At 39.3% G+C, this 288,358-nt stretch overlaps 1 protein-coding gene across 2 annotated transcripts; it reads left to right on the top strand.

Moving 5' to 3' along the window:
- The first annotated feature begins 55,123 nt into the window (after positions 1–55,123).
- Positions 55,124–169,610, top strand: CCDC91 (coiled-coil domain containing 91). 2 transcript variants are annotated; one of them, XM_036401436.1, is made up of 13 exons: positions 55,124–55,221; positions 77,987–78,029; positions 78,135–78,213; positions 83,180–83,337; positions 86,061–86,228; positions 88,265–88,369; positions 107,051–107,128; positions 116,614–116,721; positions 129,787–129,879; positions 130,056–130,124; positions 131,775–131,951; positions 143,785–143,898; positions 168,400–169,610. In XM_036401436.1, the coding sequence occupies exons 2-13, from the start codon at positions 78,000–78,002 to the stop codon at positions 168,517–168,519; spliced, it is 1,299 nt and encodes a 432-aa protein (XP_036257329.1). In that variant the 5' UTR covers positions 55,124–55,221; positions 77,987–77,999; the 3' UTR covers positions 168,520–169,610. The 2 variants fall into 2 exon arrangements, with proteins under 2 accessions (XP_036257329.1, XP_036257330.1); XM_036401437.2 differs by having other exon boundaries at positions 55,139–55,270.
- Positions 169,611–288,358: the final 118,748 nt, after the last annotated feature.

Genomic DNA, 288,358 nt, shown 5'->3' with positions numbered 1-288,358 from the left:
AAGAAGGGACAAGTGTTTTTGAAACCACATGTAATTTTGATAAAGGAAGCATGGAACTCTGGCATGAGCAGGGCAGATAACCTGCTTCCCAACATTGTGGCAAGGGAGGATCAAGTTTGGAGAAGCTTAGGGAAATTTGCAGGGGGGCAGGAGAAGGTGAAAAAGGGCTCTGGAGGTGAGGCAGAAGCAAGTCACAGGGCCATGACACCAAGGTGGAGTCAGTCCTACCAGACAGAGGATTTGCTGCAAAACCCTGTCTTGAGCAGAGCCTGTAGCAGAAGAGAGCAGACACAGCCACTACATCTGGGCCAGAAAATACAAATGTTAAGTTGATAAATCAGATGTTTCACAGAGGAGACAGAAGAATGATGAATGATAAATGGTTAACTGAAAGGATCTCCTAATGCTCAGTTTAACAAAAAGGATGACATGGAAAGACTTGTTAGCAGATTATATGCACCTAATTGGAAAGGAGAAATATGCTAATAGAGAGAACATGCTGCAGAAGACAGGATCTTATTGTGATTAAGCTGAATGTGAATGAATGAATCCTGGAAATGGAGTGTGAATTTTGGAAACAGTGTATCAAAGATTTCCATGGATTTCCATGGAGTTGTGTAAATCATCAGATAGCAATCAAAAATCCTTACAAAGAGAGGTGTAGATTGCTGTCTCATTCCTCATTTCACATGGCTATTTAAAACATCAATATTACAGCATTTCTTTTTTATCAGCTACTGAAGATTGATGCAAAGAAGTGGAAAATGCTTGCTAAACTTGCCTAAAGATTTACATTCTTACTAACTCCACAGAAGCAGTGCCCCTAACAGGAAGAGAACGCCTTTTCCAGATACGTCTCCTTCAGCACACCCTGTGTAAGAAATGCAGGTTTCTACTCCAGAAAAATGGGTAATTTATAGAAGAGGCTGATTGCTTTACAGTATGAAACTGAAAGCTGCATTTCACTGAAACAAGTGGGCTGTTCTGGGAGTGGGACTGAGTGATAAATCCTAAAGAGCTGGGGTAACATGGGTCTGCTCTAACAGCTGTAAGGCTTTATGGGGTTTACAGGTAGCAGTGGCCAGTGAGTAAAACAGAGACCCTTTTTGCTGCCAGCATTTTCATTGATCTGGTTGTTAACTGGAAATTTTTGATTTGTCAGAGCTATTTCAGAAGGCTGAAAAAAGTGAGGGAATATGTCCCTAAACAAGTCATGAAAGGCTTTTCCATCAGAGTAACGTTTATTAATCTTAAGAATGGTTCAAATAGAATCAAGATATATTCTTTTGTTCCATATCAGCGAGAGATGACATGAAACACATTGAAAAATTGTCTTGCTTCTGAGAAGAAGATATGATCACATATTGGTATTCTTTAACAAATATTTTCTTTGTCTAGAGAGACGTTTTACCGTGAATGGCAAAGCCACCTTTTTTTTTTTTTTTTCCCCATTGTTGCATTCTAGGTTGCCTTTCCAAGTTGCATTCACCTGACCACCTGCAGAGATCTGATTGCAGGGCTGGGATCTTGGTTCAGCTACTTGTGTTTACATTTTTTACCAAAATGAAGGTTCACTCCAAATGAAGGTTTCAAGTATACAACCAGTTAATAGGGATATCACCCTGTAATCACACAGGACCATTTACAAGACTCCTCCAGTTAAAGAATAAAGCTTTCTTAGGGAAGAAAGAAATACTTACCTATAAAACTTCTGAGGAGTTACTGTCTGGGACATAATCACAAACAAATATTAATTTCTCCCTTGAGAATCTAAGTTGGTTACACTGACACATGAAATTGAGTACTGAGAGTGTTAGTTTGTTGTCCTATATGGAGATGATTATATATTATGTACTGCACACTGTATAGGATTATTTCATTATTTTTTTTGTTCCAACTGTCCTTAAAGAAGAAAGCACCACAGCCTTTTCAGGTAGTTAATCTGTGCCAGGACACCTGTTGATATTTCAATCTATATAATTATTGTTCATCAGCAAAATGCACAATTACTGGGCCAAGTTGTGGCTGATACAGATGGCAGCCATAACACACCCAGTTTAATAGAAAGGAAATTGAAAGGAATTGAAAGGAATAGAAAGATTGAAAGGAATGCCATAGCAATTAAATTAAAGAAAAACACAAATAAATACTGCACAATCTTCTCCCTTTGATCCGTCATCTGAACAGATTGCCTCCCTATGTCCCAAATAAACAAAAATCCATGCCATATGCAATAAACATGCTGAAGAAAACCTACCTCTACTGGAGGAAACTGAGAGCATGATAATCCACTAAATAAACAAAGTCTCAATTATGGCTATTAACTTCAAAGGAGGAAGCCATTTCTAGACAATTTAAAACAATCATAACACCTTCCCTTGCGCTGGTTTGGAAGGGAAGCAAGGAAAGCAAGGAAAGCAAGGAAAGCAAGGAAAGCAAAGAAAGCAAGCGGCACCTTTGCAAAAGAGGTTTAATGTATAATTAGAAAGAGGAGCTCTAAAAATGTAGCTTTTAAAGACATTTTATTATGTAACAGAAAAATTTCGCTTGTAATTATTTCTATTATAATAGAAATAATATTTCTATTATTTTGCAAGGAGAAATCAAGCACAGAGTCTCTTCATCCATTGAGGGTCACAGAAAGAATGATAAGACCTTAACAGGTATTGATACATTCCCTGGGGATCAGTGGCTTCATCGTGTATTGTCACTAATGCTAAACAAGAATATTTCAGCGTCTACAATCTTTACAAAATACAGGAGTGAAATTCTGAATTACAGGTTTATCTCCCTCTCTATTCCGTTCATCTACATGCTACTTGTCAATCTCCCTGTCTTTTCTTTATCTTTCATTTTCCCTCTGAGCTGTTCTCGAGATCCACTGGAATTTGAATGGGGGGGGAGAAAAATGGTTCTCCTTCACAGGAGCTGAGTGCATTCAAGCAAACTGAATGAGCCCTCCTTACCCCAAAGATATGGAACAAAGGGATTGAAAATTGCCATGTGGTCAGGATTTCTAGCCAGGAGCTTTTGAAATGCTAGGCAAACAAATGCAGTATCTAATGTCAGAGCTGATGTTGCATCACAAGTCATTGGGAAGACATTTAGTGCTCTTCTCCCCACTGTGTTTGTTGTCAGAAGAGTGGTATTTACTGTTGCACCTTCATGCCTGCAAGCACACATAAACTCATCTCTTTTTTATCATCCTAATATTTCTATCACTCACTGTATGATTGAAAATTTCCTGGAAGGACAAATCCCAGCTTAGGGAGGTGCCTTTTGTGGGTTCCAACAATGTAAGCTTACATTTGGTTGATTCATAATTGTGGAACAGACATTTCTCAGCCCACAATTTGAATAGTATAGGAGGTTTGGGTTGTTTTTTTTTTTTTTTTTTTTTTTTTTAGGGGAGGCATTGGAAACAGGTCCAAACCCTACATTCAGTAGCACAAAGCATTGTGGTGTTTCACAGCCATGATTTAGCAGAGTCCAGACTCTGTGGCTGCATGAAAAGCAGTCCCTCCATTTCCTTCTGTGTGTGTGTGTGCTGTGGAGTGCTGACAGGGATCCAGCAGTGGGGATGACACTCAAATCCCACCTCTGTGTGAGGGAGGAGTGATGAGAGACGTGGGCTGTGCTGGCACTTGGGCTCAGGAAACCTGCAGAGAGGTTGGTGGTGCCACCTGCTTGTCCCACCTCAGCGAGCTGAGAGGCAAGAATCCCAATTTTACAGAGGGATATTCTGAGGAAAAACCCCACCTTTTTGCTGTGGGTTACCCAGAGAGAAGAGAACAGCTGTTGGAAGGTGCCAAGAAGTGTGGAATGGTAGAAATAGTCCCAGGAGAGGGAGGTGAGTAGGGAAAGAGCAGATGAGGTTTGCAGAAGCACATAATAAATTGTGAAGCCATGTTATAAATATTATGTAGTGCATGGTTCTTCACTTTATCTCACTGGGAGGATAACACCACAAATACATTTATGCACATGCTGTATATAATATTTACAAAGACACATAAAACACTTCTGCAAACAGGACCCTATTTAGAGATACATGTCCTGCTGTGTTTTGAAGTACTCCTGGCTTTTTCTTTTTTCTTATTAATTTGGTATTATATTTATTAGTATAGCAGTGGAATGAATAAATGTTCCTCAGCACTGGAATAGCTTCATCCTTGGCTGCTTACAACTTTTGCACACTTGTGTAAACCAACTGGTATCAAGTTCAAAAGGAATAGTATCAGTGACTGAGAAAAATCAAAACAGATGCTCATTACATTTGTCTAAGATAAAATTAACTGAACCTGTCATATTTTGTGGGCAATCTGCAGAACAAAGAAAATACACTTAATTCACTACAGCCTTTAGTTTATAGGTCAGATATGGCCTCTCAGGGCTATTGTGTTTGTATTTAAAAAGCTCAGAGTTAAGTTTGAAAACAATAAAGCTGGAAATGTTTATTTTTGTGGCCTGGGATAATCATCCTCCCTGAGTTTCAGTTATCTAATTCAAGGTTTACTCTTGGATGGAATAACCAGACTCAGCACAAATAATTCATATGGGGAAAGGGAACTCATGAAGGGTATTAATGAATTTAACTCTTACCTCCTGTTACTGGAGGAATCTCTATCTTAAATAGATCTGTCCCAGAAGGAAGACATGCCCATGTGTCTCAAGAAAAGACATCTCTCTTCATTGTTGTACAGTTTGACTTGATAGGAGAAATTGTTCTTTCTGCCCTGAAAGATAAAGGTGTGCTGACAGGTCTGTGACAGAGGTCTTAGATCTCCATGCCTCAAATTTTCCAAGCAATAGAACAAACCAAATATTTATCTCTTATCAGGTATCTCACCATTGCCTGCCATCCCCATACCAAATCTGGGGTGGTACCACCGTGGCTGAAGTCCTTGAGATGACAAAGGCTGAACACATCCAGGGGTGTGTGAGCAGGAGTGTTGCCAGTGGGTGATTCCTCCCCTCTGCCCAGCCCGTGTGAGGTGACTTCTGCCCTACTGGGTCCATTTTTGGGCTTCCCATGCCAGAAAAATGTTGGCATATTGCAGTCAGTCCATGGAGCTATGAAAGGGGCAGTGAGAGCTGGAGTTGCTCTCCTTGAAGATGAAAAGGCTCAGTTGAGGATGGGAGGGCTTTTCCTTTTTGCCTTCAAGTACCTAGAGAAGGATTACAGAGAACACAAAACCCTCCCCAAACTTGTGCAGTGAAATGCAACAGATTTCAGGAGGTCCTGCTTAGACATAAGAAAAATGTATTCACTTGAGAGAGGCACAACACTGGAAAAGGTACCCACAGAGCCTGTTGGATGTCCTTAAATCTTTAAAACTCAGCCACTGAATTTATTTCCAAAACAAATGGTAGGAGGTTACTCTAGAGACTTCCAGAGGTTGCTTCCAACCTCAGCTGTCCTGTGAGTCTATGGAAGTGGCCCTGGGTTACTGCCACACAGCTCTTTGGGAATTCCCCATCTCCCTCTTTTATATCTTCACTTCTTCCAAATTTAGAATATTCCTCTCTCCAATGAAAACAACCTCACATTTGGAGAATTCAAGTACCCGTCAACAGATTAGAAACCAGGTATTTCATGCACCATTCAGATCCTAGAAACAGCAGCTACATCTTTGACCTTGTTCATAAATTTCTGACTATTCACAGACTGTTACTACACCATTGTTTTACCCAGTTCTACATACATAGTTTTTTTTTAACAGCTCAAAAATAATCTTTCAATACTTTTTTTAATCTTTCAAAAATGCACCAGACTGTGCCTTGTTTTGAGCAATGGAAGAAGGTGGCTGTAAAAGATATACTCAGTGTAAGACCTTGCAAGGACTTCATATCCTTGGGGAAAAACCAGAGAGGGTCAGAAGAGAGGTGGTTCTGACCTTTAAGTACTTGTATTTTGAAAGAAATATCAGGGATTTTTTTATTAGATTATTCGGCATGGGCTGGATTCTTAATATGAAATCATTCTTTAAGTACAATCTATACAAGGTATGGGATACTGTGCCATTTTTATGGCACTCAGTTTTAAAGCAGAATGGTTGGGGTTTATTAGACACACAGGCCTTCAGGGCTCTTTTCTGGTAATTAGACACATAAGTTAAATCCATAAAAGTGCTTTCTTGGAACCACTGTGGCTAAAAGGGTGACACAATTTACTTTTGTGCTTGCCATGAGTCCTTGAAGCAATATATACTATTTTATTTCAGGATGTGTAAACCGCACATTATTGTCAACAGTAGAAACAATTATAACTAGACTTGCTTATTCATGCTAACTCATAATATCATTATAGAATGGTTTGAGGTTTAAGCTGAAAACACCAAAAAGGTACTTTTTATTTTTATACAAAAATCCATTAAAAATATTGCCACAAAAATCTCTGCAGAAAACCAATAGGAAGATTTAATAGGGAGGGGAAAATTTCTGTGTGCAATCAGAAATAAGAGGTTTGTTCTATACTGTGATTTGAGAGGGAATGGAAGAATATGAGTTAGTTATGAGACAGGAAAGGGCACTTTCTGCTTAAAAAGCTGTTGTTAGTCCTACCAGTCAAAGCCATCCCCACAGCTGCTAGAGACACACCTCAGCCCTGACTTTACCCTGTTGGAAACAACATAAGCAATAACTTTTCAAGAGCCTACTTCTGCCTCACTTCCTCGTGAGGCCATGTGACTGAGTGATCACATTTTATAACGAAACAGGGAAAGATGTTGCCCTTTGGAAGCAGCATCTTTATAAGCTTCAAGTGCTCCTTGTAAACTCACGTTCCTGTCACATCCATGTGCAGGCAGATCTTGACTTCTAACCAATTCCAGATCACTTAAACAAGTGCTTGGCCATTACTGACTTATTGTAAACAACTTTTCTTTATCAGGACACACAAATAGAGACAGGAACCAGACTCAAATCAATTTTCTAGAAGTTCATGAAACCATTGCAGAGATGCTGAGCACTGCACTCTTAAAGAAGAGAGCTGAAGCATTTCAGATTTAGATCATCCAACTAAAATGTCCATCCAACTTAATAACCATTTAATAGCAGTGTGATTGCAAATACAAAGAGGAAAGGTATCTAAAACAGCATTTTAGGTTTTCCATATTAGAAAATGATGGAATATCATGTCTATCAAAAGACCAGAGTGTTTTCAGCTCTGTTTTGATGCTCTTCTTTCTCATGCCAAACACTTCCCAGCTGTTTGGAAGCCTGTAAGAATTTATTCAATTTCTAGTAGAAGGCTCTCTCTACCATTAATAAAATGATCCATGCTGAAACGGGCTAGTTTTTCCTCAGGCAGCTTCAGAGAAAATAATGATTTAATGAATGAGGGGAATAAATTACTCTTTTACTCTTTAGATAAGGTTTGTCCAGGCAAATTTCAGCTGCACTGTCTAAATAAAGTTGATGGAGTGTATGTCTAAATAAAGTTGATGGAGTGATGAGTGTATGCTCACATGTCCCTGTGTCACACAGTGAACAGAGATGTTCACTCTTGGGACTTCTCAGATTTTCTTCTCTCACTGGGAAACAGATTCATTTTTCTCTAGCAAAACCCACGGGAATATCAGTGCTCAAATTGCCAATCTCTGCTCTCTAAAGTGGATAGCATTGCTGAAAGAGTCTCCCTAAGGGAATCTGAGTCTCACTGTTTCCCTACTCAGGGGATATCTGTTAGTCAATAAAAATACAGCTTGAGCCTGCTGGCACTGCTGTGCCAGAGTGCTTTAATGAAAAGTCTTCTCTACAAATACAGTGCCTTTCCAAGGCTGCTGGCAAACACCAAACACCTGATCTGAAATATTGAAACACACACATGAAAGGGTCACCTGAAAGGAAAACAGCAGAAACCACTCATTAAAGGAAGAAGAACCTTTTAATGCACAATATCTAGGGCCAGAGGCAAGACAGAAATAAAAAATCATGGTGTCATAGAGTCATAGAATTGTTTAGGTTGGAAAAGACCTCTAAGTCCAGCTATTACCATCACACTGCCAAGTCCACCACTAAAGCACGTTCCCAAGTGCCATATCTAGACATCTTTTGAATCCTTTCAGGGTTGGTGACCCAACTGCTTCCCTGGGAAGCCTGTTTCAAAGCACGACACCTCTTTCTGCAGAGAAATTTTTCCTTACATCCAATCTAAACCTTTCCTGGTGCAAACTTAGGCCAATTCCTCTTGTTCTGTCACTTGTCACTTGGGAATAGAGATTGACACCCACTCTGTCACAGACATCTTTTACGAAAAATCGTTTCCTTAGGATTTTTTCTCCTGAGAAGCTGAGAGACCTCAGGAACAAAATGTAAACAATATTTATCTACTGCTGTGGAATGCAACAGGTGCATCTGGGATTGGTCTCATGTGATTGTTTCTAATTAATGGCCAATCACAGTCCAGCTGTCTCAGACTCTCTGTGTGAGACACAAGCCTTTGTTATCATTCTTTCTTTTTCTATTCTTAGCTAGCCCTCTGATGAAATCCTTTCTTCTATTCTTTTAGTATAGTTTTAATATAATATATATATATATCATAAAATAATAAATCAAGCCTTCTGAAACATGGAGTCAGATCCTCGTCTCTTCCCTCATCCTAAGACCCCTGTGAACACCATCACACCACTTTGTTACACCCTCCTGTCAGGGAGCTGTAGAAGCAATAAGGTCACTCCTGAGCCTCCTTTTCTCCAGGCTGAGCCCCCACAGCTCCCTCAGCCACTCCTCAAGGGACTTGTGCTCCACACCCTTCACCAGGTCCATTGCTGCTCTTTGGAAGTGGAACAAATGAGGCAGGAATCAAAAAGCACCTGAGTCTGGTGTCAAAAGCCAAAGTCTGAAAGTATAGGAGGAGCCAAAATCAAAGAGTGAAGGCTTGAAGCACCAGCTAGCTGGGGAACAATGTGGTCTGCTTCAAAGTTTACCTGTGGTTACGTTGTGGTTCCCAAAGCTCAGGCTGAAAAGAGCAGCTCTTTGATCCTTGCTAACGAACCCCAGATAGTGGGAAGTGAGGCCAAACTCAGAGACCTCAAAGCAAGCCACAGCAGAACAAGCTCCTGGTTTGTTTGAGGGCATGTCTGAAGGCAGCAGCTGAGGTGAACTGCAGCCTTTGGGAGGCTGTCAGTGGCACACTTGCACTGTGCTTGGTGCAGTAGTTTGTTCAAGTATTTTGCTATTATTCTGTTTCTCCAGTAAGAACCAGATTTTGGAGAGAATGTAAATATGGTCCAGCAAGTCATGGAAAGGATTTTGTTCCTTTCCATGGAGTTTGGATCAGGTTCACGAGGTCCTTAGGAGCTCATTGAGTGTGGTGATGAATAATTTTCTTTCTTCTCCTACAGGTACTCTGCCTTGGCAGACTGACTGCTGCTGTTTTTCAACAACCTTGAGAAACAGAATGACAGGAAGTATTAGACAGGGTAATTTTCCTGTGATGAATTAGGGCGGGGCATTCATTTGTTCCTTTGAGAGATCTTTGATCTGGTTTTATATCTTTGCTGTCCTTGGTGGGAAACAAACTGGGGCTGTGTCAGGTAGTCATGAGTGGTGTGATGCCCATGCCTGTAGTTCTCACCTCCTCCCAGAAGGCTTAGGGATCACCTGGTTTCCTCTGACTCCTGACAAATCCTATAACAAGCCATAAGGGGGGAAAAGCAGGGGAGAAGTAGTGTAGGTCAGCACTTGAGGCCATGTTATAAACTGTGTGGTAATTTGGACTGCTGCATTTACAGCTAAGTTCTACCAGATGACACATAGAGAATGAATCATAACATGCCTGAATCTGCACACCCTTCTCACTGCAGCAAGCTTAGGGCAAGAAGGGACAAAGGGATTAACTACTCTGTTGTCTCATTCCCCAGGATGCCAAATCAAAGACCTGCCTTCTGCTTTTTGCATCTGCTTTTTGCCTTGCCACAGCTCACAGCAGTCCAGAAGCCCATTATCAAGAGTTTCATGTATATTTGCTTATATATTGCATATATTTATACACATACATTGTGCCCAACAATAGATACACACTAATTTCCACATGGTTTCAACATGGTTTGCTTATGTCAGACATGTGACCAGTGTTAGGAGGATCATCACCCCTATGAGAGAGTGAGCTGAAGTTGCTACAAGCAGATGAAAGCTGCTTCTTCACCTCCCAAAAGCTCATGGCCCAAAATGATGGAGGGAAAGGCAAAGCTCAGGAGACTTTTCCATAGATTTCTCTGAAATGACATTATTGCCCTTTCTCTGACTTCTGCTGTTCTTGAGGAACTGGCAGTGCCTATTAGGAAACAGGGCATGCATGCTGCACTCTAAAATCTCTCATAAACACCTGTCTATCATGGCTCCTTGGGAAGAAGATGTACTTCTGCCATTGCTCCTGGCATCTTGGAACAACAGCACACACTTTGTGGTTCTCTGACCTTACCAGCTGGGTCTGGCTGCACGCAGAGCTCAGTGAAAACAGAACATGGCTCAGTCCAGAACATCTCCCATCAGATTTTTTTTTTTTTTCTCTTTGTAAAAGGTTTCCCACAAAGGTCTTCCATGAGTAAATGCTTCCAGCATTCCTGCAGTCTCATTCAGCTTTTTTCTGTAGGTCTTGTTGAGACAGGAGGGTGGAAATAAACACACCTCTGGTGAATGAATGGGTGGCTTGGAAATATGTAGTAGGCTGTGAGAGATTTCTTTTTCCTTTTTTGCTGTTTTTAGTCCTGGCTAGACTTCTGTGGCATTTGTAGCAATTGCCTTCTGCATGAGGAGATGGCATCAGCATTCAAGAGTGATTTTTTTCTTTCATAGCCTACAGAGCTTTAAATATTTTGAAAACAAAAACTTTGTCTTTGAACCAAGCCTAAGGGAGAGCCTGGGAACAATGAAGTTTGTTCTCTTCAGCTGAAAAAAAAGTGCACTGGGATGAAAAGCTGAAGTCTTGACCTTGGCAAAAGTACCTGATGGGCATGTTGAAGGAGCTCCTTCCTCATCCTGCTTTTCCCACCAGCTGCCCTCAGATGGAGATTGTCATGGGCAATTTCTCTCGTGGAGAAGGAAAGGGTAGTTAAGGGAATTCAGTGAGCTCAGTTTATACCCTCATATACTCCCAGTAAAGCCTGCCTGAGGCTGTTTTGAAAGGACTTAGTCTAGCCCAGTGACAGCTGTTTCTTTCATCATGTTTTTTATGTTACTTCTATTTATGTTATTTCTATTTCACATTGCTCTCTGTTAGCTCTAAGCACTCTTCTTTTGAGGGGCAACTTTCAGAAAGGGGCACAAGAATTTTTATTCTTTAAAAAATGCTGCATTGAAAAGGACCTAGAGAGAAGTATATTACCCTGTGAGAAAAGTTTTGGTTTGGCTTTACTGCCTGGAAATGTGTTAGCAGAAATGGAGGTAAACACCTTATTGGAATTAGTCATTCACTGCTTCTCTACTTCCCCTCTTACAAGAAGCAGGGAGCTCAGGGCAAGTCCCTGGCAGCAATTGCAAAGCTGGGTGGGGATTCCCTTCCACAGCAGAAAGAGTGATTATTCTCTATCACTGCTTGGTCCTTTTTTTAGCTGTCCTTGGACATGTATTTTACAACTCATTTTCTCTCCAATGGCATGAAGTAACCCTGCTGCTCTTTCCCTCTTGTCTGCTCCTCTGAAAGCCACCGAGTCCCACATGCAGAGGATCATCCCCTAATAAGGATGGAGCAATTCTAAAATAATAATAAAAAGGCCAATTTTTACTAAATTCAAGCTTGATGCTGAAATTTCAAGCCAGTGCTTGCCCAGATTAGGTTCACAGATGAGACTTTCCAGCCGTTCAATACTATTTAATTCTGCACCAACACAAATGCTACTTGATTTCTGTACTGAGAGAAAACCAGGGAGGCTGAGGAGAAAAGTAAAGGGCCAGGAAATCTTCTGAGGAGAGAATTCAGCAGGAGCAGAGATAGTTAACAAGAAGATAAGAATCTAGGGCAAGGTTTTGCTAAGGTTTGATATATTGGTTTTATTTGTAAAGGCGGCCTAATTTTGTGTCAGAATGACCCAGAATTACAGAAACTTTTCCATCTATGTACTTAGGGGCCATATTTCATGGAACTTTTATGCATTAGAATACTTGTATCTCATTTTACTACCTCCTCCTGCATAAAATAAACTTAATGCAAATAAATGGTTGAGATTTCTGTATTGCTCTGCGTTTTCACAGGTCTGACAATGCCCTAATCATTAAAAGAAGGTGATGATCCTTCACCACAATTTTTTTGCACCATCATTCAGAACGAATCCCAGCAAACTTCACAGATATGAGCTAATTAAAACCAGCAGCAAACACGCCTCTTCAGTTTTGATTCAAAAACTGAATCGGACTCTGATTTCCGGATATAAACAAGCGGCTGATTCCACAACTGTGCAGCATAAATATGGCAGGCTCCAGCCACCAAACGTTTTCAATTTTTATTTAGGGCAAGCTAATAAATCAGGCTCTGCCCTCAGAGCATAACTGCAAACATCAAATGAAAGGCAGTTGCAAGGGCATTGTGGGAAAATGTGAAAAACTGGATAGGTAAACATAAATACTTTAAGAGTATCAGTATAAAATATTGCTGCAAACTGATGAAAGGTTTTCAGCTCCAGGGTGTTTTATTCCAAGACTTCTCCAGACTCCTTTTTGCTTTGCAGCAAAGCAGCTGTGCTTATGCAACCTAGCATTGTGTCAGGAAACAAACTGAAGCTGCTTGCTTCAAGGGTACCAGTTGTGGGAGTGTCCTTAAACCGGCTCACAGAGGTCTGGTATCTCAGTGCTCCTGGTTGTGTCTGTCCTGAGTGGTCCAAGCTGCCACCAGAGTCAATATAAGGATTGCAGTGAGGTCCTTCATGGATGGCATCTCCTGTGGTCTCCACATACACTAGGTCAGAAATAGATTTTTAATCCATTATTTAGGAATTCATTTCCAGTCTCAGCTGAGGCAAGCATCTTCAGCTCAAACTCCCTGATGGTCATTTTTGTACCTCAGGCATAGAATTCACCTTTATTTTGCCATTGTTCCCTGACAATGCAAAAAGCCCTGCTCTCTAACTTACTTCATTCTTCCTTTACAGTTCTCCAAAGGGAAAAAGAATTTTTTGCCAAACATTGCTGTCAGTCTGACATAACTGTGGGCTTGATCACATGAAAATTGAAAGTGTTTCTCTTTTCAATTGATTAAATGATTGAGTACAGACTTCTTTAATAGAGCAGTCAGCATAACTCACCCATAAACTCAGCATGGAGCCCTGTGTTCACCATGTTCTAAATTGCTGACAAACAGTTTATGGTTTGTCACATTTGGCAATGCCTGTACAGGAAAAGGGCCAGTCTTCAGTTGAAATAAAAATAAGTGCTTTGACCAGAACTTGGAAACAACTAGTAGGAAGAGAGGTTGTGCAAATATATATAAAAATGTTCAGCTTTTTGTTTCCCATTTTACCAGCTTCAGCTTTATACATCATCAAAGCTGTCACTTTCAGTCACATTCCCATCTGTAAATAATGCAATGTAAACAACTTTAATATCTTGTATTTTGTAATTAGATATAATTTCTAACATATTCAGTAAATGCTGGGTGTTAGTGAAATAGAATGGCAGCTAAAGGAGCAAGGAAGGTGAACTTGAAACACATCTTGATGATATTATTTTACTCTCATAAATCTTGTAGGAGGTGACACAGACCCTCAGGGTTTTGTTTTTTTTTTTCCTGCTGTCTTCCTTGTGGCAATGTTTGAAAGTGAAAAATTGGGTTTTTTGCTATTTTTTAAAGTGTATTGTTTTGACTTTTAACAAACATCTAGTATTAGGAAAAAAAAAAGTCACACCTGATAATTTTAACAGATTTTTGGAGAGGTAAGTGGTTCCATTTCTGTAACACTATAACTCTGTCACAGCAGGGCACATGGAACCATCGCCTCAAAGCAGATCATGGAATCACAATCAAGTGGCAGCAAGCAGCAAAAACAAAGTGCAGAAAAAAAACCTAGTAGTAATATGGGTCAGATAGATATATTTTGGTATAAACTGCATGGTTTTCCTTTATAATGTAAGAACCATCTGAGAATCCACAGGTGGAATTGGCCTCCTCAATGGCAGCTGATTTGTTGGTTAAAATTACGATGCTTTAGCAAAGCCATATGAGGATTAAATATTAGAACAGCAGAAGTGCCACAGATCAGAATTCAGCAGCTTCTTTATATACTTGACATACCTTAAAAAGCCCAGATATTTTTGACCTAACTCCATCTGCTCTCTAAAAAGCCCTCAAAGTCTGCATGGCGTGCAAGTGCCCCAAGAATAATGTTCCTACAAAGACTTGTCTCCACTGAAGTAGAACAGAAAATTCAGGGCAGGATTGCTGATTTTATCTCTTTCCATTTATTCGAAGCAATCACAGCAGAGGTTATTGTAAGCACCAACATTCAGCTTCTGTGGCCAGAGGACCTGGATGAAGGAGCGTTCTCCCCCTAGAACATGGTTGGCACTACTTGTGCGGGGCCACCAGGTGACACAAGGAGCTCACAGGCTGGATGAAGTACTGCACCCACATATTTACAGCTGGCTCGAGGATAAAAAACGACAGATGAGGAAGCCAGGAGCCAAGGCAGGACAAGGAAAGGTCTTCATCAATTTCTGCTCTCCTGTTTTCTGCCTTTAAATCTGAAGAATGCCTTTTGCAGGCATGACTGCCCTCTCAGCATTTAGATCATAGCAGAAAGCTATGGCTTTCCAGGGTTAAGGGGTCTAAAAAAATCCATTCTTTTCTATCTTCTGTTTTACCTTTTCTGTAGCAGTAGACATAGACTAGAAAGTTTTCTGTATTGGGAATATACAACTGAACATGTAGAAGGCTGCAATATTTCAAGAAGATGAATGGTACAGGCAAAATTTGCAAAAATGCTTTATCTTTCAGAAGATCCTATGACCTTGAAACGTGCCATAATGTCAAGTCAAAAGTGGTAATTAACCTAATTTTACTGGTTTTTTCATAGTGAACCAGACCTTCTTTATACCATTTAGTGCAACTTGTCCATCCAGTCACAAAGAAATCACTTTCTGTACCCTAATCCCTGATTTGAGAATTGTAAAACCCCTTTGCTTTTTAAAACCTTTGTTCCATCTACCCCTCACATATGCTAATAAAACACTTCCCAACACAGAAATACATTCTTTGCTTCTGACACAAAGTATGAGAAGGAAAATCTCCATAACTGACAATTTTCCTTACCTCATTTATTTTTAAAGCATTTTATAGATGCTAATAAAGTGTTATGGGTGTCATCCAAATTTCAGTGACATAAGTGAAAAAACTCCCACCACTTCAGTGACTTCAGTGAGATCTGGATGCTGCATGAGTAACATTCATTGCATAAATCTGGACAGATATCATTCAGACAGGATTCTTGGATTTAAAACTTTACTTTTTTTCCAATAATCTTTTTTTGTAGTTTTTTTCCATTTTACACAGAATTTTGACATGTTTAGTTTCTCATCCAAATCAGAATGAAGTCAAAAAGCCTTGATAATTTTATGATACTGGTAATTTTTTCAGTCTGATGTAAAGAACTACCACACATCAAGAAACCAAGGTCATCCAAGATACAGACACTGGACATATTGAAATTATGACTCACTAAATAAATTACTACACTAAAATGCAGAAAATACAAAAACATCAAGACTTGACCTATTAATGTTAATTTAAATTTCTTAATTTTGTTAATCTCTTATTGAAGAGTCAATAGAAATTCAAAAAAGATCAAACCCACAAATTATGAAAAGATTAGACTTATTTTGAAGTTAACCAGTTTTATTTAAATGGAATAGCTGCTTGCTAAAGAGTTTTCAATTTGTTTTCATGGCACAAGGTATTCTAACAAACATTGTGCCTCATTTGCAGATTCCTCTCACTTGTTAAACATTCCCAGGTGTACTCCTGGATAACAGAGAGTGACAAGAAAAAGTATTTGGTTTAGAATGTGCCTGTATCAGGCCAGCCTCTGGATAGTGAATTTAAAGATTTCAGAAGGTGTTTGCAACATTTGAGGAGAGCCTCCATGAATAAAACACCACAGGCATATTCTGTTTAATCAGCTTTTCAGCCATAAATCTTTGGGCAATCTAAGGAAGTTAGTAGATAATATTATAGAGAAATGGAAATTATACTTGTAAACGGAGATATGAATTAATTTATTTCTCTAAATTTATGATTCAGCATTCTCTAGTCACTATCTAGAATATCTACAGCAATCTTACAGAAGAAAATTACATACAACAGCACTGCCATACAATTGGGAATAATTGCAAGTAGAAGTAAAAATGCATTTCTAATATCCTTTCATGGAAGTTGATAGAGACTTTTAGTTTTTTAGTGGCAACCACCCGGTAATCAGTTAATTTGATAGAAATACAGACTTCAAGGGGGTCCAGGTAAAAGAAGCCTAATGTGGTTGTAGGCACATCATGCTGTGAGCTGAAATCTTGAAGGAGTCATGGATCACAGTCACACGAATGCATGTAGGGCAGATGGGAATGGCTGGAAATGGATGGGAATGGATGGGAATTACCAGCTCTTACAAGCTGACACCAAAATTTACATCTAAATGCCTTCTAGTCTAGTGGACCTCCAACAGCTTCAGTGCCATGGACATATCCAGCACCCAGAAGGTCTGGAATTTCCTGATTCCTGCGGGTACTTTCTCAGCACCACAAATTCTTTGGAAAGACCGGTCATAGAAAGGCTTCAGCACTGGCAGCTGAAGTAGAGCTTCAGAAGGATCTAATTTCATTCCATCTACTGGATTTCATATACAGTTTAATTTGGTTTTTTTTTTAATAATTGTGAGGCAAAACTCTCTTCAAATTTGGCATTGCTGCTTCCATGTGTGATGTATGTAGATGGCAGAACAGCACATGAAGGTGAAGAGCATTTCTAGATCTCCTTCACTTGCTTTGCAAGTGAGCATTCCCAAGTAGTGAGTACTCAGCTCTTGGCAGGTGACTGTTTAGTTGTGCCTCACTTGGAAAAAGTCCTTCCCTTTCATCCAACACTAGAATCACAAGGACACAAATCACAAAGGGGAAGTTTTATTCAGACTTTGTAATTTTCTGCTTTATGTGTTATTTTAGAAAGTCGTCTCTTAGTCAAAATCTTGATCAGGTTTTACATACTGAGCTCTTTGTTCCAGGTTACCTGATGCTTTGTGGGCACTACAGCATGAGGTACCTCTCTTTATTAGGATTCAGTAGTCCTTCAGAGCAATACTGAAGGTAAAGAACATGAGATGAAGAAGGGAGGGGCAAAACAAGAATGTGTATCACTGTGGTGGGCTGACCTTGTCTGCCAGCCAGGTGCCATCCAGAGGCTTTCTCCCTACCCATCCCCAGGGTGGAAAAGCTTATGGGTTGAGGTAAATACAGAGAGCACTTCCCAGCTACTGACAATAGGCAAAACAGACTCAACAGAGAAAAATTAATTTATTGCAGAAAAAAGACAAAAAATTAAACACCAACACCCCCCTTATTTTCTCTTTTCAGTCACAACTTCTGTCCTTCAGTCCCAGTTTCTCTATCTCCTTCCCCTTACCCCTGGGATAGTGAAAGGGGGCATGGCATCCTTCCTGAACTGCAGCATGGAAATCTGCTCCAACAGGGTCCTTTCCATCAGCTCGGTGATTATCTGCTCCTCTGTGGTCTTTTTCCCAGTCTTCAGCAGAATCTCTTGTCTGCTGCCTAAAGCACCTCCTCTTTCTCCTCCTCCTCCTCCTCTTCCTCCTCCTTCATCTCCAGCATTGATTGCTCACTAATATATAGGAAAGTGAGAAAATCCAATTGAAAATCCTATAAAATTAAAAAATGCTGATGAGAGGGACAGCATAAATTCACTCTCTGCTCACCTGATTTTCCTAATATATTTCCAAATAAAAACCAGTGCCACATGAGACCATGCTGGATTTTTCTGACTCTCTTCAAGCAGAAACACACAGAACTCCTTTCTAGAGACTGACCTTAACCTTTTGTAGCCATTTCAAGCACCCAGGTAAGGACAGCTACTCTCATCTTGCTTTCCTGAGTGGAGTTAAGGCAGTGTGCAACAGCTGTGACAAGATGATGTTGTGCATCCTTTTACCTGATTTCAGGCATTTCTTCTCCCCTTTCACACCTCCTCCTGCTTCATCTCCTCTAAGCTCTGGCTTCTCCAGGAGGCTTTCCTCATCTCTTCACTTTATTGCCTTGTCCAGCTATTTCCTTGTGTTGTCCTTGCTGTGTGTGCTGGCTCTTTCTCAGGCATTACTCTTCTCTTGCTCCTATTTGACTGTTTTCTGGCAAGACTTTTGCCTTTTCTAACTCTTATCACTGTGCCTTCCAGCCCTCACTACCTGCTGGACTTGGCAGAGGCAGTGGCAGCAGCACGAGATGGAAAACAGGCATCAGGCATTCTTACCCCTATATGGCATCCCTGGTGTGATGGTCACTATGTTTATCCCACCCTTGCTGTGGACTGGTCAGCATATGTGTTTTCCCTGGCCACTTGGTGTAAAAATAAACCAAAAACAAACCTCAGGCCCTGTAAATTAGATTAATACAATAGGAGTGTTTCTGACCTTGTTTGTGTCAGCTGTACCCAGCTGACGTAAGTATGGTCCCTCCTGGTTTACCTGGCTGTTTGTGCAGTCTGGGCAATTTGCTGTCAAAATCAACTGTCATGGAAGAATAAGGTGAATTTTGGCTTACCTGCCAGCTCCAGTATTACACCAGCATAATGCCTGTGAAATCAGTGGCATTGCTCTAACATAAAACTGCAATAAGCTGCAGGGAATTAAATCCTGTTTTCTTGCCTCTGGGAATTCTCAGAGGCTGCCTGATATGGCATGAGTCAAAAATATTTTGTTATTCACTGCTTTTTCTAATTATCAGATTTGTCTCCAGTCCATTTTGTGGTGTTGGCCAGGCACTTGATCTGAGTCAAATTTTCCATACAATCCACACTGCTTTATGTTTCAGTGCTTTTTTTTTTTTTCTTTTGCCCTAAAACCAGAACAGAAGAGCTGGCTAAACATGTACAAACCTGCCTTAAGAAAAGACTTTTTTTTCCTTTTCCCTCACCCCTTTTTTTCTGTTTAATGTTAGTACGAAAAATGAAACACAGAAGGAGTAGCACAACTGTTAGAATTTTGATCAGCAGATTCTCAATCTGTTCACTTGTCAGTGGACCACTTTATCCACATAAGTCATCCCCATTAAAGAAACCAATCTCTTGGAGATAGCATTAATTTTTGAAAGTAGATGTTTTACAATAAGGAGATGACACTGTTTTGAGAACACTTCTTCCAGCATTCCTTTGCAGTTGGGGTTTGCCCATCGAGAGCTATTCAGGGTTGAAAAGCACCTCTAGGTGCATAAAACCATATGAGAAACACAAAACAATGGAATGAACAGCCACAAATCCTCTCGTTCCTCATGACTGAGGGGTCTCATCTCTTGGCCCACGATCCTGCTGTTGTTTTTCCCATTAGGAACATGCTGCTGGCATTGTTTTTCCCACCCATTGCTCCAGGTGGATGGAGGCTGTTCACTGCTGAGGTTTAGGTGAGATTTCACATGCATCTTTCTTGCTGTCAGTTTTATCCACTACAATCTGACTCTGTGACACACAATTTGGTGGAAGAAAGAGATTATTTTGTCTGGGTAACATGATAGTTTTATTCCATTTTCTGAGCATGGGGTAGACCTTAGAGGCATCATTGCAAATATTGATTCAAACAAACCTATTTCCTGCTGAGGAGCGCAGCCACAGTGGCTCCCAGGCCTGCTATGTTGACTTGCCTAGTGAAAATATGTATTAAAAACCCACTTTGGTTTACAAGTCATGGCTGAAGGAGCTCCACAGATGAAACTGTAGTTTTTGGACAAAAAGAAAATAGTTTCTTGTTTATATATTACACTAAAAAAATTTCAGCGTTGTTGGCTTTGATAGAAAAATCTCACTGGCATTGACTTTGGACATCAGAGATTATCAGAAGCCTGGCTTGAAAACCTCCTGTTCTAAACTAGCTTTTCCTGAAATTTCCAGCTCACCAGGAATGAAGGAAAAAAAAAAAAAAAAAGAAAGAAAAGAAAAAAAAAAGCTAATAGCTTCTGTTGCACTTCAGTTCCTCTTGTTTTTCTGAATATCTTTATGTGCGTGCTGCCTTTGTCTAGTCCAGGGTCAAAGACATCCAAACAAAACAAATGATTCTGAAGTTGAAAAAACATTAAGCTTCTGGTCCAGGTGGAACATCTTTATGGTCCATGTGGAACATCTTTTTTTTTCTTCCCACAACACCAAATAGATATGAGCATTACCTCCAGCCTTGAATCTCTGTTTTAGCTTTACACTTTTGAACTAATATCTTTTTCTTGCTCTGACTGATGTCAGCTGAAGAAAGTTCCAAGTAAAACGCCCTTTACAGTGCTATTTTAGGGCTGAGGCCATTCTTTCTCTCTTTTCTTCATCTTTCCATTTTCCTGATGCAATCCTCAGTCTGGCCTTGGGCTCACCTCACAGACATTAAGAATCAAAACCAAAAACAAGTAAAAGCAGAGGGACCCCTCAAACCTCAAAATTTTGCTTTCAGAAGCTAGTGATTAGCTTCCTCTGAAACAGCTTTTCTGATTCCCAAGTTTGGAAAATTGGGATCATCAAAAGGCCTGGTGGCAGATATGTATCTTTTCCTCTTTTTTTCATTGAGCCTATAACTCAATCTGGCAATGAAGAGCTCTAGAAAAGAAACAGCGCAGAGAGAGGAAGCAGCTCTGTAAGGCTTGGCAAGTTCTTTCAAAGAATAACTGTTTTTTCAAATTTGATCACTACAGACACAAGCAAACACAAACTGGTATGTTGCCTTATCTAAGATTTCTCTGATGAGCAGGAGGGGTGCTTTAAGGGTGCTATCCTGCCATACTGACTCAGTTCTTTTTGCAGCAATTAATCCTCCCTGTTTGGTTTTACCCTGCTTTACACTTGGCCTTACCACAGTGCCAAGAGGTCAGCTTGCTTGTCCAAGGTCACCAAATGACTCAGTAGATTAAGTGAAAACTGAACTCAGAGGACCACCCTGCCTTTTAGCTTTTGTTTTTGGGACTCAATCTACACAGCTTCTCTGCTATTTTGTACATTCCATTAATCCCACTGGCTACCAGCCACAAAGATACAGCAGGAAGATTGAATACATGTAAATGTGCACAATGATATACAGCTTCAAGCTGATGGAAAATACATTGGACAAGCATGGTTACGTTCCCCTGCATTAAAAATACCCTTTAGGCCCATGGCTCAAAAACAAAAGAACATGAGAATACTATTTGTGGCTTTCCCTGCATTTATTAAGATGAATAAGATGAATCTTTCATCTTATTTCACTCTTGCACTAACCACACATACTCAAAATCCCATGTTTTTGCATCCAAGTTCTCAACTTACTCCTATCTGAAAATGAAATTAGTAGCTTGACTGTTATGACTAGTCTTCTGTTGATGTTGTCTGGATGCAGAATAGATAAATTCCAAGTTTCAGGATAAGATATTTGTTTACAGTTTTCCCATTTGTGAAAACCGAGAGCTGGAGATTCGATGAAGTTCTCAGTCCATCAGTAGAGTAAGTGAGGCAAACTTTCACCTGAGAACTTGCTCCCTAGCCAATAGTGAAAATCTTACAAAAGTAAGAAAATGCCTCATTTTAAGGTCCATTGTACTCTGAAGACATTGGATATGGAAATGGAAGAGTTAATGAGCAGCTACTTGTTATTTCATTAAGGAGCAAAATAGGACCTGACCCTTTGTGAAACTGTGCAAGTGCATGAAGCCCCGTGCTGCTGCTGCAAGGATGTCCCAGAGCACTGAAAGGTGGATAACCAGCCAGAAAAGGAGCTTTTTATAATTTCCTCATTTAGGACAGCATCCTTTGACTTCTTATCTTAAGCACTAAGTGCCCCCCCTGACCCATCAGTTTGCATAAACTTATAAGAATTATTTGGATTAAAGAAATCTGTCAGCTGTCTGAGGTTCTCTGTGTGTCCCTTCCCACATGCCTCTGTAAAACCAAGTCTGACATCACTGGTAAGAAGCCTCTTCCCTTCATAACTTTGGTGAGAATCTCCCAAGATTGGGCTTTCTGCTGTCATTAGCAGCATTTTAAGCCTTTTTGCTTTGGGTTCTGTGGGAGTTCCTAGAAAAGGCACAAATCACTTCAGATGTTTTCTGAGACAGTTTGGTGCTTTGTTTCCTTCTGCAAAAATACTCCCATCAGCCAGTGGTGGTAATCAGCTTTTGAAGACGTTTTAGTGAGTTTTTCTTTCTTCAGGTGTCCTTGCTGCATGACAAGAGGGCAAAGAAAACAGTACAAAAAGCATTTAAAATATTTTGAAGGGAGAGAAGGTGGTTACCCTTTCCTGGTGAGCCAGAAAAGGGAGCCTCTACCTGTTGCACAACAAGCCTATGTCTGTCTAATTGAACAGATAAGTTGCTACAGGACAGTGGTCAGGACTGTGATCAGAGTTCCCCATTTCCATAATACTCTCAAAATGTCTGTAAATTGTTTCCTTTGATTTATGTCAGCTATGCTTTTTTGGAAACCCCACTGCTTCCCAACACTGCCATTTTCTCTTCACTGAAAGCCTCTTCATGTACTCTCCAGCCTCATCTGTAAGTCAGATGTGCCTGGAGGGCCACAGGAATATCTCCTGGGAGGGAAAGACTTGCATAAAGCTCTGCTGTGAAGTTGTGTGATTTTCCTCACTGATGGATCAGAACACATGTGCAGAAGTACTGTAGGAACGTGGTGTGCAGTGAAAGTCATCCTGTCAAAAGTGCACAGGGGCCTGGAGGGTTTTCCAGGCAACATTTCACCCTCCAGAGCTCTTGTAAGAGTCAGGGAGTACAGCCCTGTTCTATGTGATGTCAGTCATCTAAAGGGGCAAACACTAGTGTAGTTCCTTCCATGGAGCCTAGGGGTCCACAAGGTGGGGGCAGAACCTCAATCTTCATTACTAGGAATCCTAATTCTCTCCTCCACCCATTCCCTCTGCCCATTTCTACCCCTTTTTAAATTTTATCTTCTAGGTGGATTGGAAGACACTTGCACGATTGTCTGCTTGGTAGAAGCATTTATTTTTAAATGGAGGCAGTTGCAGGATCAAAAGGTGAGTTACACTGATTTTATTGAGCAAATAACACTTGCTTAGAGATGGTTCTCCCACGAGAGCTAAGTAAGAGCTTGTTAGAAATACCATGACTAAAAAATAGCCATGGTGGGAGAACTGGGCTCACCTGCATGTGGGGGTTTCAAGGTTTACTGTGAAAGACTCCCACAGTATTTATCCATTCATGGCTTTACTGGACTTCTTTAGGTTTTATTTCTTGGTAGCTCTGGAAAAATGCTTTAGTAGCCAAAAAATCTGTACTTAATTAGACACACAAAACCAGCAGACAGGAAGTCTATTTCCTCACAGAGATACTGTGGTTTATACATTCTGCCCTAATATGAACAAGTCTACTATTATTTTCTGATGTCCCCCTTGTTTAAGGTGCTTTGAGTAACATGAAAGCTCTATTTTTGCACACCAATCATGAAAGATACTTGTCAAGATCCAGGCATGCCAGACATGGCAGTATTGGACGGTTCCTGATTCCATTTGGGAAAAAAAAAAGGTTCCTCTCAGATTTTATTTTCTAGAAATTAATAGAATTTAGGATTATTTAAAAGTAACTCTGGATATGTGTGCAGGCTTGGGGCAAAATCTTTTAATGACTCAGTACCAGTGCTCCCACCCTGAATTTCTTCAGTGTTGTAAGTGGTGGCTTTATTTCCTTGTTACTTGGGGTCAGTCCAAACATCCAGTGATTGGAAGCTGTTCAAGACAAGGGCTCTGTGTTCATGAAATGTGTCTCGCAGAAAGGGCCATCGGAAAACTGCTGTAACATAATGAGCAATGAAAAATGTTAATATCTGCAGCCAAAAAAGGAGGTGAGTTCTTACCAGGGATGTTGATTATCCTCAATTAAATTTAGAAGTTATGTGGGAAAAGTAAAGTTTGCATACAAAAAAAGTGGTTTAGTTTACCTTAGAACTCTAAGCAAGTGTCAGAAAATCTATGATTTTCACTATTATTTTTGATACTGTTCAAAAAGAATTCAGATCTTAAGTGATGAGAAGCCATACAATATTCACCCCCTTGAAACAACAGAAGAAGTTGTTGTGGGTTAGAAACTAGCGCTATTTATTAAATATTAAATGCAAAGTAAGGTCATGCATGACTAACATGGCAGGACAGCTATAAATAACCTGCTCTCACTGTGTTATTTGTCTTTGCTGGTTTTTTGGGGGGAGAGTGGGGTTGTTCTGGTTGTTGTATTGTTTGTTGGGTTTTTTCTCCCCCATTTGTTTTTTTTTTTTTCCTTAGGGTAATTATTAGCATATAGTTTAATATGTCTTTGAATATTCAAAACTTTATTTTTGAAGTCGTTTCTTGTGAACCCACAGATTTCCCACTCCGCTGTGAAAGTTTCTTAAACTCAACATTTGCTCTACCTTTCCTCCTCACTCTATAGATTCCACCTTTGTTTCCATATCACTCCAGTCTTCATTGTTGTGATTTTATCTTCCTCCCACAGAACGAGCAGTATATTCCATGATCATCATGAAGGCATAAAAAGGACTTTAAAAAAACCCTTGAAGGTGGTGCCAATGTTGACCATGCTGGAACAGGAGCCAATGAAAATCTCATCAGAGCCAGGAGATGTGGAAACAAAGGGAAGTCTCTTAGCAAGATTTTACCCCACTCCATCACTCTTATGAACATAGTTGAACTAGAACTGGAGTTAAAAATAAAAACATAGGAGGTAATCAGTTAGATCAGAACAAAGAGTGAAGCAGATACAGTCCTGTGTCTTCTTTCCTCTTACATCTGCTTGTCATGGCCTTCTGTGGTGAGATCCGCACCAGATACAGGGTGGGGAGGATGTGCTTGTGGAAGAGTTCAGGTCTCTCAATGGCTCTGTTCAAACCCTTTTGGGGTAGGCACCAAAAGCCCTCAGAGGCGCTTCCCCTTCTTCCTAATCATTTATCCAGGTAGGAAAAAATTCATTAAGCCCATTTATTCAGCAACATTCCCACCCATGTGTAATGGTAACTGATGGCTTCAGAAGAGAGCCAAGCCCTCCCTCATTGATGCTGAGACCTCTCTGCAAGGCAGCAGACAGGCTGCTAACATTTGGGCTGTGTAGTCCCCTTTCTTCATATGTTTTTTAGATCCAGCATGTCTGAGGAGACCTTTCAGTGCTACAAAAGTATTCAAATTTTCTTGACATCTCCAATATTCACCATGTCTCTTTTTACAGAAAAAAAAACCCTAATGCTTACTGATGGCATATGAAAATATAATCACTTCCCTGCCTGACCACTCACAATCCCCCGGTGCTCTTTTATAACTGAGGGAAAGATGGAAGAAAGCTGGAACTTTTAACCATGTTGTTTCGGACAAAGAAGGAAAAAATATAGCTATCAAAACACCAGTAGGCTCTGCAGTCCTTAACTTCATCGAGGCAGCACAGAAGAGGGATGTTTTTCTCCAAAAAGAAGCATGCTCTGGAGTAGTCCCTCCAGATTATTTTGTGATTTAGTGCGGCGCAAGCTGCTCTGGGAGACCTACCTCTGTGGCATGTCTAAATTCTAGTGTGTTCTTTGCTACAGGCAAGACAAGTGATGTGAAAAAACCAGCCCCAGTGGTAACATTATTGGAAAGCAGATTCCTGTTGAAACAAGCTGGAGATTAGTGAGATAGATTTCGAGTGACGAGACTCATCCCTGGCTTTTGTCTTCCTGCAGCGTGAAATAGAAGACAGATAGCTTGATAGAGCAAAGTCTGGCAAAGGTAAATGGCAATGATGGAGCAAAGGAGTCATAACATTCTCCTGACAAAGCCTGGATGTCTGAGCAGTGAAACACAGAGGGAAGGTGATCAAGGGACTGCCAGGCTCCCCACAGGCTGCCTGCAGTAGCTGCACTGCCCTCCCAAAGGCAACGCAACAAAACCAGGTCAGATCTTCCTTTTTTCCACACAAACTTCTCTAAAATGCAAAATTACCCTCTCTCACAGGGGGCTTTATGAACATCACCTGCTTCCCTGTGTTTTGCAAAGCAGATTACTCATTGTGACTGCTTCTTAAGGCCGAAGCTTTTGGTGGCAATTTCCACATTTCAGAGTATTCATGGGAAATCTAAGCCCATCTCTTAAGGAAAATGTAATTTCCTGTCTTTATAATTGAAAAATAATAATTCCAGCCTCTCTCTGATTGTGCTTCAAAAAATAATACCACAATTTTTGTAATATCTTTTTAAAATAAGCATTATACTGCTTCTTTCCAATTAGACAGAATTGCAGGAATGTAGACAGCAGAATTGTTTTTCCTAAGGGTACCTTCAGGTACAGAAGTAAAGGCCTAAAAGATGCACAGCACCACTTCACTGTTTTACAAAGTCAAGCTGTGCAACTTTTACATCTAGAAGGGAAACAGATCTAAAATCTATAAATGTATTTTCTGGAGAAAACAAAATGTGCATCTAATACTGGAGAAACTGCCAAAACAGCATAGGCAGTGATATTGGTCCAATAAGTCAGAATCCTTTTCCAATGGTAAAAAAAAATCTATACACTTGGAACATCTTGACTTGATCTTCAAATGGCATATTAAGTGACCTTTCCTTTCTCTTTTTGGTAAACATTGGTAATGTGAGCAGGAGAATATTTTCCTACCCAAGTCATTTACATGAACATAAGGGACATCCTCTGCCACAGATCAGAGACAGGGTTAATATCGGTTAAAAAGGATTTTTGTTCCCAGGCCTACAGTAGCCATTTTCATTCTAAAACTGGAAATAATGTGGCAATTAATATATTAATTAATATATATTAATTAATATATTAATTAATATATTAATTAATATTTTAATATATTCAAATAGCAAAAGAGACAAATACAGAGAATTTTCCTTTTAGGCTGGGTCTTCTTCACCAAATGAGGGTATAAATGAACACAATTTTTTTCCCATTAAGCAGAAGCACAGAGTAGCAGAAGCAGAAGCTGTTATCTTTTCATTCAGAACCTCTGAGTTCAAATTTGAATCCTGCTTGTAAGAGCTACACCAAATGATGTTGCTTCTGTGAATATTGATCACATCACACCTTAAGAAGGCTGCAAAGGGATCCATAGCTCCCAGCATCCTCCAAATTGCCTTGAATGTTATTTGATTTTGGGAAAATAAAATTTCTGCCCTGCAAATATTTATATTTTTACATAAACCTCTGAGTTGCTGCATCTGGGATTGGGTAACATAAAAGAATCAATTCATGTGCTCAAAGCTGAGCATCTGCAGAAACATTTACAGCCCCAAAGTCTGAGGTGTCAGTGTTTTCTTTTAAGTGGTTTAGTTACTCCAAATTTCTAGAGGGAGTACCAAAGGGACCAAGGTCTAATTTACACTGAATCAAAGCTCTGGGATGCCTTGAAAAAATGAGAAACCTCCTGGTGCCCTTTCATTAACACTGAGAAGGACCTAATTTTGCAATAGTTCCCCTGAGTTGTCAGTATCAGGGTTATAGAACACAGCCTAGGGATGCCATAGGTCCTTCTCTTCAGAACATCAGAAGAGAAGAAAAAGGACTGAAGAGGAAGAAAAAGCACTTCATGCCCCTTGACCTGTACATTAACCTCTGCCAGGGTGCCACTTCTGAAGAATTCCCTTTACAATATCAAAACTGTTCAGTATTGAAAGGTTTGGTAGCTTATGCTCAGGAAAGCCCTTAAGCAAGTACACATTGCCCAGATTTCTTGGGCATGCAGTTTTGAAATTTTAGTGGGGGGAGGGAAAAATCAGCATGATTTCCTCCCTGAGCTGTTTCAGTGTGTATCAGGATTCCTGCTTCTAATACTGGATGAAAGCAGGAAGCACGGATGCTTGCAAAAGCAGGGATCAGCCAGGGAATTGTGGAAATGAATTGCTCAGAGCTCCTAGGTGAACTGAGGCTGTGCTCAAACCCTGTGACAATTGGTTGATATTTAAATCCCAAGTGTAACATACATATGGTTCTTGGGATTTTTTCCACTGGAGTAACAACAGCAGTGCATCCAAGGGGCATTGTAAACTTCAATGCCATTATTAAGAGAAAGCTCTTGACTTCAATAAAAATCAAGTAATTTTGTGTAAGGTATTCCTAAGAAATACATTGATTTCACAGCAGGTTTATAATTTGGCCTTAGCTTGCAGTCACCAGGCTTCTCTGCAAATGTGCATCTTGTACTTCCCAAACACCTTCAATAAGGTAACTAGCAACCCAGCCTGTGAAGGGGAGAGAAATAGAAAACTCTGCTCATAAAATAAAATTAAAACATCATTTGAAACAGATTTAAGTATATGCAAGTTGCAACAGATTCCCTTAGGCACATAAAACCTGTGTGCTTACAACAAGAGATAACTCAAACTGATGTTCAGTTTGCCAGTTTATTGCAATAGTGATATTTTGACTTGTATTAAAGAGTCTTGACTGATGACCTCTCTAATTCGTTCGGTGCAAATGTTTTCTTTCAACATCAGACACTAATTTAGTTTTTTTTTTTAACCAGCTACTTATTTGAGAGCAAAATATATCATGGCCTGTGCAGACAATCCAGATTTTTAATTGTGTTAAGGGTTTTTGGAATCTGCTAGACAGTGCCTGAGAGCATTTGGTGATTTGATCCATCGATTAACCTGGAAACATGCTTGTTTCACAGGCTTGGTTCTAAAGAGTTTTTGGCTCTTCTTTCAAATAGAATTTGCCAAAAAGCAATTACTAGCAAGAGGCAGAAAAACTTGCCTTATGGATTTTGAATTCACTTTCTCCTTTAATGTACCAGGAATCTGAGCATGCTGCCTCCTGCTTCTTATCAGCTAAGTATTTGCAGTGACACCAGAAAAAGCAACTGTGAATTCTGCAATTCTAGCTCACTAGAAGTCGTCATATGGGGAGCATCTCTAAAAGCAAATGGTGCCAAGCCAGCATTTAAAGCTATTCATCAACTGTGGATTTAATAACTACCTTATTTATATCCCACATGCTAGGAAAAATATTGTAATTGGGATGGATTATATAAAACATGAGGAATGGAATAATTGAAGGAATAATTTAAAAACCCGTCAGTCTGCTTTGCTTCTAAGATATTTGTTTGAGACTGGTTGATTCAGTGGTAACAATGGAAGACCATTAGTGTCCAATTCCTCTTGCTTTTCTAGGTGACATCAGTGTTCAGGAGTGAGATTTTTAATGGAGGAGAGTGCTGGAAGATATTTCCTTCTGTCTCACCTGTAGGTGACAAGGTGCCTGCCCAGCTTGTTCCAGGTTTTAGTCCCTGAGTGCCCACCCCAGAGGCTGGTTTGCAGCAGGGCAGCTCAGAACACGTGCACCCCGCTCCTTAGAACTCTCTGAGAGTATCTGTGCAGCAAAGCAGGACAGGAGGGGGATGCCCTGACTTCCTCTCACCCTGCCTGGGCTTTGCAGGTTAAGGAAACGCTGTGTCCCTGACTGCCAGCGAGCCCTCGTCTGTCAGCACTAATCAGCCCCAAAACAAAGGGGAATTCAGTGTGTTAAGACTTGCACAGGTATCTGATGCAATCTGAAAGGGAGGCAGACCTGCTGCATTACCTAACATGTCTAAATGAATGTCCCATAAGCCATATTTTTGTGCTGGGGAGCTGCTGATTGCACCAGCTATTCATGAGGTTCTTACACCTCCACACCTCCAGGTCATAATCTAGCAAGTGAAGGCCTTTCTAATCCTAAATATTTAATATACATGCTTCTTATTTAAGATAAGAATCAAGATAAGGATATCAAGGACCCTGAGAGGTGTTCCAGCAAAGGGGCACTTGTCCTGAAGTTCAAAGGTTGAACTTCAACCATGTGGGGAGGAACCTTGCACCATCAGGATCCTTTGTCTTGCAAAGGTTCTCATGCAGGTTTTCAGTACAAACAATAAGCATACCTTCATTTTGAGTAAGACCTTTGGAGGGACAAGATTTTTTTATAACCTAAAATAAAACTAATTAAAATATATTACACATTTTAATGGTTTTCTTGGTATTATTTTTATTATTCTCTTGAAGAGGAGAATGGATATAGCAGATTAAAATAAATAAATAGATAGCCCACCTCCACAAAAAAAACCAACCAAACAAACAAACAAAAAAAAAACCAAAAAAAAAAACCAAACCAAACCAACAAAAAAAAACAAAAACAAAACAAAAAAAAACCCCAACCAACATAAATCTCACATGTGGAGATAGATACATAGATATGTATCATGAATGGCTGTATATGGCTACATGGCTATGCAATGAAACACTTGAAACATTCACTGACCCCTTATTAATATACTTGTCAAAACTCTACATTTTTCCCTATCTGGAATCAACTCTTCACTTTTTTGTTGTAGGCAGAGTATTAAAAAAATCCCAACAAATTAGATATTTGATCCTGGAGACAAAAAAGCAGAGAAAGTAGTGTGTGTGCACATTACAATTATATTATCAAGGCTTTCTGTAATGTTATTATAGGCTGTTCCAAGTTACCATGTATGAAAACAAACCACACTGATTCCAAGCCCCAAAATGAGAGAAGTTAGAGAAATATAATGAGTGCAGCTGTGGCAACAATACTATTGTTAAAGTACAGGGAGATTTTATAAACAGTGAGTAAGAAGTCAAGAAGGAAATAGTTGTAGACAAAATCATTGCTAGAAAACATGAAAGCAACTTTTTCTTTCCCATCCCATCCCATCCCCTCTCCACCCTGTGAAAAGATTATCCATGGAAGGGGAAAAAAGGGTGAGGTTGAGGGTGGTGTCCCACAGAAGGCCATAACACACAAAAAAGTATGTGTACTTTTTTCTCTTGGAAGAAGATGAGGGGAAAAAAAAAGAGCCTGGAATTTCTTTTGGAACACATACTGTACTTTCAGGTGCCATCTGTGGACTATGAAAAAAACCTCTACGTTAAAACAAGAATAAAAGAGGTAAAGGACAATCCATCACAGCCCTTGCCTGCAGCACGACAGGGATGTTCCCAAGCAAGTTTGGAGCAGCTCTGCTGCGAGCACCAGTGGCACTTCAGCTTCTCTGCCAGCAATGTGTAACAGAGGGCAGCAAATATTTCAACAAACACTAATTCATCTTGCCCCTTATTGACAAAACTGCAGATGCCTTTGCAAAGAAAAACAAATGCCACTGAGCCAACAGCTGAGCCTTGCAGTGGTTTCCATCCACTTTGCTTTGGCACTGTGTGAAGAACCTCAGTGGCATTGCTCCTGCTTTACATCACTGCACCAGAACCACTCACTGCCTGATCCTTTGATAAATCACATTTCAAAAGAAATTGTTGATGGTGCAACTCCCCTCAGCATGAGAGGCCAGGCTTCAACCCCCACATTTTTAACTGCTTCTAGGAGGCTTCAGTGGTGTGCTGGAAGAAACCAAAGAGATGAAACTCGAGTAGTGTATCATCTATATATACATTAAAAAAAAGATAAATTTCTCTCTGTAGGAAAATTGACTTAATAGGAACTGAAAATATATGAAAAGTGAGAGCAGTGTTCCTTGATATCACCAAAACTAAAGGTATACAGAAGGACAGTCTAGACAATTTTCACCTTCCAGTTTTTAACAATGTTTGGATCATATACTCAGTTTAAAGCAGTTCTAGATTGAGGCTGGGGAGCATGGCAGAGCTGCCTTTCTTCTCTGCCAAGATAAAAGATTTTCACCATTTCTTTTGAAGTTTAGAGTCTATTAAGCAGCAATATAACATTCACATTTTGGAAAAATAGCATTCTTGTGAACTGGCAGGAAGCATAACATGACTTCCTGGTAATTATTTCCATGATATTAAGTTATTCCCTTTTGAGGTTTGCTTCAAATATATGTATTTGGTGGAGCTAGAGAAGTTTATTGAGCAAATGTGCATACGGATGAGTGACAATGAAATTTTAAAAGAGCTGAGACTGTTTCTTCAGACCACTTTGACACAATGCAGACATACCAGGCCAGATCTTTGAGGGGAGATGTGCAATGACAATTCAACACTGCAAATTGAAAGGCTCAGTGGAACTCAGTCCCATAGACAGTAAGAATTCTCCCTAAAGATTACTGTATCTCTTAGAAATAAAGATGATACCATCACTCCTATCTCACGTCTTATCTTTTATAGAACCAGGTTACTTTCCCTTAGCCCCACCATCAGTTTAACAACTCCCCAAAAATAATTTCAGCCCTTTTTGACTGCACTTTCTCTGTAGTACCTTCATCATGTTCTCTGTCTTCTCCCTGCCAAAAACACTTCCTGTCCCCTAGACAGAGGGAGCTGGCAGTGAGGAGTTGGGTCAGCTGTGAGAGGTTTCCATGGAAGCAATTAAGGCTTCCTGGCAGTGGGAAGGCAGACACTGTGGGATGTGATGGGACTCACTTCACACAGAGTTTTGACCTCATCCAGTCTCTGAAAGTGCTCCCTGACCTCCAGCCCAGCATCTCCACTGCTGCTACTGCCCAGAACACAGAGTTCCCAGACAGACCAGGTGTGCAGTGAGTTCTGTGCCTCCCTCTGGTACCGGAAATTGTTTGGGATTCAGCAGAATCCCAGAGCAACAATTAATGCTACTAATTTTTCTGACAGGAATCTAAATGGCTTGGAGCCAGTCACAGCATCAATAGAGTTGCTGCCAACTACTAAAAACAAGCAAGTCAACCATAATTTACTAGCATTCCTGACTCTTTTTCTGAATTAGATTAGTGCATTTTGAGTTTTCAGAGAACATTTGAAAGAATTCAGCTGGACGAGGAACAAGAATTGTTTCACTGACATAATTTATTGGGATTTTTAAAGCACTTTTGACAATATACCTCACAAGAGGCTAGTAAGGAAACTGAGAGGTTGTGAGGTGGGAGTTGTAGTTGTGTGTTGATCACAAGCTAGCTGGAAGAGAACAGAATGGAATAAAAAGCTCAATTTTCAGGCAGTGGTTAGCAGCAGAGCACTGACAGAACTTCAGTGTATTCATGGCTGTCCTGGAAAAGGCCTTAATCAGCATGGTGGCATGATTTGCCATGGGACTGTTTTTATAACAAGGAACAATTATTTAACTGAGCAGTTATTTAAGTTAGTCAAGACAAACCTAGGCAATTAGGCAGCACAATGGCAGAGGAAGTTCATGATGGAAAATTCAAAATAAGGTGTGTTGGAAGGATATTACTAACACACATTGTTGAATTTTGAATTAACAGTAACCACCCAAAAAAATGACCCATGTGTCACCTTGGAGAGCTTAATAAAAACATCTGCTTAATGTGGAAAGGCAATCAAAAGCATATGAAAAGTTACCACAACTAGAGAGAGGGGTGGGGTCCCAGTGAACCTGCTCTGGCCAAGCCTGCCCAGGATGTGCAGTAAGTGGGGACATGTTCTCACTCTGCTGCGCAATTTCAGGATGAGCTGGCTGCTCCCCCGCAGGAGAGGAAAACCTTGAGCACCTTTGACATTGCCTCCCCTTCTCTGCCCCCAGCTCTCTCCAAAAGGCCTTCCTGTGGCTGTAGAGCAGCTGTTCCCAGGCTTTTTGCTGTTGGAAAGAAGCTGAGTTCGTAAAGCAAGCCCACCGAAATGCAGTCATTTAATAAGATACAGGATTTCGAAACAGATGAATAACACCCCATTCACCTCAAAATAATAACAGAAAAATCAAGTAAGCAGAGTTTTCAATGTAGTTTTGTTGAAAATTGGTCTGAATGCAAGGGCTAATGTTCCCAAATACAGAGACCAACATTTCTTTTTTTAAAATTCCATAACTCAGTAGTCTGCAGGCTCAAAAGCTGTGAATACTTACTATGCTGTGACGAAGAAAGATGTCCACCCCAGGGCAGCAGGGCTCATGAACTTCTGAAAGCCTAAATTAAACACATCAAGCACCCACAATACCCAATTAATCACCAGATTTTGTCTGTGGGAGGTTTTTGCACCTCCTTATAAGCATAATCCCATAATGGCAATATATTCCCCTGCCTCAGAATTACACACTATTATTCTACATGTAAAATCTCATTCTCTTTGCAGAGAAGGTGGGGACAAGAAGGACTGATAGAACCAGTCCTGCTCAAACTTACAGCATGAGGCAGAGATCAAACTTTGATTATATCTAGTTGAGAGTGCATTTTTACTCCACTTCACAGCACGCTAAGTGTCCTGTACATGTCTGACAACAGATAAGCCAAAATAATGCTGACTGGAGGTGTAAAACAAGAAAGCAGCTGATCAAAATGCATAGAGGGGAGGAAAAAAACCCCAAGCAACCCAAACCCCAGAATTATCTATTTACAGACACTGTTCGAAACAGGGATGTACTGGAAAAAGAACCAGTGGCCACATTGATTTGCCAGGATTGTTTTGTGCTAGCCGTAGAGGCCAGGCTTAGGTAACCTGGAGGCACATTTCAAAATATTTTGTCCCTTTAGTAAGGAAAGGCAGGGAGAGGGAAGGAGGATGCTTGAATACATGGTGAGGAGAAGAAGAGGGGCTAAGCTGTGGAAGACTGGAGGAGGGAATAGTCCTGAACTGGCCTTTGACAGGAAGAAAGGTCATCTCATGGGAGATATTGGTGAGGTCTGGGCACAGCAGAGGAAGGGATTGATAAGCAGTCATTCCCGTCAACCTGGAACTGGAACTGCCTGAAATTCCAGCTAAAGGAAAGCTGGACATAGACATTCCCAGTGTGCTAGATGCACGCACGCGTGAGTGAGAGGAGAAAGAACTGGACAACTGTCCAGTGAATATCTGCTGGCCCTCTCAGTAGCTGTACAAAGAAAGTCAATCTGGATCAAAGAAAAAAACAAACAAAAAAACCCAGGGGAAGCAAAGACGACTGGTCCTGAATGGAATCAGGATTTATCAGGCATCATGTTCTTACTTTGGTAGAAAAAAAAAAAGTATTATTTCTGTTTATGCTGGTTCACCTAGACAATGGTTAGTCATCCTGCAATCAATCACTCTTGTCAGTTCATGTAGGGCAAAGCAGTGCAGTGGATTTGGGTTCCAATCCTGCTGACATTTCACATGCTGCCAGAATACAGTACTTTTTTCCAATTCATTTCTTAAAAATTTAGGAAGAAATAAAACATTACATGACAATTATGCACTAGGGTCATAATGTCAACTGTTAACATTTATGAAAAGCCCAAACTAGAATTATTTATGCAACCTTCATTTGGCCACCATATGCAGGGTTGCAATATCATATTTAATTACATACTTGAAAAGTTATTTATACACAAGATACCAGATTTTTTTTCAGTAAAATGAAGGAAACTTTAGCTACAGCAGAAGTCCAAGGCAAAGGGAGTCATAAGGCAGAGAAAACAGTTAAAGAGAATGTCCTAATGACTATCAGATAGTAGCCTGGAGGATTCTCTTCTAGACTCCGGTACTTCCCATAGAATATCAGACAGCTGACTTAAATTTGTCTTTCCCAGATGATCTGCAAGTGTGTTCTCCATTTTTTAGGTGTCTGCTTGGTTTACAGAAATGCCTGCTGCTCAAGACCACATTGGGTATGTGTGGAACTTGTGCTTTGAGCACATGAAGTGGTGGATAGTTCTGAAAAGATTGATTTCTAGGCATGCAAGATCCAACCCACAATAAGTGAAAACTTCTGACCTTGAGACCTTTGTGCTTCTCTACATATATATATATGTGTAGAGATATATAATAATACTGTGTTCCATGAGACTGTCTTGTGAAAATTATACCAGAAATATTTGTGAAGCATTCATAAAATGTAGGCATGAATATTAAACAAACCAGGCCAGGGAGAAAGGAACAATTCTGGGTTTACATCAGGGATTCAAAGGCTTACAATAAACAGGGCACTAAATCACATGCTGAAGAAAACCCTGTATTAAAGATGCCTGTTCATTAACTGAAGTCTCTCCACCCTCTGTCCTCAATGAGAGAGAGATTCCCTGGAGAAAATAAAAACCAATATGGTCTTCAATCTCACAATCTCAATGGATAAACAAAAGGCAACACAAAATTCTGACAGTCTAAGTACCTTATGATTTCATCATACTATAATAACTTTTAAGGCTTTTAACTCGATTTTACCTATGTGTGACGATATGCAAAAACTGTTCTTTTGTAACAAAGATGGACACAATGTTGAGTGACTTGATTAACTACCCATCTAGTATTTGCACCCTATTTTACATTAAAATCACATCAAAGAAAATTCTCAAAGACCTCTCTATGTCATAGCCCCATGATCCTTCTCAGTCCCTTTATTTGTGCAGGTTTGGGATGGAAATTGCATTGGCTCCATCAGTCTGAGACGGAATTATGACTTCATGGCTACAGTAACACTGCAAGGCTTCTCTTCCACATTTCACTAGCTTTCATATTACACAACAGTGGTGAACATTTCTTTGGAATTGCTTTTTCTCCCCTGATTTGTTCTTCCCAGAACACCTCATGCAAAATTCATTTCCTTTGCCTGAAGGCTCTCTGAGGAGGGACTGCCCTGGAGATCTGCATTGTCATCTTTCCTGTCCAGTGTGTATTTGAGACTGTTGGGTGAGAGGGAGGTACCTAGGATCCAGGTATTGCTTCTAGGGTGTTATCACAATTTTATCGCTCCTCCAACCATCAGGGCAGTAGTGCCTTGCCAAAAGTCTGGGCAAAATGCAGAAGGGTGAAATCTGCTGATGCATCCAGTGCAACAGGGATTAAATTGATGGCATGGTTGGGCATTGCAGCTGAATTTGTAAAACCCCTATATCTTTCATTGTTTCACTATTTCTTTCACTATTTTTGTAAACCTGTGATTTTGATGGATAGCAGCTGCTCTCTGATCATAGAGCAGAAGATACCAAAATGCTGCATTGCTTATGCTTGAAAAATTACCTTTAACTGTGGAATTTCCTGTTAGGATCCTTGCTTTCATACTTCACAACTGGACTACCTCAAAGTAAACTACACTGAGTGCAACCCAAAATCCTGCAAAACACAGCACCCGAGGAAGATCTGTGGCTGTTAGCAGATCAATACGTGCCCCTGATGCTCCCTGCTGTGGAATGATTCCTAGCTGGAATATAAGAGCTTGATTTTGGCTGTAAGGTGTTGGTTGTGAGTCCTGAGGACCTGGGTTCTCACGGCCTGAGTAGACACACTGTGTGTTTTTGACCTAAGTCACCAAAGGCGGGAAATATCATCTCAGTGGAAATATCCTTGGAAAATCTCTCTGGACTTGAAGGACAGTAGGTTATCCATGGAGTATCCTCTGCTGTCACTCCTCAGCTTGGGAAGGACCCACTCTGCTCTCCTCCTGGCCCCCACTGCATGCCAGAAGTACTCAGCTGGCTGCCACAGGAGTGGGATTTTGGGGGAGATTTGGGATCACATTCCTATGATATATGGCAGGGACCGCCAGAGGATATACAGCCTTCCTCTTGTGCTTTCCTGTAAGTCTCATTAAACACAAATGTTGAAGATACCTGGGACACAGAAGGTGCCTGGCATGTGCCACTACATGAGCGTCCTCGGGCAATGGAAGATGCAGAACCAGTTTCAGATTTCAAGCCCATGAATTAAAAAAAGAAAAAAAAGGTGAAGGAAATCCTTCTGTAGGCAGAGAACACCATCACAGAGATGGTTTTTATTTCTGTCATTCCTTTCTTTGGACCAATAAAACCCTGCAAACTTATGAGAATCTGCACTTGTTATTTCATCACTTATGAGCAATGTAGCAATTCCAAACTCATGTTTATAAAATTGTTACATCCTTTCAACATCTGTTTCCAATATATGTGAGAGCTGGGCTTATCTTTGTTGTCTGCTTCAGTCTGGCAGTTTTATTTGGGATTTAAATCCCCTTTGAATGCACTGTTCTGTTGATCTGGAATTTTGGACCAATCCAAAAAAGCTCAAGTGGAAATGATAGATCCTTATGTTACATAAATGTCTTTCTGAACTTTTTAAAGTTCATTACACTGATGGACTAGAATATTTAATTATTGTCCTTCCTATCATTTTTCTTCTACTGTTTTCCTCTAATATGATTATAGAGTCCGAATCCATAATATGATGGCTGAGTAAGTTGTCTTGGATATATTTCACACAACCCTATGAACCATCTAGTTTAATCCTAAGTCTGTCACTTCCTATGGAATTATTTCAAAATACACAATAATATGTGGTAAAAATTAATGCAGGGTAGATGATTTGAGGTAAATGGAACAGGTCTGGTCATGTGAAATTTTATACTACTGGAAGTTAAAAGATAAAAAGCAATTTTTTACTGACCGTTTTCATCATACTGATAGTTATTATTTCCAAAAAACATTCAAAAATTGCATTAATTTTGGAACTAGTTTTCCCTACCCCAAGTAAAATTTTTATATAACAAATTCATAAGGGTAGACTCTTCCATTCCTGTCCCCATCCTTTCTGTTTTTCCTTACTGGCCACACTGTTACTGCATTTGCCAGATTGGCTGTGCTTATCACCTTTATGGGACAAATAAGGAGAAAGGAAATAGAGTTTGCTTCAACATGACTTGTGCCTGCCAGCACAAATATAGGCCTGAGATTGGAAAGACAATTTATTTCATTTTTTTAAATCAAAGACTGCCAACATATGAATTGATGGAAGTTTCATGAGAAGCTCCAAAAAAAGGGGATGATCAGAGACAAAAGGAATAAGAGTGAATTTGATTTAAATTACTGTAATACACTGACACAACTACTTTTGTAACAACCTGGGATGAGTTCTGACAGCTTTTCCTGGTTTTTATTCACTCATTATTCAGGCAAAACTCCCACTAACTTCTCTCCCACGGTCTGACTAATATTTATGTACATTATCTCCATGTCACCTTGTTATGGATCACACAGATCTTACTCATTTAGCTTCAGGAGACAAGTATTTCACACTCTGAGACAGGCACAGTTGTAACAGCCTAAACATGAAAAAGGATTAGAAACATCATAACACTCAATCCTGCTTCTCTATGCAGCTTTGTGCTCCCTTATGTAAAAACCTTTCTTTTCAGATGCAGAACTGCTTCCATGATACCATTCTGACAAATAAGTATGTAGCCATATGATGGCAGCAATATGCTTAAATATGTGGATTCCAACATTCAATATGTTTTACTTGTCCAAAAAAAGGAAGATACAACTCAAACCAGTGCTGTGGAGAGCAAGACACAGCAGTCAAACATCACATTCAGACTGAAGCTGTCTCAGTTTTTGACTACAAAATAAAGATTGGCTGCCATTTTTGCTGCTGAGTACAAGTCTAACAAATCCAGTCATTTGTTCCAAGGCCATTTTAACCTCTTGAAATGCAGAAGAAGCATTTGACAAAACAATTTGCCTTAGCACTGTACATGTAATGGATGACATGGAATTACCTATGCACTCATAGTAACTAAAGGAAGATTAAAATATGCAACAGTATCAAAATGAGGTCTAGAGGGAAGATGCTGGAAACTTAAACTTTCACTGGTTGATCTAAATTTCTCCAAAATATATCTTTTAGCAGATGATGAAATTGAATAAACACTAAATACGAGCCAAAATGGAAAAGAGATTTCATAAAAGTGCCATGCTTGATAAATTATTCAAATGATATCCCAAAGAATTCTTAAATTCTCAAAAAGTCAGTGTAAAAACAGTGGTATGTAAAATCTGCATGGACATACAATCATGCCTATAAGGCTTGGATAAATAATTACAGCATTGTCAAAGAACAACTTTCTTTGTCATTTCCTGGGTTTTCTCATCTTGTATCATTGGCTTCCTCAGGAGATCATCCTATCTATGCTGTACAAGAGAGCTCTTTTAAGACTAGAAATCCAAAAAAATAAAGGAGGCAAGATCTGGAAGGGTAAGGGGACACTGAAATATATTCCCTTAACCCTCTGGTAGTAATTTACACTACTATTTTTCCCAAGGACAGCTCCATTGAAAATTTATTGAACACATATTTCTAGCCAGCGAATTTGAACTCCTCTGATTCCAGGGGGAGAAATGCTTCATGGAAAGGAAGTGGCATGCCTACAGCCTGGACAGTAAGAGACTCTTTAGATAAATACAGATAGATTCAAACAAAACTTGAGGTCCCTCTAGACTTTGGTTCAGAATAAAGGTTAGAGCAAATCAGAAACTGAGGGATCAGTTCCTCTCTAGTACCTGCTGTGTAATTCAAAATAGACCTAAAGGGGCATAGCAGTGTTTGAACAACTTGAAGGAAATTGGGTAAAACACAATTTACACCTCTTCCTTTATTTTAATTGCTTTCTCAGCCTTTTTTCCCTAATCCTTTACTAGTTTGTGCTGTCATTAAACAAGGAAGATTTTTCAGAAACAAACCAGAACAAAATAAAACATATTTTCCCTGATCTGATTTCTTGTTAGTGGAAAGAAGCATGTTTTAATTCAACATATTAAGATTAAACATACTACAATAGATTTTAATATTTTAAGAATGTTAAAGCACAATCTTTCATCAAGGGATCCAAATAATTTCTGGAAATAGTGTTGTGGTAGGAGATGATATATGGAGAAGATTAGGGTGTTTTAAAAAACAATAAATATCCATTTGGTTTGTGCATGTCTGTGATTAAGAACACAAAAGACTATTCTTTCTCTTTAACAAATGGTTTCTTACAGATCATTTTGAGGGTCCACCTGTACTGTCTACTTTCATGGCCATGAAAAGAAATGTAATTCATAATGAAATGGAGAACAGGAAAACTTTGTACCTTAATAGAAATAATTAAAATCCAAAAAAGTCCTGAAAACCACACAGCGTCTTGTTCTTGACAAACATGCTTTTATGCATTTATCAGCCACTGAGCTCTGGAATCTAATGAATGCTAAAGATATCATGTCTTTAACTGACAGATTCCACCAAATGAAAAATACTAAAGTAACGTGATTTATTTTTTAAAAAGTAGCAAATTTAGAGAATATGAATTATTTTTCAGCAAACCTTTCAAAATTTAAGTATTTGTACAGATTTTAGAAATTAATGTTTACTATCAACAGGAGTTCACACGCAAACAGAAAATCAGTTAAATCCAGTAAAAAGTTCTTGTTCCATTAACCACTCCCACATTAATATTCTTTTATATAAGAAAGGGAGGTGTCTCCTGTTTTTCATCTCCCATTCTTGCTCTATTTACTGGTTTGATCCTTCAAGCTGCAGCTTCAAAGCTCAGATCATTCTGAATGAGCTACACCTGTATAGAAAAAGTGTCTTGAAAGAAATGTGGCCTTATAGATTCGTTCCCCAGTTATCCCTAAACCTCCCCTATCACCATCCTCACCATGTTTTCAAGTTAAAAAAATAAAACAAAACAAAACAAAAACAAAACCAAAACTAACTGTAATCTGCATTTAGGGAATTTCTTGTAATTTTCACAATCCTGTTTTATTCATGACTCAGGGCTACTGGCATGAGAAGTGTCTGATCAACAAGTGCTTTATCAGAGAACACCTTGAACCAAAGCTGAAGAAGGCAGGACTGGAGAACCTGCAGGGAACCCAGGTGTCTGTAGTCTAGCCTGACTGCCAGTCATCCTTGGTCTATAAACAATACTCTCAGCTTCTCCAAATCTTCACCTTTGGCCATTAGAAATCACAGAAATGACCCATGGACGTTGCTGGTCTTTGGATCACATCTCAGATGTAAGGGAAATCTGTTTAAACAGGTGGCTTGTTTAAACCATGAGAACTGAAAAATACCTGTATAACAAGGTATAGCAATTTCACAGACACATTACCAAGTGTACACTTCCACACTTAACTAGACTTAATGGGTGCTTCCACTATATTCAAATTTTCCCTGTGTGTTTTGACCTTTTCTCCTCAGCATATTGCTTCTAATTTTCGGCCATTTGCCATATGAGACGAAATCCACACACAGTTCATAGAAGACTCAAACAGAGTTTCTGCTGCTTCTGTTTTCATTTTATTTAGGTTTATTTTTCTAAACCACATGTTACCTTATACCTTGCCAATGTAACTGGTTTGGAAATAACATATTAATTCAAACAACGTTTGTTTGGAGGAACTCTCTGATAGCTTTCAGCTGGCTAAACACACTTAGATAGCATCCTGTTGGTTTCTGAGACAGAAGTGAAAGGCTGATCTGCTTACCAAGCGACAGCTTTGATGCAATATCCTTACAATATATGAGTACTTACACTTCTATATTCCTGGTGGTAGCTTTTTCTCAGGAGTCCTTCAAGTGCCAAAGTTCATGCAGTTCATGTTTATATTCAATTAAAACCCCAACTAAAATATTTGCAGACAAATGCTGCATTCTCAAGCTCTACGGAAGCCATTCAGACACATCTTCTACACAGATAACAGTGTGGGCTAAGTAGATAATTCCATGACAAATCACCTCTACTGCTGTTTATTTTGGTAGAAAGTAGTTGCTAAATTTGTTTTCACGCATCCAAAATGAAATGTAACTTGATAACGTTTCCACTGAAAATACAAATGGGTTCAGAAAAGGAAACTGCAATTCAGATTTGTTTTAAAACATTTCACAAACTGACTGATTATTTTGTTTTCCAGAGGAAACAAAAATCTAAATGCACCATGTGCAAAACTGAATGAAATTCAATGTGTTTCTAGAATGAACTAGAAATACTAGTACTTAAATATAATGATTCATAACCATGTTTTGATAGTGCTCTTCTCTTTTACTGCTCTCTGAAAGCCTTGCAGGAGCAATCAAGGAAAGCAATTATAAACAAATGAAGTTAAATGCAGTATGAATAACAGTATACCTCTTTTTAGCATGAGAATATTTCCCTTCCACCTTAAAAAAAATGAAGGTATTTCACTAGTGTTGTGGCAACCTATTTTATTATCTACTGTTATTAAGCTCAAAACCCCTGAAGTTTACTTAGAGAATGGTCCAACAATATAAAGTATCTTTATTATGGCACACCCATAGCCACACATTAAATGTTTCCTTTTCTAGCTGTCTGTGAGAATGGCATTGACTTAAAAGTAATTTGTAAGGGAAAGATACAGTAAATAAATGTCGTGAACTTTAGGTAGATATAATCATTATTATTACAGCACCATGCTATTTACTGCTAAACCACTAATGGTTCAGGTTGATCTGGGCAGCATAATCATGTGACCAGTAATTAATCATAATTAATAATACCCAAGTTCCATGATGGTAAGACAAAGCAAGTATAGAAAAACAGTGTCTGCCACTTGCCTGTCTCACAAATGCCCTGCTCTATTTATTGTCTTTATATAGAAGAAAAGCTTATTTTGTGGGATTTTGTGGGCAGGATATTTGATTTTCTGTGAAGGAAAAGGCCTCTTTCAACTACTCAGCTTTAAAAAACAAAAATAAAAACAAAAAATGAGAAAAAAAAGTAAAAATTCAATATAAGTAAAAATACAGGACATGAATAATTTCAAGATTCTCCAGTTTCAGTCGAGTAAGTTATTACTCATTTCTGGAACCCATAAGCACTTTCCCACTAAAACCCCTGCCTTTGAATGCTATTTGGAGAGGTCCTTGGTATGATTATTGACAGTACCTCTCCTTCCTTTCAAATCCCTGATAAGAAGCCATGACTGCCACTGCCAGTCTGTCACAACCAGACGCTGTCTACACATCATTCATGGGGGTTTTCTTCTCTCATTTCATATTTGCTGCACAAAAGAATCATAACTGGCAGTGTTGATGTAAGTCTTAACATTTGTTTCAAAAGAATGTACTTAATGAATGTGCTTTTTAAAAAAAAAAAAAAAAGTAAATTTTGACTTGAGTCAAACCTCAGGATATATGCTGGAGTAAAGCCAAAACCAACCCACCCTAAACAAAATGGAATCCCTGAGAATGAATCCCTACCCAAAACGAAGAACAGGTTCGGTCCTGTGTTCCTGAAGCTGGATAGATTCTATCAGTACCACATAATTACTCTCATAGCTTCTTACAATGCCTGCTAGAAAAGAGCAGTAGACCTGAAATGTGTCAGTGGACTCCAGAATGACAGCTGCCTCCTGAATAAAGGATGTTTTCTGTCAGCAGGCCCTGTACCAGGGCATAAAATCTCCTGGTTCCTCGGGATAGACCTGCACTGCCATGTGCACAATCTCAAGCTTAAAATGTCCTTTCTGCAACAGCTTTATTGTCTGTGTGTAAATGCATGTTCAGACTCAGCTTCAGCATATACCACCATGCTCACTGGCTGGAAACTCTGTGCTGGAGAAGGAACACGATCAGAGGATTGGGATGTGATTTATGATTCAGCTCTATTGTTACAGAACGCAATGGGCATGGCTGAATTCATTTGTCCTGGCTCCAGTCCTCAAAAAACCATACCAGCTTGCCATGTCCTTCCACCATGACTCAATAGCAACAAAATCTCAGAATTCTATTAAAAATCTGTTAGGCATGAAACACACTTGTGCCTCCTGAGGGAGTCTTTATGGGATTACGTAGCTCTTACATGAAGCAGTTTAGTGAATTACAATATAGAAGAGAATTATGTGAGCCTAGGAGAAAAATAAATTTTTTGAAAATATTTAAAGGAAGAAAAAGTTTTCCTCTAACCGCAAAACAAAGAAGGCCACAGAGGGAATATAATTCTGATCTGGATGCAACAGGAGAATACAATACAAGACTAAAAAATGAAGAATTTAATATTTGTTCATACAGATCCTCAATATCAACTAGCCCTGCAGGGACACACATGCCTGTTCCATGGAGAGCAGGGTGTATATAACCCACACGATTTCATTTTTGAGTCCCTGTAATTCAATGGCAGGACCACAAGTGGAACAGGTAAGTTAGGCCATATCCCCACGATGCACTCAAAGTGTGAGAGCACAGGGCACCAGACCCTAACAAGGTGGATTTGGAAATCCCACTGCCACAGCTGTGGATCCTACACACGCCTCAGCTGCAGACCATCACTGCAGGTCCTGTAGAGCAAGCCCTGTTATTGCACAGGTGTAATGCAGATGTTTGCAGGGCTGAGCACAGGTGTGAGGTCTGTCATGAAAGGTGCAGCACATATGGAAAACCTGGGGAATATAAAATTCTGTTGTGGACATTTTCTAAGTGGTTGATCCTAGGTTGAGTAAACAAGCTGTGGGGACAGTCTGTGCACAACTTGGAGGGCTGCACCTTTCAGATCTTTCATATCTCTGTGAAATACAAAAATATGGACATACTAGAAGGGCAAAGTACAAGAGAATAGCTATCATACTATAGAAAACAGGTATTTAAACAATTATCTGGTGAAAATTCTTATCCTACATACATTTCCTAATTTCCTTGGGATGACTGAAAATGAATTCTCTACAAACCTAGTTAGAATAGTGTGATAAATTGGAAACCATCACAAAGTAAACCTGAGTGAACAGAAAATGCACATTACCTGGGATATCACACCTTGCTTCAAAAATAGGTGTAAAGCTCTGTAGAAGAACTTTATTAACAATGAACTTTTAAAAGTACAGGCACTTTTATGAGAGTGAGCTGGGTTTATCTGCAGTGCCTGTGGAATGTGAAGGGTTAGGTGGAGGCAAGCCCTACAGCCTGTGGGGTCAATCTCACATGAGACACACATGTAAGTGTCATTTATGCACTGCAGAGCTCGCCAACACTTGCTGACTTCAGAAAGTATGTGCACAAAACCGTGGGCAAGACTGAACAGCCACTTTTCAAACTGAAGTTTGTTCACAGAAATGCAAACACTTTTTGCAATCTGATTCTAATTAACAATAGAGTCATTCATTCATTCTCTAACAAACGAGCAGAAATCCCCTTCCTTTAGCAATACACAGACATATGATAGTAACTGAGTATTTGAGGTGATTATGTGTTACAAGATCTGATTCTCTTGTATTTAACACTCAAGTCTTGTTTCCATCTCAGCTATAGGCCACAAAACCACTGTGCTGGATTATTTGCTTTGGGGCATTGGAAGAAGAAATCTTCTATACACAGCTGCAAAGAAAGCAGCGTTTTGACACAATGAAGGGGCTCATGGTTGCCCTAATACTTAGCTCATAATCCCCAGAACAGAAAAGTACCTGCTGAGTGTCAGCAGGAGCAGCTAGCACAGTCCTTTTTCATGGTCTGAGATCTCTCCCACATGAAACTTCCCAGTGATTCCATTGATCCCAACTAATAAAACCAGATCTGTGAGGAAGCATCCCGCAAGCTGCTGGCCATACCCAGTTGCTAGTAAGCACTTGATGCACCTATCAATCTATTGGCACTGAAAAAAACCCAACAAACCAAACCAAACCAACCAAACCAAACCAAACCAAACCAAACCCAAACCGAAGAAAAAACCCTGCTGACCATTAAGCAAGTATTTTAATTACAAAAGAGAAAGTAAAATATTTGCTACACTAGAAACTGAGATTCCTGCCACAAGAGCCTACTGCTGGCTTATGTTCAATTTGTTGTCCACCAGAGCTTCCAAGACTTTTCTAGCACAACTGCTTCTCCAAGACGCTTGTTTAAATCATGAAATCTTCAAGTTTGGAAACACATTTTTGCTTTCTTCACTCATGCAAACAATATACTGGTGTGATATTCCATTCTAATATGCTAATAAATAATGTTATTTCTAAAATATGTAGTGTACTAAAATGTGGATCAACGGATTAAGGTCAAAATTCTCCCGAGTAATTTTGCAAGCATTCATCCTAATTTTTTTAACATGTGGACACATTTCTTAATACATATTTTCAAAAAGACAGATGTTTCAATTACTTTAAAAGCTTAAAAATCTTTTGTACAACTGAAAAATGCAAATTTTGCTTATATGCATAAGTTGTCTTACAAACATCTTGTAAGTAAACAGAGATTGTAACATTTCAGGGCATGTCAGATGTTCAATACTTTCTCAAAAATTCTTGATTGCCCAAAGTAATTCTATGCAATTAATATGGCCCATGGCAGAGGGTTTGGAAATGAATGAGTTTTAAGGTCCCTTCCAACCCAAACCATTCAATGATTCTATGATCTTAATGGGTACAAAACTACAAAACATTGGGACCCAACTTTCTGGTGCCATGAATTTATCTGTAGCGTTCCCAACAGGAATATTCTTTTGCTCACTGTGAAATGGAAATTTTGGTTCATGAAAACCACCAACAGTAGTAGCCATCACAATTTGCCCACTGAAATATATCACCAGAAAGCCAACAATCCATTTTTTTAAATTGCTTGTACTTGAATTGCCGAGCATTTCAAGTACCACTGGCAGATCATGAGTAGAGGTTAATTTCTAATGTTATAATGGTATTTTTGAGGATTAGATGCAAGAATCTTAGTTTATAGCATAGTAAATAGTTTACTTCTTCTTTTGTAATTAAAATACTTGCTAAATGGTTAACAGGGTTTTATGTTGTATGGGTTTTTTTTGAAGTGGCAAAATCTTGATTGCTGCATCAACAGAAGATTTTCCCTCTAAAAACAGTAAGAGTTGCTAGCATTTAGAACCTGCTCAGTAATTTCTGGGTTTGCCCAAAAAACCTTTTTAAAAAAATAATCATTAGGGGTGTCTTTTTCACTTATTTTCCCTGTGTGACAATGTAATTTATGAATACCAAAAATCTCCAATGCTACTTGTAATTTTTTGCTTGACAGGAGGTTTCTCTGATACACTTGCCCATTAGCAAACATTTATCGATTTTCAATGAAAATATCTCATCAAACTATCTTTTTATGGTCTTAATTAAACTCTCGCCTAGCAGCTTAACTACTTGGAAGTGTTTCAAGTAGAAAAACAAACTCTAGTATATGAATGAATAATCAGGATCAGAATACTGATCATCTGTTTGCTTGACAGTTATTATTAGGATGTTATCCCCCCAAAAAGGACCATGTGGTTAATCATTCTCCCTAAAATTTACCATGAAGAGATGGCAAAACATGTCTTCATTCAGGAAAGAGAAGTGGAACAGGAACACGTATTCCTTTTAGCTCTGTAATTTCAAGCTCAGTCTTTGACTATATGTAGACATGGATATGACATTCCTGGCAGTGCAATGGCCCAGCACTGCTGGATTACTGCTGGAGAAAGGAATGGTCAGTCCCCTCTGACTGCCAGTGGAAGGAATGCCATTCCCTGGCTAAGAGCTGTCCAACAGGGATGGCTGCAGCCACCGCTGCTGACAAAGTCCAGCTCCCACAAAAAGGTGCACACTTTTTACAACGAGAACTAATTGAGGGGTTTTTTAATTCCAGAACCTTTCTGGCTGTTTGCCTGAGTCTGTCTCAAACATAACAAATTCATAGGTGGTTATAAATAACCCCAGGATTGCATTCAGACGCTCAGTCTGAAGATTTTTAGGTCTTACCACAAGCTATTTTTAACAGTGGATATTAAGACACCCATAAGGAATTACATGCTAATATGCTGAACAATCTGAGGCAGTACCTGGTTCCAGCAAGTTTGGTCAGAGAGGATTCCAGGACTGAATAATGTGGCACTGCATCTGGTTCAGCTACTGCACTGGAGTCATGCTTTGCACAGTAGGACAGACAATTCCAAGCAGCTGTTCCAAAACAATAGTATTTGTCCTTCTTTGGGGCTTCAGCTTGTCCCCTGAGTAACTGGAATAGTTGCTCATGCAAGTTCTCTGTAATATTTTACAGCCACCCTTTTAGCTGATGGATCATTTACGTGACATTTCTGAGATTCTAGAAATTCTGAGATTCAGCTCTGGGTTTCCACAGCTTAGAGGAAACTGCTAGTTCCTGCTTAAGGGAAGTTTAGGATGGACTGCATGATTTCCTAGATTACCTAATGTCTGTTTCAAGTCATTACTATGAACTGCAAACTTATTATTATAAATTTTCTCAGTAATTTCAGCAAAATAATAATAAACAACCAAAATTCCTATGATAAAGATCTATCTTTCAAATAGGTACTCTGCTCAGGTACTCTGAGCAGAGGAACTAAATGTAAGGAAGTGGCATGATTTACCTTTCTCATTTCTTGAGTTAGTCTCCACAAAACTGCATCGATAGGACAAATCCAATAGTGCTGCAAAGCCTGTAATTTTCTTTTCAAGTATTTATTAAAAATTAAAATAAATGCAGAAGAATAACAACACAGCAAAAACTTAAAGAGGAGCAAAATCTTTTGGTCCATTAAATTTCTCTGCTACTGGACATTAACCCAAAACATATGCTTAACTTCATGAATTTTGGCAACATTGTGGAGAAGATACTGATGATGTTATAAATACAGTTGTGTTTGAATCCAATCCATAGAAATCTTGAATACTGAAGCTCGAAGAAAGCCAAGTGTGAAAAGAGAATTGTTTTCAAGTGGCAATACTTTTGTCCTCCAAAACAATTTCTTCTGGGAGTTCTTAGCCTAGGTGTTGAGAGAATTTATGGACCTTGTTTGTTCACTCTTTCAAATACCCACAAAACACGTGTACATTAGCTGCCAGCTGAAGAATCCAGCCCTACTTCTTACTGGTGAGGGCTGGCTGATTTTAAGTGCTCCAAGTATGTTCTTAATGGCTTTTAAAAGAACTACTTGGACATTTCCCTCACAGCTAAACCATTCTCCCAGCACTTGTGCAGTTTTCTGTGATTTTTAGGTGACCTCTTTGTGCCATATTGTTTACACTGGAGTTTCTGGGAACTCAAATATTTATATATTTTGACATTAAATAAGGGAAGCTAAAATACTGTAAGAAATTACTACCTGAAGTAAAAGCACTGTTCATAATTGCTCTTGCAGATGTAAGCAAAAGCTGATTTAAAAAGAATTGTGCTTGTGACCCAAAAATCTGTCTTAAACCTTTTAACGTGATTTCAAAAAGATGTCTCCAGTGTAGCATTGCTGCTGATACAAATGCGCTTAACATATAAATCAATTAAACCAGGAAAAAAGGTAGTTGAAAAATAGATCACTGATTACAAACTCAAAAGTACTTCCACAGGATTTAACAAACAGCAGGATCCAGTATTTAAAACAAGAACACCCAATCCAGAAAAAGACCAAAAAGACAGTGTTTATTTAGATGCACAAAAGCTGTGATAATTAGAGAAGGTTAGTTAGGCAGATACTAGTAATGGACTGCAAGGACAAGACTGCATGACTCGAGATGGCAGGTACAGTACAACATGTTACCAGAATGATTCTTGGTGAAGCTGCAGAAACCTTGGCATTTCTGCCAATAAACAGATTCTATAAATGGTGAAGAAAAACCCCAAACCAAAAACCAACACTTTAGAATGTGGCCTCTGGGTTCTGCTACTGTCATCAAAGAGAAGAAATATATTTTAATAGGTAGAGGAGAAACGTTACTCTATAGTGGTTTTTGTTTTACAGCAAGAGTTTTTTAACTGTCTACTTTTAGTAAATTTTCTTGAAAGGAAATGACAATGACTTCTATACTATGTTTTTTCCTAGAAAACCCTAAAAGGCAAACAAGTATGGTGTGCCTTGACTGTGGGTTTTTTAGCGGGTAGAAAAGGGTGGCAGAATTTTGCTAAGCTGGATTGTGGTCTAGCAACAAATACACTTTTTGCTTTACTGCCAATTGTGAGGTCTTTAGTATGTGAGTACCTCAGTAGGATAAAAATCAGAGATTTAAGCTGAAACAGACTAAATTATCCTACACATGATGGCTACTTTGACAGCATTTTCTTCTCCTGCCCTTTCAAGCTGACTGGGCATTGCTCCTAATAGTGGTCACAAGAATGAGAGAGCATGTTGGTTCTTGTTGTGGAAATGGCAGTTTTGCAACAAAATGAACTTGGTCCATTCTTCCTGCTGATCACCAAACAGTGCATCATAAAGACTTTAGATTCCCAAAGTTTGGCTGTATTTGAAAGAAAAAAAAAATAGTGGTTAACTTTCATATAAAGCATCTCACTGTCCCACGCCCCATTGTCTCCATCTGCTTCAGGGTAAGAAAAGTAAATACTTCATTTTGTTGGGCTCTATCACCAGCTTCCCTCAGTATGGAAGTCAGCCCTGTAGGTTAATGATGGCATTTAATAGTGGTAAATCAATCCATATCTACTTTAAAAATCATGCTTGTTTAGCAGTTTTGCTTATTTCTCTACTAGGATTTAAAAAAAGCCTCCAGTCCAACAGCATTACAAATATTGTTTGCTTTGGAAGACCCACAAATATGACTGGCTTCATACCACACAAAAATGCTCAAATGAAGGGGGGTATCATCCACCTATTTATAACTACCCAGTGCTACCATGTAAGGCTGAATGAATTAAAAATAAAAAAAAGTTCCAGAACTGACAGGAATCTCTATAAACTTTGCTCTCTAGGAGACAAAACAATAACATTCAGCCCAAATTAAGATGTTTTTTGGTCTTGGATTGGTTCAAACTATTTAGGGTGCAATTATGCTGGACCTTCTGTTTTTAAGTATTATGAAAGGTCTTTTTCATATTTCATAAAGCTTTAGAGAGAAACACAGTTTAAAGCTGAGTACAGCTAAAAAATATAAACAATCAACCTTTTGCTATTTACTACATGCAACCTTAAGCCAAAATACAAGCCTCCCGTACAGCTTCTTCTTCCTGATTCCTTCTAAAAGCTGTGATCAGTGGATAATTTGCAATGTCTTTCCTCCTCTTACTTTTTTCTCTACTTGCTGAATTTGCACTTAATAAATTGTCCACTTCAAGGAATGAGTCTGAGGCTGAGACAAATGGATTTTCTTGTTTCCGTTTTGCTTCTTTGCCCTTCACTTTCCCAAAATACAGTGGCTGTTGAGAATCAATACTACTTTGGAAAAAATGCCAACAATTTATACAGACAGTCTGACCAAACCGAGGTATTCAATGAAATGCAGCGCAGGACAGTAATAAAATTTTGGCTCTATTTCCTCAGGGCTTGATACAACAAGAAATACTCCTAAAATATAAGGGGCATTATCCAGGGAGATTTTCAAAGTGAGCTCATGGGTGCCTTGAGACAGGCCAGATGAAGTAAAAATTGAAGTAGATTCCCCAAGAGCAGCTGATTTCAAGGACTACAATGTGGCAAATCAGTAGGGAAGATAGGAAGATGATTATCAAAACAAAACCACATCACACCCCAAGGAAACCAAAAATACAGATATTTTGAAAAATATAGCCTTAAAACCCCAAATATACAAGTAAACAAAAAATCCCAACCAGAGATAGAGGCCTGTGCTACAAAGATCTAAATTGTGTGGAAGAGATGTTGAAATGGATTTTTGGACAAGCTAAATATAATCATACACAAAAACCCCTTAATATTTGAATCCTTTTTTGGAACAATTCTAGTATACTAGGCACACTTTCCTCTTGTGCTCCTGGTATATAAATTAAGGATAGAAGAGACGAAATTAATGCAGCTGCTTCAGTGGAAAATCAAAACAAAAGTGCTTTCATTTTTCTCATCTACGAAATTCTGACATGGAAAAAAAAAGTAAGAGAAATCTGGTATTGGTCATAAAAAGATAAAATAAAATTAGGACTAATAATAATAATAATAATAATAATAAATTGTAACAAGGAATAGATTTACTTCTATTAAATTTCAAAATTGAGAAAATAAGCTAATTAGAGGAGTCTACATTTTGAGGGGACATTTTTCTTTCAATAAGAACAAAAGTGTAAGGTTACATGTATTAAATAATAATTTTCACAACCCAAAAGGGACAGCTGTGCTTTAAAGACAGAGTGAAATGGTAATTATCTAATTTGGCTTGGTAAGAGCTACTTTTTCTTGGCTTTTTGCCCAGAATACATTTATCCCTTCTTTAAAAAACAGTATAGCAAATTCTAAAACAGAAAAGGAACATGCTAGAGATGCAATACAAGAACACATTGATGATAAATGTAACATACTTGTGGATTACTGCCTTCAGTAATCCAAATTTACATTGATCTGTACAAAGAGAATAATATGGTAAAATTTTATAGTAAAAATAAGTGAAATCTTCAATTTATTGACAAAACAGGAGCAGGCACTCCAAGCCTCAGAGCAGGTTTGAATACCACCCTGGAAAGAACCTTCTGAAGTCCTGAGAATCTAAATGTTCACTTTTAGAATTACAGAAACCAACCAAATAACTACTGACTAAAACTTTATAAAACCTAATTGAATGTACCAACATTTATATAGAATATTGAGAAGGTGTTTTTAGGGAGATTTTTTTCCCCCCTTTACATCCAAGAAGAAATTCTACCATCTGACTGATATAATGGTCCTCAGCTGGGATAACACTGCAGTAGAAGATTAACTAATGCAGAAAACAAGCCCTTAATTGCTGCTTTTGTTTGCTGAGTATGAATGATTTCAGAAACTTCTATCAAACTGTCAAATTTTATAGTGCTCAGCACACAGGCACAAGCTTTTTTCCCATGGTGTGTCTTAGAAGACTGATAAAGTTGTATGCTATTTAGCCCTCCAAAAAATCACGTCCTATAGCTACCTTCAGGAACACTGCAGTCAGGTATAATGGGACACAAAACCTACACCATAACATCTCTTCATTTTAGTAATATTTTGGTGAGGCCCTGGCACAGGTTGCCCAGAAAAGCTGTGGCTGCCCCATCCCTGGAAATACCCAAGGCCAGGCTGGAGAGGGCTTGGAGCAGTTTGGGATAGTGGGAAGGTGTCCCTGCCCATGGCAGGGGTGGAACTGGATGAGCTTTAAGGTCCCTTGGAAGCCAAACCAGTCTGTAATTCTGTGATCTTATGTTTCTTCATGTAGTATGGAACAGGGAACTGCTGCAAGGTACTGCTCCAGTGGCATAACGTTACATCTTTTTCATTCCATGATCTTTAATGTACTGTTCATTAAGTATCTTTCTACTTGATACTGACACAGTTCTGTTCACAAAAGAGGTTTGTAGTGAAATTAATTAGTTGTTTTCCCAGTTCATCACAATGTGTCATTCACAGCTCAGCTGCTTGCCCTTCCTTTGGCCTCTTTATTCCATGTCCTTTCATAGAATGGTACAAAGGGTTATTTCCTCCTGCCCGGCCCAGGGCTGGTGTGATCCCCACTGTCCTGCCAGTTCCTGATTCATTTCCATGCTTCTCAGCACAAGAAAGACAAGGAGAAGGGCCACAAAGGTGATAAGTGATGAGCAGGTCTCTGCTGAGGAGAGACTGCGGGAGCTGGGGCTGTTCATTCTGGAGAAGAGAGTTCTGAGAGGGGACCTCATTAATGCAGATAAGTATCTCAAAGGAGTGCCGAGAGCAGGGACCAAACTCTTTCCAGTGGTACCCACTGAAAGGATGAGGAGCAGAGGCCATAAAGTAAAACACGAGAAGTTTCTTTTTAACACGAGGAAGGGCTCCTTCCCATTGAGGATGGCAGAGCACTGGGACAGCTGCCCAGGGAGGGTGTGGATACTCCCGCTCTGGAGACATTCCAAACCCACCTCTGTGCCACCTGCTCTGCGTGACCCTGTTCTGGCACAGAGGCTGGACTGCATGATCTGCAGATGTCCCTTCCAACCCTCGGGATGCTGCGATTCTGGGATGACACTGAAGAGACACCGCTGGTGCTCTGCCACTCACCGAGCCTACAGTCGGGCTGGGTGAGCGAACAAGGACCGGGAACCAAAGGGCAAGGGGCAGAGGCTCCATCGAGGGCCGGGGTGATGCCGGGGTTGATTCCAGCCATGATTCCAGCCAGCTGTGATTCCAGCCGTGACTGTAGCAGCTGCCCGGCAGGATCAGTGAGCGGCGGGGGCGGACCCGAGCCTGGCTGGGATGAGCAGCAGCGCCCGGCGCTGCGGGGGCTGTTCCCGACTTCAGGAGCTCCCTAAACACAAACAGAGCAGTCTAGAGAGTTTACAGAATGAATACTGTTTATTCTCTAAAGGGCGCACAGTGGGGCTTACCACAAACCACGGCTCAGGTGGTAATAACTCGCAATCCTTTGTAAAGCACAACTCACATGGACCCGCCTATCTAATCCACGCTCTCCGCCTACCTAATGCATATTTATCCAGTGATGCAATCTTACGCAATGCTACAAACACAAGGTTGTTTCCTTCATTAAGCAACTCGTATTGTAGAAGTTATCTGACGCCATCAGTTGCGTTTACACCAGGTGAGACAGCCCAGCCTGGGGACAGACAATTCAACTCGGAGGCATCAAGGTGACCTCGGCCGCGGGGAGCGGGGGGGCGGCCGGATCCACATCCGGGTGAGGCCGCGCCGGCGGGGAGCGGGGACGGGCTGGGGCAGGCCGGCAGCAGCGGGGCTGGTCCCGGCTGGCTCACAGCCCTACCAGCCCTGGGTCGGAGCCGGGTCCGAGCCCTGCCAGCCCCGAGTCACAGCCAGGAGCTGCGCTGGCCGAGCGGGCGGCAGAGCCCGGCCGGAGCGTGGCTGCAGGGATGGGCCCTTCGAGGTCCGGCTCCACCTGCCGCCATTCTCCTGCCTCCAGCTGCTGGCAGCTTCATCTGTTTCCTCCTGCCTCCACCTGCTTCCACCTGCCTTCACTTGCCCTCACCGGTCTCCTCCTGCCAGCACCTGCCTTCTCCTGCCCTTTCCTACCCTTTCCTGCCTTTTCTTACTTGCACCTGCCTTCTCTTTCCTTCATCTGCCCCCTCACCTGCTTGCCCTGTCGAGCCCTCTCTGTGCCGCAGCACTGACACCGTGTGTGGCGCTGGTGATGCCCTTAATGATGGGGCACGTGAAAAACGCCAATCACTTGTTTTTAAAATTGTAAAACTTATATAGTAATAAAATGGTTATAAAAATAGTAATACAATTAGAGTAATAATAATTTGGACAATTTGAATTAGGACAATATGAGACAATAAAGACAAAGAGTTATGGACATGCCAGGTACCTTTTTCTGGGCAGCACGAGCCCGAAAAAGGACCCCCGTTAACAAAGGATTAACCTTTGAAAACAATAGCCTGTTGCATATTCATACGCTTCATACATGATGCATAAATTCATTCAAACACAGGATTCTGTCTGGTCATCCTCAGCTTCTTCCTCTGACTCCTAACAGCGCCTTCGAGGCAGGAAGATGTTAGTTTCTTCTGATAAGAGAGCAATAAATTCTTTTTCTCTGAAAGATTTAGGTGTCCTGGGGCTGCTGTCTCGGTGCGAGTCCTTTCTTTAAAAAGTATCCTCCATAGCATAGTTTCTATTTTAACATTTTTTTTATAACCTAAAACTATATTTAACACGCTACTTAAGATAATTAATACAGCATTACTTTCGAACACAACACATATAATATTCATTTTAAGTTTGCAAAATTATAAAATACATGCATTTTTCACAGGGCATAAGGATCGCTACAAAAGGGGATTTGTGAATTACTTCAGATGAGCAGCAGAGGCCTGCCTTCCTTCCCTGTGCTTTGCTTCTCTGCCCCAGAAAATGTCAATGGGAGAACCCTTGGAGTAGTTCTCTAGCCCAGAGGTTTGGAAATCCTGGCTATGAGTTCTTTGTTCGTGTGCTTCCAAGGCCAAACTGTTCATGGCCAAGTTTTCAAACATTGTCCAGAATCTTTCAGTTGTGAAATAGCCTGTGTGATTTTTCAGAGGTGCGTGGGCGCCTAGTATCTGTTACTGTAAACGGAGTTAGGTGTTGAAGTATTCCTGAAAATCTCTCAGAATCTTCAGGCATCTAAACCACTTTCTGTAAATCTGATCTTTAAATATTTTGGGAGTTTTGAGGCTTCTGATCTGTGTAACAGGGTTGGTTGTGTCCTCTTGATACCTCAGCGCCCGAGCCCACCCTTCTGCTCTAGGGTATTGTCACGATGAGCTCTGCTGCAGCTTTGGTTCTTGTCAGTAGACTCTACTTTATTTCATAAGCAGTTTTTCTTTTCTCTCCTAGCAATTCTTTTGCCAGTCAATTGCACACTGTGAACTCATCTTCTGCCACCTTGCTGCAGCCTTTTAGTGGAATTTGGGTAGTGTTTGTCACAGTGCTTGAACACCTGTTTCAGTAGACCTGCTTAATAGTTTTTGTTCTCAGCACTTCCTGGCTGCTTGCCTTCCTGTTCTTCAGATTTTGCTCTTCCGCATATATTTTTTGAATATATGACCATGATCTGAGCGCCTCCACATCCATGGCTTGACTGTCTAAAGTAAATGTTGATGCAAGTGTTGTAATTACTTCCTTGTTTTTCCTTCAGGGGCTATCAGTTTCTCACTCCCTAATACTGGAAGCAAACTGCTGACCATCCTCAAACACAGACTGCAGGGCAGACAGTGTCTGTTGAGTGCAGTAGTGGCCCTCACACTGGTAGGATCTGAAAGAAGAAAATCACAGTAGCATTCAAACAGGTGATGCTTGGAAGCTCAAAGAAGGGTAGATAATCCCAGAGCCTTTTTTCAGAGCTTCTTAAAGAGATTCTTCAGTGTATTTTGAAGACAGTTAAAATCAGGAGATAAGTTTATGTGCTCTGTGCCTCAGTGTGTCTGTGTGAATTGTTCCACCACTTTCTGCTGTTAGTGTGGGACACTGAAGCTGAGATGGTTTTTTACTGTAGCTCAGCTGAGGGGGTGGGTTGGTCATGTGCACACCAGATTGAGACAATTGGCATTAAAACAGGGTCTGTTGCCTTTGGATTTGTTTTCATCCAAATCTCTGTCTGACCATTGTTATAATTAAGTTTAAGGCTTCCTACCAGTTTGATTCTACCCAGAGTGGTCGAAAACTGAGCATACCAGATGAAACATTTGCTTCTGTCGTGTTCACACAGAGACCTCCATGAGGATTTGGAGACAGTGATCAGACCGTGCCTCACTAGAGCTCCCAGTGCAGTTTTAGTCCTTCTGCAATTGGTTAGGAGCTCCTTGACTGTTTTCTGCATGTCTTTGAAAACAACCATGGGCTGTTGGGCCAGCTCCTTCACATTTCTTTCCAAGTGGCACAGCTGCTGCCAGAGCTTGGTGAAGAGTATCTGCTGTCTAGGTACTGTTAGCTGCTTCTGTGGTGTCAGGCTGATGGCAACCACACAGATTTAGAGATGCCAAGATGCAGTCATGCTATGAAGCATACTTCTGCTCCAGAGGAACAATTGGATTGCAATCTTAAGGGCAATAACTCCCCAAATCCCCTTTACAGAACTGCTGAGGCAGACACCTGAGCGTGGTGTCTCTCTGAGGCCCTGTTAAAAACCCAGCTTCCAGGAAAGCCAAATGGGAAAAGGTTTGTGGTATGATGGAAACCCACTTTCTGTGAGTCCTTAAATGTAAAGTTCACAGTGCCTTCCTGCCCGTGTTCAGGTACTGGAGGTGTGGTTTGTGTGTGCAGGGCCCCACATCCTCATGTGTGGTGGAAACTGCTGCTGTCCATCTGTGCAGTGCTTCGTGCCCAAGTGCCCTTACAGGGAAGTTCTTTCTGCTCAAGGAATACTTATTTGGTTATAATAATGAATGAGAAAAATTCTTGTTAAACCAGTCTTGATACTCAGAACTTTTACAGTTGGGTTTTTTTGTTTGTTTGTTTGCTTTTTGTGTAGGGCTTTCCCCTCAGTACACTCCCAAGTCTCAGGCTACAGACTCTAAATTTTAAGTCATGTGGACTAAATCTGCTTTTAACTGCAGTGTAAGTGGCAGATCATCTGAAAAGTGTTTCAAGGTGACTTTCAGGCACCGTATTTTAACATCTCTTATGTTTCATTACTTCATTACTTTGATATTTGTAAATGTAAGAATACATCAGAAGTTCAAAATGCAGGACTTGTTTTTCTTTTTTCTACCTCGTATTTCTAAAGACTTAAGACTTATGTGGAAATAACCCCTGCTGGTGTTAGTAAAAATAAATACCTTAAATTTGAAGGTTGGATTTATCTTTTCTGATAAGGCCTCTTGCAACCCTAATCTTCCCTCATTGCTTTGCATCCTTTAAACAAAGGTATCTGCTCTCTAGACCTGTATCTTCAGAAGTAGTACTATTTTTACATATAAAAATAAAGTGCTTTGTAATTTTCTTATTGTAGAATTATATTATCTAAACTTTCTTGGTATACAGTAGGATTTATATTACTTCATCCTGGAAATAAAGGGGATTGACCAATGTGAAGAATTTTGCTTTTCTGACATAGCAGGCTTTTTTTCCTTTTCATTGTTCAGTTGGCAGATTTATTTTAGGTGTGACTGAAATGAATTCTGGGGGTTCTGTCCACTCTTTCAATTAAACCATTAAAAATGTAAATTCCATTCTAGGGAGTGGTTGGAGAAACAGAATTATGCACCCATAAATTTCTTTCTAAGTAATCACAGAGGACTTTCTGAATTAAGAAAAAGTGAATTAAGATTTTTTACTTACACATAGAAGTGGCAATGGATGTTCCTCAAGTGGTTTTCAGGGATGTACTTTTTATTGAGTTTTTCTGCAGTTTCCCATCAGATTTATTTGACATCTGTGTCTGCCTTAAGTTTGTTGGCACTCATGAGGCTGAAATTTCCTGTGACCACCTTGTTACAGACACTGCCTAGTAAATGTTCCCATCCTTTGAATCACAGCTAGAGGAATGGGCATAATATATATAAAGTTATTTTGGATCCTCAGAAAGAGAAATATTTATCATACTTATATAATGCCCGTAAGAAAAAAGCAGGTGTTTGTATTTGTCATTGGAATGATAAAAATTCATTCATTTGAATGTCTTTCAGAGAAGAATTTGGAAATGGATTTAGCTTAAAAATATGTCTTGTGTTATATTTGCAGAAGTTCTAGGTTTTAGTTTTAAGAAAATCAAGCATGTCTAAACTACAGTGCTAATTTAGTACAAGGAAAAAAAAAGAGACGTAAAATCTCAGGCAGTGTGTAGAACTCTGAGGTCTTTAAAAACCTTCCACTCAGTGAAAATGATATAGTGCTAAATCCTGATTTTTAGGGCTCCCATGAACAACTGTGGTAAGTTTTAGAATGTAGAGTTTTCACCTATCCAGCATTAAAGGACTAAATTTGAACCTCTTTATCTGATAACATATGGCATCATAATACTCAAATAGTCAGGCAAATCTTCACTTGCACTGAAACATAAGTCAGGTTCAGACCCATTCTTCCAAAGCCCCATCCAAACCCATTCTTCCATAGACTCCAGGAATATTCCTGTCATTTTAGTGCAGTCCTGGAAAAGATGGCAAATTTTTGTGCCCATACATAAATTGATTTTAGATGCCTGTGCAACAGTAATGGTTGGGTCTGTTTGTTTCCTTTCAGAAAAAGTAATTAAAATGTTTGATGCTGATAGCAGAGGTGGTTCCAAATTGAGACTTTTGCTTCTCTGCATCTTTCCTCTGGCTGTAGCAGATCAATCAAAGCAATCTCTGCTGAGGGTAGGTTGCTTGCAGGAATACAGTTGGAATCTGGCACTAAGGGCTGACAGTATTTAAAACTTGGTATCTTTGGAAATGAAGGATTTAGGATGTGCAAGGACATTTTGAAGTGCAAAACATCCAAACTCATTCCAGTGTGAAAACTAGTAATTTCAAGGCTGTAGCCTAGGATCTGTTACTAGAGCTGTTGCTTTTCCTTCAACAAAGGACTTTAAAAAGGAATTTAATGTGCTGTATTATTTATAGAAAAGCAGTTCACAGGGACATTGCTATCAGTGTTTGAGCGTGCTGGGTTTCGTTTGAACTGATTGGGTTTCATTTCTCTACATCCTGGAGAATTGCACTCTGTCCATGAACCATGGCATTCATGAGAGCCCTCAGCACACCAAAGCACTGCATCTTTTGGTCTGAGTAGAAGACGAAAAATTCACAAATGGCAATCATCTCTTTCAAGTGACGGCGAATGTGCATGATAATGGAGTGGACATTCCATACTTCAGTATGGATATGATACAAGGCATGTCCTTGTGAGGAGCAGCCAAGGACTTTGGGTTTGTCCAGTTTGGAGAGAGGGAGACTGAGGGGTGCCCTCCACGAGGGTGGCCAGGCGGGGCAGAGGCTCCCAGGTCGGTGCCCCAGGCGCGTCCGTGTCTTGGAGGCACTTGGACAATGCCCTTCTTGGTGAGGGCTCAGGCTGTTGGGCCAGATGATTGTTGTAGGTCTGTTGTAGCTGGAACTATTCTGTGAACGCTCTGGGGAGGGGATGCTGCTGTGGGAGAGGATATTGAATAAATATGAGCTGAAGGGATGACAGATGCTTGCCCTAAGCTGTGGGCATTTCAAGAAAATCACTGCTGTAGACATCCTTGGTGTTGCACCATGTGCTGGGCACATCAGCTGGAGGCAGAAGAAATCTGGAAGAAGGTGAACAGATATAAGGGTGCTTCATCAGTTAATAACCATGCTCACAAAAAGAGAATCTAATCTCCTGCAGCAAAACAGGAGCTAACCTAGTGCTGGAAGTAGTTTAACATTTAAAAACCCAGCTGAACAAACCCCCTTCATCTGGGAAGCAGAAACTAACAATCCATTACATCAATTCATAAGCAATTTGATCTCAATATACAAGATTATGAAAGGATTCTTTGTAACAACCTTATAAGCCTTAAAATTAGAAGCTCATAAGTAATTTTGTTGTCTTCTTCAAGTGAAATGATTCCACATAAAATTTAAATATTAGCAATACAAAACTTCCAAAGGTTTAGAAATTATTTTGTTATCTAAACTTCCGTTAGATTGTAAATAAATAAATGTACTAAATATTATGAGTTCATTCTGTGTTTCCTTAATGTTTATTCTGTGTCTCCTTAAGGTTTCTGAATAAAGTGAATGCAGGTAAAAGCTATCCAGTATTCTGTGTATTGTTGTGAAAACTTGGTCTTGTAGTTCTTTATTCCTAAATACTTTGCCTGAACCCACTGCTAGAATTTTTTTTATCTTGAGGTGGGTTTACAGAAAGATGGAATTGCTTTACTTTGAATTTGTTTTAGTATCCATTCATATTAAATACCTATGTTTTCATATAAGTATCTTCTGTTTATTGCAGAATACAGTAATGTTTGGGATTTTTTAAGAAATTTCTGAGGAAGAGAGACCTACAGTCAAGTTCTTTGTGTTAGGCTTACTTTTTTCAAAATTTTAACAACACATTACTGTGTTACAGTTCTTGAGCTTAGTGTGTGTGTATAGAGAGAAATAAAGTGGAAATCCTGTCTCTGAGGATTGGAATTTAGTGTAGATTTAGATGGAAACCAAAATATTTTAGCATGCATTTGCCAGTTAAGCTTTTAAAAGGACTTTCCATGGGGTGCAGCTTCTGAAATAGTGCAATAGTGAGTTTCTGAAGAGGTTTCCACATGATGCACATGCCACAGTCAGCTTGCTTTTAGTTCACAAACTGCCGCAGTGAAAAATCAGTATCTTGGCCTGATCCACTACAGACTGAAGAAAAGTTGTACTTGGTTTGAAATCATGGAATTGTTAAGGTTGGAAAAGACCTTCAAGATGGTCGGGTCCAGCCATTAACCTGACACTGCCAAGTTCACCACTGACCCGTGTCCCCAGGTCTCACATCCACACGACTTTCAAATCCCTCCAGGGCTGGTGGCTCCACCACTGCCCTGGGCAGCCTTTTCCAGTGCTTGACCACCCTTTTGTGGAAGTTTTTTTTTTCCCAATATTCCATCTAAACATCTCCTGGTGCAGCTTGAGGCTCTTTCCCCTTTTCCTGTCCCTTGTTCCCTGGGAGCAGAGCCTGACCCCCATCTGGCTGAACTCTCCTGAGTTGTGGAGAGCCCAAAGGTCCCCCTCAAGCATCCTTTTCTCCAGACCAAACATTCCCAGCTCCCTCAGCCACTCTGTTCACAACTCTCCGGGCCTGTTCACCCAGCCATTTATTTTACCCAGCAAAGACTGCACAAGTTCAAGCCAGGAGCAGCCAGTTTCTCCACGTGAAGACATTGAAAAAAGCTAAGTTCTACTAAAGTCCAGGTAAAAAAAAATCCAAAGCCTTTCCCTCATCAAAAATGTGAGTCACCTTGTCACAGGAGATCAGGTCAGATCCTCCTTCCCTCTCTGTTTGTAGGTGGGAGGAATACTTTCTAATGTCCAACCAACTGGTACCTGCCTAAATAGGCAGGACTGCTGGTGCATGGTTGGAAGTGGCTCTGTGGGCTCTCTCAGCAGCTTGCTCAGCACCCTCAGGTGGATCCCAGCCAGCCCTGTGGATCTGTGTGTGTCTGAGAGGCACAGCACCATCATCTTCTGGAATGTGGGGTTCATTCTGCTCCCTCTCCCTCTCTTCCAGCTCAGGCCTGGCTACCCTGGGGACACCTGGTCTTGGTACTGAAGACTGAGGCCAAGACAGCACTAAGTACCTCAGCCTTTTCCTCATTCTTCCTCACTATTATTTTCCACTGCACTCAGTGAGGATGGAGATTTAGCCATCCTTTTCTTGTTGTAGTTATAAAATCATTTTTGTATTGTCTTTTTTGGTGGTAGCCAGGTTAAATTTTAGTTGGGCTTGGCCCTCTTGAATTCCTCCCTGCAGAACCTCATGCCCTCCTTGCAGTCCTGTTTCCCCTCTGCTGGGTTGGATTTCTAGCAGACACCCACTAAAAGGGCCAGCAATTGTGAGACTTCTCCAAGTCCTTTAGAGAATATTTCATCTGTCTCCATCCTGGTTGGGTGGGCTGTAACACACTTCCAATGGGATATCTGCCTTGGTCACCTCTCCCCTGATTTTTACCCAAAATTTCTGCCCCCTTTCCCATTTTTTCTTTTTTTTTTTTCTTTTCCTCTGGACAAGTTCCTGCACATTTGTTTAGCAGTGATGGACAGTAGCACTGTAAACTGACTCTGGGAGGGGTCTCAGAAACTGAGAACTTTAAAACCACTTCTGTTTAATCCACTTAAAAAAATAGTCTTACAGAAATTTAGGGTTAATCATGGTGTGATGAATGATAAAATGAGATACTGATACTCCAAAACAGATGAAATTTATTATTAGGAGCTAAAAAATAGGTTCTGCTTTAGGACTTTAGTAAATAGTTTTTCTAATTAAAGAGTGCTCAAAAAGTGTGTGATGCAGCTATTTAACTTCCATCAATATTGAATGTACCTGGGATTTAGTTAAATTATCCTTACAAATGCACTTATGAACTGCCTTTAATGTTTATAAAGAGGCTGCACTTGCCTTCTTGTTGGCGTTGAAAGAACAATATTGGTTTAAGAATCTTTAAGTGGAGAAGAGACAAGCACTAATATGCTTGAAAATTTCAAAAACTGAGTCAAATTATACTTCTATTTTGGAACTATTTCATTTAAATTGACTGTGTGCCCTGAAGACTTTACTATACATAGATCCTTTTGTTTAACTACCTGAAAATAACTGTGTTCTTTGTCTTTCTCCTAATATATATATATATATATATATATATATATATATATATATACACACCTATATCTAGGTACACACACCTGTATTGCCCCAGTGCCCCAGTGGTATTTTCACAGTTGAACAAAGTTAGTAGTTGTTTCTTTGGAGTTTTTTTGTGGTTTTTTTTTTTCTCTTTTTTTATTATAGCAAGCTGAAATAATGTAGTGTAAATCCCTAGTATTTTCAGAGCATACCTTTAGAAGTTACCACCTTTGTAATTCATTTATGGGGGACCAAGATAATACTGTTAAAAAATGAACTTGTCAGTAAAAGGTTTCAAAATGTTTTTTCAAGATACTGGCTTGCTAAATTGCCCTAATGTATTCCAGAGTGTGTTAAGGAAATATGGAAGAGGTTAATTTATTGAGTTATTGTGATGTGAACTTTATTAAAGACATGTTTTTAGTAAAAGACTTGAATACTGAGTAGCAAGAGTAGTTGTTACAAATGGTAATAGTTACAAAAATGTAAATCACTTTTTAAAAGCTATGATCTAGATGTAGTATTTATAAAACACACTTGGAAATGAAGTAATTCTCCTTCTAACATATTTGAATATTTTTTTCTTTAAAAAAAAGGAAAAAAGTTAGCAAAGTTGCTGCAAAAACAGAATACATTTTGATTTTAAATGGTTGTCTTCCAGTAGCATCTATACTAAAATCTTTCCAATTTCCTCATGGTGTAAAATACACCATAATCTGATTAGAGTCTCTAGTTAATACATAAGGGTTTTGTGGGGGTTTTTTAAAAAAGATTTTTTATGTTAAATTTTATGTCAACATTGAATCTCAGGGAAAAATTATTGTATTAAAAAATTATGTGTATTTAACCTGGTTTAACTCTACATGACTGCAGAACATGTGAGGTTGGTAAAGCTAACAAAGGATGGAACACTGACATGTCTTTGGTACAGGAGGGGCTAATGATTAGTTTTTGCTTATTAATCCAGTCCAGGTTCCTCCAGAGGGTTTGAATTATAAACCTACACACCAAATAAAAAAGTGAGGGAAGGCTGAAAGGAGACCAGCAGTCTCAGAGTTGAGTTTAGTTCTAGTCTTAGGCAGACTAGAACAGGCAGGCTCCTGGTCAGAATTCTAGCGCCAGCCACCCAGGCTCCCTCCTGAGCAGCTGCTCTCATGAAGTGCACTGGGTTTGAATTTCTTAAAATTATTTTGGCATTTAAAAGGGTTTTTTCTTTGTTCCTATTTAGTGAAATGCTTTACAATATTAATTTTCTGTGTAAGTTGTGCAGTGTGCAATATTTGTCCTGGGGAAAGTAGTTGTTTGATGATAGGAATAACCTATTAATTATGAGTGAAGGAAGATAGTTGTGAGTTTTCAGTTGATTTTTTTTTTAACAATCATATATTTTAGAAGATGGCTGGATTAGTTTGAGATTGGCCATTCACATACATTTCTTTGTCAAAGCCTTTACAGAAGATTATAGTTATCACCTGAAACTTTAAATTGCTAAATAAGTTGGGTTTTTTTCTTAATTACTATTGAGTGTAAGTGTAGGGCATTAATGGTTGTTGTTGTGATATTCAAGTTTATTCTTGCTGACTTTAGTCAAGCAGAACTTGTTTTCATTGGGAATTTTGCTGACTGAAGACTGTGTAATTGCCCAGTAATTAACATGGTTAAAAGATATCACTCTACATGTAGTGTGTAGTTTGCACTTTGGAACCCAAACGTTCTGTCATTTTCACAGCACTGCCAGAAGGGATACTTTTGCATAGTAATTTGAATAAATTTCAGTAGTTCTCTTTAAACAGTGCTGGTGTCAAAAGCCATTAGGCTCTGTGAATATATAAGGCCCTTGTTACCTTAAATAATCCACCAATTCTCAAGTATATTATTTCTAATTTCACTGTGTGCTTGTATAAATAACTCTCCACTACAACTTGTTACTGTTTTGTTCTTGTACATGTATTCTACATGCCTGGAAGTTTTATACTTTAGGATGAATATCTGTTAGGCATGCATTTACTTCCAGTTTAGCAAAAGTCTTAGAGGACTTACAAAATTGTGGTTTAAAATAATTTAGCTGGGAGAAGGAACAATTGGTTTCTTTTAAACCGGGAAGATGTGGAGCATTTTGGTTTTGTCTGTTTGTTTGGGGCTGGGGAGGAGCTTTAACTCTTCTTGAATGAGAAATAATTTTTGCTTAATTGTTAACTGACGTGTGATATTCTTGGTATGTTCCCTTCTCACTTAATTGGTCCTTAAATGTCCTTGCTGAGTATGAAACCTCTTAGGAAACATCTCAGTAACTTGCTGAGTATGGAACCTCTTAGGAAACATCTCCGTCTTTCTGAAAAGGGCCTGGTAGTTCTGACAAATCTTTGTCAAAAGCTTTGGGCCTAGAGAAGAGCTGTATTCTAGAAACGCATGGTAGGCATAAAGAATCAACCTGAAGTGATAAATTATTTTAAAGTATTGTGATCTGATTGAAAGAAAAGCATGTAGGTGTTGAACTCAAATCCTGATTTCGCTCTGGCCTAATCTGGAATCTCTGTTTGCAGCTCCCTCAGCATATTACTAAGGCATTGGTGGCAATCAGCCCTTTCTGTGAGAAATAAATATTTTGTGTTTTTGATTGTAACAGAGAATATACAATTATGATAATATCCATTTGGTCAAAGGTCATGTGATGAAGAGTGTTGTGTTGTGTGCTTAGGAGCAGACCAAAAACGAAGATGAAAAAAGGAAAGGAAAGATAATGTGCACAGACATTCTGGCAGCAGTGTTTTCTGTTGGAAAGCACATTAGCATTTTGATTTTGCTTGTTTATGAGTTGGGAGTTGGACAATGTGAAACGTCTCCAGTTTGCTTCATAAGAGTCATATGAAAAGGAATTTTAAGTCACATTATGAGTTGCTTCTTCATGAACTGGACCATCTCTTTGGAGAGCAGGGAAAATCAAGTTAATCTGCTTAATATGTGAACAAAAAGTCATCAAGTCTTCTTTTTAGGTACTGGTAAAGGGAGCAAAAGGTGCAATGATGATACATTCTTCTTTCTGTGTGGGAGGGAGAGTAATATCTGGCCTTTATCTGCTTCTTAAAGTGTATCTAGAGCTTGCAAACAAAGGATTAAAAGGGTTTTTTAAATGAGCAGTTGTGTTGTATTTCAGTTTTTGCATTAAACTTCCATAAAATCTGAATTTCTAATAGGTGATTGGGGTGAAGTGAATATTATTAGCGTTATTTAAGGTTTTCTTTTTCAAGACCAGCAACTGAGTCCTATAAAATCAGAAGGACTTGAAAATCTGAGACATAATCTCATAATGTCAGAGAAATAGATTAGTGTCTTGTTTCTTGCCTGAAATGGGTGCCCTTTCCTGTGAGAGGTGCTGTACTTTCAGGGTTTGGAGGAAGCTGAGGGGAGTTCTTTTATTAATTGGAAAAGTGAGTCTTCCAGTCCATTAGGAGACATAGGGGAATGATAAAAGAATGCTGTGTATTTTATTTTATTTAGTACAATCCTATCTTAAATGATGTATTTCTTTAGTATAATCTTATTTTACCATGTGCTGCTGATTTTGTGGGGTTTTTTGGTTCTTTGGGTTTTTTGTGTTGGTTTTTTTTAAGTATCCATGGTCACATGTCAGCTTTTTTGGCAGAAGATTAGAATGATGACCTGTACACGCTGACATTTCACAGTTTTTGTGAATTGCCTATATGTAAGTTAGAGAGTATCTTTTTCATAATATTTAACTATCAGGTGTACTGATTATCCTTTATATTTAGACCTTTACTATCTTATTTTAATTAAGAGAAAAAAGCCTCATTTTTAAGTGCATAACAAGATAATCTACAGAATTTTTAAAGGTTATTTTTTTCTTTTTTTACTTTAAAGATTCTCCTAGTGAAGGAGTGTTGGTTTTTAGAATAAGTGATTCACTCAGCACCAGATTTTCCTAGGCAGTGCATCGTGCCAAAACCTGGTATTACCCTGGGTTTGGTTTTGTTTAGTTGTTTTTTTCTACTTTTTATTTTCCTGTGAAGCATATATTCCTTTTTAGTGTGAAAGGTCTTGAGCACTCTTTTCATAACATTAATGACATTTATTAGTGCAAGTTACCACACATCCATACGAGCATGCATTCAAAGACCTAGATTTTTGTTTGACATGTTGTTATATTAAATTGTGTTGCTGTGATGCTCTTACTGTTACTAAGATTGTGTCAAACCTTCTATTTTCACATACCTGTTCTGTGACAAAGTTCCCTTGAGGCAGAACTTGGTGCCTTTTACTCTTGGAAAGCTTCCCCATTGTGCAGGCACCTCTTTTTAAGTTTTTTTAAAGCACATTACTGTGATTTGCAGGTAAAAAGAATTTATTGCATTTGCTAGTGCTGCTTATTGACAGTAACATGGAGAAGCAGGAGAATTTCAGTTATCAATCTGAGTTCTTGAAGCTCAATGATATTTTAAGTGGGAATGCATTTGAAACATGTGACCCTTTCTTTTTGCTTTTAAACCCTCCATTTCTTAAGTTTATCAGACATGAACTGTAGAAGAAAGGCCACAGTTTGTTCCAGCATTCCCAAACTCTTAACATGAGGTGTTTCTGTACTCTCTATTTGCTTGTAAGTAAAAAGATTGTTTTCCTAAATCACAGTAGAAAAATCAAACATATAGTTGGAGTGACTGGATGTGTGAAATTCTTGGAACTGATATCAGCTCTTGTCTTGAGAGGGAAGCCCTGAATTGCAAAGCACTGTGTCTGTTCAAAGGCTGAGAGGAAGATGAAGGCTGAGACTACTGAACCTGGCTCAAAGAGCCATTGATTCATTATGAAGCGTTAGACTTTTCTTTTTGAGAAAAAGAGTTGTTATTTGTAATTATCTTGCCATGTTCATGATCAAATAGTACAATGTAATGATTCCTAGGAAAGCTTTTGAATAAAGTAATGAATTAACAAAGTAATTTATTACTTCCAAAGAAGAAGCATCCCCATGCAGTTTTGCTTTCTTGTCAGGATGTTTTTCCTTAATGCCAAAAATGCACCTCAGCCTTTTTCAAGAAACATTTCTGTTGGGTACAAAGATTTATGTAAGACATTTTTTCTTTGAACTCATGATGAAAATACTTGTTAAAACATAAAATCATAGAATGGTTTGGGTTGGAAGTGATGTCAAAGCTCATTCATTTCTAACCTCTGCCATGGGCAGGGACACCTTCCACTATCCCAGCTTGCTCAGAGCCCCATCCACCCTGGCCTTGGGCACTGCCAGGGATGGGGCAGCCACAGCTTCTCTGGGCACCCTGTGCCAGGGCCTCACCACCCTCACAGGGAAGAATTGTTTTGTTTTCCCTGATATCCCATCTAAACTTTCTCTCTGTCAGTGTGAACCCATTCCCCTTTGCCCTGTCACTCCAGGCTCTTGCCAATAGTCTGTCTCCATCTTCCTGTGGGCTCCCTATTTCATTAGGCTTTCACTCATTTTTTTCCTCCTACAGCAATGAAGATTCTAGGGCTACTCTTTCCCTTTCATGCTCCTCTCTTGGGGTTGGTTCTTCTGTCATCAGCAAACCCAGTCATAAATGATCTTGGACAGATATTGATATTTATGAGTACAGTTCAGCTGAAGAACAACGGCAAAAGTGGATTCACTTTTTATTTTAATGATACTGTTGTGGATTAAACGGAATACATTGCAACATAGACCATCCATGGAAGGTGCATTTGGAAGTTTTCTAATCCAAGCCACTATGTAGAGCAGATCTGGTTAGAACAGGTGGGTCAGGGCCATGTCCAGTCAAATTTTTTGTGATTATCCTCAGGAATAATTCTTTGTGGTAGGGTAATTCTTCAGGGTAATTCCTTGTGATTATCCTCAGGTCCAACATGTTTGTGGGCAGCCTGTTCCAATATCTGGTCTCAATTTTCACTATTCCAGCTTCTGTCCTAAGGGTTGTGTTCTAATCCCAGTGCAGCTCTGAGAACAGCCTGGCTCTGTCAATTTATGGGTTCCAGTAAAATTAGAATACTTTAAGTATGAGACTTTTTAGTCTACCATGGTCACTTTTTCTCAAGCATTTGTGGGACTCATGGTGTCTGACCTTTGTGACCTAATTAGCAGATGACAAGTCAGGCTTTTCTCACCTTTCTCTTTTTTTTTTTTTTTTTTTGTTTTTGTTTGTTTTGTTTTGTTTGTTTTTTTGTTGTTGTTGTAGACTACAAACTAGATTCCAGACCTTCTGATTGTCATGAATCTGAATCAGGTTTCAGAGATTGTTGTTCTGGACTTGATGTTGATTAATTATACATATTGCCTGGCTGGGGGGATTTCCTCCAAAGCACAGTATGTTTGAATTGTATCCACTTGGTCAGAATTCTTGCAGAAGTTTATGTGCCTTTTGTAAAAATGTGTGGCTTTTGAAGTAAAAGGATATTTGTGATAGGGAAAGCTTAGAGAAGGCCAATAGAGAAATGTGAAAAAATGGTTAACTGTGTGATTTCTTATTTTTATAAAACAAAACCTAGCATTTCCATGTTCTGGTCACAAGAAACCAATTATAGGGAAGACTGAAGATCTAAGAAGGTGAAGACTGAAGCTCTAACCCTTGAGTTCCTGAAATTGTTAGAATTAAGTCTTGGGAAAGATAGGTTCTGCAGGTATTGAAATATGCTGAATAATACTGTATTTTAATACTTCTGCTGGAGTAGGTAATGTATTACTTGAAACCATCTTTCAATATCTAGAGAGAAGAAGCTGGTATTTTTTAAGTAGATGATTGTCAAAGTTGGGGGAAATTTCATGGAACATGGGTTTCCCAGTTTTCTCTGTTAGTTTCTTCTAGAATATGGTTGAGAAATTGACAGTTCTTGAATACATTTTCCACACAAGGCTGTGGTGCTGTGGGTTGTTTTTTCCCCCTCCTCCTATGTCATAAGTGAATTTGAAAAACAGTACTTGCCCTTTCTGTAGGAGCTCTCAGAGCTCATTTTTCTCTTATGGGTAAAAGTGGAATTCTTACTTTCTTTTTGTGTGGTTGTTTGAATTATGGAAGTTAAATGGACTTTAAATTTGTGCTTCAATTGCTTTTTCATGCTATGCTCACTGTTTAAAAAAGCCAAAAGCTATATACTGAAGAATAGTGCCCTCAAATTCTAAACCACAAATTTTTTTGGAATTGATTTTGTAGATTGTCTTAATACCAGTTTTTGTGGAGTTTCTGAGGTTTTTTGTTGTTCAAATTCAGCGTCTTGAAGATGAGAATTTTATTTCTAATGATTATTCAAGTTTCTTAAATAAAGGCTATATGAAGCTAAGGTGTTTATTTATACAATGTGGTTCTTTTTCCTTCTAAAAAGGCTTTTAACACTGGGAAAGGCAATTATGGAAGTCTTACAAATCGTGTGAGATGGTCTTGGTACATGAAGCTGATACAAATGCTACAGCTTTTTCTGTAACTGTTTTGTTCCTTGCAGCATTGGCATGTGAAAGTAGAGTTATTTCAAAATTATTGATGATGCTAGGTGTGGAACATCACATCACAGGATATGGAATCTTACATGCTTTTTGCAGGATCTGAATCTTTCACTTCAAGGGGTCTCCTGACAAAAAGACTAAGGGGCAAAAAAAGTTCCTCCCTTCCCTTCCCTTCCCTTCCCTTCCCTTCCCTTCCCTTCCCTTCCCTTCCCTTCCCTTCCCTTCCCTTCCCTTCCCTTCCCTTCCCTTCCCTTCCCTTCCCTTCCCTTCCCTTCCCTTCCCTTCCCTTCCCTTCCCTTCCCTTCCCTTCCCTTCCCTTCCCTTCCCTTCCCTTCCCTTCCCTTCCCTTCCCTTCCCTTCCCTTCCCTTCCCTTCCCTTCCCTTCATTCTTCTCTCAAATTCACTGAAGGAATTGATAGAATAATTTTAGGCATTGCCATCTAATTATAAATTCTATTTTGTCTAAATTAATCCCTGACTTTTATTGTCTCGTTCCTTAATGTGCTGTTCTCACCTCTAAGCATTGAAACCTTCTGGAAACTCTTCAGAATAAATGGATCAATGGGTAGACCTGAAAGGTGAATAGGAAAAGAAAATTCTCTGGGTGTTTTCTCCAGTGCTTGACTGCTGCTGCTTCTCAGACCAAAGTCTCAGTCCTTGCAGATATTCTGAACTTGACTGTGTGTGGCTTTAGGCAGTGCCACAGCTGGCCTTGCTTTCAGGTTGGGTTGCATCAGTCATCCTGAGAGGCTTTGCAAACTAAATTCTGATTGCTTTAATGTTGAGCTGCTTTATTTGGGCTGTGGAAGAAAATTCATTACAATGGGCCAGGCTTTAATTTTTTCTTAAAAGTACCATACATTTGAGAGGAATTAATTGTAATATAAGCAACTACTACTGCAAAATAGGTGGATGTGCAACTGCTGGCTTTTTTGTTTTTTGTTTTTTTTTTTTTTTTCTATTAGAAAAGTTTTAACATTACTTAATGTAGTAAGTGTTTATTGAGTCACTACTGGAAGTGAAATCAGAGCATAAAATTTAGGTTAGAAAAGACCTTTAGGATCATGGAGTCCAACCATCAACCTCCCACTGCCAAGTCCACCCCTGAACCACATCCCCAAGTGCCTCATCTACATGTCTTTTAAATACCTCCAGGGACTGTGATTTCACCACAGCCCTGGGCAGCCTGTTCCAATGCTTGACAACATTTCTGGTGAAAAAATTTTCCCTGATATCCAATCACTGTACATGCTTTCTAAATTACGTGTCTTTAGTTTTGTTTTATTGGGTTTTTTTTTTTGTTTGTTTGTTTGTTTTCTTTTTGTTTTCTTTTTCTTTTTTTCTTTTTTTTTTTTTTTTTTAACATCTCATACTTATCCTGAGCAGACTTTTTGGAATCTGCAGTTTTGGCCAAAGATTTATTCTTCAAATGCTGTGGCCTATGTTATATCCAGTCAAGGGACAGCGAATAACCTGCCTGGACTGAACACATTGGATGAGGCGTTTAGGAAACATAAGAATGAAAATAAAACTGTTAGGTTGTCGCAGATAGGAAGTTACCCTGAGGTTTGCCAGAAATACAAATGCAGCAGCCCCACCCTCAGGCAGCTCCACACACACCATTCTGACAAAACAAAAAACAGCATAGTCTGTCAGGTGTTCCATTAAAATGTACAAAATATGGCCACAAACTCAAACTTCCAGGCCAGGTTGTACAGAAGTCACTTGATTGTACCTGGCAGAATCAGATCTCTATTACCTAGACAAATTTAGATTATCAAGACTTGAATAATTTGAATTCTCACTAACCAGAGGTAGATGTGAATGAGAAATTCTTCCTAATTGACCATTTGCTCTTTCCACCACTTTTGCCTTTTGCTTATGAAGAATACCTGGATTTCTGGTGGGATTACAACGTTCGTTTTCCCCCTAACTGTTGGAATGGGAAAGAGGGGCTTTTTTTTCCCCAGCTTACATTTTCCTGCCTTATTTCTTGGGAATGGCTCTTGTTCTTCCTGTGTATAAAAACATGCTTTTGGCATGTCTGTTAGGTAAGCACATTTCACAAAGTTCTCATGAGCTGTTTTAAGCTGCTGGCCAGGCTTTGGTGACTGGATTTGGTGCAGGAAATCTTGTGAGCTTCTCAGGGATGCACATCAATCTGAATAAATCCATCACGCAGCCTTACCAGCCATGCAGGAGAAAGCCTTGAGCAACCTCCTCTGAAATGCAGTGTTGACCCTGCTTTGAGCAGGAGCTTGGGTTGGATGACCTGCTGGTCTGAATTTTGGCAGAATTTACTGTTCCATTTGGTGGATTCAGACTTGTTGATAAAACCTTCTCAAAATTCAGTGGCTTGCATATTCGTTGTCCATGGAAAGTTTCCTTCCTTTCATGGCATGTGACTGGAGAGCTTCTCAAGCCTTTTAGGACATGACTGTCTGAGAACTGCAATGTTTTGGAAATGACCTGGGCTGGATGACCTACTGTGTCTTTTCCAACCATAATTTCTATGACTCTGTAATTTTGAGGTTGACTTCTTGTTGCCCAATTTTACAGTTACTTAATTCCAGTATCGGGCATATTTCAAGAGACCACATTTAGTCATGGTAAGACTGTGTGGGTTGTTTTGTCTTTTTCTGTTATTTTCCAAATCCTGGAGATTGTCAGCACTTAATGTATTCTTTCCTATCCTGGTGCCACAAATAATTTCCTACCCAGTGAGGAAAGAAAAGTCTGATTCCCCATTTTGGAATAAATGGTTGATTTAAAGAACTTGCTCCCAGATTTGTTGCAGTTCTAAGGAGAAGTGTTAGGCTACTTCTGTTATTTATTTGTACCAGAAATGCATTTACATAATGAGAATAAGGAATAGAATTGAGAAATTTTGTATTTGGTCAAATTTTCAGCATTGTTATCAGTTAAATTTATAATTAATTATTAATACATTTTTTAGAGCTAAATGCACATGTACTTTGAAGACTGTGAATGTCTCTTATTTCTTTTTCTAAACATTTCCTGTAACATTGATGTGGCCCTTTTCCCTGCAGAAGGCTCCCTTTTTATGCAAGAAGAGATCACATTTTGGGAAATACATCACCTAATAAGAACTCTTGCACCAGCACTCTTTGAAGAGAACCTCAGCCTTTGAGTTTTTGAGGTGCCTTATATCAGCATCCCTCAGGATTTATTCCATGCTTTCTATCCTAATCTGCTGCCTGCATATTTATGACCCACGTTGAGTTTGCCAATTTATTGGTGTTTTTAGATTTTTTTTTTGTCCACAGCAATCAAAGCATGGAAACAAATCAGGATTTCCTTTTGAAACAGAGGTGCACATACATGTATGAATATATATTATACGCACCCAAAGAGCAAAGAGACCTAGAATTCTCTCACCTGGGGGAGAATCACTTGGCCTGTCATTCCTGTGGGATTTCTGAAGAACTGGAAATTGGAGGATTAGCATCTAGGTGTGAAAATACCATTTGTACTACAGAGACTTGCTGGGGATTTGTTTATCTTTTGTTTCATTGGAGTGATGTGTGGAATAATTCGTAAATTATTCATGCTGTTACAGCCACAAAATGTCTGTGTTTCAAATTTGTGGGGTAAAGGTAATCTTAGGTCAGAATAGTCCTGGGATTGTTACCAGGCTTAAAAAACTGTATATGAAATGCAGTAAAAAAGATGATGGATTCAATAAGAGGTTGCTCTCCAGTTTTTCTTCTGCCCTACATTCTTTTTCTCTATCAAAAGTTCTGTTTTATTTATGCATAGTTTCTTATAAATGCTCTTGAAGGAGAAATGGAAATCCTCACATGTTTTCCTTACAGGGCTTTCTGTCTTTACTGCCTCAGGTCAGTGTTGTATTTGAAGAGAAATCAAAGTAGTTAATCACTTCTTAGAACATGATTTTACATATTTTCTCTTTTTGTTTGCCTTTTTTTTTTTTAGAGACTCTCCATTTTAGCATGCCTTTCCAAAGTTGCTTTAATTCTTGTTGAACTCCTCTGAACTCGTTCCAGTTTGTGTTTTTAAAATACAGTGCTGAATGTAATTTCTCTGGTTGAGACAGAGCCAGTTCTGAGATGATGGGAATAATGTCTCATGCATTTTGTGGAGAAAATCTGCCTTGAAGGAACTTTGTGTAGAGCCTGTAAGACCTGTTGATGTGATACAGAATGTATCACAGATAAAATACCTGTTTGCCTTTCTAAAGGCTCACTTTCTCCAGCTGGCTGCTCTGCCTGGTGCCTGAACACTGGGTTGTGCAGCGATTGTGTCAATCCTCAGTCTGGTTTTGGGTGGTTTTTCCCAGAATGTGGCATGAATACAGTGTCATTCTCAGTTTGTGCTGTCTTCATCTGCAGTCCTGTGTTGTCCACACAATATCCACCCATCATTTGTACACACATGTGCTGCATTCTTGAGCTGTGTGTTAAAGCTCTGAATGTTAATAGACTGCATGCTATGTTTGACCAATTAACCTTAACACTGATTGGAAAAATACCCAATTACCTTCTTTCTCTCTTGGAAAATGAACCAGCACAAAACCCAACTGACACAGAGCCAACAAAGCACCTCCTAGTCCCTAGAAGTTCTTATACCACATGAGACTATTGAACAATACTTCAGTTTAGACAAATATTTCTAGTTACACTGTGATAGTGATGATTTATCATTGAATCACAGAGTGGTTTGGGTTGGAAGGGACCTTAAAGATCACCCGGTCCCATGGCAGGGGCATCTTCCACTATCCCAGCTTGCTCCAAGCCCCATCCAACCTGTCCTTGGGCACTTCCAGGGATGGGGCAGCCACAGCTTCTCTGGGCACCCTGTGCCAGGGCCTCACCACCCTCACAGGAAAGGATTTCTTCCTAACATCCAGTCTGAACCTACTCTCTTGTAAACAGTCCCTTTCCATCTTTTCTGCAGTAATGAAAGTTTATCCAGCCTATAGACTGTGTTAACTGAAGTCGGTTAGCTTTATAAACATTTTAACATACTAAAAAGACCATATAGGTTTTTTGGATCATCCTTCCTTCATTTACTTCTCAGAATTACAGATATATATTTTATTAATACATAATACCTTTCTTTCAACAGCTTTGTATATCTTGAGTTAGTTTCATTGGCTGAGTAACTTAGCCTGCTTTTTTTTTTTAAAAGGAACTGCAATTTAACTATAAATATATCCAAATGCCACAAAATTCAGGGCTGCAAGTCAAAAATGCTGATCAGTTTGTAAAATCTTAATCAGTCCCTCCATGAAACCTAGGGACGGACCTCTGTGGTAGCAGAAAAATTTCCAGAAATTCACCACAGTCTTTTTCCAAGCTGCAGTTTGTTCTGATGTTGCCAGACAGCTAAGAAGATATGGGAAAAGCAGGAAATCTTTTTGGATTTAATCACAGTGCTGATTTGGAAAAGCAACTTAACAATGGAAAATATTTTTTATGCTTTAAATCATAAACACAAAACTATACGAGGTCGATAGTAGATCACGACTGCATTAAGATAGATTGTTTTCCTTATGAGTAAAGATAACCCTTCAATTTGGAATCTAGTGCTCAGAAATCCTATTTCTTATACATATTTATGTATTTATCTGTTTATTTTATATAAATATATATATATATCCAGACTAGATTATTTGATGGTTGTTGTACCATTTGTAGAGGTACCGGGGACCAGTTTGCTATACCTGAAATGTTTAGATGTAACATTTAGGTGACATCTTCATATTTTCCTCTATGAGGAAGCTTTTCCTGCATTTTTGCTTTCAAAAGATCTTGGACTATGTTGATGGGCAGTGCTTATGTTTTCCCCTGAAGTTATCCAAGTTCTGTTGTAAAACACCCAATGTTTTGTATTTAACTCGATCAATAAAAAGCGCTTCTTAAGCGAGATCTTGCAGTTCTTGGCCTTGCATCCTCTGTGTGAAAAAGTTCTCATTTAGGCCCCTTTATCTGTTTTTGGACTTAAAAATGATGGAGACTTCAGGTGGGATGTGCAGATGAGACTGGAGGGAAGGACTGAATGCTCATTTCTGAGCGAGTGGGGGATGAGATTGTGAAAATGTTTTAAAATCAAGATTTCTTTTGTGTTCTAGTGCCTGCTGAAGGATGGATGATGATGACTTTGGAGGATTTGAGGTAAGCTGTTTGGATAACTTTGCTTTGAAATTTAACAACTTTCAACTATTTTATGGACATTTATAGCATTTTGTAAAATATGTAACAGTTTCTTCTTGTTTCCAGGCAGCAGAGAGTTATGAGTTTGGAAATGGTGAAAAGCAGACCACATCTCCTGCTATTGCTTGGGCGGCATTTCCTACAGGTATTGACAGAATCACTGTAAAAAGTCTTAATATTCTATTCCTGTCATTATGTACTCACTGTAAAAATCAGGGCTTAGAAGGGTGTATACAACAAAATAATGGACAATAAAAGAATAACCAGCAGTCAAAGCTTGAGCATAAGAACGTTCCTGAGCAATTATTTTGGGAAGCTGCACTTCTCAAAGTTATACTTTATTGAGGAATGAAAGAGAAATTCAGTTTATACAGTAGAAAAGGAATGAAAGTTCTTAATTCAAAGGATATTCTTTTCTACTGAATGTGGAAGATTTGTTGCAAATTGTAGGAAAACAGAAAAAGTTAAAAATGGGATTGTGATGAAGTGTTTTACTTGCTTTGGAGAAGAGAATAATCGTTTTTACTTGAGCCTTTTATATAATTGAAAAATATATTACACATTCTTTTTGTCAAGCAGAAGCAGAAACATTAGGGAACTGTTGTATTAATTTATACAAGTGCCTGGTGCCTGTCTGGATTTTAGGAAATTGATAAAAGTTTATTGATAAATGTATATTATCAGTAGAACAAAAAATATTATGGAGGTCTTACTGATTTTGTTGTGGTCTAGATTTCACAAAACAGAACAGCACTTTTGCTGCACCAGGAAAAAATGACCAGCAACATAACAGTTGTATTGTTATGAGGAATAAATGATACAAAATAAGGCAGGGATTTTTCTTAACATGAGCTCTCTATAAATCATGTTCTTAAAATGTTTTTATTAATTTATTTCTTGCTTTTATCTCTTACAGAATAATTAGTTTTATTTGTCATTGAAACAGACGGAAACAAATACTAAGGAAACAATATTTTTCCAAATAACTTTATTATTCATCTTTTCATTTTGACTGGTTTTTAAAATTACTGCTGAAATTCAGTAGCATGTTTTAATGTGTTTAATAAATTAAATCAAATAGAGCTGTGCAGTGTCTGTCAGTAAAATCCTGTAAAGTGTGTAGGATTGAAATTATTTATACATAACACAGAAGTTTTTTGTATGATTTTAAGTGACAGAAGTCCTGGGATAAGTTATACCAAGGTATTTTAAACATTTCAAAATTAAAAGAAAACTCCTGTATTCTGGATATTTTGTTACTGTAAAATCTTTACGTGACTTTTTCATGCAAATATTGCTGTGAATAAATTAGTTTATTGCAATAGGCAAGGTTTTAATTGTATTGTCCAAGTGCTTCTTGGGCATTGACTTCTAGGTGGATGTTTTTAGTAACAGAAATAACTGAATTGTCTGCCCTATGTTATCTATCTATAAACATGTTCCTGTCTTACCCTAGAAATTTCTTAGTAAGGCTAGCTGAAAAATTCAAATGTATTATGGTGCTATTGGGGTGATTTTGATAAATCTGGGGGGTGATAACTTTGTATGCACCCAAGGTTTGATAAACTTTCCAGAGGAGGAGTTACTCATCTTGTGAATTTCCTCCATGTCTGCTGTTTGGAAGTTATAAAACAAAACACTGAAGCCTGTAGCTGTATTTTTCAGTGTGCAGGCAGAATTCAGAAATTGTTTCTAAGGCCTCAATGGTGACTTCATTGCAATTTTGCCCTTGAAGTTGGTCTTGGGCTTCTTACTGTTTTTTGGTAGTATGGACCACATGGCTTTAGATTTAAAATGTTAGGATAGTAGATGCAATTCTTTTTTTTCTAGAATAGTTTGGCTTTGGAGGAATAAAATGTGGGGAAGAGCTTTGTGTTGTGAGTTACCAGAAATCATCTTGAGGGTGCATCAGAGTGGTTTTTCCCACTGTGGTCACAAAACCAGTTTTAAACTTTCTACCTGAATGTTACTTTTAATGAAAATGTCCAGGGATAGAGTTTTCAGTGTATGCAGATTAACTGAAAGTGTCCTTGAATTGTAATGTCAAGAAAGGGGAGTTGAGGAAGGAAATTTAATTTTGTTTCTGTTTTTTTTTTTTTATTTTTAACAGCTGAAACCTACATGTAGGGGAACTGTGCTAGAAGTAGTTTGCAACATTCTACAAAAATACGTCAAATAATTTTTATATGGTGTTTTGCTCAGAGCTCTGCTGTCATATTACTTCTTAATTGCTAGATATAACTAACATCCAGTTAGTAAATATTACCCATGTGATACATTTGATATTTGATGTCTTCATTCTAAAACTCAGTAGGAAGGATGGGACTCAATTGGAATGTTGATTTAACAGCTCATGTTCATCCATTTGGTTTTGTTTTCAGAATTTCTGATCCCCCAGGGAATTGTAATAATTGTTTAAGCTTCATTACCAGCTAAAAGACACGGAATTTTCCTTGCATTAGCAAGGTTGCAGGCTGTCCCTGCTCTCTGCTGCTATTAACAAACTGCATGGTTCTGGCAGCTCTTACATACAAACTTATGTCAGAATATTCTTAATTTTGGGAAGCCTGGTCTTCAGAAATTATTAGATACTTTTAAAGTACAGTTCTGGCAATAACTTATATCTGCATCTTATTTCAGCCTTTTCAGGTGTATGACTTTTGATATACCTGTGATTGAGTGAATGCTTCTTTTCTCTATAGTGCTGCAGCTCTGATCATTGAGCAATAAATTTATTTGAAAATTCATCAGACTTAGCCTGTTGAAGTCAGGTCAGGTAGTTCCAACAGAGGCAAGTTTTTGTTTTAGGGGTTGTGAAACTGTTCCATTATGGCAACTAAGGCATGGTAAGCAGGAATGATTTAGGAGTTCTCTTTATAAGCGAATTTTGAGCTGAATTAAGTGCAATTTCACCAGTATATACACAAGAGGAATGAATTAAGAGAGCTTGAATTACAGACATAGCACATGCAGTTCTAGGAATGTCTAATTTATGAATCTTTAGCATTGCTGAAAAGTGAAAAGAAGGTTTTGTAAAAAAAGATGTTTGAATGATACCTTGGAGAGTTGCCACCTTTTCTTGTCTTCTGCAAGGTCAAGTGTTTAGTTGAAAACTTTAAACCAAAATGTTCAGAAGTGCTCACCAGTGGTTGCTCCTCATTTCCTAGGCTTCATTTTGACAACTTAAGGAGTGGGGATTTTGTTTCTGGTTTGGTTTTTCCTCCCCTTCAAGATGTAAAGCATTCATTACTATAATTAAACTACTGAAAGCTCCACCTGATTGTAGAAGATTCCACATAAAACTCTACTACCTGAAAAATGGAGTTTTGTCTCTAGGATTGGACACCCCAAAATATGTGAATACCTAAAGCTCTAATCTCAGCAAGTCTGCTCTCCTCATAGGTGCCCAGTCTCCATGGATGTTTTTACTTTGGTGATAAATTATTTATATGTGAACTATGCCTGTGCTATGGTTGAACACTCTCATCACAAGGATCATGGTCAGTTTTTCCATGTGAGCTGACAGTTTTAGTAAGGGAGCCACTTGCCTGCTTGGTCAGAAGTTGCCTGGTACATTATTTTAGCTGTTTTTCAGTCAGATGGAAATTGATTTAAAACTGAGACTCACACCATTAAGTGATAGCATGAAGCTGAGACTCTAAGGTTTGTTTAGATACAAAAAGATCATTTTCTATGTCACTTCACTGCCACTTGAACTAGCAGAGTAGGTAATTGTTATTGGAAGCTGCATTTGAAAGGAGACATTTGGAGTGGAAGGGGAGTTTTATCTTAAGGTATTTAAAAGAAAGCCAAAAAAGTCCTGTTTCCAGTTGTGGAGAAGAGTTAACTATTAAAATGCAGTTACCTAAACTGGTTCCTGTTCTGTTTGCTGAAATACTCTCCTCTAGGCTTTTCAGCCAAGTTTCCATCTTCTGCTGAGCTGTGATTATTTTTTCTATTTTTTTGGCCACATCCAGATCTACTATCATTGCAGTTACCCTACTGATACTTTTCTGCCTCATGGTCTATTTTCTTTCTTCTTTCCATTCAATGTGGTTTGCATGTTCCTCTGTGTTATACCTGAATCCTAGAACTGGCAGCTGAAGAAGATGGGACAGAGAGTGCCTGGATTCGAGGGTTAGTGTGAGTTTTAAATGCCTCGAGGCCAGTTGTACACTCTGGTTTGTACTGAGTACTTGTGGAGTGTGGAACAGGATATCCAGAGGCTGAGCCTTGCTCCAGGCTAGTGGCATCTTTTACAGAGTTGTAATAATAATGGGAGCTGCTTTTTCTGAAACAATTGGATGTGCTTTTTTGCCTATTGCAATGACACACCTGGAAATGACAGTGTCAAAAGTTTGCAGGACTTTGCTGTTAAATTAAAAATGTGTGCAAAGCTTTCTCTTTTTCTTTCTTTTTATTTAGTTTGTTTAGTTTATATATTTTTTTAAAACCAATATTTTCGGTTGTGCTGGGTTGGTAATGCTGATCCACTATTGAAGCTTTTTATGGTATAACTGTAGTTTGGTATAGAAAAGCTCTCAATCCAGGGTTGATTCCACTTCAAGCTTATTAGCTAGAGAGCTATGTACTTTGTTGTATTTTTATCTCTTAAAAAATATAAAGCTATTTTATTGTGTGCCTTGGCAAACTGTATGTGGCTTCTAAGACACTTGTGGATTTTTTTAACTTCAGAATGTATAAAACTTGGGAAATTATGAATATAGTTTTCCCATTGACTGAAACTGATTACAGATCATGCTGAAGCTGTAAGTCTGTAAGTGTGAATCAGAGGAGACAGAGTTAAAACTGATCCTTTTGAGAGCTGTTGTTTTGTAAAACCTCTGTGTAAATTGAAAGTCTAAATTTATTGTGACTGAATTTATTGTGTAAGTCTAAATTTATTATGATTTTGATTGCCCTTAAGTTGATACTACTGAAAATCTCAGGCACTTTAAGTGAATTACTTTTCAGTGCAATTGAATTATAAGAGGTACATAAGCTTACATTGGTATGACTAGACTAGTGATGGGTTTTTCTAGGCATGGACTCCAGAAACAAAACTAATTTTTGGGTGTTTCTCCATATTGTGTGTGTTTTCTGTTTTTTAGTACCTGAAGTCCATAGATCTCCTGATGTTCTCCTGGAGCACTCTGTGCCTTCTTCCTGCCTGCTTCCTTCTGACCCTTTCATTTTATCAAGTGATAATGTGGCAACAGTTATTCAAACACGCAAGGGTGTGATAAATCCAGCTGTTCCTGAAGAACAGGTAAAGTTTTGGTCTTCAGTGTGAGAACTCAGTGTATTAAATATCAGTGTTGCATCTTTTTTGTGCACGTTTAGGTTGAAATGCTTTTTAAGGGCAAAAGGTTCTTGGATTTCTGTGATGCAGAGTTTGAAGTAAAATGATTTTTAGATTGTTTATGAAACCTATAACTGATAGAAACCATACTACTTTGATCTGAGCTGCAAGAGAGATAACTGTATTGGAGTTATTTAAAGTTAAAGGCATGCTGATGGTGATTTCCATGCTGATTTCCTTCCAGGCATGAAGGAAATATCAGCAGGAAGGTTCTCTCAAAAACCTGGCTACTGTTGAAGCTTGTCGTACTTGTATGTTTTCTCAACTAGGTTTTTAGGATTTTCAAGGATGGGGCTCTGAGCAACCTGGTGTAGTGAAAGGCATCCCATCCCTGCCCATGCCAGGGCATTGGAACAAGATGATCTTCAAGGTCCCTTCCAATCCAAAACATTCTATGATTAAAGAATTAATGTTTAATCTTTACCTAATTATAATTATATTAATTTTAGGGGGGAAGGAAGGAAAAAGCCTTTCTGCCTGGGGATTATCATAAGAATTCTATCAGAATCACAAGAGCTGCTGCAGATGAGACTTAAATAGATTTACCCTTACGAGTTTTTTACTGCCATTAATTGCAGTGACCCCCTTTTGAACTTGTTGATTCTTTGTAAACTTCCTTGTTTCAGGATATGGGGTAGTACATGCTTCAATTAGAAAAGGCTCTTTCTCACTGTGTAGCAATCAGTGTTTTTGGGCTATTTTTCAACTCTCCTGTTTTCAGCAGTTCCTTGTTTTTTTCTTCTTCAGGTAGACTTATCAAGTCTTAAGGCTGATCCTGGTGAAAGCTGAATTTCATGATTAAGTCAGATTTTCATTTTCTGATAATTTAAATGCATTTCTTTAGAGCTATTTAAACAAAATTCACAAAATACAGGTTTTGGTTTAACAGAGCCTTATCTTTTTCCTTTGAGGGGCATCTGTATGTTCACACTTCCAGAAAGAGTGTGGTTCAAATTGTGAATTAATTAGTTAATAAGTTACCATTTTGTGTTTGTTCCCAGGCTAATGGAGTGTGGAAAGCCTATAAAAAGTGAAGAAGAGATCTGACCAAATGCAAATAATATCAAAGAAATGTATAAATCCAAAAGTTATGGGTTTCTGTTTCTTGAGAGGGAGGAGTGTTTGTTTTCTTTTTTGACTGATGCCAGGCTTTTCTGTGTTGAAGCTCTTCATCAGGCTCTCTGACAAAGTTTTGATAAGTAAATTTCTTTTACTGGAAGCATGATCAAAAAGTGATTTTCTTCAGCCACCACAGATCCTGCCTTTTTAAATTTTGGCTAACAGTGAATAACCTTCAACCTTTCTTGTTTGAGCTAGGCCAGCAATTTTAGCTTTTGTATTCTCTGGAAAGAGAACTTGGGTTATTCCAGAACACTAAGGCTTAGGGGTATTTTTTAAAACTATAAAGTCATTTAGTTAGGTAATTTTCAGAAAAATAAAAAATACACTTTGTTACTTTAGACTAAGTGTGTGTGCAAATTCTAGTTGTGGTTCATGTTTCAGCTTTTCTCATCTTCTGTTCAGCTACTAAGAGACCCATCATTCTATAAATTCTCTGTAATGCAGGAAATAGTCCAGATTAAAAAACTTTATTAGTGAATCCTGCTGAAGGGAGTTGAGAGCAGGTCCTTTAACATTATTTTGAAATGGAGCTGACTTTGCACTAAGGAGTAAACGACAGGAAAATGGTGGGCATTATACCCATTAGAGGGTGGTGTTAGTAGAACTGAATTTTATAATTTTATCTCCAGAGCCTCTTGAGGTTTCAGGTAAAAAAATCCTTCCCTGCTACAGGTTCCATACTCACAGTTTTTGGTGGTGCCAGACTCTGATCTTGAGTAGTACTCAGAAATGGAATTGGCACATATGGCTTCTCTTTGCTTCTTACAGGAGAGTTCAGAGCACAAACTGCAGTTTTCTCTCTGTTTTGTCAACTGTATCTTATATATCCATGTACAGTCAAGATCTCAGCTTTGTTTGTTACTTTATTTGAATAATTTGAGAGATATTTATGGGAAAGACCATGCATTTTCTAAATGCATGTTTGGAATAAAAGGTGCTAGGGGGTGGATGAGGTGGATGATCAGTCAAACCTCTCTTCAATAAAGACACTGAGATGTTCCTTTCACCACCCAAATCTCAAAGCCACATGCTTGGCTTTCAGGTTGTTGAAAAAGTGGCAGCTGAATTAATGTACCTTAATTGTTCTTTCCTTGGAGTTCTTTTGTGGCAAAAGAACAAGTTTATGCCCCGTCCTCCAGTTTTTTTTCAGGGGAGAAATAAAGCTTCGAATTTTGTTTATCTATACCACAAAATGTTTTAAACATCTTAAACAACTTTATTTCTGAAAGTGTGGGTTTACCATCAGTGTTTCACCTGTTTTCTGTACTTCCACAGTTTACTGAAACAACAGTCACTAAATGTTTAGAGATGTCTGGATTACTTTCATTCTGTTAGTCTAGCCTAAGGATGAGATATTTATTTTAGCACAAACCCTTTGTATTCCCTCTCTGTGACCACTGATTGCAGTGTGCACTCAGTGAATACATGGAACGACTAATCCAAGGAGAGTTTGCTTCCCTGAGGCATTGAGAGAGATGATTCAGTTCCACTTTTCTCCTCTGAACTAGGCTCAAGCAGATGTTCCAGTTGCCTCTTCAAATGTAACTGAAGACAAGACTTTAGCTGATGTTGAGACAAAGAGAACAAATGAACCCAAGAGCTGCCTTCAACAAGCTGTTGCAAACCTTGAAATCAAGCTTTGCAGTGCTGAAGAAGAAAAACTAAAAATCAAAAAGGTATGAATAGTCATTTTGAAGGAAAACATTTGGCATTTATATAGGAATTAAGTATAGGGGGAGCTGGCAGAAGTTTAAAATTAATTTGAAATTCATTTTTTTCATAGAAATTAGCCAAATTCCAGAGAAACTGGCCAAATTTAGAATCAAAGACTCCCATGACTTCCAAGACTATCAAGTTCAACCTGTGCCAGATCCCCACCTTGTCACCAGCACAGAGCACTGAGTGCCACATCCTGGCATTCCCTGGACACTTCCAGAGATGGGGACTCCACCACCTCCCTGGGCACTCCCTTCCAGGGCCTGACTCCCTTTTCCATGGAGAAATTCCTCTTGATTTCCAGCCTGAACCTCCCCTGGCACAGCTTGAGGCCATTTCCTCTTGTCCTGTCCCTTTGTCCTGGGAGCAGAGCCTGACCCCCACCTGGCTACAGGAGATAAGGTCACCTTGAGTCTTTGTTTTTCCTCAGCCTCTTCTCATCAGATTTGTGCTCCAAATCCTTCCCCATCTCGATTATCCTTTTCTGGATGCTCTCTAGAGACTGGCCAGAACTGGGCACACCACTCAATTTAGCTGAAATACTTTTTTTTTTTTTTAGGTCTGGTGTCTATTTTAGGCTGAATTTTCATAAACTGTCAGAAAAAAAAAAAAAAAAGAAAAACCAACAAACGCACAACTTTTTTAGCCTAACTGATAAAAAAAAAGGGACAAAAAAAAAGAAGATACAAGGTTTCTCAGCATGAGCTTTGTTTTGAATTTTTTTTGGGGTGGGAGTTCTAGTAGCTAAATTCTTCATATTCCTTCTGACCTGAATACAATATGAGCACCAAGCAGGGCTGTGCCTGCAGTTACACATCTGAATTAGCAAAAGGTCACTGAGGCATGGGAGAGTGAGTTAAACTTCTGTTATTCTTAATACTTTTTCTTGGGAGGCCTCAAGCTGTGCTGGGGAAGGAGAAAACAGCTTTTTGGAGATGAAAATGAGGGTGAATAACTGGAGCCAAGGATGAGGAAGTCTGCAATGGGCTGGTTTTGCTAAGGGAGTGAAGGAAAGGTTGAAGGGAAGCAGGAATCCAGGCTGGAAGAGGAGACAGGTTGAGAGAGAGGCTTTAGATTGGTGTTTCTGTCTCACCAGTGAAGTCACTCAAACTCTTTTGACTATTTTGTCCAAAAGCAGGGTTGAACTAAGAAGACCTGCTTTTTCTGTCCTCCTCATGACCTTCCCAGTCGTGCCTTTGTTTGAATAGCTGTGCAGTGACCTGGCAGGTCATTTGTTTCTATACTGGCTTCCTGCATGGCTTGGAGAAATAATTGCTCTTGAGCAACTGAAAGGGTGCCAGCAATGTACAACAGCAATGGCTGCATTAAGGGAAAATAAAAATCTTTAGGCTCTTTGTACAGCAAATAATTTTGAAGTTTATTGTCAGTGGTGCTATTCTCCTTTCTCTCTATAGGTTCATATTGGGCAGGCTTCCAGGGTGGCTCTCTGCAAGATCCCAGAATATTTTAAGATTTTATTCATTTTGGGGGTGTAGATAGAGATCATTTTATACATGCATAGATGTCATAGGATTCCTGCCTTTTCAGTGAAAACATTTGCTGACAGTACATTTAATATGCTGCTTTTCAAGAGCAGAAAGGCAGAGCAAGATACTAAAAAAAAGAAAATAACTGGAACAGAGTAGAATAGTTCCAGTTGGAAGGGACCTGTAACTACAGGTCCAGCTGCCTGAACCCTTCAGGGTTCAGAAGAAGTTAGAGGATGTTATTAAGGGCACCTTGGCCACTTCACATAGGTCATTCCTTATACATGAGACATGCCTTGCGTTTTAAATACCTCACACTTGAAAATACTGTGCCAATTTAAAGACTGCAGTCAGATTTTTCTTGCAAAACACTTTATCTCTGGGACAATTAATAGAGCAAATATCACAGTTATCAGAAGTTAAATTAGTTTGAATGGTTTAATGAATCTGTATTTTCACAATTTGCAAATGTTTGTAATTTCAAGTGTTTTATTTTACAAACTTTATAGGAATTGGAATATTTGCTGGAAAAACATAGTGTGCTAGAAATGAATTTCTTGAAGGAGAAAAAAGAAAAAGTGCTTCCACATCAAGATCATTACAAGACACTCCAGGTAATTTCTTTTTTGTAGTATCTTTGTTTTTCAGGAGGATTTTTTATAGAGTATATTAATGTCCAACAAATATTCTTTTTGGCATCTGTGGGCCTGCTCCAAAGCTTTTTGAATTTAAAGAATTTTTAAGGTTTTTAGATCAGAGTCTGATTTTTTACATTAGCAGGAATGTAAGTTTAATATCCCACTTGCCTAACTACATTTTTGTAACTCAGAACACTCTTCCTTGTTAGGACCTATTTCATAGAACAGGTGAAAAGGAAACCACTTTGCTCAGTGGTTGTGTTTAACAGCATGACTTGGCATGTTTAGAGTGCTGTGGCCAACTGTTTGTGCTGTTTTACCTAGCTTCAATATGGAGTAATTCATGCTGCACAGTAAAAATCTGTTACGTGTAATTAGATGATAGAGGAATTAGAATTATTTCCATTGTAAAAGTTAACACCTTCCATTAAATACATGTATAAAGTTTCTCATTCCAGACAAAATTTGCATTGAAGTTTTCAGTCATCTTCCAGTGTTAGAGCAAAGCAAACTATGTTTCAGCATTTCAGAAACTTGTGTCTGTAACTCAGCTTCACTTAATTTTTTTGCTCCTGTGGATGGTCTTCAATAGCTATTGCATTGTTTCTCATTTTTATTTAAAGGGTTGCTGTAGTAATTTGTTTTGAATTCCTGATAGCAGTACATTCTGGAATTTACAGTAATATAATAATCTAATACTGGGGTTTTTTTTTCCTTTTTGCGTGTAACACTTTACTCAATGAAAGAAATGTTGCTTAACCATGATATAAAAGGAAGTTTAACTTAAAACCCTTGTGATTTCTAGAGTCCCACAGTGGTTAAAGTTATTGGTTATCCTAAACAATAGAATGGGTGGATTTCATGTTGTTAATACTTACCTGTGCTTGAAGATCACTGTGAATTTGAATAGTGGAAATGCTACTGAGGTTTTCAGCTATCAGCCTATATCATAACTCTTTGAGTCAGGTGCTGCAGGTTTCAAAAATGGCAATAAAAGGGTCATAACCTTTAACCTGGTAGAAATGCTCATGTGCTTCCTCTTGATGTCTTCTGGCTACAACCAGAATCAATACCAGAGGAGGAAAGTGAGTCATGTTTCTACGAGCTGCCTGTTAAAGTTACTTTCATGAGACTTGAATTGTGGATGCCTTCTGTTACTACAGCTTCCAGTTTCCTTTGTCAGTCTCCTCTGGCTCCTGCAGCACCAGGGTCACCACCTGTGGTCACACACGGAGCAGGGCTGGCAGCTCCAGAGGACAGATGTCTGTCCCTGGCTCTGCCTTTTCCATTGGTTATTAGTGCTGGTTATAAGTGCTGGTTATCAGTGCTGTTGGCCTGAAGAGCTTTAAAGCAGACTGCAGTGGTGCCTCTGGCACAGCCTTGGGAGCTCTCTGGATGAGATTTCCAAGCGAACCGATGCCAGCGTCCAAAGCGGTAGGTGTGCATTGACTTAAATCCTTTTAAATGAAGTTGCTGTGTTAATGTTTGAGTAAAAAGTATAAAACCAATGCCTCAGGAGACTTTTCTGACTGCCTTTTACATGAAAATGTACTGTTTCATGCACCTTTATATTTCCTAATTAACTGGCTTCTGGCACTTGTGGTAGGGAATTCTCAAAAGCTGTTCTAGATATGACAAAGCCAGTCAGTTAATCTGTTAAAACCTTGCTTTAACAAGGTGATATTTAGAGAAGACCCTTTTTTTTGAAGAAGAAGTTACTGTGCTTAGTTCTGAGAGAAGATTTAAGTGATCTTTGTCAACTAAGTCACTAATCTAATTTTTTTTTACATCTTTTCCTATTGGTTTCTGCCTCAGTCAAGGGTGACAGTTATGTTACCACAGTTTTGTTCTCACAAAATTGCATCAATTAAATATGTTTTAGGTTTCTTGATATAGAAAAAAATAACTTTGAAAGGCAAGGCGGGAACATAAAAATATTTTCCCTAAGCTGGGTTATCATTCTAATGAATCAAGTTTTGTTCTGGACTAGTCACAAACTTTCATCATAGGTGTGCAAAAAAGCCCTAAACTGAATTTAATAGTTCTGAAAAACTGAAGAATTGAAGGCTAGTGATAATCACTCTTCCTAAGCATGAGAAGCAGACTTCCAAATCTTTGCTGTAGTGTTAACATTTAACCAATGGATGACGATAGAGTTATCATACCACATTTATCATTGTGTAAAACCAGAAAGTAAAAAGTTCTGTGTTTCATCTAAATAAAATTAGCTTTGAAAAAAAAAGAAATCAAGATTGAACAGACCATGTAGTATTTTCACATTCTTAACATTATTTCCATATGTAACTGCAACAACCAGAGACAGTAAAGGGCCAGCAGTGGGTTCATAAACAGAATAAACAAATTACTATTACCTAGTATTATAGACTTGTTTGGATATTTAATGCAATAGTCTCTTTGAGATCTTGAATTCATATAAGCTAATAAAATTAAAGTTATGATTCCCACATTCCTGCTTCAGTGTTTGTAGTATTTAAGAGGCAGAATAGCATAGTATATTTCTAACTTCTTTACTTGCAAATTTGAACTGAGTTAAAATTGCTGTGGGAAGTGTAGTTTTAGGGGTTTTGACTTGTGTGCAGTGTTGCAACCATAAAGTTGCAAACTTTGCCTTATAATTCCTTGCTTATTTTACACAGCAGAGAAACAGGTGCAAATATATGTCTGATTTTTAATTTTCTTGGTTGGTATGTCAGTTTTATATTTTTCCCTTTTTTGATCAGAGTTTATATAATCATCTCAACTTTTAACTTCAGCTCTTCCTTAGGTGTGAGTTACTGTATATTTTAAAGCCATTTGGGGCCAGTAAGTCATACAAGGTTTTGAAGATAATGCAGATTTAGTGGTCACTTAATCCTAGAAATCTAAAATTTTGCTGTAGCCACATTACAATAAGTTATGGAGATAAGCAAAGGCTGCATTTTAAAACTACCAAACTCCAATTTGTAATACAGTGAAAACCATCAGTAGCAAAATTAACATTTCTGTTCAGTAGGTGATGTTCTCTTGTTCACAAATCACTGAGGGAACACTTAATTTGAGAAGGGAAAGTAGTGCCTGGTTTCCACTGCTCTGAACAGGAACTTAATTCTTGGGACAGATTGCTTAGCTGATAAGGCCCCTGATGTTTGGTGTGTCTACAGACAACTGGTTTTGATGATTCACTGAGAACTGGATCATACTTTTCACTGCTATTTGTTTGATTTACCACACACTCACATTTGAAGTGCTGCATTGCTACTGGAAAATTCTCGTTGCGGTTTTACACATTTTTTCCCATCATCATCCCTTTCTGGAAGTTAAGCAGTCTGTTTTTCTAAAGAACAATATAGTTGCTGTGGTGTGACCTTTCTTTTTGAAATAAACTTCTTTTTTATCTTTTGACAACAGACTTCTTCCAACTTATCAAACCTGTAGTTGTTATGAAAACACCTACAGTTTTTTTTTTTCTTTTGGAAACCATTGTTTCTGTTCCATCTTTCTTTAGGGAGCATCTTAGAAATTTTTATTTTAAAAGGGACTTAATTATGCTTGTTTTATGTAGCAGTATTACTGTTATTGCAAAGAATCGTGATTGGAAATGAGTGGGTTGCTAGTGTGACTTCACTTTATGTAACATTTTTGTGTTTAAGAAAGCAGGTCAGATAGGCTCCTTGTTTGAGTGGTTTTTCAGAAGGGCAGGAGAGGAAGATTATCCTAAGGAAAACATTGACAGAATAGTACAGAATGATCCAAAGCAAGTTCACTAGGTCATGCAGTAACACTTAGCTGGGATTAAAAGTAGCAATAACCTAATTTCAATTATTACAGGTGTTAGGTGTTGTTTCATTTATGTATTTCCATGGCTGTTGATGTTTTGGGAGATTTTTCATTTGAGTACCTGTACAAATGTTACATTTAAATTATACAGCTTCAAATTATGAGGAAAAGTCTTTCAACGCAGTTATATAAAGATAGAAAATGGTAAACCTGAGATTTTGGGCCAGGTTGTTCCCTCTTAATTCTGAAGGATGACTTTATTTTTATTTTGATTAATATCTCTTGTTATTTTGGAGGTTTTTATATATTAGATCCATATATCACACAAATTCACATGAACCAGGATGCATATTTGGTGGTGTCTGTCTCCTCGTTTTTGAAGTTAGTGCTTCTACTTCCCTTTTATGTCAGAGTTCGTGATGTTCATCCATGCAGGCCTCCTGCTGCCTGTGCTTGACTTCCAGCTTGTCCCTATGGACCATTCTAGGGTTTGGAGGAGATAATCCCTGAGCAGGAACCAGCTCCTTTGGAGCTCTCTCTTTAGGGTGGTGTCCCATGTCCCAGGCAGATCCCAAAGAGGCCAAAGCCTTCTTCCCTCCAGTCCAGTGTTGTGATCCTTGGTTTTGTCCTTCTCCTGAACTCACCATCTCATGGTCACTGCTGTCAGGGCAGATCTTCACATCCTTACAGAGTCCTCCCATGTTTTGAAGTCTTTGGTTTAGCAGAGTGCCCCGTGGATTGTTCCTCAGCTGCCTTGTGTTCCAGGGCTTGTTATCTGCATGCCCCAGGAGTCTCCTGGATCACTGTGGTGTCCCACTGGCAGATTCTGAGGTTATAAAAATGCAGGTGTCAGAATGGTAGGTGCTGCTGCCTGTTTCTTGTCCCCAACCAACCTCTCCTGGTGAAAAGCAAGTTGAGTTAACATTTGGGCAATGCAGTCAAACGTCCACTCAACACTCACCACAACTGGCTCAGCAACAGAGGCAAGAAAGGCTCTTGTGCAAGGTTTTATTCCAGCAGGGTCTCATGCAGCTGAAGGGGAACCCAAGGAGAAGGAGGAGGAACTACATGGAGCAGGCAGCTTAAGGAGGGGAAGGGGTATGTATTTGCTTTGGTTTAGGGCAAATTTGGGAGAGAACTGCCGGTGGCTTAGGCTCACTGTCTGATTTAGCTACAGCCTGAGTGGCTGGGGTGTTGGCTGCAGCCTGAGTGAGTGAGGTAGCTGCTGATTTATCTCCCTGCCTCTGTCTGCCACCCACAAGCCTTAAAGGTGCAAAACAGCAGACAATTGGTGATAAAAGCATTGTATAGTTAACTTAGGACAGGGTGGGAGGCAGAGCTAAGGGTTGGGCAGAGGGGACTGGCCTCCAGGGGAAGGGAGGAGGCCACCAGGGATGCTAAGCCAGTCAGGGGACAGGGAGAGGAGAAACTAGGGGAAGTTGTGACACAGAAATCCATGAGGGAGTCTGTTTTTTCCCCCCAGGAGGAGGGCTAACCCTATGGTCAGTAGTTACTGCTTTCTCCAGGGCTGGGGGCTTGGGAATTGGCCAAGGCAGGAGAGTTCATGGGATGCTACAGGGTTGGACACATTCCTTGTGAGGAATCACATGAGGCTCCCTCCTGTTGTCTGGAGAAGGTCTCACCTGCCCTCATCCTTCTGGAGACTGTCTGGCACAGCAATTCCCACTTTGCTGGCCCTGCCTGCTAATCCTGACCCCCAAATCCCTCACTGATCCCCTAGCCCAAGACAGAGCTCCACACATTCCAGCTCCTTCCTCGCACACCCTGTCATCGCCTTCCTGGCCTTTCCTTCCAGGAGAGTGCATTTATGGTCCTGGAAAAGGTGTCCTGCTGGAGGCTGGAAACAGGTCTTGGAGGTAGGTGGTTTTTATGGCTGGAGTACTAGAAAATGTATGTTTTCTTACAAAACTAATATATGACTTACATCCTGTTAAACACTATCTTCTAAGAAAATATTTAGGTTGGTTTTAGGTGCAGACATAGAGGAGACAGAATGTTAATAACAAAAAAAAAAATAGGTGTGAAAAAAAAGTTTATGTACTGTACCTGCAAACAAATTTATAAATGAAATTCCAGGAAATTTCATGGGTCACAGCAGGGTTTAAAATTATGGAATATGGAAAAAAAGGGGGAATTTCAGAAAAGACACTTTAACAGATAGCAGTGCATCTTTTTGCTGAACTGCTAAAGGTATTTATGGATATGGCAACAATCCCTTGCCCACCTCTTTTACAAGTGAGTGCCAGATACCTCACGTTTATTTATTCACCTTTAATTTTTTTTTAATGTTACTCTCTGTACTCTTCTTTCAGACACTCATTTTTATTCAAAGTCTTTATTTATTAATAATTTCAGAGCTGTTTACATTTTGGCCTGTTTCCCCCCTGCCTTCAGTGCCCCCCTCTCCCCTCCCAGTTTTGATGTCTTATTTCCTCTAAATTATTTTTCCATTTGTGAGGAAAAATAACTTTTTATTTGTATTACAGAAGATTCTGCTCTTTTGCCTTATGTTTTCCTTTTAAACTTCAATTCTTTTATTAATTACTTTGTTGTCTTGTTATGGGTTATTAATAAGAAAAGTGGATGTAAGAATAAGCATTCTAATTTTGTTTTAAAAATGTACCTCTCTTATGCTGTTATGCTGTTATTCAACAGCTTTGAGATGCCCAACTTGCCTTATAATCTGATATTCAGTCCTAGGGCATGAAAAGCTTTTTTTTTTACACTTATGTGCCTCCTTTGCCTCCCTGCTTTTAAAAGTATTCAAAAAATTGTCCTTAAATAATGTTCACTTTCCTAGTGTGCAAGTAGGTGGTAGCAAACCAGGTTTTTTTTAAAACCAATTTTGTGTCCTGACTGCTTTGGCTTGTGTGTCCTGATCTGCTTTTTGCCAATGCATCCTGGATTTGAGTGCCTTTACTGATTTATGTTCAGTGCGTTGAAGTCTGTGACAGCTGCTGCACATCTTCATTTGCACACTCACAGCGAGTGCATTCAGAGGGATTCATCTTTTACTTTTTCTCCTACTTGATATGGAAATTCTACTTAAGAAGGTTGTGAAATGCCCAGATATATTTAGCACTTGTTGACTGGAATTCTTTACCACCAGTCTTGTCTCATCAAGATTTTCACATCAAGATTTTTCTTGTGTAGATAGGAGTAGTATCTTGTTGGATTTTTGAGGGAATAATGAAAATGTGCAAAATTTATCTAACAACAAACCTGTGTAGAAAGGAACTTGGGTAGCTATATTGCTAAGACAATACTTAAGGCCAGTTATTTGTTACATGAATAAAATGTAATAAAGACTGAAAAGGTTTAAAGGTGTAGCAGGTCAATGAGCTATAAAATTTTCAGCAATCTGCAGCCTCTCATAGTTTATTAATGAACTATGAACCAGAAAAGCTGATTTAGCAGCTAGAGGGAAATGTGGCAATGCTTGCAGGACAGTTACCTGTTACTTGGCATGCACCTCCTTAAAAAATGTGGGGAATTGTGCCAAAGCATCTCCATGTCTATGGGTCCACTCCAGTCCTGTTTGTGTTCAGTGTGAGGCATCTGAGACGGGTTAATTATTGTGAGTACCTGAGCACAACTCACAAAATAGTAAATCCTAGCCAATATTGGCCAATATTAGTCAGTATTTTAAAATAATTTGTACTTCCTGTTTATACACGTGGAGGCATAAGATGGACAGCAAATGTCAGGATGATGTTTTGGGGAGAAATTTGAAGGATTGTCCCCTTATTGTCCTTTATCTGTTAAATCATCCTATTTGGTTTATAATTCGTTAATAAACTCTGAATGACTGCAGAATGTAGCTTAATACATTATTGAAACTTCTATTGCTAAATTACCCTGCTACACCTTTAAATTTATTTTTTCAGTCTGTGTTAAATTTTATTCATCTGTAATATACACTTGGTGTTGAAACACAGTTTACTTGTGTTTCTAAACCGGCTGAAATGTATAATTTGCCATGTATTAAGCAAATTTATTTGTATAAATGTGTTCTAATCTAACTAATTCACACACTGGAAGTTATAGCCAAGAAACTCATGTGATTTACATATCAAAGTTGAATTTATTCATCCCTTCTAAGTTTCCTTGGAAACTTCCTTATTAATTATGGCTATACATTTTTTAATTCGAGTGAACTGCCAAAATGTTAATATGTAGGCAAAGTGTCAACAAATAACTACTATTTTAAACTACTAGTAAAGGTGTGTATCAGGTCACTTCTGTATAACTTTTGATATTGAGAAAGCACTTCCAGAGATAAAGTATTGGCTACTTTACTGTTGCTGCTCTTAAATAAATATATAAATAGCATTTTGCTGCTGAGGCTTGTATAAGGTTTTTTTCCTCACTAAAGACTTAAAAGATCCAGAAGGGCATGTGACATTTAAAATAATCATGTACTTAAACTACTGAGAACTTTTTTACTATTCTTGGCAAAACTTTTATCACTGAAAGAAAGCTGATATTAATGAAAACCAGAACATCTGTTCTTAAACCTGGAGGATATTGAGATAAAGCAGATTTTCCCAGTTCTATGCAATTCCTTAAAAATAAACCTACATTATCTGAAGGTATTTTTAAACACAATGCAGTGTTTTGGTTTTGGATATGCATTACAAATTAAACCGTTCTCAGGCACATAATTGGTTAGGATGATCAGCATTAATTTCCAGAAGTGAGTACCATAATGACAAAATGCAATTATGAAAATGAAGGTCTGAAGAATGCTTAAAAAAAAATCCAAAGCATTGCGATGAAGGACTGAGAGAAATTCTGAATTTCTTCAGTTGTTATATTTTTAAAATATATTTTAAGAGTAATTTCAGCCAGTAAGTCTCTGCTTAATGTACTTCATGTTTATGTAGGGAGAACGTAAAGTTTCTGTGCTAGGCTTTCAAAGGGCTGTGTTTGTCTGGCTTTTGAGATAAGTAAGAAGTGAGTGTGTCATTGAAAAGCAAATTTCCATTGACTTGGACTCCACTCTCTAGGCAGAGAATTTGCAATAAGTCTTGATAACTTCAGGGACTTCAAGGAAAGCACCTATTGAGCTCATAAGCAACAAAGAGTGCAAAATGTTCTGAAGCTCCCTTATATTCAAACTTTATAACTGGAAAGGTACTTTTTATGCTTGAAGAGCCTTCTTGTTGGTGATCAGCAGAAGAGAAGATCCATTTCCATCTTTTATAGCTAAAACCTAATTCCAGACAGTGTGTGATGCCTGCTTTTTTGAAAATACTTTGTGAAATGCTTTTGTGAAGTACTTTGTTTAAAAGAGTAAATAAAACAAAGAAAAAAAAAAACAGAGAAGGGTCAGTAGAGGGAACAATTCTGGGGTTTCTTATGGAGTGTGATTACATCTGCCCCTTGGGAGTTCCATTACCTGCACAGAATTCCCAGTGGGAGAACAGCTGTATTCAGATGGGCTGTTGGGGAGTTCCCTGAGTCCCTGGGACTTGGACTCGCTGCTTATGAAGACACATTTCAACTCTGTGTCACTCCAACACGTTCAGTGGTGGTTTAAGATAGATTTGTCTTAGAAACCCTATGCTGTTATTTTCTATAAATGTGGTGACAGTTGTCAGCTGAGGAAAATTATTCAGGGCTTTATGGAATTCAGCCAGAAATGCAGTGGACATCTCCCATGCCAGAAGAAAGGGGATATTGTAGCTAACAAAGACTGCAGGAATAGTTTAAAAAGATCTCATATTTCGCATAATATTTTCATTAGAGAGTTCTCTCATGAATGGGGGTCTGGTGGCACTTGCCATCCTGTTTACATCAAATTTGTCTGTCTTTACTTTCACATTTTTTTGAGAAATGATTATTTGTTAAATAAAGATAGCAGTTCTTTGAAGCGTGTTGCAACTCTTGTGACAATATTTTATCAACTTTCAGCACAGTCCCATTCTGTCACCACCAATTAAATTACCTTCTCCTGTACCAGTCACTGACATGGCTGATGAATCTTCCATTGCACAACAGAAACACAGTAGTAATTTTTAGGGAATAATACAATTTTTTATTCATTTTTACGACATTTTGTATTTTTAACTGCTGCTGCACTACTTTACATTTTTAAATGTGGCCTCCAGTCCTTTAAATACCTTTATATATGCTTAATAAATCTGCATATATCCAGTTGAGAAGGCTATATTACAGCAGGATTTGCTTTCCTTTTTCGCAAACACTTTTAGCCAAGAGCCTTACTGTAAGCAATGTTTGTGCCCCTCTGAAGAGGGGAGCTGCTCAGAACAAGAACGTGTCTTAATCATGATTTTTCTCATCTGGGTAAGCCAATTTGTGGGAGGTCTGACGTAGTGTAAAATACCAAGAAGTTTCAAACCAACCTAAAACACAGCTCAAGATTTCTATCAAATTCAGTCCTAATGCTACAGCTTTTTAAAATGTATTTACATTTTAATTTCTCATGTACAACAAAGGAAGAGTGAGCTTGTTTTTGCCTCCTTGCCAGTTGGCTTGGAGAAAGGAACTGAGGGACTTTGAAAGGGGCAGCATTTTTATGGTCTGGGTTTGTGGAGCTAGAGGAAACAATATTTGTGTCCAAATTAGAATCCCTCTGCTTCTCCCTCTCATTCTTTCAGCAACAAGAGGGTTCTTACTGGGGAGGGAAAGTTTTGGCTGCTGTGGGATATTTGGTGGGCTTTTTTGGTTTTGGGGTTTTTTTAAGGGGGGAAAGGGGGAGATTGCCTTTTTGTTCTTAACTGCAGCATATTGAATAGATTAAAGAGGGAGCTGTGGAATTACTGTAATTCAAAATAAAAAATTCAAATATGAGAATCGTGGTTTTAACATCGCTGGAGGGAAAGACAGAGTGAGGGGTGGAAGAAAGTGAGGGGTGTTCTAGAAACAGGGAAAAGGCAACAAGGAAAAGATCTGGAGAGTGAATGACTGTCAGATACAGTAATGGGAAAGATAGTTCCTGCTTCATATTTATGCACTTATCAAAGAATATTTCTTTAAATTTTGTTTGTGTTAATGTCATCAAGATGAAGAAGTAAATGGAGTGTATAAAAATATCAAGAATCTTGAGTTATATTACTCTTAGACTATATTTTGAAAAGCACAGGTATATGTCTATTTTTGTTAATTTCACTGTACCTGTAGAATTCTGAATATTTTTCTATAGGAATCCATTTGCTTTTTGTGGTCAATAGTAATACATATTAAAAATAAATTAGTTGACGTAGCTTAATGTTATCTCTCATTTTTAAAATTTAATAGGTCTGTGTTTTTAAATCACAGTTTAATTAAAAAAAAAAAAAACCAAAAAAACAAAGACCAATTAAAACCCAACATTAGCTTTTAGTTACCTCTCGGAAACTTAATGTGGCGTCAATCACTGCTGTTTCTTTCTGAATGTTCCATCTGATGTTCTCTGGCTTAACGTAGGAAAAAAAATTGATTTTGACTTTGGTTTAGTGATTTTTGTGAGACTGCCTTGCTTTGAGGAAGAGGTTAGGTTAAATTTATCTTTTTTTTAAGAGATTGATTAGATTTACTACCTGCCCCACATCCTCAAACATAACTTTTCTTCTCTGAAGTAACTAGTTTTGTGGTTAGTTCAGTACCATCAGCGTTTCACAGTAATTAAAATAGAGACAGTAATAAATGTGTGTTGTAGTTTTCACCCGCCGTTGGTTGCTCTTTAGATGCCTAGTTTTATATCTAGGCTCCAAAGTATAAGGGGGTTTTGTGGGAGATGTCGGGGCGTTGTTTGTTTGTTTGTTTGTTACAAATACTGTAGAATTGGAACTTCATTATGTCAGGCAATTTGATGATGTCAGGATGTTGTCATCATCTTTGCTAATCAAGCCCAAGTTCTTTAACACATTCTTGAGAAATAAGTACTGTCATCTTGATTTGTCCATCTTATGTGTTGCTTGTAAAAGAGCAAAGCAAGGCTTTCTTTCTCCTCCCACGTGTGAATTTGGCATCTGTTTGTAAGTGGGGGTTTAGTCACCTCAGAGGTGGGAGGTGGTGAAAGAAATAACCCAAACCAGGCTCTCATGCTTCAACCAGCACAACAATTGACTGGATTCTGGGGACCCATGCCAAATGTACACATACCAATACACGATGTCTGGGAAGCAAGCAGAACCTGAGCTTCACCAGCTCAGCAAAAAGGAATGGGAGAGAAGAGGTGTCGTTTGTAAAAATGAGCAGCTTCAGCCCACAGAGCTCAGGAGTGATGAGGGAGTTGGCTGTGAGAGAGTTCTGCATCCACTCAGAGACTGGGGGAAGCTGCTGGTTGTTGGAAAGAGACAGGAAGGATGATGGATGGATGATGGATCCAGGCACACCAGCCTCTTTGGGAATATCATGGTGAAGGTGCTCTTGGCAGCCATTTCCAAGCACATGAACAAGGTGATTGGAAATGGCCAACATAGATTTACCAAAAGACAAATAATGCCTGATTGCCTTCTGTGGTGAAACTCCTAGATTCTGGATGAGAAGATTTACACTGACTCAGTCTGGAGAAGAGAAGGCTTAGAGGAAACCCAATAGCAGACGGTCAATACCTACAAAGTTGTCAGAAAAATGGAGCCAGGCACGTTCTGCAGAGGTGTGTAGCAGGAAAGTGTGGTAGACTGAAGCATGGGAAGTTGCAACTTGTTATAAGGAAAAAAGTATTTTGTGATGAAGATAAGTATTAGGATGTCTTAGCCAGTGATGTTGTGAAATCCCCATCTCCAGAGTTTTTCAAGATCTCACTGGACAAGGATCTGAACAATCTGGTTTGAATTCAGTGTTGATCTTGCTTTCAGCAGGAGGTTAAGCTAGATGACCTCCAGAGGTTCCTTCCAACCTGAATGATTGTGTGATTTTCTGATTTAATACTTTGGTCACAAACTGAGAAAAATAAATAGCCTACTCCCAGTCACTAAAGTTATAAGTCCAGTCCAGGGCATATTCCCCAGGCTGAATTATTTGGAATATTTTACTCCAATCTGGCCTACCTCATTGCCAATTAAGGGCAGGGTCAGGAATGCCTGAACCAAAAATCTGATTAATGCAGTATTTGAAATGGTAAACTAGTCAAAATATCAGTTACTGTAAACTTAAATAATTGTTGTATGGAATATAACATTTTTGGTGGTTTTCAGTGTATCTGCCATGTAAGAATAGGAGCTTGTACTATGAAACCTATCCATGTTCAGTGTGAGGTTTTACAGGAAGCAAAATAGAGTTGTTCAGCTGCATTACAAGTTCCCTAAGATACACTGGAAGTGTTCTTATAAAATCTCTGTATCTGTGATTTGGATACCTTTTTCTAGACTGTGGGAGATGCTTCCTTCCAGCTGGAATTTTTCTGAGGTTAGGCAAAAATCCCTTTCTTGCAGAATTCATAGCAGTATCTTAAAATAAGCGAGCAGTAGTTAGTTTTCTTCTTTTCTTTATGTACTTATTCGTTTTCTCTGGTAAAGGTGTAACTTCTATCTCTTTGGATTTTTTTTTTCCTCCTTCATGCTGAGACTATTTTTGGCTTTTTCAGGAAGTACAACAAATAACCAACAAGTTAATCTTGATGTTTACAGCTTGATAGCAGTTCTCTGATGGAAGAAAATTTTGGGAGTTCAGTTGCAGATTATGTTTGTGGTCTGGTTTGGACAGTATAGTCTAACTGACGAGCATCTGATTTTATTTCATATCCATCTTTTCTCTAAAACAACACAGTCAAGAAAAGCTTTTCATGCAGATCTTCAGCTAAGAAAGACTTTAAAAGGCTGTATTGTCATCTTCATTGCCTGTATTTCTTGGCATTTACTTCATCCCAAACTCTTTGATTTGATGCTCAATTTCCCAAGCTGATGGTTATTTCATTTTTTGATCTAAATTCTTGTAAATTTTCTTAGGAAACAAATACAGCAAGTTGATGCAAAGATGGATACTTGTGTCTCTGGTTGTCCAGTGAATTCTCTGAGTTTTGTTCAACTTGCATATCATCATTTGTCTTCTGGAAAGCAACAAACAAAAATGTGTTTGTAGCCCAGTATGAGCATGGCAACAATTTGGGATGAGGCTGCTTTGCTTGTACTTTGATGGGAAAATAGCTGTGGATCAGCTAGTTTTCATATAGTATGTCTGCTTTGGAATGCTTTTAGTGTCCCAAAATATATTTACAAATGAGAAAAGGAGTTAAGATTGAAAGAAGAGATAAGTAAATCACCATTGTTTGCTCCCAGAATTTTAATTAAAGAGGCAGACAAAGAAAATAGTTTACATACTGAAAATGAAAAAAAATATTCAAATGTAAAGATGTAACTTATCTTTCTGTTGATTTTGTGCTAAGTATGATTGTTTATGTTATAATGAAACTTATTTTCTATACTTCAAAAACAAGGAAGAAAACAATTAGGTTTTTTATTACACTGGAAAAATTACAAAGATACGGTGATCTTACGGCTCGACATAAAATTATTAGAGTATTTACGTATAATGATGCTATGAGTTCCTTTTTTATATCTTCTAGAAGTAAATCTTGGAAGGTTTTTACTCATGCTGAAGTGAAATTTATTCCTGCATGCTTTTGAAGCTGCTTGACTGAGTGTCAAGTTTCTTTGTAGTCGTCTTGGGTTTTTAAACATCCATGAAAAGACTGAAGGTATGCTCTAGGAATGTGCTGTGAACATCATTATGTGTTATGAATGGTACAACTCTATGAAAATTCAATATACATTCTTTCAAATAGTTATATTTCTAAAGCATATTTTAGTTACTTCTCAAAGGTTAACAGAGCTGCAGATGGAACTGTTAGCAATTTTAGGTGCATAAGGTGCATAACAAATCTAGTTAAAGATTTGTTGATATAAATTGTGGGTTTGATTACTATTAGTTTTGACATTTGACATTTCATATGTTTGAAACTGGTAATAAAAGATTGTATCCAGAATAAATATTGGAAAACAGCATGTGTACTGTAGTGAGCTGTATGCAGTGGGTCCTTTGGAAGGGCTCACCTGTGATAAATATGCAGCACTCCACTGTTGTTTGCTTTGTAAGATCTTTTTTAGTGCTTTCTGTGGAAAGGTTTTGAGAAAAACCAAGTAGCCTCAGAATTCCTACCCAGTGTATCAGGTCTTGGTGAAAGCAATTACAGAGTCAGCTAAGTTGGCAAAGACCTTGGCGATCATCAAGTCCAGCCTATGGCCTAACAGCACCTTATCAACTAAACTGAGTGCCACATCCAGTCTTCCTTCAAACACCTCCAGGGACAGTGATTCCACCACCTCCCTGGGCAGCCCATTCCAGAGCCTGACTCTGCTCTCTTTCTATCATCCCTTCAGGTATTTATATACATTGATAAGATCCCCCTGAACCTTCTCCAGACCTAACAGTTAACTCTCTCAGTCTCTCTTTATGTGAAGGATGACCCAGACCTATCATCATCTTTGTGTCCCTTTGCTGGTCTCTCTCCCGTATGCCCATGTGGGTTTTTTTACTGGGGAGCCCAGAGCTGGACACAGGAATGGCCCTAACAGTGCTGAGTGGAGGGGTAAAATCACCTTTTGTGACCTGGGGGCAATGTTTAGCCTGATGCAGTCCAGGATTGTTGGCCTCATGTTCAGCTTCTTGTCCCCTGGGACACCTTTGGGGTGTGGCAGTTCAGGCAGTTTTCAATCCACCTCTCTTTCAGCTGCTCCTGACCACACTTAGGCAGCTTCTCCATGAGGATTTTACAGAAGTGTCAAAAGGCAGCAGTAACTAAAATACCCATGAGTTATGGATACTTCTTCCAGCACAAATCCAAAACATAGCCCCCTACTGTGAAAAACTTCCCTCTGTTGCAGGAAAAACTGGCACAATTACCTTCCCAGGTCCTGAGTTGGGACTGCCTAGCCTGTAGCTCCTTGTGGTTTCTTGTCATCTTGAAGGCAGGGATGACATTTATGGGGATGACATTATCCAGTTCTCAGACAGTTCTCCAGACATTGTGATCAGCCACAGGTATTGAGTGGAGCCTCACAATTACATCTGCCAGCTCCCTCAGCACTTGTGGGGTCATCCTGTCAGGCATCACGGACTTAATTGGGTCCTACTTGCTTAAGTATTTCCTAACATGATCCTCTTTCCTTAAGCTGCCCTTTTTCCAGACCCTTGCTATGTGCAGGTCAGTCTCCTGTCTATGGAAAGAAGGAAAACTCTCCTAGTGTAGTTTTTTCATATGTATCTATCTGTATCATGAAGTAAAGAAATACTGATATATTATGATCAGTAATTAATTATAATTATTTAATTATAATTAAAATTATGATATTATAATACAGTAAATAAATACAGATGGATTTTTAAATACATGCACTGTGTAAAGTTGTGTTGGGTGTTACAACTGGCTTCAGTATCAGTAGCCAGTGATGACACCTGGCAGCCCTTTCCAAATTAATATTTTGTTCTTTATGGACAGTGGTGGAATTTAATTTGATCTGAAGACTGATGCTTTTGAGACAAGAGATATAATAATATCCTTATGAAGCTCAGAATTCCTTTCATACTTGTTGTGTTGTTTAATGGAAATGTTCTCTTCTTGTCAGCTTTGCTGGCATTGTTCTCCTGTTCACTCCTCCTTCCTTGCTTCCTCTTGCCATCCTGTCCCACCATTTAGATCATGTGGGGAAGTAGGAAAGTATCCAGGACATAAGTTGCCCTGGCACATTTTTAGCTTCATCCCAAAGAACTATCTGTGTAATATTTTCAAAACCTCAGGGCAGCCAGAGAAGGATTCCTGGGCCAAGTGTAGGTGCTATTTACCATATCATGCAGTTTTGGTAGTAAAATGTGCTTTCATACTAACAATACTTATCTTTAGCACTTCTTTTTATTGTTTAATGTCCTCTCAGTGGAGGGTCTCTGTATGCACATCCTGTAGGGAAGAAGAAAGAGCAGATATAATATAATTGTTCTTCACAAAATATTAATGTCTTAAATATGATAGGGAGGAGATCCTTATTATACCCCTCAAATACTCAGACAGTGGTGTGGGAACTGTAATTCTGCTTCAGTGTGGGGCATGTGCAGGCTCTTCCATACTATTTCCTTTGCATGGTTTTTCACATTTAATCAGTCACAATATTCCCAGCAGGCTGCTCTGTTCACACTCACTCAACTCTGGCTCAACTCATTTCTAACTCAGCAGGAAATGTCCTCACCACCACGATGTTAGGCAGTTGCTTGTGAAAGTTTATTTGCTACCTCACTTCATTTTTCACCTCAGAGTCTTCCATTGTTATGCTTGAGGTACAAATTATGTTTACTTGTATGAAATAAATCAGTGTCTCCTTGCTTCCTGTGGTGAGCTTAAGATTGTGTACAATGTGGGGGTTTTTGGTTATCTTGGGATATCTGAAATCTTTCTCTCCTCCCTGTATTTTTCCTTATCTTTAGGTTCTTAGCTGCATCTTTCACTAGGATGTTGATGATAGGACCAAAGTGGAAATACTTGCTTTGCTAGAGAGTTGGAGATGCTCCCGTGTCTTAGTTCTGTAGAGCTCACATTCTCATTTCACATGAACAGAAGCAGTGACCAATCTCTATTTTATACACAATAGCACACTCTAGTGTGTATATTAATTAGCAATTATGGACTGATTCTCATCATGTTTACCTCGGTTTCTCATTAGTTTTCATCATGTTTACCTCAATTTCTCTTTTGCATTCAGTATTACTATTATTTTTTCTCTGCACTTGGGTGAATTGAAGGAAATATTTATATCTTCAAATAAGAACTTAACAGACTCATTATGATGCTAAATGTTATTTGTAATTTTTTAAATGATGATCTTAAAGAAGAATTGATTTTATGGAGACAAAAATCTTGGTGCAATGACTCCACTATGAGGACTTTTAATGATGTAATTGTGTAAAGCAAAGCTGCCTAAGATGGATTTGAAATTTGTCTTCCACTTCAGTTGAACTGTAGCAGGGAGCTACAGTTTGCCTTCTTGCCTGAGCGCAGGAATGGAGAGGGAAGAGAGTGCATAACTTTCTGAGATACTGGCTCAGACTGGCAGCTACCTACCCTGAGGGTACCACAGCCTGACAGAAGGCAGGCAGGCAGCAGCAGCTCAGATACCTGCCCTGAACATTTCCTGCAGGAATAGAAGAATGTTTACAGGTGTTACAGGAATGCCTTGGTGTCAACACTTCAACTTGTGTTACCAGCTCACATCTTTAGGACATGACCTTGAACAAGTCACTGGTTCTAAAAACTTGAGGAATTGATTGTAAAGGGACAAATGGCATTTTTTGTTCTGTGTTTTGCTTTGCCTGGTATTGTGAGTGACAGGCACTGTGCTTTCTATCAAAATAGGATATCTTACTTCCTCAGTCAAAACAATTGGGGTTTTTAACCTGTATAATATCAGAGTTTCAATGATTTGTGTTATCAGTGATACATTATTGCATCACAGTGGGATTAAAATGATGTAACCACATGTTGAGGCAGTAAATAACATTTACTAAGGTGATTTGGGACGTGCCGCCATCCACAGGTATACCAAAAAATAAAGAAAGTTCTGAAAACAAAAAAAAAAACCCAAAACTTGGAGAACATTTAGAACCATCTGTGGTCTATAAAGTAAAATAAAGAAATAAAAATAAGTTTAATACTGGAGCCTACTTGAATTTAGCATCTATATGTATATACACATATATATATTAATATACATTATATATATAATATCTAAAGGATCAAGCTGTGTGCATTTCTTCATGAAAGATACCAAAACAGGAAAATAATTTTTAATTATTTATTTATTTATTCATTCTCCTGAATTCAAATTGTTATGTCATGTGCCTAATGTTTTCTGTATTTTTGTACAGGAAAAGCATAAGCAGGAATTAGAAGACATGAGAAAAGCCGGACATGAAGCCTTAACTATTATTGTTGAAGAATTCAAGGTAAATGAGTTGCCAAGCTAACACAATTTCCAAATGGTGTTATTGTAGTAGTGAACAGGATGAGTGCCTGCAGTGCACAATTATTAGTATTGCTTATGCTGATTGCTCGACCTCTCTCACTGTCTTTTCTGTTGCTTTCAATTTAGATTGTTTGGTTTGAAATTTTGCATGACATGTTTTCCCAGTCTGCACTTTGGAAAACTTCAGATAGAGTTGGTTAGCCATTTTCAGTAAGGAAACTTAAAACCAGAACAAACCCAAAATTCTCAGTCAGTTGTGGTAAACTTTGGGTTGGATTGTTTATCACAAATCCACGTTTTGGACCTCTTCAGTCTCCAGAGCTGCACTTGCAGGAAAGCATCATCACAGAGCAGTTCAGCAGGTTTTGATCCACACAGCACTAAGGGAGGGAGTTATGGATGAAATAAAGCTGAATCTGTAGTTCTTCTTTCATGCTGTTTTAGTTCCTGCCAGCTTGTAAAATGGAAGAACTGGATGTTGCCATGGAGCATAATCTGTGTCTTTTGTTCTGTTATGGAAACTGTTGGGTAAGAAACTCACAAAGGACAAAAATTGAATCAAGTTAGGAGGAGAAGGTAAAGCTAAGAATTCTAGTTAGACTTAAAATTGTGATAATAGGGAATGGAAATTAAGGCTGGTTTTGAAAATGAAAAGGGAAACTTAAGATCTGGTAGGCAACTGTGAGCTAAGTACACAGATCTGACAATGTAGTTAGTGAAGGGGAATTTCAGATTTTAACTGTTAGGTAGCAGTAAATTGTAACCAAAGAATGACCTGGCATGGAGGGCAGGAAGATGTAGTGGTGGGCTTGACAGTGCTGGGTTAGGGGTTGGACATGATGATTTTAGCAATCATTTCCAATATTAATGATTTTATGATAATAAGAAAGCCTTTTAATAATCTTGCTAGTAACTTTTAGTAGTGTTCTAACTAATATTGAAATTGGCTCTCTGTAGAAATGTGTCTGTCTCTATCAATATGACTTACAGTAATTTGATTCTGAACCTGTCAAGAAAAACATTTCAAAAGTTTCATTCCTGAGAAAACTTAAACATGGCCACTGGTGGTGTCCCACTTCTCCATGCCTCCCTCATTTCACTTCTGGGGGAGAATTTTGCTCCTCTTCCCTTAATTCTTTGAGGACCCCTTTGCCTTAGAAATTCTCAAAAGGGAATTTTATGTGGAGTGTGCACCTTTGGATGTGCCACTGAACATCTTCAATGGCAGCATTTTTAGTTTCAGTTTTGTTCTAGATACATGTACAATGTCTGTCTCTTCCTGTGTGGACTTATATTTGAAAAAGCTTGTGAGCTTTTGGTAATTGCTGCACTTATGTTTCCTTCTTTTTAGTTCTGAAAATATAGGCAAATTGTAAAATCCAACAATTTTATGGTATTGAATGAAAGTTTTGAATGTTTTTGAGGTGTAATTTTTCACCATTTTAATGGATTTGTGTGAACTAAAGGAGAGCTCTGCATGGGTTATATTGGCCCTTTAAAAGAATAATTTCTTCCTGCATAGTTGGGTAAAGGGATACATTTATGTGCTATAATAACTTTTGAAAGCTGTTTTACCAGTCAGCAGCAGCTGGGTAGATCTGACACACCTTCTGGAAAATAAGAATTATGTTTATCAGTTTCAGTGATTTGGCACAAAAGATTAGGGAGTTAATTGAACCTTGTGTTTCTAAACAATGTTTATATTTAGTGTATTATTTCTCATAGAATGTTTATATTCAAGTTATATAAAGTCACTCTTTAATACCATGGAACCATGACATGAAAATGCCGCATACAAGCCTTCCTGTTGCCTCATGTGGTTAGTTGAACACTCTGATGAGAAATAATATCAGATATGCCAAGCTCTGAGTAAATTACTGCAATCAGCCCTGTCTGCAAACATGAGGTGACTTATTCATCAGGGTTTTTAAAAAAACCCAAGCATTTTTTGGTTGGTTGTTTAATACCTTTCTTGTAATCCTTTGCCATGTACTTTAAATAAAAAAGTAACACTGTATCATCAGTGGAGACAAAATCTGTTCTGTAGTTTTGCTTGAGAAAATTATCTCATGGATTCTTTTAAAATATTAATTCATTGTTAATATTTCAATATGAAACAGGGCTAAGATTTATTTTTTCTTAAGTAGGCAAGTGAAATGTGGTTTTGTAATTATAGAAGTAGTGTCTTACATTCTTGGGGCTTTTTAACTGCTCAGATCCTTAGGAGTTTATTCTATTTTTCAGATATGGTGGCAATTAGATAACCAAATAAGGGTTCCTAATGTAGCATTTTTTTAGGGATATAAAGTAAATCTGATTACTCCTTTTAGTGAAAGACAGAATCGTGAGATTTATTAACTCTTTTAATTTACTCATGACTAGCCAGACTTAATTTTGTTCTGAAATATGTCTTCTTTAGAATTTAGACTGTGTTACTCTAATACATATTGTTTATATGCAGAAGTAACTTCCATTTTCAGTAGGTTTTTTGTAAGTGCTATCTTATTAATCCCCATGTTACCTTGAGTGTGGAAATTCACCTAAACAAGTCTATGGGTCATTTAAAAAAGGCATGAGAAGGAAGATCTTGTTTGTGATGAAAACAGGCTTATTTTGCATTCCTGGGGATTTAATAAGGTGAACTGATGAGGGCTTTTCTAATCAGGGGATTGCTCAGGCCCTAATTAGGTTGTGTTGCAGTCAAAAGTGTTGTAATTCTGACTAATCCTCTCTGAAACCAATTCAATTATAATTCTGTGGTGCTGCTCCAAGCAGAGCAGCAGCACAACTTATAATGGCCAACATGGGTTGTTTAAGGATAGCTTGTGAAAATATGAGCAGTTCATCCTTAGCCCCAGGAAATAATCCCCAGAATGCCTCAAACCCCAAATCCTGTAACTCAGGTATTGAAACCTTGAGTGGAACAACAGTGGAAGAAAGTTGGCTGACTTGTCTTTTCTGTGTTCCTGGCATAGGTAAGTGTTATTGCTGGTGGATTTGTGAATGTGCCTTCCTTTTGGTTTACAATGGAAAAGAGAGTTGCCATTTTGGTAACCAGAAAAACACAGTTTTCTTTCATTCAGAGCTAAGTCCACTCCTTCCAGATGTGCTGCTGCAGACCTCTGTTGTTGTTGGTGTATCTTCCTGTACTTCCAAATGTGTTACACTTCCTTCAAGCCCCTTTCCTGTATTTTGGGGACTCATTTGTTGTGAAAGGGACAGTATTTCTCCACATGGCTCATTCACTAGTGTGGTGTCCCTGAGCAGACCAGGTACTCAAGTTTGAGGACAAACCCCCTCGATTCCTACTCCTGACTGGTCCTTAATATGGCAGCAGTGCTGAAAATGCAGCTTACACGAGAAGCCAAATATTGGACGACCTATTTTCAAGGACCTGGATATACCAAAGCCCTTAGAATTAAATTCAGTTATCTTTGGAATGTTCACTTGTTGACTGTGTTTGGAAATCCATTAATAGAGACCGTTAGATGCTTTGTAGCACAAACCCTCAAAAGCCTTGGCCATTGTTAAGCATCTCACATTCTAATCTTCCTTACAACAAATAAACCATCCACAACACAGTCACGAAATTTGTATTAAAGACCACAGGAAAGCAAATTAAAAATTAACTCAGTGTTCTGTGTAGGCCAAGTTTCCCCTTCTCATGTTTACCTAATTTTGTTTAATTTCTGTCTTTCACGTCATTGTTGTTTTAAACTTTTATCCCTGGTAATTAACCACGGTAAAGAAAAGTAAATGTAGATCTTGGAAGTTTTGCTTGTGGGATCACATCACATCTGAAGATATTTACCACAAGCAACATAAGAGTTTCTCCTGTGCTTGTTTAGTCAAGCTTTTGTTCTGAAATTGTCGCAGTTCTGTAAATAGATGAGTTAATAGTTTTAATCTGTTTTATTTCTCATCCTATGAACTATCCTCTAATGTAAGCTTTAAAGAATATGAGGTTACAGGTAGGTCTGTTTATTAGATGGGTTTCATTTCCTTAGATTATTTTATGCAATCAACAGGGTTGTAAAAGACAACCTGCATGAATCAGAGGTGTCTTACCTTTAGAGAAATGAACTTCAAGGTGCAAAGCTCTTCCCAGCCCTTGCTGCAGTAAGAGTTTTGTCCACCAGTTTTCAGTGTAAGGTGGTGGGTTTTTTTCAGATTTTCAGAATGTAAGAACAGACAGATTTTCAAAGCATGGAATATGTGGGGGACCGTCAGATTTTCTTTCAAAAATATTTGTGCCAATAATACACCTCTGAACTGAAAGGTTACCCTCTAATAAACAAAGGAAATTTTAAAGGATTTCATTACAAAAGATGTTAATCTAGAATCAGGGTATCTTTTTTTAGACATGGTTTATCCCTAGTGAGGGAAAGCTCTGAAATGTGGCCAGTTTTCAGCTCTTTTAAACATCAGCTTAGCTTATTAAGTTTCCAAGTTGACATCCTGGCTCAGAAAGGCCTGACACATGAATAAAAGGACAAATCCAAAATTGTTGCGAGGGCTTGTATTTCACTTCCAACTTCTATGCTTGTTCATGTGCAAGTCACACTAGAATTGTGTGACACTAGAATTCAAGTGAGCCTAGAATATAAAACAACATCGTTTTTTCTCATGGAGAGCTGGTGGCTGGAGAGATTCCTTGGGATTTTACAGTATAAGAGTACTTCTGTACAACAATGATGCTACCATGGAAGTCTCTCTACAGAATTCCAATAAAAGCAAGGTGGAATCAATCTCATACTTTCAGAGATCTGGCTATCAAAAATATTTTAGCATTGATTAAATGACCTGTACATTTTGAAAGCAATTATAAAAATTGCAAGGAATCTCACCGTCCCCTTCTAGTAAGGATGAATTTTGTATTTGCTTCTCACTATGGAATAATAAATAGAGTGTTAAATATTATAAAAATTGGAAGGTTAATAGAAGATTAAGAGTGAGTTTGCAGTTTGTTTCTGGCAGGAGTCTGTGAGAACATTGTTTTGTGGAAAATAAATCCTTTGCCCTCACATACCAGTAAAACTGAGCTATCTAGATAAACCCAGCATAGTATTCAAACTGTAAGTTGTTGATCCTTACTGGTATGGATCAACACAGTTTCAACCACAAGCAGTTGAATGTCCTTGTGGATATTCAACAAATATCCACAAATATTCAACAAATAAAAAATTAATTTTTTTATATCACTGCGAAAAATACTTCTTCTAAATAGTTTTATTTGTATCATCTCTGTCTTAGCTAATAGCTGAATTAAAACCCAACTAGCCAAATACTGCATTTTATTGAGTTAATGCATCTTTTCCGCGGGTTAGGAAAGAATTTGCATTGTCCTCTGCTCTGTTTTTTTGTTCAGCAATTGGTTAATTGCATTTCACCCTCAAATTAAGTAGCAGCAAGTTATTAAATGGTGGAGACAGTGTGCTGAATTAGATGAATCATTGTCTAATGCTATAAAGCATAAAAATTCCAAAGTACTATTGCTGTATTTAATGCAGTTTGCATGTTTGAAGCAGTGTGGTAACTTCTCATTTGTAACTTTTATTTTTAAAGATTACTTGTTTTGGTCATCCTGACTCAGCAATTTTGAAGTAAAGAAGTGGTTTTATGTACTGACTTCCATTTAGCTAGTTAAACAAGCCAATGATGCTTGAGCAGGATATTCTTTTGGGTTGACTGTGGCTTTTGATGCAGTGCTTTTAAGGAACATTCTAAAACATAACCCAGCAACGTGTACACCATGATTTGTATTTCATACTGATGTCACATATGAGTAGGTTTAACATTTTCACACAATGCTATGTGTCTGGGAAGCCTGTGTTTTGCATGGGTCAGAATTGCTTTTAATTTTTTTTTTTTTTTCAAAAGAGATAGGAGAGGATAATGACCTCTGCTTTGTTTTTCCTGTTGCCTTTATCCTGACTAACTTTTTCCTGTAGTAAAAAGAGTTGAAAGAAAGGGGTTTGCTAATTTGCTACTCTTAGGGAATTTGTGAAGAATTGGGATAATGGTCCTATTTTGGCTATTTAATTCAAGAGGGTTTCTCATAAATTCTAGCTTCTGGCCTTAGAATAAATTCTGTCTGGGCAAGTAGCTGTGGTTTCTATTGCCAGTGGAATGAACACATTAAGCACTAGGGCTGTGCAAGTAGGTTTGTATTAAAAATAGGCTGGGGTGTCCACTTTTAGCAAAACCATAGTTCCTGCACTTTTGCCTTTTTAAGTAAGAGGAGAAATTTTAGAGATAATCTGGTACTCAGTACATAACACACTGTAGAAATAGAGGATGAAGTGTTGTGATCATTGGTGGTTTTAAGCTTTTCTTCTCAAATTGGGCACAGTGCAGTTTTTCAGTCCCTAGTATGGGTGCAGGAATGCCGTTCTCCAGGATTCCCACCACACAGGTAGTGAGCTGTCAGTTCCAGGACTAAATGCTCTGACCAGTGATCATGGTTCTTATGATATTTGAATTTCCTTTCAGCTCAAGGTCTTCTAAAATTATTTCAATGTATGAAACTTAAAGCTAAGGTTAGTTCTTTATCTGAGCTCAAACAAGGGTTCAGACTAATTTACTTAGTTTACCTCATTTAATTTAAAAATGTTTTGTTCAGTCATTTAGATGTGTGAAGATTTTTATAATGGTTTGAGGAAATAATGTTTTTTTCTGTGATTTTTATAACGCAGCCCATATTAAACTAAAATGAAGACTATAGAGAAGAAGCCACCATGATGTTTTGGTATTGAAGGAAAAGCACTATCAATTCTCTGACAGTGTTTTTGGGTTAGTAGAGAGATCAGAAAGTGGGGAAGAAGCCAAGGTTGATGGGGCTCTGGGCCACCCGGTCTAGTGGAAGGTATCCCTGCCTGTAGCAGGGAGTTTTGATCTTTAAAGTCCCTTCCAACCCTTAAAATCCTATGATCCTGTGATTCTATGATGATCCTTCCCAACCAGTGTCAAGGAAGTTGATTGCACCATATATAGAAGGAAAAATAAATTAACGAGAGCACTCATATTGAAATCCTACCCTTGACTTCATGCAACAGGTGCCATAGGCCTCGTTCTGCTGTAACCTTACTTGAAATGATTCCATTAAAAGGAGACTGTTTCAAGAATGCCAGCTTGGTATTAGGTCATTGGCTGTAGATTTATGGAATGTCAGCCCAGCTGTATAATTAATAACTAATTAAGGAAGAAAGTGGTGTTTCAGTAGTGATAAGAGTATATGCCCAGGATAGCAATTAATCAAAAGAATTTTAGTGTCATTATCATTGTAACTATAACATTAGAGATACTGGCCATCAAGCAGCCAAATGTGTGTTTCAGTTTAGCAAATCAGCTAATTGGTAAATGATTTTCTTAATTTGAGTAGCTGATTATCTTGAAATTTGCCAGAGATTTGGATGGGTGTCACACACCTATGCTGTATTTCCCACAGAGAAACCTGTAGTATTGTGCTATGTAGGGAAATTTTTCTCTTTCTCCTCACTTGGCCAACCAGTGGAACAATCAAATACAGCATCAACCCTGTGGTACTATTTAAACTGTGTTAATAGTGAGTATGACAGAAAAGGAAGGCTCTTGTTTCCAAATGTGGAATTTTATGTATTTTCCAAAGAAAAATAGTAATAATAGCTTAATTAAAAAAAATTAACAGCCTCTATATGCCATCCAATGAATAATATTTATTTCATTGAAAACTGAAAGTTCTTTATACCGTTTAATAGGATTTTAGCAGTTGCCAGTGGAGGCTGCACAGCAAAGTGCATAAGGTGACTCAACCCTTGGCATGAGCAAGATCTGTCTGAGAAATGCCATGGCAGCCTAATGACCATTCTGTTACTGTGTTCCCTAAGAGCAGGATTATTTTGTTTTCTTTTGTACTGGTCACATGAAACATCCCTTGCTACAATAATTTAGGCAAAAGAAAGAACCCAAACCCCAAGGTCCAGGCTTAATTTTTGCCAGTGATATGTGGCTATTCTAATTCAGGCAGAGTATAAAGATTCATGTACAGAGGTTACACTTCTTTGAGAGTTCAGATTTTCTGAGTGCTCAGAAAAATTTCAATGCTCAGCTCAAATTTCTATGAATGAAAGAATTTAATTTAGTAAGCAATAAATTGGCTTTTTTGAAAGTAAACTTACAGTTTGATAAGTACCTTGCAAACACCAGTCAATGTATTCTTACACTTTGATTAAGCACAAGTTTTAACCTTTTTAATCACTGAGCTTGTGCTGAGAACTGCTACCATGGTACAGCATTACTGAAGAACAGCGATTTTGGCATAAGAGGATAGTTAGTGAAAAATTTGGAAAGGTAATTGAAAAATTGTCAGAAGATTTTATCTTTTTTATACATGCTTGGGTGTTTTTTTAAAGTATTCAGAATTTTATTTGATGTGTGTGTTATGTTCCATGAAGTAAATGTATCCCTAAAATAAAGACTGTTTGAAAGATGGGGATTTTTTTCTTTGTCTGCATTTGGGCCAAAGGTCTGTTTTCTGTAAAAGTCATGTCTGTTTTAACTTACCCAGTCATTTTAACTATTTCAATATATTGATTACTAGTTAAGAATAGTTTGGTACACTGTGTATAAATAGTCCGATGAATATTTGGAAAGTGGCCAAAAGACTTTATACTACCAGGGAAAAAGACTTAAATCAACATGAGCCAGGTAAATGTTTAGCTGCCATCATTGTTTAGGGAAACTTGAGCGTAATTCTCCAAATGATAATTTGATTTCTTCATGTATCTTCAAGTTTTTTGTCTCTATTTCTGCATTCAGATGGTGGAGGTTTTGCAGGGCTGAGCCGAGCGTGTGTGAGTTCAGGCGTTGCGCACAAACACGCGCTTGCACACTCACAGCTCCTGCTCCCATCAGCTGCTGGTTACTGCCTTGGTGCTTTGACTTTCCACACTTCGACTTCCACTGCTTCACATTCAAGTGTGAACATCCTGGGGGGGCATTCTTTCATGTTTTATGTTACTCAGAATTTCCATCTGCTTTTACTTGACTTGTGGTTGTGAAGATCATGCTTGGCCCATGGGATCTTACACAGTGCCGAGAGGATGTGGAGTTTTGTCAGCCAGGGAAATATGTCTGGCTTTTTCTTTTTTTTTTTTTTTTTTTCTTCTCTTCAGCAGCTTTCATATGCTCCTCTTCTTGTGTGGTCCCACTAAACTGAGTATATGTAACAGAAATACTCTCCCTCTCTATCTTCTGTGTGCTGCTGTCTTTTAGGCAGACTGTATAAGAAATCTGAGATACAAAAAATGTTAGTTATGAGTGAAAACAAGGTAGTGTTACACAGAAAGGTACTTTAATCATTGCACATTCCAAATTTTATAACAGCATTCCACATTCTGGTTGTAGATGAGCCTTAGTGGATCTGCAGTTACCAATAAACATCCCAGTTATATCTTTGTTGAGTATTTTGTGCCTTTTTTTTTGCAGGCACTGCTACAATCTACAGTTCAGCAGCAAGAAGCAGCTATTGAAAAGCAGTATATATTAGCCATTGAAAAGCATTCTCACAAATGTCAAGAGCTCCTTGATGCTCAGGTATGGATGTGCACATGCAAGAATTTCCATGATTTTCTTTTAGTGCCAATTCTTTCCTGTTTGAAAAAAATATTAACACATATGATCCCCAAAAAAATGATCCATCTCTCACCTTGTTTCCTCAGCATGCCACTAAACACAAGTATTTAAAAATGCTATATAAATAGAGACTCTTCATCTGTTGGGATCAAAAATGTTCTATAACACTGGAGCCTGCTTGGAACAGATTCAAGGAGAGTGTAGCATTGAGAAAAAGTCTCAGAGCAACTTAATACTTCTTAACAGCTGCCATTTTATGTGGTCTTGGAAAAACCATTCAAATATTTTTCATTTATGTAGATAAATGAAGGATTTGATTGTGTGGGATTTGCATGAATCTTTGGTCCAAATTTTGAGATGATTCTTAGATGGTAGATGAAAACATGTGTTGTCCACACCTACTGTTATTTCATAGAAATCCTACCTAAAAATAAAAGGCTGTGAGGAGTTACATAATATCCAGAAATATATGTATACATTATTGGCCTAAATTGGCTCATTTAGCATGACTTGAGTAAAAGCACACTGCAGAGCAAGTATTTGAGATCAGAGCAATTAGAGATGTCTCTGAATAGTGTCAACCTGGTTTGTTATCAATAAGATCTTGGTTTGACTGAAGTGCAGCTCTTGAATCAAAATGACCATGAGCATGAAAGTCTAAAATCCAAGAAGTTAATTTGTTAGTAGCCCTCTGGAGTCGTTTATATTGCAACTAAGTTACCTTTTAAGTACTGTTAGCAACAATTCTGCAAAAAATACCAAGGATCACTTTTTAAAAATTTTCTTGGAGTATCTTAGTCCTAAATACATCAAAAGTCCCTTTGAAGGACTCCACTATTTCCAGAAGTGTTTTATGACCATTTGACTGTGCTAACCATATCAATTAACACCTAGTGCAAAATGTGTATTAAATACATAAGCATCTGTGTCAAAAGTATGAAGGAAAGATGTCATAATGTGGAGAAACTGATTGTATCATAAGTGAGGTTATTGCACAGAATTGCAGTTATTTAGTACTTGCTTTAAAGCTCTATGAACAAGTAAAATGAATTTTTTAAAAAAATGTTTTGTGTTTTTGAAAGGAACACATTGTTTGCGAACTTGATACCACTTTCTGAATGTTAAAAAGGAATGAACTGCATGAAATACAGAAATTTCGCAGGAAGATTTTTTGAGATTGTTCTTACAGACTGAGCAATGACTTGCACCTGTGATCAGTCAGATGTGCATCAAAACCCCAAAAATGGGATAGAAGTGTGGAAACATGCTGAAGAGGTTCAGATTTACCTGGGGAGAACCCAACAATGTGAAAAACTGTTCTTGGCCGTAGGACAGAGAGTGGTTATGACAAAACACAGTGCCCAGTTCACATCATGTCTGCATTTAACGCCCCTTTGTATCCCAGAAAAAGTGTAAATTTTGTTCACTAATTTCCAAGTCATTTCTTATTCAATACAATTGAGGTTTTTCACCTCTCATTGTAATGTAACACTGGGATTTTGAAGCCTAATCAAATAGACAAGTGTGGGTGCTTGTGGTTGCGCTATCAGGTTTAATTAAATATGATTTATACTGGCGGATTTTATTCACTCATAAAACTTTGTTGAAAGATCTGAGAAATGGGTGGCATGTTTTTTCTTCTTTTTGAACACATCTATTCTTAAATGTATGTTCTCATGTTTATTTTCACACTTCTTTTTCTTCAAATGATTTTGTTATGTGCTAACATAACAGAAGTTGAGTTTGATGAAATGACTGCTGATATTTATACAAAGATTTCATTGCTGTTTTGTGTTATGGGATTGTACATGCATAGCCACCTTTACATGGTGATCTATGAGTGTTTGTATCACTGGAAAGAATTTTTTTGGTGCAGCAGTAATCACACAGTGCAAGTATACACTCAACACAAAAATCGTTTCCATTTTTTGGTTCCCTTCCAATATTTGTGCCTTACAAGCAGTATTTTGCCTTGAAAGTTTTAAGCCTGTGTAAAACTGTCAAACCACATAGTTTTTTGTGCTCATTTGCCATTCCTTTTAAATTTTCTGCTGTTTTATTTCTAGTTCCATACAAACAAGATTATCTCATGATGACTCCTTTGTCATGCCTTCTACTTACTCTCATTTCCCCCCTAAATTCCCATGCCCCTCCTTCACAAAAGTCTCTTTGAGACGGAAGAAAAGCTGTTTTTCTCTGTTTGTCATTAAGCTTTTGTTAAAGTTTATTGAAGTTTCTGATTTTGAGGTTTAATTACATCAGGTGGAGGTGCAGGTTAAAATCCTGTCCAGAGAGGAGCTGTCCTGCTGATACTGTTCAGTGTACAAGGTTGTGTTTTCCAGGATGGGGAAAGAAGTGAAAGACCTCATTGCATGGTCCTATTCCAGTTTCCAACTGGAAAACTGCCTGCAGTTGATATTTGGTGATTATGTGTCAGGTTTGTCAGCAAACTGGCTCTCTGCAGGAAGCATCCTGGGTGATGATCACTGGAATGGTTCCTTCCCATGTGACAGCCTTTGGGGCTGCTGCTTTTCCCAAGGAAATACATTCCCATATCCAAAGTGGTGTGGGGAGCAGGGGAGGGGAGATTCTGCTCCTCTGCCTCTCTGCTCTGCTGAGCCCTCCCTGCAGAGCTGCCTCCAGCCCTGGGATCCCAGCACAGGAAGGACAGGGAGCTGCTGGAGCCAGGCCAGAGCAGGGACACCAAGGGGATCAGAGGGATGGAGCAGCTCTGCTGTGAGGAAAGGATGAGGGAATTGGATTGTTCAGCCTGGAGAAGAGAAGGCTTTGGGGTGACCCAATTGTGGCCTTCCAGTGCCTGAAGGGAGCCCACAGGAAGATGGAGAGAGACTCTTGACAAGGACCTGGAGTGACAGGGCAAAGGGGAATGGCTTCACACTGACAGAGAGAAGGTTTAGATTGGATATCAGGAAACAAACAATTGTTCCCTGTGAGGGTGGTGAGGCCCTGGCACAGGGTGCCCAGAGAAGCTGTGGCTGCTCCATCCCTGGAAGTGCCCAAGGCCAGGGTGGATGGGGCTCTGAGCAAGCTGGGATAGTGGAAGGTGTCCCTGCCCATGGCAGGGGGTTGGAACCCAATCACCTCCAAGGCCCTTTCCAACCCAGGCCATTCTGTGATTCCATGATGCCAACATTTCACAAAGCAAACCAGGCACATTCTTGTGGCACATTCAGGGACACCAGTGTCATGGTGTCCTCCATCAATGAACAGGACAAAGAGAACTCTTTTTATCTGTGCCAGAAATCAGTCATGTCATATACTGAATATTTAGAAAGCTGTGATTGTCAGTTTTACTTTTCTAGAGTTTGATGATATCAGAAAATACCATATCAGTTCTTTACAAGTTGGAAAATCACAAATCACAAATTCCATACTCATAATTTTCTGAGACACAAATATTGATGTCTTCTGGAAATGAACATCAGCTGTGATCTTGTGGTTTTACTCATGTGCTGTGTGAAAACACATGGTGAAAAACATAATCAACAAATTTTTAATAGATTTTTTTAATACTCAGAAATTTGTCATACTATTCAATCAAAGCAGATGGTGTTAAAATGTGTCTATAGCAGGGTATATATTTTTATTCTTCTTAAAACAGTCAATGATCTGTGTAATCAAAATAAAATCTTAAATACCTAAAGCAGTTATTTTTCATGATGATTTTATGTGTCAGAAACATGTCTCACATTTGTAAATGCAGCAGCATTTAAGACAACTAGAGTTACCCTCCATGTCTTTAATGCTTTTTCCAATGCTTTGTCATGATGTTGGCTGTCCTTGTATGATAAATAGTAGTTCAAAATCTCTTGCATGAAATGTTTTGTCTCTTTGAGACTCACTCAGAGAAGTAATGGTTTATCTTCAATATGAAAACAACTGCTGAAGGGTCAGTCAGAATAAAAATTCCACTGGCTGGAGCCCATCTTTTAAAGTGTGTGATGCTTTCAGGAACAGCCTGTGGCCAATCAAGAAACTGGTGTGACAATAGTCATGAGCTGCTGGAATGTGATAGGTATCTTATCTTCTCCATATTTGGATGATTCATTTTGATGTGTTTTGCATAACCTTTTGTGAAAAGTACCACTGTGTCTCCCAACAACTCCTAGAATGTAGAATGACAGTTCTCTTACAGCAATTGTTTGTGTGCCAGGGAAAATGTTTACTTCCATTGGAAACTTAGTTTCACAGGAGATATAATTTTCTCTGATTCTAAATAATTGCTTTTATAGCTACTCAAAATGTGCCTCGTGTTTCTCTAATAATGCTTATTTTATGAACTTTATGTTTTTCTTCTCTTGAAAGAGGCTCTGTATTTTCCCCATCTAATGGTAGTAATTGTGAAATTTTTTAATGCATGATCTTGAAGGGGCCATATGCAAACCAAATTCTGAGAGTCTTGTGAATATTTGCATTTTTAGGAGTCATTGGCCAAATTTTTGCAGTGAGAGTAGTAATGCTAAAGACTTGCAGACTGAAAATACTAACACTGCGGTGGGCATAACCTTTCTAGTTCAATAATTCCAACTATGATAGGTTTGGAAATTATTTAGAGTATTTACCATGTCCCCTTCTTTGAGCATTTCCTCTCAATTCCCAGAAATCTTGTCATTTGCTGCTGTAGAAATATTTGTTTATTCATTCCCTTCGAAACCAAGTACTTCCAATCAATCCTTCCTGTTACATTTTCATGTAATTCACCTTCACATAATTCATCTAGTTGTGTGTTTTCAGGTCTGCTGCTCTTTTGCCAAGAGTGAAGTTACACTTTCTCAGAACTTAAAGGAGCAAAAAACAAGGATTGATTAATATGCTGTGGCAAGTTTCAGAAATGTATTTCTGAATTCCTGATACCTCCTTGGTAATACTTGATTTCCATGTATATAGAAAGAATCAAAATGAAAAGAGCAAGAATCAGCTTTTCCTATGCTGGGATGGCTTTTTATTTGTTTCCTTGCTTTTTTTTCCTAATTCTGAAATTTTTTCAGGATTTATCCTGCTTGAGAAGGGAAGTGGGACCAGATGGCCCACTGTGCTCCCTTCCAGCTTGACCTATTCTGAGATTCTGTCCTTCCATGAAAAAACCTGGTGACAGGCAGAACTGTTTGGTAGTTGTTTTTTTTTTAATATAAACCCTTACCAGAGTTTACTAACCCAATTTCAATATACCCACTCTCACATGCTAGCTGGAGGTCGATTTTGCAGTCCCTTTGCACTGTTAAGTCATGCAGGATACTTTTAATGTCCCCACCAAAAATCTTATTTGGAAATTACATTTGCTTCCTTGAATTTGTCAAGTGGCACTTGAAAGCAGCTCTTTAGAGTGATTTTTTTCCCTTTCTCTCTTTTGTTTATATAACTTGTTATCTTCAAACGTTCACTAATTGTTAGGAATTTACACCCTCAACTCTTGTTGAAACCCTGAACAGCCAAGCAATACAGAATGATTTTTCTCCTCAGTTATTTTTCTGTCAGCTGTAGTTGAAAAAAAAATTTGGTTTTTTTCTGTTTTGCTGTCTTTCATTATTGAATATTTCACTGTTTACATTGGTCATGTTTAAGGAGTTCATTTCCTTTATTTCTTCCTGATAAATGGAGCAATTTGTGGAGAGCTCATATGGGAAATGAATTAGATCAAAAAATAGAAGAGGTCATTGATACTTTTTTATTATTGTCACATTTTTGATAAGTTGCTTATCTCTGTATCCCCAGGAGCTTGAAGTGTGTTGGGTTTTTAATGATCTCTATTACTATGTACACTTTCCAAGAAAAGTATTTTCATTATTAGATGTCTTTATATATCTTCCTACGTTATTTATAAAAACTATGAAGTACTTATGCAGCAAAATGTTTTAAACCTAATTTCATCCTCAGATGTGGCTCAAATGATAGAGTTTGTGCACTCACTGTATGCTGCTGAGTGGAACCCTGAGTAGAAACCCATCTCAGTTATTTTATTACCTCTATTAGACTTTTTCTTTATATTTACATTGTTTTAGCTTTTCTCACATAATAATGTTTTGCTGTTTCCTGAGCTGTCTCTTGGAAAAGCTCTGCTGCTTTAGTAGACACTTGGACCTCAAACTGGCAAAAAAGATGCAGTTCAACCATGCAGTAATAAGTTATAATTTGAGGAAGTGGAAATATGTACCAGATGTTGGAATTCTGCAGACAGATTTTCCACCTTGCACTGCCAAACACTTGAGATGCCACAGATAGTGAGGACAGGGTAAGAAACCACTTACAATTACCAGTCCTTGTCATTTGACTTAGGCAGAGCTTAGCAGTGCTGAAGAAAAGGTGCAGTATAAAAGAAAATGCTATTAAATGTAGACAGCCTTGTTTAAAGGACCAAAAAACAGTTACTAGTATTTTAATAAGGTTGCCTTTTTCCCTCAGGATAATATTTTGAATAGGGTGTAGAAATGGGAATATTTCGATAACATTACAAAGTCATGATGTGTTTTTGTTACATCACCTTCCTCTCACATAGATAATAATGTTTCCCATGACCTGTGTTATTTCTTCCTACTGTTAGATCCCTTCATGGGAGACAAAAATAAAAGTAGAACTTAGTGAGTTAAGGTTTCTTTTAAAATAGGTGAACAGATTTGAAGTGTTGAATTCTTGAAAAGCCTCATTCAGTGTTTTATTTTCCATGCTGGTGAATGAAGTGCTGGAACATTTACTAAATATTCCTGAAGATAATTTTCCCCAAGTCTTGAGGGAGGAGGATGGTCCATATATTATGAAGGTACAAAAAAGCCCCTGCAGTATTGCAGATGACATTATTTTGTTTTTCTCTATTAAACAATTAACTACAATGCAGTTTCATTAGATTAAAAAATTCAGTAGATACTCGTTAAGAGGAAAACTGATCTTTCACTGAGGGTGAATTAGACATATGAATGTCTCATACTGGTGTTGGTAATGATGGCATTAAAATAAGTTTCTAAGTATCATTTCTTTAGTGTATGACAATTGTTTCCTCAAATGAAAGATCTGTGGAAGAGGGAAGCACCAATAACTTGTTGTAGTGATACACCAATCGATGCAAGGACTCTTTCCTGTTTAGTTTTAGGATAGTCATATTGACTTTGGTTGTTCTGTGAGGCTCTTTGCTGTTTTATTTGTGGATTATTATATAACTGGCTTCTTTTACATAAACTATGAATAGCAGCTGACAAAATTAACTAATCCGTACCAAATTTGGTGATCCTTGCATGATGATTTAGTCAATTTTGAGAAGGAACCAATCTGAAGAAACATAAATTGGATGTCCATTACTATAGCAAAAAAATACATTTTTCTTTATGGATTAAATCCTGAACACATTTAATTTTAAATGAAGCAGTACAGGACTCAGAAAGAAGCTATTTTTTTTAAAAAGCATTCCAGTTCATGCAAGACACCAAATTTTTTCTTTTTACTTTAAATTTGAAGTTTAGGATTAATAGGAATATGCAAGGAATTATACCTGTACTAAGTTATAATTAGTTATTGATAGCTTTAATGCATCATTTTAGCTGAAAAGGAGCTCATCTCATGCCTTATTTAATTCACCCCATAAGTTAGTGCAATATCTTCTATGTAATCCTTCAAATTATGCTTACCTGGAAGAAAAATTTCAGGATTCTTCAGAAATAAATTTAATATATAAAAATAATAAAAAAGACGGACTAGTTGCTATTGTGATTAAATCTGTTTACAATGTCTTCTCTGACTCACATTCCAGGAAAAAAAGAAAGATTTTTTTGATTTCTTTTTTACAGGAATCAAGAAAAAACCACAGGACCTCTGTATTTATATTTGAATCTACATCAAAAGATTTTCATTTGGAACCATTGCCTAGAGAACTTCTTGCAGGGAGGAAAACATTATAACCTATTTTTGAATGCCTTTTGTTTTAAGCTGATTTTCACAAGACTCTTCTTGACCCTCTCATGCTACTTTCCAGAGGGTAGGGTAGAAATTCTAGTATTTCTCTCCATTGTGGAATACAACGTCTTAGAAAAGTTTGGGGGTTTTCTTCTATTTTTTTTGGAAATCTCTTTCCTATGTTTTACTGGGCCATCATGTCATAAGACAATTTGCTCTTCAGAATTTCTACAACTCAGAATTTTGCACTCTTAACCCTAAACTCACTGTCTAAGGAATAAAAGAAGGTAAATTATGGCTTTGTTGGAAAGAAGTGAGAGTGCTGGGCTATGGAAACCAGGTAAAGTGATAGATTGAAGAGCTGCAGTATTTGTTGTACCTAAGATAAAGTTCCTTTAGCTCTCTCTGGGTGTCTCTATGTTGTGTTCAACTCTCTGCTGTGCCTTATAGGTAACGCACACAGTGTGAATGTGCAGCCTAGGAAACTTACACTGGGTGAAAACTTCCCTGGTGCTACAAAGGGCACCTTTCACTGACATTTTATTTTTGTCCCTCACTGATTCATGCACCATATTTCCAGTTCTGTAGCCATCACTTTTTGTAAGTTTCTATCTTTACTCTTCATTCCAGAAACTCACTAAGGTATATTTGTTTATTAACAGTTGGATAATTGGATTCAAAGTTCCAACATGCTTAGATTGGTTTTTTACCTTTTTTCTGCTTCTGAGGTTGTTGATTATTACAAGAAACCATCACCTCAACTTCTGTTTAAAAACTTCATGGGCCTTTGCGGGGGTTAATTGCTTTTTTTCCAAATTTAAGGCTTCCTTTGTAAATCACCATCCTAACTTTTACAGGAAACCTGGGAGACACTTAGTTACTTTTCACAGGACTGTTAGGTCTGATGAACTCATTATATCCTACTTACAGGAGACAGATCACTCTGCCTTGAAAGCTTTTATTCCGTTTACTGTTTGAAGCATGGGCAGTGTGTTCTTGACAGGTACAATTACCAGGAGAAAGTGCCCTCTCCATTGCTTGGGAATTAGAGTTCAGGGTATATATAGCTCAGAGTGGTACCTGAAGTCTCAAAACTCTTCCATGATTCCTTTAATACTGTCTGAGAGAGAGAGGAACGTGTTGATAACTCTTACCTGTGGAAACTGCAAATGCTGAATGAGATTCATTCAGCTCCCACCCTTTGTCTGGCTTTAATTCCTGGTGAGAAAGGGAGGGTTTGGGAGATAAAGCTGCTTAGCTGTAGCCATTTAACTCAAGAGATCTTTAATTCTGCAGTGGTCTATTGTTCAGAGGCCTTTACCATAGCAGAACAAAAATCTACAAGCCAAATAAATGAACATAAAACTTCTTGTAATCTCCTGTTGACTAAAAATACAAGGACACTTGAAAGCTCTCAGATGTGGAAGTGCTGAAGTGAAACTCATACCTTCTGTTTGTTTTTAACCTTCAACTCTCTTTAATAAATTTGTCTGAAAGACCAACTGAGGAAGCACTGATTGTATGTAAAGTTCACTGGGAGTATTTGGTACCAGACTCTAAAGTCATTCTGCATGTCTAGAAATTCAATGTACCAAATGCTTCTCTATAATAATTTCTACTTAAAAGGGTGTAGGGATTATTTTAAAATCTGAAATACCAACCTAGCTGTCCAGACTAAAGAATAGTTCCAAAAGGCTTAGAATAGCTTGTGATGCAGAGCCATTGAAACTAACAGCTTGGAATCCTTTTGATGTAATTGTTAATAACTTTCTTTGAATTACTACTTCTTCTTTTTTTTTTTTTTTCCAAAGTCTGTCTGAGCACTGTCATTATACAGAAAGAACTAAAACTTTTTTGTTGACAGAAGCCTTTACTATCCATAAATTCCAAGATTTCCTGCTCAAGTGATAGGCATAACCAAGACCCCTGAATATGCCTTTGAAAGATCTGTGCTTATGAAATAAGGAATTCAGAATGCATTTGGGTACATTCTTGTCTAGAAAATGGATTAATAATACCACCAATAATTCCACATCATTTTAATAAGCACATATTTCCAGGACATTCCACGCCTCTCTATGAGGACTAACACTGCTTGTGGGGCATAGTGTGTGGAGAAAATCAAGACATTCTTTATTAGTAATTAAATTGCATATTAATTATATGCAGAATGGAAGCTTTCATGTGGTACCCATACAAATTATGTCATATGAGTTTTCTGGACTTAAGATCTGTTTGAGGGAGAAGCAGTTCACATAATATTTTATTCTGTTTTTTCCATTTCCATTTCCTTTTTTTTCCCATATAATTTATGTAATGCAATAGCTTAAGATATGTCTCTCTCTGAAAAACAAGAGTGACCCAGTATAGATTCTGAAGCCAAATAAACAGTTCTCCAAGGTATTTCTCTGGGACTAATACAAGAGAATTTGCTTTACTGGGTTTAATGGACAGCTGTTGCAATGTTTGTGATGATAAATGATCTTTTGGAAGATCAGATATGAAAGTAATCATCTATGGGAGGATTATTCCACATGAATAAGCATTTATATTACAACAGGAAAGGACATACCTAGCTATTCACAAGAGACTTACAGTATTGAAATTATAAATTCTGTATTTCCATGAGAAGTAATGATACTATTTTGTAAGTTGTATTTTATAAAATAAGTTGTATTGAATTATGACAGAAGTTATTAGCTTCTATTTTGAAAGCTAATAGGGTTTGTATTTAGGGTTTTTATTTGTAAGGACATTTAGAAAGCATTCTAAATTCCCTTTAAAAATACTTGCCTCTGGTATCTTGTAAAATATGAACTAACACGTTTTTATAAACAGATGCAATTCTTCATGAAGTTCTTGCTGAGTTTCTGTGAATTCCATAAAACTCCAAATGCAATACCATATAGATTTTCTAGTCCACCAAGGAAATAGGAGAGCCTAGCTTAATCAAAGTAATCACACTTCAGTCACAGCAGCCTTCAGGGTTTTGGAATTGTTGACTTACTAGGCAACTTTTCTAGAGTTAGAGTTTTGATTGTGATATCTGTGATATTTGTATTTATCCTGAAAAAAATTGCAGAATCGCAGGTTCCTGACAGGTTAATGAGAAATTAACTTTAACTCTGCATGGAGGTTTAGATTATGTGAAGCACTCTGGTCATCAAAGTGTTTCATCATCAGGGGGGACTGACATTGATTTTCTCCACTGGCCATGTGTACATGTTCTATATTGTATTAATGCAAATATCTGCATTTCTGGGCTTCCAGGGTGGGCTTGAACGCCTTTTCATACATACATGGAAAATAAAATTTTAAAACTCTTCTGGAGTTTAGAAGCTGAAAATTTTGGTCCCATTGAGAATGGTGTGAAATACATCTGGTAGCTGGCCTGTTGTGGCAGCTTGAAATGTGGATACAGGTAACCCAGAAATCTGATGGACAGTCTTCATATAAAACCTGGAAATCAGATGGTCAGAGTCAAGCTGGAATTCTCTGCCTGCCAGGTGTAAGCTAGAAAGTCTCATCTCACTGAACAAACTGACTTTTATTGCAAATTTTATTGCAGGTGTTTTCAAGATAGAGGTGGTTTTCTCTGAGGAACTCTCCTTAGAATCTCCTGTGCTGCTTCTCAACAAGCAAAATAAAGATTCAGTGTTTTGCTTGGCATGATTAGTGAGCTTGGATTTGTGCATATGTCTGCAAAAATATTTGCATATTTTTGTTTTATATTGTGTCATTGTGAAATAACATATTTGTAACCTGTGCAGTTAGTCAAGTGAAGAGTCATGGAGAGCATTTAACTAATAAAATCCATTTATTGTTTCATCCTTGCGTTACTGGGAAAATGTAATTTCTGTAAGTGTCCTGATAGTTAAAGCTGATGTCTGAAAACACAAGAAAAGTGAGTTACACATCATTAAGTATAAACATGATGTGAATTTTGCTACTCCTTCCACAGGTGTTTTCCATTAGAATATGTCTACCACATTCAGACCTATTTTAAGTAAATTCACAAGGAAATGCCTCTTTACGTGTTTATCCTGGAAGGGCAGATAGGCGTTCTGCTTCATAAAGCAGTTTAAAAGTTTTCTATTCTTCAAATGAAAAAATATTTTTCAGAACATAGTATTGCAGTTTGGTAATGTATTTCTAGCTGCCATTCGAGATACTTGAAATTAAAACATAATAAAATTTGTGAAACAGAAATTGCTGTTTCTTAGAAAGAAGGGAGGGATTTGCCTGCTTAACTGTATGTGTAAAAAAATTATGTTTGCTATATGCACTTACACTAATAAAAAACTCTACTGTAACTTTCCTCTTGGTGATCTTGTAAAATGTTATTGCATTGAGGCTGTACTTTCAGGTTACAATAGATCATCTCTTGAATAACTTGTTAAAAATTGTAATGACTTGCTAGCAATTATATCATGACAAATATGCAGCATCAATACCTTCCAGCAGTAATTTTTTGGTTTTGGGAAACAGCTTAGCTCTTAGAGACAAAACCCACATCCTGCAAATTCTTTACTTGATACAGAGAAAAAAAAATGATGTGATTATCAATAGTTCTATGTCTGCATATAGAATATGTGGTCACTTCAGAGTTCATTTTCTTCCTGAAAAAAATGTTTAGGACGACAAAAAATTGACAAAAAAGCAGAATTCTCATTTGTTCACGTTTCCTGGCTCTCCAGGGTTTGATATCACAAATAGTTGAAAGAAATACATTTGCCTTCCACTCTCTGTGGGTACAACTGAGGTAGTGCAAGACTAATTTAAATTCTGCAACTGTTTAAGTGAAATGAAGTGTGGTGCTGCTTAGGCCATCTTTATCAATTGTGTAAGTGTTGTTTTTATGTAGTGATTAATTTTTCAACTTCTTTCACAATACTTTTTAGACTGAAAGGAAATATTAATTATTCAGGAAATGAAATATTTCTTATTATTGGAATTTTTCCATGACATGAAATCACTTAAAGGAGTGCTGTGAATGTAATTTAACTAAATCTACATTTGAAGTAATTTTGTGAGTAACTGACAAGTCTAAGTGTCTTGGATGAATTATTTTTGTCTGTTTTACTCACTGGCCATGGTTAGTAAAATATGAATGTTTTCTCCCTTTAGCACCAGCGACTTCTTGACATTTTGGAAGCAGAAAAAGAGGTGTTGTCAGAGAAAATAGAAGAAGCTATGATGCAGCAGTCGCAAAGGCACAAGGTACTGCTTTTGTTTACCAAAAAATAAGACTCCAGCATCATGGAGTTTATTGGGAATGATCCTGTCACAGTCACTGACAGGAGGAGGAAGTTTTCTTAAGCACTTTGACTGTCTGAAATTATTTTCAGCCACTCCTTTATTGTCTATTGCCATTTAATTTTTCATAACATTTGCAGGAAGTGCTGGACAAGTGTTTGGATGAAGAAAGACAGAGAAGCAAGGAGGCACTGGCAGCTGCTGCAAAGGTATCTCTCATCAATTAGTGGTCATGCCGTGTGGATTCCATGTGTGTCATTAGAAATGCCAAGCTCAGACACTCACTTTTGTGTCATAACTATATTTATCAAGATCTGAGTTCTCATCTGTGCTTAGAAGAAGCTGATTCTACTGAAGATGAACATATCTGCTATATCACATGCCTTGATGCAGAGATTAACAGCCTTCTCTTGGACAATAGCCTCTGAATTGCTTTATAAGATAACAAGAAGTCACAAAATTGCAGTTCAGTTACTGCTGTTACCTAATATTTGTTCTTGTGGTCCTTTGACATCAGTGCATCTTGATTTGAAGAGCTAGGTCTCAGGGTCAACTGATGAACTTAAAAAAACAATCATGTCTTATTTAACTTTCATTGAGTATGGCCATCATCAGAGGAGAGAACTATTATTAAAATCATATACAAACAGAGACAGTTTAACAGGTTTTGAATTATTTTATATATACTGATGTTTGGCTAAAAGTAACTATTCAGTTTTTAAATATGATTTCTCCTGCCTATTTCACTATTAAGTACATTGGTGTTAGGAGAACAATTTTGTAAATTTTAACCTGGAATTAATTTCTAATACTGGTGTAGAATCCAGTACAAAAGTTCAGTTGCATGTAATGAGCTGGGGAAGCTAGTGGTGTGTATTACCTGGAATCAGGCTATATTATAATTTTCTGTATGTCCTTCTTGTGTAATAGATGAACACTGGCTGAGCACCTCACTGAATAGCACTCAGTAGTAGCACAAACATTTCTTATGTGATTGATATCTACAGGAAAATGTGTGTATAATAAAACATCCTAATTTAATTATTGTATTTTTAATATCTAAGTAGAAAATCAAGTCTTAGTGAATGGAAAGAAACAGCTTTAGTTAGAAGTGTAGGTATCTGATGAATACAGTATTTTTAAGCTGAGGGATTTGTGATTAAGTTTGCTTATTTTGAACTTCAGTTTGTCATTTTTTATTTGTAGATATTATGCAGAGGTTGTCTTGCTGATAAATATATTAGTGTGGCTACATATGTGTGGAGCTGTCGGCTTCAAATTCTCAGTTATTTCAGATAGTGGTTGAATATAATGACTGGGGAGAAAACAGTATAAAATAATAAATAAAAAATTAATAAAATAATAATAAATAATAAGAGGAATAAAACAGTACTTCTTGTAGCATGTCTAAGGAGCTTTGGAAGGGAAGACATTTGTTTTAACAAATGTATATTGGCTTATTTTCTACAGAAAAGACTCAGTTTTTGCTCTTCAGATATTTTCAGATAAGAGCAGGAATATCTCTTTCATGGGTATATCAAGAGAAGCCCATGATGTGCCTACTCTAGCACGGGTTTTGCTGCTTTTTTTTTTTTTTTTTTAATTAAGCAAAGTAGTTATGAATGCCTGTGTTTTCAGTAGGTGGAATTTAAGAGCCTTCCTGTAACTTCCTTTTTGCTTTCTGTAACTACATAAGTCATTGCCAAGAGGTAATACCTGGTTGGTAGCACTCTAAGATAAATTGAACCTCATAGTTCAGAAGTGGAAATATTCACATCCCATATCTTGTGAAGGTGATAAACATGAGTCATGCAGGTTGGATGTGTTGCTCATCTAATTGTGCCTGGTCTGTTTCAAAGGCTGAAAAAGAGGTAGTGCAGGAAGCTGTTCTGAAAGCAGTAGAGGAGGAGAGGAGAAATATGGAGAAGATTCATGCAGAAGAAAGAAAACTGTGGGAAGCAGAACGTGATAGTCATAAAGAGAAGATTGCCCAGGCTGTTTCAGAAGCCATGCAAGAGCAAAGAAAGCAGAATCAGGTTAGTATGTTTTACCCTTCCAAGCACCTGGTTTGTGTGGTTTTGGTTTTACTTTTGTATGTCTTCTGTTGTTGTTGTAGATTTTCCTGTGACATCTGTCACTTAGTTGATATTTGCAATGCACAGCAAGCAGTTTATCTTCACCTAGGCTGTGTGTATGGAGAGGCTGGCACATACAGAACAGAGCTCCTGTGACCTTTAAAGGTACATATATTACATATATTTTGATATAAACCATGCCTGGTTTTGTTCCTCTGACTTCAAAGGAGCCCAGGATGAGCAGATCAGAGAGTGGCATTTATGCTGTAAACGGTTCAGATGACTTCCATACCTGTGGGAGACTAAAGATGTTACATTTCTTCCTTATAGAACAGGTACAAAATAAAGAGGGAGTTATAAAAACGGGAAACATAAACCAGTAATGACCAGAAATGTTTCCAATCATTGGAGAGGTGCTTCTATAACAAAAAATGTATGTCACTTAACACAAATTGAGAGAGACATTCCCAACAGTGCCTTTAGTATTTCTACAAATTCAAATTAAAAGTGTTAAAGTTGCAAGTAAATTGCTCTTCTAAAAGTTGCATTTTGTGGTCTGTGATGCTGGAAATATTTGGAGGGACAGCCTGTGACTTCACTGATTTCTTGGTGGCATATTTGAATGTTATAGTCTTCAGAAATTTAAGGAGTATGTATTTCATTGGTGTGTTGTAATTTGATATTGCTGTATTTTTTTATGTGCTGCATAAGAAAAAAAAAGTAAGAATTTGAAGTAAAATAAAAGTACTCTTTGGAAACAGACATCATTTCCCTTTCCAGAGTTGAACAAAGTTAATAACAAAATTAGTATGCCTAATCAGCTACAAAAAAAAAAGTTTTGATGCTATGCCATTATCATACTCTGCACTGCCTGAATTCCTAATGTAAATAGAATGATTTTATTTTTTATATCTTCTTTACTTCTTTCAAATGTAAAGTATCAAATGGTGAAATGTCACTTTTCAAGACTTCCAGCGAGCCTTCAGGCAGTCAAACTCTTCTTCAGAACAGAAGGATTAACAGCTGAGTTCAAAGCTGAATTCAAGCTGAGAACAATTGCTTGGGCTTTAGTTAGAAACAAATCATTCAGACTATCCAGAAGGAGAACTGGTGCCAGTGGTGTAGAGTCTGTCCCTGGAAAGGAGAGTGGTAAAGAGTTCATTTACTGGAGTAAAGACAGCAATGCTTGGTATTAAAAGAAATTGAATTAACAGTAGCTTGTGGAACATGAAGAGATTGGGAGGAGGAGGAGGACAATGGTAACGAAGTTTGGGAAGGGTTTTGATGGATGCTGCGGATTTGGGTGGAAGATTCTTGTGGCTGGGTGCTGGAGTTCAGCCAGGGTTCTGTGTTCATGGATTTGGGGGCACTGGGTGTCCTGGGTGTGGGAGAGCTGTGGGCTGAGCTGGGCCAGTGGCTTGAGGCAGGTTTGCCTTCACTCTACAGGGTGCTGCAGACTCTCTCATGGTTGATCTTGCCTTTGAAGTTGTCACAAGACAGGATGACATTAGAAGAGTTTTATTTGGATGCATAAATTCTTTGATAAAGCCCTAAATCTGCTGCTGTGTCTGCCTTTCCCTGAGGAAGCAATTCAGGCCTCTCCAAGGGACAGGTTTTTCCACTCAAACTTCTTTTTGATTAAGTAATTCTTAGTGTGGAAGTACCTAGTGATGTATTTGTTGTGATGCTGAGCAGCACTGAGGTGTTGGAGGCCCTTGAGATTAATTCTGTTGTAAATATCCTTTAGTAGTATCATTAGTTAATTGCACTTCTTTTAATACCAAACAGCTCTGACAACTTTTATTGTAACAGGAATAATCTCTCTTACCTGGTTATAACATGATTATTTCACCTTCATGTCTGGTTCATTTTTCAAACACCTGATCTATTTTTAATTAAGGAAAAATGCAGATTTTTCTTGAGATTTCCAAAGTTCTATCACATATATCTATGGTATAGATGAAGTTACACTCTTTATTCTCTAATTAATGAGTGCAAATTCCCTGGGGAGGATGGATTTTCATGGAGAAATTGGTTTCTTGGAGAAATTTTCCCTTCTTCCTATGCCAAGAACTTGCATATGTCCTTTAGGCCGTTGTCATTATAAGCATACACAAAGTACAGAAATTTTCTGTCAGCAAAAGAAGTCCTGCAGAGCTAATGTGCCAAATGATAACTTATATGTGGTGTCAGATACAGCTTTGGTTTAACAATGAAAAACACTTGGGCCTACAAGGCACTTAGTGTGTGGGCAGTAATTTTTTCTGTGTAGAGCCTTCCACACAGACTTGTTTTTTATTTGTGTTTTATTTTCTGTAAGATTTGTCTTACAAAAGCTATAACTTCAGTCTTGACTCTCTTGTAGTTATTGTTTAGGCAATATATTAAGTCAGCTCTGTAGAGGCCAAAATGCAAACACAAGAGTCTAACATTTTAGACAATGAAATATAAAAAATCCTAGAATAAAATCTTATTTTGCTGTAAATTATTTTAAAGATATTTGTTTCATTGATGTGAACTAAAAAAGAAAATCAGCATAGTATTAAAGGGAAGGAGTTTTCCTTCACTGATGCAGTAAATCTGTGAAATTGGAAGATCACAAAGGGTCAGTCTGGTCTTCTGCAAATAGGTGAGGAAGAATGGCTTACAGTCAAAGTGCCACAAGTAACTCTAGGAATAATAATTGGAAAAATTCAAAAACATTGAAAATGTTATTATTTTCTTCAAGATGCAAATCCATAGAGGAAAGGGCATTTTCATCTGCATGGTTTAGAAAAGATGTATTTTAAACACTGTAGCACCACTGTGTATCTGTAAAACATTTAGGTTACGAAGGTGAGGCAAAATAAATTTCCATGTAAAAGTGGAATGAATTTGTTGACTTCTCCTTTACCCTCTAGACCAGAGAAACATGTTTAGGAGTTTTGATTTGTTGGTTTAAAAGAGTAATTTGCCATCCATTCATTTTCTTTATTAAAATAAAATATGGTGGTTTTTTCCACCAGTTTTTAAACACATGCATTAGAAGTTATATGACTATATATAAGAAAGCAAATGGAAAAACCATTAAAGTATGGGTTGTTTACACTTCATTGGTTAGGCAGTTTTAGCAGAAGAACAATGAAGGTTTGAAGATCACACTTGTGCTGAATTAGGCAGTGAAATTTTCCTTCATCACTTAAATTTTGTTTAAAAGATTTGCAGGGATGATCCAGGTATTGTTTTAGACTTTTTTGGGGATGTTGTTCCAGAGTGGCCAGGAAGGAGACCCAGAGGGGATCCAAATCTGGACGGTTTATGCAGATGCCTTCTACTTGTGAGAAATTCATGCTTGACAAACCTTTGTCCTAAAAAAGATGTTTATCCTCAGTCCAATTTTTGTCAAGTCTGCAGATAAGGAAATACTACTTCAATTTAAAATTTATTATACTAATTTAACATTGCCAGAGAAAAATGGGGAGATTTAGGGACAGTTTAATAAATAAATCATATTTAATATCAAATATTTTGTTACCAAATATGAAACAGCCAGGTAAAGATAAACTTACAGTGAAAGTAGGAACTAAAACATACTGAGTTAATAGTTCAACTTGATGGAGCAACCTTGACATACCACCTTCTTTGCTTTGTCTTTAAGAAATTCAAGGATTACAGTAACACGAATATTGTTTTGGGTTTTTTTTAATGAAAACTTTTCATGAAAGCTTTGACTGTTCCAGTGACTTGGGGTCTTTACTTAGAGACATGGTATTTGTACTTAAAGGTATTATTTTTTGAAGCCTTACAACTATAAAGGGATAAATAAGATATTTTACATCACTAAGGAAATGGAAAAATGTTTTTAGAGCATGCTTTTGAGGTTGTGAAGTAGTAAAAGTCCAGATGACTTCCATTTTGGTTGAGACTGACAGCATCTTCAGATTTTATAATTGTGTTTTTCAGGTGCTTCATTCTTTTATAAGAGTTTTTTGTGGTTTTTTGGTTGTTTGTTATTTTTTTTTACTTTAGAAGAGCATTCTCAGTTTGGGGGAAGAGCAGACTTGCATTTTAAATCAGGAAGAACAAGCTCTCCTAGAAAAGATCTAGTAGTCTTTTGATTAAAGATATTATTCATTTGCACAGGACCTCGTGATCCTCTTTCAACGCATTGAAAACTCATCATAGATTGGGAACTCATCTGTTTAACAGACTAGATGTAGCTTGGCATGTCTCCAGTGTTTTCTTTTCTATTTTTCCTGGTGTTTTTTACAGTGGCATCTTCCCTGCAAGGGGAGTTTAATGTCTGGTAGTTGTCAGTGTTGAGAGTGGTGAAATTCCTCCACTAGAATTTTTTTTTTTCTAGAACACCTATTTAAATAAAAGTGGTCTTCCTCTAGGTATGGAGAAAATGTAAGAGGTTGTTTGGCTGAGGGAGAAGCTTTCTACCCCAGAATCCAAAATTGCAGTGGAGCTCCTGGGGTACAACTCTAAACTGAAAAAAACAATGGACAATTCTCTCTATCCTTCTTTATACTTATTTTTACTCATTGAAAAAAAACTGAGTCAAAAGTCAAAAAATTCTTTGGGGATATAGGATGGTGATATCCATACAATTCTGAATAAAGGCTGCTGTATGAAATTTATGATTAGTGGGGAAGGAAGAGTAGCTCCCATAGCTATAATGCACAGAGCTCTCTGCATGGCAGTTGTTATCATTTTACAGAGCCAAATAATCAGCTACACAAAGGAGGTGAAATCCATGGTGGTGTGGAAGAGAATTGACAAAAGAAACCAAAGAGAATTTATGCACCACTATTTTTGTTTTAAAATAAATTCATTAAAAGTAAAAGGAAAGCCAGCAGCTGCAGGATGAGCCCTGGAAATTTAAGTCCATCTCATAGCTTGAAATAAATAATTCTGCTAAGGAATTTGAAACAAAGAATCACCTTTGTCATTTCCTGAAGGCTTAAATTTAAAATACTGTATATATTCTAGTGTAGTTTACCCTAATTCTCCAGGGAAAAAGAGCCTGAGTTCATCTCTGCCATAATCCACACAGCAGATCCATTAGAGAATCAAGTGCTCAAGTGTTCTGAAAGCTGAAAATATTTAGGAAAGAAGAGAAAAAAAAACCCTTTAATTTATTAAAAGAACTAACATAAACTCTACTTCCTCTTGGACATGAGGAAAAGCAGTAAGGCAAAATTATCTTACCAATGGGAAAGTATTTCAGGAAAACTGAGGCTGTGGTGTCTCATTCAGCCAAGCCACAACTGAGATATACTGAGATATACAAAGAAAAAATATTTTTGCAAGAGAAGCTAACTGAAACACTTACCAAAAAAAAAGAAAAAAAGGAACTTTTCAGTGGTCTTTGCTGAGTAAGTCTTTAAGAATTAAAGAGAATTGAGTATGTTCACATTTCTGAAGGTTCATGTTGTGGTGTTCTTTGCAGAGCAATAAATTTGTAATCTATGGTCTTAGAAAGCATTAATGCAATTTTACTGGCAAACATCTAGATAGTTGAAAAAGAATTTTTTATTATTTATATGGTTTTTAATGAATTTCCATGGATTTATGAATATCAGCATATGCCATTGCTTAGATAAAACCTTCTATATTATCAAAACTTTTTGGTTCTCATCTACTTGAGGGAGTGCTTTTGCTGGTAGTTTGGCAAGCCTGAAGGAATTTGGTATTGAAATTCTCAAGGATTTCCATACCCAGTGATGTGTATGGGAACAAAAGATATGTAAATAAAAACATGGAGCTGTTGCCTTTGTTCCCAAGGATGTGGCTTTTGTTTCTTTTCTACAAGTGCTAAAATAGCTGTTAAATTCTTGTTGAAAATTACTGTTTGTCTAAATATTTTTCCCCACTGGCCTGCATTTGAAAAAGTTGTAAGGACTAAGAAGGAAAAAAGGTTTTCTAAAAGGTTATTTCCCACTGTAGCTTTCAGTCAGATTTATTAGCTATTGAATGGTTTTTTCTTAGCCCTGTAATCTGTAAAAAAACAATTCACTTTTTCTCATGCATCAGATGAGTAGGTATTGAAGGAATTTTTTGGTGGACATTATAAGGGGAAAAGAGGAAATATATGGGGATTATACATCTGTCTTGTCTTTTCATTGTCCAATAAATTTGTTCTGTGCAAGATTGCCTCTTGTTCATATCAAATTTGGAAGCCTAACTGACTTTTTCCTCCATGGCCCCTTTGTGAGCTATTTCTGTACACAATGAAAACCCTGATAAATCTCTGTGATGTCTCTTTATAAATGCACCACTATCACTCTTAGGTTTCTTAGTCTTTCTTTTTTCCTTTCCCACTTCCAAAATACTTTTTGCATCTTCAAGAACAACCCTGTTGCTTGTTGCTCTGAACTGAATCATGGTTTTGTTTCAGATCTAATTGTAAATATAATTTTTTTGTTTACAACATGTATTTGGCATCTTATCTGTAAGAAATAAAATATCATATCTAAAAAGACAGATAGGATCTTCAAACAAGGTTCAATATTCAAAGCTCCCACTTTTCCTTTATTTTTATTAATGCATTTTTTCCTCTCCTTTGTAAATACTGCTATAATTACTGTTGCAACTTTCCAGCCCTTTACTCCATCACACTTTCTCTGTTAAACAGGCTATAAACTGCTTTTTGCCTCTGTTTCAGGGTTTGCTGTTGTTTCTTTTTCCTGTTTCTTAATCACTCTGTTTATAGTATTTGTTACCAGAAGATCAACTTTTACCTATATTGGCATTGCTTGCCCTTCTTCTATGATTTTTTTTTTTTTTTACTAGGGAGGATTTTAACATGATGCAATAATAATTTAACTTCCTTGAAGTTTAATTTCTTTATCCTCAAAGCTCTTTGTTTAGTGTTTATGATATACAGAGCTTTGTGTGCATTATCAGTTAAGAGAATACAAACTATTACGTTTATCAACTCTCTTTGTCCACTTGTTATTTTCTTCATCTTTTACAAGGGTTGCAGAGTCCTGTGGAGGAGTCTGAATTTGAAATATTCCCTCTATTGTGTTTCTGAAGCACTTAGCAAAGGGGCATATTTTTAAATATAATTTCAGAAATAACTTTTTACGACTCCATAGGATTTTGATTGGTTCAGTGCTAATTTTTGGAAGATAAAATGGTTTTTCAGTAGCAGGCCTGGACTGTGGTAACACTGCTCTTTATGTTCAGCATTTTGTGGACTCATACAAGAAGTTGTTGGTGTTTTTTCCTCTATTTCCCAATTCCTAACTGAATAGTCAATTGATAACATGGTATCACACAATGTGCTGGAGAGGAACTTGCTCTTCAAAGGGCCTCTTTTCCTCTTCCTCTTGCCTTTATTGTTCAGCTTCCAGTGGGAGTGTGTGCTTATATTTCTCTCAAGAAGGCAGCAAACCACTATTTTCAGTTTTACATTTTTGTTTTTCCACCATCTTGCAGAAACTTTAGTGTAGCCAGTGTTTGCAGAGACACATTAGAAGAAAATTCTGTGTAATCTTGAATGTGTGAGGAAGGACACAGCTCAGTAGGGCTGAGTGGAAAGAGATCCCTGCCATTAGATGAGTTTATTTTTAATATGCTAGCAAAGTCTGGAAAAGGAATAGTTCACAGCATACAGACCTTAACCATGTCTGAGTTCAGAAGTAGATTGTAGTAGTTTGTAACCACAGACATTATAATTTGAGGGTTACTATTTTCTGAAAAACCACTAACATTGCAGTCTGTGGTTGCATTTCCTAGATAAAGTTTAGTGCTGCCACCTGATCCTTGTGTGGAAACAAAAGAATTTTCCTATAAAATTGCAAAGCAACATATGGCTTGTTTTATTTTTTAAATACTGTCTGGAGTTCTCTGGTGTATCAAGTACACTGCTTTTTCTTTCTGTCTTCATACAGATTTATATGTTGTGATTGTGTGGTTGTCATTTCTAATACAGGGTTGACTGTGATTTGTCAATTGAGTATTTGAATATCAGTATTTTATTTTTGATTAGGTATTCTTAATCTTCTAATTGGTGTCATGTCAAGCACATGTGCAGAGAGTCATGTAACGAAGACAACTTTGTGACTCTAATTTGGTACTCCAGCCACTGATCAAATATGTAAAAAATAAAGGGAGGAGAGAGAGAAATTGCACCTCAAGTGCCATTTTATGGAGTGTTCTTCCTTACCTTCTTACAGGAAACTGGGTTTTTCCATTTTCTTGAGTCTATTAAAACAGCACTAAGAGGCTCAGATACCACTCTACCCTTTCTAGTTAAAGAATAAATAAGGGACAATTTTTACCTTTGCAACCAAAATCTAAGTTAGGCTAGAATCTAAAGGTAGATATAGCATTAGAGGAAAGAGCAAAGAGATGAGGGAAAGGTAGACACATGCTGAGAGAATGTACCTGCTGCTAAGGCTTTGTTCAACAGTAATAGGTAATAGCTGAATTTAAATACCTTTATATTAGTTGATAATTTACTCTAATGACAGAAATAGAGCAAAGACAGGCAGTGACTGAGTACCTAGAGGAGAGAACTTAGTGGAAGGTCATATCAAAGAAGTGAGGATTCTTGTCACAGAAGGAAAAACTAATATAAATGATGAGATCAAAAGGAAACGACTGAGTTGACTAGGGAACTGTTGTGCAGTGTTTGCTCTTTGAAGACTTCTGAACTGAGTGAAAGGCATAAAAGAGTTTTCTTTCCATTTATTGATATCACAGCAAAGCTGTCTTTTGGAGTGTCATTGTTTCACAGGACTCTAAGTTTGACCATTTTGAACTGCAGGCATGGGACAGTGCAAACCACATCAGCCAGTTCAGGAGCATGGTCAGAGGTTGTAGGGTTATATTTTTTAAGACATAACCTGTGCAAAAAGCTGTGTGTTTTATGGAACTGTTTGATTTCTCTTGAATCCAGTCAGCAGGGTAACATTTCAGCTCAGATGAGAAACAGCTATTGGGATCTCAGAGAAAACAGATCTGTATGATTCATCCTGTGAATAATCACAGAAAAACCCCAACAAAGCAAAAGTGTTGTGGACAGCTGCCAGCAGTCTGGTAAATCCAAACGTTGGGATGAAGCCCACTAAAGCAGGAGTCTTGTTGTGCAGTCACATGAGATTGGCCTGTCTGGTGGCCACAGGACCTCTCTGGTGACAGTAAGTGTTGAGGTGACTTTAAGGTGGTAACAGGAGGTGATCAGTGTCTGAAACACTGAGAGAATTGTTTATAAATTGGGAAGATACATCAGCACTTAATTTGGATAACTAGAATGTGGCGGATGAATCACAGAATCACTTAGGTTGGAAAAGACCCTTAAGATCATTGAGTCCCTCTGTTAACCTCACACTGCCAAGGCCACCACTAACTCATGTCCCCAAGTGCCACACCTACACATTTTTTAAATTCTTCCAGGGATGGTGATTTAACCACAGCCCTGGGGACTTGTGCCAATTCCAGGGGAAATGAAAAAGAATTCTTTCCAATTTTACTTTTACTGTTTTAATGTCAGTGTAATGAACTAGTGTTCCATAAGGGTATTGCTAGTGGTTTCTGTTTTCTTGCATTTTATTAATAGACTTGTAGAATTTAATTGTGTTTTTATTTGGACTTTATAGTCCAAATACTTTTTTGGATTATGTAGTGTTTCAAGTATTGTATTAAGGATACTTAACATCAATTGATTGTAAGTATTTTATGGGTGTAAAATTTTCTAGATATTAAGATATAGCACTTTATCAATTCTGTAATTTGTTTTGAAGAGTTTAATGGAATAGATTATGGGATTTTTTTTTTCATTCTAACACAAGACAGTATTTTGGGACCTTTTGACAAATTAAACTGGCATGAGACTATAATTATAAGGACAGCATATTTCTGTAATATGTAATTTTCTGCTACTTTTTCTGTTAGTCTTGCCAGAGTTCTGTAGTGAAAGAAACCTTTTTCTTGGGATTTTTCTCTGGTAAACTGAATTAAAAAAGAAAAAATCATAATCACTTTTCACAACTGATTTTCATGTGTACTGCATTCCAGAACAGTGGGGACTACAAAGTTACACATTTTAAATTTGGGATTTTAGACATTTTCTGTTATAAAAATAGCAAAAGTGTAGTTTTGCAGAAACTATTCCATTTTGGCTGAAATAGAGCAAACAACTAAAGGTAAGAAATAGAGCCTTCTTTTTCAGTTGAATAACTTCCACTGAAAGGACTTTAAAAAAAATTAGTTTGATCCAATTTGGTGAATTATTAATTTTGTACACTAATAGCAGATTGTAAAATATACAGATGAATTATGCAACTTCATAAATATCTTGTATTTCCAAAACCTTAGAAGTCCACCTGTCCTCCAGCCAACCTTCCCCACTCCCCCAAATCCAAGTTGTAAATATGTATCATAAAATGTCTGTATTGCTCTGCAGCCAAGCAAGCCTGTAAACAAATCTGTGGGTAGTGCAGTGTTATGTCTAACCAGTGAAGAGTAATAAGGGATCCATTTATATTTACCTTTGATTTTCTAAAAGTTTTGATTTAAAAATTAAAAAAAAAATCATAAATCATGCATGTGAATAAATACACTAGAAGTCATGTTGTGTTCCTGTTTGAACCACTGAGGTTTTTTTTCCATTTTCTGCGTAATTCTTCAGGTGCACCACTAGTGCTTCTGTTTCTTCCAATTTGAAATGTCTAGAACAAATATATAGGAATTGCCAATTTCTCTCTGATTTCTGAAGCACTCTCCATCTTCCTCTTGATCTCCCTGAAAAATCATTTAAGATCATGTGATTGCTTTTACTGAGTGCTTTTTTTGCTTTCTGAAAATGTTGCATTTTCAGGATTTAAAGGAAGCTGAGTCTTGTCATTTTGTTCTCCTGAATCATGGAAACAGAACACTTGGATTTATAATGTCACTGCCTATTCCATGAGTGGCCTTGGGAAGCTGGGACTTCAGTTTTGGGACAGTTTTGTGACTTTAGCCCAGAAATTTGTTTCCTTAACCAAATACTGCAGGTGATAGAGGGATGTTTTAAGAAGTGGTTCTTGGCTTTCTCTGCTGTAATGCATTTGATGTAGAGTAATGCTAATTTAGGGGGTGGGGTTTGGGTATCTTTTGCTGCTCTTTACTGCTGTGTACAGAATGTCCCTGGCAATTCCCAAAGTTTGGAAGCAAATTAACGATTTTGGCAAGTTTTTGTATAAGTTTACACAAAGCTTTGATAATTAGAAACTGAGGTTGGTGTTGTGGCAGTGGCTCAAAACTGCATCAGGGGAGGTTCAGACTGGACATTGTGAAGCTCTCCTTTAGGAGAGGGTGGTCTCCTCACTGGGAGAGGCTTCCAGAAAGCTGGTCATGGCCTAAGACTGTCAGTGTTTCAGAGGCTTGTGCAGAATCCCTTAATAATTTAATTCTTGGGCAGCCCTGAAGGGCCCAGGCAGCTGGAGCAGATGATCTTGTAGGTCTCTTCCAGCTGAAGTTGTCTGGCCTGATAACAGCAACTGGTAAATCCCTGCCATCCCTGCTCCTGATGGAAGGTAAAACCTGAATTATTTTCTGCTCTCAGGGAACATTGTATTTCTATTAATGTAGCTTTAAAGTGATTATTTCGCTCTTTTTTTTCCCTCTCTCTTATTTACCCTTTAGTACTAAATTTATTGATTTTTATAAAGCTACTGCATACATTTAGGATAACTATAACTGGGAAAAGAGTGGCAATAAGAGGCAATAAATATTAGCAGGAGCAAATGGGATGACCTTTTATCACATTTGTGACTTTTTTTTTTTTTCATGTAAACTTACATGCTTTTCTTTTGGAAAGGAAATTGTCAAGGAAGCATTAATGGAGGAGCAGAAACGAAGTGAAAAAGCAATTGAAGAAGCAGTGAAAAGGACAACAGAGGAACTGATGGAATATATGAAAGAGCAGAAGAGGGTGAGTTACCAGTGGATAATGGGTTTCATCATGAACTGAGAAATTGATAAAGTTTGCTAAACCTCAGACCTCTCTTAAAATTCACAGGAAAACAGAATCAGGAGTTAGGTCTTCAAATCTTTCACTCATTTTTTCAAACAATTTGTTATTATGATACCTTTCTTCCTATATATTTGCAGACTTTTAAGTCCATTACAAGCTGAAAAGCAGACAATAATGGTTCAGTTAAAATTTATAGCATTTCTTATTACATAAAGTAACATAAAGATGGGGCATAAATGCTCTCTATCACGTTTAAATTGTGATCTGAGCTCAGATCATAGAAAACATTTCAGTACAAATAACAGGTGCTATTTTATGTTCACAAATGAACTTTATTGTGCAGTTTTTATGCACACAAAGGCCATTAATTTTTTCCTCTCTACTCATATTATCTGAGAACCTGAAGATGTACTGGTATTCTATTAAGTGTGATTTATAGTCAGTGCATTGGTCTTGTTATGAAATGTTGCAATGTTCTGAAAGTTGTTTTCAGATCTTCTATTCATGCTATATCCTGGCAGTTTAATGCTTGTGTATAAACAGTAAAATGTAGCTCAAGAGACTTTGATTTGCTTTCAGTAGGAGGAGAAAAAAATAACACGCTTCTCCCCTTTGAAGCTCTTTATGAAAACATAAGCAAAAAATAATTTTTAAAAACCTCTTTCATATGGCAGTAGCAGCCTGAGATCAAATTTCAGTATTCTCAATAAACAAAATCACTCAGCTTGAATCTAATGGGGAACGTTGTCCTGAGATAGAAGTAGAAATAATGAGTTTGGCCTCTGCTTCTGTATTCCCTGCTTTTATATGTTTAATAATACTATGGGAAATAGGATTTACCTTCAGAAGTTTCACTCTGCTACTAGTTAGGATTGCAGCTGGGTGAGTTCCTTCCATTATGCTGTGTATGGAGACATTTCCTTTTAGCAGGATTTGTTTGATTTGGAAAGACAATTTAAACAGAATCCAGTGCAAAACATGATCATAAGGATGTTTGAGCATATCTGAAGTCAGTTGTTTATGAAGTATAAGCTGTGGGGAAGGTGAAAGTAGCTCTGCTATTAAAATAACTTATCATAACTTATCATAAGTGTCATAAATGAATGGGTCAGTAAGGCCTCCAGTGCAGATATATATGAAAATATCACCTTCAAAGAAACAAAATCTTTGATTTATCTGGTAGGAGCATAAATTCCTTTCATTTCATAGAGCATATTCAAATTTTTCAGCCAACCTTTTTTTTTTTTGATCAGTTGATACATACCCATTAATTTAAAAAAAAATCATACATAAGGAGAACTAGATATTTCTGGCATAAGATTTATAAAGACTGCCTGTACTCAGGTTGGAAGTGAAAGACTTGTTTAACTCCAAATCATGTAGCATAATAGCTTTTATATAATTGCATAAGAGACAGAGGAAATGGTCAAAACTCATACCTGTAAGAGTATAAATATACTTTATGGACTGTGCTAAGTAGCAGCTTATGTAAGGAATTCCTAAAAAGAACTCAAGTAAATTGCCTTGTCTAGGATTTGGAGAGATTTTTGGGGTTTTTTAGATTGACAGGGCATCCCAGGTACCAACTTGCATCTGTGTCGTGATTGTTTTGAAAATCTGTTTGACAATCTGTAGAACCCTTCAAACCATGGGCACAGCAGTATTTGTAGTTGGTTAGCAGGGGATTATTTGAATTAGTAAAAAGTTGCTTAACAAAAAGCAACAATAGCATCATGCTGACAAGAACAAATGTAACTTCTTCTGTACTGAAGGCAAAAAAGTCACCAAAACTAGGGGAGAATTTTTTAGCATGTCTTTCCACCTTCAAAAAAAGAACACTAAAGCTAAAATAAAGAGAGAAAAAAAAAGAAAAAAAAATCCTGATTGAAACAGGTATTTTCATACAATAAAGGAAGATGTGGCATGCATTGTAATTGTGCCATATGAACCCAGGTTTTTACAGATACATAGCACTATGTTGGCAGCAGTTCTAATTATATACTGCAGCGTTAGTTTTATTTTCTCTGTTCTATAATAAATGAAGATTCTTATAGTAGAAAAATGTTGTTGGTTTGTTTTTTTTTTAATGTTTCCACAGCTAACACCTTAGGAATGTGGATATCTGAGATGTGAAGGAAATGTCAATCAGGAACTTAACTCTTTGTTATATCATGATTATGTCATAGCCACCACCATTCCAAAGCAGGCATCAAAACTGAGCTGGAGTCAGGCTGTGCTGTCTGTTCAGAGACATTTTTCATAGCTATCGAACTTGTAGAGATTTATTTGAATATTTGTAACACCTTGAAGAATCTGTCTGAATCAAATTCAAATGCACATTAGCCAGAATTTTTTTTCCCTAGCAAAGGTCCATCCACACTATGTCCAAAAAGTTATCTTTATTACTTGCCTGAAGGTATATTTGAATGTGTAGTCTTGCTTTGCCTTCATCTGCAATAAATATCAGGAAGGCAAAACAATGTTTCAACTTATTGCTGGTGGAGTGGACAATGAGGGGACAGAGGTGAAGGGTAGCACACAGATAGAAAGGCACTTGGCTTGGTTTGGAAAGACAGGTGTCTGCCAAGGAAGGCAGGAGCCTCCCCTGAAATGGAAAATGTAAACCCCCTCCCTCCAAATTGTTATAAATTTTAAATTAAGGGGCTCTCAGGCAAAAAATATGGGAGCAGGAATAACATTTCTTTATTAGGGAAGAAAATAAAAAAATAAAATAAACAATGCAGTAATACAAAACAACACTGACAGAGTCAGAACCCAGCCTGACACCCTGTGGGTCAGGGTGTTGGCAGCAGTCCAGTTGGAATTGTGGCTGCAGCCCTCCTGCAGTGTCAGGTGTGGTTCTGTTGGAGCAGGGGGTCCTGTAGAAGGGTGGAGTCTTCCTCTGAAGACCCAGTGGAAGAGGCAGCTGTTCCTCTGGGAAATCCAGTGGAGGAACAGTGCTGGTGTTCCAGGATCTCCAGATTTTTTCCAGGTAGGAATGCTCGGCTCCTCCCTCTGGGTGGAGCATCTCCCAGTGGGATGCTGTAGTTCTTATCAGCCATGCAGTGACATTCAATGGCCTGTTATCAGCAGGTGTCTCCCCAGAGGAAGGAGTGGTTGTGGAAGAGATAAAGAAAAAACTGCCCACTGAACAGAGGACAGCTGCCATACAGATGGCAAATAGAATACAATTTGTTTGGCAATCCAGGACAGCACTGAAGTGGGGCTAAGTGGCAAGCCACTGCTTGCACTTCTGTCATACAAATAAATGTTATTTTTGGTTTGGATTCAATGCATATCATGTGCTATAGAGCTCTGTCTGAAATGCAGATGTAGAGGGAAGCAAAATCTTTCAGTTTGGTTAGAATTGAGTAAAGAAGCACTTGTCTTTGAGTGTCCAAAGTCCATCTGTTTTGATGTAAACTCAAGATTCACTGACCTATTTATCAGTATTGTCTTTTGTTGCCTCATGTTCACCATGCTGTAAGCTCTGGCTCTGCATTGTGGTTTCTGATCACCTGAGTGCTCTGGAAGCACCCAGCCCTGTGAGGAGCCCCAGCACATTAATTGCCCCGAGATGCACTAATTGCCACATTCCAGCCCCTCAGGCTGTGCCTTAGTGAGTGCAGGAAGTGTTTGCCAGCTTTTTGCATTAATTGTTAACTATTAATCCTTAAAAAAAACCCAGAGCTGACCTACCTCATATAAGGAAATACCTCCACAAGCGTTCAGTATAAAAACAAACACTAGTATTTTTAAAGGATTAATAGTTTTATTTTGCTGAAACATCTTGCTGATGTGGTGGGATATATGTACATGTCTGTACATAGGCTCTCATGTGTAGGTGTGTACATCCAAGCTTGTGTTTGTTACCTGGGCATCACAGCAAGGAGTAGAGCCTAATGTCCTGTAAATTTTGGTTTAGGAGTAGAGCTCCCAAACCCTGATCCCTGGGCTGCACAGCAGAAGCATAGCAGTGCCCTTCCCTGACCTGTACAGCTGCATTGCTTCTGTAATATTTTTGGTTAAAATCTGATTAATGTGTACATGCTCCTCTGTTAGGAGTAAAAAGATAGGCTGGGCCTATCCCTGCTCCACTTTTTATGGAGTTCACGTGGGGCTTTGGCCCATTTGCTAAAACAGTTTGCTTCAGTTGGCTGATGCTGAAGTAAGTGGATATAAACAAAGCTTTTTCTCAAATTGCAATTTGTAAGAGCTCCAAGGAACTTTCACGTTTGTTGTTTGCGGTTCCAAGGTCGACTGAAATTTTGGAGGTGTGTTGCAAGCATTCCAGATATGTGAGCAAAGGAGAAGTGTGATAATTGCTTGTGTAAAGGGGGCCCAGATCACAGCTTTTCCCTCATCCTCTGGTTGCACTTTGTCTCCTCTCCCTGGTCCAGGATGTGAAGGAGGTGCTGCCTGCACCTGATGGCCCAGGGAGATGGAGAGTGAAAGACAAGAATTGCTCTAAGGTAGTAAGGTGAATTTTCAGAATCCACTGGTCTGAGAGAAGCCGAGCCAGCTGACTTAAGAGAGTAATGCTTCATCTCTGAACTGAAAATAAGCTTGAAAATAAATAGTAAAATAGCAGCTAAGCAAAATCTGAATAGAATAATATCAGTATTGCAATGTACTAATCTCCTTGCTTCTTAATCTTATTTTGAGGCTGTGTGCTGGCCTTTTCTTTGCATCATACTGTGAACCTACAGATGTTGTGCAGTTCTCTGTAACTCCTGCTGTTTTATGAAGACAATTCCTGAAATATATTTACATTTTATATGACTGGCTGAGACTACTTTTACTACTTTTTAAATCAATTTGCAGATAGGAGGTAAAAGACACAAACAAACTTTATACTTTTTTTAATAACTGAATGAAAATATTGAAAGCTATGTAATACTGACTTAAGCAAATATTTCTGTTTGTCAGGGGACATCTATACAGACCAGAATGTCACCCAGAGAATTCTGGTAGAGCTTTATATTTCCAGGTGTCTCATAAAAATTCTGATGATCAAGGCAATTGATTGATCACTACTGTACTTCAAACTAAGATTGTGTATCCAATTATTTATTGTTAGAAAGGTCAAGAAATTCTGTGCTCTGCTTCTTATTTTTTCATACTTGGACAGTGTTCTGACTTCTTGAACATAATCTGCAAATGTTAAAAACTTTCAACAAAACTCTTTGTTTAAAACTAAGCCTTGTTAATTCTAAAATCACACAAATGTTAGGAAGTCTTGTAGAATAGAGGTTTAAAAAAGTATTCTGTTATAATATTCAGGTATTTTGCCTGTGGTGCAGGTTGCAAGTTGTTTATAAATGTCATAGTTCAGTAATTGACTGCCTATTCACTCAAATTGATTGCTTAAAATATTAATTCAATATGTTTTATTTATTTATTATGTATTTATAGCAGACCAAAAAAGTGATCTAGCATTATTGTGCCTAATGAATTTTTGTGACCATTAGCTGTATAGAGATAAAAAATAATTCTTGAAGTTGGTATACAAAGGAGAGAGTAAGTTACAAGAGGAAAAGTTAAAGAACTTCTCTAAATCACAAAGATTCACTTCATGAGGTGAGTAGCTAGCCAACAAGCAAATTTTAATTTTTCCTAATTACATTGACATTCATCTCCCCTCAGGAAAATCTTCTGCTTGTTTTCTGACAGCAAAGGGGAGGACATTAATCCGTCACCTTTTGTCTGCTAATTGTACACAGTTCTTGTTGGCTTTAAAGGACATATTTTGGTCTGTCAGGAAAAAACTACATGTTAGGGCCTGAGTAACACTGGAATGACAGATCTGTTTTTAATGCAGCCCCTGTTTCCCTGAAGGTCAGACACTTGCCATAAATGCACTCCCATCCTGATTTAAGGGTCGGATTCTGAGAGCAGAGATGTGACCATTATAACAAAACTCTCTGTACTACTGTGTGCTCCCATATGATTTGTGCAGCTGTGCCTCATAACCTTTAGAAGAAAACAGAACTAAACATTTCTCTGACTAATGTTTACCAAAATACTGCAGAATTGAGAATAGCCAGAGAGATACTTTTGGAGATACTTTTGTGTTTAATAGATAATTTTTTCTGATACTACAGAAAATAAGGGCCTATTTCAACCACAGTATTTATATTTAAGAATCACTGGCAAGCTGATATAAGCCATGTCTGTCTCACAGGGAAGCAAAAAAAATCCAACAAGTTTCTCTTTTGATTTTGCATAGAGGAATTACCCCTTTAGTTTGGTAATAATGCAGGTGCTTTTGGAAAACAGAATTCCAGACTCATCTCAGGGATGTGTGGGATGTGCCAGGACAGGCAGCTTGGCTCTTTGCCACATAACCAGAAGAACCAGAGTCATTTTTGCTCTTTTCTGAAAAAGACGTGGAATATTTGGAAAATGCTGTTTTACCCTGATAAAACACCTTTATAGAAGGTCAGCCTATTCCAGCCAAGAGCAAGTCATACCTTTCCCCACTTTCAGTGGGATTATTCTGCAGTGCAACAAGTATTTACCCCTTGAAAGGGGAACTGTGCATTTCATTCAGTGCACAGATGCAGTGTAGTCACAATGCTTTTGAAGGGAAGAAGAATAGTGATCCAGTTATATCCAAGACAGCAGGACATACCTGACACAATCTGACAGTAATTCAAATTAAAACTGCTGATTTCCTCCATGGTTATCCTTGTTTTTCAGGGTTATTTCTAATAGCATGCTGTGTTTTTGGAGTGTATTTTGTATGCTTGTTTTGTCTGAAGGAAACAAGTAAACCTTTGTTTCCACCTTTTGAGTAGGCTTCTAACTGATACACTGACTTTTGGGGTTGGCTATGGTACAAAAAATCCTATTCCAGGTTTTTTTAAGTGGCATGTGCTATGTTTCATAATTAACTATGTTCACACAGATCTGATTTATCATGAATTCACTTTTACAACTTCTTGGAGGGTTTTATGTTTGATTTTTTCATTTAGCAGCAAAGCCTGTTTAAATCTATTGTGAAAGCACCTTTACCAATACAGATTGTGGAAGATGATCTATTTTACAATTGTTATCACCCCTGTTATCTATGTAGATTTCTTTTTTCCTTAAAATGTGAAATATTTTCTGTGCAATTTCCTCATTTTAAGAGAAGATTTTCTGGCGAAAACTAATGTCTTACATTTAATTCTGTAAGGTAAAGACTGAAAAAGAATGCATGAAGCTCAAGTTAGATTTATCCACCTTGTGGAGGAGAGGCTGCTGCAAATTCATTTGGGTTTTCAAATTGTCTGAGGAATTGTCTGTAATTCACTCCTGAAATCTGACCTCATGAGAAGATGTGTGCACTTCTACATAGTTACTCTGTTATTCATCCATCAGAACCGTCACAGAAAATGGTCAATTTTCTTAAGTTTTTCTTAAACAAACCTGACTGAAAGTTCTCCCTTTACATTTCAAGCGCTGCACTTGAAATAACATTTTAGTTCTTTACAATATTGGCATAAATGCCTTAGTTATCATATAGGTCATATAGTCATTATAAAGACCTTGTAATTTATAACCCTCTTTGTAGTAAGAATTAGATCAAACTAATGAGGAAGGTCAGTAGAAGAGAAATAAGATGTCTTTCTGGTGGCTGAAACTGGTTATGATTGTAAAGAAGGATTTGAAAACAATATTACTACCAGAAAACACCTTCAAACATCAGTTTAATTGGAAATAACTGTGGCTTATTGGCCCCTCTTATCAGACAGAAAAATACCCCATGTTTTTTCTTGCTATTGATTTTTAATTTCCTACATCCAAACGAGACTTTATCATTGTAGAAAAATCTCTATATGTAATTGGTGTTTCTGCCACTGAGGAAGTATTAGGAGGCTGGACCCATTTTCATCTTACCCATACACCAATCTTCATGCTTACTGTCCTAACTGCAATCAAAGCAAATTTTTAAAATTAAAAAGTAGTTTAAACAGCAGTTTGGCTTTCTGTCCAACTAAGAATTGACATACACAGAGTTCAACTACTGGTTATCTATATTTTGTCTTTCCTGAAATTATTGAATTGGATGCTTTCTAGGCTTTCATTATATGGGTAACATCTGTATTTAGATGAGAAGTCCTTGAACCTTCTGTTGTTGACTGCACCTTTGCTTTCCTCTCTATGCTTCCATGCATGATGGTAACTCCTTCTGTGATACATCTACTGGCAGTAACCATTGCAACTCCACAAAATCTCCTTTGAAAAATGAATCCTAATGTAGCTTTAAACCCAATAGCTCAGATTCTTCTGGTGCTAATCTCATTTGGATTAGAAATTAGTGCTTTTGCTTTACTTAAATTGCCTAATTTTTTTCAACTGTGCACATCCAGTATTCATTTTCTTTTAAGTAAATTTGCTAAATTATTTCTAATAAAGTAGATAGTTACACAACTGACATGATGATGAATGGAAATAAAATAGGAAACCCCTATACCTGCCTTTCAGAAAAGTACTCCATGTGAATGTGAAACTATTGCTTTGGAAGGCTTCTAAATTACCTACAAATGTCTTGAACAGAAAAGAGCTGTTCCCATATAGTACAACATTAACTTCAGTAACTGGACTGGTATTGTAGTTACTGCAGGTTATTACATCTAATATTCAGGTTTTTTAAATTTATGGTTGACTTTATGGTTCCAGCAGGAGTGCTGATGTGATTCCTGTCGAGGACTGATGTGCTTGCATGCTTTAAATGTGTCTGCTGCAACCATTTTTGGCTCTGGCTTAGAACTATCATAAGGCTCTGCCCTCTTTCTAATTCCTTACTCCAGGGAGGCAGACAAACACACAAATCTGCTGCTTTCAGACCTGAATCATGGAACCACAGTGGTTTGTTTTGGAGGGGACCTGGAAGGTCATGTTGGGCGTCAACCCCCCCACCATGGGCAGGGACACCTCTCACTGGAGGACCCAGGGCACCATCCAACCCTGCCTTGAACACTTCCAGGCATGGAGCATCCACAAATTCTCTGGACAACCTGCTCCAGTGTCTCACCACCCTCTGATTAAAGAAATCCATTTGGTCTGCAAATAACAGTGCTGTTGGTTAGGCCATGAATTGACACCTGCTTGGTACCACTTTGTTATTCACATTGAGGGCTGATTTTAAGGAGAAAGCTTGGAATTCACTCCATTTATTGGGTAGCAGGCTACAGTATGTTGTATCTTATATTATTCAAGTTAACACTGTATATTAGTGGTGGAACAAGTCCCTGTACCAATTCCTGGTGCACCCTCTCCTCTGTCTCCTTGGTAAATTGGCAGCTTCTTCAAATTCCCTACCCATGACAGGTAAATTATTGTTAATCCCTGGTTTGAGTCATGGGTACAGTCTGCTCTCTGAGTCAGTTCAATTTCCAACCCAGATTCACATCAGGGATTGAGTGTCTTAGAGCAGTGTTTGTATTAGAAGCTCCATATATCCCTTGTAGATCCAAACTGCAATTTTTCTTGCATGTAGGAGACAGTTCCTATGCATCATGAGACATCACAGGAGCTGGGATTAGGATGGGCAGGGCTGACTGTTCCCTTCTTGGGCAAGAGATCCCAATCCCTCACCTGGAACAGGGGGCTGTATTTTACACTGCATCCCTTACTCCAGATCCATCTACATGGAGAGATTGCAGAAGGCTGGAGATTTGGGAGAGAGAGAGAGGGAAACCTAATAGCTGGAGCAACACACTCTCACCTTGACCCAGTGTTTAGGAAAAGAATGTGGGAATGTAAGAGATAACTTAAAGAGATGCTGGTAGGAGGTGTTCCAGTAACAGAGTTCTGATATTAGTATGTCATATCTCCGTGGATAGGAAGGATCCCACCTGAGAAACTTATGTTACAAATTAGTGACTTCCATTTATTGGTCCATTCCTGTTAAGTCACTTGCAAAATCATGCATCAAAACAAGGAATTTAGTTTTGAACTCTTGTAGGTGAAGCTTATGCCCTAAGGCAGTTATTATCAGAACTTTGATATGTGTTACTGTTTTGCAAGTGTGCTTGATTTCAAGAGTCAAGCACAGCTTTCTTCTGAAGGTTTATTATTTGAAGACAAGTGCAAGTGAGAGAGGTTACAAAAATCAGTTTCTTTTATGTTATTAATCTCAAATGAGTGATTTTTTTGCCTTTTTTTTTTATAATACTTGCTATATTTTAATGTGCCTTAGAACAAAATAGGGTGTCATTACCATTCTTGTTGCTGAATGTTTGGCTTGGCATTTGATGCAAGGCCTCAATTGCAGGCTGACGTGCCAACAGCTGAAGCTGAAAACAAGACTGCGGTGGGCAAACTCAAGATTTAATTTCAGAAAGAGTGTTTATATTTTCCCTGGGGCCCCATTAATGGGAGTCCAAACCCTAAACGTTACCACCAACACATTTTAACAGACCAGTTTCCCAGTTTTTAAAGTGTGGTGTCACCTTGAGTATTTTTCTTTCAACTTTTCCCCTTTCTTCTGACTTTTAAAGAAAAGCAATGAAGTTGTATCATTTTGGGCTGAATTCAGTGTTGTGTTTGGGGAACATAAATTTCTGCGTAAAGCAACAAGAATTCAGAAATATCTAGTCCTATCTTCTGTTTGTGCATCAGCTAGTTTAATAACTCAGCTGCTGCAAGGTACCAGTGCAAAACTTTGTGTTACTGCAGAGCTCAGCCCCATCCCGTGTGTCCTAGGGGTCCCCACGGTGATGTCCTGAATCCACCTGATGTCAGGGCATCTGTGCCATGCCCAGGCTGAACTTGTGACCAACAGGTCAGTGCCAAGAGGACTCCAGTGATGGGGTCACTGAGAGTTCCTCAGCTCAGTTTCCTGCTCCTTCAGCTGGGCCTGTTTTGTGGCTTTAATAGGATTAAAGAAATATTTACATTGATGTTTTAGGAGCATTTTCACGCTGCTCCTTTACCCAGCTCAAAGAGCAGTATAAATCCAAAGGATTAAGCCTGGGATTTATGGAAGTTGTAGTGTAAGATGAGTGTGGTGCACCTGGCTCTCCTTTTCTCCTCTGTGGATAAGGGTCCTGGAGCAGTCTGATGTATCTGCAGGGGATACAGAAGTGAGCCTGGCATTTCTTCCTCAACTTTTAGGTCTTTATAAGCTTTGAAATTATTGTTTCCAAATATTAAAAGGAAATTGTAGTCTCCTGTGGAGGAATGTAGTATTTCTATTGATTGATATTAAAAGGAAATTATAGTCTCCTGTGGAGGAATGCAGTATTTCTAATGATTGAGCCGATCAGGCATTTTTCTTCAGAGGACATTTTGGCATTTTTCTGCCATTTTTCAATAGCAAAACATAATGCATTCAAGTAAATGTTTATTTTCCTGGAAATTATAGTGCTCTGGTTTTAACAAATGGAAAGGGGGAAAAAATACAATTCTATGCCACTTAGTTTCATTGAAATACAAAGAAAATTGTTAAATAACCAAAATTATAATTTCCAAACTCTTTGAGTGATCATTTATGCTGATGAAAGCAATTTAGTTGAAACTACATCATAGCCTATTGTAGGTTTTCTGCAATTACTTCAGTGTAAAATTGCCAGAGTTTGAAATTCTTTACTTAAGTTAAAACTGTTTCATATATCCTTTTGTGCCACAGTGTATTAATCTACAAAGGCTGAGATTATGCCTGTACTCTTTAGTCAGGCGAGATTCCAGCTGAAACTGAAATCAAGTGGTGTTATTACTGAGAAAATATTGTGCTATCAAAGCCAAAAAGGGAAAAAAATAACAGGATGAATTATAATGTTCAGCAATGAGATGACTGGATGCTCCACTACTTCAAAGCTACTCTTGTGATTGAGATGTATTGTGTTTTTAATCCAATGTGTATCATCTTAATTACTGTAAGAGTAACTTTGGATTTGCTCTGCAAACACATAATTATTCATCTGGCTCTGTGGATACAGAGTATTCATAGGAATAAAGACTTGCAGTGTGCGCTGTGCTAATGTCACCCAGATCTATCTGTCAGTGGAGAGTGGTGTGGTTTTCTCATCATCAGGTGTTTGGGCACCACCTGAGGTCCAGGGAAAGGCAAGACCTGACATCCAGGATCCCTCTGTTCTGCAAGTATTTGATAAGAAGGCAGAGGAGGCTCCCAAATGCCTCTGTGGTCCATTAGGAAGGATTTGTGTGACAGGAGAAAGCGAGGCATCCTTACACACCTCTGGCCCCCTGCAAGTGAGGCTCTCCTGTGTTACTCCTGATCCATCCCTCAGTGTTAGTGTTTCATGGTGTACTTCTGGAAATGTGAGAATTGAAACCAGATCATCTGTTTGAAGATCGGTTGTTTTGTGTTCTGTATGACTTTCTCAAAATAGGTTTTGCTACTGAGTAGAGAAAAAACTTCAAAGTTCTTGATTAGGTGTGTGCGGGATTAACCATTTTTAGTGCAACTTGTGACTCTTGTCCAGGGGCATTTTCAAGAGACATTTTGATTAACCAAGAGTAGGTAATTTAAAGAAAAAAAAAAGAACAAGAACAACAAACCCCAGAAAAATCTAGGCATCCATGTGTGCAAATGAACATGAATACCCTTATCTTGCCATCCTAGTGAGGAAGTTAGGTCAGCTGAATTTTGAAGCTTAAACATTTAATATTCTATTGGACTGAGTAAGTGAATGTTTTGAGGAGAAGGAGGAGGACTTTGGGGACTTTTTTGTCATTCCTATGAAAATAAAACCTTAATTATTTGCTGTCTTTGTCTTTCAAATTCAGCCATATGCTTGTAACCGTATTTGTTTTTCACTGCCATTTCTTGATTCAGAATTTATGAGAATGTATAACTAGGTATTTTTGTAACATAACAGCAATTATATATTTGATCTTTCAGTTGGTGTAATTTTCTTACATTGCTTTGTACTAGATGGAAAGTTTAATCATTTCAATATGATCACTTGGATTAATTAAAGCTAAGAATATCATCTGCAGTTTTATTTTCTTAGTCATAGGTCAACTTCTTGGCTTTTTCCAAGTCCCTGCTGTACCATTCTTTTAGCACCAAGGGGATCCTAAAGAGTCATGAAAGTTAATGATGGCCGTGCTCAGCAAAGGCTTTTTGGCATGCACCTGCAAGGCTGTCACACTGCAAAAAGAGAAGAGGCAATTGTTCCACTCTGATTGATTTTATTATAAGTTCCCAGTGCAGAGGTCAGAAGTTGGATCACTGTCTCTTCCATCGCTAGATTTTTGTGATACCATTTTAATTACACTGGAATTCAATTATCAATTGATGAATTGAGGCCGAAAGAGACAAAGACAGAAGACAGAAGCCCCCTTTCTCCATTGTTTCCATGACATGCAGGGGCAGTTTTGTGGTCTCTGTGTTTGTGTTGCAATGATCCAGAAATCACAGTCATTTTAACGAGGTGCTCTGTGGAATTTCTCTGTCCATGTGTCAGGATAGGATAAGCCCAGAGTTCTTGCAGAACCACCACAAAGTCACATTACTTGGCAGATTGTCTTGGCTGTAGAGTTTTGAGGGCAAATTATTTTTTTCTCTTGTTCACTGCACAAGTAAAATGAGTAGATAACTTTGTGTATAAGGATGGTTTGTTATGTTTTGAGCTGTGTTTTCCTACAGCTGAGGAATATTCGTAGTTCAGGGTTTGTTTGGGGTTTTTGTGCTGCTTCTCATTTACACCCAAGTCCTTTTATGTGGAGATACTTGAAGTTCAATAGTTTTATCTGCTTACTCCTTTAGCTGGGGAATTATTTGAGACTTTTCGTAGTTGGTTATATGCAGGAAAATTCAGAGTATTTTTACCCCAAATTTTGCAGCTTCTTTGCTCTTTTTTTTTTTTTCCAGGTATGTTTTTTGCTGAACTCAGATCTTTAAAAAGTAAATGGACAAGTTGGCCTTACCATATGTGTTTTGATGAATCTTTTCTATAATTATTTCCTGCAATTGAATTTCTACAGCAAAGCCAGTGGGATCAAAATTTGAGACTTAATTGAGTTGTCTATGAAGCTAGAGAAATGTGTAAAGAAATAAATTTTCTTACCTACAGCAATAGGAAGATTGGATAGATGAAGCAAAAGGATGTGGTTTCCTGTTTATTTTTTGCATTCAAATATTTACCTATGTGTTAGAAATTCAGCAAGATGCTTCAATGACTTATAGTTAATATGTATGTATGTTATTTTTCTGCTTTGGCTGCAGGCTACTGACTCATATAATTTGGTCAAGTATATTTTTCTCTCCCTTGCCCTTTCCCTCCACCCCAGCCTACTAAGCAACAGTTTCTTCTTTTTGTTTGCTTTTTTTTTTTTTTTAACTAATGTGAAACATGATATTGCTGATGTGAAAAACTGCTGTTCTCTTTGTGGTTGTATGTGAAAGAGGTTTTACAGCAACTTCTGTGAGCCAGAGAGAAGTTTGATAAGAGGATCCATGTTTATCCCTGAAAGAATTTTCTATCAAGGTCATTGACATAGAAATCAAGAAAGAAAGAAGGATAAATAAGAGAAATCTGCAGCTGTCTATTCCAATGAGCACTTTGTTGGTCTTTCCTGATCAATGAGTAAAGTGAAAACTTAGGAGTTCTGTAGGAATGTACCAAAAGCATGCATGCTATAATAAAACAGGGCTTGAAGCCTTCTGAAAATGGAGTGTTGCTTTGTATTGTGACCTACAACAACTTTATGTTCTGGGTGTAATTTCTCAGCAAAGCCTTGCATCTGGAAAAGCAGCAGAACAGCCAGGCAGGTTCCCAAAGGAAACTGCTTTGGGCAATGCCCTCTATCCCTGCTCTTGAGGAGTCTCCACTGGCTGGCAGTTGCAGGAAGGATTTGGAGCAGCATGGAGCAGAAAACCTGCAGATTATCGTGTCCTGCTGTTTATTTCTCCCTCCTCCTTTGGAATCCTCCTGCCTGTGGTGTTGTAAGTGATGACGTGCTGAGAGCCTGGGTACTCAATCTGAGTGTGTTTTGAAACAAGGAGGTCTTGCCTTTGATGACAGTGTTGCAGCTGCAACTTTATGAGCTGTTTTGCCAGCAGCTGCCCTGAATTTTGCTGCAGTAGCTTGGCTTCAAACTCCAAACTGAGTTTTCCAGTAAAATGTTACTGTCAGTAAAAACATTGTGTTCAATCTTCTCAATACTGAAGAAGTCCAGTAGTAAATGCGGGCTCAAAAATTTCTGTCTGAATAGTAGGACATTATTTTGTATTCCCTGAACCTTAATGTATAATTGCTTATCCTAATGCATGTATATTGCCACAGATTTAATGCTAAATTTATCACAGATCTGCTTCAGGCTGTTTTTCCCCATTTCATTTCTTCATGTGAATCCATCATCTGTAACTTACAATGGTAATTTTAGAAAGATACCTGTATTTCATGTGATATCACCTTTGCCCATGACTTCTAGAATGTCCTGTTTCATCCTGTCACATCTTAAAGTTTCATTAAAATGAAAACCTGGCTGTTAAATCAAGTGTTCCTCAGAACCAAGAGGTGGGATTTTTCTCCTGCTGCTTCTATTTACCAAATTCCAGCATGTTGTTAGGGGACACTTTGCTTTAGAGCTTGTGGCAGATAGTGTCAAAATGTCACAGGAACCTTCAGATAACCATGATGCAACTGCAGTCTCCTTGATATCTAGGCAGATTAATTACAGTCTGACTCATTATGCTATTTTTAGCTTCAGCTTTCCATATAACAGTCTTTTCACCTCCCAGCCTAAAGGAGTGATTCTCTGCCATGTGTGTTATCAACCACCTGTTACCCTTCTTAGAGGCAAAGAAGTTGTGCTCCTGCTGAGCCTTCTGTTCATGAAGAGATGTTTAGAAAGCACCCATGGCAATGGAGTAGCAGTTATACAACTGTGGTTTCACAGTCATGCACATTATTAGAGTATTTTTTTTCCCAATTTGTATGCACTGCAAACACTTGTGATGCAATGATTATTTCTATTTCACATACTTATTCACAGAAAATGCAAAATACATATTCACAGTAACAAAAATACTGTTCTTATTAATGCCTGTGTTTCCTGTTTGCTTTTCAGTTAGGCTTAATTAATCCAGTTCTGTAGATACCATCTGGGTACTGTAAGGCAATTCTGTGAGCATGACTCAACATGAGCCCATCAGATAACATTTTTTTATTTGGCTGGATAACAATAGCAATTTTTATGTGTAGGAAGATTGTTGCTGCTTTTAACCAAGAGCGGTTACTGTGGATTAATTTGGAACATGTTTGCATACTGACAAATGAAACAGATCTTTGATACCAGATCTATCACCCAGCCCTGCACTCAGGGCTTTTCAGGAAGCACAGTCTGATAGTCTTCAGGCATTTTCCTGGAAAGGTGGCAATTTGGGTTTATGAAGCTCCACAGAAGCCCTGTGTAATCTCTGCCAAGTCATTTGTAGCTGTATTAAAACAGGATGTGATAGTGCCCAAGACTGATTTGGTTACTCAAAACAGTTGGAGATTAGGAGAAAACTATTAAGGACTTCTACACTCTGTGAGCATTCAGGCTCTGACAAGCCTGGATAGAAATCAGTCCGAGTCACTTATAAATCTTTTATTTACATGCTGTTGTAAAGTTCTAGTTCTCTTTTTTCATATCAGAGCAAGTGATGTGATGAATTAGGCCACATTGTGGTTAGTCTTCTGCTCATGCCTGCCTTGTCGAGACTGAAATCCATTGTGTAGGCATCTGCCAGGGTGAAATATTCACTATTTTTCAGTCAGAGATTTTGAAGACACTGTTTGCATGTGTTTCTGTATGTTTGCTTTAAGAATCTTGAACCTGTGACTTAAAACCACAACAATCAGATTGCTGGACCAATCAGCAATTATAGTAGCAATTATGGTAACTCCTTTTTTTAGTGTATGGCAATAGTCTATAAATAATTTTTAGAGAAGAAGAAACCCCATGTTTGTAACCTGTTAAGTAGGTAGGTCACTACAGAGATGTTTCATGTGCTAATGCACATAAATATTCATTATTATTTTTGTGGGCTTAGAAAATGCATATTTTTTCACCTTCTACAGAAGTCTGAGCAGATGCTGCAATGGTTTTTAGTTCTTTTTGCACTTGATCTAATTTCCCTGATTGAAAGCAAATTTCTTGTATTTATATGAAGAAAAGTTAGTATTTTCTTACATTCCTGGGTCCAGCTGGGAGACAGTGGAGATTCTGAGATGTTTGACAGGCTGTTTTCCCACCACCTTCAGCAAACTAGGCAAATCTGTTTTAAAGATGTGTCCAACATATGGTATTATTTTAATGATCAAATTCCAAGCGTAAAATCCTTAAGGTTTACAAGTTGCAGCATTATTTATTTAAAGGGGGGAAAAAACCAAAACATTTTCACATGGCAATATAATTTATTAAACATCACTGTTTCCTAGAGGTTGTCTTGAACACTGATGACTTTCTAATGTGTAGAAGATACTGTATAAATTACAGCCATGAAGAACCTTGTTTTTATATACTTAGTAAGTGTTATCAATAGTAGAAATTCACAGGTGGACAGACAAAAATGTCCTGTCCTGGGATTAACTCTAAAATAAGCTCTGCTGCACATATGTACCATATGGATCTGTTTTCCTTCTCATCCATTATAGAAATGAGAGGAAGTAGTTCATTGTTTCCTCATCCAACTCTCAGATTTGCAGGTTCCTCAAGGTAATAATTTTTCTTTATGGTCTGTTTAATGTGCTAGGGAATTTTTTTAAAGCCTTCTGTTCAGTCTGTGGGGAGAAGTTCATGTTAGTGCACCGAGAGAGAGTTCTGAACCCATAGTTCTACTAGAAAATATTAGCATGTGGCTGAATTTCTGAATTTCTACTCAGGATCGTGTCAGGCTCATTCACTGGAGCGGGTTAATTGTGGTGGGGAAAAAAACCCAAGCAAAACCTGTCCATATATCATAAAAATTGTACAAAGCAAAGCCCTTGTCTTTGAATTTTCCTCGAAGAGGAGCATGGACCAATCAAGCAGTGAAAAGACACTGATGAGTGTTTAATTACACGGCAAGGATCTGTTGGACTGTGTTTGTTGGCCAATATCCAGTACAGTGGAATCTTAGCACTAAGGTGCAGTAGTGCTTTTCACCATCAACTGGGCCAGCAGGAGCCTGCAAAAGTTAAGGTTTTGATCATACATGAAAAGCCATTATTTTTCCAAAAATACTTTGTCTCTAAAAATATTTAGAAAGTATCACATATTTAAAATGCAACCATTTATTCACTTAGAATTGAAGTTCAGACCATTGTTCAGAAAGACCATAACTGTAATTTATAGCTCAGACTGATGCCAAAATCAATTTAAAACAATTACCTATTGTTAGGTAATTATTGTTAGGTACAGATGTACAGGTAATTAGGAGAAACAGAAATACCTAAAGGCAAATTCAGTTGCAACATCAATGATTAGCTCTAAGCAAGAAGTTGTGTTACATCTGGATTCCCTGCTCCAGGAGCAACCCAGGGTATTTTTACCTGTTGTTGTTTTCAAGCAAGTCCCTGCACACAGGAAGAAGTGCCACTGACAACATTTTTTAGTAAAATATTTATATACATGAACAAATCAAGCATCACTATAATTTGTACCTTATACTTAAGTAATGTATATTCCTGATCTCACTGATTTCAAAGAGAGTTAAATTTGTTTCTCTAGTCCTTAATAAGTAAGTATAGAAGTATTTAGAAAAGCAATCTGTCATCATCAGCACTTTTTACTAGTGTTCTGCTCTCCATGGACACATCTAAGTGTTGATCAAACAGTGCTAAGTTAGAACCATAGAATAAAATGAAAAATTATTCCAGAGTCTTTTCAAGTAAAAATAGGAACTGTTAGTTTAGTCTTATATTAATTTTCTTCCACAAAGATATTTAACTAAATTATAAAAAAACATAGTCTGAAGTATGCCTGTCATCATTCTTCAATTTCTATTTTCTTTTTTTTAGAGAAAAAAATTTTAATTAGTAAATTTATATAATACAAAACCATACAGAATAATAGCAAATGGAAATCAGTTTGTTTGCAAACAGCAAAGAGACAAAGCTTTAGTATATTTATCAGCAGTAAAAATACCTAGAGAAATTAAGACTAAATTAACTAAGGTAAACTACTTTACTGATTATTAAAACAAAGCTTCAATTGTTTTACCTCTGATGTCAAAATGTCCCCTTTCTATTGAACATTCATCAGAGAGGGGACAGAAAATATATAAGAATGCTTATACTGTAAGTCCTTTGGAAAATATGAAATTATGCCAGACTGATGTCTATGAATAATTACCCGTGGCTAATAAATATTTAACTTCAAAGAAATACCTTGGTGAGGAATCCTCTTCAAGAGCCAACCAGCAGCTACTTGTAAACACTAAATAAATGAAAATCCTTATTATCAGTCCCTTAAATCCACCTTCAGAACCTATTCTCTTCACACATCCATATCCATGTTTTCAAGTCTCCAAAACATTCATTTTGCATTTGAATTTTTCCATCTTTGCATGAACAATATTTTCTTTGAGTAACAAGGATATTTTTGAGGATTTTAAGTCCCCCACTGCCCCTTCCTCCTGTATGGATGAACATAAGTGTAAATATCACTACTGGAATAGTTTATTTATTAACTTCTTTGCATTTTTCCTGGAAAAATAACAGGACTCAAAACTGTTTTTGATTTTATGATCTTAGGGAAATTGCTCTGCTTCATTACAATATAATGGCATTACTTTTTATTTATTTTGTGTGTGGTCAACTACAAAAACACCAGTAATAAAAGTACAATTAAAAGCTTTCTTCTTCAACATCTTTCCTCTTTTTTTTTAATCTTTGGTCATGGTATTTGTTGAATTTCATGATAAAAAGAAGATTGCAGTTTTTACTCATGTTAGTATCACAGAGCCAGCGTAGTGAGCTGCTGCTACTGAATACATTAATCCTCTAATTTTCATTTGAAGTATAGGTAAATTTTTCAATGTGTGTTTGAATAAATTCCTACAGCTGAAAATATACTTGATATTGGGAAGTTGTGTTATCTGAGAGATAATTTTGAAAAATACACTTTTTTAAACAGTCATATTTATACAGACAGGAAAACTGAAGAGCCATATTTAACATTAATTTGGTTTTCTTCACTTTTCTGGGTGAACTTCAGGCCATAGTGAGATTAATAATAAAATCTACCTTTACTGTGGTGAGATCAGGATTTCATCTCATATCTTTCAGTGTTCAATCTAAAGTTATATTTTCCATGTGCTATTTTGTTAATTACTAGAAAGGGAGAGTATTATTCTGACATACAGGAATTATTTATTCCCAAAATTCTGGAAACCCAGAGTTCTGACTGGGTTTCTCCTCTAGTAATTTGAAGCATTTAAAAAAGTTGGTGAGTATTTAATAGAGGAAGCTAAGTATGAAAAACAAACCTATTTGCAAGTAGGGGAAGGGATGAAGGATGTGCGTGCTCAGTTGTTTGTGTAAGAAACTAATTTCTACTTTAGGCATTACACATGTAGACTTTTTTCCTGTTTCACAGAGAATTTGAAAGGTAAGGTAAATTTAAGAAAATTTAGAGCTAAGAATGGTGGTTAACCGTGGTTTGCTTTGAGCTATGGGTGGCTGAAGTGATGCAGGGGAACTTCGAGGGATGGGTTGACTTAAAGTGAAATAGAGCAGGCTGGGGTAGAAGCGTTCTCCTGGTGGTAACACAGTACCTTTTCTTTCTTCTTTTTTTTTTTCCCAAGTCCAATTCTTGCATCTGCTCAGGAGTTCTGCTGGGGTTTGTGCCTTCAGGTCATGCCTTGCATGGCCCCGAGGCGCATCATCCTGGCTGGCCTGTGGATGTGACTGAGGTGAGACCCACATCTGAGGGTGTCCCATCCAGTCACCTTTGGCCAGAAGCAGTGTGAAAATGCACTTAGATCTGAAAAGTGGACTGAAGCTTTGAAGAGAGGGGAACAAACAGTACTGAGTGTGTTGGATGGTCCTGAAAGACTCTGGCCATTTTTGGTAAATGAAACGTCTGAAGGATAGTGGGAATGTGAGGAGCGGAATTCAAGAAGGGTTTTTTTCCAAATCTCATACATCCACTTTCTCAGCAGGATCCATACTAGTGCCTAGAGAGACAACTTCTGGCTCTTAAGGAAAAAAAATCTGTACAGAATTAAAATATACTGTTGGGTAACTTAAAATGATGAAGTTCTGGAACATTAAAGCTTTGAGCAAATTAAAGCTCCATCAACTAGACAGAGTCTAAATAATTTGAGAACTTTGAACTAATAGATTTCATAGAGTGAGAGAGAAATATTGACTAGCAATGACAACAGTGACAGTATGGTATAGGAAAATGCCCTTTCTTGGCAGATTTGAACCAACTTGATGCATAGAATCAGAACAGTTGGGTTGGTTTGGTTGTGTGAATGCTCCAGCCCAAATATGTTATTTATACCAATTACATTTGCATAAAAGTCACATTTGAATTTGCCAGATGTCCGTCTATGTTTGTTTAAATCATGAGGTCATTCCATGAAAGGAGCAGAAGCTAAAAATACCGAGAGAAGACTGTTTGGAAAAGTGAGATTTAAACTATCTTATAAATTGTCCCATTTTGTGGTATGTTATGCAAGCAGGAGCACAGCAATGTGGAGGTACTCTTCGAGAAAGCTGTGTCCATTGCTAACAGTTCATTCAACAATATATTATATAACAAAGCCTCATTGTTTCTATTTCCCAGCCAAGCCAATTTTCCCATGAACAAGCATGTTCTCCTTCTGAACAGATTCAAATGTACCATTTTCAAAGACAGCATCATTACTTCTCTTTTTGTGTTATGTGAAGATCCCATGTCTTTCTGGGTTGTTTTGTCTTTACTGTAGCATTGAAGATTTTTATATGCTCTGCTCAAGGCAATGCATATTCATAAACTGAGCAAACAAGGGGGAACTAAATTCTCAAGATTTATGTTATTGCATTTACATAAATGTTTAACAAGCAATAAACTTTTCTTATGCACAAATGGAAACTGCCAACTAACCACTTGAGTTCAACAAAGGCTCCTCAAATGTGTACTTAATTCATTTGAGACTTTTAAAATCTTGCTCAAGCCTGAGGAAATTCTGGTTTGTTCATGCTGCAGCCAATCACTACACACATTAAACATTTACTTTAGTACTTGGTGAAATAAATTTAATCCTATACAGTTTGAGATTGCAGGTAAAAAAATTGAACAGCAGCATATCAGAACACACATCTGGTGAGCTACTCTGGTCCCTTTAAAGCAGAATTTGCAAGGAAAGGCTGCATGAAAAGAAAATGGAGAGTTTGGTCAAAGCTCAAGAAAGAATTGTCTAGGAGTATAATGATATAACATGCAATAAAAGGAAACCACCAAAATTCAGTTTCATGCTGAGCTTCTCCAATTGATATACCTGCCAGAAGCAAGAGAATCTGATGACATCATGTGAGAATTACATTAATTGGAGAAAGAGGTATCTCATGTTCTTTCTTAACATGCGACAGATGATATTATGTGAACTGTGCTGTATCTGTCCATTCATTCCCCAAAGAAATTTGGATCACAAGCAGAAATAAAAATCTGCAAGCTTTCCCAAGCAAAATGTTTTGGTCCAGAAGATACAAAGGAGGCAAGACACTTTTCAAATCAGAGAAAATGCACCAGCACATCAGAGTGAGGGTTTTTTGTTCCATTGCTCCACACTCTTACAGATACAGCTTCTTTAGAGATTAGTTTGCTGTTTCTTCTATTTTCTTGTCAGTAGCAGCTGTTAGTTGAATAGATGAAGAACAGACTTTTTTTACATTTATTTGAACTAGATCTGCTTTAAAATCTGTTGTAAATCAGTGGGCCAGGTTCTCATCAGGCTGTGTATGGAGCCCTCATGCCTGCTTTTGCAGAGAGATGCAGAATTTTGAACAGCAGAAGTAGAAACACAGGCAGACTGGGTGGGATGGGGCTCTGAGCAACCGATTCCAGTGGGAGGTGCCCCTGCCCATGACAGGGGGCTGGAACTGGATGATCTTTAAGGTCCTTTCCAACCCAAACCATCCTGTGATTCTATGCTTCTATTACTTAAGGGGAGAGTTTTATGATTGTGTGGTGTTTAGAAAATACGTGTGTTTTCTGCTGGTGACTGGATTTGATACATTCATCTCTGTTGAAAGAAATTGCCGAAATATTCTAACTACCCAGTTTTGCATAAATTAGAGGAACTTGTGGAGCAGAAAAGCAAAGGGTCATAAAAATGTTTCCCTTTGTGTATTAAATCACAGCGCTGCAACTTTTTCCTGAGTGCATTTTCAAAGTGAAGTGGGAAGCTGTCACTATCCTTGCCTTGCATTGATGTGTTGATGTTTTTTAAAAAAGGCTATCTGCTGTAAAACAAAATGGGCATTCGAGTGACTGTTAGAGCAATTAACTGGACTGCTGATTGATAAACAGATCAGTTTTAGTTGAAAGCTGTAATTAAAGCTGTGAGTCCAAAATATATGAGTCAGGATACATTTTTTGAAAAACTTTCCATTTTCCATTGCATATGAACCTGTGCAAAATAATCTGGCAGAAGTGCTGACTTCTTCAAAATTCCATTACTTCCTTTCCCTTGAGGGGCATAATTTTTATTCCACGTTAGCCTTGTACCACTACTTTTCAGTCTCACCCTGTGTTGTCATTATATGGGTATTTAGTTGAATTTGGGCCGATTAAAGGATCGTCAGATTGAAAACCTCCCTCAGTTGTGATAATATTTGTTAGATGTCTGAACTTCAACATTCAAATGGAAGGAATTTTGCAGTGCATTTTATTTATTAATTAATCTTTAAAAAATTCAAAGGCTTTTCAGTAAACCATATTTTTGTCATTTATATGATAAACTCCGCCAAATCTTGCTATGGTGTTCTTATCTTTTTTGGTGGGGAAGATTGTCTATACAGCAAGGATATATTTTTATATATATATAGTTCACATTGTTTGGCATTAGGGGATAAAATGTAGGCACAAGCAAAGTAAATAGCAAATATGTTGAAGTTTTCCTCTGGGAACTACTTTCATATGCTGCCATTTAAATTACAAGTAGGCTTTGAAATTTTGAATGTGCAGTCATATGTAGTGATCACTTTAAACCCAAAGCAGTGTTTCTATAAAAGCAACAGCTGTAATTTCCATGGGGATTTACCTAGTATGGCATTAGGCTGTTTCACATTCTCAAATAGATTGTGTAGAATTTGACAGCTTTAAAGTTACTTTAGCCTTGTGTACATTTTATTTTGGAGAAAATCAAATACTCCACTGAAAAGTTGTTATTAAATTATGCACATTGAAATTACTTAGGTTCTTTAGTTGTTGAATTTTTGTTGTTTAATATGGTTGGTTTTTTGCTGACAAACCCTAGCATTTGCTTCCAGGTTTTCTTAAAGTTGATTGATCTTATTATTTTTTCTTTTATTTCAACAGCTTGATGAAGTTGTCCGTCAGAGAAATCTGCATAGTTTGGAACTTTTCCTTTCATGTGCACAGAAACAGTTAAATGTTTTATTAAAGGAAGAGCCAACCCCAGCAGAAAACAGAGACTAACATTCTCAGTGCTGATGATACAGTGTGATTTGTGAAGCTGCAAATCTCCATCTAGCAAATGATGAATATATTCCAATCTTTTTGGATTGTATCGTTGAGTCAAGATTGATCTGAAATTCTTTATAGAAATGTTTGTGGATCATGTTCTTCTATTTATTTATTTATTTTACTACTATTATCAGATAGCAAATATGAGAGGGAAAAAAATCCTTGGAATGAAAATCGGTTTATTTAGGATTTGTTTTATTTAGCTTTGCTTTCATTACATTTTCTAGTAGCCCATGTCAAAATTTTCTGTGTTATGTCTGAAATTTTAACATTTCCCTGTTATGTCTGTTTTAAATTTGGCACCATGTGTTAATGTGATTCACCATTATTTTTGATATTTTAAAAAATGGAGACAAACATTTAGTTGATTATAGGTACAAATCCATCTCTATTTCCAAAATATCTATCCAAGTCCATTGCCTCAGGTGAACCTGAGTAGCTTATTATTTCTTACTGCTTTTGATGTAGAACGGAAGAATCAATACTGAAACATAAGAGTGTTGTCAGGCATTTTTTAAGTCATTTATAAACAAATCCAGCTCTAGGAACAGAAAAATTTAAAAACTAAACAGTACATCTGTTTAGGGTAGCATAAAACATCACCATGACCAATGTATAGTATGTATTTTATTTCTGTTTTACAGAGCTAGTTCAATTCCAAAAGTCATTTTCTCATGAAATTACGATTAATGTGACTGACCTCAGTTTCAGGAAGAAGATGTATGTAATTATGTGGAGACTGATGCTGCACTGCCTCAGTGGAATTTCTGACAGAACAAGGAGTGCAGCCTGCTGACCTCACATGCCCTTTCTAAGTGCATCGGAGGAAGTAGAAAAATTCCCCACTGACATTACTGGACTTTGGATCACTCATAGGTCTTTCTAGTCCTGCTGACAATAGATGGAATGGAATTTCTGTGCCTACACTCTATTGATTGTAGAACTGGGGCCTTAGCTGTAAAAGAGCTCTGAATGAAATAGAGGAAAATAAATGTTCATGCTTAGGTACATAAATAAACTAAGAATGATCTCTCTTACGCTGAGCTTATGGATATTTTTGAAGTGTGGTTCTTCTTATTTGGAGGTGTTTTGGGGTTTTTTGTTAAGCTGATTTTTTTCATCAGCACCATTCACAAATTGCTTTCTTACAATAATAAGGAACACCAAATGGTTGCACGTGTATTGACAATATGAAATATGTACTGCAGAGAGTTAAGGTTTTTATTTAGGTCTTTTTCTGTGTTTCATTTTTGTAATCAAACCCAAAGGTTTTGTCTTTTGTATACACAAAGGTTCACTGAAGAAGTAACCAGTGCTGGTTTTACTAGATGATGACCTTACCGTGCAAACGGATTAAAATCCAGTCTTCTATTTGATACTTGATTGACTGATCAGTTTGCACTTTTTCTGGCTGACAGGAAAATCCTGTAGTTAACAAGTTAACAAGTTACCTACTCATTTTCTGTTCCTAAACCAGTGAAATTTTTGTTTCTGTAACTGCACCAAAGATGACATAGATGTCCCCATGGGATTTTTTGCATGTTGAGGTACTGTAAAAGGAAATTGATTGACCAGTGCTTTCTCCCAATGTGTGTTTATTTGTGGGAATGTGGTATGAGCAGATTCCTAAATGAACTTAATGTTTTTGTTCTAGGCCTGTACAGGAAAAAGTATTCCTTTTTTACGAAACACATCCAAGTGTTCCCCTTCAAAGCCACGTTTATCAGCCTTTTCCTAATTAGGAGAGATTTGTATTCTGACTTGCAACACTTTGTAAAAACACTTTTTGAAGAAGCTTATGATTGGAGTCAGTAAGATTTCACTGGCAACTGTGGTGCATCTTTCCCATTAGATCATGTGTTATTTAATTTCAGCTCTTGAATGTGTTATTTAATTTCAGCTCTTGAATATTGTGATGGTCACACAGAACTGTATGTATTTTTTCCTTACCTCTGACAGTTTTAGTCCTTTTATTTTCCTCTCTATCCTGCAAGCTAAGTTACAGACTAGACCACAGATGTGCAAGACCAGATTGGGAGCTGAAATTACATTCAAAACTCCAAGTCTCAGAGAGCAAATATACAGCAAAACCAGACCTATTCAGTAGGTGAGCTTTGCAGCATACAATAACTTCCACCTTCTCCATACCTCATCCAAAGCTTTAAAACTTAGGGATATTTTTCATTATTTCTATCTAACCATAAGAGAGTGCAGTTTGTGGAAATTTGGGAGAAGGGAATCAGAATCACAGAATTGCCTGGATTGGAAGAGGTCTTAAAGATCTTCAAGTTCCAACCCCCTGCCATGGGCAGAGACACCTTCCACTATCACAGGTTGCTCCAAGCCCTGTCCAACCTGGCCTTGGACACTTTCAGGGGTGGGGCAGCCACAGCTTCTCTGAGCAACCTGTGCCAGGTCATCACCACCCTCACAGAAAGTAATTCTTTCCTAATATCCAATGTGAACATGCTTTCTTTCAGTTTAAAGCCAGGAGCAAGTTTGCAAAATCCAATCTTTTTCTTTTTTTTTTTTTTTTAATTCTTTCTTTATCCTACATACAGACTGGAGAATGACATGAAAGAGAAAATACCATGTTGTGTGTCTGTAGGGTAGAACTTCATCTGCCTCTGAGGCCTGGTTGGCTGTAGTATTAAATATTGGCAAGACTGTACTGTGAGGAACAAGAAACCCTGGAATGAATCCTCAGAACCAAAATGCAAGAACTAGAACATCAACAAACCTCAAATAATAAACATTTTATCTTTATGGTCATATACTTGATATTAGAAATAAACAATAAATCTTGTTATATAAAGACGTGTTGGACAGCGTCTATTAGAAGTGACTTAAAAAGCAGGGCAACAGTAGATCCAGTGTTTAGAATGCTGTCTTTCCTTGATGTTAGTCAGGGTCACTCTCTATTTTAACACTTTTACTCCATAGTCTAGAACTGAGCAGTTCTAGACTTTGTGATTTGTGTGATTTGTAGCCAGTAGTTTACACAGTTCATACTGAACATTGTGGCATCATACAGTCCAACACATTTGTGTTATATTTCTGTGGATTTCTGTTGTCTCCTTCTCTGCTTCCACTGCAGGATTCTAGATTGGCTCTGAGACCATGTGTGTGAAAGTCATGCACAAAAGTGAATAATGGGCAATGTTTTTGTATACTGTCAATACAGGAATATTTGAATTTTTGCCTTGCTGTAAGAATCTCATTGACAAATTACCCTTGAATTCCTTGAAGCATTGAATTCCTTCACTTCCATCATTAGGTGGCAGAACAAAGAAGAAGCAGTAATCATTCCAGAGGCTGAGGTCACTTTAGTATTTTGAATTTTTTGTGCATCTTTACATTGGCTTCTGACCAGAAGTGTGTCATGTCCTGCCAGCTCAGTAAATGGTGAGGTTAATTCCCAACTGTCTGGAATCATCCATGCAGACATGACCTTAGAGAGCCTAATTCCTTTTCACACCAAAACTCCCTTACAACACTCAAGACCCTGCTCTTCCTCTATTTCCTGTGCCCACGCTTGAGCTTACAGATTTTTCTCTACTCCTTTGATGAAGGGAATATGAGTAAGATTTGGTCTTATTTCCTGGAAGGACTTAGCCACCAATATAAATTGTTTATCAGGGAGACTCATAGAATTTATGCTCACTTTTAGATCACATACAGTGTCCTTGCAGTTATCAAATGGGCTTAGTTTAGGTACTGGAAACTCCATTGCAGGAGTGACATAATGTGTGGATGAGATTGTCTTAAATTTTTTTTTTATGTGGACATCCTGAATACTGTACAGAAAGATTTTATAACATCTGTGTCATCCGCATTCTTTTTTCATCAATGGTCCATAAAGGTGCCAAAGAAACACTGGAAAACACTTTTTACATGGGCACAATTCATGCCTTGCATTCAATTTAATGTTCTTGTGGGAATTGACAAAAAAAAAATGTTTTCTTTTCTGTGCTCTGTCCAAGAATATTGTTCTTTTGAGGCTTCAAGAAGATTCATCTGCTACCATTGTTTTCATTGTTTATTAATTTTAAAGCCCACATAAAACTAATAGTCCTGCTTCTGAATTAGAGTCATATTTGAACAGCAGAACATCACAGGAAAACCACCCAAGTTGCACTATCAAGTTTTGTGTTTGCTGAGTTGCTCAGGTTTTGTATTTGTTTCACCATTCATGATACATCATTCTTGTGATAATAATTATAATTATGGTTATTATCCTATGATAGTAGCAATAATAGCAACAATGTTTTTCTTTAGTAGATGTGGTATTGATGTTTTATCCATATCTTAAATGCTGTGTAATTGTAACCATTTTAATATGCATCAAAGATTCACACTAGCTTATATTGCCTGTAATTCCTCACATTTCAGACTTACACAACCAGCATTTTTAGATGTTTTCCATTATCTGGCATGAACAATACAATGCACAAACTATTACTGAATACACTCAAAATATTCTTTTTTTTTTCAGATGACAATTTTAAACAGTGCAGCAGTGAACACTAGTAAAACAATGAGATGTTTATAAATACACATATCCTAAAAATATTATTGCCAAAAAATTGCTAGAAATTGATCTCTTTTTTTTTTCAGATTTGATAATGAATCTGTAGTAATAGGTATAGAACACTGTCAGAAGTCAAATCATTGGTATTTGGTCTCTTTCTTCATGTTAAAATATTTTGTCTTCTCTCAAAAGCCAAAGCAGATGGCATTCTTTTTTCAGCAGTGGCCCATTGATGGTCATCAAATGCCTCTGCATTTAAAAAGAAACTTGTTCTAACTGGCCCCCTCTGCACAATGCTGGCTCTTTAATCCAGGGAGAAACAGAACTGTTTTTGATGAATGAACTTTGAAAGATATTCCAGTTCTTGTGCTACTACCAAATTAGGGCACTGGTTAAGTGTTCACGTCGATGTTGCTGCATAAATTTTCCAGAAGATGGCTGGTCATGGTGATATATGGTCAGTCTCTATTTTTGCAGCAATAATTTTAAATATTCCATTACTTGAACATCCCAGTCTTTTATTATGATCATAGATTACATATTTAGAGCATGATTGGGAAGCACTGGCTCCCAGGAAGTCAGCAGGAATTCTGCTGGTGGTTATTTACAGCTCAAATGTCTTCCACATTTCTTGCAATTGTGACCTTGATGAATATAATGCATACAGTTCTGTCTTTGTATGGTTCTGGTAATATACCAAGAAATTAAGAGCAGATTTTGTGATCAGTTCTTTGAAGAAAATGTCAACACTTTTTCTGTTGATGGTGTTGGCTGGAGATGTTGGTGAGGGAAAAACTTGTGTGTCATTATTACTACACTACTGGTCATAAAATAATATGACATGAGAATTTGTACTTCAAAATTACATCCAAAACCTCAAAATAAAATAAAAATAATTTAAATTAAATTAAATCAATTTTAAAAATGGTAGTTTATTCTTTTTAAAACTTGGAAGCATTGCAAAGTTGGCACTGAAATACATTAGTCTGACAAATGTTAATGATTTCCTGAGCATCCTGAGCAGAATGTTTTAGGAGCTTCTATGGAGCTGAATCAGGATGATGAACATCTTCTTGCTTGATTGCCACACTAGTATTAAAAACAAAGTTGTATACACAATAGAGAAGTCTTTATGTGTCTGCCAAATAAAATGGAAGAGGATCCAGATGTTGTGTCATAAGATAATGTATAATCTAATAATCTTCTTGGGAATCAGAAATACGTTTGCTTCACAGATTAAATAATATTTCACTTGCACAGATTGGAACAAAAATTCCTGTAAGCTCCAGACAGCAAGTGCAGAAGGTACTGATGGTGTCACAGGAATGGCAAGACTACTCAGAAGAATAGGAATTATCACAAGCAGGGTGAGCATCAAGTTTCACTCAATCTGGCCATATCAATAGGTAATATAAATGTCATAGTCACAATGTGTGTGCACATTTTCAACACGATTTTTCTTCAACAAATTTTTCGAAGAACAGGTGAGTTGAAGGCAGGGATGACACAGTCATTCTCCGCAACATTTAAGAAATATTCAAAAGGATGATTGATTGATTGATTGATTGATTGTATGTTGGGACCAAATGTTGATATTTATTTTGAATTATAGGCATCCAGAATTTCGTGCTGGTTTTTACAGAGGAATCATGTAACTCAGTTGTCTGTAGCAATTATATGTTTTGATCAAATTTTTCCTCTTGGTTAAACTGCTAAGTGGATTAAAGTCTTTTATGTCCCTCGTATACTCTTGGTATTATGCAAAATTTATTCACGACCATCTCCAGGACAAAGCTTAGAAATTTCAGTTAATAACTTTAAAAAAGCTTTTCTGCCTTATAGCAAGAGTTGATCCACACTTTGTAGACTTCCTGTTGTTGAGCTCCATGAGACGCATTTTTCCTTTAAAGAAGGCAGAACTGGAGTGCCAACTGGTTTGGTTTTATTAATCAAGAAAGCCTGTTGGTGAGTTGTGTTTCTCACAAAAAGAAACTCTGCTCTGAAAAGAATACATACTGTTATGAAAGCATCCAGAAAATGACCAGAACAGATGTGTGTACTGACTTTACGAGTCCAAGTTTGCTGGTGGATTTTACTCCTGCTGTTAAATACCAAGGCCAGGATTTTGCTCATTGTTTCTAGCTAATGCTTTGCCTTCTTCACAATGGAGCTTTGAGGGAAAGTCAGCTATACCACCCTCAGAAAGGACTCTCTGATGAACAAAACCACTGAAAAGTATTGCAGCCTAGAGTCCAGCTGGGAACATGGTGCTTCCATCTCCAAAGACACAATTCTGTCAACTTCTCTAGCCAAATCTGTCATTGTACTCCAAATTTGCAGGGGCAACTCCCCCACTTTGCATAGGTTATGGTGTTCTCAGTCTCAGAGGGAAGATTTTTAGCACAATTGCACAGTGAGGATACATCTAGTACACAGCAGTGCTTACTGACGTGCTCTGCTACTGTCTTGGCCTTTTAATGTTGAATTTTCTGTAGCTGCCTCTTGTGCATTGTGTTAAACTCACTTTAGATACTATAATGAATGAAAACTTGGAAAACTCTTGAATTTTCTGTTCTTTTTTATTAGTGAAAATTTCCGACATGTCTTTGCACAGAGAAGGAGGAGGTTGTCGGTACTGCAAGACTTTTGTCATTCTTCTAGTGACAGGTACGGTGTGGATCTTACTGCACATCTTCAAACACAAGTCCTTTGTCCTTAATGCTTAAAATTTTCTGATGGGACAGAATGCTTCCTCCTCTATTTAGGAATTTGGGATTTGGTTTTTGCAGGAATTTGGGATTGGTTTTTGCAGAATCACATATCATTCAACTTTAGGTTCAGATTTGGTAGCAATGTGGTGTATTAGTGGAGTTCTTTTGACAGATTTGAGGAATTGCTCGCTTTCTATCTTGTATTTTCCTCTCATTAAATGGCCTGTAAACTAGTGCTCCAATATATATATGCTTGACAATGCTAGAAAATCCCCGTCAAACATTATCATGAAATATGCCAACAAGATCTTAATGTATTTTTTAAAAGTCACAGAGTGGCTTTAGTCATTTTAATAATAAATAATCTTGCTTTTTTATTGTGCTTTGTGGTTCTGAACTCCTTAATGTTCAAGCTTTCCACTGGGAATGTAAGTACTGTAAAGTGTCTTTTCCCCCTTAATGGGATCTGAGATGTCCAGGATTGCAAGAGGTGTGGTGTTAAAGAAAACATCAAATGTTATAAATTCTGTGATAAAATCACCAGGTGAGTAGCCATGGCTGGAATGTGGCTCTCCTGAAGGAAGCTGTCACACTTCTGTCCTGCTTCTCCTGTCCTTCAGTTATGTGGCCATAACTTCACCTGCCCCTCAGGCTGAGGGCTTGGGGCTAATTTGCACAGTGGCTTTCCACTAACAACATCTTCATTTCAGATCCTGCAGCCTTCTGGTACTAATGAGACAGCACAAGCAATAGCAATGTGCCACTCTGTCAAGTTGTCCTACATCATACAACCTCAAAACTCTGAGCAAACATTTTTTTACTAAGATTATGCAGAAGAAAATGTCACAAATGTTGCTGCTGTAGGATACACTAGAAAACAGAGGGACTTAACTTTGCGTAGAAAATTGTCCAGTTGCTTCTGCTGCAGCTTCTGGACCAGCAGCCTTTGTGTTTGGAGTGTGGAGTCCTCACTAGTACCAGTTGATGGTCGGCCACAAATGTGGATAAAATCGTGCAGACCCTGAATTAATCACTCCCGTGTTGTCTAGCTCATTCCATACAAAGCTGACAGGCTGCTAGGCAGCTTGCATGCAGGTAAAGCAAAAACATGGGAACTGACAAGTGCTCCATGTGTCAGATTTCTGTCAATGGTCCTGTTAAGGGAAGGTTTCTACACATTAGAAATTCCAAGTCTTACTTCATTCCAGTACACAATGAAACAAGATAAAATGTGTAGAGATAAAGTGGTCAAAATATAAGGATCTATGACTTAAATCACAGCAATTGTGTTTCAAATATGATTGGCAATTAATAGAAGGAAAGCTTGGTACTGCTAAGGAAAAGCAGTAATACTTTTCCCTGTTGGTTACCCTATGGATAGCTAAACTAAGGTTAAAAACAAAGAACATAAATAAAAGTGGCTAATCACAGGTTCTCAGCAGACATAGACAGAAATTTTCAAAGATTATTGTACCCTTCTAAAGTTCATTAAGGCAAAGACAATGCAATGGACTTTGACTCATTAGAGCATCCAGAGCATGCAATTCACACCCTGAATTGACTGGAAAAGTAGTAGGAAATTACTGGTTCCCATTGTACAAATCAATACCAAAAGGCAGCTTGTGTCTTTCAATGGAAAAAAAGGAAAAATTGTGGAAGAATAATGATCCATCAACAGTGTAAACAGATTTAATTTAGTAAGTAAATAATGATTTATTAGTGGACTAAGACTGAGTTAATAATGCGAAATATGAATATTCTTTTTTCCAATGCTGCAATATTTGACATGTAAGATAATGGAAAATATGAATAAATGGTCGTGCTGGAAAGTCTTGTCCTTTGAAGTGGGTTTGCTGCTATGCATTTCCCAAGGACAGCAGCACTGCAGGGAGCAAAAGGAAGGTGGATCAAATGGCTCATCATCATCATTAGCTTAGGGGAAAATTGAAAAACAACTAGGTAAACTTGCTCAGGGTAGTCAGGGTTTTACTGTTCCCTGGGAAAGGTGTTTTCACCAGTTCCAGATCAGACCATGGATTGCTGTGACGATTCTGAGCCATGTGGGTTCTACTCATGCATGACGTTCGCTCTTTTCACAGTGAATTCAGTATCTGAGAGTTACCTGTCAGGCACAGAAAAAAACCCCAATTATTGCAAAAAGTGATTTTTAGTTATCAACATACAGGGGCTATCAACTTTCAGGGCTAGTTTAAACTGTTTATTTCCTTAAAGAAAGTAGTATCAAACACTAAAGGGAAATGAAGAGCATCTGAGGAAAATTTGCCTAAACATAAAGACAGTCCAAGGCCAAGAAATGGCACAGGTGAAAACTGCACTAAGCATGAAATTAAAATACATTTATAACCAAAATAAGACATTATTTTGTCACATTTATAACCAAAATAAGAAACATTGCAACATAATGTTGCTAGTCTCTGAAAAGAAACAAATTTACTAATTTGCAGTTATACAAATTCTCCTCGATCTTTTCAGCAGCATGCAGAGGCATAGATCAGTGAATCCACCTGCAGAAGTTAGAGCTGATTCAGAGCAAAAGGTGAGCTTCTAGATGCTGGAACCTGGAGCATTATAATAACAAAATAATAAAATAGTAAAACACATCCTGTGCTGGGTGTTGGTGTCAAAGTTTTGGTGAAGAGGAATTGCAGAGGCTGCCTTGTGTCAGACACAGCCTGTGTGTCTCCACAGGAGAATTTGAACCCAGGGGAAAAAAACAGGCCAGGGAGAGAAGCTTTTTCAATTTGTTTCTCATCATCCAACTCAATTTTAATTGCCATCAAATTAAATTCATTTTCCGTAAGATCAACCTTATTTGTTGACAGCAAGATGAGCTCCCTGTACCTTGACCCATGAGCTTTTTCTTCTTGATTTTCTCCCTCTGTTCTGTTGAGGAAGGACAGTGAGCAAGCAGCTCGGTGCGTATCCAGAGCCAGCCAAAGACAATCCGCCAGACACTCATTGACACTGGAACCTCAGTGACAGCTCCTTTAAGTGGATCCTCACCCCAGTGGTGCCAACCGGGCTGGAAAACCAATGTGAGTCTCCCACAGCTCATTCATTATCTCACACTGTTGTTCTATTGCCATCAGAAGCTGGGAAAATAAAAACAGGGGAAGCAGGGAGGAAGGGCATAGTCTAGAGGAAGAGGTTGGCATGCAGTGCCAGTGCCAGAGGAAAGGCTGCTCCTTCTTCCCAAGTCCTTCCTTCCTCAGCACACATTTCCTGATGATGGGGTCCCAGCAGCACGGGAGAACCACAAACAGAAAGTGGGGTGAACTCAGCCAGCATTGAGATATTCCATCCTGAAGGTCAGAAGATGGGGTAAGAAAAGACAAAGTAAGGGGACAGCAAAGCAGGGAGGCGGGAGCTGGCACCAGGGAAATCAGCAAAGCTGGGAGAGGAACCGAGACAAGAGTGCAAGGGTGAGATACTGAAGATCACAGAAACCTTGGAGTGAGCAATACCGAAAAGAATGAAAAATGGTGGTTGCTGAGAGAAAGGCTTGACAAGGCTAATCGGAAGGAAGAAAAAACAGTGACCATTGAGATGCAGAACTTGGGTTGGGATGGGGACAGAGAGGAGGAGACCGCGATGAACTTCTGTGTAATGTTTGCTTCCACTCACGCACTATTACAGTTGGAGAGTGGTGCTGAAAGGGATTTAAATAGAGTTGATTTCCTGAGCTTGTAATGAGTCCATGCACTTTGGGTTTGGCTGAATTATTTTCCATTTTTGTTCCTTTTTTTTTTTTTTCCACAGGAAGAAGTAATAATATTTTCAAACCAACTATAGTTCTGGTCCAAATCAGTTTTAAGATTCTAGTTTGGGAATGACAGGATCAAATTCTCACAGGCCTTCTCAGGAGATTATGGCCCAGCAAAGATTAAGATATTTCTGCTGTCTTGATCTGGATCCAGAAATTCTTTCCACTTCTGAGTCTGCTTTCCACTGAGTGCTGCTAAGGTGTACTTGAATCAGAAAAGTCAACTCCGAGCAGTTGTTTTTCTCTCTCCTTTGTCCTCTTCTGTCCTAACCCCCAACACTCACAAAAGTTTCAATCCCTTCTGTTTCTACCTGACTGCCAAAAAAAAGGCAAAACAAAAACTCACAGCTCACCCTTCTGTTTTTTTAACAAAATCAGATCTTGAGGCTTTGGTTTTGTCTCATGTCTATATGAGGTAAAAACCACTTAGCTTTTTTGTTTTTTCTCCAGCCTTAAAACCTGATGTTGCTTTGGTTTGTGGTAAAAAGGAGATTAATATCCTCATATATTTTCAACAAATATTCTCTTTTCTTTTGCATTCAGTTTTTTTGCATTCATTCTGTAGAATCACATGACCTACTGGGCTGGATTGACAGCCAATATATTTTTAAGCCAATATATTTTTTTCCTATGCTGTTAAGTGTCCCTGCTGACTTCTGTTTTCTGATCTGTTTTTGGCCTGCTGTGGTATGATGCTGTCAAGATAAATAGACTTGTCTCTTCATTTATTTTTTTTTTTAATACTGTCAAAATACTGCACAAGGTGGTCCTCAACTTTCCACGCAGGAAGCACCAATATCCACACACACAGAGATCCACACTTACCCATCACAGATGTTGTCACAGTGAGCTAATCATGCAGGCTTGTTTACAAAGCTGTAGTTGAAGGCAGAGGAGGAGGTCTGCAAATCAAAGCTTGACTGCGGAGTTGCTTGAGCAGGGACTCACTGTAAATAAATTAATTTGTACCTCAGTTTATTGCACTGTAAAAACTAAGTGTCATTAAAGTGTCTAGAGGCTGAAATGCTATTTTGAGAACATGTTGAGATGCTTTCTTATTCAGGTGACCATTGGTAAGTGATGTCCTGACTGTATCTCCCCTGAGAAATAAACAAATTGGTACTTGGAAAGCTGCCATTCCCAGCAGCCATGCACTCAGAACATTCCTCCTTCTCCACTTTCTCACTTTGTTTGTAAGGGACTCTTCAGTTGTTTTCTTTACACTGGAAAATGTGAAATGCAAAATAAGCATGGAACAAAAAAATTGCTAATGAGTGCTACGGAAGGTAAAACTTTTGGGATTTTGTTTTTAGGAACTATTTCCTCCATAAAAAAAATATCTGTGCTTTCTTTTTATGGGAGGAGGAAAAAAGCAAGGAGCTGGGAGTGAGGGTGGGGGGAAGGTTGCATGTGGCTCTAATGATTAAATGTCAGCTTTGCTCCTATTTTTTTTTGCCTGCTAGGAACTGTGTACCATGGTGATACATAAACAAGAAGTGACCAATTATTCATGTGAAAAGAGGCTTCATGAATCACAGGGAAGCAGTAAATTATGTGGAAAAGCACATTTGACACTCTTTTCAGGATCTAATTGTGACAACATGGAATCGGTATAATAACCATGCACATTCCTTTTAGTAAGACATGGGGGTGGGTAGGAAAAGGGGTTCTGATAGTACTGGAATGATTTGCAACAAACCCTTTCTTCTCTTTTTGAGGAGAAAAAAGCCTATTTTAGCTTCCTGCTCCAGTGTGGCTCACTGAAGTTCGTGCCAGGCGCGTAAACGAAGCCCTGGCAGAACTGGCCAGCCTGGAGAAGGTCAAGCCCTGAGGAGCGTGTTGTTTGTTAGCAGAGCACCAAGGGGAAGGTGTGTGCAGTGCCACCAGTGAGCTGGAGGTGAAATAACTATTTTAGCAACGCAGCCTCTCTGTCCACTGGCCTGCAGATTTGCTTCTTTGGTGGCACACTGAAAGGGAGGAGTTTTTCCAAACACTCTCCTCCTGTAGTCAACTTGCACTGCATGGGTTGCTCCTTGCTCAAGGGACTGGAGTTCCAGCCTCCCACACCGAGATTCCAGTGGTACAAAAGCCCTCCCACACTGGCAGCCTGACCTTGCAATCAGCTCCACCTGAGTGGTGCAGAGTCCCTTTGGCTTCACTCCGTCTCTGGGACGGCACTTTTATCCACTGACCCTAGACAAGGCCATGCAGCAGGGGACCTAATGCTGGAAAATAACTTCTAGGTAGCCAGTAACTGGTTTTCCTTCTGTCTCTAATGAAATCACATCAATCAAAGTCCATCCCTGTGACAGTGTTCACAGGGGTCCGAGGATGAGGGAAGAGATGAGGATCTGACTCCATGTTTCAGAAGGCTTGATTTATTATTTTATTATATATATTATATTAAAACTATACTAAAGAATAGAAGAAAGGAATTCATCAGAAGGCTAGCTAAGAATAGAGAAAGAAAGAATGATAACAAAAGTTTCTGTCTCAGACAGAGAGTCCGAGCCAGCTGGACTGTGATTGGCCATTAATTAGAAACAACCACATGAGACCAATCACAGATCCACCTGTTGCATTCTACAGCAGCAGATAATCATTGTTTACATTTTGTTCCTGAGGCCTCTCAGCTTCAGGAGGAAAAAATCCTAAAAAAAAGGATTTTTCATAAAAGATGTCTGTAACACATCCCTGCCTTCACTGCCCGGGGCTGCTTAGCTGCATGACCAGCTCCAGAAATCCATCACCTGTTCCATTCTGTGTCTGCATCTGGCAGCCTCACCAAACAGCACCACATCTCCAGCAGGGTCAGAGCTGTTTGGTTCTCAGGTGCTTTGCTGGTGTAGGGCTGTGCTAGCAAACACAGAGATTGCCGTGCCTGCACAAACCCCTTTGTCACAGAAAGTAATAGGGGCCTTCTCAAGCCAGGTCTCATTAGCTCTTGGAGGTCTATTTCTCACCCAAGATAGCTCAGCTACCTTTGGAGGTATAAAATCAGCAAGACGGCTTCTGTTGCAGTGTTGGAAACAAAAAGGTTTTAATAAAAGGCAAAATAACAAACTCCTTACAGAAAAAAACCGCTCTAGGTGCAAGAGGCTCTTGCTCTTGGTAAAACACCTTACAAAAGCGATTAGTTTCTTTGTTCTCTTATTTTTCTAGTAAACTGCCCAAATGAGACTTTTTGGCTCCTGTCCAATTAGCTTAAGTTTGAGGTGAAGTCCTCCAAGCCTATGAAATGCCTTTTTCACCTAATCAAGCAGAGAAACTTCTGGGCTGCTTTCCTTTTTGAGGGGACAAGGGATAGTTTTGTCATTCCATCAACAAGGGGCACATTCCTGTAATGGAATGCAGTGTCTGAGGAGCATCTGCCACTTGGAAAAGCAGGCAGCAAATCTAACAGGACAGAGTTTATGGATCTGAAAGGTCACTCCACTGACTTGCTGAGAAAAAACAGACACCTCTTAGCAAGGGCCTTAATAGCACCTTTCCATTAGCATGTAGAATCCAAAGAATGAGGTCAGAATGGACATGGAGTATGTAGCCCTTGAACCCCATAACGTGACTTAAAGTGGTAAAAAAGAAAATTTTAAGGTTAAAATTATTTTAACCTTTAATCAGAATGCCAAGAGTTAGTAACACACAGTTTCTGGACTTGGGAGCCTCTCACAATGAAAAATTCATGTGCAGAGGGTCAGGCACAGAGAACTACGTGTGGAAAGGATAATCAGAAAGGGGCAAAGGTACACAGGTCCTACTTTCAGCCTGTGTTCAGAGGCTGCACTTCTTCCTCATCCTCTGTGCATTGGATGGCAAGCCATGGTTTTGAACAGCAGGGGTAAAGCTCCTGCTACCAAAGGACATTAACTGAGAGATCACACCGATTTTTTTTTAGTGGCTTTGCCAGCGATGAAGTGATTGCACAGGGTGACAGTGACAGCACTAGGCAATCAGTCCTGTGACATCCTTTGAGCTTAGAGTGGCTGATGAGAAGGAATGAGAGGAGGAGCTGATTTATGCTGCAGGGAAGAGTTTTGCTGCTGAAGCACTCTTCACATCAGAGGTGTGTGCCAGTGTGCCATGCCACAAATAGGGTAAAAAAAAAAGCCAAGGTGCCCACAGTCCCTACTTTACTTTTTGTTCTTTATCACCATTCATCAGGTGCTATGTCACATTTAATATTTTCCATTTGCTTTTGGCCAGTATGGTCTGGTACTGCTAAACAGCAGAAACCTGTTGATTCTGGACTGCTAACTACTACTGGCTGGCACACTAAACTGTAGGGTGACTGAACTGTGGTGGAAGACAGACAGAATTGTTTCCAATGTACACCTAAGGAGGCCCTCAGTAAAGCAAACATTGATTTTGGAGAAGGAATTTTTTTTTTTTTCATTTTTTAACCTATCTGCTGCCAGCAGGCTGTAAATAGGATCCCTATACTTTTCCCTGTTGATACTAACCCACATAGGAGCTCATCAGCAGCCTGCAAGGCAGTGGGAGCTGCTGAGCCCTGCTAGAGGCCGCACACACCTCGGAGCAGATGAGGTCTGTCCCGCTCTGTCACGGACTGGGTACAAGGAGGGAAGGCAGCCCTGCAGCCCATGGGTGGCCTGTGACTGCTGGTTCATTGGGTTCATCCTGCCTGCATGGCCCAGCTCCTGCTGCTATAAATCATATAGGTACGAGTTTGTTCCTGGAGCAACTTGTTTGCTGTATTTATTTGGAAAATTTCAGTAACTGCGCTCACCACAGCCTCTTTTTCTGCTGCTGAATTTGCCATAACTGGGGCTCACTCAAGAATGCTCTGTCTTAACAGTGTGTGATTTCCCTCATGACTTCTGAACCACATTCTGAATAGATGTGCTGGTAAAGTGTGGTAAATACATTTCCAGATAAAGTGATAGTATCTCAGAAATGACCCATTTCTCTAGAGACAGAATGCCACGGATTTGAGGCACCCTCAGACTAAAAAAGAGTTGGACATCCTGTCCCGTTTCCCTCCTCCCCCAGTTTTAAGATCAGTGAAACATTTAGAACAGAAACCAATTTATTTTTAGTACAATCACATAGTCACTTCTGGTTTTATTTATATTTAAATTAAAACCAGGTTTTAGCTCGTCAGCTAACCCAGAATGCTAATGTTATTTAAGAAAGGGGGGGGGGGAAAGAAAAGAAACGAAATAAAAAAATGTTTAAAATGGCTAAATAATTAGTTTGGACCTGGCATCCCACACTGAGAGAAAACAACAGCACCCTGTGATGGCTACAGGCTTTAGAAAGTAGGTGGGAAAACTATTCAGATGTGCTGTGACTGTGTAGAAGGGCGTGGGTTACAGGAGACACGTGCATGCTGTGTGGCAGAGAAATAGTTAAAACACTGCTTGGGCTGAGTCAAATGCCCAGTGGTGCCTGTTTGGAACATTTTCCTTTGAGTCATTTTGTTTGAAATGTAATAAATGGCTGGTCAATCTGTTGTTAGAGCCTCTGTAGTTGTTGCCTGGAATATTATTCCAAAATGTTTACTCCACAGAGGTGTCTCATGAGCGGTACCTCTTACTCACATCTGTCACTTCTTTTGGGAGGGGTAAGTTGAACTTTTTTTCTTTTTTCTCCCATCTCACAGATGTTCAGACCAGCACTGCTGTTTTCTCCAGTCACCCTGTCACTGCATATGCACTTCCAAGGGGAATTCAGGGACAGATTTAAAAGTGATTGAAATGAGCACAAAGACAACTTTAAGTCAAGTATATTCATTATTTAAAAATATTTCCAGTACAACCAAACTGCTTGGGAAAACGTGAAAAGATTAATTTCTGATTATGGGGAGGTTTCAGTGAGAGATCCAGATCCTGAGAAGTTGTGGGAGTCAGTGAGTGAAGAGCATTAACATAATAATCCCCAATACTCCTAAAATCCCGAATTCATGATGTGTGAGTGTGTTTTAGTGGACTTTTTGAAAAGCCTGGTATGTGTGTGAGACAAAGGAAGCTCTATGTGGTTTATCTTTATGCAGCTATCCACTGTGGTCCATAAACAGCTGATGCACTCCTGTCACAAACTCCACACAGCCTGGAACCAAAGGGGAGCTGCAAGGAATGTGGGAATGGTGTGTTTGACCTAAAAGTTCAGGATGTGCACTCTGCCAAATCCTTTTGGTGGGGAACTGTAAGCTGGGGCTTGTGCTGGTGCACGGTGCTGGTTTGAAGTGGGAAGAGCTTCAGCAGCATGGCAGGCACCAAACCATGGGAAGTGCTTTGGCACACACAGAGGTGGGGATTGTAGTGGGTTCACAGAATCAGAACTGTAGACTGTCCTGTGTTGGAAAGCACAAACAAGCATCATCCAGTCCAACCCCTGGCCCTGCACAGACACCCCAACAATCCCTGCCTGGACACCCTGACAATCCCTGCAGAGACACCCCAACAGTCCCTGCACAGACACCTTAACAATCCCTGCACAGACACCCCGACAATTCCTGCAGACACCCCAACAATCCCTGCCCAGACACCCCAACAATCCCTGCACAGACACCCCAACAATCCCACCCTGTGCATCCCTCAGAGCAGTGTCCAAACGCTCCCGGAGCTCTGGCAGCCTTGGGGCTGTGACCATTCCCTGGGGAGCCTGGGCAGTGCCCGACACCCTCTGGGGGAAGAACCTTTCCCTGAGCTCCAGCCTGACCCTCCCCTGACCCAGCTCCAGCCGTTCCCTGGCTCCTGTCCCTGGTCCCAGAGAGCAGAGCTCAGGGCCTGCCCCTCCTCTTCCCCTCATGAGGAAGCTGCAGAACTGTTGTGAGCTCTGATCTCAATCTCCTCTATCTGAACAAGCCAAGTGACCTCAGGTACTCCTTATATTGCTTCTCCTCTAGCCCTTCACCATCTTCATAAGCCTCCTTTGGATGCTGGAATTAGCTGGCAATTTCTGAGAGTCTGACTCTGCCTGTGAGAACTAACATACACTTCTCACAGCTGCTGCAATCCCTCCAGATCTCCCTCCTCTTTGCCCTCAGTGAGGCTGGATTCATCATCTCCTCTTCAATTCATGGACTTGGGTATGATAGCTGTTTTGGGAAAAAGGTGAATTGTCTGCAAAGGTGTGCACAGCACTCTGAAGGAAAGTACTGCATTGCTATCCCTTCTGGCATAAATATCACTTTATACTTTTGATTTCTTGAAAGCTCCTCAGCTTCATTCTTGCAGAGACCACTGTTGTGGCAGGAGTGAAGAACAATGCCATCTAAGCTCTCCTGCTCAGAGACGAGCAATGAGAGTTTCTTCAAGATCGCATACTCTCCAAAAAGACTGAATAGAAACCGCTCTGTCTTCACTACAGCAGCCCACAAAATCTCATCTGGATGAGTTGATTGCAATCAGCTGGTCACCCAACTAGTTCGTACTATGTCCATTCACTTGCAGTCTTAAGCCATTTCTATTGAGAATTTGTTTTGCATATGGAATCAATCTGGTAAATGCTGCTTCAGAGAAGCTTTGATCTGCACTTTATACCAGGAGCTGTGTTTGGTTAACTGCCTTTTTCAGATAGTAAAGTACTGGGGAAAAACTTTCCCTTTCCCAGTGAATAGAATGTAATTTGCTGAGGAATTAATTTTTCTTGTGTTTTTAAAAACAGGGTTTTTTTTCATGCTGTCAACTAGGGTCTCATCTTGATGTCTCAGACATTTTAAAGTACTGTGTCAGCCTGTGCAGATGTAGTGGATGCCAATATCACACTTCACCTGGTCTGTCAGAGTCCTAGAGTGGGTGTGACAGGGGATATCATCTGGTTCAGCTGGCAGATGTTCCCACAGCCTTCACTCCCAGGCCTGGGAGAGTTATGGGCTGCCTGCACCACAGGGGATCAAGAGTTAGTGTTAGTTTACACAGGGACTCTGGGGAATAAGCAGAAGGTCCTCACATGAACAGACCATGGAAGGTATGAGTGGGTAAATGCTGGGAAGTGTCCTGACACCCACCTTGAGAGTGATGGGGTGCTACAGTCTTGCTGGGATGGGGAGAAGTGAATTCCTTGGAAGTATCCCAGGGTCACATCATCAGGCCATACTTGCAGCACAGGACTGTGAACTTTCTCTGGTACTTTGCCTCTGGGCAAAAATTGGGCATTATAGAGAAATGTCGGTTCTGGGTGAGGAACTTGTGTGAGGTATGAAGGCTGTGCTGTGGCAAGCAGTGATAAAGCAGCCTGACATCCTGAAAGATGCACACCTGGAGTGAGACAGCTGTCTGCTTGGAACTTGGAGTGGCTGAAATCTTCCTGTATTGGGAAAAAGGTAATCCCTAACAAGGGGAGAGAAAGTGATGCATTTTACTCTATTTTATCAGAGTATTATACTTTATTATACTACATTATTCTATACTATATTACACTACATTTAAACTGAATTTGTACAAGCATTCAACTCAACTTAACTGTACAGAATTTCATGACTGTCAGCCGACAGTCCTGACACACACACTTGCATTCTACTGGTCAGTGGATCAAAACACTCACACTAGAGTCTAATTACTAATTCCCTTCAGGTAAACAATTTTCTACAATGCATTCTACTTGTGAACAACACAGGAGCTGTGTTAAATGAGATAAGAACTGGTTTTTCTTTCTCTGAGGTTCAGAAAATGTGAGTCCCAGAAATATTCTTGGGAAGTTGTGCCTTGCTTTTCTCTGTGAAGAGAAAGCAGCTACATTCCTGGACTGCAGGGACTGCTGAGAGGATGAACATTTCCCAACCTCTTAACCAGTGTCCCATGGCTTCTCATCTCCCCAAACCCTTCGTTTTACCTAAAGCAATCAAGCAAACAACAGAGAGCTCATCTGCTGTCAGTTCTGAGTTGTAGGAAAATGTCTAGCAAACTGACAGGAAGCAGTTTGTGACCTCATCTGGCAACAAATAAAAGCCAGTTCTAAAAACAGCATTTAAAACAGTGACGTTTAATTGATATCTGCCAGAGAAGGACACACACAAACTTTGTTTAAGTATAACCTGATTGTCAGCATGAAGGAATTTGGAGATGTTTTGACATATTTGACATTATGTAATGAAAGTGTTGAATGTGAAGTGAGAAGACACATTTTTTTGGGAAAAGTTCCCTATTTTTGTTTAAATAACCAGACAAAATTTAACGCTACAGTAATGTCCTCCTTCTCTTTTCCTTTCCATAGTTTTGTTCCATGCCTCTGTTTACATTCCCGTCAATTTGAGTGAGCTTATGGTTGAAGTCATTACCTGAGTGCCCTTTTTTGTGTAAGAAGGAGCAATGTAATTGTCAATAATGGATTTGTTAATGAAACGTCTGAAACTTCCATGAGTCATTAGGAGGCAGGATGGACAGATGTGTATCCTTAGGGGGAAAAGTCAGAAAACGTGGCCAGCATCATTTAAAGTATAAATGTGACATTCTGGAAGAATATTCAGTGGGGACAACTGCTTGGGGGTTGGCTGAGCTTTCCTCAGTGCTGGACTTGGGTTTATAGAGCGGGAAGAAGATGGTTTTCTGTCAGCATTATGTCCCTCTGGCTTTAACTGGCGCTTACTTGGAGGTAGGAATGAGTTTGGGTGACATTTGTGCAGCTTAAATAAGTGCTTTGTCAAATCATTCTGGCCCAAATTTCCTTTTTATATGTTGTCTTCTCTGAGGATAACCAGAAGGCAAAGCATTTTAAACACTCTTGTCTTTCTAGTCTCATCTACTGCTGTCTCCACATGGCTCCAGTTAGGTGGCAGTTCTGTATTTGGGAAGGTCTTAACTTTCCTTAGAACAGCCACTGTCCATCTTGTCCCACAATGAAGAACAGTGCAAAATGACTGTGTCTTGGTTTGGAAAGAGAGGAGTCTGCTAAGGAAGGCAGGAGCCTCCCCTGAAATGGAGAATGTAAGCCCTCCCCACCCCTCCAAATTGCTATAAATTTTAAATTAAGGGGCTCTCGGGCAAAAATATGGTAGCAGGAAATAACAGTTCTTGAATAGGGAAGAAAAAATAAAAGGATAAAATAAAGAATGCAGTACACTAGAACAACACTGACAGAGTCAGAACACAACCTGACACCCTGTTGGTCAGGGGGTTGGTAACAGTCCAATTGGAAATGTGGCTGCAGTCCTCCTGGAGTGTCAGGGGTGGTTCTGTTGGAGCAGGGATCCTGTAGAGAAGGGTGTGGTCTTCCTCTGAAGATCCAGTGGAAGAGACAGCTGCTGTCCTCTGGGAAATCCAGTGGAGAAAGCCATGCTGGTGTCTCAGAAACCTCCGGATTATATTGGGTAGCAATGCTTGGCTCCTCCCTCTGGGTGGAGCATCTCACGATGGGATGCTGTAGTTCTTATCAGTCATGCAGTGACATTCAATGGCCTGTTATCAGCAGATGTCCCATCCCGAGGGAGGAGTGATTGTGGTCACTCAGAGAGAGAGATAAGGCAAACTGCCCACTGACAAAAGATAATCTGCCACAGAGATGGTAATGGAATACATCTTGCCTTGCAATCTGGAACAGACTGTTTATGCCATTTAGACAATGCTTCAGGGTCTGACATGCTGAGTTCTAAGGATAAAGAGTAATAGTAAAAGCTTACTCAATTTTCCCATTCAGCTGTATCTCACAATATCCCATAACTCATTATGGTTCTACAAGAGGCTGCTTTGAGGGCCTGATGAAAATCAGGGCATTCAGTATTCCTCTCCTTCCCGTTGCCCACAATGTTAGGCCCTACTGTAGAAAGCAATGAAGCTGGGCAGGCAACACATTCCCTTGGTAAATCCATTCCAGCTCCCTCTAGTTATTTTCTCATCCTTCATGTGTTTAAAAAGTAGCTTCTCAGAGCATTTGCTGCCAGTTTTCCCAAGGACAGAAGTTGTGCTACAAATACCAGGACAGATGGCCAGCTACAAACACCCTGGATCATTCTTACCCTTTTTTGGGGTCAGTGCAACACCTGCTTTTTGCCAGGCCTTAGGAATTTTCCCTCATTGCCAGAACCTGTCAAAGGGGATAGAAATGAGTTCCTCAGTGACATCAGCCAGCTCCTTTAGCAGGCTGGGATGCCCCTGATGAGTTGTGATGGACCTGCCTCTGTTGGGTGAGAGGATTCCCAGCTCTTTTTCCAGTGGGTACTGGCAGACTGTAATAGGAGGCTCAGAAATTCAGGAGGCCTGAGAACAGGTCTCACATGTGAAATGTAAGCTGTGAATTACATCTTTTTCCCTGTAGCTTGTCACTAGGACCCTGAACCTACTGGGCAATGGATTCGTGCTGTCTTTGCCCTTTCTTCCACCAATGTACACACAAAACTTTCTGATTCTTACCTTCCTTGATAGCTTCAACTCCATCTGAGCTTTGGCTTTGCCCTGGCTGCATTCCTACTCATGCAATTCACACATGAGTAATCTTACCATTTTTGCCATTCAGCTTTTACAGTTTTTGCTGTTTACATTGCCAGTCCTATCAAGCTGTACCAAGTTTACAGAAATAGAGCAGAAAAAATCCTAAGTGACTCAGTTAATTCAGGGATGATTAAATGGCAGCCCATATAAAACTGCAAGTGAGTTTTATTTGGTTCAGCCTTGTCTCCTCCACCTCCAAGAAAAGAATCTATTCAAGTTCAAACCACACAGAGGGATTTTCTCTGTATGACTGATGGTGATGTACAGATGATGTACAGAGGGATGATGTACAGATCCCAGCTAGTGCAGCAGGAGTGCTTTAATTTACATGAGATACTGTGAAAATCCACTGCTGTGGTGTTACTGTGCTGGCCCCTGAGCCACCCAGGTAAGCTTGAAGTGCAGCTGAGTACACAGAAGCTGATTATCAAAATCCATCTCACACCCTGCATAATCCGGTATCCTTTGGAGTCTGGTTCAGAGGCAGTCAAACAAAGAGGTTTTCCCTGCTGTGATGGAAATCCTGCTTTGAAACAGCTCAGGAAGGTCTAAGAAAGAGAGAGGAACTGATATGATCTCCCTTGGAGAGAGTGAGCTGCCTGACAGAACCAGGGACTGGCTTGGAATAGCAGATGAAAGGATATTATGATGTGTCAAGTAAGGCAAAGGAGACCCCAGGCAGATCTGATTTAGGCTCAGCTGTTAATCAAAAATTCTGGGGAAAATCCAAGCCTCCAGAGCTTGAACAGAAATAGAAAGGGCTGTTTCCTATTATACAGGCACATAAAGCTGTGCTGAAGGGGAAATCCAACCGGAAAAGGGCTTTTCTCCCTATCCAGCTCGTAGATGGTGCTGGAGCACTGAGACACAGAGTGCTGGGCCCTTTTCTGGATCAGAGTAACCCATGGCATGAGTATAGAGACAGAAATACTCCACGGGTGTTCTGCTTGGAAATCCCTTTCCATGACACGTTCTAAAGAGTTTTTATCAGTCCTGATCAGGCCAGCTGTCACTTTAGACCCCTTCGCATGCATTGGCCTCTTCCAAAACCTGTCAAGATAAAGATGCTTGTTGACTTTAATGGGCTTTGAATCAAGCCTATAAAACAACCTGACATCTGCAGTAAATGCTCAGGCCTTAATGCTATTTTTCCCTGGGGTTTTGGAACATCATTCCAACATCTGGGAACCTTGCCTTTCTCCGTGTTTCCCATTTGGTAGAGAATTTTTAGCAGATTAAAAAGCAAAGGCTGTAGGCCAATTGGTTCCTCACTTTCTGGGTTAGTTCAGGTTCTGCTGCAGATCAGAATGTCAAGTAATGTTTCCAGCAGTATTGGATATTCCAGAGAGTACAGAAAGCAAGGAAGGTGACATTATCACCTGTCAAATTGCAACTGCAGCTTCTCTCTATGAGCAAATAACAAAAAGTCTGTGGCTGGGTCAATGGACCTGCCACCAACCAAAGGGTTGAGATGCTTTGGATGGCATAAACACAGCATGTCCTTTTTGGCTTTCATCCTTTTTATTCTGCACTCTAGCAAGTCTGGGAATAGGAAACCACCACTTTTGTCCACAAAAGCCTGACCACACATACTCACAGCAGGAATTTTACCAGGTTTGTCTTTCACTGCCTCCTTACATAACAGCATTGGTGAAAGGGGAAAGAAAGGAGTCTAAACCACTTGGGCAAGCCTGGACAGAATCTCACAGAGTGAAAGTGATCACTAAAACATAAAATGTCCACTGGGAGAAGAAGCTGGGAGGCTGAGGGCATTGCCAATAGCAGCAGGGTAGGGAGATGCAAAGAGAAAGAGACTTTCCCCAGCCCAGACTCTGGGGCAGTTAAGGCTGAGGAAAATTGAAAGATTATTTCAAGAAAAGTTTAAAACTTGGGAAGAGGAGAATACCTATGCAGACCTTTTATTTCTTAATACTGTAGTCTGTGTGCTACAAGCATTTTGGTGAAGTGAAACTGACTTGTTTTTTTGATTCAGTGGTGCTCACAAGATTTTAAAAGGGAAATGGCTTACAGGTTGGAAAATGGGAGCGCTATCTTGAAATCATGACCAGCCCCAAAATATTTGGTCCTTAAGTTTCCATTCATGGTCTCTAAGACAGCACTCAGGCCACAGCAAAAAAAAGATCTGAGCTGTGGCTTACCACAAACACTCCTTGAAATCCCAGCTAGCAGTCTGGCACTTTCTCTTGCCCACTTCTCACGTCTCCAAGCCACTCATCTATCTGCTGATCATGTTAGACATGTACAGCAGCCAGCACTCTCTCCATCTGGATTCTTGCATATGATTTTTAGAAAGGCTCCAACACAGACTCTGTTTCTTTTCTTTGTTTTTGTTTCTGCTTTGTTATTTTTTCCATGTCCAGATTCAGAGCGTGAGTGTTACTGTGGTTGCCTTTCTCACAATGACACTCTCCTAATTAATTGCTACGCTTCAGAAGCATCAATGCCTGGTTTAGGGTAAATGAAGACCTCAGATTTAGAAGATTTATATGCAAAAATGTGCCTGAAGTTTAAAGAGGCAGCAGAGTAGAAATCCCTGGCCTAAACTTCTCTTTATGCAGGGATTTGCACAGAGTGCCAAACCAGAATCAAATTAGTTTCTTTAAGACTTAGATTTTCCCATGTTTTCTGTTACTCAAAGGTCATGATGTTTTTTAAATGTCTCTGCTGTTCCTGGGTTAGTTTCCTCTTCTGCAGCAACCTGTAGGGAAGTCATAATGTAGTGTTTATGATGACATCCCTTTCGTGCTGTGGAAAGAATTTTAATGTCATGAATTCCACCTTATGACTAGAGAGATGGGCTTGAACTGGAATCTCACAATCACACAATCTGAAACTCAGTGGAATTTGAATCCCCAGCTGACCTTACATTTTAGGAGCCAAAACTCTGTTTTCATCCCTCATCTTCCAGCCTTTGAAACAGTTTAGATCTGTGATTCTCTGGCTCAAATGCCTAATGGTGGCTTCAGTGCCAGAAAAAAATGGGAAAGAAAAAACGGGGAAACATGGAGATAAATAGAATGTTTAAGTGGAGAAAAACTAATTAAAAACTTTATAAAAATAGCAACCTACAATGAGAACCTAGTTCTCTATCTGTCCAGCTTGTCCAAGCACCTCCCTCTGCAGAGTTCAGTAGTAAAGATTTTGGCTTTTTATGCAGACTGTCATTTTACCTACACACTTGTGTCTTTCACAGTGGCACAGCTTTCAGCACCTCACCCCATACCATCTTTTAGCCTCAAACAAAATGACTGTGAGTTACATCTCACCTTTACAAATGGGACAACCACAGTGTGAAGAATTTAAACAGCAGACCTAAGCTCACACTTGAAGACTGCAGCAGAGGAGGGACTCACTCTACCACTCTCTGTTCAAATGTCTATATGATGACACCAACATTTATTGCTAAATGCTTTCCATATGATGTGCCAAGTGACCCAGAATCACTGGGTGGTTTGGTTTTTTTGGGTTTTTTTTAAAAGAAAAATATACTTAGAGAGACCCAGAAAATCGTTGAATAATGTCCCTACAGTCACACTCACTCTTCTGGGTACTTCTCTATGTCTCTTCTACTGAAATTCACGTTTGAGTTCTTTATTCAATCATTACTCCAGGAAACTAAATTCTGAAATTATTTGAATTAAATTTTAACATTGTTGGAAGAAAGCTGTTGGAAGAAAATCTACTTTCCTCACAGGGAAAGCAGATTTTGCTTCTCATCATAAGAAGCACCAAGCAGTGCCTCTGACCTGGGCTAGTGGTCTCCTCTCAGTGATTGCCACTCAGACCTCCAAACACAGGTAAGCCCTCAGGAGCAATGTGTGTATTGGGAAGGCAGGACAGGCTGGGATGGCCAGGTAGAGGGCACAGATGGAAAAGAATATGGGAAAGAAACCACCTACATCAGCCCCTTTTGTTTGCTTCCTCCCTAATTTCCGCACTTCCTCCTTCCCAAACCACCTCGATTTCTCCCTTTCCCAGCTTTTTTTTCCTTCACAAAACACCCCATAAGTTTGGTACAGACCCAAGATGCCCTTCCCCTGCATCCTGTAAAGTGTCCCATTCCCCCAGGGTGTGACCCCTCCGTTTGTGAGGTGGCCTGGAGAGATGCTCTGGGTGATTTTATCCCACCTGGTGTCACTGGTGGGTGCTGGGGCTGGCAGTCCCCTGTGCCTGCCCTCGGAGGGATCAGCCTGAGGCTTCATTTCTCTGAGGAGGTTTGTTTCTTCAGTTCTCTGAGGAGGTTTGTGGGGTTCTCCCACTCTGTTCCTCGCTGTGTGTGCAGATGAGGCACTGAGGGGCTGATGTCTCCTGGGATAGCGTCCATGGCAGGGTTTTGCCTGGGCTCCCCTCCTTGCCTTTTCCTCCTTGTGCACCTCCATCTATGTGGAGATGAACTTTGATCACACATCAACATATTTTTAGTGCTACCACTCATTTTAATGGAGATAATTGTCAAAGTGACCCACCCAGGTTCCTGTTCTAACAGTACTGAGCATCTCTCTCATGTTTTAATGTACGTTTTTCTTTTATTCCAGCTAATTCTTTTGCATTGCCAGAATGGGACACTGGACACCCATTCTTCATTTCAAATTTTGCTCTTCCAGCAAGCCTGCTGCTGTAATGTAGTTTTCTAATTCCTGGATACTAAAGATTGTTTAAAGAGGGGTTAATTTTCCACCATGTTCACATTGCCATGACTTTCATGTTGCTTTAACTTTAAAATTTTCCCTTCCCTGTTATGTTTTTCTAAAAGATGTAATTCATATAGAACTCAAGTGACCCTTTTATAAATTCACTTTTTTTTTTTTTTCTGTAAAATATCACACACATTTCTGGTTTACTCAACTGTTTTTAGAAAAGTGATATATTCTGGTGTCCCTGGCATGTTACATAAGTTTCAGATCTGAGCACAAAGACTCCATTTTGCAAAAATAAATGCATTCTCTTTCAACTCACGTCCGTAGGGTATCCCAAATGTACAGCACCTTGTTTACTGTGCCCTGACACAATATGTAGCTGTGCAACCCATGAACATGTTAGTTAAACGATTAACACACGTCCTTGATGCATCAATTAACCTCATTAGGCTTGGCCCCTCGAATGATTGTGAGTGCTTGCTTGTACAGAATGTTCCTTGCCTGCCTTCAGAGAGGGAGGCCAGCCAGAGGAACTGCCTGTTTATTTTTGAACCCATGTAAAAGTAGACCAGGAGCAGACACTTCCTGCTGCAGGCTAGACCTGACAAAGAGGTCATCTTTGTTGCACATGGCTGAGGAATCACACCCCCTGCTGAAGATCAGGGCTATTTTTAGGAACAGGATAGAACTCCTCATTCTTGAAATTGTTTTAATTTCCATCTGAAGAGTCAGACTGCATGGCTAGGGAAAAGAAAAAATAAAAAAAAAATTCTAGTAGGCTGCAGGGCCAGTGCGAACTGCAAGCCTGTGTAAAAAGAAACCTGATGAAATTGCTTCTTGTGGTGCTGACAGAATTTTGTCCTGGCAGCACCAATGTGCTAATCACTATAGGCTGACAAAGAGCCATTGCCCAAGAGCAGCCCATAATGGTCATGTAAATTTTACTTAAGTACATACAATTACAAGAAATTGCCCAGAATTTTAACACACATTGTCCTTCCCTGTTTATAGAACAGTATAGATTTACTGGCTCCATTTTTCTACTGTAAATCAAAAGCCTTAGGGCTTAGGAGGAGGGAAAGGGGGAGGAAAGGAAATGTTTTGGCTTCACAGTATATAACTGCCTACGGAATCATTTTAATGTATATTAAAACCTCATTCAGGTCTGCCACAGATGCAGTGAGTTTAAACAATCCAGTGGGGCACATTCCTCATAAAATTCTTCCCCTTCTCTGGTTCTGCAAAGTGCACTTCAGTCGATGGCCACTTATCTCCTGAAGACACAAGAATTCTGGTCCTGTTTTCCACAACAAGTAAACTGGGTTTCTCAGAGTTCTCAAATGCTGCACAGGAAAATTATAGATTATACTGATTATTACATAGTACAGGCTACAGCATCTCTCCCAGAAATTTCTGCTTCAAGCCCAGAGTTCAGGCTGACAAAGGCCAAGTGTCCAGGCCTGGGCTATGTTTCAAGCTCTCAACTGAGAGACAAGCACCATAATCCCAATGGCTGAGTTGTCACCCTGTTAAAAAGGCAAATTTCTAGTCTGGATTATGTCTAACTGCAGCTTCCAGTCACTGAATCTTGTTTATGTCCTGTCCTGGATTAGAAGGCTATCTATTACATGAAATTGCTTTCAGGCTGTGGTATTTCTGAAGCAGTATTTGTAATCTCAGGTCATTGTCACAGCTCTTTCTAAACACTTCCAGTTTTTCTACGTTCTTTTGCCAGGGTAGACATCCAACTGGGCAGATGACTCCCAAAAAGCTCTCCCTGGTGCCAGGTGGAAGAGTAATATTCCATTTATTTTTGTACTCAGTTGTCTGCTCCGTTTGTAACCAAAATTTATATCAGCAAAGACAGTCTCAACACATCATTGATTTGGGTATTTTAAAAGCATGATTACCTCTCTTTGTTCACAGGGTTTAGAATGCACCTGTTTTAGTAAGCTCACTCTGCTCTGCGATCTCTGTTAATTTGTTCCCAGGTTAATATGGCATCACTTGCAGTTCCAACACCTGTTAATGGACATATTTTTTATTTTGCCTGTAGCTTTTGAGAACTCTGATAAAAAAACAAGTAGCAGTCAGCAAGGAAAAGGAGCCCATGGGATACCAGCATTAGCAGCAGTGGATGATGATCCTATTTTTCACAAAAACTGATGTAATCTGTTAACTTTTTCTGTGTTTGCATGAGCTACATTGATGTTCCCTTTTGCTGGCGTTGTTTATTGATTTTTCAGATATAAAAACAGGTCACACAGGATTACATTTTTTGGGGAGTACTAAAAGAATTATGTCTACACAATTATCTCTAACCATCCACCCTGTAGTCTTGAAAAGAAAAGAAATAATCAGAAAACAATCACTAGCTTTTTATGACAGCATAATTTTCATCTTAATGTTACAATTTCTTCATTCCTTTTGGATAGTGTCACATATCAGCCTCTCTGTGATTTTGGTAAGATCAGTGTCAGGCTCATCTTGTCCTGTCACAACTGAATTTTAAACTGTTAACAGTTTCTTATCAAACCTCTAGAGTTTCTTGGTGCCCCACTTTCTCTTAAAAACAATGTTAATTAGGCTTCTGAGATATCCTTGGACAATCATTTAAATACTCTTTAGTGCAAATTATCTATTCCTGCAAGAAAAAACTATGCTTTCCTTCAATCAGCACAGTTTAATATCTGTCATCTGAAGAAAGGATACCTACTTTATTTTCATTGAAAAAGAGGATAAGCCTGTTGCTTTCCTAATGAAGAGAACCCAGGTGCACTCTAAGTGCTGTACACATCTGCTTTTTCTTCTCCAGGCTTGATAATTTCCCGTTGAGGATTAGAATGCTTCAGTTTCATCTCCAAGCAACCAACAGTGCTGCAGACAAAATCACTGGGAATTATTTATTCCAAAGTGGGATAGGAAGTGCCTCCCTGCAGTTGTGTCAGAGTGCTGGGAAGAATTAGCAGGAGGGAGAAGAGGGGATCTGGGAGACAGACAGGACAGGAAGAGCAGGCAGAAGGGATGAGCTGGGACTGAGGCACACTGTAAATAGCTGATATGGTCAAAGATACAGAGAGATACTAAGAGAAAGCTAAGAGAAAGAATGGAAGGTCAGGCTTGGGAGTAGCTCTGGGCTGGGCTACCCTGGCACAGCCTGGAGGGAGATGGTCCTCACCAGCAAGCCCAGATCACTTTATGACTTTAAATGGACATCTCAGCCATCACTTCCACTGGCACAAGGTTGGCCCAGTTAAAAATAAAATCCAGACAATCTGTATGGCATCATCTGCTATTTTAAGCTGGGTTCTTGTTTTGTCTTTGCCCAACGATGTGAGCTCAGGTCTTGTGCTGCCAGAAGGGAATCCTGAGGCCAGAGGATGTTTTGGAATCAACAGCTTGGCTGGTGAGTTCATCAGAGGCAGCGTGGGTGGTTCCCAGTGCTGCTCAGGTGCAAGAACCTGCACCAGCAGAACAGCTAGGAAAGGAAGCACAAAAATGTCAACAATGCAAAAGAAAAAGGCAGAAAGAGCTCCCTAGGAAAACAGGGTCTTTGAACAATTAGTAGCAAAGAACTGTGTGTTTGTTCTGCAGTTGGACAATCATTATAGAAACAGAATGATCTTTTTTTTTCCAATTTTGTTCCTAGAACTTAAAGGGAGAGAATCACATTTGTCCTAAGTGCACTTCTGCAGAAGTTTTCTCAAAGGTTCATTTGATATTAGATCCCTACAGAAACCTACAGAGTTTCAAAGCAGGAATGAGACTCTTAACATCATGGGACTGAAACTGGGTTTTGGTGTGGCAATGGGCTTTTGCATTGTGGGTACTGCTACCACTTAGGTTGGATTTTTCATTTCCTTTATGTCTGTATTTTATTAAAATATTAATTATTAGCATATTTATTAATAGTAACATTTCTATTTGTTAAATCCATTCCAGTATATTATTTTATATTAGTAATAATTAATAACAAATATGTAGCACTCAGAAATATCAAAGTGCTGTTGTGCTAGACATTAAGCAGTATAAATGGTAAGATATTTCTTCTCAAATCAAATGGTTGAAGAAAGATTCTAAAATGAAAAATGCCCTAAATGGATACCTTAAAAAAGATAATGATGGGTGAAAGCTAGCCTGGAAAGTGAAAGGAAATTAGAGGAAGGTACTTCTTTTCATTTCCCTAAAAGAACTTATTTACCTTAAGCAGCAGAAGCAGCTGATCACTGATGTCCTTGTAAAAGGATGCAACAGCTCATCTGTTCATGAGTTTTGATGTTCCTTCTCTGTATTGACAAGGGACAAACAAGATTTCCTGGAGAACTAAAAGATTCCACAACACAGTGGCTTTTCAGGATAGATTCTGATTTTACTTCATGTTTATCACTTTCCTTCATTAACTGACTGAGGAAGAAATGCAGCTAAGTGATTAAACAGATTTTGCTTTCACAAGGAATTTTAAGTGTACATGAGTCTGGATATTTGTGTATAAGCAAATGTTTTCTGCATAATTTAAAGATTTTGGACATTTTTCATTCACTGTGTTTTGGTTTGTTTTGTTTTTCTTCTTAGGCAATGCCTACAGATGAAGTTGTGACTGGAGCAAATCAGAGTGAAAAATACAAAGATGCCTTAATCGCTTTACCTACAACTTAGGACAAGCTTTGCAACTGCACCTACATGACAGAAACAATGTCTGGCTTTTCTCTTGTGTCCAAGTCATGGACACAAGCACTGTAAGGTGCTCAACAGTCAGTGAAGGGAGACGGGAGCTGCTAGAAAATGATTCATCACACTTATTTTAGAAACCTGTCTCAGGAGGACTGAATCAGCATCAGGAAGGGTCCAGTCCTCCCCTTTGATTAGAGTGATCACAAGAGACAAAATGACTCATCTATGTACACCCAACAGATGATGTCTTGCCAAAAGTGAGTTATTTGTAGTGATTAAACCCACTTGTTTTGGTTTTTCTCTTTCCTTTTCATTAATTTTAAATGTCTTTCCTTGCATTGGCCAAGACCATTACAGGCACACAAGACACTGACTGTTGCAGTTGGCTCCTTGTGTGTTGTTTTGGAAGGTGCAACAATTATATTCCTAAAATAAAAGAGACAGGATTTATAAGCCAGAACACACAAGGGAAATCCACTTTCCTTGAAAGGCTTGGCTGCTGTCTAAGTTGCCTCTGACACAGTTACATAAAAGACCTACTTTATTTTTCCACTTTCTGAGTCAGAAGAGCTTTGGATAAAGTTTACAGTGACCCTACTAAATGTATGGAGTCGGACTCCCAATGAGACTTGAGGTACACCCAGAAATTTAAATTCTAACATAAAATTTGTTTTGCAGGGAAAAAAAGAAGTGGCTAAGATAGTAGCCAAGGATTCAGGAGATGTGGATTCATTTCCTTGCTCTGCCACAGACTTCTTATATGACTTTGGGAGAGTCATTTAATCTCTGCATATCACTTTTCTGTGGTAAAACTTTCTGGATGTCTCTGAAGATAAACATATTAAGACAGATGCTCTGAAACCAGAGCCCTTATGTCTGCTGAGGAAAAGCAGGCAGTTTCTAAACAAATGCTATTTCCATATATGAATATTTGATTTATAGCAAATTGGTTGAAAAGGACGCCTCTCCGAAACTGTCAATTCCATGTCAAAGATTAAAGATTAAAATCTTGATTAAAATCTATTATTTCTGCACACCAATAATTCCAGCTGCCATGGGATTTGAGACCAAAACAGAGCACTTAGAAATCATCTCTCTCCCACACCTTTTCCCCAACAAAGACCCACTTATCTCACCTGCCTCCTTTGAGCAATATCCCATCACCATAAAGTCTTCCTTAAAAGACAGTTGTTGCAATAAATCCAGGAGACAGACGAATGCTGAGTTGTTTAATCAAAAGGACCAAAAATTTCCCAAGGCAAACTGTCATTGCGTAACTGTACCACCACTTCCCTTTCTTCTGGGCCAATGAATCTCGCAGCCAGGAGCTTATGCTGATTTTAACAGCTGATTTTAACAGCTTGGGGATGTAAGAGGAAGATGCTGTGTTTCCTATGGGGAAGAAGAACAGGGCTGAACAGGATCCCTTTAGCTCATTTTGCTGAGCAGAAACCTTTGGATACAGCCCAAACTCTGGTCTACTGAAATGCTCCTCACTCTCTTTCAACTCATATATGAGGTGGACTTCCTCTATTTAACAACTTTAGGATGTTTGAATATAAGTTAGCTCTCCCTAACATAATATGCAATATTATTTTTTTTTTAAGAGGAAAATACTGTCTCTATCATTTACTTTTCCAAATACTACTAAAACATTACCCTCTATGGAATGAAATTGGTGATAATGCTTGAAGGTGAAACCAATTGTTCTTTGCTGGACTTCCAGATGACATACTTGTGGAAATAAATGCATCTAAATCAGATCTATGCTTTTGCACACCCAAAATTCACCTCTCTAAAATTACTTCCCTCCACACAAAAACAGGTATCTTGCTTATTTGGGTGATTGATTTTATTGAAACGAAGGTAGAACCATACCATGAGGTCAAGGGGTACTGATGAAGAGACAACTTAATTTAGAAATCCCTTCTGAAAAGGTCTTCTAATTCAGACAGAAAACTCAAGTTTTCCAAATGACCTGGATTATGCAGCTGAAGTTTTCACACTTCTTATTTCAATTTTCCATTAAACTTGAAGGTTAAGCTACCTTTATTTCTCTCTTTCTACTGTGAGGTTGTTTTCATACTCAGTAAAAGGCAGAAGTGGGAATCATAAAGGGAAGACACAGAATGATCTGTGCCCTGGTGGAAAAGCTGCTCTGTGGCAATCTTTAAAAAAAAAAAAAAAAAAAAAAAGGAAAAATAAGAAAAAAAAAAACCCAAAAAACAACCAAAAAAACCAGCACAAAGGATAAAGCAAATCTTCTCTCAGGAGAAAATTGAAGGGTATGCTCCCAAGGCAAGAGCATCTGATTAGATAATGATGAGAGTGGGGCAGGGTTGATGATTTCTAAATCACATGTGGTTTTGAACAACTGTTTGGACCAAACTGGGTCTTCCAACAGCACATGGATAAACTTGGAGTTAAAATACTTGTTCAAAAACTGAGCAACTGACTTCTGTTGCCTGATTTGTCTCAGCTTCTGTGTGTAGTCTATTGCACATCATAGTTTATGGATTTTGTAAGAATGAAAATATGTTCTCCTACTATACAGAGAACAAGCTAAATCCATAAAACCCAAAGGAGTTCAGAGGAGTAACTAGATTAAAACACAATATAATTAGCCAATATTGCTAAGTACTAGAGGGGAAAAAAGCATTGAGGCACTACAAACTTAATTAGGATATGGATTCCCAAGAGAAAAAAATAAGGATTCTCTTAATTAGGGTGTTAAGCATTTGTCTCAGCTGGTCTAGAGGCTACAGGGTGGCTGAAAAGTCCTCAGCTTGCAAACTGAGAGACATAAGACATTTTAGCATTTCTTTACACATTGAACTGGGTTGTCCTAGTCCTGTAATTTATTAGGCATGGGAGAATGGATCTGGATACAATAAGGACTGACCTTCCCACAATTTCCAGTGAATCCAAAGGCTTTTCACAGAATTTTGGTTAACTGTTTCCCTTCTTGTTTTAATTTCCCACGCCTCTTGACTTCCAGGCTGCGCCTGTGACCGGAAGCCAAAATGCCATGAGAAAAAGCTCTTCCTGTGGTAATCCTAACACTGCCAAGCAAAAGGCCTACAAACCACATGGGAAAACTCATTCACATACAATCCACTCCCCATGAATATCCAAAAGGTTTGGGGTAAGAATTCAACCTTTAAACATTAATACAAACTGAACTTCTCAAATATTTCAGAGTCAGCCCTTTTAGAAGTTTTTACCCAAAAGTAGAAAGCACTTCCATTAAGCATTTTAAATATTTCTTTCAGATGCCAAAACCAAGAATTAAATAATTTATTAACTGTATCCATCTGCTTAGTGTAGTTCAGAACATGAAGTGTTTAATCAGCATATTTTTTACCTGTTTTGCACAGGGCGGTAGTAAAATAGTGAAGTTCCTTGATGCCAGTCAGATTCTGCATCTGAGGACTATTCCTGCATAAATTCTGTTCAGTCTCAAGCCAAATCCCATGTGCACAAGCATTGTCTACACATGTTACATTTAAGTCATGCTACATCTATCTCTCTTTCCAGGGAATCCAAGGGACTGCTCAAGAATGGCTGCACTAAGGATCATCCGAAGCCATCTAGCAAGGGAGTAGCCTCCAACAATGGCCATAAACACATGCTTAACTAGCAAAGCCAAGATGAAATTGTATTACACTCTCTCCAAATGCTCTCCCAGTCTTAAGGTAACTTCTGAGTCTGATGCACTTCGTCCAGTTAATTACAGAGCTCTTCTCCTCAGTACATTTGTTCAGTCTTCTTTTGAAGGAAGGAGCTTCAAGTTTGTTAGAGCTCTTTGCGTCAGGGACTCCCACGTGTCTGTCCCACCCAGTATGAGGACAGCAGTGCTGACTCGGCAGCCAAGGGAGACATATTCATATATTTATATATTTATATATTTACAGTAATGTAAATGACATATTTCCAGTCATATTCAAAGAAGTGAGCACCTAAGGGACCAGTTAACAACATTTACTTCAAAGCATGGGTATAGCTGCTCTTTAATTATCTGTAGTGAGCATGTGTGCTGCTACCAGGGCACCTGCAACGGCCAGGATTGGAGCACAGGCTGTGAAAAAGTTTGAAAGGCAAACAAAACCATTTTGGAATCTGCTGATAGCTCGTCAGGGCTCTGGTATGCCAGAGAAACATCATGAGCTGCTCTCAAACTGGGTAGTCACAACTTCCTTACAACCCTTCCATAAGCAGTTCTGGTCGCACCTGCTCAGCAGATCTGCTCAGAAATAGCTGCTTTGAGCAAATGACTGAGTTTTCTTGGGACCTTGACTGAGTTTTCTTGGGACCTGTCCCAAGCCAGTGAATTAATCATCCCATGAACCAAAAATGATGATTAACTTCATTGTGTCCTACTCCTGGTTCAAAGTTCCCTGCTTTCATCTTTCTTCTCTAACAGCATTTGTGTAAAAAAAATAAAAGGATAGAAAGTCTGTAAGTTATTTCAGCTTTGTCTGTTCCTTGAGGGAGGAGCACTGAGCAATGCTTGCACAGGATGAACGGGGTGCCCATGGTGGTGGTGAAGTTCACCATCCCTGGAATTGTTCAAGAAACAACTGGACATGGCACTCAGTGCTCTGGACTAATTGACCTGGTGGTGTTCAGTCCAAAGTTGGACATGATGATCTCAGAGGTCTTTGCCAACCTTAATGATACTATAATATGAATTGATCTTCTTTTTAAGAAGCCTACAAAATGTACCATCAGTCTCAAGTATCTCTACTCTCAAATTTCTTCTTTGGTGCCAAATAAACAAATAAATACCAAAGCTTCTGTTCCAAACAATTCCCCCAGATATCAGTGCAGATGATGTGCTTTGTTGTGTCACAGTTTTAGACAGCACGTAGCTGTTCCAAGGTGCTGACTAGTTTGGGAAAGCTTGTAAAAGCATTGAGGAGATACTCCCCTTCTTCTGCTGGGTGTGGCATGTTCTTTCAACCCTCTTGCTCTTCTTTCCTCCATGCTCTTTTACCAAAGGGATTCCAACTTTAGGATTACTAAGTTCTTATTCCAGTTGCAACTCTGAGGATTTAAATTTCATTTTCTAGTTCTCTGCAATCATGCTTCTCATCCTGTGCCAAAGTCACTCCTTGGGAATGTCCAGAACATTGACTCCCACACTATTTCTTCATCAATGCTATTTTTTCTGGTTCAAACATTTCAAGCTTTTCACATAAATTTAAAAGTTGTATATCATATTCATATTGCTGGACTCTTAATTTCCAGTCTGCTGGGAGCTTTCTACACGGAAAACACATAAAATATTTGATCCCTACAATACTTCTAAATTTCACCGTCCTCTTTCCCTTCTCTCCACTACCACCTTGTGTCAGGTTTTGGTGTGTATGTGTGGCAGTGTGAGAAATCATCCCTATATAAAGAAGAATGTGTGTAGAAAAAATTATACTCTGTTTTATGAAATCACTAGCCATACACTAGGACAGGTGTCTGTAGATGGGAAGAGTGAGCTGCATTTATTGCCCAAAGGCAACAAAACCAGAAATGTTTGTATTTCTAAAGAGTGTACCCTCAAGGTTTCATATTTGCAGTTTGAAAAGGAAAGAAACAAAAGGAAAGAAACAAAAAACAAACAAAAAAAATTGTCATAATGAAATTAAAGAATAAGAGATCTGGATTGGTTTTTGTCAGTTCAATACTTAATGGAACTGCAGGCAATGTTCCTGGGATCCTGTGGTGGTGAGCAGCCCCTTCGGTCTGGCCCTTGAGTTCTTGAATGAGAGGAGCAATCTGATTAGGTATTGCAAATTTGTCTTGTGAGTGAGATTAGATAGGGAGGCATATCCCAGCTTGTTGATAACCATGATCTCTGTGTGTCTTTGAGACATCTGGCCCCACCATGCCTACAAGTGCTTGGGGCTGAATGAGGAGGGGACAGCATCACCTGTGGCAAGGCTGACCCCAGCCCTGGCCTCACCTGCTCCCTGAAGGGCAGGTGCCAGCCTGCTCCAGCTGCTGAAGAGCTCTTTACAGATCCCTGTGCCACACCAAGTGCTTGAAACATGATTTCTAATGGCTCCACTTCTTAGGGAACAGGGAAGGGGGACGGGCAGTCACCATCAGTCTGACACGTCTGTTCGAACAGAGCAACCAAATTTTCCTCTTTCTGCTCTTTCTGGAGCTCTCACTGCTGGTGGCCTGGGAGTGCTGCTTGGATTGGGTGCACTTCTGGTTGTAATACCCTTTGCAATAATGAAAGCTTGTGTCCCTGTTAGGGAGCAGGATCTGAGGCTCTCAAGGGCTGCCCTGAAGTGCAAGCTGCTGTCTTGCTCTCCTAACACCTCCACGTCAACTCCCAGCTTCCTTCAAAGAAACTTGAACTTCCTTCAAGAAACCAGCTCAATAAGCAATGCCTTCACCAAAAAATTAAACCTAAGCCTGCCTAGCCCTGCTCCTCATTACTACATACATACATATATCTATGTGTATAAAAAAATTTAGTTTTTCTACTTCTTGGACTTATAGTCATTAGGGGCTTAGGATTGAGGGATAAGGTAGAAGAGCTAATTGCTGCAGCACTGACAGGTCTTTCCTGGGTTTTTGTTTGGCTTTGTTTAATTTTAGCTTTTTTTTAACACTGCTTGGGGCTTTCTTTTTTAATCTACTTTCTGAAATGTCTAGTGATGAGAGACGTATTTATCCATAATGATGAACACATGGTTTATGCTGCCTAGGTATTATATATCCATGTATTTCACAGGGGCATATTGTTTTAGGTAAGTGATGCAGCTTTTTTTTTTTTTCCAGTTTGGGGTTGTTTCCTGAACCAAATACTCATGCCCCCAAGGGTTTCTGCTCATGGCCACATGCACTAAAAGAAGACCACATACCTAAAAGCATTCCTGGCTACTTGCCCTCTAACAGGATCGTTGTGAGGGCTCCATTTGAAGTTACATGTTTTATTAATAGTTATTGATAGTGAGCCACCCTCTGTGACAGCCTTCATTCTGAACACATGCCAGGTTTTTCCTGCTCTACCCATAGACCACTTCTCAGGGTTGCAAAAGCAATCAACCAGCATCCCACCTCATTTTTTTTTTTAGATTTTTTTTAATTACTTTTTTTAAATTACTCCAGAGTGGTGCAATAAAAATGAGGGGTAACCCAGATAGGAAGGTGAATTAAACTAATCAGGTGATTTTGTAGTTCCTGCACTGTAAGTATAAAAGTGGTGCAATCAGGGTCTTAAAAGCAAGACTTTTTAGTTAGATCAGTTCAGTACCTTGCCTGTTTTTTGCAGAACCCATCAAGCATTTCAAGGGGACATTCTCTGAAAGAAAATACATCCTTTAAAACACTCCCCATTGTGTTCAGTTCTCACCAGCCAAACTGTAGATTTTCATGGTGACAACTGGAGGAAAACTATAATAATTTGTAAATAGCAAAGTACATTTTAGCCCAGAGGCAGATGAAGTCCCTTCACCCAACTAAGAAGAATAAAAAAGAGTGCTTCAATGAAATTGACAGCCTTGATAAATTCAGTATGTACTGAATGGTTAAAAGTAAGGGAATTTTACTCTTCAGGGTTGTCAGGCCTGTTTTGAGAAGGTGTTAAGAAGGTATCATTCTAAATTACTTGGCAGCTGTCAAAAGTATTCTTGAATAATTTGGACTGGTGTCTAAAAAGGAGTGTTTCATTCTGTGTAGGTAAGCGTGGAAAAATAAATGAAAAGCTTAACAGTGATACCGCAGAGTATATCTCCAATCCCACATCAGAGGAGAGAAAGAACTGCTAAGGTGGGAAAAAAATCCACTATGGATGTTGCTGACTGTGATTTTTGTCACATGTTCGAATGGCTTGGAGCTGTAGAACAAGGCTGCAGTTGTCAGAATATGAGGTCTTGCTGCTTGAAAGGTGTCAAATTCTTACTCCTCAGCTGGAAGAAGCAGGGCCACAGTGCCAGAAGCCTGTAGATTTTGGCCCGTGTCTTATCCACTGCTGGCACGTGTGCTTTGTTGTTCTTAAAATAAAATAAAAACAAAAATAAAGGTTTTAATTCTAGTTTAAAGAGGAGAGGTTGTTGTTAATGCTGGTAATATCAAAGGGGTGAAAGCTGAATGGGATCACACAAGTTGTGAGACTGGCCATGAGGTAAGGAGCTGCTCATCTGGCTCAGGCAGTTCAAGTGAGGAAGCTGCTTCCACCTCATGGATGGGGTTGACCTAGCATCTTTAAAATGTCTTCATTCAGGTAATCAGCAAAATGTACTGAAAGAAGAGATGAATTCCATAAGTTTTACTCTGCTTTGCCAGCTCTGTAAGTAAAAGGGGGCCTTGGCTGTCCAGTTCAACAAGATGTGTATTCAAATGAAGGAACTCAAAACTGGAAATGTCACTGTTTCAAGCTTGTGATGAGAGGAAGAATTTTGAACTGAATATTATCATTCATCAGCCCCTGAGGTCATCAAGGTGCATAGCAATAACATCATTAATGGCATCCATGGAAATCATTCCTAAACATTCTCAAAAATCCAGAGACAGGTAAATTTCTGATGAAATTGCTCCACGTACTTTTGAAGCGCTTCTCATTTTACAGTCTGTGACATTTTGCTCATCACCTAACCCTACCTTAAATCAACAAAAAGCCCAGATAAACAAGGTTTTACACACCCAATTCATTCCATGCCATTAAAAACAAGGTTATAGGAACTTTGTGTTTTGGGGCATATTGACCTCAGCTGGCAGTTTAAGCCCCCACCCTGTCTCTCTCATTCCTCCAAAGCAGAATGGAGGAGAGAATCAGAAGGGAAAAAGGGACAAACCTGTGGGTCAAGAGAAAAGCAGGTTTCTTTTTTTAATAAAGGTGAGGGGAAAAGGTGAACAAAGAAACAAGAGGTGCAAAAGCAGTCACCACCAACAGACTCATACCCAAAAAGCCTTGGAGCAACAGGTACTCTGGAAAAAATGCCCCCCAGTTTTATTGCTGAGCATAATGTCGGATAGGATGGACAATTCCTTCAGCCACTTTGTGTCAACTGCTTGTCTGTGTGCCCTCAGCCTCCTCACTGGACATGGAGAGCGGGGACAGACAGTGCTGTGAGGCTGGGAAAGGGCTGGTCAGCAAGAACTAAAGCACTGATGTGTTATCAACACTGTGAGTGTCCCAGCCAAGCTGTAGCACCATAGAGGCTGCTAAGAAGAAAATTGACCCCATCCCAACCCAACCCAACCCAACCCTCTGCACACTTAATGTCCAGGTATCACTCAAGAGCACCCCAACTGAGTGGCAGACTTAGGGTATTGCTCCTTCTCTCCAGGCTTTTAGCAGGATCAGCTTTCCAAAGAAGGGCATTGCCTGGGGGTTTCACACCTTGGCTTCTCACTTCAGCTTGGAAACTCAGAGATGGGACACGGGAGCTGAAGTCTGACCCTCAGGCTAAGGCTCAGCCCTGAACTCTCAACTCTCAAACTGATGCACTCCTTCTCAGCTACACAGAATAAAACATTTCTTTCTGTTAACAAAACCCAAGGCCTGTTGGGCTGCTGACTCCATGCAGCCTCTGCCATCCAGGCTGTTACAGTGCATTCCCCAATTTTAAAATTTGCTTTGTCACACCAGCTGCAGGAAGTACAGGGACTTATCCACTGCAACACATTGGTTTTGCTGTAGGGAAGGCAAATTAATTTAAAATTCCTCTGAGGTCGGTCTGGTAAAGCCATTAAGTTAATATCCCTTCATAATAATGGAATTTTTGAGGCTTTTGCCTAAGCTTTACTCAGCATGCCCTGTTCCAGCTCTTACAGTCCTAGAATTGTCCAAGAGGGGCAATATTCCAGGAGTGAAGGTAAGGGGATTTTTTTATGGTTGACCTCCTCTAAGCCAAAGTTTTATTTCGATAGTTTTCCCATCCTGGACTTGTCTTTGAAAATGTTTCCATGAAGGGGAATTTCTTCCCATTTGTTTCATTGCTTCCCTCCAGCTTCCATTCTTAATGAGATTTGGGCTTGAAAACAGGTGTTTAGGTCATACTTCCAATTTCCAAATTTAGACTCCCTCTTTATGACAGCTATGAATTCATTCCTCCTCACTAAGGAAATTCCTTGCTGCTTCCATTCATCTGTGCCTGTCTGAAAACTGGCCAGAGGCACCCCAATTGTTCTCATTGTTAGCATTCCACAGCCAGAAGACAGACAAGTCCATTTGTAATGAAATGAGATTTTTCACATCCTGTCCTTCTCTTATGTGCTGCCTGTGCCAGCTCCATTTCATGCTCAGAATAAGCCATAAATCCAGAGAGGAAGGCTTTTTTAGATGATAACCAACCGTGTTTTGTATTTTTTCGAAAATGCTTTCTAATTTAAAAAAAAATGGTTTAAGAAATGTTGATAGTGGAGGCAGTGTTTCACTTGAATTTAGACCACAATTTCTACAGCTCCAAGTGATAGACTTATGGCTACTAAAGTAACCTTCATAAATAAAAAAAAAAAACCACAGACAGGGTGAGGCTTATTAAAAATTACATCTTCCACTGTCTAAACATGAGTTTAATATGAGTCAATGGTGTTTTCACAGCTTGGTTCATAGCTTTACCATGGTGGTGGTCCATTAAGGAAAGGTATAAATAATTAACATGTCCCTCTAGGTTCCAAAAAAGAAGGTCTGCTTTGTGTCATTCCAAGATCTGTGGCCAAGGAAAGAGACCTGTTACAGTGTGTTCTGTGAGCAGGAACATCCAGCTATACAGCCCTGAATGCCTTCAAGGATGACTCTTTTGTCTCTACAAATATAATTACATTAGAAAAAACCTCTAAAGAAATTATTCAGAGGGTTCATAGCCAAGATTTTTATATATATATATATATATATATATATATAAATAAACAACTTAAAAAAATCACTTCTGAAAAAAATACTTCTGAGCTCATTTTTCACACTTGAAAAATTCCAACTTGAAGTGTGCATCTTGCTGCCAGACTGCATTGGCTGGTAGTTGAGCAAAAGATTGGGTAATTTGAAAAATTATTCTATTTCTCAAGAGCAATTATACCAAAAGTGGAGTGCTGAGGATGAGAAGGAGAGTTCCAGGAACAACCTGCATGTTTCCAAAGGTAAAAGTAAAATTTGGAGGCTCCATACTGATGGTTGTAGAATGAGAGTTGGTTTCCTAGGAGATCACGTAAAATATCCCAAACAGAACACTTAAAGGGTTGACTTCAGTTCTCTCACTATCCACTTCAAAATAAAATGTTTCTTGGAAGAAATAGGTGCCAATCTTCCCAGGGCTGTCCCAAACTTCAATCTTTTATGGAGTGAAAGTGCAAGAGACAAAGTAATCCATTCAGTTGGCCATATAGTCTGAGTAATTTTTTTTTTTTTTCTGAAGTACAGAGGGCAAGTATCCAATAGAAATCTACACAAGAATTAAGGGGCTTGGTACACCCACAGTTTGGCCACAGTATCTGTGTCAGAAAATTTACAGCTAATAGAGGAATCTCTCATCTCTTTGGTTACTCCTTTGTTGCTTTCCTCCTCCAGAAGCTGTTCCATTTTAGTTGACAATAATTATTGCATCGTTGCTAGTTGGAATAAGGGAACTTTTTGGCTGGGAACCTCGTAAGTCCTGTACCAAGGGTATCATTCCTATGCATGAGTACCCAAGCTACTCCTTCCACGTGTGATGTGACTCACAGTACCTGGAACCTGCTGGGAGAGCTCCACAGCGGTGCAAACTCGATATTTAGAGCTACTTAAGTCATGACAGAGGTGACTTCAGAGAGGGTGTGTGCTGTGTAGCATCACTGCCCAGAGAGGATGCTGGCTTGCATGAAGAGACAGAGGTACTGGGCTATTAACAGCCAAATATAGAGGCTAATTTTGTTAAAGTGCTGTTCCTGTTGACTGATTAATTACAACAGCTGCCAACCTGTACTTCCAAGAAAGAGCTAAAAAGGTGTGCTTGAACCACTGTTCATGGTCTTTTGGGGAGGCTCAGTACTGTTTGCTTGACCCCAAACTATTAGGACAAAGAAATAGTAGTTCTGCTGAATTACAGATATCTCCCACTTTCAGAAGACAATTATTTTCTCTTCCTCAGAGACATGAAATGTGAACAACCCTGTCCCAAGCTAGCCTATGTGTTCTTAAGAGTGTAATCAGGCACCTGGCTTCATGTCAGGCAAAGTAAAAAAAGGATGGTTTTAAAAAAATCCATGCAAATGCTCTTCCTTCTCCTTTTTTTTTTTTCTGTTACAAAAGATGGAATTTTATCTTATACAAAATGCAAATGAGTAAGAGGCATTATAAATATAAGTCATCAGAGCTTCATTTGAGCAGAGCATGGTTGGAGTGAGGTCCATGTGCTGCTGTGGCTCAACCCATGCCTTCTTTCATGTTCAAAGCCACTCAGGAAAACAAAAAAGGTCTTCTGTTTATCACAATAACTACTGAAATTAGCCAACATGACCATCTAAAAGCCAGCTTACTTTTTTTAATTAATTGAGATTTTTCTTCTTTTTTGCATCTGCATACATTTGAGTGGAGAAAAAATCGACACAGTTAGTTTTGGACTAGCTTGAAGTGATTTCACTTTGATTTCTCAAAGGACTGAATTTCAGATATTGGGAAGCAATTTATTTTTTTAAGCAGTTTTTCTGAACAAAATTAAAATCATGTAAGTACTCTCTTAGTTTTTTTTTTTGAAAAAAAGAAATCTTCTTTTAAAAACTTCTGGTTTTGGTCATATTTGGAGGCTGACAGTTTCCAGTTCCAACTGGTCTCATTGCCATCTTTTGTCAGTCCACAATGAAACCCGAATGAATGGACATTGCAGTCGTTCAAATAAATTTAATCATTTATTTAATAGCTGTATTGATAGCCCTTGATATGATTTCACTCTTTCACTCTTTTGGCCTGCAAAAAGGTTTTAAGAAAGTGTTGGGCCTTAAATACTCTTATGAATTCGTGGAGCTGTACCAGAAATACACAAGGGACGAAGTGCCTTCTTTGGAAAGGAGCTTCTTCATAACCATGACTTGCCAGGCCATCAGGCCAACCAAGAGAGTCCACAGTTCATATCAGGAGTCCAGACCCAGCACAGCTCCAGTTCTGGAATACCCAGTCTCCTGCATCTCAGGGTACTGGCAGCTTGGCTCCCCTGACAAAAACCTCCATGGGTAGAAGAAGCAGAAATCAAGTTGCTTATCAGATGTTTTTGAACAGCCTTTTGTCCTCTACAACTCAGTGGGGTGCAGCACCAAACTCCACAGTCAGATGGGATAGGATAGACCACCTGAAGGAACCACACAGCAGGACACCAAGTCCTGTCTTCTACAGCTGCAAGCCACTGGATAACAGGGAGAAACCCTTCCTCTCTCTCCAGATTATAAGTTCTTTTCACATTTATTTAGTCAGTTGCCTCTACTGTTCCTCCAGGCAAATTTTTAAGAGAAATTGTGTGCCCAATGGATTTGACTTTCCTACTCTAAGCACCTACTTGCTTCAGCATGCACCATTATAATTACAAAGACATACATGCTTGCTCACTTTCCCATAATTAGCTAGCTCTAGGCATTTACCAAGGGGTACAGATTCCCTTCTGGCATCTGTGGCATTTTAGCACCATAAGCTCCAGCCTGCAGAAAGATGCAGTGTCCCATCCCAGCATGTTATTTCTACATACAGACACTTTTTCTTATTCTTGGAATTAGCTAAATCTAAGTGCCTGAAAGTTCAGAAGTCCATCCTCCCAGAATCACAGGATAGACTTATGAATCATGAGATTGGAAGAATGTTTTAGCATTCTTTTACTTGTCTTTTAGCTCTTTGACCTTAAGTATTGATGCATTCAAATAGGAAAGGGGAACAGGAGTAGGAATGCAATAATTAAAAAAAAGAAAAAAAAGAAATCTCCCATGGCTGCAGGACCTAAAGTGCATCATAAAATCTGGCATCAGGGTGTGCTCATCACCTTCAGCCACAGTCAAAAACGTGAAGTCTAAGGATGTATCCTCACATCTATGACACAATATTACTGTGGAAAACCTAGCCAGACAATCACTTCGTTTCTGTGCTTAAAATCTATTTTAACACTCTGTCAACACGTAACACTGAGAAAATGTGCAGAATCTGGGCTCATAATTTGGTGGGTTCAGAATTACACTGCTTTGGAAATCCATGCCTCGACCTACAGAGCCAGCACCTTGCACTCAGCAGTGTGTTTTCAGAAGAAGCTGAGCATGAAAATAATTTTTGTTGAGCAGTGTAAGTAGCAGGAGGCCATGAGTCATAGTGTCCTGCCCTGTTTGTACAGTATGTTTCATAATGGCATTCCCATCCTGGTTACCTCCTTTTTATATCCCATAATCAAAATATTAGCACTGCTTGTACTACTATCATCACTAATGAACACAATGAAGTATTATATTGTCAACTGCATCACCTAGCTGTTCAATTCCAGCCTTTTCAATATTAACTTTAGTACTTTACGTTTCTTTGATGGCGTAATTTTTTTTTTTTTTTTTTTGTTTATTTAAAGAAACTGAAATTTTGGCCAGCAATTTGTTGGACTCCAGCATTAAACTGTAAATTTTTGGTTAACTTGGTCTTTCAATCCTTTCTGTTTTATTTCTCTGCCCTGTCAAATGGAGGGATTGGAGAAGTGGTGGAAACCACAAATCAAATGCATGAGATTCCAAGTAAATAACAGCAGTGCTCCATTCTCATAGGCACTGGTAGCAGAGCTGTTAGAGGCTACTCATATCTGAGGAATAAAGGTGAGAATTTCATAATGAAGTGTATGGAACATGCTTTTTGCTCTGGAGTTTGCTTATCTGTCAGTCACCCTTCTGAGAAATGTCTAAAGACCAAACCAAACTCAAACAGTTGTAATGTTTGCACCTACCTTGTATCTAATGTTACATTTACTATTGCCCCCTATTTTAAAGAATATGCTGAGTATTTCCTTATCTTTCTCATCTTTTTTTCCTTATTTAAATTATATCATTCTTTTTGTCCTCATTTAAATTATCATTCTTTTTGTCCTTATTTAAATTATATCATTCCAAGGTACCTAAATTATAGTCACACAATTCAGAGGGCAGAAAAATAAAAATAGCTTTACAGCAAATCCTACAATTCTGTTCACAATCAGAATGTTTACGTGTCTAAATCAGGATTATGAGTAGAAAATGACACAAAGTTGAAATTATTTAACCCTCAGAAAGAGACTGCATCTGTTTTCTTGAGCTTTCTTCTCATAAAATTAGACTTACTGTTAAATTATAAATAATCAGGCAACAGTTATTGCACAGAATATATTCAGTGTACTCAACCAACAGGGTCATGATTTATAGCAATGACTAGGAATATAAAGTTTCTCTGAAAGTTGTGGGATTTAAGTCATCATATAGAATAAAGAGACTGTAATAGAAACTAGAATTATATCTACATAAATTATGTGGGTTTATATGGAGGAAATTAGAGCAAAAGAGGATAAAATAGTCAGTATGTGATAATTTTCTGGAGTATACACTGTAGAAATAAAACTTACAAATTCCAAAAACAAGGTTGAAGCTTTTAGAATCTAAACCCTATAGAAAACTGAAAAAATTCAGGCGGAATATCAAGAAAATGTGAATTACTGTAGGAAATAAAAGTCTGTTTAATGCTCACTTCCCTGTCCTCATTGACTGCAAATTCCTGCTTGCCATCACTTTTGTTAAGATCTGTCCAAGCTGCATTAAACCCTTGGGTGTGGAGTTTTAACACAGCCAATGGGACTGTATCACAATGAAAATACTTCTTTGACCTCTCTCAGTTTTCACCTTTGAAGTCACATTATGGATACAAAACATCTTTCAGTGCAGTACAGAATTTTATCTGGGATTTTTCCTATAAAATGCTGCTGTGATGAAAAAGATGAGTAAAATTAGAATGACTTGAGATGTGAGAGAGCACTGAAGTAGAGAAGGGAATTACCTCATAATTAGACACATGTACCGCACAGATACACTGATTATTCTGCTTCTGTCTAGTAGATGGTGCCTGTCTAAGCACAATTCTCTTCAGTATTCTGAAAAAAAGTGGTTTTCAGTGCAATCTGTATTCTAAATAAATAATTTTAAAACTTTAGCAAGCCCCTACTCCTTTGAAATATCCTGAATTGAAAGGAAGGTTTTCTGTATGGTCCAAACTCCAACCTTCCTTATCTGTGTTTTAGCATCTTTGATTTTTCAGCCTTCTTAACATCTCTTCACAAGGCTCTTGTTTCTGAAAGTGCAGCAAGGTGCACATTAACCTGCCTGTCTCATTAACTGTAGCTGTTAAGCCATCTGCAATCAATGACACTGATAATCAGATATTTTCTTTTGGTGCCAGGTATTAAAATGCAGGGTTGCCATCAACTTCCAGTCATTTAGCACAGACTTCTCCACAGCAACAATCTCTTTATTTATTTCATATGGATACTGGAACTCTTCACATGGATAGTGGAAAGTATGTAAAGAACCTGGAATTCCTGAGTGCCTTCAAATGACAACTGCACTTTTTAAGTTCAGATACTTGAGATATCCATAATTGCTTCAAAGCAGGGATTGAAATCCCATACAAAAGTCTTACAATGCTCACTACCAAAGCTGAGCAAAGTATTTTGCTTATAGGCAGAATATTTGAAGATAATAAAGGGTTAATAGGCTCTGACAGGACATAATTTTAAAACAGGACATAATCTTACCCACAATTTTTGGTGGTTCTATTTGTTCTGGTAAGCACTGTCATACTCAGATTTCTTCAGTTTAAAGTGGAGGTGAAAATAATCCTTCCTGATTCTACAGCGTTACACCCACTGATATCAGTGGGGCTCTCATAATAATCATAAATAAATTAATTTATCTCTCTCTTTCACTTTTGACCAGTGTTCCCTTGGCATTGCAGCTTTCCAGCTCTTGCTGGAAAATGACTGGAAAAAGACTTAAATACAAAGAGGGTAAAAGAGGAGGTTATGGTTTCAACTTTACTGCTGCAGACTGGGAAAGGCTTGGAGGGGGCCCAGAGGTGTCTCTGTGAACTGGAAGAGTCATCCTGAAAATGTATAAAAGAAGGTAAATGGTCTGCAATTCACAGTGCACTATTAACATTCCTCTGAAGGGAGGAGACCTGCATTCAGTACCCCAGAACCAGCAAAAACCTGGTTTGCTTCATTGGGAACTTTACTATGTACTGTACTAAAGCCTTTCTATTCCTGAGAGCAGCATATGAGGTCCAAGAACTGTTCCCATGTGGACTTTTGAATATACTTACTTTTCTGACTGATTAAAAAAAAGACCCTCCTATTTTTTTCTCTATTCTCAATGACAATGGTACAAAAATATTCCCTATAAGCTGTAGGTAGCTGGAGATTGGGGTTGATCAGGGAATGTGATTCCTTAGTATACAGACAAGACAACAAAAAAGCATATGATGCATAATTGTCAGCATCTTCATGTGACTCCCTTGCTCTGTTATCAATCCAGTTCCCATATTTTCCTTTTTTTCTTAAGCATGATATAGTCCAGTTCCGGCACCACTGCACTCTAAAAGTAAATATGAATGCAAATTTAAATACAATTTCTCATTAAGAACAAGAATCTCATTGTCTAGGTTGGGAAATTTACCCGAAGCTGAGTTTTGGTCCTTAACTGAAAAACTGAGCATCCGGTGGCCCAAACTTACACTGAAATGTGAAAGGCATTGGGGCATTGGCATCTTCAGGGACCTGGCAGTGGTTATTACAGCCATGGGGATTTTCTTTTGCTGAAAGCCTGCTTTTGATTTATTTTCATAATAAAGAGTGAATAGCTGTAGCATCCTAATGATTTGAGATTTGTTTCTAGCTAACAGGCCTCTGGTGGCCTTATAAATTTGTTATGGAAGGATGTATTAAGGAAAATGGAATCTGTCCAGCAGGATACCCGGAGTGACTCTTGTAGGTGGTAGAAAACATGCTTCTAATCACCTCCATGAGCAGCACTGCTCCAGAGCTGTAATCCTGCCACCATTCCATCGTGTCTGCTCTTCTCCACACCTACAGGAAAGCCTGTGGAGGAATTCTGTGAGTTTCCATGTGGTAAAACCCAGGCAGGGCATCCTGGCTGTTTGGAGACAGCTCTATGGGAGGCTGAGAGGAAGAGAGGTAAAGGAAGGGATTAACTGCCCTCCCAAGAAGCAACCAGCCTAATGAATAACTATGAAAATCTCTCCAGCCTGGAACATTTATGCTTAGAAATACCCAACAGAAATCGCACAGTCTCTCCAAAGAGCAGTAATATCTCATTCCCAGGCTCGTGGTGATGCCAGCTCAGAGTTCGGATGCATAAGTTTATCATTTGAAATAAACATTTTTTTTATACCTTTTTCTCCACCTCTTTCTTAGAACGAATTATCCTTCTAAAACAATTTTTTACTAACTTGTGGAGGGTTCATGGATGATTGTGTGTCAGCAGAAACAAGAGCCATGTCAAGCAAATCACCGAATATCCTGAGTTGTAAGGGACCCATCAGGATCATCAACTCCAGGTCCTGGCCCTCTGCAGGACATCCCAAGAATCCCATGTGTCTGAGAGCAGCTGGAGTCTGCCTGGGCCCACAGCATCCCTGGGAGGAATGACTCCAGAATTTAAACCAGGTTTTTCCTGGGCTGTGCACAGTTCACTGGTGCATCCGAGACCAACCCCACAAAAGTGAGTGCATATTTTTATCCAGTAGATTCCAAGAGAAGCTGTGGCTGCACCATCCCTGGAAGGGTTCAAGGCCAGGTTGGATGTGGCTCTGAAGTCACCTGGTCTAGTGGAAGGTATCCCTGCCCATGGCAGGTGGGTTTGAATGAGATGATCTTTAAGGTTCCTTCAAACCCAGCCCATTCTGCGATTCTGTGATTACTGGCGCTCTTTTAATCCAGATAAGAAACCATGAGCTGAGCACAGACATGCAGCCACAGTCTTACCCATAAGAATTTTGCACCAAGTGTTCTGACAATGGTTAGGAAGAGCCTTTTTGGGGGAAAGGGTGGGTTATGAGCCCTTCTCTCTTTAAACACCAAGGAATTCAACTATGAGACGCAAGGCTGCTGGAAGCCAGGCTTTCTTTGCATCACTCCACGTAATTCTACCTTTTTCTCAGCCTCCAAATTCCCCTATTTGTCTGAATCAATGCCTTGCTGTCAAGTACTATACTATTCCTTTGTGAACAACCACTATTCACCCAATTTACTCTCTCTTACATTTTGTGGCACATCCATGAGGAATTTTCAATGGCTATCCATTCATCTTCTGCTTGGTTGTGCTGTAAAGCCACATCTATAAATGTCGTAGACAGACACTCCCTGTTAAAAATTGAAATATAATCTTTGTTCTCCAGTTTCAGTTACATGCATGAATCACATGGCATTGTATGGTCTCAAGTAGGTCTGCGCTGAATGAGTATTCTGAATTCATTCTGAATTCATTCAATCTGTCAGAATGAGGATTTTCCATCTTATGAATGCTCTCTTAGTGTTCCTCAAAATTTATTGAGAGTATTCGTGGCAGCAAATTGTGTTCATATGATTCACTCATGGGAAAGAAACAAAAATGGGCACTGCCGTACCCAACACAAATAATTTTATGTGCATACTACTTAATTCAGGTTTCAATTATCACACTGTTTTATAATAATCCAAAAGCTGCTATTCCCTTCTACTGTACAATATTAATACAAAATTTTTGTCCCAAAGATGCTGCACACTCTGACATGTATCAAAAACCATTTTGGAGCCATTCTGGCCGAGAATAAATAATGACCTTAAATAATTATTCCATTTTAAAGGTGTATCAGTTACTCTGGAATGCATGTGTAGATGTCACTTTCATTTCAAAGTGACATCTACTTTAAGATATTCTGGTATTATATAATAATTTACATCACAAGATGAGACATCTTTGCTGATGGCAGAACTCAGCCCTGAGGGTTTAAATTATTCATTTTTTTCCTCTTTCTGTAAATAAGATGAAGTTGTAGATCACCACTGGAAATGCACCTTGAAAAGCCATGCTGGGGCTTAGATCATTGGGAACCATGGGAAAGGAGCCCTGAATAAGGGTCAAATTCAACAGCCAGTTCTTCCTACTCTAAGTCCATTTGTTTCTCTGGAAGAAATATGCAGGCAATGGATAAAATGCAGCCACAGGAGTGATTGGCTGTGCATGACCTTCCCATGGAAGTATCAAAAGTCAAACCAAAAAAAGCATGAGGACTGCTGCAGTAGCATCATTTCTTGCACGCATTTCACAGAATCACAAAATCCTGAGGTTGGAAGGGACCTCTGGAGCTCATCCAGTCCAACCCCTCTGCCCAGGCAGGGTCACCCAGAGTAGGTGACACAGGAGCACATCCAGGTGGGTTGGGGATGTCTCCAGAGGGGGAACCCCACAACCTCCTGTGCAGCTGTTCCAGTGCTCTGCCACCCTCCATAGAAAGAAGTTCTTCCTCATATTGAGGTGGAACTTTCTGGGTTTGTATTTATGGCCACTATTCCTTATCCAGTCACTGGTTTGGTTTTTTGGGTTTGTTGTTTTGTTTTGCTTGTTTGATTGTTTGTTTGTTGGTGGGGGTGTTGTTTAGTTTTTTTTTTAGAGTGGATTTTTTTCACCATTATTTATCATTTATCCTTCCAAATTTTGTTTTTTAAAAAATAACATCGCAACCAACACTGAAGATAATTTCTCTGCAGGCCAAGGAAAAGGCAAGCTATTTGCAATATTTGTCCCAGAACAGGGTTGCAAATACATTTTATTCTCATCAGTTTGATCTAAACAGCAGCCTGTTATCTGTGTTCATTTTGATGCCAACATTGAGTGGCAAGCAACTTTTCCTCTCTAGACAAGGCTTTTACTAGAATCTTACTAATATTCTTCTCTGATTTGGTTTCAGAACTTGAAAGCTTTAACTAGGGTTTACCATAATGTCATAAGCCAAATAGCATATTAATAATGCAGGTTTTAAAAGTCCTGAGTTAATCTGTTTCTGAGACTTACAGAATTCTTACTGAATTCTTCTTTCTGAGACTACAGAATTCTGAGACTTACATATTCTTTGCAAATTCATGAGAATTATCTGAGGAAGGTGCTTAAATGCATGAAAAGATTGATAAGAACTCTAAAACAAGGCTGATCCTCTTCTTGTGATGATTATAGTTGTGTATCAGTTTTGGTGTTTTAGGGGCCTGAGTTCTACAGTTGTGTTGTGGCCATGAGAAGGAATGAGTTTTCTTGGCACCCACCAGGAGGGGTTCAGAACTGCTTAATTTGAAAGAAAAGACAAAAAAATTTAATGAAGGCACTCAGGTGGAGAGGTAAGTGTGGCCTGGGGTGTAATATCCTCAGCTCAAATTACAGAATGTAGCACAACCCCAGTTGCCGCTGGGAACATTTTAGAAAGCAGAGGAAAACATAAACAGAGACCAAGCACCTAAAATACCCTGCAAGCAACAGAAGGTGCTCCATTTTTTGTCTTAAGTCAGTCTCAGGAATGTGACTTGAACCCCAAACTCTTTCTATTACTGGATCCCACTCATCACAAGAAGAAAGAAATTAAGTACTAAAATTGTATTTCTAACCGTATTCTGCCAAACCACTTTATTTCACATAACAGTTGTATCTCAATTCTGCTCTAGCCATAAAAATTTGGGGTTTAGCCCGACATGCCAGCCTTTGAAATGGAGTCTCATAAAAGGAGGAAAAGGGTGAAGAAAATTAGAACTTCAGAATGGCAATAGAAAAGCTCTTGGTCTTAGCTGGGAGCAGTGTGACTTTTGTTGTTCCTGCGTCACTATCCCAGTATTCTTTAAAGGCAAAATTGATTTTTTTCATATTCTTGTAAAGTAAATTGATTTTTTTCATATTCTTGAAGTAAAATACAGGGTTGATTTCCAGGCTTTTCATGTTGGTATTTGGAACTTGAAAAACTTGCTTTCCTCCTCATTCTGCCAGGCTAGTAAAGAAGAAGAATTAGGTGATACATAGCATATATTTGTTGGCAAAAAAAAAAACCCTCAAGAGTAATAAATGAAGCTGCCACTTTTTTTTTTTTTTCAGAATAATTTGCCTCAACATGTAGAGCTCAGTGTGCTCAGACACAGAGATGTTGGAAGGTGGACTGTTGGCCTGAGCATGGCTGCTAAAGTGCTATCATGCTGCACAATCAAATTTCTGTGTCAGGTCTGCTAGTGAAATATGCTTAGCTATCAAACCACACAGCCCCAAGTGAGCACAATTGTCAAACCTATGCACTGCAAGCATCATAGGCAGCCAAATATTTTTGGTAACAGTACGTCAGAGTAATTAAGGTTAATTATCTGCAACTACAGAGGTCTGCTATTGGAATAACAATCTTTTTCCATGACCACCTGAAATTCATTTGATCTTTCTGTGTTTTGAAACCATGGGTAATTTAGGTTTTCTCATGCCCAGGGCCAGTGGAGTAAAAGGTTTTACCGTTTTTAATTAAATTAACGCTGTGAATACCTGGTGGACTTAAATCAGAAATTCTGCCTTTGGAGGGCTGTGGCTCAAAAAACTTCCGCAGATGGTAAAATTATTATGATTTCTTATTGTAAGAAATTCTGTGGGTTTCCTGTTATTCTGCAGGACTAGTAATTAAATCTATTCCACTCAGGGGAGGGATAACAGCCAGCCTTCGGATTCTAGGCCAGGCATTCAGTAGAGGTACAAAATTCAACCACCTGCAGCAGCTGGCAACCAAAGAGGGCAAAGAAATCTTGGTCATTGTGTCTGGCAAGGCCACATCAGTACTTGAAGCAAAGCATGAGAGTTCCAAAGTAAGATGGGGAGAAAAACCTATTGGGGGTAAACGTGAAGTTGGGTAGAAATGGCTTTCCTTAAACTCGCAAACTGCTTGACATTTCCAAAGCATTCCTATGAGGCAAAATCAACTTGTTCTCATCAGATTTTGTGGCAGCACAAAAGCACAGTGATCAAGGGAAGTAAAGAAATCCACCAGCAGGAAGGGGAATTCAGGTCCAATACCAATTCCAATCTTAAGTGTGGCAGGCACCTTGACCACCACAGTCTCACATGCAATAGGTGGAGAGCAACACAATGTGTTTATAATATTTCAAATGTATTCTGGTCCTGTCTAAGAAGTCATTATTATATCATTAATATATATATAATTATACCAATTGTTCATTGATACAATGATATATATATATATATATCAATGAACATAATATATAATATTATGTTCATTGATGTATATATATTATTATAACAATGAACAAACAGGAGTCACACGCTGAAGTGCTAACCTTATGTAACCCATGAATCACTAATTCTGCCATGGTTTTTTTGCTGTAAAGAAAGTATAAAACCCAATTCCTGTTATGGGTCTTATTCGTTTCCCATAAATTGTTGGTATATTGGCTTTTGTATTGAATGATGATGGAATCTGTTTGAGCAGAACTATTCCAAAGGGGGGAAAAACTTGCAGATGTATGTTTGGAGGACATGTACCCATCTCACCTGAGGAGAAACAGAACAGTTAAAGCCACAGCTTGATGATGGCTTACAAATAGCACAAAAATTCCATCAGAAGTTCTTTTGAAAACAGCCACAAGTGCACTTGTGAGTATTCCTAGAGACACACCAGTGCTGGATGCCTACAGGGCAGGAGATGTCATCTTAATGTCTTCTAGAGAACAGTTTCTACACCTGATTTACTCTGTCTCCAAAACAATAATCATGCTGAGTATCAGACTTTGTTTGAAATTACACCAGCTCATCAGAAAAATTTTGAATCTGGTAATTAATGAATTTATTCCTTAATATAAAGAAAAGCAGCAGTGTCCTTTACCCCACACACTCTATATCAATAGCAGAAGTGATATTCCAAAACACTTGAGAGGTTTATTTCAGACAGTATACATAATTTAATTTAGTTCTTCTGAGGGATGCTTTCAATGATTTTATATCAATTTTGTACAGAAATGCTAGCTAAGAGATTCTTCTTCTCCCTCTTCTTGTTCCTTTGATTTTGATTCCTTCGTTTGAAAATACTGCAGCAACAACATAAATGACAGTTCCCATTTGCTTGAAATACATGTTGTGAAAACTTTGTCTTTCCAGGATGATATGGGGAGAATCTTTCTCATTCAAAACCAAGTGACTCTTAGAGAATCAGAATCTATACCATGAGAAAGAACTGGAGTTTTATTTAATAAAAAATTAACTCCTGTCTAAAGGTAATGATATTGAAGCTGCAGGTCATTGTTCTGTCATATGAAGAAACTGTAATGCCTGTTCAAAAGCATAAGGCACGTCCTTTCAGATCTAAATAGTAGAAATGTTAGTAAAGTTTCATGAAGTGACTATTTCATTAGGCTGTACTTGTGAAAGTATGAAACACTGGAAGGTCAGACTAATGTGTGCAGTCCTTGTCCGCTGTTCCGTGCCATTTTTGTGCTGATGACTTGGCAGTGTGGTACATACCCTGAAACTGATGTGGTTTTAGCTCTGTGTACAATTTTTAAATTAACCATTTTCCCTAAAGTTATTTTAAACTATGAACCTGTCATCAAACTTAAGGGCAGAACATCTTGCTCTTTTTAGAGAGACAAATTTTCAGCAGCATATTTTTGCCAGCTTGCTTAAGATTTCTATCACAATTTCACATAACGATTTGTCTTCTGTTGTAACCCAAGTATCCATACCCTGAAAGCACCAAAAGCTTCTGCCTATCTTCCTCCTGGCTGTTTCCCCAGCAGCTCCACTTAAAATTCTAATCCCATCATGTGTCCCGGCCTGGCTGTTCCTGGTTGCTCACAGGACTTGGCTGCAGGACTCTACATGAATGCTGTAGGAGGCTTCTTCTCCCCTCCTGCTGCTGGCCTTGTCTTGCTAATTCTGCCTGGGGTTGGATCACAGAATCATGGAATGATTCTGGGTTGGAAGGGATCTTAAAAATCATCCACTTTCCAACCCCCTGCCATGGGCAGGGACACCTTCCACTATCCCAGATTGTTCCAAACCCCATCCAGCGTGGCCTTGGGCACTTCCAGGGATGGGGAAGTGGAGCTTCTCTGGGTACCCTATGCCAGGGCCTCCCCACCCTCACAGGGAAGAATTTCTTCCTGATATCCAACCTAAACCTGCTCTCTGTCATTTCGAAGCCATTCTCCCTTGTCCTGTCACTCCAGGCCCTTGCCAAGAGTCTCTCTCCAGAGAGTCAGACTTACTGGGGCTGTGCCAACCTATGTCATTCTAGAATAAGACCCAATGTGAGGACAAATTCCTTTCATGGCAGCTCCATCTGTGAAGGATTCTTACCAAGAGATCATCACCAGATCCTGAAGACCAAACTGGAAGGTTACCAGGTTGCCATGAGTCACCCTCAGACTCTGAGTTTCTTTGTCCTATAGTTCTTGTAATAATTTCTATTCAATGCAGGACAAAGGTAAAACAAATAACACATGAGAATGTTTGCGTTCAAAGTTCCCTTTCCAACATAACAGGAGAATGTGTCAGAGGGAGAGCAACTGAAGCTCATTAAATCAGTGCTAGTATGATGCAAAAGGTTAGAGTAGACAGCAAAAAAGCATGCTCTGCTTTTGCAAATGATTCATCTGTTTGTTAGAAATGAGTGATATAGTTCAGGAAAGTGTTTGTAAAGCAGCTGAAGCTCCCAGCCTTTCTGAACAGAATGCATGCTGCAGGTTGAGGCAATCCCCCTCACTTCTGTCATTTCAACAGACACAGTAAGGACAGAGTCCAGCTATTCTTTTCAAGCTCAACTGCTCCTGGATCTCTCTCTGGAGGATTCCTCTGCTGCAGACAGCACACTCCAAGCCCTGTGGTATCATGCTTGGAATAAATAAGGCTTTTCTGCCAGCGTGAGTCGGCAGTAAACACCATCCCTGGACAATTATACCAGCAACTGAGCAGAGCATGGCATGCCACAAGCCCTCCTCTATCTGTGCGTAGGGTCCCAGAAGCTGCCCTGTTCTCGGCAGTTTGGTTAATTCCCAACAGTATCGGCAGTTTGTTATTGCTGGTTTTCATTTGCTCTGCGCTTCTGGGTTGAGAAACTGCCAAAACTCTCTAAGCAGAAGTTCTTGTAGCCCTTTTCTCATGAGATTTCCTCTTTTCTTCCCTGATCTCATGCAATTCCCCACCCAGCTTTTCCATGCCCAAATGATCCGCATAAATGGATAAGAAGTGACAGTTCTGAGTGCTTATCTGGAACAACAACACAATGTTTCTCCTATTCATCTCTTATTATAATATCATGTATGTTTATAGACTTGAATGAATAACAAAACTTAGTCTGTCATATAGCTATCTGTTTAACTTCAAAATTGCATTTCATGTCCCTCATTGTACACTTTCATTGAATGGTTGAGCTTTCCCAGCAGAATTCTCATGGAAAACACATTCTTTTTACTGTAGTTTGAATTCTGAGCTGTCCACAGTAATGTTTCACTGCATAGCCAAAAGCAGTGTGACTTTTCAATTTTCCATTCAACCATGCAGCCAGTAGTGTCTAACATTGTAAGTGTACATGGAAATTATCTATACTGCATGCAATATTCCACAACAGCACCAGTCTGCTGAGGATATTCACAAATGTTTTGAATTAAAGCAGAGATGAGAATTTTGTAAGCTGTCCTCAGGCATCTTTTGATGATCCCTGTGGGTCCTCTCCAGTTCAGGATGTTCTATGATTCTGTGATATTCAATCATGAAAAAATTGAAAGAGGGAAAATGACTGTTTAAATGGTTTATTTCAATTTACATACTGAGCTCAAATCTATACTTTTACTTCTGTGGCAAATGAGTAACACTTCTGACCCGCTGGACCTGTGGCTTTATCTTGAAAATGGTGCCCAAAGTTGCAGGCTTTGAAGTCAGTGATGCTTACACTGTGTCACATCACAGTTCCAGAGACATTTTTCTCATTGAGAAAATCAGTTGAAGCCGTTCCATTCCCTTCCTTCCAGCACCAGCTGCTCATTTCCATTTCCTGACTGCCCTGTCTATTGTTCTGGCCACAATTACTTGTGGACTTCCTTGATTTATCCTTTTCAGTCAACTCTTATATTCCCTGATGGGTAATTTTCAATCCACAGCTTTTTCTTAATTTAGTTCCTCGGTTTCATTGTGACCCTGCAGGAGTGGGAGAGTGGGTTTGAGGTGGCAGCATAAGGGCAGAAGACAAAAGCCTGTCTGTGCTGCCAAGATGTTTTAAGGCACTAAAACTGATCTTTGCTTATCTGTAGACCTTTTGTGGGAAGAGTATCTGCAATGTTAAGATTCATCTATCTGAGATCACTGCAAAATTAATATTTTAAGTTTGGACATCACTTCTTAAGATAGAGAGGGCAATGAAAAGCAGCAGTGCCTCAAGTAGACTTTTTTTGTAGAAGAACCCAACTTCCAGCATGAATGCTTTGGATCTAACTCCAGCAGAACCTGCTCCTGACATGCATAAAGTCTAATTCATGCCTTCTGCAAATGGCTCCTGATACTCAAACCATATCCAATCCTGCATCTAGTGGCAAAATCTTAAATTACTGCTCTGGAATACAGGCAAGGACAAATTAAGAACTGCTGATGAGAACATGTTTCTACATTGTCAAGTCTATGGCAAAATTCCTTTTGGCTTTGATATTAAAGGAAATAGATTTAGTGCTTTTTGCTGCTCTCTGCTGTGTTTTGGTGGGGTTTCTTTACAGGTTTTTTCCTCATTGGCTGCAATCTTTCAGCTTTCCCTCATCCGACCCAGCCTTCAGAGCCCTGAACTATCTGCACAGAACAGAAGAATCTTCTTCAGAGCTCCAGAGGACAAGTGAAATATTTCAAGTTTGCCTTGTGGAAGAATGGTGTGGGTAGGAATATTTCCTTTGGGATGACAATATCTATCCAATGTGTCTGCCTAGTGGTTTCCTGAGTTGTGCATCTTTCCTGATGACAGGTTAGAATTCCTATTGCATCAGTAGCATTCATTTATTAAAGGTTACAAAATCCCATACACTCTCATAGCTCAAACTGGACAAAAAGTACAAAGGGACAAGATGGGTGTGAGACCAAGATAGAAAATTCAATCTGCAGGATTAGGGCCAAAATTTGGAAAGTGTTAAACTGGGCAGTGATGTACCAGCAACATAACTCAAGTGATCAGCAAGGGGCTGAGCATAAAAGTGGTTCCCAAGAAAAGGAAGCCCCACACAGGCAGACAGTTTTGCTCCAGAGCTGCTCTTTCACAACCATCTCACAACCAGGGGATATTTTGGACGTGCCATATCCCAGATGGCCGTGGGCCCAGGCAGCAAAACTTTTCAAGATGGAGAGGTGGTGCCCACAGATCTGAGGCATGGTCTGCTGGGAGCTGTGCCCTTCTCTTATGAAACCAAGGGATGATACAGAGAAGAAAAGGCTCTTGGTTCCTCACCTCCTCTGTCCAGGCAATGCACCTCATGCCTCCTCATCTCACCTCTTCTTACACATGGGATTGAGGATGACCAAGCAAAATGTTTCCCACTGTCACAGAAGTGAGAGCTGGCAGATTTAGAACTGAAAAACTCCACCATGGATGCTATGTCAGTTATTGAATAGCATTTCAGCTCCTGAAGGATGGATGAGACTATTCCAGCAGAAGGGTTTCATGATACTATGAACAGAAGATATTATGAAATCTTACGGAATTTTGCATTGGAGCCTGCATTTTGATCAAGAACTAAGAGATTGCTAATCCTCTAGAAGCTTTTACATGTGAAAAGAATACAGAAAATCATTCACCTCTCCCTTTCTCAATTAAAGGGTGTAATCAATGGGGTACATGCCAGCTGTCTCGTTGAAAGATATAACATTTGTGTTTATGATGGCAGGAGAGACATAAAAATCTTCACAGTCCTTGGCATAGCTTCCTTGTGGGTCTTGGCACACAGGGCAATGCCATTCCACCCAGAAAACTGCTGTCTCTTTCAGTGTGGTAACCATGCACACTAGCCAGGGATAATTTTGGAATAAATCCTTGCCTCTTTCTCTTAAAAAAAAAAATAAATTAAAAAGTGAGATTTTTGTTGTGGTCAAATTTAAAAAATGAAGGAAATGTAGTTAATCAGTGCAAATTCTTTGAGGAGCACAGAGTTCTAATTGTTAAAGTGGAAAAATCAACTATTTAAGAAATGTAAAAACCCACTTTTTATTTCAGGTTTGAAACATAGTGGTTCTCTGAGCCAGGACACACAAATTTTAGCTTTACCTTCTAGGGTTTGGCTTCTCGTGTATCCTGGCAATTAGTTTGGCCTCTACAGTAAAACTCTGGGCCTGAGCTTGATTAAGGGAACATTTATGAATAACATCCTCAGAAAAATTAAGGCCATGGCCAGGCCCAGGCCACAGTGGCAGAGAAGTAGGTCCTGTGCTATGGCTAAGCTATTCCATAAAACAGAAGAACTAGGCAGCTCATAACTCTTTCCATTGATAGCAGTCATCACTCGTCTTTCACAGCTTTCAAGCCCAATTGGAAATTCCTGAAATTTTCATTTCGTTTCTTTCTAAGAAGGCTTGCCAAATTCAGCGAAAAACACCAGCCATGGTGGTATATTTATTATTAAGATGCTCTTGACATGATGGATGAATCACAGGTTTACACAGGGACAGAAAGACCAACCTCTTCTATCCCCCTAAAAAATACTGGGAATTAAAAAGGCTATTACCCACATATAGGGACAGATTCTGCAGCCCCACTACCACTGACATGACTGAGAATTAAAAAAACCTACCAGTCCTGTAAGCATTTGGATATTTTCAAATTTTGATAGCTGTTTATTGCAAATAGGTTTTTTTTCCATCTCTTTTTAAATCTTCACCAGTCTGCCTACAGGGCTATTTTACAAACTTACCCCTACCTAAAGCTTATCTGCCAGAACCTTTTCCCCTCTTCAAACATGCTCTTTTAGGCTTCAAAGGATGGTTCTCCCAATACCAGGGTTGAATTCCAGTTACTTCTCTCACTGTCCTGCCCCCACTTGCTGGAAGAGTGAGAAGTCACCCCGCCCCAAGGGGCACTTGCACCTCTCTGCTCTTGTCAACGAGGCAAAACTTACTGGAAGCAGATGGAATTTGGAGCTTTTTTTAGTAAGGGCTTTCCAAATGCACCTCAGTCCCTGTTTTTGTGACTCTTAACTCTCTAGTGACTACAGCAAAGCAAGTGAGAGGACTTTTTTGTTTCAGATGAAGGAGCCAACCAAGCCAGGGCAGGCAGGACAGGTGGAGTGTGTCAGAAATAAAGGAAATTCCCAAGCGGTCTAGGAAGACAGACTTGCTAAGGGGCCCTATCCACAGCTCATTACTGGGCTGCCCAATAGCACTCCAAGGAGAATAACACAGCCCTTGCACACCACAAACTTGGTTAGGCCAGGTTAGGGAAAGCTCATTCCTGAGTGTCATGAAGCCATAATGCACATCAAGGGAAAAATGGGCAAGTCTTGCTGTAAATCTTCTAATGAATACAATGTACCAATATCCCTTCCCACAGTGTGACATGGCTCTGAGCCTCTCATTAGGAATGTCACAAACACAAAGAAAATTTTTGTGGTGGCTTGACCCTGTCTGCATGCCAGGTATCCAGCAAAGTTGGTCCATCATTTCCCCTCCTCACCTGGGCAGAGGAAAAAAAATAATGCTCATGGGCAGGGAAAGAGCACTCACAAATTAACATCATGAGCAAAAGAGACTGGACCTGGAGAAAGAAAATAGTTTAATTTACTACCAAGTGAATCAGAGTTGCAAAGTAAGCAATAAACTTGAACCATAAACCATCTTTCTTTCACCCATCCCTTCTTCCCAGGCCCAGCTTCACTGCAAATTTTCTCTACTTCCTCCTGTACAGTGGTGCAGGAGGAGAGGGAGAGAGGGTTTTGGTGAGTCCATTACACATTATCTCTGCCATTCCTCTCTCCTCAGGGGAAGGACTCCTCACACTCTTCCCCTGCTCCAGTGCAGGATCCCTCTCAAGGGAGACAGTCCTCCAGGGACTTCCCCAGCGTGAGTCCTTCCCAGTGGCTGCAGACCTACACAAACTGTTCCACAGGCTCAGTCCTTCAGGAACAGGCCACTCCACAGTGGGTCCCTCACAGGGTCACAATCTTGAAGAAGCCTGCCCCAGAGTGAGCTTCCCACAGGTCACAGCATCCTTTGGGCATGGCCCTGCTCCAGCTGTGGGCTCCTCCATGGGCTGCAGGTGGATCTCTGCACCCCTGTTCCCTCCATGGGCTGCAGGTGGATCTCTGCACCTGTGTTCCCTCCATGTGCAGGTGGATCTCTGCATCCTCCTGCCTTCCATGGGCTGCAAGTGGATCTACCAAAACCTTTCCCTGTAAGTCCAATACAATGGTTCAAACATGAAAACCACTTCTCCATGGATGAAACCAACAGTTTTTCGCTCTTACCTGCTAAATAAATTTTGGCTTTCACCTATTAATCTCATTGTCAGCTGGGAAGATGTGCTGGGAGACAACTGGCCTGGGCAGTGCAGTTAAAAGCAAGCTGTGCTCCTCCGAAGGGATGTATTCTGCCCAATCCATTGAGTCATCCTGCAAATCCTATGGTTTCATTATTTTCACTTTCCTGTTTCTAAAACTTGTCTACAAGTCCTTCAACAAATATCCACAAGTATTTCCTTCCACTTCAGATGTGATTTTCTAATGGATGAGATATTATCATAATTATGTAGCACTTTTCCATAAGTATTCTTATAATCTCTTTCTCCTTACAACCCCAAGGCCATAGCACTCCACACTGGTATGACTTTCAATATTCCATACCAAACAATGGGAAAAAGATGTGGAGTTCAAAGTCTGAATTCATTTTTCAAATAAATTTGGTGCATTTTCTTGACAGATTTCTTCTAATTAATTCATCTAATACAATAAAATTATTTCTAGTTCTATGCAGCATGAAAACCCCATACTGTGTTTACATAGACATGTATGTGCAGAGAATTTTAATTTGAGAGGATTTGGACAGAAAGATCCTTTCTTATAAAGAACTTCTAGCCTCTTCAGAGCAGAAGTTTGAGATCAAAGGTATTACATAAATCCATTGTTGCCTCCTATAAAAACTAAAATTTTAATACAACTCTGGTGTTATAAAAGAAGTGGAGAATTTCACCTCCTAACTGGTAAGACCAGCTGCTGAAGTTATCTCACCTACAAGCTGTGTTTTCCAAAATTTCTTTTAAGCAAGTGCTTTTTCTAACTATACACCAAAATACAAGTTGCTGATAAACTGAGCATTCAAAACACAACAAAAATGTGATATAGTTAATAATAAAAAAAAAAAAGAGAATTTTCTAGAATGTACGAGGTACATCAAGGTCCTAGTGGAAACTGTCCTTGTCTGTGGCAGGGGGGTTGGAATTGCATGATCTTCAAGGTCCCAAATTATTCCACAGTTCTATGATTGACTGTGGTTGTATGAAAACTGGTTTAAATATTAAATAACAAGTATTTTCAACAAGTAGTGTTTTAAGTAGTACAAAATTAATTTCAAGAGGGTGTACTGTGACAAATAATGTATTTCCCTTGCTTTTTGATGTATTCCTTGGAATACATCAAAGGAAAGGGCTTTGGTCTCTGAAAGTGCAGTGTCAGACACTCAGAAAGTAGTTTCTGTTTTAGAAGAATTAGGCAAGAATATTGCTTCCAACCTCATATGTTCTGTTGTTTTTTGTTGTTGTTACATGTTGCTATATGCATGATGTCCTTCATCCAAAAAAAAAAAGCTTGAAAAAATTACTTCAAAAGGCTCGAACAGAAAAAGCAGTAATGCTGATACAGAAATACAGCATTAAAAGAACTTTTAGGAGAAAACTGGTTTTCAGCCAGGCTTGGGATTTAGGAATCTGGTTTAATAAACTTTGGTTTCAACAACAGTGGCATGGCACATTTATTTATACATTCATCTGCATCACAGCAAGCACAGTGGAGGGCTTCCTCCTCTCTACATAAATGCCCTGGATTAGTGGTGATTTCTTTCCTCTTTTCCCAGTTCACTTAATGGCAGAGTTAAAAATATCAGCTGAAGCTACAGAATATACACAAAAATTGGGGCAGGATGTAGGGAAAAAACAGGATCTTAGGCAAGATTTATGTGAAGCATTGTTTCTCATCTTCCAGAAGATCTGGGTATGGTGCACAAAAAACCAGCATCAAATCCCTGCAGGACGTGCTTTTCTTGAGAACTCTTCTTAGATCCTAGTAAGCACTGAGGTTTTGGCAAATAATGTATTTCTGGTACATGTCTTTCCCCAGTCCCCTTTCACACAAACGTTTTTAAGGGCATGCACTCAAAAAGATTGAACCCTATTACTCTAAATTTGTGGTTTGGCACTTCAGCCACACCTTTATAAGAGTTTCACTCCTCCCCTCCTTGTCTTTGCAAGGGCCTTCCTCAGGCACTGGCAGCAATTCAGTCTCTCCTGCTCTCCCCTCACCATGCTCAGAACCTTCTCTTGGGACCGGAAATTCTGCAGCTCAAGTGTCTGTGTTCAGTGGGAGGGGGGGGTGACACCATAAGTGACACTATGCAGGGGTGTCCTTGTGACCTTTAAATTTTCCAAACATGTGAAAAACTAATCATGTTAATCCAGCTCTCCAATCCCAACAATTATACTGTTAAGCCTTTTATCCATAAATGACAGCAAGACGGCTGTTATTCAGGTATATTTATCGGCATAACTTGATTTCATCTTGCTAAATTCTTTGTCTCAAGCACATAGTTACATAGCCATGTTCTGCTAAAATGTGGTTATTTTCACCATATTTAAGTGACTTGCTTTTTGACGTTCCTGAATGTGATTGTTCTCACTTTTTGAACTGGCTGTGACATTCTATAGTCTCTAGTCCCTTGCTATTTACTTCTTCTCTAAAATGAAGAAACCCTTTCTTTTTCACTAATTTTTCCAACCTGGAAACTGCCTCTTTTTCTGAGGCAGAGCTGATTACAGATAAGACCACATGTGATATAAGGGGCTTTATACCAATTTCTGTATTATTTATTCCATGTGTCCTTAGGTTTCCAGCTCTGTTGTCTAACAGCTAAACAATACTCTCTTGCTCTGAGGGGAAAAAAAAAAGAAACCACAAAAACCCTCAAGTATTTTTTCATGTAGTCATTTAAAAACAGAGAAAAACAGATGAAATATTTGAGCAGCACTAACCATTATGCTTCAGTGTCAGAACTTTTGGGTTGTCTTTTATGGGGTGCACCCATGGTTTTAATGACAAACTGTGGGCCTGCAGGCTCATGCCAACCCATAAAGCAAGTGAAATATTGTTTTTTAAATGTAATTTATGATTTTTTGTTTGCAGGGAGACTTTTGTTCCCGCAGCTTAAAGCAGAGTTTGAAGCTGCTTCCATCTGTACAGCATGTTGCCCCTCCTCCAGAAGATAGCATCATAGAAAAAAGCATATTCTAATGATGTTATTCTGGGGGGTTCATGGAGGTTTACAATCTGATTTTCATTAGACAAAAGTAAGTTTTAAATAGCAGGAGGGGTTGAGAAGGCAGAAAGAGGTTTTGTCTTCTCCAAGGCCTCTTTGTCTTATTCAAGACCTCTCCAATTTACTACGGTGATTTGAAGTGTCCTCAGAATACAGCTGAATCTAGACCAAATGTAACAAAGAACTGGAAAACTGTACAAGTAAAATTGGAACCTTTCTTTATCTCATTTTCCTATATATTTTGGTTGGGGTTTTTCTTTTCACTCTCAGCTAATTGCTTTGTAGTTCATTAAAGGAGGGATGGATGGAAGAGGATGGCACCAGGGCATTCATCTGGAGCTGGATGAATCTGGAACTACATGAAACTCCTTTCTTTTCTATTAGTTTCTCCTTTTCTCTATTTTATGTATATAAATAATTTAATGTTCCTGAAAGCCAAAGAAACTGGTTATTTTATAGGATCCTGATCTTCAAAGGTTTTCAGCTCTACAGCTGACAAACAGAAGTAAAAGTACTTTAACACCTTAGAGAGTAGAAAATGTAGTTTGTAAGAAAAAACTACAGAACATGTTGAAGAGCTTGGAACCTGCAATTACAAGGAAATAAGGAGGGCTCTACATGTGCATGTACATGATTCATACATGTGTAAAAATACATTAATGTATCTTTAGATGGAAAACCCAAAGGAACCTAATTTCTCCTTTACTGCTCACCCGTGGTAGCCATCTCAGAAGACTCAGAGACACTTTGGGGAGGTTTACACAGGTGAATGGCTTTAGTTACGTGAATCTTAGATGAAAACAAAACACCCTGTGTCTGCAGTGGCATCTGTGCATAACTCTAGAGTTTTGGTTCATTTAATACTGGTCTTAAAGGCTTCTGTGATGGGGCTATTTTTAGGTTGGTTTCCTATAGATATAGGTTTCTGTGAGCATACAGTGTGTTCATCCGCCCCTCATGACAACTTCTGAAGTCACTAATCATTTCAGCTCAGCTTGACAGAGGCATGAAAGTGAAGATGGGTGCATGTGAATTCTCATGAGAAGGGGTAGCAGGATGAAGAAAGAAGATTCAGAATAATTCTTTTACTGAGGAAATGGTAATTTTAGCTTAGCTCCTTGTGCATTTAAAAAGCAGTAACCAGCTGAGCAGGCAGCACATGCACTGTCCTAAAATAGGTGGGACCACTGCCTCAGCTTATTGCTAAGATATACAGAGTGCCACTATGGAGAGAGGAAGCAGGAATGATGCTGTGGATGGGATAAAGATGGTGGGAATGGGGAATTTGGGAACTGGGGAAGAATCCACAGGTAACCAGGAATCCAAAGATGTTCTCCTTGCACATTTTTGGCATTGTTTTCTTTGGAGTTGGTGCTATCAGAACCCTTTTTAGAAAGGGCAGGGAGACAGAAGAGCATAGCAGGTGCTAACTGGAAACTTACAGAACAGGGAAGCAGAGCCAAGACTGATGCCTGTGACAATGAAGTCCTGGGCAGAGAGAAAGCAGCTGCCCTGCATGCCTGTGAATTAGAGTCTGGTTGTGTGGGAATGGGAGGAGGATATGGTGGCAAGCCTCCTATTTATTTTGTGGTAATTTGCTATAAGTTTAGGGCCCACCAGAAAGCAGCCAGTATTATCTCTGCTCTCTACTCTTTTCCTCAGGGGTGAAGTGAGGACAAGCTTTCAGTCAGACCTCACCATGTTTCCCAGCTTTTGCGGGTTTCAGTCAGTCCCTTGTAGTTTAGTGGAAGAGATTTTTTTTTCCCTGTGGTTTGAATACTCAAGGAATATACTCTAAAGTACTATTGTAATTTCAATTGGTTTGTATGTTACCCTGATTATGTAAACCTCTTGGTTTTGCCTTCCAAATGCAAGGAAATTGGTTGGACAGGATATGAGATTCACCCTCTCCGTCTCCTCTGTAGCCGTAGGGAGGGTGGGGTAAAAAAAGCTATTGTGCAAAGAAATAAGAGATTCTCAGTGATGCATGTCACATTGTTGGAGGGAAGCAATGAGATCCCTGCTCTGAAGCACATGGAAATCCTTGGATACACTCACAGGCACTCTTTGTCTACGCAGGAGGCTGCAGTGACAGCCTCTGCTCCGGAGGCTCCCGGCTTCGCGGGGTTGCTCGGATGGGATATTTTTGAATTCCCAGGGCTTCAGGCCAGCTGCTCCTCTAACTGTGTGGATAGTATCAGTCAGCTGCCCATCCAGGGCTCATTCCTCTCTGGTGTTAGCACACTGCTGCAGCTGCACAATGCAATTGTGTACACGCAGTCGGGATGAGTGGGGCCATTGCCTTGGAGGTTGCCCACTGGCCTGATAGGGCAAATATTTTTGGGGCAGGATGTACCCTTTGTGCTGGTTTTGGCTGGGACAGACTCAATTTTCTTTGTAGTAGCTGGTGTGGGGCTGTGTTTTGGATGCGTGCTGGAAACAAAGCTGGTAACTCAGGGATGTTTTCACTATTGGTGAGCAAGGGCTTGTACAGTGTCAAGGCTTTTCCTGCATCTCATTCCGTGCCACCAGGGAGGAGGCTGAGGCTGCACAAGGAGCTGGGAAGGAACACAGTGGAACAGCTGATCCCAGTGGTCCAGAAGGACATTCCGGACCACTGGAATGGCATTGTGCTCAGCATATAGAGCTGGGAGAAGAAGCAGGTATGGGGATGATGGAGTTTGTCTTCCCAAGTCAGCATTTGGAGTGCTGGAGCTCTGCTTTCCTGGGGATGGCTGAACATCTGCCTGCCCATGGCAAGTGGGAAAGGAATTCCTTGCTTTGCTTTGCTTTGCTTGTGTGTGCAACTTTTGTTTCACCTATTAAACTGTCTTTATTTCAGTGCAGGAGTTCTCTCACTTTTGCTCTTCTGAGTGTGTCCCCCACCCAGGGGAGCAGGAGGGAGCAGGCAGCTGTGTGGGGCTGAGCTGCCAGCTGGGATTAAGCCACATCACCTGGTAGCACCAGGACTGCTTAAAAGGGTGTGTAGCCCCTGCTGCCTCCATGGCTTTGTGCAGATACACACCAGTGAAGCACCCAGCCCAGAAACAGCACCTTTCCTACACCTTTCCCAACCTATGGTGGCATAAAATACCTTTTTCCCCCCAAATTTTAGGAAGAAACACTTCTCAGAATCCTCTTTCATTGCAAAATAAAGCAGTCATTTTTCCATTAACCTGATGGGATCTGCAAGGGAAAGAGCTAAGCCAAATATATTCTTCTTTTTCTTCTTTTTTAAACATATGTTGTCTTGAATCAGTGAGAGGTCTCCTATGCCCAAATATGATTAAACCCCATATAAGTTAAGTCTTTTTGAGCTGAGTGCATGTTATAAAAGCTGCTGTGAGTCAACAGTAATTTTACAGTCTTAGTTTTGTGTGGTCCTTGTTTGGAGAGTATTAGGCATAAAGTTGTCATACTGGAGCACTAATGGGTGCACTCAGTAGGTGTGATTTATGGGACTTGTTGCCTTGTGAGAATGAAGTCATGTAGTGTATCAGGGTTGCCCTGCAAATGAAGCAATTGAATTTTGTCATCTTTCTTACGAAGGTGTCCTGACTGGGGCTAAGAGCGAGCGTGGGGGAATGGAAAATGGGGAGGGGGGAGAAGGGGAGGGGAAGCTGGGGGACATGGGTGATTAGTCTCCATCTATGGATGAACACTTACAGCACTTTTTCTGAAGTCTTCAGTTGAATTTCATTTGCTGAAGTCTAGTGCCATGTCTGGAGGCAAACAGCACATCTTTTACTTGCCAGTTCTATTTATACGCCTGTGAAGTAGATCATTGTAATGAATACAGATGGGCAATAACTACAAAGTTATTGCATAATTTTTCAAAATTTTATGATTGCCTTTCCTACTTCCTCTTAAAATAATGGCTCCACTGTACAGCCTGCAGACCATTCAGTATATCTTTCATATATTTTACCATTTCAGCAGGATTTAATTTATTGGAGACACACTAGAAGTGGTAGGTAAACAATCTACAGAAAGAATCCGATTTATAAGACAAGGAAGACTTGAACCAGTATTAAGTTGCTTTGGAGATCACTTGGTGAATGCAAGTATAAATGATTTTTCGTCTTTCTGACTTGGCAGCAAAGCTTGTGGGGAGGAAGTCAACAGAAAGCCACCCACAGCCAGCTTTACAGAATATAGAACAGGTCTGTAATAGGATGTCTTGTTGGATGGAAAGTGTTTCTGCACAATTTGCAGGTTTAAACCTGCCTCAGGGAAAGTTTCAGGCCTGCTGTGAGAAATCCAATTCTCTTTTGTGGGGATGAAGCAAGTTTGGGTTTGCCACCCTGGGGATAACTGGAGTAGTCTGGACCTGTGAGTATCATTCTGCTTTCTCCCCCGTTTCCAGTCTAATCCACTCTACTTCCACTTCTGAATTAATGAAGTGGCACACTTTTTCCTGAGCTGCCATTGTGAGCTTACTGACTTCTGAGACTGAGATCCATCTCCCATTTAAGTCAATGGGAGTCTTTGAGTTGATAAAATGAGTATTGGATGTGTCCCTAAAATAACTGGGTTTGAATCCTGGCCACACTGAAGCTGATGGCAAAGAGAAATTGGAATTTCAGCTCGATGTCTACGCATCATCTGCTGTATTGGCAAAGACTATTGCAAAGTCTGCTTCCCCTTGAAGGCAGAGCTAAGTGCTTTGGAACCACAAGCAGCTTTTCTTAGTCTCACTTCTGAAACCACTCCCAACTCCAGCCTGCAAGCCTCAGGACCACCAGCAATTAACTGTATAAATGCCAGCTGATCCAGTCTTTGAACGCTGTTTTGGGCCTGGCTTGTGATTACATAATTGGTTGTCAAAACCAATGCCCTTTCCTTTGACCTGAATATTCAGGTGCCCAGCTGGAATTCTGTTAGAAACACTTGATTTTTAGAAGGGTCCCTACTTCTAAAAATCTTGACTTCTCAAATTGCTTCATGGCACTTAATAAAAGTTTGGTTACCTCAGACACTTTTGGTAATTGAAATATCCTTTCTTTTAACAAATTTTGATGGCACACAATGCCAATGAATGCTTATATGGTAAAAGAATGATTTGGGTTTGAATTTTCAATCATGTTTCATTTGTTGGTCTTTCTAAATAAAGATAGCAGAACTGGTGGCAAAAGGGGTTCTGAAGCTTGCCTTGCCAGGACAGAGAATATTAAATTCCTGCCCAAGAATAATATACTGTTTTCTGCTTTTTATTCAAACACCAGATTTAAAAAGCAAACAAACAAAAAAGAGCCATTTCTCCTTAGTTTGGGGGTTTTTTCATAGTTTTTTTGCTATTTCATTTCCTATCCACTATTATAATAAATTTTACCCTTGCTGCTCTCTCAATAGAGGGCATCTGTTGTGTTTTGTTTGCCTTTCCCTGAAGCACAAAGACTCCTCTGCTAGCAGAATTTTCTCAAGAAACTACAAGCATGCACTAAATAACATGCCAGCAACTTTATAATGCTATTGTGAAGAGAGCTACTTTTTAAACTTTTTTTGGTAGTTTTTAATGGTTGCTTTTTATTGAGTTTTGTTTTTTGGGTTTTTTTTTTTGTCAGTTTGTTTGTATTTGTTGTTGTTGTTGTGGGGTTTGTTTGTTTGTTTGTTTGTTTGTTTTTTCTGATCAATAGATTAAAATTGGAAGAACTGAAGCTGGTAGTTTCACAGTGCCTCAGTGGCCTCTGACTGGAATCTTTCAGCCTTCAGCCTGAACCATGCCTAGAGAAGAGAAAGGTAAATCTGTTTAACATTCATTCCTCTCCAAACACTGAAATTTACACTATCAGCATTTCAAATCATAAATTTCCCTTTCGGGTGCAGACAACTATTTTCTTCCTAGGAGGCCACAAGCATCTGAGATTCCAGATCTCCTAAGAAGATTTTACATTTGCTTTCCCCTCTTTCTATATGTTTTTTAATACTTTGGCATAGTCTCTTCTTTCCCCATATGGAACCACTTCTGCCTCCTTATCCCCTGAACACACTTTCCCACTCAACATGATGACATGTGACCATTCAACTCATAAACAGAAGTTAGAGAAACAGAGGTTAAACCACGGGCACCAAAAGTGGTTTTGAGAATGCAAATGTGGAAAAAGTGGGATAATCCACAAGCATGTGGTTTGTTACCATCTGCCTCGTGCTCTGAATGTATAAGCACATTCACCCAGAGTTTACAATTGAAGGGATACAATGTTTTGGGGTTTTCTTGCCAGGTAAAATATTGTGCATTTTGGCTTGGAAGGCACACTTCCTTCTCTTCCCCTAGTGAGAGCACAGGTGCTGCATGCTGCTATTATGGTTGATCTTTTCCAATAAAGATCCCACACAGGCCAGGATACTAAACACACAGCTCAGCTCGATCCTGATGGATTGTCAAGGATCCCACAGCTGTCTTCTTCCTCCTGGAGCCCCACTAGTGGCTCCCCACATCTGTCCATCTGCCATATTGCCCATCTCTGTTAATCCAAATATCCATATGGCCCAGAGTGGTACAAACCAACAGGACAAAAGAGGGATGGCTGAATGCACAAGGAGTTCTGCAGCATTTGCACCTGGTCTTGTCTTTGCTGTAAATGTCCCTCTGACAAATAAATACTCAAAGCTGAACGTCCTTAATTTTTCCAGTTCTTTTTTCCCTTTCATTCATTTAGAGTTTCCACTGAGAACAGGCTTCAGGTGATTAAACTAAGGAAGAAGGCTGGCTAAGGTGGTGGGAGAATATAGAAACTAATGTAGCATCTGATGGGAGGTGTGTCAAAGGAAGGGCTCAAAACCATCATTGCCTGCAAGATAACCACATCTTTTTACAGTTACAAAGGTCTAATGGAGCAGGGAGCTGGAGGAACAAAATTAGTAGGTTTGGGGCTCAGGTCTTCTGCTAACAGACTTCATCCAGATCATTTCACCCTCTGTGTCATAGCATCCCACCTGCAGAAAACAGTGTTGATAATATTTAACTACCACATGGTACTAAATTGCAGCTTAATTAATGGTTTGCAAAGCACTTTGAAATGCTCAGTTGAAACAGGCAAAGGATAATTAACATCATGTATTTATTTAGTGAGCTTTCCTTGCCAGGCACAATCTTCCGGAAATTCCCCTTGCAATAACTGTTTGCACTGCTCTAGGAAAAACAAAGTGGTTCAGCCAGTATGTTTTCTATGGGGAGACTTTTTGCTGTGTGAATCAGATGGTTGAAACCTGAAGAGAGTGGCTGCCAAGATGAGGGACAGGCAGGTTTCTGAATGGGGAGGAGGGGGGGAGATGAACAGATGCACAAGTGTTTGTGCTCCCTCAGAGCTGCATGCATTGTACCAGGCAGCTTCAGCAGCTACAAGGCTGTTCTTCACTCCTGTGCCTGGACAAAACAAGCCCCCATTCCTTTGTAGGACTCAAGTCTTATTTCTGTAGCACTTCTGTCGTGTGGGTCAATGCAGGTCTCAGTTAGACAGCAACATCTTCAGAGCTGACCTATTATTTCTGAGGGAAGTTCCATACTTCTCCTTCACTGTGCTTCACAAATTTTTTCTAAATATGGAGTGATGGCTTCGAGATTAGGAAAGGAAAAATCTTAAGTCTGAATGGCCATTGCCATAGTGAAGCTTGGACCCCTGCCCAGGAAATGTCACAGATTGAGAAAGCTGCTCCCCCACCCCAAGCTGCACTCACTGTTTATGTGATGGATGCAGTACAAGGTGGGATGCAGCCCCCCACAGCAAATGAGGCAGCACACATGGAAATACATCCTGCTGGGAATCACACAATACATCCTGCTGGGAATCACACAATACATCCTGCTGGGAATCTGTGTGGCCTCCTAGCCTGAGTGACTTGGTACACGTAGTGGTAGGATAACTGAGAACAGTCCTAAGCTAGAAAAGGAGAGATGCAGATTGGATATCAGGAAGAAATTGTTCCTTGTGAGGTTGGTGAAGCCCTGGCACAGGTTGCCCACAGAAGCTGTGGCTGCTGCATCCCTGGAGTGTCCAAGGCCAGGTTGGACAGGACTTGGAGCAATCTCTTCTGGTGAAAAGTGCCCCTGCCCACAGCAGGGGATGCAGGTAGATGATCTCTAAGGTTCCTTCCAATCCAGGCCATTCTGTGATTCCATTATTTCTGTGTGTAGCTGCAGTGTTAAGAGAGAAGGTGGAGTGTTGAGAATGGCTTGAGTAATAAGCAAATGCTGGTAAGAAATTGCTTATTCTTGGAATTCCAGGTCTAAATTTGGAGCTCACCATGAAGAAGCCAGAGTCATTCACTCCAGAAAAGAATGACTGCTGTTTTCACAAAGGCCCATCAATGTTCCATCTTTGTTTACTTCCTCACTTCTGCAGGGAGATTGGCAGGAAACATTCAAACAGTTCCTTCAACATTTCTCTGGCATTCTGAGTGAGAAAGGGGAGGTTCAGAACAAACAGGATTTTGATGCCTGAACCAAGCAGGCTTGGCCCTGTTAGTCTGTACAATAATAAACACTGAAGGTTGCTCTTCAGGCACATTGTGAAATCCAGCCTAGAAATGGGGAGAGAGACTTTGAGTAAATCACAACTGCGTTTCCCCAGCAGTTTGAGTTCAGGAGCTCATTTCTGTAGATCAGGCCTTGAAGAATGGTAAATAAACTCAAGAACTGGAAAATTAACTCAATGAACCCTTTGTACATCTCTTTCAAAGAGGTCACATCATTGAAGAAAAACATATATTGAAAAGGCTGCTTACAGGGTTTCAGATAAATTAGAGCTATTTAATTATATTGATTTTTTTTTTGCTTTTGCCAGCATTGCTAACCTGAAACTTTCGTAAAACGTGAGCACCCCCAAAATAAGAAAATTTAAAAATAAGTAAATTTAAAAATAAATAAATTTAATAATTTTTTAAAAAAATTGAAATTTAAAAAATTAAAAATAAGAAAATAAGAAAATTTGGCTTAAAAGTAGTGAAATTCAAAAAAAATTAAAAACATAAGTTTGTCACCATCATATTTTCTGAAAAATCTCTTTGCCCAGGATTTTTCTCCTGGGAAGCTGAGAAGCCTCAGAGAAAAAGGAAAACAATACTTATTGGATTTGCTTCTCCTGTGTTTTGCTGCTTTGGAATGTGTTTGGACGTTGTTTACCAACAGGTGGTTGTTTCGTTGGTTTCATGTGAATTGTTTTTGGCTTTATGACCAATTATGGTCAGGCTGTGTTGGGACTCTGGAAGAGAGAGTCACGAGTTTTTCTTTAGTATCTTTCTAGTCTTCGGTCTGTATCCTTTCTCTATTCTTTAGTACACTTTAGTATAGTATTCTTTTATATAATACAGTATCTTAAAATAATAAATTAGCCTTCTAAGAACATGGAGTCAGATGCATCATTCCTTCCTGCCACAGGGCACCCCACAAATACAACATAAGCTGAGTTCTCACTCTCCCTTCCAATGACCTTCTGACTTCTAGATTTTTAGATCTCCTCTCCCAGGTTTTCCTCTATAATCACCCAGATTGAAAATATGGTTTTGATGGGATTTCGGTGGGGTTTTTTATCAGTTCAGGCAGACATTGTAACTCAATGCCTTTGTCAAAGGAAGCTGTAAGAGCACCAGACGCTGAAAGGCACCAAAGCAGTGAAGCCCTGGGTGAGATCTTCTCAGTGCAGGGGCATAGGGATGGGAGGCAGGATGGGAGCCCATGTCTCAGCCTCACCTCTGGACCACTGACCTGCCTCTCAAACCCCAGGTCCCACTTCCCTCACAGCAGGTTGTGCCTTGCTTCAGCATCAGCTTTGAAAGGATCAAAGAGGCTGCCTGCAGAGCAAATTATTAACCCAGTAAGGCTGGAACACATCTCAGGCTGCCTCTAAATTCAGATGTTTCAGCCAGGAAGGTCTGGCTTGTCCTTTTCTTTGGCTGAAACCTCCCACAATGCAGAAGTGCCCTCAAATGTTGTTCATGAAACAGAAGGCCTGCATGTTCAAGCAAAGCTCCTGATAGCTGCAGGTGTATTTTTCTTGGGAAGCTAAATTGCTAGAGAAACAAAAGTTTTGGTTAGTTTAATTTGGCAGGACAAAAATGCCATCCTAGGGGAAGACTTTATTTAGAAACTTTATTTTTCCTCTGTTAATTTAGATATTTTTATTGAAAAAAAAGTTTAAAGGTTCAAAAGTTCACAAGAGATTCCTTTTCCGTTGTATTTTAAAAATATATATTTATATATATGATTTCCCAGTTGGGCAGGACTGTTGTTACAGAGATGTTGAACCCCAATGTGACATTTCATTAGTCTTTGTGCTATGGTTTGATTTTTTTTCTGTAAAAACCTGCTTGCCTCATGCAATATTCTTTAGTCCCAGAGCAAAAGCAAAAGGAAACTGCTTTCTTCTAACAAAAATCCTGGCTTCCATTCTCAGTAGTATTAGGTCTAATGATTTTAATTGCTGAAATTTCCTTATTCTACTTTAGAAATACCCTTCGCCATTAGAAGTCTGATCATGACATGAATTATTCTTCTCCAGATAAAGCCAAGGAATGTTCAGCCAATCCCAAGGCCAGATACCAGGTGACAACTGGCAGTTTATATCAGGAAAAAAAAAAGGAGTATACAGACTCCATGTGTGCCCAATGGGCAATGTGTCTGCAGGGTGGTTTAGGTGTGGGAAATATTTCACTATGAGTGAAATATGAATCTGCATTTTTTTTTCTGCTTAGGCTGAGTTCACAGAAGCAAAATAATGGCTGCATGCAGAGCCCTTTAATATTATACTAAAAAAGATTCCTCTACCAAATACAGTATATCTCACTCTGGCATTAGGAATAGTACAACACAGGCTCTGGAAACAGGGAGATGGCCCAGAAATTACAAAAATGAGGTTCAATAATAGCCTTGGAAAAAGAAAGAAGTCATAGAGGAGCCATGAAGAGCTAACTACATATAAAAGACAGACTTGAAAACAAACAAGGAATGAGAGCCTGGAGGGAAGATGTAATAGTATAAGAGAGGATAATTAACAGAAAACTCTGAACAACACACACCACTTGGGACGCCATAAATATTGCCCTGCGTTCCTGCAAGGATCAAAGAAAAAAACATATTTGAGCTTGCTTCTTCTGGCCTCCAGATGGTCAGCATGGAGAAGGGCAAGAGAATCCATCAGAGCATCAAAAAAGACACCCATGTATAAAAAAATAATAATGAGTACTTGGAAGGGCAGTTTTGGGGAGTCCAGGATAAGGGTCCTGGCTCATTACATGAATTGTAATTAATGTAAAATTAATGTAATTCATGACCTATCTGTGCCACCTTCTCTGATCCAAGCAGGCAAACGCCAGCAGAAGGTGTGGTTGTCTTTGGGGACATGGGAGGCAGCTCTCTTGTGACTTGGGGGAGCCTGGAGCAGCCCCACAGGGAGCCTTGACCTTCAGAGGGCAGCTGGGGAGTGTTACTCTGGGTGGTTTCTTAGTTTATATTTCCTCAGAGAACCCTCAGACACTTCAAGCAACTACAGCCAGATTGGAGGCCAGAGAGCCTTTTCAATTCCCACTGTATAGCAGGTGAAACAATAAAAAAATTTATTGAATAAGGAACATTAATCTGTATTCAGAGTCTTTTAATATATGATAAATAAACATATCTGCTCTGTTCCTTTGAATCCTACCCGCTTGTGTTTAGCTGTGTGTTTTTAGTGGCAACACAATCTCCTTGAGCTGTAGGCCCAACAAAATCATGAGCTGTTTGAAAAAAAATAAAAATAATCTGAGCAGGGATTTAAAATAGGGTGTGGTGGAAGGGCGAGGGTGAAAAGTTTGACAATGCATCAATAGGCTGCTGGGACCTCCTGGCAAGCCCCTCATTTCTCATCAGTGAACACATGATTTTCACAGAGACGCGTTTTTGCTGCCACACTTTTGCAGCTTCCCATTTCAACCCCTGTTTATGCATTCCCCAGCAAGAAATCAAAAGCTATCCCCGTGCTACCTCTCATCCTCTCAACAAACTTTTCACTCAAGAACTTTGGTCGAAGCAGACAGAAGGCCACAGAATTTTAAATTTAAAAAAATTTTAGATTTCCCTTTAGTGTTGTGTTTAACTCCATGTGGGAGAGGGATAGATGGATATTTCCAAAGTAGTTTCTGGCCTGTATGAAGCACAAGCTGGAAGAGACACCATCAGGAAGAGGAGAACGGTAGAGGAGATGGAAAATTATAGAAATTAAATAAAGTGAAAGAAAGCTTGAGGCAGGCATGATGGGATAGTTCAGGAAACAGAGGATGGGGAGTTGCTATAGGAGACGAAAGAACACAAGTGCACACTGCTGCTCTCAAGGTGAAGAAAAAAGGGAAGTTTATTATCTGACTCCAACATTTATAGTTTTCCAAAAGTGACAGAGGATTGGAGGGTGAAAGTGCCACCTCTCCAATGACACTGGACAAACCAACAGTCCATCAAATTTCTCCTCCTCCATAAAAGAATGCAAAACAACGAGTTATTTACAGAAAGTGTGTGAGAAAGTTCATTACAAGAATGTAAACATCAGAAGGCTTACAAAAACTTAAAAAATCAGGGCAACATCGAGTATCCAGCTGTCCATCTGATGACGAAGAGGGAATAAGGATCACCAACAAAAGCCTGAAAAAAAGCATTCTTAAAGCATGTGCTCCTTCCAGCTCAGCACAATCTGTGACTCTACAATAGATGGTCCCTTGAATACCTCATTTTCACTGAACTCCTTTGGATGAGGAGGGGATGGAAGCTTTCATAGCTGTCGAGGACAACACGGGTTCAGCAAACCAGAGCTGCCATTCACCTCTTTGCCCGCGGTGATTTGCAAACAGCTTTCACCACCAACACTCTGGCACTGCAATGTGTTGATATCAAAAACTCTTTGCAAATAAGCACATTCAGTAGAAATGCAGGGCTTGGTACTTTGTTTTCTTGCAGTCTGTCTTCCCTCTCCTTGTGCTTACCCATTTTTTTAGTACCAGCTTTTCTTGGAGCTTCTTTGAGGATGTGGCCTCATATCTAGTACACAACACAGGCAGGAAGAGTGATTCATAGAAAGATGACATTTTATGAGCGAGAAAGAATTAAATGTTCATTTATATTTTGTTGTTGCTGTGGGGACATATTTTTATTTCTGAAGGATTTTCTAACAAATGCAGTATTTTTGCGTTGGAATCAGTGAAATCCCCCGCTGTTGATTAAAATACTTCCATTATCATGTTTGGGTTTTTTGTGAATTGGGCATCATTATAGTTTTGGGAAAAAAGCTACAGTGGTTCCAGGCAGTTATTTTTCCTGAATTCCCTGTAGTGGATTCTTTTTCTCTAGGCAGGAAACTCTAACAACTCTAGGTGCATGGGCCAAAGGAAAGCAGTGGTTTTGTACACTTCCCTAACATTCATGTGGCTTGGGCTGTTCCAGAGGCTTGGAAGTCTTGCTTGGGGACTCTGAAACTTGCATTTTCAGAGTACTCAACAGACATTTTGGAGAGATGACAACTGCCTCTTTTCCCTGAAGTCCTTCATTATAACTTTTCCATTAATATTTACTTTTTCCAGTCACCACATCTCACTGAAGGGTTGGGAATTTTCATTCACTGCTAAAGCTGTCAGTCAAAATTGCTGGTTTTCTGGCCTGGTTTTTTTGTTGGATTTTTTTTTTCCGGATTTTCTCAATAGACAGAATTAAAGAATTAAAGGTCATAACAAAAGTTCACGTCATTCAAACAGGTTTTTTTTAAATCTATTGTCTTTCTTTTGTGCAGTGTCTCCAGTACTGACATGTCCCCTTGAGGCAGTCAGATCTTTTTTACCTCACCCTCATATTTTTTCATTGTTTCCTCCTTTCAACATCAAATTAGAGATCATTGTCTTCACTTTCATACCCCTATGGCAGGTAAGTGCTAACATACTTAAACCTGGGGTGAAGCACCAAACACCAGCAGCATGTTGGAAAGGAAAATCCTGGAGTAGTGGGGCAGAACAAAATTAATAAGAAGTCTTGGAAACTCTTTTTCAATACATCTGAATGCTATTCCAGCACTCCCTCTCCTAATGTAAAATGTAATACATTTTTTCCCAGGTTCTGTCTTCATTTCTGCTGTCCTGAAAGCAACATTTCTTCCTTAAGAAACTAGTGATTTAAAGAAAATATATTCTGAGAACTAATTTTTTTAAGGTTGCAAGCCAATTAAGGATGCCTTCAGGCTTTCTCTATTTTTTATTTATTGAGCTGTGGTGGTCTGAAGAGTAATGCTCTCAGTTCAATTTAAGATCATAATGAGAAAAAGAACACTGAGGACTGGGCCTTCCAGTAAACCAGAAACATTTTCTTTCTCTGTAAAAAGTAAGAGCAATTTAGAAGTCTCAGTTCATGAAGCCCTTCAAAAAATGTGACTAACACACCAAAATTATTTGCCTTAGCTTTGTCACATTGCTTCACTCAACTGCACTTGTGTATGTCAGCTGGCTCAGTGTAACCTGTCTGGATCATGACCAGAAATCATTTGGGCACAACAGTCAAGCCTGTCTGGGAGGTGACCCCACCTTTGTTGAATGTGCTAATCCCTGAAAGGCCAGAGGATTGTGTAAAAGACTGGAAAATAAAGGATCATCATAAGACCAGTTCACAAAAGTTGCATTTTCATTGTCCAAGAAAGGACTTACCTTCTTTCTGAACATTATTCCAGTGCAGATGTGTGGGAATACTTAAGCCGCATGTAGCATCTGGTGAAAATAAAGATTTATTTTGGCTGAACTGGCTGTAGCAGCAGATAGAGATCCGGCTTTGAACTAGATCTTAGTTCATAGCCTGCTGCTGCCTTGGGATTAATTTCAGAATTTCTGTTTGTTTTTATTAAGGAGAAATTACTTGCAGCTGATTTTTTAATATCTTCGCATTCTTCAAACAGGCAAGCTACTGAAAAGAGATGGGAAAGTCAGAAAAGACTGGAAGTGGCACTAACTCCAGATATTAACTCATCTCATGGAGACCAGTGATGAGTGGAGTCCTGCAGGGGCTGGTGCTGGGGCTGATTCTGCTCCACAGCTCTGTCAGTGACGCGGACAATGGGATCAGGGCACCCCCAGCAGGTTCTCCGATGACACCGAGCTGTGTGGTGCAGTGGGCAAGTTGGAGGGAAGGAATGGATCCAGAGGGACCTGGATAGGCAGGAGATGTGGGTCTGTGTGAACCACCTGTAGTTCAACAAAGTGAAATTCAAGGTCCTACACCCAGTCAGGGCAATCCCCACCACACCGACAGCCGGGGCAGAAGAGTCATGGAGAGCAGCCCTGGGAGAGGGACCTGGGGGGTGATGGTTGATGGAAAGCTCACCATGAGCTGGCCAGAAATCAACTGTGTCCTGGGCTGAGCCCCCAGCATGGGCAGCAGGGGAGGGGAGGGAGGGATTCTGCCCCTCTGCCCTGCTCAGGTGAGCCCACCTCCCACCTTACAGAGCTGCCTCCAGCTCTGGGGCCCAGCACAGGAAGGACAGGGAGCTGCTGGAGCCAGGCCAGAGCAGGGACACCAAGATGTTCAGAGGGATGAAGCAGCTCTGCTGTGAGGAAAGGCTGAGAGAATTGGAACTGTTCAGTCTGGAGCAGAGAAATCTCCAGGGGGACTTCATAGCAGCCATCCAGTATCTGAAGGAGACCTGTAGGGAAGCTGAAGAGGGACTCTGTCACAGACATCTTTTATGAAAAATCCTTTCCTTAGGATTTTTCCTCCTGAGAAGCTGAGAGGCCTCAGGAACAAAATGTAACAATGGTTATCTGCTGCTGTGGAATGCAAAAAGTGGATCTGTGATTGGCCCATGTTGGTTGTTTCTAAATAATGGCCAATCACAGCCCAGCTGGCTCGGACAGAGAGTCCGAGCCACAAGCCTTTGTTATCATTCCTTCTTTTTCTATTCTTAGCTAGCCTTCTGATGAAATCCTTTCTTCTATTCTCTTTAGTATAGTTTTAATATAATATATATCATAAAATAATAAATCAGCCTTCTGAAACATGGAGTCAGATCCTCGTCTCTTCCCTCATCCTAAGACCCCTGTGAACACTGTCACAGGACTCTTCATCAGGAACTGCAGAGGGAGAACAAGGAGTAATGGATGCAAGTTGAAAGGGGGAAATTTAGGCTGGGTATTAGAAATAAGTTCTTTTTTGGGAGGTTGGTGAGGCACTGGAACAGGCTGTCCAGGGAGGCTGTGGATGTCCCATCCCTGGCAGTGTTCAAAATCAGGTTGGCTAAAACCTTGAGCAACCTGGTTTAGTGGGAGGTGTCCTTGCCTGTGCAGAGAGGGCTGGGACTAGATGGTCTTTAAGGCCCCTTCCATTTGTTAACATTCTGTGACATCACCTACAACATTTTTGTGTCAATTTTAAGAAAGGGACGGTAATCCTAATCATGTTGTCTTGACAGGAGCTGGAGGTCTGTATCTGTACATTTATTCTCACCATGCCATGCCTTCGCCAGAGAATGTTCTCTTGATTTGAGGACATGTTTGGACTGCACCACTGCCTTCTGCTCACTGACAGTACACAAACACATTTTCAGTCTGTGTCTCACAGTCTTTTGCTGTGACTCTCCTTTCCCAGGACAATCTTTGAACTTCTGGACCTTTTTTGCCTGATGTTGGGATGCAAAGTGAACGCTTACAGAGGCAGAGAGATGGGCAGTGAGATATCTAGTGTTGCCACTGATTGCTGCTGGTTTATTTCTGTTTTGAGGGTGTTTTGCTTTCAGTAAAGACATGGAAAACACAGCAGGTGGTGGAGGAGGTTAGCAGGGGAAATTTGCACATAGAGGAGGGGAGCAAAGAAGAGCTCCCTTGTTGGCACAATTCAAACTGGACAAGTTTCAGTGGTGGAGTGAGACTTAAAACAGACTCCGGTTCTCATGCAAATAGGGCTGTACTTGCCCAGGAACCTCTGTAGCACCTAAAATCATAGAATAGAATCATATCCTGAGTTAGAAGGGACCCACATTGATCATTGTAGTCCAGCTCCTGGCCCTGCACAGCACAGCCCCAAGAATCCCACCCACTTCTCACTCTGTGATATAGTTGGTTGTCTCCTCTGTGACTTTTCCTGCACCTTGTACACAAGGTTACAAAGGAAGAATCCAATCTCCAAATGCAACCCAGCAATGTTCCCTGTGCCCATGTGAAGTCTTCCTACTCCCAAATAACCCAATGCACATTTAAATTATTAAAAAGAAGCCCCAAGCTGAAAAGCTGTGAGAATGCCTTTGCATCTTGGACACAGACAGTCACAGCTTCTGCTCCTCAAGGCTACTGTCTTCCCAACACATCTGCTGTCATACAAAGAAAACAAGATTGACTACTGGCACAGAAAAAAAGGAAATAAGTTTCCCTTTTCTCCACTAGAAGGAGGAGCTTGTGGGTGGACAGATGAGGTGGGAAATTTCTATGTTATTTCTATGTCTTCACTCCATGTATAATATTCACACTGCAGTTATTTTTGTTCTGTGACTCAGGTCAAAGATTTCAAAGCAGTTTATTATGCATCTATTTCACAGCAGAATGTCTTCAGATCTAACAAACCAAGTGTTTGTCACCATTTGACCTTTTAAACAAACTACAGCATCCTGCAGAGAGGTAGTACTCACCACTAACATTAATGCCCAGGGATGTTATTAAGACAACAAAGCTTCCTGTTGGTTCCTTCTCTTGATTAAAATGTAATATTTCAAGTACTGACCACAATTTACAACATCTTCTAATCAAAGAGTTTGGGATGTTACCATTCTAATTGTAATTTGTCTACCTAGAGCTGACCTGAAGTTTTAATTGAACTAGGTTTGGTTTGAATCTTCAGATATAGTTTTCTGTAGTGCATGTAGTCCCACTGAGCCCACTTCTACAATGAAAAAGTTTTTTAAAAAAAAGTATAGAAGGATTTATACTTTATAAAGTATAAATCTTTAAGATTTATCTGCATTTATGCCATAAGAAGTAGTACAACAGTAAAACTTGACCTATACACGAACAGTTTGCTTCTTCAGTCCATCTCAGAGTCTACACCCAGAGATTTCACATGGAGGTATGTATCATGGAGTGCTACAGCACCCCTCTGAAGGAAAGGCAACATGGGGAAGGCAATTCAACCCACAACTGGTTTTTTTTACCATTTTACATACTCCTTTTAGTTCCACAGTCAAAGGTAGGTGAATGTGCAGAGGTATCAGTCAATTCAACACTTCAAGAAGTAAGTGAATTCTTATCCTTCTGAAAAAAAAATATAACTATCATCTTTTAGACCTGAAGCCACCCCAACGCAGACTCATGTCTCTTACACTTTTCCAAGGACTTATGAACCTGGTTTCTACTCTGTATTAGCTTCAAATAATTGAGAAAAGTCCATTTCTTGCACCAGCTGAACTCGTAGCCCTTTGATTTTACCAGTCCACGCTGCCTCAGCCACCCTGTAGCATATTTCACCTTTGAGATGCATGAGCAAGGTTGTGACCTGGGGGCTGCACACAGCTGTGACAAAGTTGTCTGATCCTTTTCAGGGCATATGTTCTGAGGGGACAGAAAGGGTAAATGGATTTATGTGGAAAAGTGTGAGATAAGGGGGATATATTCAGGCCATCATTTTAGAATGTCATCTTGAAATGCAAAAACTAGACTTGGTCTTGTTAGAGAACTGACCTGCCTGTCCATCACTCTTGACTTGGCATCTTTCATCAATAATGTATTAATAGCACACTAAAATTAAAAAAAAAAACTTTAAAGAAAGAAACTGGAAACTAAAGGGAAACAAGGCTTTCTGCTATTTACATGGCACTGTAGAGACAGAGAAGGTGAAGAACTTTAGGGGAGGTCAGGTTTTAGAAGGTGTGGGAAGAATGGATTCTGTTTTGACACTTTAGATTGTTTAGGCTGCTTTTCTGCCTACAAATTACATCTAGATGGAGAGCAGCTTAAGTTCAGAAAGGCAGCAAGGTGCCTTATGTTATTTAAATATAAGTATGCAAAATAAGACATCTACCATGTTCTTTTTCCCACTGAAAAATTCTCAATAACAATTATTCAAAGCAATCAAACATACCAAATAGTCTCTTCTCAGACTTGAAATAGCAGTAGTTCATAATTTTTAAAACCAAGTTAAAAAAACAGCTAAGGGACTTGACAATTTACTTTTTTATTCTCACTCCTAAAATGCTGAATCCATTTCAATCCCAGCTGGGGACAAGGACAGCCAACAACAACACATCACTCCTAGCAGGATACCTTTTTAGGTCCTCTTCTGGGATGCATCAAATGTTGATGACCAAATTATGACCCTCTCCACCTCCCTTACTGAAAGCACAGCATTTTTGCCAACAGTCATCGGCCAAGGTTTTGAAAAATATGAGGCACAGGACTATGCCTAAGTTACTAAAGCAGCTTCCCCACTATCAGGTAGGTAGGTTCTTAAGCAGTTTCATGTGACCTCAAAGCTGTCAGGTACCTGTGATCTCAAAAACAAGATATGACTTAGGTATTGGTACAGGTTGAGCACCTTCCCTGTGGTGTCACCATCCTTGTCTCTGAAAACTTCAGGCTGGTGGTCTTAGCTCTGACACCCTTGACTTCCCTTACAGAGAGGTAGTGGCTTTTTAAAATAAGCGCCCCCGGTTTTCAGCAGCATTTTATCTGTACAGGAGGTGCAGTGTAAAATTTTAATGTTATGGTACAGAGGGAATCTGGAGCAATCCTGCCTACTTTCCAAAATCATGGTGTGTGCTTGTGGCTTATCCAGTGATACACTCGATATTCCTTGAAGGAAAATGAGACAGTGTGTGTCACTAAGGCTCACATAATTTCTACTGAGCCACTGGGATCTATTTCATTCTCTTCTCCTAAGTGGGCAAACAGTGATAATGAATGACCTGACAAAGATTCATAGGTAGAGCTTAAGAACCATGGAAATATTTGTTTCAACAATTTTACAGTTTATTCAAGGCTTTCAGCCTTTCTTGTTCTGCAGGACTGAGTGGGATGGTTTATGGGAGTAAACTACCTCCTGAGGTTAGGATCAAATTCTGCAGCAGCTGCTCCAGAAAAATCATCAAACTTTCCTTGTCCCTCCACTTCCAAAAATAGGCTGGTCTAAGGAGCAGGACAGAGGTGGAAGGATGCAACACAAACTTTCCTGAAAAGAAAGGCACATTGGGGTTTTTTTTTTCAACAATCTTTGTTCTCCGACTTCTTCTGCTCCAGTCAGTTGTGAGAACATCTGTAAGCCTAGTTTTGGCTTCTCAAAAAGTAGATTAAGAAGTTGTATTGGGAACCTGCTATGTGATCACTGAAAGAGATCTTTGAAGTACCTCAGAGGAGTGCAGTTTAGATCATGGGGCAAAACCTGGAGTCCAGTAAAGTCAGCAGCCTCTTGACAATTATCATTAGTGAATTTCACACTCTGACACCTCGATACACTTTCCCTTTACTTCAGACTTTCCCAGAATAAAACACAGAAGAAAAGCACTCCCCACCCCATGGACCTTTTGCAACAGCTGCATAGAAGAAAATGAAACAAATGAATGTTTAGTGGCTGGGTAGTGCAAACATTATTTTTAAACAAGATGTTAGTGTAAGCTGCTTTTTTCACTTTTGACCACTTCTGTATCTGAGCAAAACCAGTAATGGCAGCAAAATTTGATCAGCCACCATGATGAGGTGAATTTCCATGAATGACACGGACATTTTGGCTACCAAAAAGTTACTGATTAAAATGACTCATTAATGAGGTACAGAATCATCTAAAGGATTTTGGAGTTATTAGTGATTAAATGGTTAATGATATTTTTTCACCCTCAGCTGCTCTGTAACAGCTCTTGGGAATCCTGAAACTGAAAAATCTGTGTCTTATTTATAAATATCTTTTTATTTCAGTGGGGCATATGCACTGCTCCAGAAACAGCAAGTTGTTCCTAGCTGCTGTGCTGTTCCAGGGCTGTTGCAACACTGTTCATGTGTGCTGCAGTAGAAGATCTGTTTACTTTAGGGACTGGTTACATGTGCTGAGACACATGACACATTGGCTGGCACTGGTTTTGATTTTAAAATCATAACAGAGAAACCACTAACAACCTTTAGCAATGTCTCAACTATTAAAGCTGCATAATAAGGAATTACAGAAAATTTGTAAACTGCACAAAACCCCAGTAAAATGTCAAAATTTATTACAGCTGTGGGATGAGGAGCCAACTAGTTGAAGTGACTTAAATTAACATGTTTTAATTAAGTTCAGATAAACAAATGACTTAAAAGCAGAAATCTATGATAACGATCCAATAAAGTATCTGAAATAAAGGTTGGCACAACCACCTTAAAGATATTTTTTTGCCTTCATATAGCATTCATATCATTAGCATAAACTATTGTGTTAAGAAATCTGAAGAGAAAGTGCAAGAATGAATGGATAACATCTTAGCTACAGTCATTCCATTGGAGAAAGACTCACAATTCACAGGGGAAACAAATTACCCAACAGCATCCTTCATGATGCAGTTGAAAAATTAATGCCTGATTGATTGTCCTGTCAATCAGATGTCCATCACTGGGTCATCAAGCCAGCTTCTTTACCAGGCACTAAACTGCTTTCTTCAAATAGGTTTATTTAAAATAATTGGACACCTCCTGTCCCTGGGGTGTGCCCTCCTTTTGAGCGTGGTGTGTGGTTCTTTGCTTTGCATGGTCAGACAAAATTGCTTCTTTAGTACATCCAGAGATGGCAGATTGAGATTGATCTTGTTTTACTTCAGTACACTGAAGAGGATTAAAAAGAGTGAAAAAATTGGACTGAGCTACCATCATCTCCAGTTCTGCTGCAAAGAAATATAATATCAAATCCTTTTATGAGAACGTATGTCAGCTTCAAGAAACCCAACAAACAGGCTATGGCTTAAAACTGATGTAGTCTGCTGTAACCAGGGGATAAACCCTGCACAGAGCAGTGGATCAATCCTGTTTTTGGAGGATTTTATGGAAAACTATGGCACATTCCATTCCTTTCTGTAGGAGCTCACACAGACATAAGCAGTGATTATCTTCTGGGAAATTTTTGGACAGCTGAGCTACTTGACTCATCAAGTAAAAATTTCTGTGGCCCCCCTCCCACCCTTGTCTCATCCTCTCTTCTACTCCACTTCCCCATTTTCAAAATGGCATGTTGAGCCACCTTCTGAAATGAAAGGTACCTCTTAGTGAAAGACAGCAAAAGCAGGAAAGGGCCCCACAGAATCAGTCATACAGTAAAGTATTCCAGGCTGCTGCTGCCCAATTCATTTTGTTTGCTTAGAAGGTGGTGCAAACACTTGTAAGCTTTTCCTCAGGTGCAATCAGAAGGAAAATAACTATTCACTAAAAATCTGATTAAGGATATAAAGTCATCCAGTCATCCCACGCTAGACTGACTCAGCCTGGTCTGTAAAATCCATGTATGAGCTTAAGGAAGCCACAGACTTACTAATACCCTAGTCTAACAGCTTTATCTAAAGAGAATGTTGTTTGGGTTTTTCAAAGCTGTTTCATCTTTTTTTTCCTATTCCCTGTGAATAGGATGAGTTTCAGAGGAGAAGGCATTTCAGGATAAGTGCTTGATCTAAAGGCCAGATCTAAAAGGCATTTAGCCCCCTAACATGATTTTGGGTAGTTTGTTTCCACTGGGAAATTACTGTGCTACATGCTCTGAGTGGCATGCCAATTAGAATACCAGTAGGAGAATTTCAAATGACTTTTGTATGCACAGTTGGAACCTTGTATTGTTGTTTGTGGGTTTTGTTTTTTTTTTTTTTTGTTTTTTGCTAAGCCAGTCTTCAGTAGTCAGCTTCCTTTTCTCCTAATCTGCAGCTGCTTCACTGACTATCCATCATCTTTATTACAGTGTCATTTCTATACGTCATTCTCTTACACTAATCAGAAGCAGACCGAGTGGGAAAGAAATTACTCCACAGGGATGAGGTCTGGTGCTGTAAACGATATGTTGAACAAGAGTGGAATTCAATGCAAGAGACACCAGGCTTGTTTACACATGTTGGACTGATATCTTTTATCTGTGGGACACAGCTCAGCTCTTTGTTGCGGTCAGTTGTGGCCATCCTCCAGCACCGCTCTGCAGCAAGCCTGTGAGCAGTGAACAGCCCCACTGCTGCAACTATTGTCATTAAGCAGCATAAAACAAATCGCCCACCACGGCGTGGTGATGAACTGGAGCCCAGCAGCCTGGAAACAGAAGCTGGTCTATGAGCAGTAGGACTAATGAAGCCTAAAGATTCTTATTAATGCATACCCAGTACGCCCTACATCCTCACACTGTAGGAACCTTCCCCACTGCCTGGAAAAACTTTCCCAAAAGTGACAGTAACCCATTCCACCTTTCCCAAACTAGCCAATCCCATGTCATCTTCATCCTTTTTCACCTCCTACGTGCTTTTGGGAGCCTTGCTACCTCAGCAGGAGACAGGCAGTACAGTGAGAGTGCCGTACTATGGCTTTCCTTGTCATTTGACTGACTGCTTCTTCTTATTTGTGACATTCAGCAGAGGCAGTGAGTGAAGGTTGAGTCCTCCCTTTAGGGCTCTATCAGGGTGTCTTCCTTCCTTCTGTCCCCAAAATATCAACTTTTTTTCCAAAATAATAACAGCTTTCTGTTCCATCATGTCTATAATGAGACCATTATCACTCTGTCACAGGTTTACTTGATGGATTCAGACCTGGGTTCAAAGGTTGACAGAAAGATGAAGATGGTCCAACAGGTGTGATGGGTAAAGAAGTCTGTTTCCTTAGAAAACCAGGCTAGTTTATATTCTTGAGGTAAGGCAGCCTTCACTGTAGTTGCTCCACCACTTTTGCCTTCAGAGCAAACTTTGTCACCTTATCAAATGCCTATTTTGCAAGACAGGTGTTATTAATTAAGTGCTTGAAATATGACATCACTCTGAACAGCAATACTTGGAATCAGGAGAATTTTAAGAACAACACTTCTTCACTTTTAAGCCATGGTGTCAGTAAAAGCAAGATTAGCATGACCAGATAGGAAATTATTAAGGAACAAAAGAAAAACCAATAAGGTCAAGGAAGTCAACTAAGAAGAAGTTATAACAAATATAAACAGAAGAACAACCTTGAAAAAAACAAAATTCTTTAGATTGTGGTTTCTCTTTGAGTGATTATCAGTCCTCTGTCAGGTTTTAAGAATTAATTAGAATATTAAAAATAAGTAGGAGCTTAATATATATAAACACCAAATATACCTTTCGTGGTTTAAATGCAGCTGAACACCAAATAAAATGGCAATGTTTTCAGTAGGTCCCTCCAGTGTCTAAATGGAAGCTATTGTGTATAAACTTCCAGACAGTATTGGAATTTTTATATCCTTATCAACGAGTGAGAGACTTCAAAAGTGCAGCAGTGGTTATTCGAAACTCCCAGTCAAGAATGTAAACAAAGGTATGTGATTATACGTAATTATGCAAGTCTAATTTATAGGGTTATAAATACACATATAAACACAGATAAAATACATAATCAAACGTAATGTGCAATGCTGCTGAAAGGCATGCTGTGATCTATGAATTAATTATGTGTGTTTTGCCACCCACTACAGATGCCAAACCTTCGAAGTCTTTCCACATACTAGGGCCTTAATTTTCCAGTAACTACCCAGCTGTTAAATGCTGATATTGCATTCATAGAGCCCACTGGAAATCTGGATTGTTGACGCAGTTCAGTAGTTTAGTCCTGAAAAGTTGGATGCATTGGCAGTGATATCACCAAGATGTTCTCACTGAGTTGCAAGGCTCTGATTTTGTCAGTCAGCTGCCTAGGATAACTCCTCATAAATAGGAAGACATTGGAAGGAGAAAAGAACTCAGAAACAAAAAGTACACTGCTTTTCAGGTTGCCTGAAGTCACAGCTTTTTTCTTGGGTATGAGTCCCACTCAAGATCATGTTGGGCACTTTGTCCAAAGCTATAAGGAAAGACACAGTTTGCCATTCTTTTCCAGGAGCAAAAGTAGAGAAGGAAGGTATGAGTAGAGAGAAACCCATAACACATCTTCTGAGGGAAGGAGGCTGAGCAGTACATGCCCTGAAGCCTGGGAGGCAGGACATTACGCTTCTCATGGTGAAGAGAAAGGGAAATTACAGGTGTGAAGCTCAATAAAGAAAACCAAGATGAAAATAAGGGAGGATTTGCTTTCCTCCCATTTAGGTGCATCTGCCTTATTTACATCAGAATCTGAGTAGATTTCTAGACATCTCCAAACCCATTTTATTCCTAAACTTTGCCATCCTAGAACATCCTAATTTTTTAGTATTGATCCCAATACATATTGTTCTGAACTACCTAAAATATATTGGAAAATGCTTAATTTATCTTTCATAATGGAGCTGAACAAAATCCTCATGATACCAGAAGCCAGTGTAGTGTTGCTTGGCATTTTTGTCTCTAGTACAATAGTGCTCACTCCAAATTTCGTGAGTCCACAGCACACTCTCCAAAGGACCAGGCCACCCCCATGGTTCTCCTTTTCCTAGCAAAACCAGGCTGTTGTCTATGGAGCCCACGTGTTTTCTTAAAGGTGACTGACCAGCGGCACAACAAACTTGCCCTCTTCTCCTCCCCACTTCCACTCCTGAATTCCTACCGGGTGACTCGCCTGGAGCGCTGAGAGCGCGCGTCAGGCCTCGCGCTGCAGCTGCCAAGGAGCCTGTGAATGGTGCTTGTGGTTTCTCTAACGTGGACACCTGCCCCGTAAAGTCTGGCCTAAGACCACCAGCTAATCCTGTGCTGGCCACTTGACAGAAACACGCAGCCATTCACCCTCTTTTCAGAGCATGTGCATGTGTGTGTCTGTGTGTGTGCACGTCAAAGACTGTATTTCTTCTCTTTTATTGGTCTTTTTTGCACCTGCTGCCAGATAAACAGCAGGGGTTAATAGCTTGCTTCATGCCTGACATAATTTTGGGTTTATTAACTTGCCATTCTTTTTACTCTTGATAGAACCTGACAGGCAAGCAGACAAGTACCTAAATTAACTTAGCTCCCAACTGGTACCTAGACAGGCCAAGAATAACACAGAGATAAAATGGAGGGGTTGAGGATGGCTGTGGAGTCAAAAAGGAGAGAGGGGGGGAGAGTATGAGAGAAGAGGAAAAAGTGAACTTTGGACCAGAGAAGTTTTAAAAAAAAATAATTATTCAAAGCATAACAACATGACAGAAGGCTGCCAGAAAAACCTCATCTGTGTGAGGAGGGCAGTGCATACGCAGTGGGAAAAATTCAGACACACATTTGCCTCTGGGACAACATAGATTTAATCGCAAGACAACTTTGTAAATGGAAATGAATGCAATGACCTCAGCTCAGGTCGCAAGAGAGTAGAAGCCCACCAGGTTATGAAACTCCTGCAGAAATTAGCCATGTTTGGCAGCATGAACTTTTGGGAGAGGACCAAGGATGAGCAAGTTCTGAGGATTTCATTTCATTTCAAAGGAGGGTGGTCTTTCCATTTCAGGGTCAGCAGCAGGACAGTGCAGTGGGTGTAGAGGTGGAAAGGGAAGCACACAATTTGGCTGACTGTCACGACCTCTGGATAATTGGAGATTTAACTTTCCATGTCTCAACACTCCCTGAATCTTCCCACACAGGCCAAATCACCAAAATAATAGATGGAGGAAAATCTTCCTAGGTGGAGGAAGGTACATAATAGGCATGATATGACATTATTCCTTGTCACATGCCCTCTCACCACAGACACCAGGTATTAAAGTCTGTAATACAAGGTGAGGGACTGTTGTTCACAACTGAAGCTGTATGGAGATAACATGTCAGACTGGAAGTACTTGGAGTGTGTGGGAAGAGGGTGCAGTGAGATTTGGTTAGGCTTGTAAAGAACAGTGAGTTATGCCTGGAGCAAAGGGGTGTGTGCACATGCACACGTACTTGGAGCCACAAGTTGTGTTCCAAGTGCATCACAGCTCCTTTGCAGCAATCATTACGACTCCATCCCATGACCTTTCATGATAAGGCAAGGCAAAAGCAATGAGAGAAAGCAAAATCAACTGCACAGCCATCATTACAGGGTATGTGTGCCTACATCTAAAGTAAAGCGAATGAAAATCTTGTCATACCGATCAGAAGCTAAACTCCCTCAAAAGCTCACAGAGGTTTGTCAAACACGTTCAAGACTGGGATGAAAAGAAGGCTTCAGAATTGTTCTTTTTGCTTCACAAAAATTGTAATTTGGTAAGGTGGCTATAAACTTTAAGAGAAGCAATAAACTTTAAAAATGCAGATATATATTAAATTTATATCTGGAATATGTATCTGGTAGAATTCTACTTCTATGAAGAATAAGAGAAAAATGTCCTGGCCAAGATTGTGAGTTTGCATTTGCAAGAATTGTATAAAGTACTGCCACTTTAAATGTTTTCTCAGGAGAAGTAAATATTTAATGTTATACTTAAATATCCTAAGTAATTACCCCTGTTCCTCTCAAAAAGTGCCCCACAGGGTGTCTCAAGACTGTTTCTTTCTGATAGACAGTAGCTCTGCAGAGAGGCAGCTCATGCTGACATCCTGTTTCAGGATCTGCCAGTGAGCTGAAGGGTGGAGCATGATTGCTACAGCAACAGCACGTCCAGCTGCAAACGTACGTGCTGCCATGAGTTTAAGCAGAGGACACATAGGTAGGCAAAAATACCTGTGGTGATAAATTACGCATGAAAAAATAAGTGGCCTCCTTCCTGCGGATGCTATCAAACCTGCTTTGCCTGTGCCAGGGGCATATCGGGTATTTTAACATGCACAGAAGCACAAAATTACCAGTTGGATGCATGGTGCTTGGCCTTGGTTTCTTGCTGAAGTGTGGAACCAGTCTTAAAAGGCTTCATTGTGCTGTGTCAATGTTTCATGTCCCTCGAACTGAAGAAGTGGTATCACTGTTAAGGTCGAGTTTATAAGCAAGGCATTTCCCAAAAGTACCAATCTGTTTTGCCCTGACTGCATTTTGGGCTGGTTTTTTGCCCCTCCTTTTTTCTTTTCCCTCCTTCTTTCCCTACCGAAGAAATAAAAAGAAAAATAAACTTCTAACTCTACTCTTTGCAAACTGGTTCAGAGTACTGAAGTACAAGAAAACCACCAAAGTTAGATGTCAGCATGGCTGGACTGACAGAATGGAATCCATATTTTAGAGTATTTGCTTGCTTGCCTTCTGTCTCCCCATTCCCAGGACATGGCTGTGCCTCAGAAATAGGCTGCCCATTGGTACCATGTGGTTATTTCCTATTCTAAGCACAGTGCTCACAATAAATCCCTTTCTAATTCCTCAGTGACTTCCAAAGAGACAAACGATTGCCCCTCAAGAGAATTCCTCTCAAGTTTTCTACCAATTAAGCTCAAAGCTTGCTTGGGCAGGTCTTTGAGAGTTTAATTGTTGCAGTGTAAGAAACGATGCAGTGCAAACAGAATCATTTAATGCTTATGATGAAGCACCCACTACTCTATATCTTTGTTTTGATTTAAAGAGCTCTAAATAATCTAGGATGTGTACAATGCAGGGGGGTTGAAGAATTTCACTTCATTCTTTAATAGCAAAATTTCTTCCTTATCCCCCTGGATATGAAGGAGGCATCAATAAATTATCTGATTTTCATTAGGTTCACCATCATAGATAGAAGATTAGGGGGGAAAAAGCTGATAATACTTTGCCTATTATATCAAAGGCTTTAAAACTGTTGCCTTTTTATTGTTTATATTTGGATAAATAATTCTTTGGAAAGAAAACACATTTCATAGCAGCGATACATCCAGCTCCTAAAACAAAAGGACTGGATAGATAATAAATGCAGCTTTAGGTTTTAACTTCTGATCTAGACAAGAGATAACGAAATCACACTGTTTCATCATGATCTTCCCTAATTCCTTCAGTTTTCTTTCAGAGAAGGAATCAAAGAAAACAGTGCTTTAGGGAATGAGGCCTAGTGGGCCTGATATAGCTCTTATTGTATCATGACATTTGTTCCTGATTTTAAATGATGACAATTCACCTAGAGTGATCACTGACTGGTAATGAGCTTGCCTTGGCTAAGAAATAGAGTCCAGCTGGTCAACCAGATGAGGTTTGGCTATTCAGGCATTGTCATCCTAAGGTGCTGGATCGTGGTGAGCTGTGCAGCAAAGCTTTGTGTGTACCCAGGTTCCTACAACAGCTTGTTGGGACACCTAAGGTCCTGCTAGGTATTTTTTTGGTTATTGGGCAGTAGAAACCAAAGTGCTCTTGGCACTTTGGAGGAATAAGGAGACATTCATTCCCCTTGCCCTCCCCAAATCCACCATCTGGGTTTGGTGTGAAGTTCTTAGGAAATTACCCCAATATGACTGGACACTGATTGTGCCCTCCGTAAAAACTGGACACAGAAATGAACAGTAAGGTTTGGCTTTTTCCTGTTTCTGCAACTGATATATTAAAAGGTTTTGAGCAGAGCTGTGAAGAGAGGTAAAGCCTATATTAAATCTGACTCTGCATCCTAGGCTGAAGTGTCATCTTTTCTGCTGCTCACCTCGCTAAAACTTTTGCCCCACACGTAACAGCCACCTCAGCCATGCTCTGGAAACTACTTACCCCTAAATCAGGACAAATCTCTCTGAGTTTTGGCTTGATATCAAGGATTCTGTTTCAAGCTGGGGCAGTTGTTTTGCCATCAAGCGTATCTGTAGGAGCATAACTAGTTTTCTTCCTCAACAATATTTACCTCCACACTTGATTAAAATGGTTACATTTTAATCACTGAAACATTTAGTAGAGCCTCTTCTTCTGCATTTTATAGACATGGTTGGCTGAACTTACAAGTTCAGGGCACAGTCTACTAACACAACAATATAAACCTGCGTTAGAAGGACACCAGCACCATTTCTCAGTTATTTCTATTAATTTACAAGAGTTTTATTCCAGATGTTGACTTGCTCTGTTTCAAATAGACACATAACAAGTGAAACCTGGGACATGAAACACCTTTCTCCCCATACCTGCAGAGTCAGAGTTTAGTCCTGGACCATTCAGGCAGCCAGGGTATCAGCCAGACTTGAAATTTTCCACTACTGTTCCATCTGGAGACAAGATGGAAATTTCTGTAATTGAAGGAGATGAACCTATGCAATGTTCCACCTTGTAATTCTGACTGATCCTTCACTTGCCTTTGGTCTAGTTTTCACTGTTTTATTTGCAAAAGACAATAAAAATTTCTTTCTGCTCTGTGACATCATAAAATAGAGGAAAACCATGACACAGATAAAGCACATTTTAGGCAGGAAGACTGAAGTATAAGTTCTATATGTTTAAAATATGTGTGTGAGCTCTTATGTGTGAAGGTGCAGAAAAGACAGCATAACATCCAGAATGGCTAGAGAAAGCATCAATTACTGTATGTATGAATATGCAAAAAATTTTAAACATCTCATGGTAGAACCAAGAGATGCAAATAGGCTCAACTATTTCTCACTTTTTTTTTCCCGTCATCTACCTCCCCAAATTTTATGTATATATATTTGTAATATGTATATGTATTTAAGTGAAATTCCCATTTTGCATGCTGTAGGAAAGGACATCCTTTTTTCTCTCTTCCTTCCTTCACTCAGTGCTCACTTCCATCAGGGTGCCTGGGAGCTGTGGTGCATCACTGTCGCTTCTGCTGTCAGTCTCTGCAGAACAAGCTGAGAGCTCCTGCATTCCCCACCGCCTCTGGCTCAGGAAACATCTCTGCTGGAGATGTGGAAGAGTATTCTGAAGAAGTGTCTCTGCTTTGAGCTACTTTACTTCTTCTTTCTAGCATCCAGTGTGACTGCTGGCTGAGACAAAGATAGGGAGCCAGCTGGCCGAGCTGCTGTGCCTGCTCTATTGTTCATCTAACTTCACAGAGACTCTTGGTTTATTTGATATTGCATAGGGTAATGAACAAAGGGGTAGACCACCCTGGCCACCAACATATCCTGGGGTATGTTTTCATGAAAAAGGACAGACATGCTTTCTGCTTCTCCCCCAAAACCATCACTGTAGAGGGACTAAAAAAGGGACAACAGCTGCCATAACAGCACAGCTGCCCAGCTGAAAAGGGGCTGTGGCATGGATAGATGGATTGCAAAACCCTGGGGCAAGCTGAAGAGCAATCATGCAAGGCACTTACTCCATGTCTTATGCATGTTTGAAAACATTTAGATCACAGAGCCTTTTTTGTGTGAGGTAAGAGATGGATGCTGGCCAGTGTTTTTCCATAGATGGATTGACAGGCAAATATGCCATGTGTAAAGGCTGCATGATGAAGCAAACCTGGATGATGTAGCAATTGCACAACTGCAGGACAGTAGTCTGACTGTGAGAAAGAAAGAGGCCTTGAATCTCTTAGTTTCAATATGTGTCTCCATAATTATAATAAAGGCTGGATAAGAAAATCAGGCAATCTAATTAAACTGCCTTCATTCTGTACATTTAGTAATACTTTTGTCCAGAGCAGTTTTTAAATGTCATTTTGATGGCAACAATACTTTCCTTATTTCTCGTCAGTCTTTCCCAGCTGAATTTAATCTTTTTACTCCACGGTGTAAACCCTTTAAGTAATTTCTTTCTCTTCTAGTGTTTATATTTTTCAGCTTTCTGTAGGGTCTTACCTTTTTTCCCCCCTGAACCTCCTCCTTCCTCTGACTTACTTATTACCAAGCTGGGTTGCAAACAAATGGTTGGTTGAATCCCTAAAGCAAGTTATGACAGACATGCATAAAACAAACACAAGTACACACACCCTGAACTGCCCAGAGCATAGACAGGATGCAGCCAAGGCTCAGCAACTAGCTCTTCTCACTGGTCCAAACTTTGACACATAATAAGATTCTGTGATCTAGCTGGGAATGTCTTGCTAATCCCAGAAACTTTTTAGTCTTTAAATTGCACAAATGCAAGAAGCTGACACATCTCCAAGCTGTATTAAAATCTGGAGGAAACTAACTAACTAACTAACTAAAAAAAACCACAAACAAACAAAAAAAAAAAAAACAAGCAAAGAAAAAAACCCCACCACACACCAAAACAAAAATCAACCCAGAAAACCTCCTAAAGCTACTTAAAAATACATGTTTTGAATCTCACTGGGTCTGATTATTTCCTTGAACAACCAGTCAGATCTATAAAGTATGGCAGAGATGTTTTTGACTTACTATTTTCTTAAGAGATTTTTATAAAACAGTAGTGCTGACAGTGACAAATGCAGGCACACAGGTACACAAACACAAAGGTTTTTAAATGTTCTGCTTCTTTGAGAAATACAATGTCAGGAAAGAACTGGTGGTGGACTTTAGAGACTGATGTTTTTTGTCTTGTTCTGCTTAATATTTTCTTCATAATGGCAGTCAATTCATTTCAAGCCAAATTGGGGGGGGTTATCATACAGAGTCACATAAATGTGCACAGATGACCCAGAAACATTTTCAAAGATGCCCATCTAAATTCCAAAACTGAGCACTTAAAGATCCCATGAAAAATCTAGTCTGAATGTCTTTTGGAGGCATTCTCCTTTCTCCCAACTAGAAAATAGGAATCAGAAATTCTTTCTTCAGAGTGTGGGGAGAGTGATGCAGAAATTAAATGAGAAAGGTCACTGAGACTGGAATCAAAAAAGAAGAGCTTCTAATAATGAACTGTTATGGAGAGATCTTTATCAAAAGTATTCTCTGCCATATTGGGATATCACAGATTGCTCTTAATATTTTCTCTTTTGATCTCCATACAGCTATGACAATGTGTTCATCTTTTTAACTAAAAAGTCTCTCACTTTTTCAGCTGCAAGAATAAATCATGTGACAGCAAAGGCCACCAGTGAAATCTGTGTACAGTGATGAACATGATGTGATGCTTTGCTGAGTCAGAAATCCATGGGGAAGTGGTTCTGGGGCCATGTTTGTGGAATGACAAAGCATTTCTACCCACAGCCATCCTTCCTCTATGAACAGGAATTCATGGAATCCTCAGAGAACCACAGAATGGGTTGGGTTGGAAGGGACCTTAAAGATCATCCAGTCCCACCCCCTGCCATGGGCAGGGACACCTTCCACTATTCCAGGTTGCTCCAAGTCCTGTCCAGCCTGGCTTTGGGCACTTCCAGGGATGGGGCAGACACAGCTTCTCTGGGCAACCTGTGCCAGGGCCTCACCAGCCTCACAGGAAAGAATTTCTTCCTGATATCCAACCTAAACCTAATAACTGTAAGGTTGAAGCCATTTCCCCTTGTCCTATCTCTGTATAGAACATCCCTGCTTGATATTTTTTCTATTCATGAAACAATTTCCTTCCTCTTTTCTGAGTCCAGCAAGGTGGCTCTCCCTGTTCAAATACAAAATCAGGTTCACCTCAAACCTTTTATCCACCATGGAAAATGGTCCCTGTAAGAATTAAACTATCTTAAAATTTCTAGATTATTAAATTTCCCTGTTTGGGCCTGGCTGGCTGAGTACTGTCCTCAGGACTACCACTAGCAGTAACAGAGAACACAACTTTGCACTTTCTTAGTAGCAAGACCTTTTAAAAATTAGTATTCAGCTTCTAGGTTAGAAGGAGGTTCTAGATTTCAAATTCTCACATCAAACAGATAAAGTGTGGCAGCAACAGGAATAAAACTGCTGAGTTTAGGAGGTGTCTGAAGAAAGACTCAGTGCCATGGTCTGCCTGATGTGGTGCTGTTGATTCCATGTTTCTGTGTCCTACAGAAAGTTTCTAAGGCAAACATGGCCCTGGTAAGGTTTATCAGCAAAAGTGCCATCAAACACTGTGGTGTTTGTGAGGGTCCCCAGCACAAGGTGAGAGATGAGACTTTTGACTCCATGTTCTCAGAAGCTTTATATTATGTTATGTTATGTTACATTACGTAGGAAAGAATGAATAATAAAAGCCTGTGACTCCTCAGAGCCTTGACAGCTGGACCATGATTGGTCATTAAATTAAAACAATTCACATGAAACCAATCAAACATTCACCTGTTGGTAAACAATGTCCAAGCCACATTCCAAAGCAGCAAACACAGGAGCAGCCATCAGATAATTATTGTTTTCATTCCCCTCTGAGGCTTCTCAGCTTCTCAGGAGAAAATCCTGAGCAAAGAGGATTTTTTCAGAAAACATCATGGTGACAAAACTTTAAAAATTACCACTTGGGTAATTCTTGCTCAGAACTTGCTCTTGAGCCATGCTGCTTGCTCTGCAGCATGATCCAATGCCTTGTGCATTCTCAGGGCCCTCTGAGATGTGAATGTGTGTCTTGCCCAAGGCTAAATCTGCCCGTGCCTGCCCAGATGTACATGTTGGAGATGTATGCAACCGTGGTAGCACGTATGCTCAAGGAGCCTCTTGCTAGAGATAACCTCTCTCTTGTGAAAAGTGGGGATAAAAGATAATTTGTTGTTGTTGTTGTTGTTTTCTCAGAAAAATTTAAGATGTTTTCGACAAACATCCCAGAAGTTTTGTTGAGTTACATTTTTAAAGAAATGTATTAAAAAATATTACTGTGACTCTATGATGAATACTGTTATTCACTTGACATAAAGTTTTCCTTAAAATGACTTGGGTGGAAAATATGTGATTTGTTCCACTCACTGGAGGTAAAGTCCTGTGAAAATATTGACTGATCATCTGCTCTCTCCATCACTAGACAAATCCTGTGATCAGAATTCTCCTTTTTTTCTCCCTCTATGCATCTTTTCCAATATTCTATCTATTCTATTTCTGTTCTAGAAAAGGGCTGATGAAAATATAACATTTATTTAGACCTTACAGAAAGTGGGGCTTTGTTTAAAAAAAATGATCAGTCTTAGTTTCTCTAGAACTAAAAAATATGACTTACATAGTCTTTCACAGGTATGAAATTGGCCTGTACAATCCTTCAAAATTACCAAATCAAACTGGGGCAAAATTTACATTGAAAATTTGAGATCTGAGCATAGCTGTTGACAAGAAAGGCTGAAGTCATAACAGCATCAGAGGTAATGGGACTAACTTCCCAAAGTTCAAATTTAAGCTCTCTGCCCAACAGCACTACTTCTTTTTACAGACTCCATGGGCCCTTTTTGACTGGCACCCACAAATCTGCTGCTCTGTACTTCCCCTTTCTCCTACATCTGCAACGTCACAGAATAATCTCTAAAGAGAAGCAGGAGGCAGACATGATTTTTTAAAATGAATCTTGTTTTGTTAAATGTAACAGGTGATGAGAACATCTGCTCTGGTCAAGTTCCAACTCATTCTTTTATTATTTTCAGATGCTCATAAACTTATTTTCTGAAACTGAAATTTTCATAACTTTTACTCGTGCTATAAAGAAATGTGTTTCCATTCCTCATTCTTGAGTTCTCACACACACACACACACAAAAAGGATAAAAAAGAGATTATCCTTTCTCTGTGAAGAAGTTTGAGAATGGTTGGAGCAAAAATCTTCAAGTTATGTTACTTTCTAAAGTCAAGCTTTATAAATAATGCCAAGTTTGAGATAATAGTTCAGTTATTATTAAATTAAAAGAGTTAACTACCTACATTCATAGAGTAAGACATTTCTGTTCTTTATCCTGGACGCACTTTCTGAGGATTTTAATTAAAAGGTACAAGCATTGAAGATTTGTTGATTTTGTTTCATCACATAACTGTGCAGTAATTAAGACTACTCTTACCAGACAATCTGATTTTTAAATCTCACTAACACTGATGAGCCAGACAGGTCTTCAAGTTGTTCAGTTCAGTTGTTTTTGAGTTTTACCTTTCTAAATGAGCCCAGAACAGCCACAGCAAAGGGACCCACCATAAGGATCCATGGATACCTGCAAAGCAAACACAGACTGGGAGTCTCACTCGCTGTCTGAGCTGCAGTTGTTCTTGTGTGCTAGAGCCTCCCACAGCTGCTTCCAAAAATTTCACACTGATGCTTTGTGGCAGTGGAGTGTCCTCACATGCTCCTTTCCAGGGAAGATGGCACAAAAGCAGTAATTAATAATCAGATTGAACATTTAATGATTTTCCAGATTTTTTTGCCAGTCATGTCAATAACCAAGGAGCACTGTTTTAGCGATTCCTGCACCATCATCCCTGGGTATGCCTTCAAGGTCTCCCTCAGGCATGGATATCCATGCCAACAGAAGCAGTTGGTACATTTATGAATTCTATTTGTGCTGTACAGCTCTGGGAATGTACCCAGGTAGTTTGGCTTTTGTGCTTTACTGCCGCAGTGCCTCAGGAGTGCTGTCCAAAAATGGAACTTATTGTGCACACAGGTGGATGCTTTGATTTTCAAAGGACAGTCACAGGCACAGAAAGGCACAGAAGACAGGAAAATATTTGGCATGAGGCTCATCTCCAAACACATGGGGAGGACTGCATGCTTGGGCTATTTGTAATTTCTCTACCAGTTTGTGTATCTGTTTTGTAAATTCTTCCATCATTTGCCTAATCCCCAGAGAATGACTTTGCCTGCAACACTACCTTCCTTATATCTCCTTTACACTCACAAGGGGCATAACATGGGACATCTGAGTGGTCCCTTCTCCACACTTCTCAAAGAAAACCTTCCCTATCCTACTTCAGTAAATTCACCCTCATAAAAAAAAAAGCCATTTCTTTTTTTTGTAACTTATCATTCATTTTTTAGCCCAGGAGATATCAGAAATGGTTCTTTTTTCCATGATGTTACTTAATTTTAGTTCATAATCTTAACTGTGAGTTATCTATAATTTCTATATATGTCTATAGTTTCACATATGTAGTTTCTATTACCTTGTTCCATTTTATTACAATGATAAAACAGCTTTCTGTATGAACCGTAAAAAAAAAAATCATTTTCAGACTCCTGGTCAATTCTGGCTGTGAGCAATTAATCTGATGAATGTGAATCTTTGCGAGTCAAATCTCTCTGAGTTCTATTGTCTTACTCCAAATACTGATCATTGCCTTGGAGTATTATGTGTGCCACAGATCTGTTTACTGATTTTTGTGACTTCTGACAAGCTCTGCAAGATGTTCTGACATAAATCCCTGTTTCAACATTCCCCCAGGCACATTTTTTACAGTTTTGGAGCTTTCCTTAGAGGAGTGACAACAAGTTTTATAGCTTTGTTTTTTAACCTTTTTGATTGTCCTACCCTTTCTCATGTTTTAATATTGTTCTGTAACAAAATAGCCAGAAATTACTGAAAACAGCGAGTACATGAAAACGATCACTTTAAAAAATCAGATTATCATCTGGGGGTGTCTTTGAAGTTGATGTCTTTTGTTCACATATACAGACTAATGTGCTGTTCCAAATATTATCTGCTGTTCTCCATACACCTAAGGGAGTTTGACTGGAGCAGAGTTGCTCTGCTTTTCAATTACCCTGTTAATTTCACTGGTGATATTATATATTTGACACAGCATTGAGATGTGTTTCAAGTGCTATCTTACTGGAGCACAAAATATAACTAAAAAAATCAGGTAGACTTTGAAAAAATGTGGATCCTTGTGGTTGCTTGCTTCAATGGTGAATGTGGAAGGTTATAGCAGCAAGCTTGAGAAACTCTAAGAAGTAAATGGTGAGAAGTCTTAAAAAGAGTAGAATTGCATTCCATGGTATCCGAGATGCCCGTAGCAGAATTAAAACTGGGGAGATTTCCAAAGGTTTGGGTGGATTTTTCAAGACACAGAATTGATACAACTGAAATTATGGAAACAGGAGATTTTAGCCTTTGCAGAGTCCATTCTGTGTCACCCTTCATTGCTTCAGCTGCCAGGAAAAAGGACAGGTAGGGATGAGTCACTGTCACTCTCCAGCAGAGCACTTGCCATCCCAATTCTGACTTTCCAGAGCTCAATTTGGAGGCCAAAGGAACAGACAAAGAGCTCTCCTGCCTTTGCTCTCCTCTCACTTCAGACAAACCACCATGAAATCAATAAATGGAAACAGTTTGGTGGCTTCCACGCTAAGCTGTTTTAGGACAATAAACAGTTTTGTTATGCCTTTAGAGCAGTTTGAAGTGGTGCATTAAAGAGGTTGCTCTTGGGTGATTTCACCCCCTTGGGGTATGTATCATAGCATGAGAAGCTCACATATTCTGTAAAGAAAATAATGAAAATAATGAAACAAGCCTTAATCTCACTGACTGGCTCTATGCAGGACAGAAGTTCAGGCTTCATGCAAGCTTTAAAAATGGGTTAGGAATAATTTCTTTTACCATTTGGGGAGAGAGGGAGGTGAGGAGAGATGAGTTTAAATATATAATTTAAATAGCTTCCATGAAGAAATGGAGCCTTTCAGTGATGTTTGAGATGGAACTGCTTTTTTAATGCTATACTGGCATAGCAGTAATGGAAAATATGCCTCAGTGGAAAAAAAAAAAAAAGAAAGCGGTTTCATCATTAAAGGTGTGGCAAAAGGTTTTGTAAATTAAATCATAAATCAGTCAACTTTTAGTTCAATTAGCCCAGCCAAAAATACTCCTGTTAAAAAAAGTCACTTCAGAGTTTAAGGAAAGCCATAAATCATTGCCTAATCACAGTTTTTAGTACCTTAGAATAAAGTACCCTCCCAGTGCTGCCCACCATGCTGGCGTGTGAGTGGAGTTAATAGGGAGCTTGCCAAAAGTTTTGAAGTGAAAACCATAGGGGTTTTACTCTTTCATTCAAAAAGCACATTAGAGACCTGGCCTATAAATCTCAGCATGACCTGTGGCACTGTTTAATCAATTTACTTCATGCCCTCAAGGGAGGTGGTGTATGTCTTAGCCTGTGGTCCCTTTCTGAACATACACAGCAGACCCCACCACCTCCCCGACAAATCCAACTGCTAATTATTGAACAAATTCACTCTAGTGCTTTAATTAAAGCAGTATTTCTTATTCTAATTTGTGACACTGTGTCAGGTTACTCAGGGCTCTGTTTATAGTGCAAGGAACATGTGGAACAAGTCAAGATGTCATGGCAGGCGGCGAGCTCTAAGAAATAAAAGTTGGCTTCCTATCCAGTTTGCAGTAATGTTGTGTACTATGGACACCAGCCTTGTGCATCTCATTCAGGGTAAAACTCACATGCCATTTTTCAGAGAAAATCATCCACCTGAGGTGGAATCTGGGAAGAGAAAAATGGATGCATGCCAGATAACATAAAACATCCTTTTTCTGAATCCACCTGATCCAGAGAGCAGGAAGTCATAGAAGCACTGCAGAAGAAGTGACTCTGCTGTATCCTGGACCTCGGAGTAGTGACAGAGAGGAGCATTTTGAGCCTCTTCTAGCACTGAGTGTCAGCTTCTCATGCAGGGAAGGAAGCCTGACACAGCTAGAGCTGCTCCTCATCCTCCACAGCACCCAATAATCACCTGCTGCTCGTTATCACCCCAGCAGCACTAAACTGCTGCTCTGAAATCACTGCACAGCTGAACGGTGGCCATGTCCACTCCAGCTGAGCACAGATGAGGATGAGCAGGAATTGGAGTCACATCCTGGTGTCTACAGAGCTGCAATTTTCCTCAGCCTTTCATACAGGGTTTATCCCGGCCTTCTCCAGGTGAATAGGTTTTTAATCAGGCTGCTTTGAGGGGGCTTTTTAATGAGTTGCTTCTGTCTTTTCTCAGAATCGTAATGAGCAAAGTCTCTTTTTGCTCCCAAGCCTTTGGGAACTGAAAACACCTGTGTAATCCCATCACCCTGTTCAAAAGTTAGAGGGTGCTCCTAATAGCAGCAGTAATGCAAAGATTCACTGTTCCTTAGTATTTTCACAGCAAAGGTCCACCATTCCTTAGTATTTTCACAGCAAAAATCCACCATTCCCTACTACTTTCACAGCAAACATGAATAATTATCAACCTCTAAGCTATCAAGAGATTTAGCTGATAGTCATCTGAGCTCAGCGATTTTATAGGTCGAATGTGTTTAGGGGAAAAGAAGCTCTTCAAAAAACTGTCTGAAAATTTGGTCTCAAAATTTTTTGACTGTCAGCAAATTTGATTTTCTTCTGAAAGCCAAATATTTCTGACACCCCGCCCAAAAAAAAAGAAAAAAACAAAACAAAAACCAAAACAACATAACATCTTTTCCATTTGCAACTGGGGAAAGAATACCCAAGGCCAGCCTATTGCATTCAGGATTAGTCATAATGATTCACTTCATAAATGGCAATTCTGAATATTGTATATTTCCTATATATAGCTATCTAATTTCCTTTAGGAAACCTATAGTTAGTTGAAAACAGAACAAATCTAAGGCCTCAGTCTTTATATTTTAGGCTTCATATTGAGTGACATTTTGTGGCCTCTTGCTGGCCGAAGATCCGTGACTTATTATCTGTGGAAAGTCCAACAAGCTCCTTCTGACTTTAACAACCACTAATCTTCAAAGCCCTCCATTGTTCTGCATTCCCACAGGGCACAGAGCACTGTGGTCAGGACAAGCTCTGTGCTAGCAGAGAAGACTGCAAAGTTATTGTTTGGTTTTGGTTTAATTCCTCTTCTAACTTGTACGGTTTTCAGCATGCAGCCTCCTTTTTTTCAGCTCTAGGGCTGGGTTTTCTTTTAGTCATTAATAACTTATTTCAGTTTTCTCTATCTTTCTTATACTTTTCCTTCTATGATACCATTGCCTGCTTCAAAGGGAATTGAATTTCTCTCATGGCATGTTTCTACTGCTGGATTTCTTTCATGGTATTTTTTTTAAGTTTATCAGCTCTGACTTTTTATTCTTCATAGTGGTTTGAAAAATGTATTTGCTGCTCATGAAATGTACCAGACTATGACAGCACCAGAGACAGACATTTTCTCTTTCTGCTACCCTTAAAGTATGTATTTGAACTCTACAACACAAGGCACTTCTAGAAACTTTTCCATCTTCACAAGTATCTCAAATAACATATAATCTTCCATGTGATTAAAAAAAAAAAATAATGTATTTTACCTTCATGAGCAGAGTGTCTTGATTAAAGACAAAGACACATTCAAAGCCTTTGTACGATCATTAAAGTTTTGCTAATGCTCTCTCAGGAGAGGCAATGAAGCAGAAAGGAAAAAATTTAAATGGGAAAAGAGAGGCCATATCCAAGCACTTTTCTGGCAGCAAAGGGGAGCCATTGCTGGAGCCACAATGTGCAGTCAAAAGGATTTGTCTGGTCTTCTCAGGTAGGCATAGAGGGCAGGACTAGATATGCTTTGCCTAGTAAACAGCTCTTCTCATTTTTCCACATGTAACTTGGAATAACTTGCTCCAGTAAGTTCTTAAAGCCATGATTACAGATCTCAGGCACCAGGCTGAGAGAACTCAAGGAGAAAACAGAAGATAGGGCCATGAGCAGTGGAACACATAATACTTGTGTTTGGAGACCCTGTGTCATTTTTCTGGTCAACACATGCTCCTTGTACCTGGTGTGTCATTGCTCAGCAGAAAGTTTTCCTTTCAGGGGGGCTGAGACCACCCAGATTTTTAGGAAAGTACCTTGGAATACATGGCCGCCTCAGGCTGAACAGGAGATTCCCTACTGCTGCTGAGAATTGAGTTAATACTCATAAAAGGGTCTCCAGGCAGCCAAGATGGGGAGAGAGCCTTTCCAGGAGTTTCTTAGGACTCTCTTGTATAATTCCAGTTTCTGCTTATGTACCACTGATGAGAGTAAAGAGCAGTTAAATTTTTCCTCCTGATTTGCCTTGAAGCCCCTCAAACTGATGCCCCAACACTGTCAGTGAATCCCAGATAAACCTGCACTCTGCCTGTTTGAAAGTCAGCAGCAGCTTCAAGCATTGCAGGGCTTTCCAAGTCTGTGCGGTCACCCCATTCATTACTCATGAAAGAGACAGTGAAAGACCCAAATCTCAGTGGACCCTCTCATCTTTACTTTGTTTGTTTGCTTTGCCACAACACAAGCAGTAGCCCAGGCAGTCTCAGAGGAGCCCATGGCTCTTAAGACCAGGTTTTCTAGAAAGAGCATTCAACTTCTGGGTTTCCATGAGCCTTGTTTTTGAATTAGCTCAGCCAAGATTTTTATCCCCTCCACCACCCCTTCTTTCTTAGCATGAAATCTAGTAGAGGCAAAGTAAAAGTGTCTCCATTTATTTGTTTAATACATAAAAATAACAATCAATCCATACATAAATGAAAATGAAAGGTACTTCCTGTAAGTTTCTGAAAGCTCCCAAAATTAGTCTTAGGACTCAGACAAAATTAATACTGTTATGTAGCCAGAGTTTCCATGAAAGTATCTATACCTGGGAGTCCGTACAAGTAAAATTGTGCAAATAACTACAGGCTCTTTTCTGGCCAAAATCCTTTAACATCTCAACAAATGTGAACTCCTGTTCTTACTGGAAACATGGCAACACCTTCTCTGTTTTTTTCCCAAAAAGCTCTTTGAAGCAGTGCTGATGTACAGGGAAGTGTGATGTTTCATTAGAGCTCTGTGACTGTCGTGGAGTCCTTGGTGCAGCAGCCAGCTGCCTCTGCTCAGTTATCTAGGCACAGACTCACGTGCATCGTGGCTTTCCCAGGCCAGGGACATCTGGCAGGGTTGGCTGCCAAGCAGAGGGCGTGGTGGGACAGGACAAATGTCTCTGGCTCAGATTGTTCATTGCAGGGTCCAATTAATTCAAGCTTTCCTTCTCCTGGGTGCAATAGATTATCTGTGGAGATGATGCAAAGCAACTTGTAGCTCGTTGTTTTATCTCTGCCACAGAGCAGCAATGCCCTGTGTTGGGATGGGTCATCCATGGGAGAAGTAATATCTCAAATTTCCAGAGCTTATGCCCAAGGGAGTTTTCTGTCAGAGTCCAGAGACAGATGGGATTGTAAATTCTTACAGCATGACATGACCTGCTCGAGGTTCACCAACAGAGCCTGTGGCTCCCAGAATATTGAAAAAGCAGCAGTACAGCAGTGCAGCTGGTGATGAGCTGCTCTAGAATGTGCTTTCTAGTGAAAGTCCTGACAGGTGCTTGCTCTGCAGCCACTGTCCTCTGAAACTCCTGTCCCTCTTCTGAACTACCATGGTCCCTTACTATCAAATGATATCAGATAGAGCTTGTGAAAGCACATCTCTGCTGTCCTCTGCTCAGAGAGGTAGTGTGTATTCCTGCTTCCAGTCTTCCCCAGGATCCTGCTAATGAGCATCCTGGAAGCCTGATTCAGCTTAGCTTTTGTCTTGGGGAAAAAAAATATTATGACCTCAGGGCAAAAGAAGCAGAAAGGGCATTTTGTAGAGGTAACTCACCAGAAACAAATAATGGTGGGATATGTTTTGTAGGGAAGTTTTGGTGTTGTCGCTGATCCTGTGACCGCTCTTTTGGTAACTTCTATCACCAGAAGAGTGGCATTTCTTCACTTCTTTTGTACTTAATTTTATAGATATGAGGAAATAAATAAATCTCTCCAGCCAAATAGAAGCTCTTCCTCCCAACTGCTTTCACAAAAAATTTAAGTAAACAGATGGGCCTCCTAGCATGTCTGAAGGGGATGCAGGATCATATTGCAGGCCACAGTTCTCTCTATCATCCAGCCAGGATTCACAGCTTTGATGTACGGAAGAGAGCACTTAAGCTAAATCTCTGGGTAGCCCTGAAATCACACACAGTTGGCTCAAAAATAGAGGGTGGGCTAACTACTTCCTCTTACACTGTACTGGCAGGTTTAGATCCAGTAGCCCCTCCTCAGTTCCCTGTGCATTGTCCAGGTCAAGCACATCTGGCAGCACTCACTCCACAGGAATCGGGAGCCCCAGCCGTGGTGTTCAAAGACAATTACTGCTAGATTCCAGCTGAGAGATCAACAGATTCTTGTGCAATGCTATCTCTCCCTTTACCACACAAGAAGAAAAAACCTCAGACATCCTAAAAATATCTTTGAAATTCTTTTGGGAAGATCAGGCCTCTTGTGATTCACCTTTGAAGGTGCTCTCAGGCAGGCTTCAGGGCATAGGTACAGGAATGAAGGTGCCACAGCTTGTCATTGTAATTTTCCCTCTAACACTGGAGACAACACAGGCACTGGCATCATCTTCTCACTTGAAGAACTTTCCAGTAAATAACACAGTTACCAGGCAGTTATCCTGCAAAGATACTTAGAGCAGGATACATAAGTTGAAAGCTAAAGGAAGCAAGAGGGGACATCAAGCTGTGTTCTCTATAGAACGTGTTATTTTAGAAGAACAAAACATAAGCTTTTTTTTTTCTTTCTTTTGTCTTGCAACAGGAAGTTTCTGGTTTTGTCTGTTGGCAACTTGTTATTTCCAAGTACAAGACAGTCTTCCTTGGGGTATATCTTTTAGATGGAGTGGTTGGGCAATAGAAAGGAGAGCTGCCTCTTTTCCTTGCCCTGACTGCTGGACAAGAGGGAAATTGGGAATATTGCTCCTCCCCTGGGAGAATCTGAACAGATAAATCCTGGGGTAGGGGGACAGCAAACATCAACTCTGAGTCAGGGAGAAAATGATGGGCTGCTGAGGAGAGCAGGCAGCAGGCACAGAGCCAGTCCTCCCAGGTGATGGGAAGAGAGGAACTGTTCCCAGGGACCCAGAGAAGCCTGTACAGAGCTGCTGTATCCCAGGAAGCAGTGGTGCACATCAAAATCCTGACATGCTACGAGCTAACCTGAGCAAAATTATCACCTCCTCCAATGGGCAGGGAGAATTATTGTCAAATTCCTGTATTTTCATATTTGTTAACTGAACTCCTTCGTTCTCTATGTTGTAAAAAGATCCCTGCTTTAATTTAGGTTCTCATAAACCCTAGCTCTGGAGTTTTGGAATTCCTTTTGGTGTTCTAGGGGAATTCTTGCTAAAAGGAAAATATACAAGCAAGTCTCCTTCAAAATTCTGTCTGCTTCAAGGTCCTGTAATAACCATTTTAAACCCAACTTTGGTCAGGTCTAAGTCTAAAGTAAAAGATTGTGGTATTTCTTACTAAAAGAGTGGTAAGAAATTGCTATCTTCCAGAAACACATCAGTGAAAATATATGACACTTTGTATCTCAGATTCAATTCCTTCCCCTTTTATGAAAATTCACTTCTCTACTTTTAACTTTTACGAAAATTCAATTCTCTACTTTTAACTGTTCAAAGAGAAGTCTCCTGTGTAGACCATTCCTGAAGGTGGTAAATAGTGCTCTACAAAGATATGGAAAGTAGTTATCTCTTTTATTTTTAATGTAAATTTACAAAATTTGAAAAAGGTGTGAATGAAATATAAACCAAATAACCAAAAAAAAAAGGCAACTGACAGAAAAGTATTTTGCTGCTGACTGAAAAACAAACAGCCTACAACCCAACTCTCAAAAACCTAAAGAAATAAAACCAAAACCCAAAATGAAACAACACACACAATGATTTTGTAGCTTTGGCAATAAGAAAAAGAGGCTGGCAAAAGAGGTTCCTCAGGCTCCATATCTTGTCTCTGGCAGTGGAAATTCTTATCTACTTACCAAAAAAAAAAAAAAGTGTAAGAAACAGGTGCCTATTTCTTCCAGGTGTAATCTTTCCACTGGTATGCAGTCTCATGCTCTGGAAGCCAATGGTTTGGAGAGTTGCTGAGCAGAGGACAAACTGTTGGATAAATATCAGATTCATACCATGGCTTTCTCCCAGAGTTTGTTCTGTTGATGTTTTATTCACTGTGATGCCATAATTTGTAAATAGATGCTATCAAGTACTGCTGTCTGTTCAGCCATCCAGATACTGGATCAATTTAGAAGGAAATTACTGTATCATAAAAACAAAAAGAGAGGTGTGAGAAAGCTGTCATGCAGATTTGACCTCCAGAAATTATTTTGCCTGATAGATGTGACTGCAACCTCCCTTCGCATTGGTTTTGTTATTGTTCTAATCTCAGGCTGCAAACAGGTTCCTGAAATGCATCAACTTGAAGAACCAGTGAAAGATAACTCTCTGCTGAGAGGAAATACTTCTCTGGCAGGTAAGCCAGTGACAACTGGAAAATATTTCTGGAATATAATAGATTTGTTCCCCAAATTCCTTGGGAACTTGTAAATATGCTTTGAACACAGGAACCACAGCTATTGGGCAAGAGTATTTCACTTAACAGCAATCAGTGGTTGTGCTTCAGAGGATAGAGAACATTCCCATAATGAATCTGTGGAGTGGGAAATAAGCAACTTCTCATTTAGTTCCCTTATTTTACCACACATGGCCTGAGTTTGTTCTGGGAGAGAAAATGGGACATTCTGGGTACTTAGCTTAAAAAATAAATACAGACAATTTTTCTAGCATTTGTCTTAAGAATTCTTAAACACATAATTAAACTACTTTTTCCTTTACTATATCTTATTGAACCCAAAATCCACCCAAATTTTGTAGGAATAGCAGAAATCAGTTTGCATCTTTCAGCTGCTTTCTGGGCCTGATGCTAAAAAGGGAGATATAGGGGTTTTTTAAGCATATGTTTGTTAATTCCTTTCTTGTTGCTATACTTGAGACAAGGAGGAAGACAAGAAAGTGGGAGACATGTCAGATGGACTCAGGCAAGGAAGTATCAAGTGAAGAAGTGGACACCCACAGTTACAAGCTGAAAAGAGTTTTGGTTCTTTTCCTGATTCTTTGAATTTCAGAAGTAGTGTGAGGTCCTGGATTGACAAGCCCAGAGATTTGGGTCTTCTGTTTAGCCACAGAAATGTTAGACTGTGGGTTAACTTTCTGGGGTATTTAAAAGTGAAAAAAAAAACCAAAAAACAAAAAACAAACCAAAAACAAAAGCCAAAAAAAACCCTCAAAACAGCCACAACACTAGAGTCTTGAAAAGACTGAGCCGGGCAGGAAGGGAGTGAAAGGAGGGATGAAGAAGGAGTTGTGTACCAAAAGATTAACTAGAGAGCATGAAGCAATGGAAACCAAAGGAGACAAGAGCAATCCCACGCAGTATTCCCAGCCACAGGATGAGAAAGGGGAGCAGCTGGAGTGTGCTCACCAAGGTGTAGAGCCGGCAGAGGGGCAGCCCAGGCTGCAGGGAGGGAGGCTGTGCTGCAGGACAAGGTGGGGGTCTCTGCCAGCACTCCCTCCAGCACTGGGTGAGACAGGTAGGAGAGAGGCAGGGGGCCTTTTCAGGAGAGTGATTCACCTGGGGTTTTGTGGGAGAGGGAGGGAGAGCTGGGTTTCTCCCTGCCCTCGGTGGTACTGCACTTTCTCAGCCCAGCTGACAGAAAGGAGCAGTCACACAGGAGACTGGCTGGTCCTTGGAGCAGAGCTACAAGTGATTAATTGTATCAAGAAAAAGAAACAGTGTCTCCTTGCTGAGCTTTGTAACGGGCTTCATATAAATTTGCGTGAAATATTATGTGGGATTACTGCAGCCAGCCAGGAGTTTGGCTGCAGGAGCCAAGAGGAGGATGGGAGCCCGGCCAACAGGAGAAGCAGGAGATGAAGTGGATCGTGTTTGCCAAGGCCAGGAGGACAGCCAAACCAGAGCTACAGTAGCATAGTAATGAGAAATGGGAATTGCATTCAGCATCAGTTCTTCTTCTTATTATGATTGTTAATGCTCTGCATCTAATTGTCCTGCCCTCCTCCCCAGCCTTGCTGCAGACCACAGCAGAATGTGGGGCAACAATAGAAGGTAGAGAAAACAGCATAGAGGGGTTTAAACATAATCCTGCTGGAGCCCACAGCTGGTGCTACATGAAACCTTCATTTACTCCACCCACTAGTGCAGACCAGACGCTGTAACAGATGCTCCCTCCTCGAGCAGCAGAAAGGTGAGCAGGACAGAGGTGACACAAAATGCCCTTTTCCAGGTATTTGACTCACAGCAGCACGTTAAAGACGACTAGGGAGAATTGGGACTTCAGGGTGACATTTGTTTGGTCCTCTTGCTTTCTCCCACCCCTGCACAGTTTGTGCTCAGTTTGGTTCCCATCTGGGCTCCCAATCCTCTCCAAAGCAGATCCTGTCCTTCAAAGCTGGAGAGGGCTGCAAGCCCAGCTGGACCTCTGGCTCTTGTCCTATGCCTGCACCTGGGGAGACTCTGGTTGATTTAAGCTGAGATGTCTCACCTGGAGCTTCACATTTATGAACACATAAGTTGTGGCAAAATTTGAACCGTATATCTCACCCTCATTTCCTTTCAGGAAGAGATTGCACTCTCACACATGAGCTTTTATCAAGAAATCTGGTTTTGGATCCAGACTTGGCATCCTCTGTCTATAACAGCCTGCACTCAGCCTCTTCCCCCAGAAATAGCTCAGATTTTGAACAACTTTGTGCTTTGGGACTCTTTCTAGGATTCCTGATTCTGTGCAAAAAATACCTTGGCCTTCATGAAAGCAATAACCGGCAATGAAAGCCCCGAGCAGACTTTCCCAACATGCATATTCTCACAGCTGAGCTACACACTGAAGGTGCTCTGCAGGCAGCAGCCCCTCCTGGCAAGCCAAAGGGGAATCTTGTCATTAGCTGTGCCAAATGGAGTGGCACGAAGTCTGTCTCAGCCACACCTCACGCTCTACCCACCTCCAAGGCCTTAACACCCGAGGATGTGCTGCTTTCCCCTGGGATCAAGACCTTCTTGGCAGGGCTGGGAAGTGGGGCACACTCAAACCATTGTGGAATAACCTACAGTCCCAGTTTGTGTGTGCAGACAACCTCCAGCCTGGCTAAGGAAAGGGTGTGTTTTTTTCTCTATTTCCCTCCAGCTGGAATCAAATGTGAAATCTTCTCATAAACGCAAACTGAGAGATTCTTGTTTTCTCGAAGGACACAGGGCAAAGGCTTGAATTTCTTCTCCCAGCCAACACTGAGGGAGTTCCCCTCCTGGAGGGAGGGTGCCTGCCAGCCTTGTGGGGCATCAAAGTGCCTGGAAAAGGGCAGTGCTGACCAGGAGCACCATGTGCCTCCAACTTGGGATTCATCCCTTTGCTCTCCAGCAGACATCACCGCTGCTGCTGCTCCCCATTGTGCCACCTGGTCAGTGTGGCTTCTCACCAGTCCTTATTCGTAAGGAAAGGGACACCTGGTGTGTTGTGCCAATCCTAGTGCTAGCTCTAGGTTTTATTTGAGATTGCCACTGTCCAGAGAAGCTTTGGAAAAGGTCACCATGCACAGCTTCCATTAAATGGTTCATGAACCATTACGTTCCCATGTGCATAGGAATATATATTAAAACTATCACACATGTAGTCTCACTGCGAGACATAAACTCAACACCATATGTCTAGAAGAAAAACTCACCACTAAAGTAGCTCCTCTTCAGAAAAAAAAAAATTTGAAAATGAACTGTTTTGAGGTTAAGGAAAAAGGTTTCCTGTAGAAGTAGACATCCTGAAAGAGTAGAATGTACACAGCTGGGATATCTCTCTTGTTTTGTTTTCATTTCCTTTTGCAGTCTTTTTGTATTTTAACAAGTTCATTTGGGCACTGCGAGTCAATGTTGGCTGTGCATCTCTGTTCACTAGACTGCCTGGGGCTCTTCCCTTGCAGAAGTCAGGTCAGGACCAAGCTCTGTGCACAACTACCCACAACCCCAGAGTGGTAGTTTTGCTTTGTTTTGTTCCTCACACACTGTCCCTGTCACTGAAAACCATTTCTTAACTTGGTCTGAACTGAGACAGAGTGAAAAGTAAATTGTTTATTCTTTCCCTTGAGGCTGAGCCCAGAGTTCTGTTTTCTTAGTGTACAAATCAGCTTCAGATTTTGTGTTGTGGCCAAATACCATGATCTGTATTTCTCTTTTTCAACAAAAGCAAATTTTGTTCACTCCTCCTACCTCTTACTTCTGCTCAAGATAAATAGATGTATTTCTGTCTGTCAGCTGATGAACTTTGTTTCCATTTCCCTGAGCACCTTCTGAGCAGCCATCCAGCCTTCCCGTCTTTTGTCATCATATTTTGCAATCACGTATGCAGGGTGTCAGGCAGAATCTAACACCTCTAGGCTACCCAGGTCTTTTATTTCATGGCTGGAGTACAAGTAGCAAAGATCAACTCCTGTGTGTATGGTATCCCCTCACTCTCCTAGCTTTCTCCAAGAAATTGCACCCATGAAGGTACCTTTGCATTTGCCTACCAAAAAAAAAATTAGATTAAGTGATCCTGTTTAGTTGGTTTTGCTGCCTTTTTTCACTCTGCATAGAGCGCCCTGATAAATAAACAGACATGTACAGACTCCACACCCTGGTAGGGAGGAGAGACTTTACTCCTGGCAGGCAGCAGCCTGATACAAGGTGAGATTAAGCAGCAGCAGGAACGTAGCAGAGATGTGATCTGAGCTAGAGAGAATTGGAGTTGAAAGCTGAGAAATAAGCCAGTTTATCTGGGCTCCTCCATAAAAGAGCTGCTGCTGTGACAGATACACAGCCTAATGGCACTTGAAGGGGTTAATACACCTGGAAAGTGAGTTTTCAAATGAACTTCTTTTCCTCTTGGCCTCAGCATAAGGCAGTGCTCTATTAGACTTGACCTTTCTTAATGTGAATTAGCAGCTCAGTGGAACAGGATCCAGAAGCCAGAGTCCCTTCCCTCTCACATCCATGCATTAATGTAACAAAAGCAAAAAGGTGTCAGGAAGGCTAAGAATAACTGAACAGATCTTGTGCCAATTTGGAATAAAATATAGGACCCTCCAGAAGTGGAAGTAACTTGGTTGCTTCTGAACTCTAGGTGAGGCAGGCATTTTAACTCACCCACCTCCAAACCGCAAAAGAAAATGAAACATGGGCAGATTCAGGTACTGAATTTAAAATAAATAATAAATAAAATAAAATGAAACTAGTCAGTTCATCATTTTGGTAGGACAAACAAGAGGAAATGCCAAATTATGTCTCTAGAATATAAATTACCTTTTCTCTCCTGAAACAGATTTGCTCAATGCCCTCCAATAAAAGTGCCTCATTCCACTGATTTCCTGGGAGGGTTTCCTCACCCATTCCCCTCGTTCAAAATGTTTCATCAATCTTGTCACCTTGGCTCTACCCTGTCTCATGAGGAAATGGATGGAGCCCAACTAGACACGAAGATGTGCCATCCAGGAAACCAGACCAAAACTGGTATGTTTAAAAACGAGTTTGAAGAGAGCACACGACGACGGGGGGGTGGAAAGGGAGCAGGGGATGTTTTTCAGCAAATGCTTTACTTCCCCCTTCTTCTCACACACACTTGCTGTTGTCCAGCAGCCCAGAGAAAGAAATACTTTTTTTTTCTCTTTTTTTTTTTTTTTTTTGGTGGGGGTAGGAACAAGCAATGATAACCAGTTCCTCATGGCACATCTCTCTTTAGGTCCCTATGGGAGCCACAGCTGTGCAAAGCAGGGAGAGAGAGGCAAAAGAAGTAGAAGGGGGTGGTGTCCAACTTCAACTTTCTAGAGATGGAGTTATTTTAAGCAATATCTTTGAAACAAAAACCTGTGTGTTCTCCGCTCTGCAACGCGCTGGGCAAGGCTCAAACACCGGGCTGGGTTGCCCGGGGTCGCAGGCCCCGCCAAAGAAAACAGAGCTCTGAGGTGGGTCTGAGGCAAAGCTGGTCACCGGTGAGGAGCGGTGGCGCGGCCAAGCCCAGGGAGCGTGCCCTGCTTGGTAAACAGGGCCCTCAGCACCGCCAGCCCCACCGGCATTGCCCTTCCCTTTCCGTGCGCTCAGTGTGCCCTGCTCCCCACAAACGCTCCGTCGCTCTGTGAGGCGTGGATGAGGCATGGGGGCACATGAGCTCCATGTGCCTTTCATGGGGGCACATGAGCTCCATGTGCCTTTCAGTCCAGGCTCAGCTTTGGTTTGTTTTTCATGTTTTGATCCTCCCAGGCCTGGTCTCCTCCTGGATCCACCCGCTCTGCTGTGCCAGCGAGGGGAGCGGGAGGGGATCCACCTGCTCCGCTGTGTCGTGAGGCGTGGGTGAGGCATGGGGGCACACGAGCTCCATGTGCCTTTCAGCCTGGGCTCAGCTTTGGTTTGTTTTTCAGGTTTTGATCCCCCCTGGCCTGGCCTCCTCCTGGATCCACCCGTTCTACTGTGCCAGCAAAGGCAGTGTCATGCTGGCCCTCAGGCCTGGGGAGGCCTCACGGAGGCCATGTCCACTCACACGCTGCTTCCCCAGCAGCAGCTCCCACCCTCACACCTCAGCCCCCTGCACCTATAAAATCCCACATGCACTCAAAGGAAAGATATTATTCACAGTTTCTCAAGACTCTAGCTGGTCAGAGTGACCTCAAGATTTGTTAGAAAGTCTCTTTTCCTAGCTTGACAGTCGAAGGAGTCAGAACTCTTCAATTTGTTGTTTATTGTATCTTATCTACAAAATTCTTTCTCCTGGCCTGCTGAGGTCCACTCAGCAAGTCAGAGGCACTCTGCCTGCCTCTGGGCGGTGTTGTCTTTTTATACTAAAAACTATGTGTACAATGTTTACAATTACTTTCCAATACCTATCACCTATGTTAGACAGTGAGCTTCTACTCTAAACCAATCTAAAAGTGCCAACATCACAGCAGAAGATGGAGGCCAAGGAGAAGGAGAAAGGCTGGACACGCCCAGATTCCTCCATCTTGCCCCCTGAACCCCTATTCTAAAAACCCCAAAAATCTATTTTTCATCCCATGATAAATTCACTATCATTCTACTTAAACTTTTGTGGCTTGTAATTCTTCATATAAGGTTGGTAATTGTTTTTTTCCAAGGGCTAAATCAAAGGCACAGGGGTCTTGGGCTCTGTGCCAAGGTCTCTGAGCCCCCTGGGCAGGGGCTTGAGTCCTCCAGGGCAGCCAGAGGAATTTCCTGGGTTCTGACAACTGTTCCACACTGAGCTTAGGTATGGGTGTAAACTTCCTCAAAGGCAACATGTTTCCCCCATTCCCTGAACGAGGAAGCATCAATTCAAACATCTTCAAAAGCCAGGTCTTACTGTTAATTGAGTTTTAAAAGCTGTCCCAGATCAGAAAGGCATTAAACTCCATTTTCAGGTAGAAATAAACAAGCTGCTCTTCCAAGAAACTCAAAGCTGTCACATTGGTTTTGAGCAAGTGGAAAATCACTTTCTTCTCCTCACATATTATGAAGGAAAATGGGTGCAAGGCAGAAGAATTCCAATCTGCCAGTGGGTTCTGGGGTATGCTTACAGGCTGCTGAAATTCTGGGATGCATATAAGAGAGAATGGGAGACCCAAGGCCATCTTAGAGACTTGAGAAAATAATGGCAAAATCCTCACCCTATTTTCTTCCCTGGCTGCCTTCTTGGGAGCCAGACAATGACATTTGCATGGGTTGGGGGAACAATCAGAGAGGGAGAAAAGAGATAATCAGTACTTTAAAAATACTTTTAAGTATTTTAAGATCAGATCTCCAAGCATGCAGATGCTACAGCAGTTAAGCTTTGTGGAATTTCTTATGGTTAAGGGCTTTTGCATTTGTGAAAATGCACAAGTTGAGGAATAAAGCTTAGATCAAATGCCCTTTGTTCACTAAATGATCATTTTCCCTCTGAATTTGCTGAATGCCAACAACTTATGAGTTGAGAATGCTAACTCAGTGGGGAGCAGAGGGTACTCAGCATTCTGGAGAACTAGCCCCAAGATGTATAAGTATTGCATTAAG

This window comes from Molothrus ater, chromosome 5 (genome assembly GCF_012460135.2).
Source record: "Molothrus ater isolate BHLD 08-10-18 breed brown headed cowbird chromosome 5, BPBGC_Mater_1.1, whole genome shotgun sequence".
NCBI classification, from domain to species: domain Eukaryota; kingdom Metazoa; phylum Chordata; class Aves; order Passeriformes; family Icteridae; genus Molothrus; species Molothrus ater.
The sequence above is the reverse complement of the archived record's forward strand: the minus strand, read 5'-3'. Positions and strand labels throughout refer to the sequence as shown.

Excerpts from the sequence above, each read along its gene's own strand:
- CCDC91 (XM_036401436.1), top strand. The coding sequence starts at position 78,000 with ATGGATGATGATGACTTTGGAGGATTTGAG. Across the intron at positions 78,030-78,134 it reads ATGACTTTGGAGGATTTGAG|GCAGCAGAGAGTTATGAGTT; the intron begins GTAAGCTGTTTG and ends TCTTGTTTCCAG. Across the intron at positions 131,952-143,784 it reads AGCAAAGAAAGCAGAATCAG|GAAATTGTCAAGGAAGCATT; the intron begins GTTAGTATGTTT and ends TCTTTTGGAAAG.